Source organism: Drosophila rhopaloa, unplaced genomic scaffold (assembly GCF_018152115.1).
Source record: "Drosophila rhopaloa isolate 14029-0021.01 unplaced genomic scaffold, ASM1815211v1 contig_115, whole genome shotgun sequence".
In the NCBI taxonomy this organism is placed as follows: domain Eukaryota; kingdom Metazoa; phylum Arthropoda; class Insecta; order Diptera; family Drosophilidae; genus Drosophila; species Drosophila rhopaloa.
In genome coordinates this window covers 8,756,421-9,004,453 of record NW_025334990.1, presented here as the reverse complement: position 1 = coordinate 9,004,453, position 248,033 = coordinate 8,756,421, and the positions used below count along the sequence as shown (strand labels likewise).

The window sequence follows — 248,033 nt, the reverse complement described above, 5'->3', positions numbered from 1 at the left end:
ACCATTGGCTTTGGCCAACGACGTGGGCCAGGACTTAGGCCGATTGTCCTTTCGTTCGGCCATTTTTTTCAGCCTCAGCTTAATAGGAGAAGCGTGTATTTATCTATGCTCTATTTATTCCCTTTTCAGTCGAGACCACAACAATGGATTCAGTACAAATGCAGCTGTTTCTTTATTTATCTGACGGGATTAATATTATTTCAGTCATTTTTTGTTGCCTTGCAATTGGCGTTAAATTGCATGTCGCATGTCCGCTGCTGTGGCCATTGATTGATGGCAGTTGCTGGGACTCAGCAGCCATGACAAACGCCAAATTGTTTGTCTACCCACCCAAAATAAAATAGTTAAAATAAATAAATTGCTCTTGGAATTGCGTACATAGCTGGCATATTGGGAAAGCTGAGTTAAATCAATTTGTTTGTGGCCTACAGACTTTTCACCGGTTTCCAAATTGCGTTCGCATCGACCCTATCCATTCATTTAGCACCCCATCGTTTAGTTTAAAAACACTTTTTTGTAGAATAGAGCTTATTTACCACTGAAAATCTTGAGGCATTCAAATTGACTTTCAAGAAGAGGATCTGAAAGGAAAGTAAGTCTTACGTTTTGGAAGAAAAAGTAAAGGGACCAAACCTAAGTTGCTATCGTATAATTTTCCACTTGGTTTGCTATTGATAACGTTAAGTTTTGATTAAGTTTTGCGACCACATGACACAAAAACCAGATTTAACATATAGCCTTGCTAAATGTTATTGCTAAGATAATATAATACATATGAAAATAAATACGCTCGCTTGAAAATTTGTTGGCCAGCTAGCGCGAAGTCGATTTGTAAATACTAAAGCACTAAAATTGTAAATTGAAATTGTTAAACTTCGTTTGAATCGGAAAAATTAAAGCGCATGCATTTATCACATAGAATGTGTACATATGCACAAGGTTCGCTTGCTTTGTATAGTTTGTTTTATATTTTTATAAATGCGTTGCAGTAAGAAAATAACGGAAATACACACGAATTGTAAAGAAATAAAAAAACATAAAATTTACTTAGGTATAGGAATACTCATATAAAATAAATAAAATCAAATGGGTCCATAAGTCAAATGGAAAGCGAAAAATACACTAAAGTCAAATTATAATTCTCAATAAGTTGCTCAATTTGCTTCGCAAAGTGATTTACCCATTTTAATTCTATATTTTCCTAAGTGTATAACTAAATAAATGTTTAAATGTAGACCTAAGCTAAATACAATAATGCAACTGAAAAAATTTCAAGTAAAACATAAACGTTAACGATAACAATAAATAACACCAATTCAGTGATTGGGAACACACAGTTTGGAAGCTGGAAACAATTAAGATTAGTGTCAATTGTCTTTCAATTATTTTAGAAATGTGCACAATAAATATAGCAGAACATAGCTGCTTATACCTAAATATAGATTAAATTACAAGTAGAAGTAACTGCACCATGCAAACTATTGTTTACAATTCCAGTGTAATTGGAACTCTTATTTAATTATTTAAGCGAGTCGAAGTTCGGCCAAAAGCATTTTGCAATGCGAGCCAAGAAGAATGATCCTAATGTCAATTTCAAAGTAAAACTTAACTGTAGTTGTGTAACTCACATGGCAATTAGGAATAAATACTCCATATTAAATGTATTATTAACATCTAAGCTAGGATAAAACATACTTCACGTGCAATTCGAGTTACTTAAACCCGCCAAAGGCCAATTATTTGCAACTGTTCTTACGGACGATCGTTCGACAATTTCTGCAAATTATGTAGGGCATACATATGTAATAAATGCACTATATAGGCTCATCCCAAAATACAAAATCCACCAAAATACCCTGGCATACACATATATCAGAACTTGACAACGCAAACAAAGCGAAGCATTGTATAAAAGTTGAACGAAGCAATTTGAAAAGCGTGATTTAGATTTTTTCTCACTAAAAACAAAAAAGACATTCAAATGTGATTTTGCTATACTACCAAACTATGGGAAAAAGGGAAAGGGAAGAGCAAACAGAAAAACAAAACAAAACAAATTAAATTAAAAATGAACATGAACTGCGTTGAATTCCATGGCTTTTGTTTTGTGATTTCGTTTGGTTTTTGTAGCGTTCGTTTGCAACGTTCGAAATGTGTAGAGAAACCGTACGTGTAGGTAATTTAGTGTAGCATACATATGTGGGCTGTCGCTGTCAATTGTGACTTGACTCATGCCGCCAAAGCCTTACTCTATCTTGCTGTTTCTGCATTTTAATTGAAATCTTTATTTACTAATACGATTCGTCTCACTGACTAAATGTATAAATGGAGTCCAAATAAAAGCCACCGCCTCTATTTCTAAATAAACTTAGAGAGAATTGTGAACAAATTGTGTCTATACATAGTACATATACATACCAACAACTATAATTATGGCAACTAAAACCAAACTATATGAATGTATGTAACGTATTACGAATCTACGATAGAGTATACAAGAGCAGGCCGTACACGCCATATATGAATGTATTATTCAAGATAGTTATATACAGCATATACACAGATATTATACATACTTATATACCAGTGCATGAATAACTATTGAACTATATGCATATGTGTAGATATATACAACATAATACCGATACGCTAATCCTTTTGGACAACTTTTTCGATGTTGCTACTACGTACGAGGTACTACGTAAACCAAAGAACAATGCATAGCTAACAATGACAAAGTGCAACAATTAATGAATAGTAGACGTTATGTAAATTGTGGTGCAACCTGGTCGAGTATAAAGACAAAATTTAAAACAAATTAATAGCAACAGTTGCGGTCCCACTTCCAAGGGGTCTAACACAAACGTTTTCACTAGAAAGCCCAGTCTAATATCCTGATTTCAATTTCCTTAGCAAGCTTTCGGACTGTTTCCTGCCGGCACCACTTTGATTTACCAAAACTACCCACCAGCTGCTCTTCCACGAGGCGCCTACCAAACTATACAAACCCCTTTTCCAAGCGGACGCATACATCATGTGTCCCGCCAACGATGCCATCACTATAAGAGAAGCTCTTCTAAACGCTGACTGCAGATTACCACCATGTTTAAAACAACTAAAAACTAAACCAAAAACCAGAACGAGAGGCAAATCCTAACTAACACGGGAATATTTTAAAGCGAGCACCGGGCCAAAGTGAAATCATAATCTATCTCTGCGGCTAACTTTCGGCAGAGGAATTTCTCATCGGAATCGTACTTACAATTAGAATGTGTGCAAGCATAAATCGAGTAAATTGAATAGCGTATAAAGTATATTTTATTAGTAGCAAAATTTAAATGGTAACATTAACGGTAACAGCAAAGGTAACAGTAAACGTAACAGGATAACAGAAACAGTAAGGATGGAGTAAATGTTAAAAAAATTAAATGAATTAATAATAAATATTATACCTAGCAGTAAGTGTCTATTGAAGGTCATTGCAAACTAACACAAGAAATGGCAATTCAACCAACAAAATGTTGTTAAGTTTTCCGCTTTATGTGTCAAATTAGCTAAAGATTGTAATTAACATAAAATGCTTAACGAATAATACATGAAAAGTTATGGTAACCAATTACTCAAGAGGCTAACTAACTGTTGGAGCATGGTTTTAATTGTAAAGAAATTATTTAGTTATACAAAATTTGCTTGAAAGAGAGATTTTATTTATCTTTTATTAAACTAAGCATTATGATGCAAATCCCATCCGTAAACCAATGACAGAACTTTAACCGAGAAATGCAAGTAATGCAAGCCCGAGCCCCAAAAGGCGTTTAAATACATTTCTAAACGTAATTCCAAATGCAGATGCTAACTGCGGGATTTACTAAATCTGATCAAGGTACTGCCGGTACCCCCAACAATAATAACTAACAGAGAAATTAAATATTATGAAAATCTATGCAGACAAATATTGTAACAGCAACCGAAAAACGAAAATTCAAACGCGACAAAGTAAATAAAAATAAAATATTAAATTAAACCAAAAACTTTGTTTTTACTATGGTTTCACGGATTTGTTAATTTAGTTGGTAAATATTTCCTGCTGACTGCTGCCCCAAAAGGATGCTCCCCGTATGCTTATCTGAAGTTCAGAATCCGCGTGATTGCCACTGCATCCAGTGCGGTAAAAACTTTTACTCTACTTTCCGGAAATGGTTATGGGAAACTGCTGAATTTGGTTTTTGCTGGTGACATCCCAATGGCGTGAGAGGTCGGTTTCATTTCCCTGTTTCAAACTCTGCTGTTATGGCTGCGGTTTCCCAAAGTGCAGATGCACTTCTAGCGAATGGAACACTTGAAAAATTATTTTGTATTCCAAATTTAAAATCTTTAAGTATTCGTCTTTAAGTATTCGTCCAGTATTAACAGGTAAGTAAGTAACCAAAATTATATATTTAAAAAGATCAAATTAATCAGCTCCTAAAAAAAGTTTCTTTATACAAATTTTGTTATGTGTAGGAAGTTATGCAATTAATAACTAACGAGATCAACCCCCGTAAAATACTGATTTTTTCAGGGTCCACTGTTTTGTCATCTGAACATTTATGACGCTGGGACAGGAGCAAACCAAAACATAATAAAATTGAGACAATTAATATTGTTCACTGTCAAAACATGGCACTTAACTTGGCACAGATTGCAATGCGGTTGCTCGTTGCGTGGTCAATTTAAAAAAGGATTGCCTTTCCGATTGCAGAGCGACTTCTAATTGACATGACTTGGGTGCTGGTTGCTGTGGAGGCAAATGTCTTCATTAGTTTAATTGCAAACATTATTATTGCTCACCAAAAGTTGCACTTGAATGCGCGGAGCAGCCAGGAAGTTCAGTTCACTCAGCTTGACTCATTTGGCAAACGTTTCCCAGCCAAGCGAGATAATGAGGCAAAGGGCCAAAGCAAAAGGAAAAGGCATGAAAACAAAGTGAATTTATCCTTGTTTTTCGCGCTTATTTTCTGCTTTCTCGCCGCTGCATAAAATGGCTAAATTATACTGATAGAAGGAAATCTCTGGCATCTGCCAAAATGCCAAGCAGTTGGCTAAGTGGGTAAACTTCCGCGGAGTGTTGCAATTCTTTAAACGTTTTTGCTTTTTATTTTGTTCATAGACTTGCCCCATCTTAATTAAAACACAAAAGAGAATGGAGAGCAAGGTACAACTTAAATGGTACGCAAGTGAGCAGAAAAGAGTTTAAATAAAACAAAGAGTAAATAATCGTGGTGATAGAAGAAATATTTGTATACAAATTAGTTTAAGCTCCCTATAATATATATGTACGTACATGTGAACTTTAAGCAATTATCGAAAAGTTACAGAGTGTGAAAAGTACTTATAATAAAAACGGCAAACCGAAGTTTAAATGCCTACGCAACCATACCGAAAATAGATGACAGCGTGCACTGCGCGATGATACATATGATTGCTATAAGATATACTCGACTCAAAAAATGGATTCAAATGATTTAAAATTATAGTATTATGTAAAAAAAACCCGATCGTTTATATGACAGAAAGTTTTATGTTGATAGCTTATAAAGTCCTCCTTTAAAAGCAACAAATTTATGAATATATATTCTTTAAAGGGTCTGATATGTCTCCTTCAATACGTTACAAATCTCTGTCTATAATTAAAATATCCTCTGCAAGGTTATAATAACCTATAAAAAGCCCAAACAGTCAAATCAAGGTTCGATTTTTCAGAAAAACTCTTGGAAATAATAGTCAAATGATAGAATGTCATATCTTGTTGAATTCGTTACAAAATTTGCAATCGATTTGCATCCCAACCAAAAAAATTTTATTTTTGACCAATTTTCGTAAAAAAGTATAATGTAACCCCTTATAAAAAATGCGAAAATCGGTCAAAAATTAATTTTTCCAAATCAACTGATAGTTGATCTGCTTAGTCATTCTTTTGGCTGTGCGTCGTACTTTGGCGAAGTTATAACAAAAAGCTCTTCTAAATTTCAATTTTTTTTTTATAACGAGGTATTACATTCCCACATCAGACCAATATTTTTCAGGGTCTTCCTGAAAAATATTGGTCTGATGTGGGAATGTAATACCTCGTTGAAACGGTATAGAAACAGACCAAGGCAAACTCTTTATTCAACATTTTCCTTGGGTCACAAAATTTAACAATGTCCGCAAATCATCTTACCCCATTCTCAATTTCCACCCTCCTGCTCATCGCACCAAAGATTGCGGAAATTGTCTTTTTTTTAAGCTTTTAGCTTACCATTGCGCAAGTAATATTAAAGTTTCATCAAGGATCCAATTTTAATGCCGAAACGATATTGCCCAACATTGTCTAGTGCTCGCCAACGAAGAAGCTTAAAGTTTTGGCGTAAAAATAATTACTTTTCATTAACACGGACGGCCAGTTTGAGGCTCATTCCTCGCACCTGTTCCTTTCCCTAACCAAAAACTGACAAAGCCAAATAAACTTGACCGACCAAAGGAAAAACATGGACAACGTGGCAAGGAGGAAAAATTAGAAAATACATTTTTCAGCATTAAAAAGTGTTCGACGTGCGGAGATTGCGGTAATTTCGCTTAACAGTTGGTTGCCGACGCCAACAGTAGGTACACATGCTGTGGTGCCAGTCAAATGCACCTGCTCGCCAGGGGTTGCGGTGGGTGGTGTTGGGTGGTGCTGGGTGGTGCTGGGTGGCAGTGGGTGGGTTTTGGTGGGGCTGGGCGGACCTGGGACTCTCGGGAGGTAACCAACCATGTGGGCGGCGTTAAATGTCGAAAGTGCAGGCCAGCTGTCGAGGTGGGCGTGGTTCGCTACCCGGGGCTAAAGGTTGGAGGTGGACGGTGGGTGGTGGTAGGTGAGGGGTTGGAGTTTGGGGGCATGGCAGCAGCTGGCACTTGACATGAGCAACGGCAACGAAACAACTCGAGGGCTTTCAACTACTCTCGCACATTTCGCTTCCGCTTAGAAATGGCGAAAACACATCCCGGCACCCATTTTCGCCCCCGCTCAACCACACAGCATACCCACTGTTTGAAAAATAAAGTGTAACTAAAAAAGCTGAAATGAGATACTGGCAAACAAAAAATAATACAGAGGCCAGAGGGCAGACAGCGCCGCTGGATGGCAAATTTATAACTTAATATCAGATTGTGTCGAGTGGGTTGGCATTCGCAGTGCTGCCGCCACCGCAAAATGCTATTTCTAGAGTGCGTATTTAATTATGACGATTTAACTAAACTCAATTGCTTACCATTCTGGTTTTATTCTACTTGTTGCAATGGCTTAATTACAATTATTGAACCGATTTGTTCGAGCGTGAATGAATTTTGAACATTTATTTTATATTAAAATATTATTCATATTTTATGAATTAGTTATAGTTTAAGTGATTCAAAATATAGCATAGTCGAGATAAGTATACTTAACTAGCATAACATTTCTTTAATTCCAATATAATAAGTCAAATAAACATAATTATTTATTTTTTTCAAATCCAAGATGATGCAGGAAAATTTGAATCCCATTGTAAGCCATAAAAGGCACTAAGCCCACACAATATGGCGTAATTCGCTTAAGCGCTTTCGGCGCAAACATTAACAGCAAAAAACTTCGAGAAAAAAACCGCCAAAATGGGGAAGCACAATGCTTGTAGTTCGTTCAGGACCTCAAAGCGTCACTGGGTCTGCACTTCACCCAGCACTTATGGAGGAAGTATAGCTCCAGGTATCCAACAACTGGCTCCTTTCCCACGCATTGTGTGTCTTCGAAGGACGTCAAAAGACTTGAACACAAGTTACGAAAGCGTTAAATTACAACATTTTGACAAATCATCGGGCAAACAAAGCAACAAAAGCCGTGCCGTCAATAGGGCATTAGAGCCAGCTAAAAGGAAAAACCATTGGCTGCATCTATCATAAATATTTTAAGCCGCAAACTCTGACGATGGCTTTGTGCCTTTGTGCTTTAGACCAAGTGTGTGGGAATGCGTGGCTAATTGCATTACCAGCCAGCTATGTGGCCTCAAATGCCAAGACACGGCCTGATAATCCTTCGTGGCTGCGCCGAGCTCATGGCATTTGCGCCAATTATAGAGTTTTGCAGCAATTAAATTTTAATGAGCAGTGCAATATGCTGTCGGCTGGACGTCGTTTAAATAGCTAGTCAAGCGAAAAGGCCAGACTTTAATACAAATGAATAGCTTGGCAGCTTACACAAGAATAACACATATATTTTTACAACCCTTCTATTGTATTTATCAGAAAATTTATTTGTATAAATAACAATTAATATGAACTCCCAATTAGCAGTTCCACTGTGCTTTCGTTGTAGCATATAATCGTTGACTGCCTCCAAGGGCTTTTAAAATTCATTGATCAAATTAAGGCCTAAACTGTCCCACTTTCGACCCTATCGAATGTAATTTGGCTCTACTTGAATGCATGCATTTGGCTAAAACAAAGCGATGGGTCGCAGCCGTAGGGTTCGCCATCGCATGACCAGGTCATATTTGTCCAATTATATGGCCCTTGTCGCATAAACCGCGAAATGTTAAGTACTTCCGATTTGCATTTAAGATAAAATTGCAATAGGGCCTTATGAGCTAATAAACATGAACAACAAGCAAAATTAACAACAGGACCGCTAAAAATTATTGGGGTAAAAACATTCAATGAAAACAAATCAATTTATTTATTAGCTTATTACCTTAAACCTCTCCTCTTATATATTTGCATGCTAGTAATTGCAGTGTAGATCTTGATAACATTTGGTTTTACTTCCAACAAGTTAAATAAAATAGTTTTTAGAATATAAAAACTTAAAACCGCTCCTGTGCCTTTAAATTGTCATTACTGCCATTGACTTTGACCCAGCAGAATATGGTGACAGTAACCTGGTGATAAATGCTAGGCAAGCTCCACAGTTTACCAGGTCCACATGCAAAGGGCGCAGCGTCCTTCAACTTGACAGTAACCCACTGACACTCGCCCAACAAATATGGATAGTCGTGCGGCGGAACTTATCCTCAGAGAACCGGACATTTTTGCATCCGTTCAGCTGGAAAATGGCTTGAGTAAATCCCAAAACATCCAATTGATTAACAACTCATTCGTTCTGGAAATGTTCTTCAGAATAACGCAGCTTTATCACTTCAAGAACTTTATTTTCTACATATCCGAGAGATTGGATCTGAAGAACAAGGACTCCCAGGAGTTCTTCCACGACTTCTGGACCTATTTTCCACTGGCGCCCAACTTGATAATAACCCGGGAGCATCATGCGGCTATACCGATGATGCAGTTCATCAGCACGCCATCGCTAGTGATGATCTTCACCACGGGTAAAGACGATCCCATCATGGAGCTGGCTGCTCAAAGTCTGCATGGAATTCGTTGGCTCAAGACGATATTTATTCTCTTTCCAAGCTTCGAGTATCGTGAATTCGACTCGAGTCGGGAGTCATGTGCCCACTTCACGGCCGAAATCAAGGACATCTTCGACTGGGTGTGGAGCAAGCAGTTTATCAACACTTTGTTGGTCACGATTAAGGACAACGTCTTCGTGCTGGATCCCTATCCAACACCCTCGGTTGTTAACAATACGGGTGTATGGAGGGCCGAGGATTTCTTCCAAAACTATGCGAAAAACATGAAGGGCTATGTGGTGAGGACGCCCATTTTGTACGATCTTCCTCGGGTCTTCAAATCGGACCGAGCCACCAACACGTTCGAGAAGAACTTCGTGCACGGAACTAGCGGAAATTTATTTCTGGGATTCCTTGAGTTCGTCAATGCCACGCTGTTGGACACCAGCGCAAATATAACTATGGACTATTTGAACATGACGGACATGCTGGATTTGGTGTCTAAGGGAGTGTACGAGACGCTAATCCACTCCTTCACCGAAATAACCACCAAGTACGTGGTCAGCTATAGCTATCCCATCGGCATAAACGACTGTTGCATCATGGTGCCCTATCGAAATCAGTCGCCTGCGGATCAGTACATGCGGGAGGCCCTCCAGGAAAATGTGTGGATACTGATTATCCTATTTACACTCTACATAGCTCTGGCCATCTGGTTGTGTTCGCCTCTGAGACCTCGTGACTTTAGCGCCGCATTCCTGCAGTCCATCTGCACTTTAACCTACAGTGCGCCCACCTTCATCCTTCGCACGCCCACGCTGCGTATGCGTTATCTGTACGTTGTGCTGGCGATCATGGGAATAGTCACCTCGAACATGTACATTTCCCGGATGACCAGCTATTTCACTACTGCCCCACCGTCGCGACAAGTGAACACAGTGCAGGATGTGGTTGAGGCCAATCTGAAGATCAAAATGCTAGCAGTCGAGCACGAAAGGATGGCCAAATCTGCATTGCAATATCCAGCCAACTTTATGCGCCAGGTGGATTTGGTGGACAAGCGCATGTTGGACCTGCATCGAGAGCCATTCAACACCTCCTTTGGCTACACGGTGAGCAGCGACCGTTGGCGATTTATGAACATGCAGCAACTGCATCTCCGGAAGCCCATCTTTCGGTTAACGGACATCTGCGAGGGTCCCTTCTACCACGTCTTTCCCATGCACCTCGACTCCCACCTGCGCTCCCCGATGACCGAGTACATCATGATTGCCCAGCAGGCGGGCCTGATGAACCACTGGAAGAGGGAGGCCTTTTGGGAAGCCGTGCACCTGCACCGTATCCAAGTGCATCTGATCGACGAGGAGCCGATGGCCCTTAGCCTGAGTTTCTTCTCTAGCCTTTTTCGAACGTGGACCTTTGGTCTAGTGCTTTCCGGCATCGCTTTTGCGGCGGAGATGAAGTGGTACGAGTATGTTACTATTAGGCGTCGTCCAGTTATAGGACTTACACGCAAGCCCAGATCGTTTCTCAGGCGATTCATGAAGTTGTGATACGCTGAAAACAAGTAAAATAAAATAGATGCAGTCCTAGGTACAGACATATTTAAGAAGAAAACAATATATACAAAAATCTGTAACGAGTTTCATAACAATTGTATTTTAACAGTTTTTTAAAGCCTTGACTTTGATTGATTTTAAATTTTTGCCAGAGATTACAAGAGTTTTATAAAACACCTCCGATAGTATATAACATGTAAGCTGTATTTCACAAATTATTTAGAAACGATCTTAATAATAAAAGTTTAATTAAGATCATTGGTAATAAAACAGAGTTCTCGCAGTTCCCCTAGAAATAATTTCCAAAGCAAATACAATCCCTGCCAAGACACTCATGACCAACAGTAAAATAAAAGCAATGGCCAAGTGCTGCAGTCCGGCGGATGTGTACTCCCGATTCTCAGGCAATCGCTGAACCAGACCGGCATGCAGAGCAGAAGCAAAGCTACTGCGGGCATAGAAGCTGAGCAGACCGGAGGAGTGGATGCGGAACGTGAAGTACTCGATGTCCCGCCACAAGGTCGAATCCATCTGCAAAGGAAAGGCCAGGTGATAGGAACCAAAGCAGATCCCACTTAGTTTAAATAGCCGCTGCTTCAAGTGTTGCTGCTGTTCGTCGAGGAACTGCCAGTGGTCCTCGGTGACGAAATAGGCGAAGGAGCTGTTGAATTTAGTCTGGTGCTCCGAGAAAACGGCTGCATCCACGGGTCGCAGAAGTTGAAGGAAGTCTTCGGGTAACTCCTTGTTCAGACTTAGCAGGAATTCCATCTCGTAGTCAATGATCATGACGGGCAACTTAGCACTCACTATGTCATCCATGGAGTTGATCTGGGCGTGGAACAGATTCACGGTCAGAATGCTGCCCAAATTGGAGGTGTAGTAGGCGGAAAGGAAAAACCCATGGAAGAACACTGTGGCAAGAAGGAGAAACCGAAGAAGGCAGGGCTGTTGCAACTGTCCCTCGGTAGCTACGTTAATGATATAACAAAAGGAGTCTAGAAGGGCGCCTTGGTAGCCTGGCCATCTTTCGAACATCCTTAGCCACATCAACTCCAGAAGAACCAGGGCCAGAAGAGCTCCCACCACACAGAACCACACGTTCCAGGCGAAAGGCTGAAGTGGGTAGAAATACGTGGACACACTGTTGTAGAGGGGAACCATTAGACACCACTGAACCACCAGCAGCGGATACGTCTTCTCCAGTTCATCATTGGGCATGAATAAGGCGTAGGCATGGGCACAGAACTCCATCTTCCGTTCACGCACCAACTGCAGGGCCTCCTTCATATTAATCACCTGCCCACCGAGGGCATCTGGTGGCATTAGGAGCTCCGAAAAACTGCCATTAATAAATTTCACAAATGTATCGATTATCCGAAAGGTACTTCCATGGTAACGTCCTTGCGATCGGAACAGATGTGGAAGGTCCTGGCGTAAGGGGGTGCTAAATCCGAATCCCTCCACATCCGACCTTGCACTTAAAACCTTTTTCATAGCATTTCCAAAGAACCTTAAAAAGTCTGTGCGGTTCTCGATAGTCATTGAGGGAAATTTGGATACACCGAAGAGCTGGTTGAAGCCCTCCATTGTCTCAAAGTAAACCATAGAGTTGACGAACTGCTGCTTGTAGGCAAAGACCAGTAGTTCGTGAATCGGCTGCATGTCACCAACTTTGTACACATACATTATCATCGAAAAGTAGAAGTGGCGTCCAAGTAGTACCTTATTGAAAACCGTCAATATTGGGTCATCTGCGCCAGTGGTGAACACAAAGCTCATGTGGTTCCTTCGAGCCGATGAGTGAATCATTCGCATTTCCGTATTGTTATTCACTACCGTCTGTGTAGCGGTCTTGCCAAAAGCCTCGTCTATCCGCCGGATGAACTCGTCCACCTGGTCCAAACGTTGATGCGGACTTATAAACCATACGATTTCCTGGAACGCGTTCATTCGAGCAAACGGGGTCAGCAGATTGAGCACGTATTGCATGTTCCAGCTTTTACATGGATGACAAGAAACCACTAACAAAAGGCTAATCACAATTTGTGGCCGCATGTCCTCATCCAAGAAGCTCTACGAATTAATTGAAAAGCCCTGCGATTTGCTAGGCAGGTTAATTCATTTGGAAACATTCTTTTGGCTCTGTTTAATTTGTCCCGAGGGAAAACTTAAACATCAGCTCCCTAAGCAGCCATTAAAACATTTCATTAACAAATGCCCATGTTGCACATTCAGTTGGGGAAGCGATGTTTTCCACTGCTTGCTGCAACCTGAAATCCCTGTCATATTCAAAGTAATTAAATTCACATTTAAGCTTTATATCATTGAGCCCCATGACCGCTATTTTGTGACTCATAAATAAGAGTATTAACCCATTATCTTTACTAATTAGCAAGCTACATAAGTTATCAATAACCTTTAGCTAAGGGTTTTACTTTGAAGCGATATTTTCAAGTTAATATTGTGTTCATACCACTTTTGGTACCTCTTTAGGTAAGATATAAAATAAATATTAATCAATAGCATTCAAAGCGTTCGTATTGAAGGCGTCTTTCCCTCTGGCGATGGATAAAGAGCTCCAAGCAATAGACAACCGAGCTGATGGGTATGCCCAGGACCAAGACAATCCAGGCCGTGTTGAAGAACTCTAGGTTCAGCGACTCCACGGGATACGTGTCCAGGAACACCTTTGCGTAGCCAGCTCGCTTTGCATATCTAAAGGCGATCTCCTCCCAGTGGTTCCACAATCCCGCCTGCCAAACGTTCAGGATGAAGTGGTCCAGAGTTGCCCCGAAACTAGCGTCGGAACCCAAAGGCAAAGCATTGAACAAGCCGCCAAAACACACTTTGGAAAGGTGGAAGTACGGCTGAATTAGCACCTTTTGCTGCCTGTTAAAGAACAACCAAGCGTCCTGGGTGACCACATAGGCATAGGAACGCGAAGGACTCGCCAGCAGGGCCTGATAGTCCTGTCAGCTGCGCGCATCGAACTGCGGATCCAGCGAGGTGGTGTTCACCACCGGCACCCAGCGCAGCTCCTCCAGCAGCGAGTCATGGATGACAATTCGGAGCTTCGAATGGATCAGATCCGACCAGGTGTCAATGGGTCGTAGGAACACGGGCTTCATGTCGAAGGCCGTCATGTGGCTGAGGTGGTAGTTGGTCAGGATGAAACCCAGGATGAAGAGCAGCGTGTAGAAGACTATTACGCGCAGCGAGGCATGCTTAAGCTTCACGGTCATGTTCATATTCGGACTAAACATCAGGATGGCCATGGCGTGGAGAACATTCCGAGTGAATGAACGGGTGGCATTCCCCGGCTCTCGCCAGTGCACATACCTCAGCAGAAGGGCCACGTAGAAGGTGCCGAAGAACAGGCATGTCCAGATGTATCTGCCCAGCGGCCACACCATGTACATCCACTTGGGCAACTCCGGGGCCAGTGGCACCATCACGCAGTTCGTCATCAGCTCCAGCGGGTAACTGTGCCGCATGACGCTGGATAGATCACCGACACTGTCGGGACGAATCGTGACTCCATGAAGCGAGAGGTTGTACAACCCTGCCGCAATGCTCTGCTCCATCACCGATTTCTTGGGCAGACTCTCGACAGGATCAAGGAGCAGCTTGTAGTGCTGAGCCTTGGCAAAGTGCTTCACTATCTCCATGTAGGGTCCGCAGAAGATGGGCCCCAAATGGTTCGATTCGTTGAAGATGAAGGCGTGCGGAATGTCAAAACTGTACGGCGATCGGATCACTCCAGTTGCCAGGTCCGTGTCGACCAGCATTTTATGGCCGACTAGTCAGATTGGCGTGCACCTGGCCACGTTTATATAGTGGACACTCCATCGATGCTACACGCAAAAAAAGCGACCCTGGCAGACTGGCTGGCACCCACGATGCATAGTATACGAAATCCGGTTTATTTGACGTCAAAGTTCAAAGATCTGTCGTTTAATGACACGTTTTTGTGTGCTGCCGATTATCGTTCAGATTATAACTCCATATAGCCAACACATCGATGCGAAGGACACCATAGAAAGTTATATGCCACTTAACAAAAATATTTTTGCGGACGGCACTTTGTTACGAAGCCCGAAACGCCAACAACCCAACCTTTGCGTAGTTATTGGAGCGCAAGTACTTTCACAGTTCACAAAAAGCGTCCAGTTTTTTTCCATATTCAAAAAACAGACCACGAAATTCAGAATAAAAAATTCCTGTGAGAACATCACGGGTGTGGGATTTGTATTTGAATTGGCAGTTTTCATGTAAATACTTTTTAAATTTTTTTCGGGTTTCGAGGCTACAAAACGACGACGATTTCTCCACCCCATTCAAGCTACCAATTGTATGTGTTTGCAAGTGGGCCAGAATAAAAACAGAGCTGCCATTGAAATAATATTGCACTTAAGGGTAATTACAAAATCGTTAAACGCAAAATTAAATGAAACTGGATTGTACAAGTTCACATTGGAGAGTTTTGGTTGCTAGCAATCGAAACCTGTTCAAGGGGTCGTAGAAACGCGAGTTCAGCAAATGTCGAGGATATATTTCGCTCGCGAAAAAGCTCACTTTTATATTTTTTAATTGAAGCGCAAGGAACCATCGAAGTATTAATCCTACTATAGGTAAATGAATACATCAGTTCGGAAAAACTGTATGAATGGCAAAATGGATGATTGGTTTGGCATTTATTTGTAAAAGTATCTTGTGTAAACTATACGCATATGAACACAAAAAAGTGGCAATACTAAGACCATTTAATAGCGTGTTTTCGTTCTTTTAGTTCAAGTTACATTTACATCTTCAATCTTTATCTCTTTAAATAAATTGATTACTGCTATTATTGTCTCTATCAACGTTATCTTTTCAGATTAGAACTTTTAAGAATTGTAACTTGATGAACCTGTAATAAATTGTTTTAAAAAACTTATATTCTAATCTGGATATTTGGGAACATACGTTTTCTTAAATTAAAAATGCATTTTTGATTTATCTTGGGAGCACAATATTTTGTGATTATCACTTTAACTGGACAGCTGGGTAAATGAAGAAATTTGTGGGCTTTTAAATACAACTATATTTAGTTATGCTTGAATGAGTATATAAATATGTAAATATAGTGTAAAAATACTCCTATTTTTCATAAAATATGTAAAGGCAATTAAAATAAATCCATTTCTTCAGTGACGGAACATTCTAAATTTATTCATAGTTTATTTTTGAAACTTTTTACTTTCGCAACCACCCCGAATTTCGACCCGTATTCCGACCCTGAGAACAGCAAAGCGATGCTGATAGCAAACCACATTGAATCGAAACGTTAAGCCCGGCACCACGCCCACTTCCCGCCCCACCAACCCCACTTCTGACGGCTTGGCAAATTCAAATTAATTTATGAGCCAAAATCTTGTTTATCGGCTGATGGTTTGTCGGTTTGGTGGGTTTGTCTGGTTTGCTCGAGTGCTTTAGACTTTCGCTGTTTATTTTTTGCTCCGTTGTTGTTGCTACTTCTGCGATTAGAGGCGGTAGTTGCTCCACAAACGAGTTGTTTTAGAGCGAAGAAATGCAGTCAAATTGCTTTGGCTACACGCCTCATATGCGCTGCTTTTGGAGGCCAATTTCTGTCGGAGATTCATGTGCCTTCGTAGCCGTGATCGTCTAGTGGTTAGGACCCTACGTTGTGGCCGTAGTAACCCAGGTTCGAATCCTGGTCACGGCAATGCTCCAATACGCATTGTCACGGAGAAGGTGCAATTTTTTTTGAGTCACGTACGTCTTTTCAACTTACTATTATACATTGGGTTATATGTTTATTCCATTGTGGAGCCAAAGCTTTGAAGTAAGTCTATATTTCACTTTTTTAATTGAATAAAATCTATGGTTCTGCCCCCAAAAACTATCAATTTGCGCTGGTACACTATAATTTTAAAACGTCGTTTTCGATAAGAGCATTATTCTTTTTGGAGTAGAAAGAGATAAGGCCAATATATAATTTATGGTTTAAATGATATCTCCCACTGAAAACATTTTTAAATAAGCAAGGCTATAAAATAATAAATATACTTAAAAATAAGTCTTTACCTCCTAGGCAATATATTCTCCAAGGATATGTCAAACGCAATTGATTTATTTAATCTCTTAGTAAAATACCACACGTTAAAAAGTAAGGAAAAAGCACCTGAGCTTGGGTTCAATTGTCCTGCCTTGCGGCTTGAGTTGCGAATTCAACAGCGGCTGGCTTTGACTTGAATTTTAATTTAATTGTGAGCAATTGACAGAAATACAGAAAAACCCAATCCGGCACTTCGACCGAACGATATTAAGACGCTGGCAGCTGGTGTTGACATAAAAACGCAATAAAAAATGCGGGCACCGAAACGAAGCAGACGTTGCAGTACTCAGCAATATAAACTGAGACTCTGAATATCCTTTTGACTAATTCTGTTTATAAGGAAAATAACTCTGTACCTTGACCAAAGTTATTATTATAAGCAAAAAACCAACTTAAAAGCAAATGTATTAAATTTCAATCAATGTCCTTTAAATTCTTATCTAATTGCTTAACTAAATGTCGTAAAATTAAACTTCACATTGTATAATTAAAAATAGCAAGGCTCATTATCTCTTAAATTTTCCCGCAGTTAGTTAAAAAATAATATAGGAAAGCTTTAATTTTAATTTGTGACCTGTATCCTCTGTATATACTATACCTGCATTGGGTAGGTCTACACGGTATCGGCCAAAAAATCACTCAAAATCAATTGAATGTGGCCAGCACTGGTTTGGCTGTAGCAATGAGGGAAATCACCGTGAAAATAGCGACGACAATGCGTTTTGTTGTCGCTGCGAGCAAGTGCTTATTGGATTTTTGCCGTGAGAAGCGGGTGACAGCGTTTGGAAGTCATTACGGTTATGGGTATGGGATTGGGTTTGATTTTCCGTTTGGGTACGGGTATGGGATCTCGGGAGCACCGACCGGTGGCACCGACAGCTGATGCGCCGGAGCCTTGATCAAAGCCCGGAACAGACGTCCCCATAATTGCTACGGCACGGTGAGAGTCTTGTCCCACATCCAATGGGAATTTAAATTTTCCGCAAATAAAACGGCCATGTGAGACAATCGTATTATTTACCATACACAATACAATACACGTACAATGCAATGGCCATTTCCATGCCGTTTCATTGAAAATAAAGTAAAAATACAAAAATATTAACCACAAAAGCCTTGCTCCCATCTGTGGGGGGGGTTTGTGGGTTGTGGATGGTGGGCGTTGGGTGGTGTGCAGTCGCCTGTATTTATGCATTTATATTCGTCCGTTTCGCTGTGAGTGTGCATATCGAATGGATAAAAGGGATTTGCGTTTATTTCGTTCTGCGTCTGGCCTGGTGAGTCCCCAATAATATATACATATATGGCCTGTCTATATGGCCGATGTCTGCCGCCCATTTCGAAACGCAACACGCCGGAAACATTTTTGTTGTGCCATTTCCATTGTTATACAATTTTGCTTAACACATTCACAGAAACGACGGAGCCACCCCAGTTCTTTTTTATATTTCATAAACCATGGAGGATGGGTTTTCCCGTCATGTTATTCCAAACAATTGTCGTTCACGAAGGTTCCTGTTTTAAAAGGCGGATCCCAACATGTAAAATACAATAAATATGTCAATAAATTCTAGATTTTTCTTTTTGAATTGTTAATTTGTTAACCATTTGAAATTCAAACATTAAGCTGCCAAAATAGACACTGTTTTATATGTTCCAAAAACAAAGGTTTCCTATAATTTAGAGGCAACACACAACTTAAGTTACTCTGATGTTGATTAAGAAATGAAAATGTTTTAGCTATTGATACATTTTTCATTGAGCTCTGTTTAATCAAATCCGCATTAAAATCCTTCATCTACAGCTCTTTTCTAGACATTTCCAATTGACGCTCGTTCAGCAGTTCTTAAAGTCTACTTGTTCTTAAACAAGTAGCGGAAATGATCGTTTGAGCGCTGCTAATTGAATAAACCTCCAACCACAGCAGGGGAATAATAACAAACTCAAACTTCGTTGACTCATTCCACATATTTAAATATATTTGGTACCTGATATTAGCTACAAATTAAATAAGCAAATGCAAGACCACACATATAATTTATACAATAGCAACGCGACGAGGGCACGTTTTAGTTTAGAATTGGATGCATTTATAAGTGCAATTGTACGTGTCTCCGGCGGTGGCAGTTGAGGTCGCAGTCGCCCCAATAAGTTAAAATAAATTAAAAACTAAACGAGTAACAGATATTAGCACGTGCATGCAGAAATGAGATGGCGGGTGGGCAGAGGCCGGGCGGATAGCCTACTGGACCTTCTTGGCCTCCTTGGGCGCAGCGGGCAGTCGCTCCACGGCCTCCTTATAGAGTTGGTTCAGGCCGAAAGTGGCACGAACATTGTCGCTGGAGAAGAAGAACTTCTGCATCTTGCCTTTGGAGTCGTAGCAGGGTCGGCGGTCCGTCTCCTTGCCCTTCTGAAACAGGATCACAGTGGGCAACTCCCGGTGGTTGCCCTCCGAGATGCGGTACTTTTGGGCCACGTCCGGGAAACGTCCAATATCGATTTTGCCGAACTTCAGGTGGTCCGTGTTGTACTCCGCGGAGAGCTCGGCATAGATTGGAGCAAAGTTAACGCAGGAGGGAATCCACACTGTGTAGAAGCAGATCAGCCAGCTGGTGCGCTTGTCCCGGACCAACTCCTCCTCCAAGACTTGTGCGTTGCGGAAGTAGGTGATGTGCTCGGGACCGCGGTACGAGGGCTCCGGCAGCACCATGCCCACCAGGACGCACAGCAGCAGGAAGCCCAGGCCGTAGCGAAAGTCAGCGTAGGCCCACAGGATGGCATTGGCCACCTTTGTGTAGAGGAACGACGAGGCCAAATAGTTGATCATGGTGACGCTGCCAGTCTTGCGCGACCGTATCATGACCACGATCAGCAGGAAGAATAGGATCTCCACCTCCCTACTGTCCAGATCGCAGTCCTCCTCCTCTCCAACGAGATTGAAGAGGCGGGTGCAGATGAACTTCGTCTTCTTGGCCAGCATGTACGAAATGGCCAGCAGGATGTTCACCCAGTAGTAGGGTTTGGCCAGCAGCGCCAGCTGCTTCTTCCACGTCATCGCTGTGTCCGGGGGCTAAGTGCGCTGATGTGGGTCACGTTTTTAATTAACAATTTCCCGAGTTTTTCTTTTCTCGCTTTTGACAGCCAATTGTTAATTTTAGCCTCGCCGTTGACTAGAAATTAGCAGCCTAGATGTCTTGCACAAGCGTTGCCACCTGTTAAGGAAACACTGCTGACGCGAACAGTGTTGTAAAATCCGAGCAGCAACTTGGCGCAATTTCAAATTCAAAATTACTTTAAATCTTCAATTGCAAGAAATTTCTTTGAAATATATTTGTGTATCAGCAAGTTTTTTACGCAATATAGGACACTATATTATGTTATCCCTACTGAAAGTAATCAATACTCTTGTTTGTTAAATATTCTTTTCTAAGAAATATTTATTTAAACAAACCAAGTAAAAAGTCGAAGCTGCATTTTTGTTTTTTCAAAAAGCGTCTACAAATGATAAGCGTATCGTTTCGATGCCTGACTTCGTTACATCAGCATTTTGGAAGAGTCATTGACGGATTGTTGAACTTTGCCAGGAAGGCCCCAGAACAAAATAAGTAAAAACTCATCGAGGATCTTTGTTATCTGAACACACGCCAAGTTATAATCTGGGAAAAAGACCGGCTCTACGTGATCTCAGACACTCGTGGCATCCATCACTTGCCTAATCATTAAACTAATATTGTTTTTTTTTTGCTGTTGTGTATTTTGGAAATTAGAATGTGTTTGAAACTGTGTGCATACTGTGAGAATTTTGTACCTACTTCATAGAGCACCATCAGTATTATCAGATTAATGTTTTTTTTGTAGTAAACACTTTGCGCGTCACTGAAATAAACGATTTATTTATAATCGTATTATTGAGACCGTTTTACGAGGGTCATCCCCATGATCCCCATCGGATCACCCACCTATTTACTGGTTTCACTAGTGAGCCTTTCTTTGTTTCACAAAGATTATTTCTTAATGCATTATATGCATTTAATACACTGGCAAATACAGGGGGTTAAAAGTGGGTTTTGTGTGTATTAGTTTAATCTTAATAGGTTTTGAGCGAAACTATTCATGATTTTGTTTTTTCAATCTTGTAAAATCTTTCCATACGGCTAATAATCAGTACTAAAATTCTTAAAATAAAAAACATTACCATCTTTAATAAATAAGATTTAAGCTCGTATAAAAAAACTATCTTATTTAAATTATTTAAGGAAAGGCAACGTTTACTGAACTTTAATTTAATGTTCATTGTCATAAATATAAATGTTTCCTTCTCAACTTTATTAGAAACCAATAAATCCAACATCTTGACGAATCACTTAAATTAATGGAGCAAAATCATTAACATTCTCCACATTATAAACATACAAATGAATTTGAAATAAACAACATGCAAGTTAGGTCAGTATTTAATAATATTATAATCGCAAATGCCTCTGACTATATTCTAGAGTGTGTCGATAACCAGATTCGACTGGTTTTCAAACACAGCCCCAGTAGATTACTGTCTATTTCAGTACTGGGACAAAAGAGACGGGTACTAGAGCCCTTAATATTGCTTAGACTAGCAAATCTCGTCTAGAGATCCAGGTTCCTGATTCCCAGAGATGTCGTTAAGCAGCTGCCTCAATATCAACTACATCTGCTTCCCAGCCCATCGAAACTTCCCGTAAAGCTTGGAAACAAATGGGCCTCTATAACAGACCAAAACAACGACAAATGCAGCTGATAAGTGGAACAAAATGGCGATGAATTGCCGGCTCCATTATCGCGCTATCAAGGCAGCCTGATCTCCTGTCCCCCGTGTATCACCCCGGAGCTGCGATCATAGCACGCGGTCTATAAATCGCCATCACTCCTAGGCGGCAGCTTCAGTTCAGTTTCGAACCCTTGTGCTGAGTGTTCATCTCCGAGTACCAGAGACATCTTTCGCAGATCATCGAGCAATTTCGTGAAATAAAACAACTGGCATTTAATGCCTCCCGATCTACAGTGCTAACACAATCCAATCCCCTTTCAATTGGTTCAACTTAGTTGAAAGTATAAAAAAACAAAGACAATCTGGGACACATTTCGATAAGTGCGAAATACTCCCCAAACACCCATTTGTCGCGGACTTTGAGTTTGGCTTTTGAATGCTGCTGCTGCTGAACGGAAAAATCATAAACCTCGATCGGCATTTCGCAGAGTGCTGGAAGCTAAGCTTTATAAGAAACTTTGAATTTTTCTCCCTCCTCAGTGTTATTTCCCTAACCGGTAAGTTGTTATAGCAATAACTAAGGATTCGAATGACTAATAAATACTTTGCAGCTGCTAAAATGGCCGCCATTCCCCAAGGTGCATTCGCCGCATGCAAGATCCGCGAGCAATTTAACGAACGCGAGATGATCGTCGCCCGTCTGAGGTCCGCTGCCTCCGATAAGGGTTCCGTTGACAACGGCAACGCTCTAACCCGTAAGTCCTCAATCTCGATCCGTATGGGTCAATGGATCGCTTACTCATCGACTGATCGATCTTTTCAGAGCGCGAGTACTCCCCGAACAAGTACAACGACAAGCTAATGAACTCCATCTGGGGCCTGTACAATCGCTATTCGCCCCATAATGTGAAGAAGAATGAGTACGCCCCCACCAAGTGAAGACCTAAAGGGGGCACGACGGCTTCCTCAAGGTCCAGTTGTCGTGTCCCAACTCCGCCAGCATCCCCACCAGGATGTTGGCCCCCCTCACTTATATACTCAAAAAACTATAATCTCATACACTATAATCTCATACACTATAATCTCAGACAATTTAAACACTTGAAAACCGTTGTTAACAAATATATACATATTTTATTATATTATGTTTGTAAATGTCACTAAATACTTATGATATTGCATGTAAAGGAACAAATCAAAGAAGCCTAATTTAATTTAATGCTTTTTATATAAGTGGAAACTATATCCACACACACTGTAATCTCAATCAATCAAATATCTATTTAATTTTGTAATGTTTGTAAATTTCAATAAATACTTATGATATTGTATGTAAAGGGACAAAACCATGAAGCGTAATTCAATTTAAATAGCAGGACTCGTAGGTCGGGACCATGTACTTGATATTGATGAAGGCATCTTCGCCGCCGTGCAGTTCCAGGACCTGCAATGTCTCGTCGATCAGATCCCCCAGATTCAGGTTGTTCTTCTGGGCATAGTCGATCTCATCGCCGCAGTTTACTGTGAGATTAAATGAACACATGATGAACCAGTAAAGCTGTGGCCCATGGAAATACCTACAGTTTTTCACTTTGAAGGCATTAAACATGGGCAACAACTGCCTGTAGAAGGGCACCAGGGCGGGTCCCACCAAATCCGAGGACATGACCAGCTGTTGGATTATCTTCAATGTCGTGCACATTACCTCCAGGTTTCGTGTGCTCAATGCGTCTGAAATGGGGGCGGATTTGAGTTCGTAGTTTGTATGAATTCGGATTTGCAAGGTGCAAATTAGACCGAAAAAGTTCGAGGCATTTGCGTGCCAGGCGAATCCCTGGTACTCACTCTTCAGCGGCAATATTAATTGCGGTATCACCGGGTGTATCTTCTCGCCCCCGGCGAGCAGTAAGTCCGTAACCCCCTGCCGGGCATATGTCTTGTACGGGTGCTTGGTCTCCGCCAGTCCGTCGAAGAATAGCGGCAGATAGAGGCTGTAGTCCAGCTTTTCAATATCCACCTGTTCATTGGAACGAAGAGGGAAGGGAAAAGAACAGCGGGTCAAAGGTGAATAGAGCGCTCGGAGTTCGAAATTGGTTCGTGTACGAAAAATGGGAATATATTATTAACCTGTACCTGCCTATAGGGATTATATTATAAGTCTAGTCTAATCTTTTTTCGCAAAAATGTGGTTGTTACGGTAGTCTGAAAGTCCAGACGCCGCAAATTTTCAACTCAGGTGATCAAAACTGCTCACATGTCGTTGGCGTATGTTAATAAGTTCCTTAATTTTTTTCTTTCCTGGTGCATATTAGGGCGATCAAAATTTTTTAATTTATACTGTGTGCACTGTTTCATTTAAAGAACCGCAATATAATTGTTTTAAGCAATTCGTTTCAAATCACTCATACGCACTGATGCACTGATTATTATCAATAATTAATTTTTAATGCAGGTGGCATAAACTCAGTTTTATTTTGTGCCAAAAAAAATAGGTTTCTTGTTCTTTAGCTGTTGACTCTTATTTGAACGAGATCAATAAGTTGAGAATGGGAGACATACGTCGTATGAGTAATTTTTAAGGAAACTCACATTTCTCAGTCTTGATACATGAACTCTCGAAAAAGAAATAAAACTGGTTGGGGAAATACTTATAGGTATCTCCAATTAACGGACATCTTTTCTGTCTTGAAGACCTAACCGCATTCCAATTTGCATTAATTGCAGAAAAGAATTTATAATTAAAACCCCGGCGACATCTCGGGTATCGCAGCTGCGGGCAACTCACACATGGGGTTCCCCGACTTCGACCTTCGACCCAGTGACGCAAATGAAGTAGTGTCACTCACATATCACTCGAATGCACACGAGCTGTCACGGCGGCATTTCGGCCTAGATAAACAAACGCACCGCCCAAAAGACATCCGCCGCACACATATGTGGGTGTATCCGTGGAACACCCGCCCAAGGTCTGTGACATTGAACCAGCTAGAAGGGTCACACGTATCCGGTGGCAAAAGTAGGATCCCTATGCCATTCCAATCCGTGAAAAACTGACTGACAGTTGGACGGTGCGACGTTTTGAATGTCAGCAGTCGCATTCCGGCTGGAATCGCTTGCCCGTCACTACGACGGTGCTCTACTAACTCCGGAAATAGACAATGGCATATTATTTACTCGTTTTCGCTTTTAGCTGCAACACTTGAAATAATTGAACACGCAGATGTACGAAATTCGAGCGAAACTCAAATAGTTGCTTCGCCTATAGGTCACTGAGTAGTAAGGTTACCCCTTTTAGTGACAGTCCTGCGATTTGTTTTGATTTGCATTGATTCACATTGGATTAGATGTAGTTGAAGTTACTCGACTCTAAATAGCAACTGGCATATGGAAATTTCTAGTTGCTGAACCTTTGCAGTATGAAAACAAATGTTTACGTACATAATTCTTAAGGCGATCTTAAGACTTAGCTTTAAAGGAGTATATTCTTGACTTCCCTGCTTGGACTCCTGTTTAAATAAAACTGGCTTTAAAGGGGTTCTAATATCTAGATTTTCGTAAGGGAGTCAGTTAGGTGATTAAATATATAAAATATTTGTGCGATGTTTTCTAAGACAATTATAAAAAATAGTTCAAAAGACAATAACCATTTACTTTTCTATGCAAAAGGCAACTAACGTAAATTTATGATGGAACCCCAGAAACCAAAACTTCGTGCTTTATGTACTAATCGAAAACACTAATGACCTAATGGAATTGGTTATGTGTTCTCTACCACTCTATACCCCTACTCACCGTCCAGCCGATCTTATCGCCTCCGCACAAATACTCCATCTTGATGGGCAGGTCACCGCGGTCAAAGTACATCCGAAACAGGGTTCCTCGTCCCGGATCGTTACCCCCACTCGCGGCACTTCCATTAAGACCCATGCCCAGATTGAAGGTGGACATGGACTTTTGCTGCCGCCTTAGAACTGGAAATGAGTATACGGAAATGGTAAAGGAAATCATTAGGGAAACAAACAGTTAACTGTGACAGGCAGACAAACAGACAAACAAACAAACAAACGCACTTTTCGGGGCCCGCGCCCTGGCACTGGCTGTCTTGGGGGCGGACTCATGGATGGGTCCGTCTATGACGACGGTGTTCTTCTGCTGCGACTGGATGGAGAAGGGCGGCACGAGACGGGAGGAGACGGCCGCCCCGTGGACGCCGCTCAGCGGACGCAGTGGCGCCGGATGGGCGGACTTGGAGCGGACTGGTCTCAGCGAGATGGCGGCGCTATGGTGGTAGTCGTGGTGCGTCGGACGCCTTCCCGTGGCGGTGCGTGCCGTTTGGGCCATGGCCAATCCGGAGTGCGACGATGTGCAGCCACGTAGTGTAAACAGCGAACTGCCGAGCAAAGGAATTTTTTTTGGCCTGGCACTCCTGGTGTTGGCGTTGCTGTTGGGTGTCGTGTCGTTTCTATGGAGCACGTTGCTAGGGCTCCCCCGGCGGCGGCTTAGTGACCGATAAGCCAACAGCTAATGCCGCTTACTCGGATTCGGTTTCGGTGCTCTCTTCCAGTCGCAATTATTACAATGTCAAACCTCGAGGCAAACCCCAAGCCGGTTAGCCCCGAAGGCGCCAGTTATGTTGCTCTCATTGCTTGTATTATCAATGGTCTGTGCAAATAAATTCACAATCTCCGGAGGCACATTTATTTGCAAAGAATTTTTATGAAGCCTTGCAGGTCAGCGAACCCTTCGGAGCTGGGTTAATCGGGGTTCTTTGGAACCCGCAGATTAGTAACTACAAATTGATGTAGCACTCATCAATCTTTCTACCCAAATATATATAAATATAAACATTTAATTTCCAGCATACATTTTAACAATTTGTCTCTTATAATAGTTCACATAAATGTGCTGCGAGTGATCTGATAGTGATTTAAAATAATTTAATATGCGTTTAATAAAATAAAGTATAAGATTAAATTCGTCTATAACAACATTGTTAATATTAACAAAAATGGAAGTCAACTGCGGCCAATCAAAGTGTGTAAAACGCTTGTAGTTATATAAAATGTAATTAATAAATAAACGATCCAACTATCTTAGTTAGGTAACAAAACAGTTCATAGTGTATATATTGCAGTAAAGTTGATTGAATTCTATAAAGATGAAATATTTGACCTGCACAACACAAGTTTTCCAATTTGTCAAACTCACTTATGTCGTCTTAAAGTTTTTCTTAGATTAGGTTTATTTTTGGTATCACTTAATCAATCCAATCAGGGCTTAGGTCATACAAAACACACAAAAGCTTATTTCTTATCAGTAGCTTCGCAGATTTTGAAAACTTTGAATACAAAGAAGAAGCATTGCACTATGCATTTATCATAGTTAAAAAAAATGTAGTGCAAAATTTTGTCTGACCGGGATGGAGTCGTGATCTTTGATATGCACTTTTAAACTTAATTAATTTTAATATGCGCGCCATCTAATTTAAATAAATGACTAACCTTCCTAACCAGCACTGGCGCTTTGTTTACGTTTTTCATTAGAGCACTGCGGCTGTTCGGCAACGCCGCGCCTTACTGTCTGGCAACGCTACACCTGTCTATGCGGGTGGCGTGTTGTAAAGTGCTCGAACAGAACCCTCACATCCTAGCCAACACTGAACGAGAGCGAATAAAGAACAAAAGTGTGATATGTCGCTGTGAAATTCCGAATTATCTGTGTGTTTTTGTGCTAATCTGAAAGTTTCGCGCATAGTCAGGACCGGCGGAAACCGATAAGCATTGAGATGGCGGGTAACATGTCCTCCAGCTCGAACGGCGAGCTGAAGAAGCTGTCGGAGGAGTCGCTGTTGCAGCCGCCGGAGAAGGTGTTCGACATAATGTACAAGCTGGGCGAGGGCAGCTACGGATCCGTGTACAAGGCGCTCCACAAGGAGAGCAGCTCCATCGTGGCCATTAAGCTGGTGCCCGTGGAGTCCGATCTGCATGAGATCATCAAGGAGATATCCATTATGCAACAGTGCGACTCGCCGTACGTGGTGCGTTACTATGGCTCCTACTTTAAGCAATATGACCTGTGGATCTGCATGGAGTACTGCGGCGCCGGCAGCGTCTCGGACATCATGCGGCTACGCAAGAAGACACTCACGGAAGACGAAATCGCCACCATCCTGTCGGACACGCTGAAGGGTCTGGTCTATTTGCACCTGCGCCGGAAGATCCACCGCGACATCAAGGCGGCCAATATCCTGCTCAATACCGAAGGCTATGCCAAGTTGGCAGACTTCGGTGTGGCCGGCCAGCTCACAGACACGATGGCCAAGAGAAACACGGTCATAGGGACTCCCTTCTGGATGGCCCCCGAGGTGATCGAGGAAATCGGCTACGATTGTGTGGCCGACATCTGGTCACTGGGCATCACCGCCCTGGAGATGGCCGAGGGCAAGCCTCCCTACGGTGACATCCATCCCATGCGGGCCATCTTCATGATCCCCCAGAAGCCGCCACCATCGTTCCGGGAGCCTGATCGCTGGAGCACCGAGTTCATCGACTTTGTGAGCAAGTGCCTGGTGAAGGAGCCGGACGATCGGGCTACGGCCACCGAACTCCTGGAGCACGAGTTCATACGCAACGCCAAGCACCGATCGATCCTGAAACCCATGCTGGAGGAGACCTGTGCCATTCGCGAGCAGCAGCGGGCCAACCGTAGCACCGGCGGAGTGGTAAGCAGCCAAGCCAAGAGTCTGGCCACCCAGGAAAACGGCATGCTGCAGAACATACTAAACAACGTGTTTATGGAGGATCCGGGAACCCTGGTGCCGGAGAAGTTTGGCGATTACCAACAGAGCTCGGCATCGGATGCTACCATGATAGCGCATGCGGAGCAGGGTGTGGACGAGGGCACATTAGGTCCGGGAGGCCTGAGAAACCTGGCAAAGGCAACTGATCCCACGGTAGGCGGCGCAGCAGCCTTGTCGGCTGCATCTCCCTTAGATGTTCCGGCAGTTGACAGCGGCACAATGGTGGAACTAGAGTCAAATTTGGGTAAGATAGTGGTTTTGAATATGTTAGAGACATTAACATGGCTTTTCAATACTTAGGCACGATGGTCATCAACTCGGACTCGGACGACTCCACAACGGCCAAACAAAACGACGATCAGAAGCCGCGCAACCGCTACAGACCGCAGTTCCTGGAGCACTTTGACCGGAAGAATGCCGGCGATGCTCGCGGCGATGAGAAGTCTATGCCCACCGAGTATTCCCCGGCTGCAGCCGAGCAGCAACAACAACAGCAGCAACAGGAGCAGCACCTGGCCAGCGGAGCTAATGATTTTAACAACTGGGAGCACAACATGGAAATGCAGTTTCAGCAGATCTCCGCCATCAATCAGTATGGGCTGCAACAGCACCAGCAGCAGCAACAAGTTCTTATGGCTTATCCTCTGATGAACGAACAGCTCATTGCGCTCAACAACCAACAGAATCTGCTGCTTAGTAATGCAGCTCCGATAGGCCAGCAGGGAATCCCGGCAGCTGCGGCTCAAGCTCAACCGCCGCCCGCATATCAAAACCAGCATATGCACACGCAATCGCACGCGTATGTGGAGGGTGAATTTGAATTTCTCAAGTTCCTCACCTTTGACGATCTGAACCAGCGGCTGTGCAACATCGATCATGAGCTGGAGCTGGAGATCGAGCAACTAAACAAGAAATACAATGCCAAGCGGCAACCAATTGTGGACGCCATGAATGCGAAGCGCAAACGCCAGCAGAATATCAATAATAATCTGATTAAGATATAGGAATAGCAACTCACAATTTCGCATGACAACTGAAAATTGAATTTCAAATCTCACAAGGACCTTTACATTGGGTTGAATTTGCAGATAAATGCCGGACATTACAGACCCACAATCTGTATCCTCAAAAAATTGTTCATATATTGAGCTTATTCGACTGATGTAAAGGCCTAAAAACCAATCACAAGAAATGAAAACACAAAAGCTTTATTGTAAAATGCAGTGAAAACAGGATGAAATGTAGTCAAAGGAGTCGTCGGTAGAATCTTCCAGCACGAATACTTGTGTTCTGTTTGTTCCATTTTTGGTTTTCATCACATTTTAGTTTGGTTTTTTATGTTTTATCTTCCATTGATCTGTCTTCTAGTATTGATATCTTCAATCCAAATTTATATTGTGTTTATTATAGCTGCCCAACTGCCTAAGCCTTATCTTTATTTATAAGACTACTATTATTATTATTCGTTCTTCCTTGTTAACTATTAACCTTAATCTCTTTATAAACCTTAATTTTGGTCTTCGTGCGAAAAAAACAGTAACCCGTCAAGCAATAATTATAAAGGAGAAACATTTTTATACGCATTGGAATGCATATTTTTCGAAAGTATATTTCTCAAAGCAAAATGCACAGAAGCACTCACATATAAACATTTATATATACCTAGTACTTTTAGCAATTATAAATAATTTACACAATAAATATATAGGAATATATGAAGCAAAAAATTGTATACAATCGATTAAAATTTCTCTTGACCTATTAATTTTGAAATGTTTAATAAGAAAATGGTCAGCTCGTGTCTTATGATATTCAAGGACAGAAAAGGTCCCTTCTTTGATTTAATTCTCAATTGTATCTAGTCTTGTATATCCATTTCCTGAGTTGCCTGTTGCATATCCTGCAACTGTGCACGCAAATCCTCGGGCAAACTGTGTTCGTTCAAGGCACTGGGATCTTCGCCATCGACCACTATCTCTTCTGGATCTGGGGCTCGTGGCAGAAAGTCAGCATCCGCGAAGAGTTTACCAAATATGTGGCGAGCGTTAGCGATGGCCGCGTCATAATCCAACTCATAGGTTGGGGTATCTGTGTAGTGAATGTGCTCGGCAGCGACACTTTTATTGGACTGGGCTACAATTGTGAAATATGAGCTAAATATTATTTGTGCATCAGAGTGATCGAAGAGTTGGCTAGTAAAAACAGCTAGATCAGCCGCAGGATCTTCGCTTACAGCGGGCGTGGTTAAGTGAAAGATGTCTGAAAGAAACGCACTCATTAAATATATATCAATCGCAAACTTTCTACGGATTCTTACACAATCCCTCAGGGCAGGCTCCTGTGTAATGCGCCAGTTGAATTAAGATGGCTTCTCGTGATCCATCGGCATCGAGCAATCGCAAAAGATTCACACCACCACCGCCCTTATTTAACTCCTCGTTTCCCAAGGGGCTGGATGATATGAACAAGCCCCGTGAGATGTGAGGCTTCATCTCGATGCCCTTTGAAACTGGTGGATATCCAGGGGCAGAGACCACATTCTTTGCTCGCAGCGTTTTCCCTGCGCTACTCAACAGGAATTCATTCGAGCTGGAGTCCAAGGCAATGTCGTCAACAGCTCTCTTCAGGCAATAAATGCCACCATATACGGCGCACAGTCGGCAGAAACACTGCGGCAGTTCGCCGCAGCCATACATGGGAAACAGGAAGGGTGTGTTGCCATAGCGACCCAAACTGCCAAGAAATCGTTGCGTGCGCTGCATACCCTCCTCGAAGCTGGTGGTGGGGCCACACATCGCGATGGCCTGCATCACGCACGATGATATCTTTTCGGTCACCCGCTGCGCCTGCAGGTACTCCTGGAACGTGCGCCCACGGAACTCCAAAGAATCTTCGTTGCACTTGTCCTCGCCATAGTCATTGCAGGCTGTAAGGAACTTCATTAGAAGCCGCTTCTCAACAATGGTCAGCGTCTTGGTGTTAAAGACGTCGCTGCGGGAGCAGGGCACGGATACAATCTCCCCGTTGTGCCGCATACACACATGGTCAACGGCTCGGAATTCGGCATAGCGGCAGATATTTGACTTGATGAGCAATTGAACCAGCTCCCCGGCAGCGTACAGGATGCGTGGGCAGAGATCCAGGCTGAAGCGACGCGATTTGGCCAGCATGGAGTCTCTGTTCCAAGGTTGTTCGCCTGTTTCTTTTTCCGTGGTGTGCCAGTTGTAGCTGCCATTTCGCAATGTCGAATGGGGTTCGGATTTCTGATCCAAACGCGCACATAGAGCGTCTATGGTGAAGGAGCTCCACACATCCCCGTAGAACTCATTGCTGTCTAGATGTAGCACCGACTTGCCCACTCTGCTGCCCGCAGCGGCGATGCAGGATTCGGTGAAGCCTGAAAAGGGCGTCCCTCAATGACTCATTCTTGGTTTAAACTTGAAATAAAGTCTTGATATTTACCTGTGCCTATGACCACCAGGTCGAACTGCTCCGGCAGGTCATCCGACATCTTTTTAGATATATTATTACTACTAGTTAAACAATATTTAAAGAGAATTTAAGTAATTTGTGAATTTATTGCGAATTTACACACAAACAGCTGATTAGGGATGCGCAACTAACGGTGACGTCAACGACAACCAGCTGCTCACAGTGTTCGCTAATTTCTTAAAATAGCCAAAAAGCCAAATGTGAGTTCAAAAATCAACAGGTGCAATAAGACAACACACACACAGGCGCAGGTGGCTTGTAGTTGTGTTAGCCGCTACCATGGAAACGGAAAAATCGTAAACAAAAGCCGGAAAATTGTAGATCGCAGAATGTTCCCTGCCACAAAATAGGAAAAAGCCAAAAATGTCCTTCGAAAAGATACTGTACAAATATGAGGAACCGCACGGGATTGGTGATGTGTACTTCATTTGGCAGAAGGCTCTTTTGGCCACCACTGGAACCGATGGCTCCGTCGCCCTGTACAATCGCCAGGGGCAGCTGGTGCAGCGCATCATACTCTCAGGGTAAGACAGATATAGTCTAGGAAGTAATGGCCGAAATAAAACTTGGTCTCCAGGCTCTGTTCGGGATTCGCATGGGACCAGGAGGGCGACTTGCTCGGCATTATCAACAGTGGCTCGCCAAACATAACGCTGTGGGACTACACCAGCCAGGAGAAGATCAGCGTGGAAACAGGACTGCGGGATCCGTTGACTTGCATCCTTTGGTCCAAGCAGCAGCAGCTACTGGCCGTGGGCACTGGACGCGGCAACCTGGCCATCTACAACCACCGCAGTGGAAAGCGACCCACTCCGGTGCTCGGCAAGCACAGCAAAAGAATCACCTGCGGCGCCTGGTCCGCTCAAAACCTGCTGGCTCTCGGTTCGGAGGACAAGAGTTTCTCGCTGAGCAACGAGGATGGGGACACGGTGCGTGTTGTCCAACTAAGGGATGCACCCACCGATATGTACTTTGCAGAAATGGCCAACGATGAACGGATTGCCGGAGACAATGCCATCAGCATGATCATCGGAAAGCGCACACTGTTCCTCTACTACCTACCCGAGCCAGAGAATCCCACGGAGCTGGGCTTCCAGAGTCGCTATGGGTCGCTGATGCAGCACAAGTGGTTCGGTGATGGCTACATCCTGTTGGGATTCTCCAACGGACATGTAGTAGCGATCTCCACGCATCCCAAGGACGTGGGCCAGGAGCTGTGGCAGGTGAAGAACCACAAGGACACGCTGACGGGGCTAGCCTACTGCCCCACCTTGGATATAGTGGCCTCCTGCGGAGACGACAGGTAAATAGTGACAATTAAAAACTTTTTTTGTTTACAAATTTAAATCCTATTTAATTCTATACCTAATAAGTATAAACCTCACCATCTTCGCAGATAACATTTTTAACCGATACTAGACCGATTTGATTCGCTTTGTCTTAAAGATATAAAATATAAATCGAAACAAAGTCGTATTATATGCTTTCAGAAAGAATTTTAAATCGCCTTTTTTTTAATGACCAACTTTGTTGATAATCATAACCAATTGATTTTAATATATTTTTTAAGCAGCATCAAGATTCACTCAATTACGAATCTGCAAGAAACAGAGCGAATCATCACCGTGCCCGACCATGCAGGTGTTCAGATGATCGACTGGTCTCCCGATGGCCAACTGCTGGCGGTGACCACGAATCACGGCACTGTCTACATTTATGTGACAAAGCTGCCACACCTGTTCGCCGTGTCAGCTCCCCGAATTGTGATGCTGAGCAGTCTGGCCGAGGTGTCCATCTACGTGTATGCCCCGGACAAGACCAAGTCACTGCCATTCCGCTTGCCTCTGGAGGGAGAGCCCACCTTCATGGCGGTGGGACCTTATAACTTTGCCGCCGGAATTGAAAAACACGTGTGGTTCTATGATCTCGGAAAGAGTCTGGGCGAGGAACCGCGTCCACTTAGTGAACGTGACTTTCCCCGAAGCGTGGAGAGCATGAGGCTGAATGCAGATTACTGTGCCGCTCTCTGTCCACCCCAGCTAATCCTCCAGGCCATCGCCGCCGACAACCCTAACTGCAAGGACAAGCTGCAGGCAGTGTTCCCCACCGCGCTGCCCAACATGCCAAGCGATGCGGTGATCACATGCTTTGCCCTTAGCCAGGAACTACTGATATTTGCTACTGATGTAAGTTTATTGGTTTTTGTTTAACGAAAATTGCAATTAAATTTGACATTATCAGTTTCTGTAAATGGTTATTGTTGCTTTAAAAAACTTTAACTTTAAATTAATCGTTTTGTTTTCTCTCTGTATTCCCAGATAGGTCACCTCGTTTTTTATTCGTTGGAAAAGTGGGAAAGCTGCAGCATCTACAGACACAGTATGGGCATCCGGAAGCTTTTCATCGACATCGAAGGTACCAAGGCTATATTTATAGACGATCATTCCCAGGGTTATGTGTTTTTGCCCGTTGTGGAGGAGGCCTTGCTCATTCCGGACATTCCTAAGCAGTGCCTTGGCTGTCTTTGGGATCTCACTCAGCCGAATATATTCATAAGCTACGATGCCAGGATTGTGAATACCCACGCCTTTGTGCGGCACTCTGTGCAAGGCACACACACCTTAAAGGTGGGTGAGTCCAAGCTGAATCCGGGTCAGTTTCCACTGTTGCTCTGTGGCGGGGAAATGGCACTTCACATTGATGGTGGGCAGTATGCAAACCAGTCCCTCAGTACCCATATCGTCAATCCAAGCAACAGTCAGACAGCGAATCTTCAGGTGCTCCTGCGACTGAGGAACTACGATGAGGCCTTCAAGCTGTGCAAGCAAATGAATTCGAGCAGCGCCTGGCGAGAGTTTGGGGAGCAGGCCATTGCAGATCTTGAACCGGATATAGGTAAGAATAGTGCTGCTCTTCTCTTGATTAGCTATTCTTGATTGATTAATTCATAGCTATTCGAGCATATCGTCAGCTGGGAGAAGCTGCTTTTGTGAATGCTTTGGGAGAGCTACGCTATGTTGAGGATTTGGACATGCTCATCGGCTGCTGCTGTACGCTTTTGGGCCAGTACGATCAGGCCAAGGAGCACATGTTAAGGGGAGTTTATACACGAGCAGCCCTGGAACTCTGCCGAGATCTCCTTCAATGGGATCAGGCGCTGCTCCTGGCCCACAAAAATGATCCCCAGGAGGTGCCCTATATAGCCCGGGAGTACGCCCAGCAATTGGAGTTCACGTATGGATTGTAACATTGTAACCTAACCGCAGCTTTAACTTTTTTTGTTTCTTAGTGGCAACTATGCAGATGCTCTTTATCACTACGAAAAGGGCTACAAGGAGGATTTGATTAACAACAAGGAGAATGATACTGCTGCTTTAATGGAGAGTTCTCCCGAGTATGAGGAGCATGTGCGTCTCTGCAAGATGGGCATTGCTAGGACCTCTATCAGAGCGGGAGATTTCAGACGAGGCGTAAATATATATTTATTCATTAGTTACCTAAAGAAAGTTATTCGAATAATGTTTCTCTTCAAAAGATCCAATATGCCGTGGAGCTTGAAGACCAGCAGCTTTTATTTGATTGCGCTGAGCTGTTGGCTACCGTTGGACATCTTACCGAGGCAGCAGGATTGTATGAACGCGGTGGGTTCTATGATGAGGCCTGTGGACACTACATTGCTCTGAAGATGTGGAACAAGGCCAATAATGTTTTACCGAAGGTAAAGAGCACCAAACTACATGCCGCCTATGCCAAGGCGAAAGAGAACGATGGCCACTTCGAGGAGGCAATACGGAGCTATCGAATTGCAGGTGATTTGGATGCATGTGTTAGGATCTATCTGGACCATCTGTGCGATCCCCATGCAGCCTCTGAAATCGTTTTGGAGTCACGTTCTATGGATGCTGCTAAACTACTAGCCAAGTTTTACCAGAAAATCGGCGATGTGGAGCAGGCCCTCCAATTTCTTGTCATCTGCGGCTGCGTGGAGGAGGCCTTTGCCCTCGCCCAGCGACACAACAAATTAAGGCGTCATGGCGAGCTTCTGGAGAGGTATGAGAATGCAAAATCATCCGATTATTTGGCTCTTGCCCATTACTTCGAGGGTGAAAAGTACACACTTCTGGCGGGTAAATATTACTTTCTGGCCAGAGAGTTTACCAAGGCGCTGAGGTTTTTGCTCAAAGCGTCGGCCTTTAACAACGAGGAGCAGGTCTCGCTATCGTTGGCTATTGATTGTGTGGCCACATCAAACAATGAGCAGCTGGCCTCTCAACTTATCGAGTTTCTGTTGGGTGAAGTGGATGGTGTACCCAAGGATCCGCGGTATCTTTTTCGTTTGTACATGGCAAGGAAACATTACAAAGACGCGGCTAAGACGGCTGTTATTATCGCCAACCAGGAGCAGCTCGCTGGAAACTACAAGTCGGCAAGGGATCTGTTGTACTCCATGTACCAGGAACTGCGCCGGAATAATCTGTCAGTGACGGCTGAAATGAGGCACCAATTTATTTTACTACATCGCTACACCTTGGTGCGAATTCATGTAAAACTGGGTAATCATTTGCTGGCCGCCAAGCTTCTAGTCCAAGTTGCCGCCTGTATATCCCAGTTTCCAGAGCGTAAGGATTTTGTCATATGTTCTTAAAAGTTTTTGATAATCTATCAATTTTACAGATATCATTCCCATTCTTACCTCCACGGTTATCGAGTGTCATCGAGCTGGTCTCAAGAAGTCAGCATTTACCTATGCCTCCACTCTGATGCGTCCGGATTACAGGAATCAACTGGACTCCCGCTATGCAAAGAAAATAGAGTCGATAGTGCGCAAGGCTCCCAAGGGCATCAAGCAATTGCGGGATGAGATCGACGACGAGACGATGGAGTGTCCCATCTGCGACTCGAACCTGGCCAACATGGAGGTGACCTGCTACAGCTGCAAGACCACACTGCCCATCTGCATCGCCACTGGGCAGCACATCATCAAGCAGCTTATGACCTCCTGTCCGCAATGCGATTTTCTTTGCTTCCGTGCCGAGATGGAGAAGTAAGTTCGGAATTATCATATCAATTTAAAGTGACTGACTAGGCTGTTAATTTTATCTATGTGCAGCATTCTGTCGGAAAATGGAGAGTGTCCCATGTGTGGCGAGCACGTAGCACCGGAGCAGCTACTGGACGTCGAGGATATTCGGCCTTACATTCTGGCAGCCTCTTAAGATTAAATCATTTAAGGACTGAAGCAAACAAATAGACTGCACATCACCACACCAAAAAATAGATAAATATAAGTTGCAAAGCACAAAATACACCTAATATATCACCCAAGATAAATCCGTAATTTTTATTTCCAAGGCATTCGGGAGTCATTTTAGGGGGTTCGTTTCGAACAGAAAATAATTGATTTTAAGAGAAATTTGCTTAGATTTTTAAAGTTGTTGATTTCATTCTATCTCCTTTATTTTACATTTAGTAAAATTATTTTAGTCTGTATAAGCAAAATGAATTTGCTTAGAAAGGCTAATTAAAAATTATAAATAAAGTATGAAATTACAAAAGGAAAATTCACATATTAATTTTCTTGTTTCTTTATAGGCGAAAATTAAACATTTGTTCAAGAGCCATAAACAAAAAAATCCGTTTAAATCAAATTAATGCAAAATATTCAAATAAGAGTTATACTGTAACGGCATAACGTTGCATAGTATTTTTTGTTGGTATTTTCCTTTAAGCTCCACAAAAACGCTATAGTGCTTTTTTTGATTACTGCTGACACGGTTTTTGTTAGTCACTTTTCAATCAATAATAACACCCGGTTTTTCTGGATAATTTTCCAAATTATTTTCTCCATTCCGTGGTAACATTTCCCAAGAAACGCAAAATGTCGCTAATAATTGAATCGGGCAAATCGGATTTCATCAAAGCAAATGTGTCCAATTCGCACAATGATGCAGTCGCCTTCGAGGTGAAGTTCGCCAAGGATCTAACAGTTGCTCAGCTGAAGGTATGTTCCTGAAAGGATCGATAGGGAATACACATATACTAATATCCAGGTTTCCCCCTAGAGCAAGCTGGAGATCTTGACAGGCGGATGTGCGGGCACGATGAAGGTACAGGTCTTCAAGGGGGACACCTGCGTATCCACGATGGACAACAATGACGCCCAATTGGGTTACTATGCCAACTGTGATGGCCTCCGACTGCACGTCATCGACAGCTTCGCTACGTTTTCCTTTGACAGTGCTCCCGTTGAGAAATTCGAATTGTCCAAGGATCAGTACGAGCAGAGAACTGATTCCGTGCGGAACTACCTCAAGCAGAATCGCCTAGGCAAGTACAACGAGGAGGAGTTGAAGCAGGCAGAGGAAAAGAAGCGTCTCCAGGCGGAGGAGATTCAGAAGCGGGCGGAGCTGTGCGTCCTGGGTGGGCGATGCGAGGTGAAGCAGATTTCAACTGAACGGCTTGGTAACAATGTACTCAAAAGCTGGTTTTATTTTAGGTCACGGTGCCAGGTAATCCAACTCGGCGCGGAACAATCAGATATAATGGTCAGCTAGAAGGAAAAAGCGGTCATTTCATTGGCATTGAATATGATGAGCCGCTGGGCAAAAACAATGGAAGGTAAATTCTTGAGTAGTAATAGGAAACTGAAGTAATAAACAAATCAACTTTTTTACAGTATCGCTGGAAAAGCATACTTCAGTTGTGCCCCGAATTACGGCGGCTTCGTATCACCATTATCCGTTACGGTTGGTGACTTTCCGCCTGAAGACTTCAACATGGATGACGAACTCTGAAAGTATTCGGCACTCCCACAGGTCACAACATCTCGCATCGCACATGCCACTTTAACCAAAAGACTTACAAGGCACTTAGATTACTTGAACGCAGGAAATCACAACACTATATATAGTTATGCCATTTTTATTAATTAAAACATCTATGTATGTATGTATATCAGATATTCTTACAACATGATTATTCGTAAATTCTATAATCGGCATTATCATAATTCTGATTTAATGGTGTTCTCAATAATTTCGCTTTGTTTTACATTAACTCAACCGTTTTTGGACCGAAATAAATACCAGAAATAAGTATACATCTAGCGTATTGTGCAAAGTGGATCTGGTCGTGCCAATTTATTTTACTGACCGCAGATTGCTGACAACAAAGAACATAAAAGAGGTGAAGTTTTAGCAATGCTTACACAGATATATATGTCTCTTTTTCGGAAAGGGAATCCGGCAATCTACTTGAGGATATCTCTCGGCGTATATGTAATAAGCTGCTTGCTTTATATATTTATGCATGTATTATATACTTATGTGTGTTTATGCGCGTTCTTGCCTAGTCCTAGTAATTATTAATAAGTTCCAATTAGCTGTCATTTAACAACAAATATATAAAACGATGCATGCTTCTCTCAAAAGTTAAGAATTACAGAAATGCGTCACAATCATGATGAAGACAACTTGATGTGCAACTATGTATATGTTTTGGTATATATAGACTGTTTTTGAGCCTCCACAACTTAGATAAATGGTCGTCTTTTTTCTACATCTCACTTGAGATCGCTCCTCCCTTAAAACCCATTTACTTTCTTTTTCGTAACACATTAAAGTCTGCTTCAGCAACATTCAACAATTGCATGTAGAATGGCCCTTTACAGCCACTGGCTCGTCTTTTCCTTGGGGTAAGTGAACTTAGTGGAAACTAGGTAACAATTGGCCACAATTGCATCTGAGTGTTACATGATTCGGAGTGGTGTTGTTAGTAAACTTGTAGCCTTAACAGTAATATACATACATTTGCTGTCTGTGTGTTCTATGAACTGTTTAAATTGAAGGAAATTAACAAAAGTATAAGGTATAAGTACCAACTACGTATTCGAGCACAGGTCTAATAATTACAATAGATGGTGTTTAGATTGGAGTTGGGCACATTTCAATATAGTAGAAGAAGAACTTTGGCTAACCGATTTGCGATACGGCCCTTGATATATTATGTATTATTTACACATATACGACATTCTTGAAAATAAAGTTCAAAAAAAGAAACAACCCGAATCGGTTATCTTTAAATTTGGGTTCCTTGATCGTTTGTTCGCCAAGCAAAATTGATTACTGGATATCGACACATAAATGCAGTTTATAGAGCGTTGATTGGTTTCTTGTTAATATTTATTGTTACGGTTTTATTGAGTGGTGTTTCTGTTTTCCCTATATGTACTTTTAATTCATCTTGCCTCCAGCTCAATGACCAATATTGCTGGCCCATTCACTAGGTTCCTATTAATTAACGTATGTAAATATGTGCGTATCTATGCGGGTGCTAATGCATGTCAGTGTGGATAGATAGAGGAGTTTGTCTGCTTGATTGTAATGTGTAGTTATATATTCAATACGTTCGATCTACGGAGAGATGCTAACACTAATTTTTTCTTGAGATTCCAGCAGGGATCCGCCGCAGTGCCTTCAAATTACTCATTCAATAGATACAAACTGCCCCACAACTAAACGTATTGCCCATGCTACGGCCATGTTCCATTGCATTAGAGGGTTGTGGTGCGTAGCATGGGGACCTTGCCCTCCGGCTTGCTGCTTGGATTCTCCTTATCCGTAGCCGCCACTTCCTGCTGCTCCTTATCCTTTTTCCCAGTCGCACCCTTTTTGTCCGCATCACTGTGCCTGCCGGCAGTTAATTTGCGAACAATTAGGCTCCCGGTGTGCTTGATGTTTCGCTTTAATCGATTGCCCCCACCACCACCGCCGCTGCCGCCGCCGCCGTCGCCTTTGGTCTTTTGTCCACTGCCAGAGCTTTTGGCTTCACTGGTTTTACCCTCAACGCCCTCAGCATCCTCTTCCATAATTGGATTGATTGGGCTGAAGTCAGCATAGGGAGGCACATCAACAGAGTGTCCTGGCTGCGTGTCAATCACCTGCAGATCTTCCACCTCCTCACTGGACTGTAAATTCTCCTTGGAACTGAAGGGAGAGTACATTTGAAATGCCGACAGCAACGAGTTGGATTTCTTCTGATCCTCACTGCCACCCGTGGACAGTCGGCTCTTCTTGCGTCGCTGGGAGCCCTGCTGGCTGGTTAATGAGCGACACAGAAGCGAGAGCTCCGACAGCCGGGATGTGCTATCGTTGCTGGCCCTCCGACAGTTGGCGCTGGATAAGGTGTCGGATGGATCAGTAGGCCGCGAGGCGGCGGCGGCGGCGGCCGCATTCCCCTCGTTGTTCGTTTGGTTAAGTCACAGCCGGAGGTCAAAAGCAATGCGAGACGCAATGTTCTTGAAGCCAATGCTGGTGCCTGCCGAGCAATAAAAATACCGTTTAATAAAGCTCTTCTCAAAAACTTATCAATAAACCTACCAGAGATTCGCTTAAAGCGCACTCCATTTAATGAGAGACGTGGCAGCTTGCACACCTCAATTTCCCATTGTACCAGGGAATCCGTATTTGGATCTCCGTGCACGCACCAAAGGACAAATCTAATGATGATCACAGAAATATAGTTATAAATAACTATTGATATACTTTTATTTTTACTCACCGCTCGCGCTGCTCGTAGTCGCAGTTGTTCTGGTCAAGTACTTCACGAATCTTTTGCATTATCTGTTCGGGCATCAGGGGCGAAGTGGTTTTCATAGACCATGTGAATCGTAGAACCCGTGGTTTCGCTGCCTCGTCTGTAGTTGTTTGACTGAAAATATATAACCAATTTATAATATCGAAAGTCTTGCGGTCCACAGACTTTAAAGTCACAATTGTACGTCAATCACGTATGCCCTTGAAATTGCAGAGTTTTTTTCTAATCTTTCGTGTTATGTATGCCCATAAGCTTTACATTATTAAATCAAGCTGATCGATCAATGCTTTATTTTACTTTTCTCATTTTGTTTACTAATATTTAAGATGCAAGCATAGGTCAATCATAAGTTTGTCGGTAAGTCTGTTTGATGTAAATTGTTTTCCCAAATTTAATTGTTTATAAGCCAACTGAAATTCCCAGTAAATTTAACCGCACCTATTGTTTCGTGGGCAGCAAATGCAAATTGTTAATGAATAATGAAATAAAATTAAAATGCGTGTAGGGATATTCTTTTGCTCACAAATGTTTCACATCATTTATTATGGATTTATTAAATTATCAATTGTTTTAATTATGCGTTATTTCTTTGAAACTTAATATGTATAGATAACTACTGATCGAGCCACTGAAGGCGCCCGATGATAACACGATCTATAGATAATCAGCTGTACAAATAAAATGGTCACATGCACTAATGGTAATACATTGTTATTCCTTGAATTTAAGTTTAATTAGTTTTTATGTATCGCTTTGTATTGTTTTTAGTGACTACGTGGTATGCTTAAATACTAGATACGCTGCACATCTGGCTTTCTGCGCTTAGAGTTCAGCTTCTGCGCAACAGTGGGTGATTATGAATTGCAAGATCGTTAGTTGGCTGGCTGGCTGCTTGGTTGGTTGGTTGGTTGATATCTGATTGTATGATCCACGGATACAATTTAATTCAAGCTCATATCGAAATACAAAAACAGATCCATACATACATACACATACATATAAATACAAAGATCGCTAAATAAAAATTCAAGATCATCGTTACAAAATTAGCAACTTCTTTTGGTGTTTTATTGTGGTTACTATAAGATAATGATGTAGGCGAAAACACCACGCACTCTAGTTCAGTTTAGATCGGTTTAGTTGAGTTAGACTTAAGTTTATTTACTTTTTGCAGTTTTATCTCACGTTCACTTCCTCAGTGATATTATTTATTTTATTAACTATAATTGCGATACGCATTTAACATAAATATATATGTAGTTAGGTAGTACTCGTAGGTGTAATATTTAGTAGTTAATATAATCCATAATCGTGACAGTGACAGCAATAGTAGTCAGGATTCTCTCTGATTATTGCATTAATTAGATCTTGCATATCATATTTGATTTTTGTTTGTTTCGGTTTCGTTTCGTTTATTATATATTTATTTTGTATTGCCTTTTTTCTGGTCGCTCCTCGCATCGTTTTACAAACAATGAAAACAAAGGGTTTCGTAATTTCTGTTTGTGGTTGCTTTACTTTTAAATATATGTATATGTATCTTTAATTTATATAAATTTATATGTATAATTAGTTAATAATTGTAATAAAACATAGGCGTATTTGTGAAATTTCAATTAACGCAACGGAACTCAACGTTGTCGGTGTTCATTTGAAGGGGTTCGAATCGAAACCGGAATCGGAATTGAATCGAAAGCGATATCGGATCGACAACGGAAACGGGAACAGTATTGTATCCCGATCCGATCCGAGCGACCCGATTAGATTCGACCATATCTGTGTCTGTCTGTTCATATCTGAACCTCTCCGTCACGCGCGTTTACTCTAGGGGAATCGTTTGTTTCAGTTTCAGTTTTAGAACTATTAACAAGAAGTAGTTAATGCTTGTTTTGTTAATTACTGGTTTGGCCTAAAATTAAAGAAAAAATTTTAAACAAATTATTCACGGCTGGAAAAAATATTAATAATGGGTAAAACAAATACCAGAAATGAAACCAAAGAAGACAGATAAGAATAAAACGGAATAATGGTAAGTTTCATTTTTCATGTTTCTTCATAGAAAAAGAAAAGTAAACGCAATTGTTCTTCAACTGATAAGTACAGTGTACAAGGTACACTTCACATGTCTTTTTTTTTTGTCAAAGAGCATTATTGTAATTAATTGAATCATGTATTTAATAAATGAAAGAAAGAGACAAGAACAAAAGAGCCTTCCTAGCGTGAGGTGATATAATGGAAGTACATACATAGTTGTACAAAGCAAACGTGGATATACAGGATAAAAAACTACGTAATATTTATATATGCATTTTTAAGAAATCAATCGAGAATAAAACAAACTAAAGGTGTGACGGAGATTTTGAGAGCGTAGAGAGGAAGCGACAGACGTTGGCCGTTGTTTGCCGGCCAATTAGATTATGGATTCAGTTCCGTATAACACGTTTTTTGCACGTTGTCACATATGCTTGTATGTATAGTTTTGTATTTGTTTTGCACCTGAATCAGAGGCGGATTTTGAATTCGAATATTGCAATCGATGTGGTGGTTAGAGTTCCGTATTATTTCGTTTATAGTAATTGAGCAATTGATAGTCAGGCATGATAACTCGGGGCTTTGATGACACTGACACTTTAATATAGTATATCGTATATCCCGACCGAATAGCCAGTCATTCACTGTTTCTAAGGCTGAGCCACATTCAGAATATATTACACAATGTACATTTGTAAGTAGTATGGTGGTACGTATGTATGCTAACTAAATATGGGTAGGAATACAAATGTTTTAGCAATGCATTGCGAGCGTCTAAGCTATCGACCGATCCGGCATATGCACCCCACTGCCTCCCATCCTCACCGATCCAACGAACCCAACGGAACCACCACAACTTAGGGGGATTGTGAGTGCAACGGACCGATGTGGTGCATATGCTAGTTCGGGTCGTTCATAAACAAAAGTCCTGGGTGTACGTTTCATGTGTGTTAGGTGTTCGTTGTATATACATAGGGAGTACATACATTCCTTCTGAAAGTCTTTCAGTTCAACAAATGGATAAAGAAACAAAAACAGAAAAACAGAAAAGAAATTCCATATACAAAAAATGTGCAGATCATTAGTGGAAGATAAGTAACAATTTTATAATTATTAACTAGCTTTTTCGCAATAAACGAATGGGGAAACAAAATCAAAAAAATGCCCATAACACTTTTAATCACCATGCAATCGAATGCATGGTTTGAATTGGGTGGGTTATTAGTAACATTATCCTTAGAGGTCGAAAAACTTGCGCATTTGCTTAGCAGTTATGTCGGTTAATGGGAGAGCTGTCTATATTTATCTTGGAAATTAAATCTTTTCCTTTCTCTCTGTCTCTCGCTTAAGCTATCAATTTTTAAAGGAGTGCAGTTTAAGTATTTAAACAAATGTGATACTGGTGTGGGGGTGATGGGTCAAAGAAACGTTTTTGCGTAAATATCAACAGATTAGCAGTTTTAAACAACACAGAATCGCACAAAAAATGTTGTGCATATATGTTAATCTCGTTATATAGAGCCAACTGCAGTGCGAGTTAATTCTTCTAGTGCATTGCTTGTAATTTTTCAATTACGGAATTTGTCTGTCTTTAGTAATGCCCAATCTACCGGATGAAATAAATATTTTTCCGATTTTTTATACATCATCCAATAAAATATTTTCTTGGATTTGCTACTATTCTTCTATTTTGGTGTCTGTAATATCATTAACACCGAATCCTGTTTGCCTGTCCTTCCTCAGAACTAAACTCAAAAAATTATTGTCTGATATCTATTTGAAGATTTGTTGTTTAAAACGAGATTTATTAGTTATGTGCATTGATGGGCATGTCATTGCAATGCGTTTTGTAGCGATAACTTTGGGCTGGTTTCAGTGACTTTTTACGGACACTCGCCAGACAACTGTTTGCAGAATGAACTTGGTACAAAACAAAAAACATGAGCATACATACATGGTTGTATGTGCAGCAGATATGCAATAAAATGAAACAAAGAAAATATGAAACAAAATGATAAACGAGAAAAATCAAACAAACGAGATATAAATAAAAAGAAAATAATTAACACAAAATGATGAAAGAAAGAATAACAAACGAAAAATGAAAGTATCGAATTGCAGTTTGCATTTGCTTTTCTTGTAATATTCCATTAACTGAAGAAATGAATTTGGCACATTGTGATATTGAAAAGGCACTTACCGTTTGCTAAAACGTGAGGAGAGTTTGGAGAAAAAGCTCATGCGACCCGGATGGGAGGAGTCGCCGGAGGCACCGCTGGTGCCCGAGTATTCCAGCGCTGTGTTGTTTCGTGCTCTGGTTTGACCTAGGGATCGCAATGATGTTAAGGTTAGAATCAAATCGAAAATAAGCACTCGATAGTGTGTACACAAACACATACTAGAAACTAACTGATTCCTTTTTTATTATTTTTTTTTGTTTAACTAAGGTTGATACATACTAAAATACTTCAGAGTACGTACATACGGCTCCATTGTTAGGCTCAAAGTGCAACGTGATAATTTATATGATCGATATTTTGAAAAATTAAACATTTGACAACCACTTGTCCCATTGCGAAAATTTTTACAGAAAATAAACAAAATTAAGATGTCAAAAATCAATAGTTATTACGGCTAAAAGTTTATTTATGTTAGGAAGAGGTTAAACATATAATGTACATATTATTTCTATATATAAATATCGACTCAACATTTTTAGACTCCAACAAAAATATGTTTTAACTATCTAGAGATTTCTATGAAATTGCATAAAATTTGCAAACAAGTAAATAGAAAAACGACTTCTATTGTTATTTTACAATCTACTAACAATCACATTGCACTTTGTCTGGTTAACGGTTTTTTTTTAGTAGAATCGCGATAGCTGAATATAGACAGACAAATGTCAGTTTTCAATCGTTCAGTAATTTTGATCGCTATGAATAGTTTTTCATCCGTATTTCCAAACACACAAAGATATTTACAGGAGGAGCGGTGGGAGGGTTGGGTGGCCGGGCAATCGGGATCGATTCGATGTATCATGGGCAAACGTACTAATATTACGAGTCCACTTAGACAAACGTGCAGAGGGGTGCAGAATTTGATCGCGAAAATCATAAGCGATGCGATGTACAAAAACATAAAGTAACATTCAGCTAAATGGATCGATCGAGTTGATTATATAGTAACTAATCGCTTGACAACTTAAAATAAAACAAGAGGCGCGATTGGTATGCAATATGTATGGAAAATAGGTGCAGTGCGGGATACAATTGGGTTGTTTTATCGGATGCAGCATGAAAACAGTTTCAGTTTCAAAAGTAATATAAATAAAATACATTCGTTGCTCGTTAACATCAATGAATGAATTTAGCCTAGATCGGGCTTTTTTTTTGGATTTTGGGTTTTTAGTAGAAGTAGGGTGTGGATAAAATTAAATTATTATTATTAAAACTAATAAAAATAAGTGAACAGAAAACTCACCAGAGTGAAAGGTTGAACGTGATGGAACATTCCTTGGAAAGTGTCTGCTTGATTTAACAGCCGATGCCATTCTAAGTCGATCGAACAGACTATATATGTACAAGTACGATACATATACACACATAGGTATGAATGGAAATCAAATCAGTATCGAATCAGTTCGTCGGAGAGTACATTCAAATCCAATGAATCGCATTTCGGGAAACGAATATGATTTTATCAGTTTAAGATTGTTGGTTTTTTGTTTGTTTTTCCATTAAATATTTGTTGATTGTTTTTGTTTGGCAATGTGTAATCGTTTGTACAGAACCGTTCGAGCGTTCGTCACATGTTGTGTGTGAGATAATGTTTCGGTGAATGGAATGAGTAATGGGCGTTAGGAGTTGGTCATCATCATCGAATCAAATTTGGAGGTCCAAAGCGTCATTGGTAAATTGGAGGTTTTTTTTAATTTTGTGTTCGTATTTCGTAATTGAATGCGAGATCGGTTAGGGTTGGTTTTTGGGTTTTATGTAGGATGGCGGCAGGCGGGTGTAGATGGTCAGAGCAGCGCGAATCAAGCAGTTCGTTTGATTGATGTGACAAATTGATGACGTTAACCAAGGGTTTATGGTTTTGTATATTGTTTTATCGATCACGTCGCAGACATAAACAAAATGAAAAGAAAAAATAAAAATAGATCATGTAAATTTTCTTAAAAAGACAGGCACTTAAAATACGTTTCTTATAAATAAAATCAGATACGACAAACGTCAACTGTTTCGTTGGTTCTATGGACATGGACATATGCAAGAATGTAGAGTATATTGGAAAGCTTGGCAAACAAGAAGATTGGTTCCTCCAAACTACATGAAAGCGTTATATGAGACATGCGTTCGACTGGCCATCGAAATTCATGTTTTACAAGGTAATGTTCTTCAGATGGAGCGAAACTCTTGTTATTATTAGTACAAACTAATAAGCTCGTCTAAGTAAATATGTCCTAATACGGTACGCCGTTAATCGTAGAAAGTAATAGGAATTATAGTTGGAAGAAATACGCATGTAGTAGTTAAACGGTTAGATACATGGAAGTCGTACATTGGAGAGCACATAGTAATTATGTTCAGGTACAAAAGTTACAACAGCAGCACAATAACAAACTATATCAAAATGAGTTTCAAAATTTTGGTAGGTAGTAACATTAACAGTAAACGAACACACAATAATGGAAAAAATTCAATTATACTGGCGATGGTAGTAGAGTCAATAGAGTTTTACTGACAGAGACGACATGCATGAGGAAACAAACATTATAATGAGTTCTTATTTTTTAAAACTTGCTCGCAACTGTTTGGACTTTCCCAATGCGAATACGAAATAAAAAACTATTCACTTGTTTAGGGTGCAACTCCGGAACTCGACATCAGTTTACTTGGAAACCAAGAGAGCATGACTCGAGCAATAATATGTCTTGGCATCGCCGCCAATTGAATTTAAATGAATTACAAAATATGCGAAAATAGACCAACAAAATAAGAAAAATAAAACCAAACCGTACGCTAGTTGTAGATACTTAAGCAATATATCTGTTTATGGAAAGGGTCGTGTTCGCTTACTTTACTTTTAACCCAAAAATTATGTGAAAAATACGAATTAGCAATACACATCAAGTTGATTAAAAAATATTACGCTAACAATGATTGCAAGGAAATTTAAATCATTGTTTATTGGACACGCTCACGACCCTTGATTAAATGAGGCACAATAGATATCTCTTATTGTAAGATTGCATTTTTCACTCACCAAATTTGTTCGATTGGTTCGGTACGAATCCAAATTGAATTCATTTCAAACCACATTCATTTCATTATTTGCATATTCATTTTCAAATCAAATTTGTTTGATTGTCGATTCGGTTAGCAATAATTGTTGAATTGTTGGATTATTGTTGGTTTTGTTCAGGTTTTCAATTTGCATTACGAGTACGATCGAAAAGGTAGTAATAGTAGAGTAGTACAATAATTGAGCGAGCGCCGATAGGAGGACGAAGGAGATTGTTGCAGATTCAGATTCGTAGGTTGTGGTGGTGTTATTTGTAGTTGCGGATATAGAACGCCACAAAGAATGGATGTACATATGTGGTAGTGTAGTAGTTATCAAAATTAGACATTTGGTTTGTAAACAGACAATGTTCAAAATTGTAAAAAACATGAAAAGATAAGAAATTTACATTATTCAATTGATCAAATTGTTAGGTCGTTAATATTACATTGGATAATTAGATAAATACAAAACAAGGAGAACGAAACTAGGAAAGGCCAACACTATAAACTAATAGAAGAGTAAACAGTGAACAAATCAAACAAAATACCTAATAAATACTTAAAAATACAAGTATATATATAGATGTCAACTATATAGCAAAACGACCAACGATGGGCTCAATCCGAGGTCAAACTTATAAATAATTTGCCCTAACCTTCTCAGGAATATCTCAAGCTGCGAAACAAACATTAAAACATATCGATTTATCATAGCCAAGATGTTACTTATCACGCACAGTACAAATACATCTAGGGAGCTAAAAACGTTTAGATCCTTTAAATTTTTTAATATTTTATATAAAGGGGCTAAAACACTGAACATTTATTATTTACTTTGGAATACAATTTTAATTCAGGGATAAATATTCTATAAATATTCTTCTAGTAAATTTAAAAAAATGCCAACTCAGTGCACTTTTATTTTAGTTTCGAAATATCCGAAAATGATTTTTAAGAAGATATATGTGTATGAAAGTGCTTGTTTGGTTGTTTTTTGTTTCAAGATGGCGGGTCTAAACAGGTCATTGTGACTGATACTGAGGCGAGGATGATTCATGGAGATGATTCGGTGAAATGATTTTTGAGAAATGCACATTAATTCTCCCAAACAAATAAAATGCCAGCCAATATTTAAAATTATAAGGAAGAAACCGAAAGCAGTTGAATTTCAAATAATCCGGTAATCAAACTAACAGAATTTGGTTTGTTTGGTTGTTGCGTTTTTTTGTTAATTACTCAAGTGTATACCTCGTTCCGAGCGGGTCATTCGAGACCGAGACGCATCCGTCTGCAGAGGGGCGAGGGCTCGAGACAGACGCGCTTTTGGTATGACCTTTCCCAGCGGGAGCTGCCGATCCACTGCTGGTAATGTGCATGTTTGAGGTTTAGGCCGAAAAGTGGTAGAATCGTAATCGTAATTATGACTTGGTTTTGAAATTGTTTGGTAAGAGTTTCGGTTTTTAATAGAACCAAATGAAATGAATGTGAAAATAAAAAAAAGGAATTTTTGAATGTGCCAACGGCACGGCAACTAAATATAACTCAACTGTGCGTGACTATATACAATAAAATGCCGTTCGTATTCACGTGGAATATTTGAACGATCTCCTCTACATCTCTGTATTGATGGGAGTGTAAGCTGTTGCGATAACTAGATGCTCTCTAACCTCCGGATACGATCAAATTTGACAGATCGTTTTGCGTGCGAACCAAAGGCAAATAATATAAATTTGTGGCAGGCTCCACAGCTACCGACTGACCGAACAACTAAATAAGCCTGCCAAACGGGGAATGTGATGCAAAAAATAACCGGGTATTTCGTACAGCAGTTTAAGTTTCAAGCTAGCACTTATATCGTCAGTAGACGATACGCTAACAGAACTAGCACAACTTTCACGTACTTTGTCTCTGCAGGAATAACATTGGTTTTCTCCGTCGACGAAGTCTTTTCATACAGCGTGGTGGAGCGGCGTGGAATGATGCCACTTGTGCCGCTGACCGTGCGATTGCCGTTCGTCGGGTCGTACTTCGTTGCCGTTCGCGGCTTGGCGGGACTGTTCAGTGCTGTAAATGAAGTGCTCAAATGAAGTAATGTTCTCAATATAATCATCGGGTTATCACTTACTGGTGTCTGCCGTGGTGAGCATCTTTTGGGTGGCCGAAGCGGGCCTCTGATTTTGAGCGGCCAGTCGCGCTGTATTCTCCTTAATTGTAGCCGAGTCAATGGTGTTCTGACGCTTGAAGTTGCTGCCACTGCCGAGTAATTAGAAGCTTTATTATAATATAACATATTCTTATACGCTACTTACACTGATGCTCGATCCGCCGCTGACCCTGCAGCATTGTAATTATTGCTTGGATTTACCGCACCCACAGCTCCCGTGGCAGCCGCCACTGTTGCTGCCGCATTTGTCGGTCCAACACCTGTAATTAAATGTAAACCAATTAAATAAATTAGGTACTCTTTGGTATTGACACAAAATTTGGGACGAGTAACAAATATCTTAGGCGGAATCCATATTTAGATTTCCATGATGACTTAACAAACATAATTTTATAGCAAGACTACTGTTTTTTTTAATCTGGATTTCTTTGCTTTCACTTGCGTTTCAAATCTGCTTTAATAAGTCACACGAGGAATATAATTTACTTCAATTTAAATATTTGTTTATATCTTACAATATTTTATAAAATCTAATTTTATCTATTCGCTCATTTAAACACAACATCTTGTTTCAAATTCCGTCAATCAAAAATAATAAATAGAATACATCACAACATTAATGTTCAGTGTTGATTATCTTGCAATCGATTAGTAGTTTTTTTGAAAAAGGTTAGACTAATACTATTAATTTCATTGGCTTTCTAAAATAGTTTGAATATGGCCAGTTAATGTTTCTAAATTCTGGATGTCCGACCAAAAGATTTGTTACTGTTAATAAATTATAGGAAAACCGTTAGCCCCAAAGCGGGACTTACGCAATGTTTCCGCACCGGACGAGGCTCTGCGACTTGGTTTCGTGCTGGACGCCGATATGCTCCTGTGGACGCCTCTGTGAGTGGGACTCTGCACACTCGCACTGCCAGCATTGGCATCGTTGCCCGAAATGTTGCGCAGCGAGAGCGATGAACCGGATCGCGATCCGTCACTTTCCGGCTGCGTGGGATAAAGACTCTTTTTAGTACTTGTTCCGGTCCGAATGTAAGGGCATTCCGATAAACAAACTTACGTCTGTGCTCTTGCGTCCCAGCAGTAAATACGTGGCAAAAACATCGTCGTAGCGCACCTGGGAGAGCGAAGCCTCGATCTCTGACCGATTGTAGCCCATCGCGACTAGAGCTTCTAAGCATCGCGATGCGGAAATGACAAACAGTTTGGTTGTAAGTGGGTGATGTTTATGGACATTCAATCGACATTTTAATACGATTAGATAACGCATGCAAATTCATTACAGTTACATTATATATTCGGCTATGGGGTCGCCGATACTCGAACCGATATGGTACAATTTGGAGTAGCCGGAATTGTGTGTTCTCTTGCCGTCAATTGAACAATTGGCCGTAAGAACTAGGTAATTATGTATTTAAATCATGCAACTAGCGAAATTAAATTATACAATTATCATCGCCGTGACAGGACCCAAACCGGATGCAATTTTAGCTTTATATTTAAATTGGAACGCGACGACTTGAATTAAAAGAAGTAAACTTCTCAGAGAACCCAATTTATTTCTCTTATTTATGTGCACATACCGAAAGTTATTTACACAGGCAACATAGAAATAGGAAAACCAAGAAAAAAAACACAAGAAAATAAAATCAAAATTTGATTTCCCTTGGCTGGCTGTTCAAGATTTTTAAATATTTGAGATTATCCGTTCTCTTGAGCCGGTTTGATATCTGAAGTATTTTCCTGGACGGCCTGTTTGTTCGATTTGCGGACAGAAAGTGAGAAAGAGAATAAAGAGTTGGGGGTTAATGCGGAACTTTGGGCGACGACCGTTAACGTGTCCACTACACGGATTGCATACATTTTTGGGTGGAACCTTCCGCTCGTCGATCAGAAAGTTCACCATCAACATCAAGTTGTACGCACTACGCCGAATCGAGAGCGAATTCTTGACACCGGTTTGTGACCCCGCAGCTATGTGAGAATTTACAAACGAAATACCATAAAGGCATGTATATTTAAATTACAAACAAAAGGATAACACAACACTAGGAAATCCCAATAAAAGGAAGTCCGTGAGCAACATTGAACTACAAAATCAAAGCAACATGTTGATAAAGAAAGAGTTAAAAAAAAATATATTAATAGTATTACATATAAAATGCAAAGATAGAGAACAATATAACGAAACAAGCAATTGGCAGGCAAAACTCCAGTCCACACACAATTCGTTAATAATATTAGTAATGAATTTTGTATACAGTACCCGTCTTACCTATCCGCTTGGGATCGGCTAAATCGGCTTTGGGCTCAATGTAGGGCTTGAGTTCGTCCTCCTCAAACCCCATGTTCATCCACTTGTCGCCCATGATTGTTTCAAGACTAGCACGCTTTGCGGGATTCAGTACTAAGAATTTGCGGAGCAAGTTTTCGCAGTCAGTCGACATATAGAAGGGAATTCTGACGGGATAATAAGGGTCGTTTATTTCCTTTCATCACAAATTTATCTTGCAACGTATACCTATATTTGCCTCTGAGCACGCGTTCGCGCAGCTCCCTTAAGGTGGAGCCATCGAAGGGCAGGGAACCGCTCACTAACGTATACAGGATGACGCCCAGCGACCATACATCGACCTCCGGCCCGTCGTACTTTTTGCCCTGAAACAGTTCCGGAGCTGCGTACGGCGGACTACCGCAGAACGTGTCCAGCTTTGAGCCGGGCGTGAACTCGTTCGAAAAGCCAAAATCAGCGATTTTGATGTTCAGTTCGCTGTCCAGCAAAAGGTTTTCAGCTTTTAAGTCCCTGTTTAAAAATATTATATTAGTTTTAGCTTACATATTAAATCAATAGAAAATAAATTGTTATTAAATGTTATGAATATAGTTTTCTCAAATAATCATCTTAATTTAATTGATATGTCTTTTTTTAATTATTTAATGTATTACTATCACCTGTGTATTATTCTTTTCTGATGACAGTATTGCACGGCTGAGACGATTTGTCGAAACTTGACACGCGCCTCCTTCTCCTTCATACGTCCGTGTAGAACCAGATAGTCGAAGACCTCACCACCTGACGCGTACTCCATGATTAAATATAGCGTTTTCTCAGTTTCGATTACTTGAAACAATTTAACTATGTTGGGGTGATCCAGCATCTTCATTATTCTAACCTGTGGGCAGAGGGGTATTAGTCCCTGGGTCAATGTTTTATTAAAAGCTAAACAAACCTCTCTGAAGAGTTTCTGTAGTGACCCAGGATTGAGTTGGGTCTTGTCAATTATCTTGATGGCCACCTCCTTGCCAGTGGGCAGGTGTTTCGCTAGTTTCACCTTAGCGAAATTTCCCTTTCCGATCGTCTTTATGAGTTTATATTTGCCAATGTGCTCCTCCGTAGCGCGCCATCGCATGGGAGCACTACTCCGCATCTGCATGTTAGGCGAACCCTGCAAAAGGCGTAAGGATAAGTAAAAATAGCTTTTAATAGTGGTTGTCAGGGAATGGTGTACGTGGTCAAAGTTCTAAAGTTCCCCAAATGTTACCCTAATCAAAAAACTTGTAAATGTTGAATGGAGATTTGGGTGGCTGACACTTAGCATTTGTATTGAGATGAAATACTGTGACTTTGAACCTGTAATTGATGTCACTTTTAACTACATTTATAGAAATGTTTCCCTTGAGAATGGTCAAAGGCATAATTAATTGATACTAATCTGAGTCCGATTAAAGTTATATTAAAAATTGAGAAGAATGGAACTCCTGCAAATTAAAGGTTTACCTGTGCAGCATTGTTGCTGTAAACATTGCTGCGGTTCGTCACCGCGCTGGGAACGTGGCCAGTGCGGTGATGTCCCACAGGCGGGACAGCTGACACTGAGCCGGATTCGGATCCATGTCCCGAAGTGGACCTTGGAACCACGCTGGCTCGTGTGGAGCTGGTCACCGGTTCTGCTCGGCTGGAGTTGTACGGCGGAATGGGCGCCACAATCGGCCGCTCTGAGCGCCTCTTCGCGCTGGCAGAACTGTGTCCGGCTGCCGAAGCGCCAGATGCTCCTGATGAGGCGGCGTGACGGTGTGAGGACTTCTGAGCCAGCAGAGCTTCAAATTGTCTCAAATTCTCCTCACGTCTCTTGGACGCCGATATGGTGGTGGCCGTTAGTTTGGACGGAGCCACTCCATCGACCACGCTGCTGCTGCTTCCGCCACGACTGGTCGAGGCGGAGTTTGACGAAGTGGAGGAGGAGCTTCTGGCCGCCGGAGTGGGTGCGGTACCGGCTGGACGCCAAACCGCCGGCTGCTTTTCGTCCTGCAAGTTCTGCTTTTGCTTCAGAGTGGCCCGCATGGCCAGCACCGTATCGTTATTCTTTGTATCCGAGGCAGTACGTGCCAGTTTGGCTTTCACAGCGTTTGCTCCGTTTGAGGCTGCAGTTGAATTCTTGGAATAAGCGCCGATCGAGTTACGTCCATCGCTCCCACGCTGAAATTCCGATAGCATCAGCTCGTTGCTCTCGTCCAGTTCGCCTGCCCGCCTGCCGCCTAAGTACTGGAAATCATTTTCCGAGGACATGTCGCTAATACCCGGTCGAAGCAGATTTTCTGTTTCGCCATATCGTTTGCTCTGCTTCCGCTTAATCTCCAGCTTCATTACGTCCATCGAAGATTGGGATTGCTGTTGGTTTTGCTGCTGTTGCTTGAAGCTCTCCTCCACGTTGTGGATGTGCTTCTCGATGGAGCCGAGGGCAAAGGACACCCCGGCATCGTCCTCGGTGGACAGGAGGCTGCGAGGCACTGTCTTCTGGCGCTCCGTGGGCTTGGGATGTGGCTGCAGAGTGGGCAGGGCCGATACGGCAATCCTGGGCAGAGGAGTCGCCTGCACATTGCGTCGCCTCAGCTCCACAATGCTATCATCGTCGATGGCTCCTTCGAGATCCTTGCTGGCAAGATTTGTTTGGTGCAGATCTATTTCCGTTTCCGGCAATTTTTCACAGCTATTGTTGTTGTTATTATTTTGGTTGCTAGAGGGCGCCACACTAAGCTTGGGCGGTGCAGGTGCCGCCCCCTTGCGGGCGGCATACAAACGCACACTCTTCCTGGTGGCATCGCCGCGGTTCAAGTCAGGTGTTGTGGTAGTGGTGGCCTCCATTGCTCCTCCGTTTTGCTTTTGGTTTCGGTTTCTCTGTGTTTTTTTCTCTTTTTTGTCGTGGCACTACCTTTGCTTGTGTGTGTGTATTGGTGCACAAGTACTTGTTGCTCGGAGAGATCGCAACTTTTTCTTTTTATATATTTTTTAACTGGCACTTGGCATAAATTTATTGTTCTTACACTGTGAGTTTTGAAAAATTATTAAACTTGTGATTTTGCTTTGCCACCGAAAATCGGAAGTACAATGCAGCTCAGCCCGAAAGGGAACTGCATGAGTGTGCTTACATTGGGCTTTCTAAATTCTCAACGCAGCTCTTGTTTGTTTTTTTTTTGTCGCCTAACCAACACACAAGTCGCAGTTGTTGCGCATTAAAACCTCGAAAATGAATTAAACACACAGCCAGCTAAAGGCAGCAACTTCCATTTATATATGTAAGTATATGGGCGGAGGGGGAGAGTGTGTGTGTGATATTTACGACAACAGGCGGACAAGAGCTAATCTGTCTCCCCGGTGACACTGAAATAAACACACGGGAAAGCGGGGGAGCGAGCGGGAGGCCAATATACCTACACACCTCTATCCAACGAAAGAGAGTGCGCGAGAGAGCACTCACCTACGCTCCCGCACACACACACCTGTGGTGGAGGTGAGCTCTTGTGCTCTGTGCGTGTGTTTGTTTTCCATCGCTCTTTTCTACTTCTACTGCTGTTGCACAAGGCTCAGCTGAGATGCTCTCTCCCTCTCTCTCGCCCTCTCACTCACCCGTGTGTGTGTCACGCTTTTCCTGCCCTCTGCCCCACCCCCTCCCACACTCTCTTTTCTGTTTTATGATTCATTTGCCTTTTCGCTATTTTCCTTTGTTGCTTTAATTACTGTCTAAATAGTTACGATGTGGAGATCTACAAGTATCTGAACAATTCGTTCGTACGCTCGTTAGTTGGCTGGTTTTATTTCATTTTTTGTAGCTGCTTCAGTGAGCAAAGCGAAAAGCTCCAATGCACACACACACACAAACGCGCGCACACACACTAAGGCAAATGAACTACTTTTAGACAATTGAGCCGACTTTTTCACTGCTGAAAAAACACAGTTAGCTTATATACACTGGGTGTTTGAGAGTGTGTGGGTATTTTTCTTATTTATCACTTAAGCTATAAAAAAAAATCACATTTCGCGCGAATCCCGATTATTAAAGGTTCGTTTTCGTTGGCCGGAGGAGTTCTTTAGCCGCGCGCTTATCTTATCGGTGAGGCACGCGGCTTTCGCAATTTTTCGCACTCGCTTTACGTGGGGGTATTAGATTATAGCTTTTGTTGGCTCCTCTGTAACTCTGACGTAAACGCCGCCGACGACTACATTTACAAAACGCAGAAGACACCGAAAAAACACCAAAAACACAGCTAAAGCAATAGCAACAGAAACAGAAACAGCTCAGCAGCCAAAGAGCCACTTGGCCACTCAGCAACTGGAACTGGAGTGCCGGAGAGCGAGAGCGCGGAGTATTCCAAAGCACGGAATCGGACTGAGCAGCGACGTCAACTGCGGCAGAGCCGTCGGCCTTAATACACCAACACAGCACACACACTGACACATGGGCGATCAGTGGGCAGCTCTCTCCACTGCACTATGGGGAATTTGCCCGATTTTTTGGAATAAATGTATTTTTTAAAAGTGTGCCGATTTCCTTTTTTTTTTTTGTAATGTATTAAGAAAACATCAAGCTGTTTGGTAACATACCGCAAATGTTAACTTAAAAGTCTAGTATTTAAATACCAACTGTTAGAGTCAGCTGTTGCAAGCGCACATGGTTTGTTTACATTTTGCTTAACTTTGAAGCTCACTTTCAAATCATTATCTCTGCAACAAAATGACGTAAGACAGTCAAATTTGAAATTATTACCAATTCTCAATGTATGTTCTGTGTAAAAATACTTATACATTGCTTAATATGTGCGTCCAATTTTAACAATTTGTAAATGTAGCAGGTGATGTTTTCGTTTGGGTTTTGGAAAGAAAGTTAAACTTTCAATAGAGTTTTACAAAAATGTTTAACTTTGTTCAGTAAGTGTCTTTATCCATGTTGTAGAGTGATTAATTGCGAATTCAGAACATATTGTCTCATCGTGCGCTTCGTGCGACTTTTCGCGTAATTTCATTTTTAAGAAACCAATTTCTTGATCAAAAACGCAGCCCTGCTGGAAGTTTTGCATAAGCAAAAGGGTCTTCGAGAAAAAAAAATGGCGAATTCACTTTTGTTAGCAAGCAAGTTGATCCCACAGTGGAATCTCCAACTTTACAGATGTTTTTCAGAGAGCCGTGGTTACTTCAGACCCCATCATTTCATCAATGAATTTGAAGAAGCGCGTCCGAAAACATGAGCTGCTTGCTCTTTCACCAAAAGTCATTTAATTGTAATTATGCGAATATGAACCTGGAGACGAGTCTCTAGATGTTGATAATTATGAAAATGAAAACGACTATGATTTTTTTAAATTAAAAATTAAGAGCATATAGAGCTAAATTTGTTATAAAAAATATAAAAAATTGGGTTTGGGGGGGGTATACTTTCACTTTTCCAACAGGTGTGTATAGGTATGTAGAACACTATAAAAAAACCTCACTGAAATATGTTACATAGTTCGCGAGTTATTAATTTATTCCAAAAAATCGGGCAAATTCCCCATAGTGCACTGGTGGAGCACCACCACCACTATCACAGAGTGTATCTGTGTTGCTAGTTCTCCCACAAAGAGAAGCCCCGTTTGGAGCCCAAAGGTTTGTAAGAGTGTGCGTGCAAGTTCCACTGATATCACCTGAGCGTAACGCTGGGAAAGAAAATGTTAACTGTGTTTGCTGACAGAGATTAGCGTTCTGCGCATGTGCGCAATATACAAGTTCCCCAAGTTACGCAAAGCGCTTCTTCCCTGTTTCACACATATATAGTATATCAATACGACACCTTCTCTTGTCTATCAAAGTCAAGTTTCCGGTTTTAAATAACCCTAATAGAGTTCCCAAAGTAAACCGCTTGTTTCCTTCTTTATTATAAAATTATCAGCTTGGTATCAAAACTAAAAGAGACCTTTATGTAAGTGCTAAGGTAACGTTACCACATGAAGACCATAAAGTTACAAATCATGCCCCAAGTTAAGCTAAGAGTTTCTTTACTGTTTCATACACATAAAAAATCGATCAGTGACCTTCAATTTCCACTGTTAACTTCGTAACGAGTTGGGGGATCTTCTTTCCTATTTAATAGTATTACTTTCAGTATGGTTTCAAAATCAAGGACGGGCTTTGTGTAAGAACTGAAAAAGTATAAGCTTAAAATCAAACAATAATTTAGTAGTTCACTAACTAAGCGCTGCTAAACTCTAAAAAATCTAGGGTTATATTGTTAAACAAATATGGATTAAATAAAACTATTTTTTATTAGTTGTAATACGGAATACTAACGAACTCATATACTAAATTCTTCTCAACTTGCATCACAAATTTTATAAATACAACATTTCTAAGATAAAGTTTCTTTTATTCAACTTAAATCCAATCTAAGCACGAAAAATCTATAAAAGATCGGTTTCCTCTTTCTAGAATAACAACAAAAATAAAAAAATTGGTTTGGCAATTACTACAAGAGATTGAATTGATTGCTAAAGCAAATGTCTTTTAACAAACAATAATTCCCTCAAAGGTTACTAATACTCTTACAAACTAATTAAAAATTTTAATATTCTGAAAATTTAACTTTTAGATAATTTAAGATACGTTTGTAAGACCTTGCAATTTGTTCTGAAAACATGAGTCATCAGATGCAGATCTAGCTATCTATGTAACGCAGAATTTACAAGGGATAAGGGAACTGATTGTGAACTATTTTCGACCGAATTCAGTGGAATTTGTAAATAAACAGAATGAAATACAAAATGCAACTGATGCAACAGGACCCAACCACAAAAGGTAATATTATATATGCAAATAAACAAGTCAGCAAACAGATAAATTATTCCGACGCTGTTAGATAACAGAAACTGTCTCCTATATATTTGATATATTGGATCATTCTGTTAATTTTCAGTATGCCAAGTCAAGTTGGGTTTAATTAACTACTACGAGGTATCTGGAAGCCGAGCCGGTGAAACATGTCCGTATTAATTAAGCTAATTGAATAACTTGCAGCTTAATCTACATTAAAACAAGACAACGAGATTTCAGTCAAGCCTTTCAAATCCAAACAAAAACATTAGAGATAGAATTCCAAGTTTCGCATGCTTGCTGACAGCAGGGAAGTGTAATGAGGTCAACTATTATGAACTTGTCCCCTACAATGCTTTGAAACCTCGAATCAGAAAAATTGAACCCACTCCCTTAATCTATTAACGTTAAGCATTATGTCTCTATATCAGGTGTGCAATCAGACTGAAAATATTTTAGATTCCATGTGGATTATGAGGAATCAATTTGTGGGGTAACAAAAATCTGAAATAAAACAAAATCCGTAATCAAAATAATATAAATCGTAAATCATTCGATTGTGGAAAACAAAACCAAAACCGTAACAGATACAGACAACAACGAAACAGCGATTACGATTAGGTTGAATGGAAAAGTGGTAGGGACGAAAACAGGCAACACGACAACATCAAAAAATTCGCAATGTTTATAGATGAGTTGGTGAGTGTGACTGACGACAAGCTTTATGGCTCTGAAGAGGGAATAAATCACAACAAATATAGCCCTAGAGCTCTGGCCAAACAACAGCCAGCAAGGTGTTTATTTTATTTCTGGTAAACTCTCTAGAAAACCCTAAAACCCTGCCTGCGCCCAAAGATAATGATCCTTTCGATCCAAAACATGGATTTAATCAAACCACATATTTGTATAATTACTATACTCCATTATCTGTTTATCGTGCATAATAACCATTAATACATACCCTCGAGGTGCGTGCCTTTTCACTGGATGATTCCTTGGCCTTGGGCCTTTCCGCTTTGCTGGTGGCCACAATGGGCAACCCTCCGTTCTCGATCATCGTCACCACGATCTTGTTGTTTCGACTGCTTACGGTGCCACCACCTGTTGCATAGGATGAGTTCCCCGCCGCTGAAGCTGCGTTGGTGGCCGCTAGATTTTTCTGCCGCATGGCATTCGAAAGCCGCTGTTTCCGCTCCGCCCGAGCCTCCTCCTTTTCCCGCTGCAACTTGGCAATTGTGGCGGGTGTGTGGCTCTTGGAGCGCTTGAGAAACCTCATCAGCTGACTCTTTACATTTGTGGCGGTGCTGCCATTTCTCTCGCTAGTGGCATCACCAATTTCTTCGGCCCTACTGGATCTTCGGGATATTTGGGCCTTGGTGGGCACCTCCAGCCGACGGAAGACACCATCGGCCATCCGCACAAAACAGCCCTCGGACATCTTGTGAAAGGAATCCGATGGCAGCTTATGGAAATCACCATTTGGACTGCGATAGTAGCAGTGATCTGTGCGATGATACCCATCGCCCAAAATATTAAACTCATTGCGTCCCTCCTTGGGCGCCACTATCGCAGTGGAAGCAGAAGATTCGGCAGCCAGGTCGTCAGTCTTGGCACTGCGATCCACTGGGAGTTGAAAGGCCATTAGCTGGGTGGTGCTACTACTGCTGCCGCCCGCTGCATCCTCTAATGTAATGGGCAGGGCACTGCCGGAGGTTCCCTGGCCAGTATTAATAGGTTTTAGCTCACTAATCGTCACTGGACGACGTTCCGGATTCTTGCGCATTATACTGCCATTGCGCAAAAGTGAGTCTCGCAACAGGGAGAGCTCATCCTTGCGCAATGGCTGCACTAATGTGGTGTAATGCTTCGAAGACGTCGATTTGCGAGTGGAGGTTCGCCGATTTCCAAATTGTGGGGCCAGTTGTTGTTCCTCCTTGTTGTTGTTATTGTGGTGCGTCTGCCGGTGACTTGAAGTCTGGCCCATGGTGTGTACTTTGGCGGTTTTGGTGGGTGGTGCGGTCGGTTTGGTTGGAGTACCTGCGTTCTCGTCGTGGCTCGTTGTTCACGGTATACGGATTATTGGCCCAGTTGCAACGAAACTGTGACACATGTTCCCTCGTTCTTCACGTTGGCAATTATCACAGCGATGTTCATGTATAAACATTGGGAGCCCTGAGTGCGCGGGTGTTTGTATACATATAAAATTATGAATAAATTTTGTTCGTTTTGTGTGGCACAATCACAATTCAGGCGCAGCTTGGTCGGCGCTTTTATTTCCAGAAGTCCATCGTTTTTAATTCTATTAGAGCACAATGAGTGAGCTTTGAAGACGCAGTAAAAGTCACAGACTCAGTCACTAAATTTCAATCGCAGTCACAGCGCAGCTATTATAGAGCACTTTTATTTTTTGTTTTGATGCACAGAGCTCATCCATATTATCAAAATGGATTATCATATTTGTTGAACGCAAAACAAACATTATATTTTTTTAAAAATCGTTGAATTATATAATTTGTTTTACATTTTATCGACTTTATGTGGCCAATAAAAGAAAGTCTTTTAAATAAAAGGCACACAAAACTGAATTTGATAACTTTCTTTTTCAGTTATCAGATACAGGGCAATCTTAGAACACAATTAAAGTTGTTCTTTTATTTTTCGTTATCTAATGTTAAAAAAAAGTTTGTCTTGATAGCTAGTTTTGGATTTTAACGAATAGTCCAAAAGTAGGATAACAACTTTGATAAATTTAACTCTGTGCACAAGTAATGGGTTATCTTTCTGTTTGTAGATCTGGTATATTTGTAAATTTGTTGCTTACTTGAAACTAGGTGGGGAGGTAAAAAGAAAGGTGGGTGGTAGTTTTGGATAGAAACAATCGCTCTTATCAGTTATCGCACTTTACACATCTCACTGTGTGTGTGTTTGTGTCTGCTTTTGTGGACATAAGACACTTGCGATAAGCTCCACACTCGTTCCAACTGGGCTTGCGAGTGTGTATGACTATGGATTGTGGATCGTAAGCCTTGGCACGCCCGATACAGATACGCAGATACACAGATAGTAGATGACCAGCAACAACAATCATAAACGTTAAAGAGACAACGATGAAGCCCCATACATTGCTATTGCTATTTCTGTGATTCCCTCTCGCTCTCTCTTTTGTTGTTGCTGTTCTTCTGCTAGTTACCTCGTTTAAGCGTTACTTACACACACACTAGCAAATACTTAGACTGTTGCTTTTGCGCGTGTGTGTTTGGGTAGGAATTTGTTCATTTTTCCTTTTCATTCCGCTTTCGTTCTTTTCGCTTGCACTACTACTGTTTTCCTTTTTTTCATTTCTTGTTATACTTGTACTTTATAATTAAATTAACTTATCACCCGCAATTGGCTCATTTCTCAATGTATCTGCGAGATGAATTGGTTGTGGCTCAAAAAAAGCTGGATATATTTCACTGGAACTGCAACACACACATATACACAGCCAAACCAGGCTGGAAATTTTTAAATTAAACAATATTTAACCGAATTTATTTATAAACACACGTGCGTGTGTACTAAGTATTTAGAGAGTGCGACTGTGATTGTGACTGTGACTTTTTCTACGTCAATTTGGTTTATTTTAAGCTGCGTACTCATGCCCTTGATTTCATTCTAAGCTCTCGTTGATCAGATTAGCTAGTGACGTTTATTATCGCGGATGTTGTAACGCCTGGGATTAGGATTACAATCAAATACTGCGCTCTAGTTTTTTGCAATCTCTTCGCTTTTCTTCGCTGTTTTTCTTTGCTTTTTTTTTGTATTGTTTTGACGTAACGCCCTTGTGCTTGTGCGATAATAACTGGTCACAATGGCGAATTAAAAATTGAAAGAAAAAAAAAACAATACCCGGAGTCAACTCATCGCGGGGCGATAACGATACAGCTATAGCTACTACGGCAAAACGATATCGGCGGAGAGCGACGGATAATGACAACAGAAACAGCGCGACGGTGACCACACGAATGAAGTGGAACTTAATACTAAAACAAGCTTTCGACCATCGCTATATGCTGGCTGCCATTGTGGCTGTGGAATGTAATTGTGGATGTGGCGAGCGCGAGCTTGGCATTTTCGCCAAAGTTCTGCGTCTGGGAAGGTCGTTGTTGTTGCTGTTATTATTTTGTTGTTGTTGTATCTACTCCAAGACAACGACGACACACCCTATAAATCGTATGCAATCTGCAGGTAAATGCAGGTGATTCATAACCACACAAACGCGTAGGCACACACACATGCCCACCGAAAAACTGGTAGGAACAACAACACTCATTGCTCACCAAACATTGAGAAACTTTAAAGCGACGAAGAGAGAACTCGGAAGAGCTTTGGCAAAGGGATCTCCATATAAGTTTTGGAACTCGACCGCAAGCCGAGCTTGGATTCTACAAAATTACCATGTGGAAACAAAAACAATAATAACCAACTCAGCATAAATTGAGAAACCCACAATGAAGAATTTGAGATTTATCCACAATAAATAATGGAAAGATTTTATAATTCCTCTGCGAGAAATCTTTAAAAAGATCTACATTTAGAAATTCAGATATAAACAATATATGGTTTCTTATTAAAAGAAAGTAACAGAAAAAGTTCAATATTGGTTTCCAAAATTAAAAGCTTTTTGTAGTTACTTTATACATTTACTCCAAAATCTAAATCGAATCTTGAAGAGATACTTAAAAAGCAACTAGAAACCTCAAAATCTCTATACAATTCAGAGAATCCAGAAAATTTGTATCAATGAAAAATGAAGACCTAGCCTTATATTCAAAATATAAAAGAAAAAGAATATCCCATCAAGCTGTTTGTCTAGTCCCAGAACGTAAAGTGCTAACGATAATATACAAGTGCTGTTGGTTGAGATTTTTATAAGTCACTCACGATTCCACACCTAACATCCACAACGGCAACTAGTTAAGCTTATTTACCTACACCACGTTAACTATTCAAGTGTACGTCGGATAAAGGCATACACACGCTCTCAGAAAAATATTTCAAATCAAAACAGTTATATGTTTGTGCGAAGAGAAGTGGGGATCCCATGGATTTGGCTTAGACAACAAAGGGAAAGACTGAGAGAAAAAAAAAGAGAGCCAGAATAATGAGTTGTGATTATCGAGAATGGTTTAAAATACTATAATTGCATTTCTGAATGGAAGTAGTCAGCTGTATTGACTCAGCCTTTTCGTCTTTCGAATGAAGCAAAGTCCACATCATTTTAAGATACTTTGAAACATGTTGTGGTTACCAATTAGCAAGCACCCAAGACTTTTGTTGCTTTCCATTAGCAAGCGAGAATTTATCTTAAATTAGAGCTTTACCACCCACACTAACTGAAGTATTATAAAATCATTCTGAAAGTATCCTAAATTTACCTCGTTCTATTTGAGTAATTCTTTACGATTTGGGACCCAAATAAAGTACATTAATTAAAACTGAGATTATATAACCTTGAATAATTTGCACAGATCATAATTATAAAATATTGGTGTAAATGCAATCTGAACGCAGTTTACGATTACTCTTAGTGAAAGGCACATGTACAGAATATGTAAATAAAAAATTATAAAACATTGAATATAGGTATAAACAAGCAAATGTATTTAAATACCCTCTTCCCACCTGACAATATTCTTGGACACTTTTGATACGGTTCAGTGGACACAAAGGGTGGACTCCTAATAGGATCAGCCTGTAAGCGGTCCTTTGACTTAACCTTAAAAAGGAGTTTACCCTTTGGAGACTAATCAATGGACAATACGGAAAATGATGACCCAAGCCACATAACGCATGGTAGTAGTAACTATAAGATGGCTGGTGAACAAGACTCCCAAAAGAGACCGACTTAAAGACGTGGGGACGGGTGACAAATACAGAGATTGACGACGATAAGGGAAGGACTCACCTTGGCGGACGAGGTTCGTTGCTTGATCGCGGAGGGATGAGCCGAGTGTGTGCTTAGCACATTCTTGTTGACGGCGGGCGCCACACCGCTGCCAGGGGCGTGGTGGTGGTGGTGGTTAATCGCTGACCCTGCCACCGCCGCCGAGTTATTGCTGGACAAGCGGGCACCGTCCGTGGTCATGTTATTGGCCACATGATGGTGGTGCTGGTGGCTGTGCTGGTGCGAGTGATTGGTGTTGGCCGATGTTGCCGAAACGGGCGCTGGGGTCACAGAGCCCACTCCACCTGTCGCTGCCGCCCCCGATGTTGTCGTGGGCGTGGCCGTGGTACTATTGCTGCTGGCCGAATTCGAGGACGTTACAATGGGCATCATTGTTGTGTTGGCGACTGGCGTTGTCGTTGGTGGCAGTGACACAATGTTGGCATTGGCTGAATCGTGCTGCTGCTGTTGCTGTTGCTGCTGCTGCTGATCCTTGACCGAATGCGAGGATGTGCTGATCGAGTTGGTGGCGTAGGTGGCGGTTGTGCTGGAGACGGCGGCCAGCGGTGGCGCCGCATTTGTGGCGCTTGACGCTGGCGCCGCCGGCGCTGCAACATTGGATGAGGTGCCATTGGACACGCTCTCCGCTGGCAGGGCTTCAGGAACTGGCTGCAGTGTGGTTCGCATTGCTGTCGACATATTTCGATAATCCAAATGGGTTATTAGAGATTCTGCACGTGAGATTCGAGTATTTTCCGGTGAGTCTTTCAAGTTTCGGTGCTTAAAATTAGTCAAATGCCCAGTGGGTTTCTACCATCCGTTGAACTCCTTCACATCTGCAAATAAATATAGGTGCAATTAGTAAAGAGCTAAATAAAGCTAAACTCTTTCGCTACTCATTAAATGGCTGGTCATTCCCTTGGCATTATCAAAAACGTAGTCAATTACCGACTCAGATAAAGAGCACAATAAATAATCTCCTTTGTCTGCTTGGTTCTTCTAGCTTTGTCCGCACAAAGTAATACAAAGTCAAGTTGTCCACTCAAAACCAATAAACTGAAAACTCAGATATCCCCAGAGTGACAATTACTATTATCCGCCAATTATCCAGATGTTTTCTTGATCCATTTAACTTAATTTTTAAAGTATCATATGAGTAAGTTTCAAATAAATGTATAATGATTTAGCGAATATAAACAGGCTGAACATAGCCAACGGGAAAATAAATTATCTTTGACGAAATGCTTCATTATTTTGAGTAATCAGCGGAATATTTTAAACAACTCAATAATTAATGGAAATCCCTTTACGTGAACTGCGGTCATTATCATATTCATGAATCTTATTATATTTTAATACACATAGTTTTTTTTTAAAATCAATAGTGATATTTCAAATGTACGAAAAGTATTAATTAATTCCTTGGCCGATTGGTTATACCGCCGAGCACTACAAAAACAAATTCCGATTGATTTTGTTCGGTATATAGTCGTCGGTCAGGAAGTCGATGACACTCTCGATTTCGGCCTTTAGCTGAACGTCCTGCAGCATGCGCAGTTCCTGGCGCACTCCCGGCTCCAAGTCGTTGCGGGCGAGGAGGTCATTGATTTTCTTGTTGTCGCCGGTGCCCAGGGCAACCGCTCCAGTGCCGAGGGCGGGAATCTCCGAGGGGTGTAGTCCAATCCAACGCAGCGAAGGTGTGGTAAGTCCTTGGCTGGAAAAACTCATTGCCTGCGAGCCATGGCGATAGACCAGCATAATATCGATGCCAAAGGGATCGGCATCCACGAGAATGTAAGCTGGTAGATGGTTCTCTTCAGTGAGTCGATGGACAATCCTCCGGGTGCAGCAATCGGGATACCCCTTGCCAGTTATTAAGATGAAACGTCGTTCAATAGTGCAAAAAACATTCCTCGACAGCAGGCTCTCAAACACCGACTCCTTTTCAACAATCAATACAAAGTCCGCCTGTGTTTCGATGCGATCAACCTTCTCGGGATCTGTGGGCAGCGTCATTGGTCCACAAAACAAGCTGCTGTCCAAAACATCTCCATTTGTCATTAGCAGCCGTACATCGCCTGCAAGAGGAACCGATCAGCAGGACTACCTTTGGTCAGGGGCTCCAGGGTAACTCACCTGCCATGAGGCCCTTGGAGGCGGCCAGGACGCCCAAAGTCAAAGGGGATGTATTCAGCATACGACAGACATCGAGCCTGGCCTCGGCAATCCTGGACTGCGACCTTATCAGCAGTGGATCACCGTAGTAAAGTCCTCGGACGGTGAAGCTGCCTCCAAGAACTTGCAATCGGTGGACCCGGGACAGCATGTAAACCAGCAGGCAGAAACTGTGACGGCTTCCGCGGTTATTATACGTGACTCGTCGACATCCAGTGTTTGAATTCCGGGGAACCCTTAAGGTGGCGTGGCCGTGGGCCAAGTTTGCCACCAGTTCAAGGGCAATCCGTTCTAAATTCTCCACAAATTCACCCATTATTTAATTATTTAATCACTATTTAATTCGACAGTTCGTTCTGCTACAATCTAAAGGCCGAGCTTAATAGGTGATAATTTGAAAAATATTAATGAATTGTAATAAAATAATTCTGTTGTTTTTGTTAGTGTGAACTTATATGTAAATATTTAAGAAGTTGTATGGCTTACATACATATTACAAGACTATATTTTAATCTTTTATTTTTGTACTTATAAAAACATTCATTGTTTTAGGACATTTAATATTAAATATAGATATTTATTAATAAAATTTGATCCTTTTTTTAAGAGTATTTCTACAACTCGTGGTCAATTTAAAATTAGTTTTTAACATCATGATTAATAAAAAAGTAAGTTTTAAACTTACTTTCCTTAAGTATGCGAAATACTTGAAAACAATACTAAAACTGAGTGTAAATTATTAACATTTTTAGGCCAGTAGTTACATTTTAGTAATATCTACATACATATATTTGATTGTATTGGCGGTCGAGCATATCGTTCTAATACTATATTATTTAGTTCAAATGTTTTTATCTATATTATTTATTTTCATTCTCACTGTTTAACTGAGTACATTTTATCGTGGCAATGACAATTTATGATTCATGGTTTTAGCCGCTATTAAGCAGAATTTTTTGCCTTGGTTGTTAAAGCCTAAAATTTAAACAATTACAATAAAGCTTTGCACCTTTGGGTTTTCCCCAATTTAATGTATCCCTGTGCTCCCAATTTTATTTGGCACAGAACATTTTCCCAGACTTCTGGGAAATACAAATTTTGTCTGAATTATAATGTTGATTCTAATAGTAAAACTGATTTTAAATATTTTAAAAGTCCTCTGAGTATAAGCGCTTTATTGATCTAAACTAATTACAGAGAGAGCCACGCCCCCTGTTTTTTTTTTTAAATGCCTTTGTCACAAGCGGAAATCCCTAGGAAAATAAATGGAAACTGAAGGCGGCACACTCACACGCCCACCGACCTACGCACAGTAATATTTCATAAATACGTAAGCAATTCGTAGACTTACATACCGAAATCAAGTGGGCTTGCACATACTTATTCTTTGTAAAAGTTTATCGCGTAAATCGTTGCGTGGAAACATTTCGAGGGGGGTTATAAATAATTTTCGAAAGGAGCTTGCTGGCTAAAAATATCACCAAAAGAAAAATTCCCTTTCCGTGAAAACAACTGTTTTTAAAAAATTAAAACACACACACTAGTGGATAATGAGAGCGCGTAGAAGACGAAGAGTGCCATAAATTTATGTGAATTTCTTTATTCGGTCTTTCTTTTTTCTGTTTTTTTTGTATGTGCAGAAAAGTGTACTCGTTATTACAAAGCACGCACACACAGGCGGTTTAGGTGGTGTTTGGGGGCGGGCGGGGGTCCGTTTTCTCATAAGAGAGAGAGCGCCAACGAATGGGCTAGGAAAACTAACGAACGGAACGAAACGGAATGGCAGCCCCTTAAAGTATTGATTTGCTGGCCATCCACGGCGCTGCCACTTCTTGTACTTACCAATCAAATACAATTTCCGATCGGCCCAAAGAGGCGTGAAAAGCTTTAGCTGTTGCTGTTGCTGTTCTCCCTTCGCTCTCCGCTTAGAGAGGACTCGCTAGCTGGGAACCGCTGTTGCCATCGATGTAACGCATTATTATTATTTAATTTTTAATTTTCCTTCTTCCGATTCCAATTCCCCGAAAGTGGTTTAGTTGGAAAGGCTTTTTACCGACATTTACCGAAGCAGAGGCGAAAACGAATACGAAAACGACGACACACACAACGAAATGCAAATGCAATACATAGCTTTCTCACTTGCTCACTCGCTAGCTCGCCCGCTCTCCCTCGCTCTTGCACAGCAGCTCTTTGGTTTTCAATCAGATTTTTCTTTCTTATATTCTTATCGCGATGTTTTTGGAAAAGAACGGTCACCGATTTTTCACCGAGATTACGAACTCAATTGTTAGCACCTTTTTCCCCCTCACTGAATACCAACAACAACAACCACAGTCTTGTTGGCAACAAATGGAAATTCGCTTATGCTCTGCGCTGCTCTGCCCCTCGCAAAACTAATGTGTATCCGCGATGGGGTAACTTGATATTGAGTCGATTATTATTAGCCGATTAAGCCGTTGTCGGTGGTCGTAATTCGGCTACGACGATCGTCCCGTTCACGCAACGTAGTTAAATATTACTATTTTCCTCTGTCCACATCCACTTTGGCAGCAACAAAAGTATGTACGTCTCGGTCTCCCAAAAAAATTCACATTACGATACGGCAGCCATATTGTAGCAGTGTTGCCATCTTGCTGGCGATAAAACGTACTAAAAATGTTCACGATGTCGCAAGAAACCTCCTAAGATACTGTTTTCTAGTACTTTCAACTGGTTTGAGCGCTATACAAAAAAAAATATGTAAAATAGAAATGTTTACCTTTTTTTACTTTAAATAATTTAAAATAATGGCGGCCATATTAAGGAAACAGTCATTTAGATCTTATAGCATAACCGTCTACCTACCATTCCATTTGTAAGCAGAATTTTGTATGATAATGAGTTATGGAGAGTTAAACATATATTTATTTGTAAAACGCAGATTTTAAAATAATTATTATTTCAGAAATGGAGGAATATTTAATAATATTCTACAGGACAAAAACCTTCCCTGTCTTAATTACATTGTACATTTGCACAAATTTTACACTAGTTCCATACGAGATCATAAAATACTTAAAAATACTTTTGTACAATAGTCTGGCAACAACGTTAGAGAGAAATTGTGCCAAAGAGAGGAAAGAGAATCCAATAGCGGTTCAAAGAGAAAGCAAGTGTTTTCAACTCGTCACTGTAAAAACGTTATTGTTTAAAAACTAGTTTATGAATTTTAATTTGGATAGGAAAAACGTGTGACCTATTACAATATTTTAAATAAAGGCTAAATAACATACGACTTTTTAGTTTTATTCCACCTTTATTTCAAAAAACTTCCATTTGTATGTATAATAAAAAATTGATCTAAATTAAATAAATTGTCATAAAGTTTTAGGAGAAGCTCCGTAACTATAAAAACAGACGCCTTAAGATTATTCTTACTTAAATACATAACTAAGTGTCCTTTACTGAATTCTTTCTTCTATATAGTTTTCGATGTTAGTAATAAAATTTAAAGGAAATAGTGTTAAGTTGAGCCTTAAGCCATATAGACGAGTTTCGAGTTCAAAATCAACCAACTAAAGTGAACTTGCTTTTCTATTGTTATGCTGATATAAAGTTGATCTCGATTTTGTGCACGAAACTCATAGGCAACTTGGGGTAGATGTACACCCCAACAAAAAACTAGGAATTCGCAATCTAATGGATAGGCAAAACTACTGATAGAAAAAACATATGTTAGTCATTATTAGTGAAAAAAGGAAAACAAATGAATATTGATAGTCATAAGCAATATGAAAAAATAATAAATATGTCTCTAATAAGTTATTTGATAATTAAAATAAGTCAAAATGTTTAATAGTTCTGACTGGCAGTATTTTTTTCTGCAACCCTAAGCTCCTTGTGATCTTTTTGAATCTTATGATTCTCTCTGATTTTTCTAAAATATCTATTATCACAATTCAGTGGATGGGTTGTGAGGTCTTCGAACTGCTTTCGATCCACCTTCTAAGTAAATCTCCAGGTTGAATTGTTGGCTGTTGCTGCGGTAGCGTTGTCCTCGAGTATTGACAATCACTGGCCACCAATGTGGGCGTGGGAGATGCTAGGGGCGGAACAACCGTAAGGTTGCGTTGACTTCCCCGGGACTCGGACCAGCCGCAATCCCTCCACGCTGAAGCAATTGTGCCACATTCTGGCCGGGTCTGAGACTCGAATCCGGAAGATTGCGACGAGGTGCGGGAGAGTTGCTGCTGCTGCTTCTCCTCGTAGTGTCTCATCAGACTGGCGGTGCTTAGGTCCTGGTTGATGCTTTGATTGGACGCCACCCAAGCACCTACATCGGCGCCACCAACATTCCTGCTCATTGGTGGCAAACGTGATGGCATCAACAGATTGTGTGTGGACCGGGTAAAAGCGTGGTTTTGGGCCAGGTTGTTGGATCCAGGATGATACCATTGAGACTCCAACGGCCTCATCGGTTTCTGCTGGAACATCATCGATGGTTGGGCGGGCGGGGCGTACTGCACTGTAGAAGCTCCTCCATAGTTCGAAGACCACGCCTGCTGTCCCAGTCGCTGCTTCGACAGATTCAAAGAATCCAGGGACAGCATAGAACCCGGCCCTTGAATTGTTCTCTGTGAGATCGTGGGGACGGGCGAGTGGCAAACTGAGGCGGAGGGCACGGAAAGATTGCCATTGCTGTTATTGCTGCATCCACTCAACTGCTGGCTTAGCATGCTGAGCGTTTCCTCATCGCATTCGTCCGCACAGAGACGATGGAAACTCTCGCAAGAGGACTCGTCCGGGCACGCTTGTCTGAGGAGATTGGATCGGTTGGTGGCCAACAAACCTAAGGTGAAGATACTGCCCAGCAGCTGTAAACGTTTTAAAGAATATGTTTGAGTATGCTACAAACATAATTGTAATTAACTTACCATAAAAGAGATTCCATTGATATTGGAAGCCAAGAGTTCAATTCCCGTTGCATACGCACTCCATAACAGCAGGACAATGGTGAACCTTGTGAACTTGAGCCCGTCGTTAATCTTGTGCAGGAAACTCAGGCCCAACATGACATAAGGATAGACCCCAACGAAACATGATGCGAAGGTTGCCTGCTGCACTTGCTGTTGACTCAAACCCACTGAGTAGAGCAACAGTTTGCCTAAGGTACGGCCATATAATAATATTTTGGCTGACGTTTCCCCCTGTTCCAGGAAAGTGCCCACGCCAACAGTCACCACTCGGATCAAGGCCAGCACATGAGAGTAGACATAAAACAAGGTTCCTCCCAGGAATTTGCCTAGGATCGACCTAAACTGATCGACTGTTCCATGTGGCATGCGGCAAAGGAGGCTCAGAATGTTGACCACGGTTAGGATGGTCATCAGCACGCGGTATCGATGAAGTTTTTGCTGCTTTTGGGCACTGGCCAAGCGGTTAAAGTGCGGCTGCTTTAGAAGTGATGCTCCCTTGATGATATAGTTTAGGAACTTGGAACTTAAAACCATCTTCTTTTTCTCGTGCAGGACCTTATTTACATGCCGTTCACAGCTGCTGCACAGACGAAACTGCTTCTCCAGTCGTTCTCTACGGGAAAAATGTCAAAAATCAATTACAATTTTTGGGGTTTATACTTGGTAAATATTTATGTTTATCTTGCTGCAACCCAACTCCCGGCAGTTTTATTTACTCACCGGTACACCTTCAGTTCCTGATCGAATCGCGACTCGTTTTTGGGCTCGAATTGCGAAAGCTTTTCGACCTTCAGGCGCTGCGCCTCGTTACACTGGTCGCACAGGCCATTTTTGGGGACTGGAGGATTCGAAGCCAGGACGTCCGCATAGTACGAGTTCGCGCAGATGCTGGAGCTGCCCTGGGAGCTGTTCTTCTGGGATCCGAGGCTGCAGTCCCGCTGCGCCGTCATGTCCCGGTTGTAGTCCCCATCCTTGGTGAATCCATTGTACTGCTCGCATTTTGGACAGGTCCAACTGTTTCGACTTCCATAGGAAACTCGTGTGTTTTCATTGCAAAACCAGCAGTTGACCCGGGCGTTGTAGCGAGAACTGTAATACCCCGCAACTTAAATGGGATTCCTAGTTAGTGCGATTAACACTCACCGAATATTAATGTATAACTTGTAAAGAAACGTGCCAGTCACAAAAAGAATAGCCAAAATCGGCAGCACCGTGGCCGCCAGCGGTATTAGTAGGGTTATCATTTTGGTCCGAGGATTTGGTGTTCTTGTCTGTACAAACTCTCAGGTTCGTCAGCCGCTCATCGGTGGTTAAGTCACTTTACTAAACAGGTATACGCTATATTTTAACTTTTTTCAAGAAACGCCGGCTGTGCTATTCGCTATTAGCGCGCGCAAAATATAACCCTAAAAATATATCGCAAGAGACTAGGGATGACAGTAGGGATGCGCTACTATTTAAATTCGGCTTCCTACGTCATTTCGCTTTCATAATAGAACAGTGCGAAAAAGTAAAGGTGGGAAAGCGGATTTTAGTCAAAATTAGCTTAGAAACCTAATTTTTTGATAGTGTAAATTAAATTATGTGACTCCTTATTAAATAAAGAACTAATTTAAAATGCCAATCGTGCCCATCAAGGAATTTTACTTAAAATGGATACTGAAATGTGTTATCTCTGCGAATATATTTATTAATCTGGTGTCTAATTACGTAGCTACAAATATTTATAATAAATCGAATTCCTGCTACCAAGAAGTAAATTGGCAACTCTGGCGAATATTTGTATGTCCCTAGCAAATTACTTTACCCGGATTAATCGATGTCTGCTAAATATCGATAGCGTTTATGTCTTGACTAATGATGCAAACATCGATTATTCTCAATTTTTAACGAGTCACACCAAAAAAAATATCGTTGCAGCTCTTAAGCACATGGAATGTTCTTTAATCACTGTACGAAATATTTTCTACATAAACATTTATATATAAAGATAAAATTAAAGAAATAATCAAATGCTTGCAGTGAATCAAAAAGCCTATCAAATTTTTTTGCATATTCACCTCGATTCAGTCAGGTGTTGCCAGTACATAAACTCCACCAGACCTGGATAAACTTCAAAGCTAATCTTCTGCTACAATTTTTTTTATTTAAAACATTAATGTTTTCGATCGTCTTAGGAAAAACATCGATGTCGCCAAATTTCTTTAATCATCGTTAGAATTGCATTGTTATCGATTTTGTTCCAGCTCTAGCGCACTCCGGCCCTATATAAGCCCGAACGCCCGACGGCGACTGCACTAATTTTTCCAAGTGTGTGAAGCGGACAGTTTGTGTTGTGTTCGACTGCTATAAGCGAAAGATAATTTTAAGTAAAAAGTTCAAAAATCTAAAACAAAAACAAAATGAGGGAAATCGTTCACATTCAAGCTGGTCAGTGCGGCAACCAAATCGGCGCCAAGGTAAGTTTTTCCACTTCAATTTTCTATTCATTTTCCATTGAGAGTACAGTTGCCAAAATGGCGTCATATTTGCACGACTCTGCTGTCCATGTGGCAAAATTTGTATTGAGGCCGGCATTTTCGCACGCACACATTTGCATTTATGTATACCACCAAATGTGTATGTGTTTTTTTTTTTTGAGTCCCGGCATCTGTGTTTGTATATATCTATACTTGTCCGATTTCGAATAGATGCTTGCAATTTGCTGTTTCATTCGGTCATTTGGGGTCTAAACTTTAGAACGAAAGTTCGTCACGCCCAAAAAGTCGGTAGAAACCATGTTTAAGGGCCATTGACATTCGCATATGTGCATGTAATTATAGTTGGGTGTGTCTGCAATTACACTGACTTGTATCTCTGTGTGTGCGTGTTGCATGCATGAGTCATTTTCTCTTGGCCGAAATACTTTCATAGTTTTCCACCGGTTGTGAAAGCCATTTCACTGCCCAGATGGTGAAGGGTACTTTTCTTTCGTCAAAACACGAAAGGTTTTCTACACTCACACATGCTAAAGTTCAGCGCTGGTGTGTAAGCGTCGGCCGGTTTTTTGCCGCTATGCGTCTTCTAAAGAGAAAACATGACGTCATTTTAACCTAAAATGGCTGAACCGGTCGCCGTTGACCGGTTCGCAGAGTGTATAAGAGTTGTTCTTATACATAAATGGGATGTACGTATACGCCAGATGTACTTATGTATGCAGTACCCGTTCTATCGATTTTCTTGCATTCCTCACTTTATTTTTATTTTCTGCGCTACTCCAGCGGCTTCTCTATCTTATCTGGCATGAAAACATTTTCTATTTCTTATTCATGACGCTATTTGTGTATGTATAGTGTAGGCGAACTTTGTTTTGCAAGAATTTGGCAAAGTGCATTTTGCAAAACTAGAAAGTTAGATGACCTTATGTATGGAGGAATTCGCCATCTGGTTGTCTCTATCCAATTTTCTCTCATACCCCCACACACACCCATACAAAAGAAGGGAGGAGCTGCACATGCGTGTGGATAACGGGACAAGGCGGTGATGACGAATCTTTTCTAGTCCTTGCCCAAAAAATCAATACCTATATCCTGAGAATAGGCCGGAAACAACCCTCGAAAACGCCTTAAAACCCGAGCAGCTGCAACATAACAATTGTTGTGCCCAAGTATGGCTCTCTCTCGGCCGGCTTAAAAAGGGAATTTCTATATATAAAATAATCCGGTATGGCGGTACCATTTCGTTTTAACGAGTGTCAACCACGCATTTCCTCCGTACCCAGACCAACATCAGACTTTTTTCGGTAAATTGTTTTTATTTGTTTACGCGACATAAACAACGACAATCGCAAAAACTTTATTTGAGGTGACGTAATGCCCTGAAAAACAGACGATTCATGCGCCAGATGGTCGGTAGTTAGTAAGTAGAGCTAGCTCTGAGCTGCAGTTTTAACCTCTCAGCAGGCAACGCCAACGCCTCTCTCCAAGTGCCAACTCCTCCTCCTCGTCTTTTCTGTCTATAAGAGTGGGTCGAGACCCGAACCCGAACAACCGGTGATGTAAGCCATCGGAAGCAGGGGGTTTTGGGGTGGTAGGAGAGCCCGGCTCTGAGGTCGCCGGCAGTGCGTGGGGGCAGCAGACATATAGACAGACAGTCAGATAGTAGTCACAGTCGGCCCACGCCCGAAGATTCAAGAGAGATCGGTTTTGGGTCGGCGGAACCCAATGACAGCTGCGCCTCGAGATCTGAAACGAAAACCCACGCCAGATGACGTTATCGTTGGTGGTGGAAACGCACCAAAAATGGCAGCGAATAAGTTATGTTAATCGGAGCTCGGCCCATACACAGTTTATGATGGCGTACATAGAGGTGCCCGAACATATAGCCGAGCTTAGACATATGTATGTACATAATTGAGGCTTGTGCCCATTCATTCCAATCAATAAAGATTTATATATAGACTGAGTTTTTCTTCTACCCTGCCAAAAACGTTTCGTTTAAGAAGGTATCTTGTATAGGAAGTAGCAAAGAAAGGTTTCTATTTATATATAGCTTTTAAAATGATTTTCCCATTCACATTTTCTGTGTAAATGCTAGTGAACCAAACTTTCACTAAATAGAGAAGGGACCTAGTTAATAGTTAATTACTTTTAGAATCGGAACTAAGTTTTCCTGACTAGTAAAAGTTTTCTTACCTACAAAAGTACTCCATTCAACCATGTTCAAATATTAAAAAAACAGTTCCATTTTTCCTATCTTTAAAAAGAAAAAGGATGAATTATATTCAAACTGACTTCTGTATAACTTCAAGGAATAGTAAGCAATTTTAGTATTGTACCTGGTGGTCCAAGCTTAGAGAAATTGTATGACTATTGATTTTTCTAGGTGACTCATTCACTTCTTAAGATAGAGTTAGAAAAACACCCCCTGTAAGTCGATTTTTCTGCTGACTCATTCATACAAAGAATCTTGTATAACTGCTGAAAAACCTCTCTAATTCCCACTTCCTAATTTCCTTTTTGCAGTTCTGGGAGATCATCTCCGATGAGCACGGCATCGATGCCACCGGCGCCTACCATGGCGACAGCGACCTGCAGCTGGAGCGCATCAATGTGTACTACAATGAGGCGTCCGGTGGCAAGTACGTGCCCCGCGCTGTCCTCGTCGATCTGGAGCCCGGAACCATGGACTCCGTGCGATCGGGACCTTTTGGTCAGATCTTCAGGCCCGACAACTTTGTGTTCGGCCAGTCGGGAGCCGGCAACAACTGGGCCAAGGGTCACTACACAGAAGGCGCTGAGCTGGTGGACTCAGTGCTCGACGTTGTCCGCAAGGAGGCCGAATCCTGCGACTGCCTGCAAGGCTTCCAACTCACACACTCCCTTGGCGGCGGCACCGGCTCCGGCATGGGAACCCTGCTGATTTCCAAGATCCGCGAGGAGTATCCCGACAGGATCATGAACACATACTCGGTGGTGCCGTCGCCCAAGGTATCGGACACCGTGGTTGAGCCCTACAACGCCACGCTGTCGGTTCACCAGCTGGTGGAGAACACGGACGAGACCTACTGCATCGACAACGAGGCTCTCTACGACATCTGCTTCCGCACCCTCAAGCTGACGACACCCACATACGGTGACCTGAACCATCTCGTCTCGCTGACCATGTCCGGCGTGACCACCTGCCTGCGTTTCCCCGGCCAACTGAACGCTGATCTCCGCAAGCTGGCCGTCAACATGGTGCCCTTCCCCCGTCTTCACTTCTTCATGCCCGGCTTCGCTCCCCTGACCTCCCGAGGATCCCAGCAGTACCGCGCCCTCACCGTTCCCGAGCTGACCCAGCAGATGTTCGATGCCAAGAACATGATGGCTGCCTGCGATCCCCGGCACGGACGCTACCTTACCGTCGCCGCCATCTTCCGTGGACGCATGTCCATGAAGGAGGTCGACGAGCAGATGCTGAACATCCAGAACAAGAACAGCTCGTACTTCGTCGAATGGATCCCCAACAACGTGAAGACCGCCGTGTGTGACATCCCACCCCGTGGTCTGAAGATGTCTGCCACTTTCATCGGCAACTCCACCGCCATCCAGGAGCTGTTCAAGCGCATCTCCGAGCAGTTCACCGCTATGTTCAGGCGCAAGGCTTTCTTGCATTGGTACACCGGCGAGGGCATGGACGAGATGGAGTTCACTGAGGCCGAGAGCAACATGAACGATCTGGTGTCCGAGTACCAGCAGTACCAGGAGGCCACCGCCGATGAGGACGCCGAATTCGAGGAGGAGCAGGAGGCTGAGGTCGACGAGAACTAAATTCGAATCGAAAATCAATCGAATTCTCGATCAATGTTTTGCGAAAAAAAATGAAACGAGAACAAATGAATTCACTTGTAATATGTTTGTTCTCTTAACAACGTAATCAATAAAGTCGGATCCAATTTTGTTCACAAGTCTAAACATTGCTGGTTTTTATTATGGTTACTAATTGGCTGAAGAGAAAAAGCTCATTTTACAAGTTGGGTTTTTTTTGCTCATGAGGTTAAATTTGGTGATTGATAACATCATTCAAAAGATAAGGTTTTTTTTATGTTGTATTTATTGATCTTAAGATTAATGGTAATTTCGTTAAGATTTCCTACTTAGCTGAAAGCAAAAGAAATGTTGAACAGCTGTTCGTTTTGGGCATGTGGTTATGGTTATGTTTTGTGATTGATAATTTCATTCAAAGCATTTGTTTATTTTTAGACTTTTATTTATTAGCAGGTCTGTACCTACCTCAACTTTAGAGTAAATATTGCAAAAACAAAAGTTATTTGCCCTTGAAGAGGACACTATAGTCTTAACGTAGGAAGTAGCAATTTGAAGCCCACGTGAAATGATATTGTTTTGGCCTCCGGTTTACTTGGCCTTGTATGCAATATATCTAATTAATATTGTTTTTAATTCGTAGACATCCGACTAGTTTCCCACACGCTATTTACATGTAGGTAGTGCAAAGGTGCTTTGTTTTTTTTTAATAATTTCGAAGCCAATTTTTATTCATTTTGCATGTGTCATAAATAATGACTCATATGTACATATATCATAACCTTAATTCAAGTTAATGAAAATAATTGGTTGGTCAAAATATCTCAGTTGACCAGTTTTTCTAAATAGATTTATTGTGATTTTAAGAAGGAATCCTAAGTCTATAGATTTGGTTATATATTATATATTAAACGAATTAATATAACATATTACTTCAATATTTATATAAAATGGATTGCGGTCCTTTTTTAATGAGTGAAGCTTGAACATTTATTTATTTACCAATATTTTCCTGTTTAATATATTTAAAGATTTTAGATCAGTAACCATAAAACTTAATTTCCATAAAAACTTAATTATTTATTTAATTTTTTAAAATCGATTAATTATCGATTAGCAGCACTGCGTTACCAGGGATACGGCAACCAGTGTATATTGATGGGATAGTATAAGTACATTTTATAACAAACATTGTAAAATGATTACTTAACTTAGTAATAAATCAATAATCAAAAACAATCAATTTAATCAATTTTGTGTTATATTCTTCCGCTGTCCAACACTTATTTTTCGTGTGTGTGAGATTGAGTGGCCGTGTGTGAGTGTCACTGACTGATATTTGACAAGTAAGATAAAATATAAATAATAGGGCGATTTTCGCGAGTTGTCCTAATCCCAAAACCGTATTCCCGCCCCAAGATGATAGCAATGGACGAGCAGCGCGGCGACAAGATCTACGGGGGATGCGAGGGTCCGGACGCCATGTACGTGAAGCTGATTTCCTCGGACGGCCACGAATTTGTAGTAAAACGCGAGCACGCTCTCACCTCCGGCACAATCCGGGCAATGTTGTCCGGCCCGGGACAATTCGCCGAGAACGAGGCTAACGAGGTGCATTTCCGGGAGATTCCGTAAGTATGGACTCCGGCGCAAAGGCTCCGCCGGCTGTAATTTTCACCTGGGAGCGCCAAGTCATCGCAACTGTGACCTATTGACCGGCGACAAATTCGCACAGCCACATACATACACAAATGTAGGTGGCGCCATGCACACCCAACTAAAATGTACGGATTACAGGTCGTTCAGAACGATTCAAATCTCTGACTTATATACGTAATCTTGGGTACAACCACGGTCAAAAGATTAGATCTAGGTGTTACATCCCTTAGATGCAAAAATTCCGGGCAGGCTAAAGCATGAATAAATCGATTTTAAAAAATATTAATTTTGACTCAATTTGTACATTCAAGCATCTAAAAACAGTTCCAGTTTTTAATGATTTTAACAGTTGTCAAACTAATAGAACGATATGAATCTCGGAAAGATTAGTACAAAGTACAACATCCAATAGTATCAAAAACTGACACATGCTTTACAGACATTTAAAAAATTGAAAAATATAAGTTTCATATCCCATAGAACAAACATTGTCAAGCCCAGAGTTTATTCATAGATTTTTAGAAATGGTTCAATGTGTTCATAAAATGATGAATTAATAATTATTCTCCATTTAACAATCAAAATTCAGATTTTAATAAGCTTTATTATTTTCAGATCCCACGTCCTGCAAAAGGTCTGCATGTACTTCACCTATAAAGTGCGTTACACCAACAGTTCTACCGAAATACCCGAATTCCCGATCGCTCCAGAGATCGCATTAGAACTTTTGATGGCGGCTAACTTCCTAGACTGCTAAATTATATTGTTTAATTTGAATTTACATTATTTACAAGTAAACGGAGAAAGGCTAAGATGCGTAAAGCTTTATTCGCCCGTGTTAATTTGTAATCAAACGAGAAGATTGTCCCTGCGAGAAAATAAATTTCTGTTGATTTCCTAAAAAATCAGATTTGTAATACTCTTTTTGAAAAACATTGTTTTTTATTAAACATCAAGAAAAGAGGATGATATTTAAGATCTATTTGGAGTGCTTGGACCTGGATTTCGCGGCGTCTTTGTTGCTAAGCATGGCGAATCTCATTTGCTGTATAAGCCATTGAACACCCTCGCCAAGACCTTCGCCGGAAATAGCATTGGCAGAGCAGATATGCCAGGGTTTCTCCTTTATGTTCTCCAATCTAAGAGCTGAAATGTTAAATTATTAAGAAAAATACAATGTTCATGTTCATTCACAATACGCCCACTTGTAAATACTTTTGACACGTAAATCAATGTTTACAAAGCAATTATAAAATGTCTACACTTCTTAAGTCGGTAGTGATTTTTTAAAGTCATTTGAAAATCAATGTTTTTGAAACCATATAATTTATATGTAACAAGCACCTGCTGCAATTTTCACACTGGATAGGGAATCCTCCATGTCCGATTTATTTCCATAGAATAGAATTGGCACGATTCGGTTGCACAAGTCGGGGTGCTTCAGCACAAGATCCAACTCATCTTTGACCACCACTGCAAAGGAAACTTTCAGCGATAGAAGTAGTTAATCTCCATTTCCCATACCGAATCTCATGCGATCGCTGGAATCAATCACATATATGATTCCATGGCAGTTCTTAAACTGATGCTCCCAGAGGTTCCTGTATCGTGTGGCACCCGACATATCAATTGCCTTTATTGATACACCGGACATGCCTGTTCCGGGAGGATACATATTAATAACACTTGGCCATCCATATATATTTTACACCCACTTACTATAAAACTGTTCCACCATGAAGCCAACTGTAGGCACAACGATTGAAGTCTGTTCACTGGACTTTTTAAAATGATTGATTATCGAAGACTTTCCACTGTTGTTTAGGCCCAGCACCAAAATCGTCATTTTATCCTTTTTAATCTTTATCAAATCGGCCAAATTGTGCAACATTCCCATTTTACTGTTGGACTGAAATCTGTTTTATTTTGTTTACGGCGATATTTCTGACATGTTTGGCCCTGCAAAGGACTTTTCATTGCCATGGCAACGATTGGTGTTGGAATCGATTTATTGAAACTTTAGGCCACCTTCAACTTTGCCTGACGCTTCCGAATTCGTTCGCCCACGCCCACGTTCGCCTCAGGGATGACATTGAATTTGGTTTAGGTATAAAATACTAAAGGTTAAAATAAAATTTAATTTTTACTTTCGTGGTTTTTTATCTAATTTGATTTGTCAAAAATCATTTGTATATTTTCTTTGACAAATTATCTACAACAATAGTGGATTGTCTATGGTTGTGCGTCGAAAATATTCTGTAGCTCTCAAAATCTCGATTTGTAAGAGTTTTAATTTATAATATGCAGCATAGCTCATAATTTGTGTTGGTTTATCCCTAAGGCTGTCTAGTCTTTCGGGTACCAAGGATTTTGTTTTGCAAAACTTGTTTAACCAAAAACCGGTACCAAAAGATATTCTTCGAATTTTATTGACACGATGAATTATTAATCATGGTTCTCGCATTTGAATGAGAGGGGCTTGTTCTAAATGTTTTGTAGGTGCTAAGGAAATGGTTTTCTTAAGCTGAAATTGGATTAATTAAAAATCTAATAGCATAAAACCATTTCGAAAAGTATCGCAACATTTGAAAACTTGAAACAGAAAACTAATTTTTACGCGATTTTATGTCGATTGTTTTTGTCCAAGAAAAATAAGAATATCTAAATCAATTTGAAACATTGATGCACAAAACCGGGTACGATACGAGACCTTATGATATTCTTATCCATTGGTCTCTGGGTAACAGTAACCCGAAACACAATCGAGTCCCGCAATGCCTAAATTACGATACAAGATTAGAACTGTGAGTTTACGTGTTGACGAAAGCCAAGGTTTATTGTAGAATTCTTCTTAAAAAACATGGTTACGGGTAGAGCTTCTCTACTTCTTGGTGTTCAAGATGATACCATCGTATTTCTGCTGGAACCACTTCATGGCATCCTCCTTTGTGAGGCGGTGCTGGAAGCCAACAGTGCCGGACTTGCGCTTCCTGTGGTTCACGTTGTATCCTAGAATACAGAAGAATATGGTGTAAGTAAAGTAAAAAGGATAACCTCATGGAAATATTGTAGAAATTGTACCGTGTGGCCTTGCATGAAATGAAGCAAGCCCAGCTAAGCACATCTTCTTTGCTATGCGCACATTCACTGAGCATCAGAGCCTCGATTGGCAGAGATACCTAATTAAGTGCACGATTTCGGGTAGAGGGTGATGCTTACCGGGACGGCCCAGGACGACGTAGAAGTCCAGACCATAGATACCGATGGAGGGATCGTACTTGATACCCAGATCGATGTGTTCCTGGATGCCGAAACCGAAGTTGCCGGTGGAGGAGAAGTTCTCCCGACGCAGCTCGTACTCGCGCACCTTCAGGCCACGCTCGAGGATCTCCTCGGCCTTGGCGCCGCGCACCGTGCAGTGGACAGCGATCTTCTCGTTACGGCGGATACCGAAGGAACGCACCGTGTAGCGGGCCTTGGAGAACACTGGCTGCTGGCCAGTCAGCTGCTCCAGCACCTGTTTGTATATACACACAATTTCGTTAGCCGCCACCGAAGAATCACTGATATCGCAAATAGCTTACCTTGGCGGCACGGGTCAGCCTATCACCGGACTCGCCCACGCAGATGTTCAGGCAGAGCTTGCGGATGTGCAGATCCCTCATCGGGTTCTTCGCCGGATCGCGCTTAATCTTCTTAGCAACAGCCTGAAACAATCAAGGGATTTCGTCACTTTGAGGTGGGCCGTAAACACGTATAATTTTGGTCATCGCATCACGTCGCACTTTTACATCCCAAAAATATGGTCGAAAATATGTCGATGCGGCAATAATTTGTTTTTGAACCTACCGCCATTATGGTATGTAGGGAAGAAAGCTGCTCACAGGAATTCCTCGCTGCAAATAAATGGTTAAAAAGTTATTAAATAAAAATATCACTCAAAAAAACGCGGAGCACTCACCGGAAACTTGTAAGAAAAGAAGGAAAGGTTAGTGTGGCCGCGGTAAGGAGCACAAAAGGGCCTAAAAAATGCCCTACACGTGCTGTTGAGGTGCTGTTATCTAGCTATCGTGCTGTTATGCGCACACTGTTCCATCACCAGCTGCAAACACGGAATGTATTAACAAATGGGGTATTCCCATGATGTTAATAATAGAATTATTAAACTTACGGCAGCTGTATGCCAGCTGTTTCATATAATTCCAGATGGAGGTTGTACGACAATCGTTAAGATGTACAATAATATGTATTGTTAAAATAAAAAACCTAAAGGATCGAAAGTAATAAAAAAGGTGTTAACTTGAATGTATTTTTTTAAATTAATTTACCATTCAAATTGTAAGTGCCGCATTTTTGGATTTCAAAGCTTTGTAAAAGCCGTGGGTCTTAGAATTCTGTTTGTAAAATTATTTCTACTGTAGCTTTAAATGTATTTGAGATTTCGTTTGGCAAACTTGGGTAAGCCATGATGATTAAGAGAGTGTTGCTTTCTGTACGAATAACAGAAATAAACAAATACGTTTTTTTTTAGTTTTAAAATAATTGTTAATGTACTCAGAGGCTGATATTAATATTATTTAAGTACTTAATTATTAATAAATGTAGCTTCTGTGTTTTAATTAATAGGGCAATAGGTATGTAACGAGCATGAACTCTTAAAATGTGTTCTGTTACGCTGCCAATAGGACTGTTATGCACAGTATGTTTGGATGTATCGATAACCAAATCCGATATTTTTAATATCGTTTACTAAAAATCATAAATTAAAAAGTAACATTAACTAGTATACTTCCCTTTTGTAGTTATATTAAGAAAAAATATACTTTTTATTTGGGGTTGATTAATGTTTAATTGAAACTGTAGTTAAAAACGAGGACGGAAGCTAACTTCGGCAAGCCGAAGTTTTAATACCCTTGCAGACTTTGACGAAATTGCTAAAAGTGAAAAAGTAGCGAAAGGAATAAGGTATACATAAGTAAACTAGATTTGCATCGTTTCAAGTCAATTGCTTTTATACTGCAAAAATGTCATATACAAAAGGGATACTTTCGCAGCCTTTAACAATTTTTACTATCTCCTTTAAGATATAGACTTCCGAGCGGCAAGCGCTTTTACCCTAATCAAGATATGCGTAAATAAATAAGAATTGGAAAATTTTATGTTAGTAGCTTACACACTGCGCGAAATATTCTGATAATCATCAAATTTGGACCGATTTCACCCTATTGTTCTTATGGGAGCTATAGGACATAGACGTATGTCAATAGCTTATACACTGCGCGAAATATTCTAAAAAACATGAAATTTTGACCGATTTCACCGTATTGTTCCTATGGGAGCTATAGGATATAGACGTCCGATCAGCACGCGCTTTTACCTTGATGAAGGAATGCATAAAAAAATACGATTCGAAAAAATGTACAGCAATAGCTTTTACACATCGCGAAATATTCTGAAAAACATCAAATTTGCACCGATTTTACCCTATTGTTCCTATGGGAGCTATAGGATATAGACGTCCGATCGTCACGCGCTTTTACCCTGATCAAGGTACGCATAAAAAAATAAGATTTGGAAAGATTTGTCAATAGATTTTACACTGCGGGAAATATCCTAAAAATCATTAAATTTTAACCGATTTTACCCTATTGTTCCTATGGGAGCTATAGGATATAGACGTCCGATCGCCACGCGCTTTTACCCTGATCAAGGTATGCATAAAAAAATACGATTTGTAAAGATTAATGTCAATAGCTTTTACACTGCGCGAAATATCATAAATTCTTGCAAGATATATCCAATTGTTCCTATGGGAGCTATAGGATATAGACGTCCGATCGGGGCGATTTTCAAACTTGATCTGCGTACACATGTTTTAGGACGATTGTGAAAGTTTCAGATCGCTAGCTTTTAAACTGAGCTCGCAAACGGTATTGAAACAGACGGACAGACGGACATGGCTATATCGACTCCCCTATTGATCCTGATCAAGAATATATATACTTTATGGGGTCGGAAACGTCTCCTTCACTGCGTTACAAACTTCTGACCAAAATTATAATACCCTCTGCAAGGGTATAAAAACGCGATTTGGGATAAAACCCAAATCCAACTTTAATTAAACGTCCATAATAGTTTATTTGAATTAATAATTTTAGATATAATGTAAATTTCATTCAAGCATTTGTCAACTTCGAAGTGGGTAGCAACAATTTGTGTTCAGGGCTTAGTCGATGGACTTCATCTTGCAGAGGTGGTTCACCGGTATCATCTTGACATCGTCATTTATTTTGCAGACGAGGACGTCGCCCTCCTGCTTGGACAGCACCCTGCCCACGGACTCACGCTCCTCACCGTAGATGACCTTGAATTCATCGCCACTGTTTGGTGGCACTGGCGCCAAGTGCTCGCTGACAATGGACACACTGCGATCCTCCTGCCGCAAGAATACAGAGCACACGCCGTTGGAAACGGTCCGGATGATGCCCGTTTGCCCAACGAGATCAGTGTCGTCGTGAGAGTGAATGCGAACTTCAATGTCTGTGGTGCACCAGTCGCCCATCGAAGAGTCCAAACTGGCTCCAGGTGTCTGAGGATTATACGGGGACTGCGGTATGCCACCGGGAGTATTCGGCGAATAGGTCGATGGCGACGGAGTGTTCATGTAGCCAACAGGATAGGGCGACGGAGCAGGGCTGGGACTGGGATTGAAGGGACTGTAGCTCCTATCAGATCCGTATAGAGTGCCAGGCGTTTGAGGGGCAAACTGGGAAGTCATCTGATAGCCAGGAGTACCTAGAAGATAAGACAGGATTAGAAACCGTACAAAATCATATAAAAAAAGGCATTTACTTGGATTGTAGCCAGGGCTTGGGCTGGGCTCCTCAAGGGAATAATCGAAATCGTTGTTCCTGGCCGGGGTTGTGTTTGCGGTAGGATCCCAAGCTCCATGGCGAGGCGTCATGCTGCCATCGTGCGATGGTGTCATTGTACCGTAAGGAGTACGCGTATCCGTATCCCAGTTGGGAGTTTGGCTTCCCACCAACGGAGTCTTGGATCCGGCAGCAGTGTAGCTGGGAGTCTGAGCTCCATAGCCGGGCGTGCGTGCTGGAGTGCGTCCATATGTGGAGACACTGCCCTCCTTGCCGGTCACTCCCACAATGGCAATATGATTCCGATCCACCGAAATGGTCTGACATGAGGTGTGCAGCTCCACGCGAGCTGTGCTCTCAGTTGCGTCCTTGACAATTCCCACAGCGCCCTTGTAGGGTCCGCCACTAATCTTGATTGTTTTTCCCAAGATCTCGCGGTCACGGGTCACACGGAACCCGCCTCTGCCACCGCGTGCTCCTCCACGAGCCCCGCGGCCACCGGACGGATGCATGGGCGATTGAATGCGCGGCGACATGAATCCTAAGCCACCCAGAGTGCCGGCATTGTTAACGTTGGTCTTACTGCCTCCAGCCAACTGCAAATGTCGGGTCTTGCACACAAAGATTCCACCGTTCTCCGTGTACATGCGGCAATGTAGAAAGGCCAGGCTGCGATACAAGTGCTTGATCTCACCGGAACGTCCCTGGAAGGAGTTGTTTTTAGAAATGATTCCCACTGGCGGGTATTAAAGAACTTACAGCATGGGGACCCTCCATCACCTTGACTATATCGCGTCGGCGAATCTGATTCTGGTCGGCATCCAGAGCAACTGTGTTGCGGTTTTCCCTTCGCTTGTGCAAAGCAGTTGGTTTGCACTCGATGCACTTGCCATTCATGCCCAAAACATGGAAGTTTTCACGCTCCAGTCGTACAATGACTCCAACATTTTGGGAGCTGTAATATCAAAATTCTTATGATGGTCTTGTTTGCAAGTGAAGAAACAAATAAACTCACTCTAGTTGTACCAAATCTCCCCATTGGAACTGGCCGAGACAATCAACGCCTGTTGCCACATCTGAACAGAGTTGCAAGTCCCTTGGCAGCACTTCCAACTCGTGATTGGTCAAATCGGAGACAAGAACTACTCTTGACGGCTCCACGCGAATGATGAGACCAGTTTCGCCTTCATAACGACCGGCCAACACTCTAGCATGATCTCCTGTCTTGAAGTACTTGCGCAACTCACTGGCTTTAAAAATCAAAGGATCCTGCAGAATTTACTTGTTAATTATCTAGAAGGATTTGTTATTTTTCATTAAAAACCTTAAGATCTTGATGTTTGGGCATGACAGTAATCATGGTGCCGTCAATGGCCACAATCTTGGCCTGCAAGTTCTCCAAATCTCCCACGCAAACTTCAACATTGTCACCCATTGAGAATGAGTGAACCGAAGTCGGATCGTCCTTGACGGTACCCATAATTTCCAAGTTGACCTCTGCATTAAGAAATACTGGAGTTAATATTAATCCTTGGAGGTATTGATAACCCTTTCTTACCCTCTGGAGATTCTTCAAAGCGTTCTAGCTCGGCTAGAGTGGGCTTTACACCGTCTGACAATATGGCCGACATTGTGAAGTTTTTATAGAGGAAACCCTTCCGCGAATATCGGTTTCCCTCGAAGAGAAGGAAATCACCATCAGAGTGAACTTCTCCTCCGATGGCCCTAAAGAAAAATTTGGTTATATATTGCTAAACTGATTTAGGTGGAAATTCTTACCGTACTGCTTCTGGATCAAATGGCTTTGCTGCAGGACGGCGTTTTTTCTTGCGCTTGCTATCGTCACTTTCCTAGAAGATTTTACATGCTTAGCTCTGATTGTTCTTTGTTAATTTTGGAATAATCGCCTTACCGTTGCTGTCGTCCTCAAAGCGCCTCGCATACGTGTGTAGTCTATACGTGGAAGCAGCTTCAGATGCACTTGGTTTTGGGCCAGATCCACGTAGTCCACCTGTGCAATGTCGTCCTTGTAAAGACCGCGTTTTAGGCGCACCCATTGCTTGACCTTGAGGCCAACCTGCTCCTTGACCACCTTCAGCACATCAGTCATTTCCTTGATGGGTACCATTTCTTGCTTCCATTTGCCCATCCGAAGATTGCCCACATTGTCAATGCATGTTTTGACATGGGTCTGCTTGTAGGCCTCCAGATAAATGTATCCCTTGACGCCTTCAGGTGCAATAATAGATTTGATTTGGAGTGGATCATCTGTGTTCAAGTAGGTTAAGAACTTCCTCATCAAAAGAAGAGCTGTGGCCTTCTCTTCTCCTATCCGACATTTAACCATCCATAAATTGGGATCCCTGAGAGTACGTGGAGTAAAATAATTGTTCTTGCGATCGGGTTTAGAAACTCACTTGATGCCAGGCAAAAGAGTTTGCTGTGTAATTTCGTCTGACATTTCTTCGCCGCCATCACCAAAGTGGCGCTTTGCTATCGACTCGTCAGCGTATTTCTTTCGAAGGTACTCTTCGATCTCGTCCTCCTTTTGGGTGCTGAAGTATAGAAAAATATATATATAAAAAATGCCTAACTTTAAATTAAAGATTTAACTTACTCCCAGAGGTTTGTGCCGCGTCGTCGGATTTCAATATCCCTGGCTGTGGGGCCCAATTCATCAATCTCGTTGCCTACAATGCCAATCTCATTGGCACCTTCCTCCCACTCATCATCCTCATCGACCTTTAATAGGAGATTACAAATATAAAAAGAAGACTAAGTGTTGGCGCCAAAAGCTCTTACTTCATCGTCAACTTCGGCCTCATCGATGATGAAGCCTCCAAAGCGTTCCTTTTTCTTCTTTTTCCTTGGGTGATCGTCGTTCTCCTCATCATCGTACTCTTCGGAATCAATGTCCTCGCCTGGCGGCTCCTCCTCCTCCTCGCCGGATTCATCGCTCTTGGCACGATTGTCACGTCTCTGCGGGGACTCCGAGCCGGATCTGGAGTGACCCGATTGCGATCGGGATCTGGACCTGGAAACTGACCTTGATCCTCTAGAACCGGACCTAGATCGGGACCTTGACTTGGATCTGGCACTGCGTTGGGATTTGTTCGAAATAGATCCATCTTCGGAGCCGCTATCCGACATATTACTGACTTCCGAGTCCGACATTCTGGTCTATGTAAATCTGTAAAAGTAAAAATAATATTATCATCAATATTGCTTAAATATGTTGGGTATGAATAAGGAAGTAGAGACTTCTTCTTTTGCGTCTGATCCTTCGGACGGACTGGTATATCACGGATTTTCTTCACTGTTGCATTTACAAATATATTGTCATTGCACCGTCGAGAACTAAACGAATACCTGGCATTACCAATCAAACCTTTTAAAACCACGAAATCTGTAAACGTGTGCGAGTGCGATGAAGCACAAAGTGGTTTATGTAGTCTAACCGATTAGTTAGATCGGGAAATAAGTTGTATTCATTGAATACTCGCTGCGGAGACAAAATAAACTCAATACGTACTATTTTCCCTTCGTTTAGTTAAGTATTTGGTAGGAAAACTCTGCAAAAGCAGACTAAATTTTCAATTCTTTACAACGCTAGAGATGGCAGACACGTAACAACGCGGTTATCGATTGGTCTTGGATAGAAAATACCAATAATACCAAAAGGTAAACTTTTCGTTGGTTCATCTAAGCTAGTTCCGAGGGGTAACGGTTTCCAAAGTAGGAACAACCAGACCAGCGAACTAACATATATTCAGCTTCAAGACTCGGTCACACTGGCTACTGCGGAGAAATAAGTAATCATATTTTTAAAAATAACCATATCTGGTTGAATAAAGCCAGCAGACATCCGAATTCTTAAGCTTGAATCGGCGATGTCGCGAAGAAGTGAAAGGACGGAATGTTTTTCGCTGTAATTCGCTTAATAACCACATACATCTGGCGCAGACTGTATGTATAAACAGATGCATATAGGGATGAGTGAATGTGTGTGCGAACTACCACATACTGCATTTCCATAAACCGAGAGTTTGGCAATAACGAATATCTCGCTTTCCCGACCAGATTAAAGAATTCGGTTATATAGCTCGCCGATCGACGGCCTGTATCGCTGGCGTCGGAAGAGAGTGGGTGAGAGTGGTGTTTGTCAGGGCAGTAAGGTGTGGTTACACAAAAACAAAAACCTAACGGGGTGGGAAAGTCTCGCCTCTTCTCTCTTCCACCTGTCGAGACTGGCAGGATTTCTGTGGGCTAGGGTATTGTGTCATTCAATCGATATCCGTAACCATATGCTTCTGGTATCTCAGGTTGAAGCGTTTATCTGGAATCGCCCCACTGTGCGGTAACTGTGGACCATGAACACCGCGGGAGCCAGCAGTCAACCGCCGCCCACTAAAAATGAGTGTGAGTTTTGGGTTTGCCTTCGCTCGGATCATCTTACCACAAAATATACAACAACATGTCTTTTTCAGTACTCCCCGAGGAGTACCTCATCCACGTGCATATGCCGAACAAGAGCTTCAAGGCGGTTAAGTTTAATCTCAAGGAGACCGTTTTCCATGTCATCCGGCGAACCGTGGAGGATCTGGGAACGGATGGACGGACGCCCAGCATCCAGCGATATGCCTGCCGCATGCTAAACATGATCACCAAAGAGGTGATCTGGTTGGCTAGGAGCACCTCGATGCAGAAGGTTCTTACGCACATACTGACGCCCGGCTGTTCCAACGTAGACTGCCCCAACAACCAGGCTGAACTGGATGAGGGTTTGCTGGAGCACGGCCGAAGAATCACTGACAACAGGGTGTGGCGAGTGGAACTAAGGGTGCGCTACGTGCCGAACAGTATTCAGGAACTCTTCGACGAGGACAAGGCCACTTGCTTCCACTATTTTAATCAGGTATGTTACGCCCACAAACAAAAATACTGTACAAATTAACTAGATTTTTTTGAGAAATACACTGCAGCGTTAAAAATTTGACTAATAATCAAAATTTTTAATATTTTCTCTTGGATTGAAACTTATTGTTGTAGATATAATGACCCAAACGAAACGTTTTGCTATTTTTAATTAACGTTTTTCCGATTTTTTTAATATTTTAGGTGAAGGAAGACTTTATCCAAGCCAATGTCAGTTCTATCGACACTGAATTGGCAGTACAGCTGTGCTGTTTGGGAATCCGTCATTATTTCAAGAACATCACTGTAAAGGCTCCTGATAAGAAGCAGCACATTGACTATATTGAAAAGGAAATCGGATTTAAAAGTTTTATTCCCCAATCTGTGATAGCCACATCAAAGCCAAAGAATCTTAAGAAAATGATCCAAGTCGGTTACAAAAAGGTCTACAATTACAACGACATTGAATACCTGACACGGTGAGCATTGTGAATGTCCAAACTTGCATTCCCAGATTGTATTTTGTTTCTTATTACAGGTTCTTCGATCTTTTGAAAAGTATTTATTCAACAAACTCTGAGCAGTTCTCGATTACCTTGAGCTCGGCATGGAATATCTCTGGAATTCTACACGTCGGTCCTCCCATTGGTAGTTATTTCACAGAAAAGCAACATTATACCTTACCATAACACTTTATGATTTTTAGGAATCTCATACCAAACTCATCGTCAGGACAGCTTAAAGAACGTAGCTCAGTTTAAAGACGTCATTTCTATAAAAACCTGCACTTTACCAAAGGAAAAGCTGCCCAAGTCTAGCGAAAATGCTACAGAATCCGAATTACAAAACTTTAATTGCAATTGCCAGAAGATCAAGACTCAGATAAAAATATCAGCATCAAACAATGTAGAGGATTTGGTTATAACGTGCAATGGAATTAATGTGAGTTCGTAATATATAATAATTATTTAATAATTAATGAACATTTTTTTAAATTTTAGACTGCGGAGAGTATTGCTGATCTTATTGACGGTTACTGTAGGCTGTTATCAAAAGACCTAGAGTTCACGATTTGGCAGCGAGAGACAATAGCATCGAGTGATGATAGTGGAAAAGCAATGCCGAATGATGCTACGCTGGAGTCAAACAAATCGACTTCGAGTCTGGGAAAGCCGATGCTGACGGATGATTACGCCGAGATTGGTTTATTGGAGGGCGAGGGTGATTACTCTACACCTACCGTTCGTAATTATGAGTTGGACCGATCACACATTACTCCGAGTGCTAAAATTGGAGTGGGCCAGTTCGGGGATGTTTATGTTGGCACATATACTCTACCGAAATTGGGGAAGGGAAAGAGCTCCCTAAGAAATGGGCAAGATAGCAATAGCGACCAAAGAAACGCCGATGCCAGGCCAGATGTAATTCAAGTGGCGATAAAGACATGTAAAGCTAATGATGATCCCGAAAAAACAGACAACTTTTTGGCCGAAGCTAGTACGTCATATATTCTTCTCAGTTTTTTTCACAGTTCTTATAATCTTTTGGTCTTTTCAGTTATTATGCAGAAATTTGATCATCCCCATATTATTCGATTAATTGGAATTTGTAGCGTTATCCCCATTTGGATAGTTATGGAATTGGCCAAACTTGGTGAACTGCGGGCATATTTGAAGACAAACAGCGACAGGTAATACTAAAGCATAATGAATTAATTTGTTTCATGTAACTTAATTATCGCTCTCATTATTTAGATTAAGTCATGGTACCCTATTGAAGTATTGTTACCAGCTATCGACTGCTCTTAGCTATTTGGAATCTAAAAAGTTCGTACACCGAGATATAGCTGCGCGTAATGTACTTGTCAGCTCCCCAACGTGTGTTAAAGTAAATTACAAAATAATTTGTATTGATAAAGTTATTTTAAAGTACCTTTGCCAATTTTTCAGTTGGCTGACTTTGGATTATCACGCTGGGTTTCCGATCAATCGTATTATCATTCAACACCCACAGGTTATATTACCTCCTTTATTTTCTAAACATTTAAAAAAACTTGTTTCCTCTTAGTCGCCCTACCGATTAAATGGATGTCCCCTGAGTCGATAAACTTTAGAAGATTTACCACAGCGAGTGATGTATGGATGTTCGGTTTGTAAAGCAGACATTGTTTAGAATTTATCATGACTGATTGTATCACTTCCATAGGTGTCTGCATCTGGGAAATACTCATGCTTGGCGTGAAGCCATTCCAAGGTGTTAAGAACAGCGATGTAATCTTAAAGCTGGAAAACGGGGAGCGCCTGCCACTGCCTCCAAACTGCCCGCCACGACTTTATTCGCTGATGTCTCAGTGCTGGGCTTATGAACCTCTAAAACGACCAAATTTTAAGCGGATCAAGGAAACCCTCCAGTGAGTTTGCCAATCAAGCCAAAAAAGACCTAATTCTTAATATATAAACATATTTTTTGTTCTCTAGTGAAATACTGATTGAAGACAGCATAAATTCATCGGAGACTCTAAAGCGGGAGAAACGAAAAGTTGCATCCATGTCCTGGGTGGGCAGTGACGAGATTGACATTCCGCCATCGAAACCTTCAAGGGCGATGCATGATCCTGGTATTTCAATGACACAACATTAATTTCTTCGAAATCCTTAATGCTCTTTTTTATTGCAGACATTACAGGCATGATGCCTGAAACGACGGCGCTACCTCAGACTTATATAATTGCACAAAATCCCGCGGTGCTGGCCAAGCTAATGATGGAGAACCAAAAACGAGGCATCAACCCAGCCGCATACACCACACCAGCTTCGGTATTTAATACTCTAGCCGTAGGATTAGATGACAGCAAATCGAATGTCTCACTTAAGACTACTAAGCTTCCAGCAGCAGATTTGTTAAAACTTGACCCGATCGCAGAATCCGAAAGGCTAAAATCCCAATTTTCCACTAACAGCAGTGCTAGTCAAATTGCCAACCCTATAACCGCTTTAGCTAACCCCCTTGAATCCCTTAATCCTCATCAGCCAGGATTGTACACGGGCAGTTTGCCATCAAAGAGTAGTTTCGTCGTTTGTACACCCCAAACAGAGGACCAAATGCAAGGCGAAAACGTTTCTAACCCAACTGTGCCAAAGGTGGCCGGATATAGCCTATATGGTAGTCTGGAGAGGCATCAAGCGCCACCAGCAAAGGCCATGCATTCGAAAGGTGGCAGCTTAGAACGCCATCAATCATTGATGTCAGCTCAAAATTTAGTTTTCTACAATACGAAACCGCCACATTGCACGAATACAGCAGAGCGTTCGAGGAGCATGGAGCGAAACACCTACTTCCATGCCTATCGCCAGCAGATGAAAACCTCTATTGAATGCGAAGCTCTTCCCGAAGAAATCTACGATTTTGGGGGTGCTGGACTCAAGACTTGTGTATCCGCCAAGCAGCCACCGAAATTTAGTCCAATGATTAATATACGCCCAATGGAATTTGGCCAAATACAAACCGCTGATTGCATGGGAATACAGGCGATTGTACCAAGTGGCCCTGCAAGCGATTCCTTTGGAATTATATCCCCCCACAACTTGGACCTGAGAAATCAGAGGGAATGGGAGCGACAGTGGGTGGTTTCAGGGCCACAAAGTATGACAGTCGGACCTAATATTTCCGATGGAGCTGCTTGCATGGCTACCTTGCAAGCCGAGGCCATGGGAAATCAGGTTGGCCTAATATTGGACACGTTGGCAGCCAATCGTTTGCCTTTCGTTTTAATTTCCCTTCGTTTATTTCCTCTTATGTTGGTTTTAATAATATTTAATAGACTTTATCAGTTAGCTTTGATTTTTTACGTTTTTATTAATTTATTTTAAGACTTTTTCAAAAAGTGATAGTAATATATTTTGTAATTTTCAGGCCTTTCACAATGTTTTGGGCGAAAAGCTACGACAACAGCAAAAGGAAAGCAACAGCGATAGCGAATGGTTAATTCAAGAAGAATTACTGGTTAGTAATAATAACTTTTGAGTAAGAAGCATGTGTAGCCATTTTTCTTTCAGAGGCAGAGATCCAGCTCCATACCCCAAGGATCTATCAACGATTATCAGCCACAAATGTTTAAGCTTGATTTCATGTCAGCTGGACCATCTAGTTTACCAGACTGTTCGAACTCTAACTCTCGACCCATGACACCAAATGCGAATCTCGTTTCGCTAAAGTCGAACAATTCCTCGGCGGATCACTTGTCTGGCTTGACATCTGGTGAAGATCAGATGAGTTCGAATTCACGAAACTTTGGCGGTTCGGTTTTAAGTCGGCCACTGAACCGAGCAGATGACGAAGTCTATTGCGCCACCACACTGGTGGTCAAATCAATAATGGTGCTGTCACAAGGCGTGGAGAAAGCCAATACCGAAGGTTATTTGGAACTGGTTAAAAATGTGGGTGTCAAGCTGAGAAACCTGCTCACATCGGTTGACAAAATATCCGTGACTTTCCCAGCACAGGCCCTTAAGTAAGCACTCCCGTTTTAGTTTAAGTGGTTTAGTTTTTAATTAAGTGGTTTTGCTTTTTATAGGGAAGTGCAAATGGCACATCAAGTACTTTCCAAAGACATGCATGAACTGGTCTCAGCAATGCGATTGGCCCAGCAATATAGCGATACAACTCTGGATTGTGAATATCGCAGGTGAGTGTTAATAAATGTAAGCCATTCCGAATTCCAAGAATACTAACTCTCATTAATATTGAAGGAGTATGCTATCTGCAGCCCACGTACTGGCTATGGACGCCAAGAACCTGTTTGATGTCGTCGATTCAATTCGGCAACGTTATCAACACCTATTCCCACCACAAGCCACAAAAGAAACGAGTAGTTCGTCAAGTATTGAGTCAACTTCGGGGTCCATTGTCACAGAGCCGATTAATGAGCTTGGCGGTTATTTAAAACCAAGTTCTTCTGGAGATTTGTTGCAGAACACAGGAATATACGATAATGATTTGCAACATAGCTTCAGCTCGCAGTTGCAGTTGCAAAATCCATCCTCCAGCATTGACTTAAGTGGTGGGGGCAGCCTGCAGAGAGGGATGAGCTTAGCCCTGGATACCACTAGATCAACTAATGAACCCTTACGCATTGTCGAGGAGACTCTCGGAAGCCCGGGTGAACATATGTATTGTAACACGTCCGCCTTGCATGGCCACGCGTAATTCTAGAAGACTATGTTTCTGCGCAGCTAGATATTAACTTAATGACCTAACTACTGTACATACTTTAAATATATATATCAAAATATTTATATCAATCGAACAATTCAGCGAATTATTCGCTTATCTACGTACGGAATATACATAGCTTTGAACATACTTACTCACTAAAGTTTGACGAGACTCCAACTCGGCCGGCCGCATTCTCACATCGTCATGTAGTCAAAATAATTTAAGAAACAAAGACACGTTTTTGAATGAAGATGGCTAGTAATAATATTTATAGATAATCTGCCCCTAATACAACTAAAAATTAATTTCATCATAATTTTGGGTGTGTTTTAAGACATTTATATTGTGATTTATAGTTTACCATAATAAGCTTTACTCAAAGCAAATTATTTTGGTGCAAGGTTCAATCACAAAAAAATAAAAAGAATTACTAAACAAAACAAAAGTGGACTTTATTTTTTGGATTGGATAATCATGGACCATTCCAATAACCTATTAGAATTACTTTATTTAACCCAAAAGCTAAGAACTTCTAAGAAAAGGTTGGATATGGAATTTTTTAATAAGTTAACATTGGCTCAAGTTATACATTTCATTTTAAGTAAATTAGAAATCTGGGTCAACAAGTCAATAAATTCGGTGAACATCAGCTATCGACAATCAAATACAATTATGTGATTATATAGTTGAATATAAACTTCTTTGGAAGTGTAGTTTGTTTTGTACTTTATAAAGAAACATATTGGAGATTACCATTAAGAGATTTCTTGTAAATATTTGTTCGAGTTGATTTGCTAACTTATATATAATATTGTCCTTTAAGAATATATTGTGCGTTCAATCCATTCTTCCAATGTAAACGTAGCCGTTTCGTTTTTCTCAGTGTCTCGCTCTTTGAATATGTCTGCAAAAAATATAAAAATTAAAATTTGAATTTAATTTCTTAAAAGACCCATTGTTACCAATATATGTTTTTATTTTAACTGCACACATGATGAAATCATCAAAGGCTATTTTGCCATCTCGAGAGCCATATCGGTGACCCAGAACATTGAGAACGCGATTGTTAAGATGATATCCAGCAGAGTTAAGTGCCTCCCGAAGCTGGAATCCTGACACTCTGCCCGTGTTCTCCACATCGTAAACCTTAAAAATGGCCTTCCATTTAGCGATTTCCGAGAGCAAAGTCTCAAACTCTTCGAATCCCAGCTTGCCAGACTTATCAGCATCCAACATGGCCACCATGGAGCGGCAAACATCTTTGGAAAAGCCATGGGTCTCGTCCACAATAGCTGCAAACAATATAAGGCGATTATATCAATTTGGTTCTATTTTTGCAAGGAGAGATTGTATTTTACCATTCGCTGTTACAGGACCACCATCAGATGGGTTGTCCCCAATTAGCCTCTTATTCGACTGATCACTCATTCCCAACTGTTCCTCGAATGGCGTTCCCTTCAAAAATGGCCCACAAATCAAGGACAAAAGCCCACAGGCACCGGCCCCATCTTCTCCAGGACCCGCAGCCTGGGTTTCAAATGCGTTAGTATTGGAGAAACGGTTGAAAACAACAGGTTTGGGTAAATCTAAAAAGGTAGAATTCTTTGAAATATAATCCGGAGGAAGATATTTTCTTTTTCTTTGTACCGTCTCTCATCGAATGGTCCAAAATGCGTTTCAACTCCATCCAATCAACTTCCATGTCCTTGCCGGCAATGCTGTCGAACAAACGCCGCAAGCTCTCCTTCTGAGGATCCAAGGGCTTGGGTGTTGGAAATCCTGGTGATATCTTTAAAGCCAAATATTTAATTAAACGTTCCTGTCTTCTATAGTTTACTTACCGTGTCGCCTTTGCCGCCATAACCCACATGATCATCATTTTCTCTAAATGGGAGTGAAAAGCGAAATGATTGATATTGAAATGACTGTAAAACAAAACCGTTCATAGAGGAACAATATACAATACTGTGTACAAGTACAAGGATTTATAATGGCTTAATGAGTATTTAAAGCAGAGTTTCAAGATGAACTAAATTTTATGAGTCCATTTGTAAAGTATAATTCGTTGTTGTGGGAGTTTCATTTATTTTTACTTTAATAAATATATTGTTACATGAAAAGAATACAGTTTAAGCAAGGATTAAAAATAGACCGCTAAAAATATCTGAGTTTTTACCGCCTTTTAAACCCTGATAAAACGTGAAATAAAAATAGGACTTTATACTGAGCAGACTATTTTAAAATTTATCTAATACTTTCCATTTCAGGTTTAGTTATTTAAAAATAATACAGACAGACATAACGTATAGCCCTATTTAAGACAAATATTTCGAACGTTTCAAGAATACTGCTCGCGATTATTTCAACTATGCATATATTAAAAAAGAAAGGACAAAACAAATAAAATAACCATCATGCAATTCTGTAATTTAACTGTCGGGAATGTGTAGAGGGTAATAGTCAAACAATCAAATCTAGTTTAACATTGACTAGCACTAAAGATATAAATAGTTTGTAGTCACATACCACATATTGCACTTTAGAAGCTTTAAGTTATTGAAACCCCGGATTATTTCTAATATACAAACTTATTATCATTGTCTACATGTACGCACTCCATGTTATTTTGAGTTTCTGAGAACACTCGAATGATGAATTCTCCCTCCTCGTTCGGATCGAAGGTTGAAGGCACAATCAGGTAGTGACCAGGAGGTAATTTAAAGCGAGCGCATACCTAAAAAGAGCCTCATTTAGACAATAGAACCATTTTTAGAGCCACTTAAATACATACTTCGCGTGTGTTGATGAAGTGCGGCGATCGGCCCACCGATGACTTGTACCTGAAGAAGTTCAGACCCTGCGGGCGGTTCTCCAGTTCGCGATCATTAAGACTATAGATAGCAAAACCAATGGTCAGACATTCCATTCCCATGTTTCGCTTAGATCTGCGATTCTTCTGCATCAAGGCCACAATAACGGTGCACTGTCCCTCTTCGTCCTCCTCGTCGGGATCCACCAGGCTGATAATGTACTGGGGATTGTGCCAGAAAGTATCTAGGAAATTGCGGCAACCTCCAGCTGTTACACCGGGAGTCCACTCCCCCTCGTACATGGACATCTCCCACTTTCGTTTGCCACTCTGCTGCTGATCTTCGGTCAGCGAGTCTGGCGACAAATTGCAAATCTGGAAAAAATCATTGTTTATCAAATTTTTTTTAATATAAGTAACCAATGTTTTACCTCCACGCGGTCAAAGTGATTAAGGAAATCTTGGAAGGACATCCAGAACTCTCCATCTCTGTCGAAAGTGAGTCCTATCTCCGCTTTCTGCTCTTCAGGTATGTATCGCCACTCAGGGGAGCTATCACTCCAAGGTCCATTCCACTCAGCTTCATTGCCCCAAGGATTGCGCATTCGTATCATGGGAATCTTGCCCTGACGATTTGGCGTTACTATGTCAATAAGGCAAACCTGTGGAAATCAAATTTATAATTATCTGGTTTAGTTAATATGGGGGTATTCCGAACCTTGGTAATAGAGTAAGCGTGACCCCGAATTAAACCCTGTGGAGTTTCCGCCTCTGTGACATTTGGATCCGGCTCAATAGAGCAACCCATCATCGAGTTGCGTTCAGCAGCTTTTTGTAGAATGGTAAAGAGATTGCCGGGGGCTTCCTTCAAATCGTACCACTCGCTGACGCCACCCGTGAAGTCTTCCATGGCCTCGCAAGTACTGCCTCCTTTCAGAGCCTCGTAGGATCCATGAAGTCTGGAAATTATAGGATATTAGTAAGCCGCAAAATAAGCTGAAGCTATAGCTTTACTTGGCATAAGCCTTTTCCAGCAGAGCGCTCCAGAACTCGTTTTTCTCCGTGGAGTGCATGTACATCAGCTCGCCATTATAGGTGGGCAAGCGGTCATCAATAATCACATCCACCCATTTGCCTTTTTAAATGTACAAAAAGGTTAATTTCTTAGGACTTTTATATATCCATATTAATAATTACCATATTGCCAAAATCGGAAGTGGAATATGCCAGCGTAATTCTCCTCGAAGCTTTGCTCTGCTGGGATTACGCGGAAGAAGAGATTTGCTTCCTGTGTCAAATTAGCGGTGGCAGCCAATAGCCAGCAATCTCCAAGTTCTCCCTGTTGGACATCGAACCTTGAATAGCCCTCCACAAAGAACTGGGGATTCTCAGCGATTTCCTTTAAAGAAAACAAGCTATTATATTATATCATCACCATTAACGTGTTATAGCAAACTTACATGAGGTCTCAGCCATTCGATGTGACGATCTGGACGTCGAGAAAACTGAAGGGACTCGTTTGAAGCCGGAAACAGTGGATCCTCGAAGAGGGAACCGCTGGCTAGGCAGCTGTTTAAAATCGTCTCATAGTCCTGTACCTCGGAATAAGGTCCCAGGTTCGAGCTCTTTTCTCCTAGCTACAAAAAAACCTTTTATTAATTATTTAATCTTAAAAAAATATGTGTATATTATGTTTCGGTAAGAGTAGTCATTAGCTGTATGTACAGACTTAATGTGTGTAATGAAATTTTATATAAACGAGGATGCTCTGTACACTTTACATGCGAACAAAAAACAACACAAGGACAACACAAGGACAACACAGTACGACACTTTGGCAGCACATTATCCTTCGGACGGAATTGTGTCAATGCCATAAGGATGACTGAACGAAGTACTTACGTTCCCATAGTACAACGCTTGGGATTGCAATGGTTGAGATTGCAATGATTGCTAGTGTTTGATTGGAATGTAGTTGTTAACATGCATATGAATTTCAATGGATTGTTTATGTTTGTATAGTTAGCCCTTGCATATAGTCTATTTTGATGATAACCTCGCAGCTCAACTTACCACTCTCATGTTCTTGATGCTGGGCAAAACCCTCTTAGTGTCGGCCTCCTTCTTGATGAAGATTTCGTTGATCACTGATCCAACCACATCCTTAGCCGCCCCCATCGCAGCTTCTCCGGCTGCATTTAGGAACTCTTGTCCTGCTTGCCTCAAGAATCCCCTCAAGTCATCCATCGTTTAGGTATCTGAAATTAAAGTTTTACGTCAAAAACAAAGCAGGTTGCCGCCTAAGATTAAAAACCCATTTATATATATTTATGTCCAAATGTCTGATATCTAGTTAGCAAAGTCCAATATTTATATCGCCCATATTTACTTATTTGCCTCGCGGTGGAATTAAAAGCACACCCAGAGGGCATAAATATGGTTTAACGAGTAGTTCAGAAGCGTTAATATTCCCAACGTGACTGGGACTCGAGTTTAATTAAATTACTTTAATTCACGCAACGAGCATTAGGTTTAATCAAACAGAAATTATACTTAGGAGACAAAAATTTCACAGTTCGCACCCAAATCTAATTCAAACGTTTCTACATATATAATATATTATATGTATCCATATACATATATGCTTCATTGTGTGACATCATGCGAAGCATGAGATTCTCTAGTGACTCAAAGAACAAAAGGGTGTGCGCCATTCGGTGGATTGTGCTCCAATCCCTATCCATATTAAGCTGTGACCATGACATTGAGTCAGGGACTACAAATGTACTGCACATATAGGGTATATCTCTGTCGCAATCGTAAATTGGCTTTTAATTGGGGCAAAATATGCTATTTGGGCCCCATCTGACAATGTATTGGCAAGCATTGATAATTCTACTGCGAAATCCAAACAGGTTTAGTAATTAATGCATTCTTTAGGCCTGGCTCATTCCCGTGACCAGGGAATACGTGTACAGCATAGCAGATCCTCAAAAGTAATATTTTTAAAATAAATATTTCTTCATTTCCCATCGACTTTAATTACGCGAGAGAACGATTTCCGAATTGAATCACGCACTTTCACTCCCCAAAACCACAATACAACAACAAAGTAACGGATCCGCGTACCGTACCTTCAATCTGGCGAGATATTTACTCACTACAAATATTTATATCTGTATCCGAACACCTGACTGCCGGTAATGGCTATCGATTTATTTGGTATTTTTATTTATTTATCGAAGTGTGTGATATATTTAGGAATAAAAAATACTAAACCCAGAAAAGTGCTGGTTGAGCAGTTTTCATTTAAACAATTTTGCAACACTGTTTTTGTGGTAATTTTTGGGAAGTTTCAGTTTCGTACAATGTTTTTTGTCTCGGGGTTTTTGTTAATAAATTAGCCAGAAAAACAAAGTAAATAAGGTAATTACAGGTGCTTAAAATAGTTTAAAAGCGAATTAGATTTTATTTTTATTGGCTTGTTACGCTTGTAATTAAGAAGTATCGTATGAATCACAGTTTTAGTTTTTTTTTTTTTTTTTTTTTTACTTTGTGTAGCTTTTCTTTTGCGTTTTGTGAAAATTGAGCAATTTAAAAATGGGTTTTTCGTTTTATTTTAGGATTTTTCTGATTTTGTGGCCATGGATTTGGTGGACATTGATCAGGTTTTGGATAATCTGGAACTGCGCATTGCCGCCGATGAGCAGCTGACCAGAAATGCAGCTGCAGCCGCGATTTCGACAGTTCCTGGTCGATTTTTGGGCGACGGAGCAAGTGCATCCAACAATGGAGCTGGAGTTTCAGGAGCTGCAGGGATAACACCATCATCACATGCTGTTTCGGCTTCAGTAAACCTGGCCAAAACCTTTGTGGGCGTCTCCCAAGTCTTCAACAGCCTGGATGATTATAGAGAAAATGTGAAATCTTTGGAGGTCGATGCCCAGCTTCCCAGTTACGATTGGCAAACGGAGGCGGAACACGAGGATGACATCCAGAAGTTCAGTGAACAGGCAGCAAAAGATAAAGGCCAAGCAATAGTATCGTCCTCCGAATCCCTTACAACATCATCCTGTTCAACATTTTCATCGGGTCCTTCGCCCGTGAGCAATGGCAGTCACTCAGAGGAGCTAACAACGCCCCCAGAAACCGATAAGCCAAGTGAAGTGCAGGTGGTGCCAAAGGAACAGGATCCACAAACAGAAAAGGTTAAGGAACAGGATCAAAATCAAGATAAAGTGGTGATTCCAGACCCTGATGAATCCAAGGAAAATGTGGAGGATCTGGCTGTTGGTCTGTCCTCTATTTCAATAACAGCATCCGTCACTGAATCGCAGTCAATGTTGCCAGAAGAGGTCACAGCATCCTCTGTTTTGGGACAGGTCCTGCAGCAGCTGTCGGAGGAATCATCGCCCAGTAGAGAACCCGAAACGGAAATGACCAATGGCATCGATGTCCCAGTGCCCATTGTAGTAAGTATTTTGATGTAAAATTGTTTTAAACCATAAGATAAGTTATTCGTATAACATGTTTTTAAGTTCTTGTCTTAAGAAATAATATAGTTTTTTTTTTAACCTAAATTATTTAAATAATTACAAAAAAATAATATGTACCCATTTGATACTTACATCTCTGCCTTCCAGAAAGCAGCTATCCCTGAAGTACCTCCCCCACAAGAAAAAGAGCAGCCGGCACAAACAGGAGATGAGGATGAAGAGCAACCACAACCTCAGCATCCCAGACGCAGTCAACCCCTGACATTCTGCTCGACAATGGACGAGATTTCCGACACAGAGCTGGATAGCATGCTGCAAGAAATGGACGCGGATGACAACCAGGAGGGAGATCATGAAATGCCCGAGGAAGAGAAATCCCCCTCCGCCTCTCCAGTGACCGAAGAGGAGTCTGTGCGTATACTGTCTGACGAACAGGATACCACCTCCAATGACCAGATGAACGTAGACAACTTCTCGCAAGCCTCCACTGTGGAGTTTGCAGATCTTAAGCAACAGGAATCCATGCCAGTCGCCGCAATGGGCGAGGATATAGCCTCTAGTTTCAGCAGCACAGAGTCAGATTCGCTTTCGGGCAGAAAACTTGATGGCGACGGGGAACAGGAGGCTGGGAGAGAGCAGGAGGATGCCAGCCTGGCTACTGATGCGCTGGAAACCCAAGATCAGCGCCCGCAGCGACCGCAAACTCTGGATTTAAATGGCTGTCAGGCAGGAAATGCAACTCCATCCCAAGACGAAACCCCTGAAAACCACCAGGGAGAATCCAAACCAGCCGAAGGCGTTGAAGGAGCAGCAGGAGTAGGTGTAATACCCGGCGAAGATGACGAGGAGAGTCCTATCTACGAGGCCGTGGGCTACAGCGATCCTCATGCCAACCTGGGCAAGGTGCCACCCATTTGGGTGCCGGACAATATGGCTGGTCAATGTATGCAGTGCCAGCAAAAGTTCACTATGATCAAGAGGCGACACCATTGTCGCGCCTGCGGAAAGGTCTTGTGCTCTGTTTGCTGTTCGCAGCGTTTCCACCTGGAGTTCGCGAACGAGCCGGAATCGAGGGTCTGCGTACAGTGTTATATGATTCTGTCCGAGCGGCAGGCAAACGGATTGGGTACTGAGTCAGCTCCTGGTTCAGCCCTGCCGCCCACTCCTATGCGTTCGCCAAATCCCAACAACCCAATGGAATATTGCTCTACAATTCCACCTCATCGCCAGGTGGCCTCTTCACCGGGAGCTCCGCCACCTAGCGTAATTGTGCCCGTTGGTGTGCTGAAGAAAACCGATGGCAGCTCCTCGAACTCCTCCAGTTCAGATGGCAAGAAGGGTGCAAGAAAGCGGAAGAGTGTAATGTTCAGTGATGGCATCGCGCCAGGCAGCGAACTGGCCAGCACCATGGAACAGCAGTGGGGCGAGGCCAAGCAGGCGAGGAGAGGACTTTCCAGGAGCGGTTCTGGTGCAGGTCAGAAACCGCCAACGCCCGCGACAGAGGAGCCACCACGCAGCATTGATACCAGCTCTACATTGGGCTTGGTGGCACAACTCTTTCGTGGTTCCATTCCCCCAAGTACAGCAGCTGCAACACTGGCAGCTACCGAATCACCAAGCGGTAACGAATCGCTTAGTCCTTTTTAAATTCCATATGATGTAATCCCTTTATATCCCCCAGCTGGTCGGTCCTCATCCCAATCCCAAGCTCAGACCTCGCCGCGGCGCAAGACGGAACCAGCGCGCAATCGCAAACTTCCGCCGAACGTAGACGCCCAAGGTTGCTATCTGCCCACCGAAGAAAACGGCCTGCCCCCCATTTGCATAACTAGCAAAGAGGGCGGTGAGGTGGAATACAAGGTGGTACGCAATGATGGATCGCTCCTTGAGCGACTACAAAACGAAACGCTCAAGTTTATCATAAAGAACAACTTCTATGTGCTGGTCAAGATTGTTAACAGTCAGTATTTGCAACTATAAATCAATATAAATCCATATAAATGTAATTTTTTAACCCAATAGTGAGCTGCTGTATGAATCGCTGGGTGCTGAACTTCACCACATCTGGACTACATCACATGGCTAGCGATGAGTTGATCATTCTGCTGGAGATTAAGCAACCGAAGCAAGGAGAGCCTGTCAATGGCGAAGTTGCTATCCCAAAAGACATCTTTCAGCATCTCAATGAGATCTATGTGGAGGCTGAGCATGCCCGGTCGAGCACCCATGAATTGGCTTTCACCAGTCCGCGTAACGCTAATTTCCTGGGTTCCCGGGAGCATGGAGGATTTATTTTTATCCGGCCAACGTACCAGTGTCTGCAGGGCGTCATTGTCCCAGATAACCCCTACCTGGTTGGCGTGCTCATCCATCGTCACGAGGTTCCCTGGGCTAAAGTCTTACCTTTGCGATTAATCCTCCGTTTAGGAGCCCAATATCGATACTATCCCTGTCCACTTATTTCGGTACGGGGCAGGGAATCGGTGTATGGAGAAATAGCTCAAACTATTATTAATTTCCTGGTGGACTTCCGAAACTACTCGTACTCATTACCGGCCATCCGAGGATTATATATCCACATGGAGGATAGGCAGACAACAGTGATTATTCCAAAATATCGGCAGCAGGACGTAATCAAGGCAATCAACAATGCCAGTGATCATATATTGGCATTTGCTGGTAACTTTTCTAAAGTTGCAGACGGACATTTAGTGTGCATGCAGAATATTAACGACGATCGATCTGAGATGTACTCCTACTCCACGCAGGCCATTAACATTCAGGGTCAACCCAGGAAAATTACGGGTGCAAGTTTCTTCGTCCTAAATGAAGCCCTTAAGAGCAGCAGTGGCTTGTCGGGAAAATGCAGTATCGTGGAGGATGGTCTGATGGTCCAGATTATGCCCGCTAAAATGGAGGAAGTACGTCAGGCGCTTCGGAACCAAAACGACATCGATATCGTCTGCGGTCCCATCGACGCCACTGACGACCAGAGTGAGATCGTGAGCATCAAGTGGGTGGACAAAAATCGTGACATCAATGTGGGGTAAATTTTGCAGAGACACCTTTTTAAAATTTACGGGACTGCATTAATAACTTTAATTTACAGAGTCAAGTCTCCCATTGATGACCAACCCATGGATGGCATCTGCAACATGCGTGTCCATGCCAGCTTCAACTATTCCAATACCAATTATGCCATCCGCCTCAGTGATATCTACATTATCAAGGTGAGTGTGCTGCAAGTCATTTTCCTATTTAATTAAAAAAAAATATTCAACAATAATCCAATTTATATATGTAGTTGCGGTTCAATTATTAAAAATATTTAGCTTTGTTTTTTTTTTTTTATTCACTACTATTTTTATCCTTATAGTGCGAGGACTGGTATGCCTCAAATGGTGCAAATTTTGCTGATATAACTCGGATTGCTGAGGAATTGGCTCGCAGTGCCTCGATGGCCCTGCTGCCCTTTCTTGATCTTTTAGCGGCGGCTGGCATTAATAAACTTGGCTTAAGAGCCACTCTCGACCAGGAAAATGTATGTTTAACAAAAATAGTAATCCATAAAATATGTTTATAGAACCATCCACTCTTAGGTGGGCTATGAGGCCGGAGCCAGGGGCTCGAAACTACCGCCGCTGTACATGAACGCCCTGGATAACCATCTGATAGCCACGCTTCATGGCGAATCTTCAGGCATTCAGAATCCAATAATTCTCGAGCTGGTATTCTACATACTAAACGCCTGACTTTAGTCCCTCGTAGTGCAATTCTCCTGCTGGTTTTGAAGCCCAAGCGGATACCTTCTTAACTCTAAGCTCGATGCGATCAAAGCTTACAAAATCTACACGTGCCCATGGGGCTAATGAGAAGGATATATAGTCGTATTGTTGGATGGCTCAGTTAACTGTGTATATATTTAAGTAGCTCATCGATTGGTTTTTGTCTCTACTTTTCTACGATTTTTCTCCTCTTTCATTTAAAATGTTATATTATTCTTGAATTTTATTTGTTTTGAGTTTTCATTGAAAGTAAAAAGTATCTAAGAAACCTAAATATATATATTTGTATGTGATGTTCTTTAATATGCTTTACACATTTACCATTCGAGTATATATGAATAACAAACTATATAAAAACTGTTGATCAAATTGCTGTTTAAATTTGTGGAAATAAGAAAAACTTTTGTAGATTGTTGTTAAATTATTGGTAGCAATTCTTTATTTAATTTAAAGTGTTCCAATTGACTTTGTCTTGAGAGTGTGTCTGGTTTATAAAATACGATATGAACATTATCTTCACGATGGGTCTAAAAATCGTCACCACCCGCAGACGACATAAAATATATAACAACCTATAAATGTATATAAAAAATGATGTTCATTCTCTCTCAGATTGTACATAATTTAAACTACGTCTAGTACCGGGGGACAGACACACAAATTAATAATGCACTCCTCTAATGTGTTGATGTTAAGATGGTGATATGTATGCTATATACAAAATGACATCGGGAAGCATCAGTTGCACTCGATTTATTGCTCGGCTTGTGCCTCATCTGTTGTATATTGTTTAGTTTTTGTGTATATATTTGTGTTTTATATAACTTAAGCACTCGTGTCCCTTCGATGTTTGCGCACACCAAAAACCCCCGAGGATGAGCCCTACAGCTCGTCGTGTTTGGGTCCGGAGAACTCATCGTGCGAGATGAAGCCGTTCTTGTCCTTATCCTCGTGCTGGAAGATCTCCTCCACCAGCTTATCGTTCTCAGCCAACATGTTCTTCAGCTCAGCAGAGTCCTGACCCTCGACGGCGGTCATCTGCTTCTTCAGATACTCGCTGACCTGTAGAGAACAAACAATATACAAAGTTAGTGAATTTATTTCAGAATGTAACACAGAAAGAAAATAGTATTTTCTTATGGCACAAAATGAAAACGGATGATCAATTAAGCACACATATTCACAGAATTATTTGTAATATTATATATATGATTGCTCGTTTATATTGTTTGTGTAAACAAGATTAACTTTTTCAGAATTGTATTATATTCAGAATACACACATAACATGTTATGATTCTGAATATCCAAAAATAATGATATAGAACAATTATATCAAATAGTTATGACTTTTAAATTTTACATTACTATTATTATCTGTGAATATGAGCTCATAGTGATTATGTTTTTCTGATTAGGAGTTAGTATTTTATCCCACGTCCAACGGATATTTCAGTGTAGAGAGATATATATATAACAAAAGTGCGATCCATACATAGACGATTACCTCTTCGCGACTCAGCTGCTTGTCGGCATTATCGTCGATCTCCTTGAACACGTTGGTGGTGGGCGGGGCGTTTCCGATGTTGATCAGCTCCACATCGAACAAGAGGGTGGCCTTGGGCGGGATCACGTTGCCGGCACCCTGATCACCATAACCCAACTGGGGGGGAATCGTCAGCTTGCGCTTCTCACCTGGATTCATTTAAAAACGAAACTCACAATTAATTTTTTTTTGTTTTAGCAGAACAGTATTTTTAGCACTTACCCACGCACATGTTGAGCAGACCCTGATCCCAGCCCTTAATCACCTGGCCGGCTCCCAATTGGAAAGTGAAGGGCTGGTCGCGGTCGAAGCTGCAAAAAAAAGGAGATACAAATTGTTAGACGCTTGTTAGCCACAAAGTTTCAAGTGCTTACAGGTGTCGAGGGACAACAGCCACCTTAAACCGAAACCATTCATCATTTCTTTATGTCATGCCTCTTCTCTTTTTTAGCAGTCTATAAAAATTATTTATTTGATGGTCTCGCTAAGCGAATTTACTTTAATTTGTTAAGCGTAAAACAAGGGAATGAAAGGCAAGGAGCTGCTCAGGTATGCATGAGAATGTCGCTCCTTGAGCTTGATGTATGATGTGGCACAGTTGCAGCCCATTTGATGATGATTATGATATATAGAAATGGATTCACAGTATCTTAGGGGTGCAAAAGAGGGAGCAAATAGAGCCATAAACACGCTGTAAAATGCCTTTTATAGGACACCATTCTTATGGGCATTACTTCAGTTTTGAATTGTGCATTTTCAGAAAATTTAAACCTTAAGGGTGAAAGCACGCTCACAATTAATTATTTTAATAAATAAAACAATATGTCCATTGTTTTTCGGTTCACGTATTTTGAAAATGTTAAATTATTGCATTAAGTTTTTTAACAACACACGTTTAATTAGCAAGTTCTTATAGAAGTTAAAGAAATATTATTCAAAAATAAAAACTATTTACAAATTTCAAATATGGTTGCAATTCATACCCTGTGTTCCTATTTTCTGACAGTTACTCCAGAAATCTTAGTTGAATCCATTTTTCCTGGCTTTAATTTACTTAATACCATCTATATCCTATTGTTTTCTAAATTATAAATGCTGCTTAAATTTTAAAGGTTTAAAGGCCAGTGAATTTTTAGACAAACTTTTTGAACCCTCCAGAGATCTGAACTTGGCAATTGAAATGTGTCGCTTGGGCCTCCTGACTTCAGGAAAAGTTTTCTAATTTTTTTTTGGCAACTCTCCTGTTGTTCATCATTATATTATTATTGTTGTTTGTTAAGAAAGTTGTTTGGCTGTTATGCTTTTAAGTGGCGCGGGGAAATGTTTACTTAAACTTGTCGGGAATCCCCGTTTAAATGTCTAAAGAGGAGAAAGGAGAAGAACCGAGACAGATTATTGCACTTGAGGCCGGGAAAAGGAAACAAATGATTAACCAGGAGTCACCCACATGGGTGGGAAAGTTCCTAGGGCTTGTCTGTTAAATATTTTATGTGCATCTCCTGGGTATTTTGCAAACATTTTTACATGCTCCGGCTGTTGTTTCAAATTCGAGTTCAAGTCACAACGATGATGGGGCAAGTGGAAAGTGGAAATGCGGCAAGTGGCATGCGGATTGCCGCTGAATAATCCACCCAAGCGGGCCGAAAAAGAAAAAAAATGGTAACAAACACACATGCACGGCGGTTAAGTGTGACTCTGGAGCGTAACCAAAGTGTCGTCGTTGCTGTTTTTGTCGCCGGCTTTCGCTCAAGTGCAAATCTCCTGATGAAATAAAAAAGCGTAAAAAATTTGTATTGGGTGTCTGGGTGTCCTATGTGTGTTTCGGTTTGTTTTCCAGGGATTACGCGGCATCTAAGAAACCTTGGCGGTTTGTCTTTATTCCGGTGTCGCTGTCTGTGGCTGTGAATTTTTATTGCATTATTTTCCATGAATTTCTAGTAATATGTGAAACATTTTATGGAGTCTCCTGTTTTGCTTGTGGGATTCTTCACACGCTGCTGAGGGGCTTTTATCCTTGGAGTGCTTACTCCTGAATCCTCGCTAATTTATGCGATTTGTGAGGCTCAACACAAAACATGTATGTATTTGACTTTGTTTGATTTCTTGATCGATATTTGCTATTTTAGTTCTCGTTTGTCATTAGTTAGTTTGATTTAAAACTAATATGCAATCGTCCACTTTGATAGAAATTAATATGGGTTTTCCCTAAACAAAGTAAAAATTCACCTTTGTTCAATATGTACCTTATTAAATATGATTATAATCGGTATCGGTATTTAATAGCTCTCACAGCATTTCCCCTTGAAATGTTATATGTTGACCCTTGCACTTAATTCAACGCTCAATGTAATTCAAAACCTTTAATGGGTGGTAACCGTTTAAAAACAAAGCTGTCGAGTCGTAAATAAATTAATAAAATCGTTTAAACGTGTTGATTGTTTCAGTCAGCACAGTCGACCCTCCTCTCCGGACTTCCGTGTCCTTCGTCCTGTTTGTCCCCCTGAAGCAATCAAATATTTATGAATTACCGGGCAGGCAAACAAAAGGTCAGCTGAGATCAGACCTGAATTCACTCGCAGGTGGACAAACAAGTTGCAATTGCAGTTGTTATGCAATTGGCAAAAGTCAAACAAAAATTCATGGATATTTTGCAAGTGTTTCGCAGGTTTTTCCAGCTCGTCTCTGATGGCGTTTAGATTGTGGTTTAAAGGGGATCTGCTCGAGGGGCATATGTGTATTTATTTTTGGGGGTTTTATGGCCAGCACATTATCATAAAGTCAAGCAAAAAATGTAAACTCATTCATCCACTCACTAAATATTTAATAAGTTTCGATTTCATTCTTCCACGGCTGTTGCTGTTTTTTCTCCTTTTGTATCCCAATCCCAATTCGAATCCGTGTTGGTATCCGTATCTGCGAATTGCGAACAAAGTCCCAACGCATCGCATAATTTAAAATGCAGCTCAATGGGCGACCAAACATCCGTTCGGAGTTCTACGTGATTCCGCACCACGGGTGGTGTTCGGTGGGCGGGGCCTTTATGGGTGGCATATGGCCACCCGAAATCATACCACGTCACTCCGCCGACTCCAGACACATTCAATCCAATCAAATTGAATCCTTTTGGGCGGCTCCCTTGATGACCTCGTTTTATGTGTCCGGCCAAGAAAAGTTATAAAATCAAATATGCAACCGCAATTCCTTTCACCTTCCCGCTTTTAGAGGCCTCCCTTCGGGGCGACAAGTTGCGATTAACGTGCACCAAGGACAAGGACTCCGCCAGGACCTCTGTCCCTGGATTTCTCTCTGAGGGAATGGTCAACGTGCGAACAATTCACACAAAAAGTCTAAAGTTTGAACAAGTTTGCACCCCTGCACTGGGACAAGAATATTTAAGTCTAAAATCATGATTTTAGATTAAAGTCTGAGTACAAGAAGAGTGATTGAGTATATTTTCAATTAATTAATCATGTAGGATTCCGTTTTAATACTTAAAATAATTTGGCTTTTAAATGATACATGATGGAAAAATGTTTCCATTCATAAAATTCAATTCTTATAAAAAAACATAGATTTCTTTATTTGTAAAAATATTTTTTTCTTGAATGCAGAACTATTTGATTTCTTAATAATTTATAAATTGGAGACTTATATTTTCCTATTTTTTAATATTGCTTAATACTGAATATATTAAATGCTGATTGGTTTATAGTTAACAATTTTCTAACTTATAAGATCTAAAATCAAAAATATTTGACTTTTAAATTATTAAATCTGTTTATTTGTGCCTAAGTTTTCTATACTTTAAATATTTTTTCCAAGTGCCGAGACAAGTACCGCTCGGGACACCCAAATTTATGCCCCAGCTGGCGGCATCACGTTCGTACGCCCTTAACACAACCCCGAAAAAAGCTGCTGTAAATTCTGGAAAATAAAAATTGCAACCGTTGAAGCTCATTAATTATTTAAACTATCTACAAATGTGTCTGACGGGGGCCAAGTCAAATATATATTCGAGGCAAGAGTTGCCGTAAAAGTCAGACGGCTGTTGCAGTTGCAGAAACAGCAGCACTTGATTGCTTCCACATGGTAATGAGCTTTAGATTTAGTGGCCATCTTCAGGGCCTACTACTGTAGGTACTGGAGTACTTTGTTGCACTTTATAAGTGTTTTCCCACCAATGGTGTCAAGGTTTTCGTGGTCATTCAAGCAGAGCTTAAGGTCTCCTCCTACTCCGATTTTCCCCCATTACCGCCCCATTCAAGGTTGCCCAGAGTAAACTAAAACTTTCACTTTGATGCATTTCTGGTTGCTGCTGTTTTTTTACGCACTCTGCTTTTGGACATTAAATTGCACTTGCTGCAAAAAAGAGGTGACAAGGGGGAAAAATTGGGGAGTGGATGGTTAAGAAAAAAAGGGGAATGACGATGGGGCACTTGGAACATACAAATCATGGTAGCCAGAAAGCGACAACATCGCAAGTTATGGCCCGATGCTTCAGGTAACTGACTTCTGCTCCTCTTTATTTCCCCCTTTCCGGCTCCACTTGTCTTACTCTTCGTTTCTCCAGCGTTACGTTGTCAAAAATTTGTGAAACATGTTTTTGAGGACGCCAACAAAAGACCAACTCCTCTTTTCATATTCAAACTAAAAGTTGCACTGAAACAGATTTTACCCAAAAGCAAATCTCGAGAAATAGTCATTGAAAACCTCTTGACAGAAATGACACTAATAAATCAATTAAAATATTTTCATTGAAGCATCGGTCCTTGCTTTTTATGGTTTTATTGTTGGCTCTTCAAACTTTCACCAATTCAAAATATTCCATTATTAACATGTTAATCAAGTGTGTCGCACAAAGGTGTGAATTGACCCGAAACACTATATATGGGTACTTTCAATAGCTCTAACTTTGCAACCAAAATAAATTAGAAATACCTTTTTGGTCTTTTTCCAGCTAATTTAAACAAAAGAAAGTTTCTTAAAAAAAACATTTGTTGTCGATAAAGTTGATATTTAAGGAAACATATAATTCCATTTTTGTGAATTTTTTTCTTGAAACATTTTAAAAATCTGAAAAACAAGTCATGCTTATATAGAAATTTAAGTTTCGGATTATTTCACTTAACTCTCCCCACACTTTCCCTAGTATCTTCCTCATTGTTTCGGCAAAACTTCAAGAGGAAACGTCACAATGTTTTGGTACTGGAACTCAGGTAACAAATTAATTTCTTCCTAAGAGTGACACAGCTTGAAAGGGCCACGTTGCACATGAAAAACTTCAAGAGGGGCATATATCATAAAAGGTGAAAGGGAGTCGGTGCCTCCAGTAGTGTATTCATGTTACGCGTCAGGCTGATTAGAATATAGCGGCGAGAGACTAAATAATTTATGCGGCCAAAAGAAGGTCTGCGGGTCAAAAGTAGAGCTCAACTTGTTGCCAGAAAAACAAGAGACGACGCGAAAGTCTAATGAAGATGGGGAGTGGAGGCTAAAGTCATTGACAAACTGTGGTTGCACGTGACTTGGCCATGGCTATGACAGGTAGACTTGATGGACTCCTCAGCTCCACTGCCTCCTTTTCTACTTTGCTCCTTTTGGCGGAGACAATGGAAATAAAATGGAAGCAGGCACGTGACAGGACTCCAGCTCTCGTCCTACTCATTATTGAATTAGTTATAAAAAAGAAGAGGTAAAGGGGAAGAAATTTGTAATTGTCCGAAATGTAAAATGTCTTTTATGGTCACCCAAGTATGTTGTAATCCTTTTTAATATCAATTAAGCACGAATACCTATTTTCTGTTCCTTTATGCTTGTGTGGTTAGGACAGTTTCCATTTTGATTGGCGTTTCAATAAGAAATTCAATCGACAAAACCTGTCAAATGCAGAAAAAATATTCTTATTTATCTCTCTTAAGGAGTTTCTTCGTTAAAGCCTTTTCTCAGTTGCTCTTCAGGCAAACGCTTAATTATCCCAGAGCCAAAAAAGAAAGTGTAGCCAGCTTTCAGGCAGCTAATTTCCGCTGCAAGGAGACTATATGGCCTAAAATGAGAAATGGCAGGAGGAGCTGTTCACAGCTTGGGGCAAGAAATGGCTGAAAAAGATTTTTAGCATAAGGATACAAGAAGATGGAGAAGCAGGGAGAAACTGTCGACATCCTTGACTGCACTTGACTGGCACAAAGTGCCTTGTTTGTTAGCCAAGTTCGAGGGCATTTAAGCCGCAGCAACAGGTGGCAAGCCAGAGAGAAAATGGCAGAGAGGACGCACTCTGATTGAGTTAGTTAGTTGGCCAGCTCTCTCCTGCCAGACTGAGCCTTTGCCACGCTAAATTTAACAGCAATTGCAAAACTTTTAAACTCAGAGAAAGGTGAAAGGGAGTGGTGGAAAAGGAGATACAACTTCCAGATAATTTGCTACTCAGTGTGGAACCGAAAATTGTCTACCAAAACCCAAGTTAAGCCTTACAAGTAAAAGGACAAATTGTGCGACACAAAAATGTCAAATGCTGGATGGGAAAAATGAAATGTTTTCCATTTCAGCATATGATAAAATGGGTTAAGCATGGGTAATTCAAAGAGACTGGGGTCAGCCAGACGATTACAAAATTATTTCCCCAACGACAGACACAATTTTCTGGCCATAAAATGAAATCAAAATTTGATAAGTGAAGGACAAATAGGTAAAACGGTGGAGTGGAACCCCCCACAAATTATTCGACTTATGCTATATTTATATTCACTCATCGGGCTGTATATCAGTTTAGTTAATCTAGTTTCTGTCGCTTATCAACAAGTTATTAATAAAATGCCTGATAATGAATTTTAGCGCTTGCCAAACCATTACACGCATCGAAAAGATTTGAGGAGGGTGGTGGGAAAAAAGCCCGTTTGGGGAGTACATTTTTCTCACATGTGATGTAATTTTATCCTTCTTTCAATTTAATTGCCTTTTTTCCTTTTTGTTTCGAGCCCTGGGCTGGTAGCTAAAATTTCACTCCTTTCATTTACAGAATTTATTACGGCCTAGCATAGGGTTAAAAATGAGACTTCATTTTAAAGAAATAAGAAAACCCGGTAAGGGGAGGAAGATCTGAAAACCTTAATATATTTTAGTGCATTAATCATTAATGTCCAATATGATACAAAAGTTAAAATTTGTAAATATCTTTTATGTTTTTAAGCCAGAGAAAAAGCAAACATTTTTGGCTGTAACTATGCCCTTGGCCACCTTTGTTTCCCCTTGCTTTTTCATCGGAAAATGTATATTTGCTTGATGAAGCCAAAAATCGAAGGCCACGTCACTATATAACGTCACACATATAACCCACAGAAATCGAAACAAAAAGCTGGAAAACTGAGATTGAGATGGGATGCAAGAAGAAGGGGCGCATTCAGGCATGGAAAATGCACCAGAAGCACCGGCAACAAAAACAAAAAACAACAGCAGCGACAATGCAACAATGAGATCGCTTATCAGTTGGCGTCTAATTTACGGCAATGAGCCGCCGTGACGACAGACTGACTATGCAGCACCAGCAGCTTTAATCCCATACGGAAAACACATGTATCTGCGAGTATGTTAATCTCCAATGGAAGTGAGTGTGTGCGTGTGGCGATTACGGTCGAAATCGGCTTTAAAAATATTTCATTCTGAACTCTGACATTTCACCGGAATTTTTGGTAATGTAGAAAAGTAATTAAATTTAACTAGCAAGCCGCTCACTTGCATGATATGATGCAATGCGACAATTTTAGGTAGCACTTTTTGATGACAAAACAAAACAATTTAATAATAAAAATATCCTTGGAAATAGGAAGCTAAAGTTCTAGTGTGTGAAATGAGGAAAACTCCTATCTGGTTTACCACAGTGATTCTCACTTATATAGGTTGTATTTAATATTTCAAAACTCACCTTGAGTCGAACTTCTTTCCATCGGCCTGCAGGGTTCCAGTGTAGTGCATGGTTAGGGAATCGCCGGACTTGGACTTTTGTTCACACACCTCCGGGGTACTGATCACCTCCACTTTGAGATCCTCGCCGCTGACATGGTTGATGGCCACCACCAGAAGGCACGACAAAACGAGAATGGATTTCAACATGGCTGCAAGATAAATAAGGAAACTTTATTAACAACAATTTTTGAGACTTTCGAAAAAAGAAGAACGTGTTTAAACACTTCACTACAAGTTGTGTAAATGACTCGAAGGCCTAATACGTTTGGTTAACAATACTTTGCAAACCATTACTTTCACGGGAAACTGTAAAAATGTTTTTGAAATCGAAAAACTAAAAAAAACTTTATTAAAAATAAACTATTAAGGTTTTTTTGCTCTAAGTATATACGCATTTAGTTTTGATAAACATTATTATTTCAATAAATACTTTCAAATAGCACGATGCCTTGTCATTCAGATAAGAGACTATTCTATAAAAAAATACTTGTATATAATGAACATAGTATCATAAATTATATCCCTATTTGAAATTAATATTTAGATTTAGCATATAAAGCTAAAGGCTTGCTTATCAGACCATTAATAAATTACTTAGAACCTAATAATGAGCCATAAATAACTGGCATAAGCCTTGATCTTTAGTGTTTAACCAAAGTGTATATCCATATGGAAAGTAAAATTACGATACCCACTAACTCGAAACTAAGCCAAACAAACAATGCTAGCCTTGGTCTGATGTTCACCACTTTTATACATCCAGATTCATATTTACTATCATCTGCTGCCCATCATCTTCGCCGTAATCATTATAAAAGCGTTGCACAAGCGTTAAATGTTGAATTTGAACCAATTACCCGGAAAGGTGTAACACATTTTTGCTCAACAGTGTAAAGTTGAAATTGAATGGATGAAGAGGAGCAGCGATTGCGAATGGGATGCGCGAACGGCAAAAATTAGTCATTATGCAAATGTGCAATTCATTGCAGAGTGGGGTGCTGATTTCGACCAACCAGATTTGACCATCTTAACCAGCTGGAGGGGATTATGCAAGCCAAAACCAAAGCCAAAAACGAAATTATTGCGCGTACATGGTGGCGTATGCGTAATGACCACCGTGGTAAATTCCAATGGGATGTTGGTGGGTGTTTCTGGTCAAATGAAAGTTTTGAAAGCGCCTAGGTCACCCATATAAAAAAAAACAAAAAAATTCAAATAGCCGCAAAAAAAATAAAATATGGTTGGACTTAATATAGTTGGAAAACTTTCACTAATGGAAAGGCAATGGTCAAGCCTCAATTACATACGTGAAATCGACATTAACATCTCTCGATCTTCCTCTTCGACTGCTCTCTTTTGTTTTTTTTGTTTGCTTCTTTTTCTTTACACAGTAAAGACTTTAAAAAGAAAAAATTTAATGAATCCTTAAGTACCGACAGACCTCATTGTATTTAAATTATTTAATATGATAAATGCCAATTATTTTTACTTACAAAATAAAAACAATAGTGCAGAAAGATACGTCTAAATGAAAAATTATGAATAATAGTTACGCATGCTTCTGGTAATTGATTCAAATTTTATTGTATCCGAATATCTACATTTAAAATTCGGCCTACATGGGTTCACCGTAGCGAGAGACCATTTTTTGGACTTAAAACCTGTTGAGGCGATCCAGCTTCTTCTTTTTCAAACGTATCTTTTTTGTTTTAACTTTTTTGTATGGGTTTTATGAAAGGTTCAGTGAACTGGCAGTACGAAGTGTACCGTAAGAGTTCCAATTCACAGACCCGCGCTAAATGTTTCGGAAAACCTTGCCCAAAGCGACACGTCAGGAGTTTTTCTTCTTTTCCGAATAAGAAATGCTAATTATCAAACCGATCGTGATTAGTCGAACAACAACAATAACTTGTACTAGAAACCGCCCGGCAATATTTTTATTTTTATGGACTTGAAGCGATAAGCTCTCTTTTTCCCCTCTTTTTGTTCAGTTTTCTTGGGGCGTATATGTATGCGTGGACTGAATATGAATGAAAGAGACACGACAGCAATGGCAAAGTACACGCTTTCTTTCGATTTCTCGGATTTCATTTCTTAATGAGCACATTTTGTAGATATTTACTCTAAACCAAACACACGATTTTTGATCTGATGTTTGCATTATACCTTTTGTCTTCCACAGACGGATATCACTTGCTTGCGGCGGAAGGGCGGGGGCGGATGCGATGGACGAACAACAAAAACACGCGTGCAAACGGCGAGAGAAGTGAAAATACGTCCGTTTCGATCGAAGTGCGGCAGAGAAATGCTGGAAGCGTCGCTGCAGACGTTGTTTTACTACTCTCGACTCGACACTCAAAAAAATCGGCCTAAAGTCCTTTTTTTGAACAACGAAAATTATATTGTGAATTTCATTTTCTTGTATTTTCATTTTAAGCTTTTTTAAAATTGAGTTAAACTTATATAAATTTTACTTTAAAAACGCCGGTTGGCCACTATTTAACTTCTGAGAACATGTGTTACTTTTTCCATAATCCAAAAATTATTTTTACCCACGGCTTAAAATGTTCTACATGGTTTAGAAAACTGTTCTAAGCTTAAATCGAAAAAAACATATTAAAAAAATATAAGGACAACAGCAGCCACATATAAGAAAATATTTAAAAAATATAAAGATAAAGGAAAATATTTATATTCAGAGCAATACCATTGTTCCATAACATTTGTTTTAGTGCACCTATATATTAAAAAAGAGTAAACCTTTGAAGAGAAAGAAATTTGAAGAAAAATATTTATATTCAGAGCAATACTATTTTTCCATAACATTTGTTTTAGTGCACCTATATATTAAAAAGAGTAAATCTTTGAAGAGAACACGACAACACAGAGAGGGAGAGTGATAGTGGGGGGGGATCCCCATCTTTAATCACACGTGGGAGAGCTGGAAAGAGAGTAAAAGATCGATTTCGTGTCGCTGTGTAGGTGAGAGAGATGATGAGCATTTCACTGTCGGGCAGAGAAAGAGAGTGAGAGAGTGCACTTGTCCACGTATTCGTAAGTGACTTGTTTTGCTCTTGCCCAGGGGCGGGATCCACTGGATAAAGAAACAGAGAGAACTCTCTGGTTACAGTGGATAACAGATATAGTTTTCTTATCGTGATGCTGGTAATAAAAAAACAGTTTCGACCTAAAATCCCTATCAAGGAAAATATTATTCCACATTGAAAGATAACCTATAACCTCATCGAAAATAGGTTTCTTTTTATCAGTGGACCGACACAAATGAGAAGTAGTACGAGGTACGAGCTATAGCTACAAATGTACTGAACAACATATAAAAAAAAAATAATAATAATAATTTTGATAAATATTCTTTTAAACAAATGTAAAAAAAACTATTCGTTACTTAGACTTTTTTTAAACGAAAATGTTTTTTCTCATCTTATTGAAAATGTTTAGAGATTTATATATTTATTATATTGTTATATATATTTTTACTTTTATAAAACTTACAGGGAACTTAAACACCGAAATATAATCCAGAGAGTTAATGAAGTTTTATGTTTTTAAAGTTCGTTGAAAAAACGTTAACCAAAAACGAAAAATATATGGAACACGGAGAGCTCACAACCTGCTCGAACAATTTTTTTAATTTAACTGAACGGAAATTGCGACAAAGGATTCGCACTTGCCAGCATGTTGCTGGTAACGTTTCGGCTACAAGGTTGCTGAAACATATTGGCCCGCCCACAGTTCCGAAGGCGCAGGCGCTTGTTTTATTAATGGGTGGAGCTTAAAAGAAGTTGCTAAATAAATGATTGGAGAACAGATTCTAGGAATATTTATTAAAATTTAATTAGGAATACATTTTGAAAACATTTTTATTTACTTTTCAAACCAAAATGGTTTACTCCTCGAAATATTTAAAAGCTTTAAACGTTACTTCTGACTTTAAATAACACCATAGTGTTGTATAGCATCCACGATCCAGTCCATGTAATTTGATACTTTTGTGTAAACAGAAAAGCTGTTGCAGTTATCAGATCCATAGCTGACAATACCAAACTGGAGGGGAATAACTAATCCATTGTAATTTATGTCTGCGCTTAATGGACCTCCAGAGTCTCCGATACAAGCGTCACTGGTGTCACTACCGGCACATATTTGGGATTGATAAATCGACGAATTATACTTTGTGCTGCAAAACCAAAGATCGACGTTATGTACAACGGCGGTCTTAAGAATATGGCTGAATTTAGCGTTTTCTGTTTGACCCCAGCCGGTGATGTTAAATTGTGAAACGGTTTCCATGTGCTCATTAACGAGGAGGCAGATTGGCTTGACAAATACTAAAAACAAAAGATATTTAGTTCAGAAGGTCCTTGTTGGCTATCCCATTTAGTTACATGTGAATTGCACCTCTCTGCCCATTCGCAGTAGGGCTATATCATTTATTACGTTTTCAGCATTGTACCCTGCGTGAACAATTTTCCAGTCAACTTCAATTTCATTGGCTTTTGGTATGCATTCATTATTAATACAATATAACCCAGTGTTATTAAGGGCATATTCGCCTAAGCGCACCGTCCTGCAAATAGAAGTATTGGGATATCTAGGGGAAAATACAACTGATGCACATACGTATAATCATTGGTTATGCAATGCGCTGCCGTCAAAACAAAACCTGCAAAATATTTAAAAAATTTCCTCTTAACAAAAACTAAATCGGTAACTAAACTCAAATACTTACGTGAGGTAATGAGCGTGCCGCCACAAAATAAGCGACTGCGTACCAGCACCATCCAAGGACTAGAGAACATTTGTGCTCTTTCACCTCCTTCGATTCTCGGACCTACGCCGCTCCTTACGCATTTCGGTTCGAGCAGGTCTGCCGATACCTCTTTAGTCTTTAGAAATAGGAAAGCTATAACCGCGATTCCCGCTATTACGTCCTTCATCTTATGGCGAATACCGAATGAGAAGCCTCTTGAATGCATAGCTAAAGAGAATGCCTTATCAGCACCTTCTTGAAAATAACATTAAGTTTAACGAGGACGGAAGCTAACTTCGGCAAGCCGAAGTTTTAATACCCTTGCAGACATATAAAAATAGGAAAAAAGGGATATTTTCACAGCTTTTAACAATTATTCCTATAAAAGCTATAGTACGGTACGCCCTTTTGCCCTGATCAAGGTATGCATAAACAAATAAGATTTGGAAAGATTCATCTCAATAGCTTATATACTGCGCGAAATATCGAAATTAAAAAACATAAAATTGTAACCGATTTCACCCTATTGTTCCTATGGGAGCTATAGGATATAGACGTCCGATCGGCACACGCTTTTACCCTGATCAAGCTATGCATAAAAAAATAAGATTTGAAAAGATGCATTTCACTGCACGAAATATCTTCAATTCTTGCAAGGATAAGGAAGTCCGATCTTGGCGCACATAATTTAAGACGGCTGTGAAAGTTTCAGATTGCTAGCTTTTAAACTAAGCTCGCAAACGGTATTAAAACAGACGGACAGACGGACATGGCTTTATCGACTCGCCTATTGATCCTGATCAAGAATATATTTACTTTATGGGGTCGGAAACCTCTCCTTCACTGCGTTACAAACTTCTGACCAAAATTATAATACCCCCTGCAAGGGTATAAAAAGGTCAAAAGCAGAATAACACATTTTATGGTTTCGTTTGAAAAATGAAGCAATATTAATATAACTCGAGATTGCATATTTTCCCTTATCATTTAATTTATATTATAATTTTAGTCTGAAGTATTTGGGCCCTAAAGTATACATAGTATATCTGATATGGAAGCCATATTAATTTGTAAAACGGCATCTCAAATTCATAATTTGTATATATACTCTTTAAATTTCTTTAAAATTGAGTAGAATTATAAACACTAATATAAAAATTAATAAATACTAATACGTGCTCTTAAAAATTTGTCCATAATTGGATGGAAGCGAACCTGTTACCCAATGATACGAGCTGTTTAATGTTTGCGGTTCCTCAGTTGTTCCTATAGCTATAGTTGTTAGCACCTACAATAATAAACTTACTAAGAATGAGCTTCTAAAATGTTCATAAAATCAGCGTTTCTTTTAAATAAGATTAAAATATCTTCCCACAGTTCGCCAAAACGTTTTTCCATTTCGAGCTGTGTTTTGGTTTAGATAAGCTTTGAATAGATATTGACTGAGCTTAGCTCATGCTATACTATGTATTCTATCTATGGGCACTCCTATGGAAGTGCCACCCTTGGATCGTTTTACGCCCCACTGAGCGGCGACGAGCGATAGATAAATTGAATCAAATAAACGCAAACTGCCCAAATTAATTGAAAATCAGTCGAAATCAGTGGTGTTCTCAAATCGGTAGTGTGGTGATCAAGAAAAAAAGGCAAAATATAATGCTGCAAGAAGATCAGCATAAAACCAATATGACCAACAGATCTATAGGATACGCCCTTAAACGCAGAAACGATCGTTTTGTGGTCGAGGCGATCGTAGGCATTGTGAATCCAGCCTACGAACCCGATCTGGAAGGGGATATATCCACAATCAGTGGCATTAATCGAACATGGCGAGTACATTTTATTGATTACTTACATAATAATCAACAATGTTTAAGGGATAGGCAAGTTTGTAGTTTTGGTGGCTGTTCTTATATAAATGACCCTATGGCGGCGGACACGTGCAGAAAGTAAATTCAAATGGTTACAAAATATTTCTATATTTTATTTCTGGATGTTTTTGCAGATTTTAGAATTTAAAATGTATGTTGTAAGTAAATTTTAAAATTAATCTGGTACACTTAAACTTAAGCTAGAATCCCTTGGTATGTTTAATTTTGGGCCTCTTAGCGGGGGTGGGATTGAAATCGCACTCGATAATCGTGTTCTGTCCAGGCAGTAAGACGGAATGCTCGTGTCTTAAGCTGAAAGACGATTCTTTTTTGGGACTAAATGGTGGCTCTTTAATATGCCCATTAGTGTCAAGGACTAAAACTTCCGAGTAGTCTGCTGCAACGGCGCCATATAGCTTGGGAAGATTTGTTCCCGGCACCAGATCGGGATTTCCCTCCGTCTCCTCCTGGTCCTCTGGATGGCTGGGCAATTGGTTCAACCAACTGGTCATGCGATGTTCCGGCTCCAGTTGCTTTTCCTGCAATCGCTCCTGCAACATGTCTCTGTTGACATCTCTTGTGTTATCGTACTCCTCCATATCCCACACATCCAGCAATCCGAGCGAAAACTTGTCCTTGTAGTGAGACAACTGGTAAGCTGACTTTTGCCAGGATCCACGATTGATGCCCTTGTGCTTTCTAAAATTCGGTTTAGTCGATTTTTGTTTTTTGGTTTTCCGTTTTAGTTTTTTCTTTGTTTTCTTTCCGGGTTTCTCCTTAACCTTGCTTTTAGGTTTCGTCGTTTTTGGCTCTTGGGAGCTTTGGCTTTCATTATCTGAAACCTCTGTGTCCTCTATACCATAGTCTATTTCGATTTCTTCTACGATAACAGGTTTTTCATCTGGTTGGGATCTCTTGGCGCCTTCCCGAAAAATGTCTCTTATTTCAGGCATTGACTGGACTTCTGTGCATCGGAGGGTTTGGCGTTGCACGCGCTCGTGAACAAGGTTCGCATAGTAGCGGATAGCCTCCGTGGTATGGAGTCCGGTTCTGATCTCCTGCTCATATTCCTCTTCGTCTCTAAGGTTTAGTCTTTGGCAGTAGACATCACCTAAGCTGTTGGCGGTTAAGAGCTGGGCGAAAGCTTGATCACTAGTCTCCTCCAATCGATGAAAGCGCAGTCCTGTTATGCAGGTTTTCACTCGTTCTGTAAGATCAGCATAGACATCCACAAAACCTCTCAATCGAGCATCTATTAAAGCTTCTTCTAAGCTCGGAGGAGCAAATGGGATTGCAGGCGAGAACATTTCATCCACACTCTTGGCCAGATGTCCCTTTAGCTGACAAATACGCTGATCCGTGGGCAGAGCTCCAGCTAGAGCAATATATTCGCTGCCGTCGTAAGAGCAAGTGTCCATAAAAGTGGGTGGATAGGTCATCTGATGGTTCCAAGTAACCACAGAACGGTCGGCCAGTTTCTTACCCAAACATCTTATGTCCAAACAGTGGAGTTTGTGATTACTAGCCACGTACAGAAGATTCGGATTCGAACTTTTGGCCAAGCAAGAGAAAGTCTCGCAGTTTTTCGAGTAAACGCTACTGGCGAAGCAAGGATTCAGTGGCTGATCACATCTGACATCCACAGTGAACAGAACAGGCTGTGAGATATAGTGAAAGGCACTACCATCTGCTGGCATTAGCTGAGCCCAGGTACTAGTGTTTTGTTTCAGTCCTTTGAATAAACAAACATCATGTTTGGCTATATCCTGTTGGGTCACAATATCCAGGAAGCGTAATGAGCGATCTTGGTAAGCTAAGGCCAAGGTATTGGCATTACCCAATGATTGTGCGGCACTAACAAACGGAATTTCTTTACTGCTAAACTTGCTCTGGCAAAGGAGTTCATAGTCTTCGGATTCCAGATCCTCTTTCCGTTTCAGTTCATACAAGGACACTTCGTTTAGAAAGCGCGCCAGGAGCATATGACTGTTATTACCTCGCCAACTGTCCAGGGGAAGGAGTTCAAAGAGTTCGCTAGAGGTTTCATCCATTTTAGCCGAATGCAGTGGATGCCACAACTCTGCCTCAGAATTAATCTCTGAAATGTGCAGATTCCTCAGCTTATCACCACTAACATGCATTGCTAGGTCGACCCCTTTTTCAAATGTCAACGTGTTGAGATTTCCGCCTGTGTAGTAGTAATCGTAGCTGTCCCGGAAAAAGGCGTTTTCTTGCCGGGCGATATGCTCGGCCATCTCAAACAGACTCACATCGTATATATTTTGCTCCTGCTTCTTTTCCCGCTGTCGCATACTTTTGGTGCCCTTATCGAAACTAGCTTTATATGCCAGCATTTGACGCGCCCATTCATCGTAGGCATGGCATCTTTGGACGCAGGCTTCCAGGCGAGGAGTCTGTCCATCTTGGGCCAAGAAAAGGGGGAGTGGCACTGTGACCGAACAGCTGGGAAAGTCCTGCGCCTCATCCTCGTCAAGTTGGTGAAGTATTTGACCCAGCGTTCCAGTGTTCACAGCCGGATTGGAGTAATGCGGTAGGTTTTCCAGAGTCAGGCGTTTATGCGGCTCTAGTCCATTCTCGGTATCTTCATCACCCAAAAAGTCGACATCGGAATTGGAATCATTATCACTGGTTTTGCTCTTTAGTTTGGCACTGAGTTTGGCCAATTCGAGAGCTTTCCGGTAGCATCGCGGCATAGCTGCATAGGGTTTAACAATAAGTACAAGGAATTTCGGCACGTGTTTAATGAAAATTTGAACTTGCTTGAGTGATTTTTTTTTCGTTTGCATCCGAATTCCCCTTTTGGTGTTTCGTCATTCGGTATTCCAGCAGTTAATGGATTAAAATGCTGTATAAACCTCAATAGTTAATTCAAAACAACTCTTGCAGTCTTGAATTTTTCACGTCTGCTTAAAACTATCGATGGCACTATCCAAAGTATCGATGGTTAGGAGCCAGTTGCACCACCGCTACTTTTCTTGAGTTGAACAAGCAAGTTTTGTAATTTAAATAGTTAAATACATGTTTTTTTTAAATAATATAATTTAAAAATATATTAATTTTACAATACAATACAAAATTAGAAAATATCGATGGTGCCACCATCAGCTGTTTAAAGGGACCGAGGCTAAAAAGACTAAATATACCAAAATGTTTTTTTTTGTTTTGTACACTTAAAAATAAATTTGATTGTTTCAGGGGTTATATTACAATATCAATATACAGTAATTTTTACCTCAGATATATTTTCGGTACATTAAAAATGCACGTAAATATAAGAATTTGTAACCTTACGTGTATATGTACTGTTTAAACAAAATGTAAATTTATGCCTTTTTTTGGTATATTTTAAGAAGGATTTTACTCTTGATTAGTTTAGAATCGGTCACACTGATGTTATTTCTTTTTGCCCCAGCTTCGGTCACACTTTACATTTTCGTTGCAACTTCGACCGAGATTAAAGACTTGAAAGCAGCAGGAGGAATTACAAGAAATTGATCCCCAAATATTAATATAACTGGCAATCGCGAAAAGCGGGCGTGTGTGTGAGTGCGTGCGCGCGAGAGCGAGAGAATAAGTGAACGAATTAGAACGAGCACACAAATTACACAAGTTGTAAAAGAAAAGCTGAAGAAAAAATTTGACCGAGACCGAATATTGATTTTTTCATAGACCCGTCGTTGTTGTTATAGTTGGTGTGTAGTTAAAAACGGTCTCTTTTGATAACTGAAAAACAGGCAAGAGAAGAGCGGTAGTAGTTTTTATCTCGTTTTTGAGACCCGCAGAAGAAGAAGAGAGGAAAAAGAACGGAAAGCGTCAGGTGAGTTTTCATATCCAACCACGCACACACACACTCCCACACACAGCGGGCACAATTAACACACATACAAGTACAAAACAGCAACAAAACAAATTACAATTTCGACGATGGGACGGAGAGGGCCGGGGATCATAACTATAATTTTAACCAGTTATAATTCTCCGTCCACTTGCATTTGTTTTGTTGCAGTTCTCTACTACTTTTCCCCTTCTCTCTCTGTCTTATCATCTCTCTCACTCTCTCTCCGCTCGCCCCCATTAAAAAGAATATGAAAAGAAAACACACTGCCTCATCTAAACTTTTCATTTGCATCCAAGTATCTGTTTTCCAATTAGCACTACTACGAATATATTTTGCGCACTCTTCTTTTACTTCGTTAACAGTTAGTTGTTGTATGCATGTTGTTGTAGTTGCTTGTCATATCTTTACTAATTCATCCATTTATTATGTTCGTTTTTATTCGTTCTTTTTTGTGTGTTTTGGCTTTGGCTTCGTTGGGTTTTCCTCACTGTTCCTGCCTGCTAATTTTGACAAGCCCCAAATGGCTTCTGGCTCTGACGTAATGCTCCTTCTCTCCCCCTCCCCTCCCTGTCACTCTCTCTCCCTCTCTCGGAGCTGGCGCTTTTCGACTCTAAACGACCTCCAGAAAACTTCGCCGCAATCATTCAGCAGCTGCCACAGTGAAGCTTTAGAGTTGGAGCCCGGGAAAGTTATTATGACAGTACAAAATTGTGCAATACACATTAGTTATTAGTTTAGGTGGGAAAAGTTTGAAAACTTGTTAAGGCTAGCCTAACTTAAGCAAAAGGTATTCTCATTTGAGCAATCCCCAATTTATAACTTTTCCTACATTGTTATTTAAATTAAATAAAACTTGTAATCTTTAAAATCCTCAAAAAAATTATAAAACTCCATTTAAAATATCAAAATGTTTACAAGAATGCAAAACATAGTTTTTTCTTAATATGAATTTCGATGAATCATTATCATTAATGATGCATAAAAACAATTATAAATGTTGCAAAATGTATTGTGTAATTGTGATATTGTGTAAATTGGTTTTGTTAACTAACTACCGATATTACCAAATTACAAAATAGGTGGAGCGAAGCTCCTAAAATATAGCCTAAACTTTCTAGGTAAGATTAAGTAAAATGTTTTCTTGATTGACCAATTTTCTAACTTGAATACAAAAAAAAAAGTGTGGCTCTATACGAACGACTTGACTGTTATCCTTAACAGGTGCTGTAATTGGTTATCCTATTGGCAGTATTTACTGTTCGTTCATTTGTTATTTGCTGTTTGGGAAATTTTTATTGCTCTTGGCGGCTTCTGGGTGTGGAAATGAATGGGTGGGGATTTTTCTTTGATGGCTCTACTGTAACCTGTCGGCGCCATCGCCAGCATTTCGTTTCGTCTGCCATTTATATATACCTATATCTGATGTTTAACTTTCCTGCATATTTAATGCGTAGGTCAGTTTACCCAAAAAACAAACACAATGAAAAGTTTAGCTCACAAATTGCTTTTGGCGCCTTGTTGCTGCTTTTGTTGGCCACTCAGGTGTTTACCAACTTCTCTTGCCTTCTTTTCCCTTTTTGCCCTTGGTCTGTGGCTCTGTTTTTATGTAACTTTCAAATCGATTGCAAACACGTAACAGTAGGGCAACCTGCACCGACCACCGCCCACCACCTTGCCACGCCCCCACACCCTACAGATATTCTACCATATCCTGCAACAACATTCTGACGTTGAGCGTGTGATTTTGTTCGTTTCTGCTGTATTTTTTGTTGGCCTGCGGCCTGACATAGCGTGACATTTCCTTTATGTGATTTGCTGCCGTTGTCGCTGCCCCATAACCTCTGATCCCCTGCCACCAGCCACGCCCCCTCAGGTATCTCCGACCCCCCCAAAGAACATTTGAATAATTTCTGTTTTGCAAATTCGTCTCAACTGGAGGCGATATCCTTGAAAAGCTCGGACAAATTGCAGTCAATACAATAGTTGGAAAAGTATTTTTATTGGTAGAGAGGAAGTCATTTTTGGCCACTTCCAAAAGAATTTGAAAACTCTTATTCGACTTTTGTTGAAACATTCTTGCCAAGTATTTGGAAGCTTAAAAACTAGTCCTTACAATTTACTCCCATCTCTACATTTATCAAAGTATACTAAAATACCAGTATCTAAAAGTTAAGTTATTTTAAATTTTTTGTAATTAAATAGTCGTTTGGCTGCTTTTTCTTTTGAGAAATGTGTTGTTAAATTTATAATACGAAATAAACGAATGTTCCCAATTGTTTTTAAGTTAGATACACTTTAACTACAGAAAAATTTAAATTATTTATGCTGCGAAAAAATGAAAGCCCGAAATAGTATTGACTCTTCACTTAGAACACTGCTCAGTAGATTGGGTAGAGGAAAGTTCGTCTTAGTCGCTTAGTTTGTTGTTGTCCGTTGACCTGCCAACGGTTGCCGTGGGCTACCTGCCAAATTGTCGATATTCCGTGTGCTCCTTTGGCGCAGGCCGGAAAAACAAGTAGGAAAAGCCAAGGCACGTCATTCTCTTTCGCTGTCTCCCTCTAGCCAGTTGCTAATTTCAATGCCTTTTCTCCTCGCACCTCAAGCTCCTCTTCACGTGCAATCGTAATTATGAATAATTCTCCATAAATGGCACACGCTGGTCTGCAATTATTGGAATTGAAGTGCCCCAGATGCCGCTGATAAATCGTTTGCGCCCAATACTCTATTGTAATTCCAGCTACAGTATATATCTGAATATGGCGCTAGTGCCATTATATCATTTCGTGTGGCCGAGGTGAAAAGTGCAATCGCAACTTTATCAGCGCCCATAAATCGCTTAGCAAAAGGTCAAAGTTGAGCCCGAATAACAGCTTTTTCTAGGTGGAGGATGGCGACGGAACAACCGAACTGCCTATAGACATAGGAACTTTATATGCGGTGTCATTTAAGTCGACAAGCACCATATTCTGGATTATAAACTAAAGAAATAAATTACCAAAATTGCAACAAATACAATTAGTGGTATCGCATTAAATGTTCTTAGGGATTATTTAATTATTTTTATTCTACTTTGCTAAATTGGTGTAAATGTTCATAATTATGTTTTAACTGTGGTCATTTTACAAAATGGTCAAGATTAAATAGGTAAAAGGTTTTGAATGAATTATTGGTTGTCCAAAAGATAAAGTCATAAAATAAGGATTGTTTAAACAGCTGAAAGCAATCATTGGTCTCATGTATTTTAATTGAAGATATGGGTATTAAATAAAACTTGTAATCTTTAAAATCCTTAAAAAATTATAAAACTCCATTTAAAATATCAAAATGTTTAAAAGAATGCAAAACATAGTTTTTTCTTAATATGAATTTTTTTTATGAATAGGTAAAAGGTTTTGAATGAATTATTGGTTGTCCAAAAGATAAAGTCATAAAATAAGGATTGTTTAAACAGCTGAAAGCAATCATTGGTCTCATGTATTTTAATTGAAGATATGGGTATTAAAGAAGTATTAAGTAAACTTTGAACACTAAAGAATCTTGATAAAATATTAGATGGGGTTTGCTTGATATGATTTTATTTGCCTTAGTTATCTTCATATAAGAAGATAATGTGATAATGCAAAGAGATGTGACTACAGAAATCATAGAGTCAAGAACCTTGTCTGAATCCCAGATAATAAGATAAGATAGCAAGAAACCATCAGCAATGCATCGTACAATTATCAAGTCAATCTTTTTGCTTTTCCCTTCATTTTTAGAGTCTTGCTTTTATGACTAAAGTTTTCTTTCAGTTCAAATGGCCAAATTATGCAGATAATATTGCAGCTAAATGAGCAATAAAATACTTAAGTCGTTGGCTTCTGTATAATAAAACTCTAAAATCACTCGTACCCCGCCCCAAAATAACCTGTTTTATATTTTTTTCTTTTCTGCATGTTTTCTCTGGTGGCTCATCTATCATACGCACTGGGGTCCCAGGTTTAAAAAGAATTCAAATTGCTTAGCTTGACTGGGTTCTAAAACCTAAGACGCAAAAAAATAGTAGCCATAACGAGTTTTGTTTTATTTGTTGTTTGAATTTATACAGTTACACATTGTCCACTATATAATATATATTTATCTGTATCTGGGGCTGCGTCATAGCTTTGGAGTGGGTGAAGCGTTTGCATTTGCTTTGTTGCTGTGTCCGGTGATTATTAGTTGATAAATTTCAACCTCATGACGAACTTAATCAGCTCCAAAAAGAAAAAAAAACATAGTTTGGCCTCCTAGGGCATGTGTGAAATTTTCATGCCTCTGTTCCACTTTGGCTTTAAGCCAGGGCACGTGGAGAGCAGGCCTCAACCCTTGGCCCAAACTGGGTTAATGTAATGCATATGTGCTAGATTGGTGGCTGAGGGGAAGGTTCGGGGGTTGCTGCAGTCTCTCTGTGCCACAATCCCACTTCCACACCCTTCCCTCTTGCGGCTTGGCCTGCATATTTTGTTTCAAGTACGAACATTGACGCCCAAGCTCAGTTCCCCCGTGCAGTAGCACTTGGGTAATGCTGGCGAATGGGGGCTGCGGTATTGAAATTTGGAAGATTTTAAGGTCCGGTTCTTAAAGAAACATTAAAAACACGAAATGTTTAAAATTATATAATTTCGTTACCAATTTAAAGCTTTACCACATGCAAACGACCTAGAAATAATCAATATTAAGGAACACTTATAATGAGGGTATTTAAAGGATAGGAGGTGGAATATTCAAAGGGTTTTTCAACCCAATGTTAATGTAATTTTGAAAGTCTGAGGTCACCTTTGTTATTAAAGAACATTTTCATAGGAGGTTAAAGTTTAATGGTTATAAAACAATGAGAATGATTTATTTGGACTATTTTAATGTACGGTGCTTTAATTCTTTAAAATATTTTACATTATTGATTGATTGTCCTTTAAAGCAAGTCATTTCTAAATAAAATATTTTTTAACGACCAACACAATCAAATTATGCTAAATAGAACACAAGCACCATTTCAACTGAAACATTTTATATAACACAATTTGGTTCCTTGCTTTGATTTAGCTAACAAAACTGGTTTAATTTTCTATAAAACATATTTCGTTTCAATGGAGATCTATATTTTTAAAATTTTATAATTTTTGCTGTCTATATTTGGTTACAGCGATGGTTTAACTCTTGTTGCTCTTTGTTTATTAACTAATTTAAACCTTTAAATCCAAAATTGCTGGCTTTATTATATGACTACCTTTGACGTGAAATCTTACTAACTACATTTTGGTGCCAATTTTGTAATATCAACGCCTCACTGTAGTGGCTTACTTCTATGTAACCATGTTCATCATTTGGTGATCCCGGAAATCTGGTTTTCGTATGACTCCGATCTCATCATCATTATTTTTGCTTTTGTTATTATAATTTTGTGTACACTTCTTCTTCTTTATTTTTATATGATTTATGTTTTGTGACGTTGTGACTCCGTTGATGCGCTGCTGCTGCCCAACCAATATATATATATATATTTATATGATATCAACGAAATGCTCTTTGTATTTGTCTGTCTGTCTGCCGGCTATAACATTACACACCTCGACGCTGATGAATCAAAAGCATTGTTAATACAAAAATCGACAAAAAACACGCACCCACACACCGACACTTGCATGCACAGTGGAAGTTTCAGTTATTAATATCAGCAAAACCAAAGCAGGCTAAGTACGAAAATTCGAAATTTAAGTAAAGCCGAAAAGATATATAATATAAGCCGATAAAAAAGTCAAAGAACGTAAAGCATGCCACAGTCAGAGGGCGGCTATGTATCGCTGCCGGCCGTCAATGGCAATGGCGGTGCCATCTATCAGTCGACCACAGAGCCCACAGCACCGCCCTCCGTCTTCGAGAGCGTGAAGCGGGCGATTGGCCATGCCATCAAGTCCTCGCCCAACGACAGCGAGGAGCTGCTCCGATCGGAGCGACTGCCGGTCATCGTTGGCGGCTCCAGGTAAGTCCACCCAGCCGGGGTCATCTCTTCGCCTCCTTACTCCGGGCGACGCGACGGTGAGCTCTCCGCCAACTAATCTCAATCACCACTTCGCCCGGATCTATGACCCCTATTTTAGCACGTCCACAAAACACCCACTGTCGCACTCAACCACTGAACCACCAAAATGACCCACAAAATTCTACACAGAGAACTGGGTTTTTACAAGTCTTAAATCGATTAAAGGGAAAAAAATTTTAAAAAGAGATTATCCCTAATTTGACTTTCTTGTAATATCTTAATTGTTAAAAATTATCAATAAAATATATTTTAAAATTTATAAGTCATGCAAATGATAAGAAACCAATTAAGAATTTTTTACTTTAATTATAATTTGACTTTAAATCAATAAATTCTTTTCTAAACTAAAATGTATTTAAGAAAGGCTTACAAAATATACCTTTCTGAATAAGTGTTTTATGAGCATACAAATTAATAGTTTATCGACTTATACGTGACTTATATCTTCGGTACTTGCACAAATATTACTTGAGTTTTATATTTCTATTTATAGTTAATTAAATCGAAATTTCTTTGGAAAGGGTCAATAAAAAAATCATTTTAGGGCTAGCTGTTTTTATATAGATAACCCCTTATTCTCTGTGTAGTTCACTTAAACACCGAACATGAAGCTCCCTTCTGCCTTTGCCACCCCGCTTCCTTAACCCCTGGAGCTTAATTGCGATTGCATGTCTACCCGAAATGTTTGTTTTTTGCTTTTCTTGCCTTTGATTGTTCGTGGTTGTTGCCATTGTTGTGAGCTTCTGTTTTAGTTACATTTTTCTTGACTTTATTTGTACTTATGGCACTTTGCATTTGATTTGATCTCGCCACCAGAAGGAACAATTAAGTGTTTAAATTATATGTGAATTATATTCAAAGCCTTTCGCCTAGCTCCCATTTCGCATTACATCATCATCAGCATCAATCAAAGATATACACAGCATTCTGCTTACAAGAATTCATTAAAAAACTTAAACTATCTACTGGTTACTAACAGTAAGACAGTACAGTTTCCCCATTAGAACTTTATAAAAAAAATCCATAAACAAAACCCCCAAAATAGAGCATTTCGAAATAATTTAGACCCAAAATAAAGGTAGTCGGTAATTTAACTTCGTTTCTGGTTAGCCATGACTCAAGGTCAGGCTGCAGTTTGCAGTTTTAGCAGTTTTGTCAATATAACAATCCCGAGAGCACTGCAAACAGAGCTCAGAAAATAAACTGAACTGGCGGCTCTCGAGTCGTTTAGTTTGGTTTAGTTGGTCGCCGGCTGCGACCCACATTCGTTCTATTTGCGGGCACTCTTGAAATTATTCATACTCGTAGAATTCACGATTATTTACGATTGCTGGCGATCTTAAGTGGCTTTAATTAATATTTCCGCAGACACTGACATCGTTCGTAAGTGGTTCTCGTCCAGTGATTTAGTCCAATTAATATTCACCGGACAAATATAATATTTTTAATCCCTGACTGCAGATCGCACTCTCTGTTTACCTTCTTCCATCCAGTGCATTGCACTTTTATTTCCCTGGCCTGGAGTTAACTGATACCGAGCGGTTCTAACCGGTTGCTCGGCGGACCGGTTTAAGCTGGGTGCTTTGTTATTGCATGAGATTCAAAGTAAATTGAAAAGAGAGCAAAGATAGCTTATGCAAACAGCTGATTACCAGAAATCCCCTTGCACTTCTCCATTTCAATTATTCCTCCCAGGGGGTCTTGTGCGTGTTATTCCAGAAATTGATTGAATAGATTAATAATGGATTAACTAGGAAATGCTGGGGGCCTGTAATTAGGCTGCTTAAATTGTCGAACATTCTTCTAAAAATAAAAAGCAAATTCATGTATGAATTAATGAGCAATCAGGGTTGGAAGTGAAATTTCTTCAAAAGGTAGTCAGTAACTAGTAGTCCCTTTAAATGCATAGTATAATAGCTCTGGGTCCATTTTCCTCTGCCATACGCTCCGCTTATGCAATTACTCCCCATGGGATAATTACTGGCCCAATCACGTAACCAATTAAAGGTGATAATGAAAACAGCCATGACCCTACATATATATATATATATATATGTTTTTAGCTATTCGAGGATAATGAACTCTCATCCCTCACCTGAGAAAACTCTCACACCTCTAGCATTAACTAATTGAGTACGGTCCCTGCAGTAAAAGTTTTTTAGTTATCCCAAGAAGAGCAAGTAGGTAAACAAAAGTTTTCCGCCCTGCTTCCACGCTTTTCCTGTTTTATGTTGCTGTCGTTTTGGAGGAGGCGAAAGGAAAATAAAGTCAAATTAGTAAGCCAGCTGGTCGCCTTTTTTTCTGGCGCCACTTGTTTGTCTCTTGCCATTTTCATACATTGCTTACATCCATCGACATTTACCCCGAATGACATTGCGTGACTCATTCGCTTACGTTTTACGTAAAGGACCTTGACGAGAATTCCCCCGCTTTATTCATCTAGCCAACCAAATTTGGTCCTTCTATCTTTCTCCTTCTCTGTTTCTGTTTCGCTGTCGCCTGTCTCTTTAAGCCCGACCTGTGAATATACTGTTAAGATTTCCAATTCCACCCAAAAAAATAAAAATGAAACATATACGGTGAAAGTTTTTAGCCGATTTGGAACAGAGTCTGCCAGAAACTTGCCTCGATTTTTGTGTTCCTTTGGTTATTCTTTGCTTGCATGCTCATAGAATCTCTTTCAGAGACCGCGACAAACCCGGTAAGACACTGACCACCAAGATGCCGTCAGCTCCAACACACACTGCCGAGGAGGCACACCTGCTGGGGTAAGCAAAAACAAAAAAAAAAAACGAAAAGAATCATTAAGAAAAAAACGAGGAAATTGTGTAATTAGGCCCCAACGTCCCGACCCCTCTCAATTTGTAAGATATATGCAACACACACAAAAACAGAAACGCCACTCAGTTGAAAAATAAAACCACCCAAAACACTCTCACAACACACAAGTTTAGAGTTTTTTGTTTTAATTTATCTTGCGTTCAATTTGTTCATTAACTTTTCACATAGTGTTTGATTTACGAGTACTAGTATTGTTAAGAGTCAACCATTAGCTTGTAAGTAATTGCATAGACTTGAGTTTGACAACTAAAACCCGTAACAGCATCCCAAATTTTTCTATCTCCGAATGTTGATTAACCTAACCGATACTTTACGTCTTGATTTGTTTGAGTTTTGCATACATAAACCATAACTAGAGTAGTGGAGAGCAGCGAGATCGACTCATGCCTGAAATATCCCCACCGATCAGTAGCCTTTAACCTCTAGATGAGATCCGAAACCAGGATGCAGATCCTCCCGACACAAAGACACAAAACTCACAGGATGCCAGTCTATGAACAGCTAACCTTGCTGCTGCTGTCACTTGCTGCTGCCGCCGCCCAAAAATCCCACTAAACAATATATTTTACTAGGGCTTAAAGTTCCACAAGTTACTAACTAGTGTTTGTTGTTAATCCTGCAGCACCATGCCCGTTGATCCAATGGATGACATCGAACTGCGCTCCGTGCAGCTGCAATTCCCCAATTCCCGCGGCTCCATCCTGGAGGCCTGCGAACAGCGACGCGTGCCCACAGACAAGGGCGATGTCCACGTGGCCATACAGGGCGACACGGCCAAGCCGGCCATCGTCACCTACCACGATTTGGGCCTAAACTGTAGGTTGCTCATTTCCTCACCAAAAATATCGCTTATTCAATGCTCTTTTCCTTTCAGACGCCACCAGCTTTGCTGGCTTCTTTAACTTTCCAGTGATGCGAGGTTTGCTGGAGAACTTCTGTGTTTACCATGTGACCGCTCCTGGACAGGAGGAAGGTGCCCCCACTTTGCCAGAGGAGTAAGAATTCATTAACGTTTACAGCGTCAAATCAAAAATATAAATCGACAAAGAAAAATATAAAAAAAGTACAAAAAAATGATACCTGCCATTTAACCATAAAGTTTTTATACTCCAATTTGTTTAAAAAACATTTATCTTTTCTTTATAAATTTCAATTCTAAAATAATGAAATATTCTACCGGTTTGATATTTTTGTGTTCGAATAATTTTAACTTTTTATGAAGTAAAAAATTTATAATAAAATTTGTAATTATCCCACAGCTATGTGTATCCGACCATGGATGATCTGGCCGCCCAACTGCTTTTCGTGCTGTCGCACTTTGGCCTAAAGTCGGTTATTGGTTTCGGCGTTGGTGCCGGGGCAAATATTCTAGCTCGCTTCGCCCACTCTCATCCGGACAAGGTGGGCGCCCTGTGCCTGATCAACTGCGTGTCCACGCAGTCTGGCTGGATCGAGTGGGGCTACCAGAGCTTCAATGCCCGCTTCCTGCGCACCAAGGGCATGACACAGGGCGTAATCGATTACCTGATGTGGCACCATTTCGGACGCAATCCGGAGGAGCGTAATCACGATCTGGTTCAGATGTACAAGCAGCACTTTGAGCGAGCCGTGAATCCGACCAACCTGGCCATGCTAATCAACGCATACATCCATCGCAACGACCTGCACCTGGCGCGCACACCACCAGGAACCCCGGGAACCGAGACGGCGGCCACCACCCTGAAGATGCCGGTGATTAATATCACGGGTTCGCTGTCGCCCCACGTGGACGATACGGTGACCTTCAATGGCCGCCTGGACCCCACAAACTCATCTTGGATGAAGGTTTTTAGAGATTTTATAATACATACATTTGCGATCACAATATTTTCATATAAATGAAATTAATGTTAAGAAGGTTGTAGTTGTTAGATAAAAATATTTCATAAGCTTGATTTTATTTAAATTATTCTGAACGCAATTGTATATGTACCAATATTAGTTTGCATTGTATTTTAATGAGTTTTTATTTGGCTAACAGATTTCCGATTGCGCTTTGGTGCTGGAGGAGCAGCCGGCCAAGCTGGCCGAGGCCTTCCGGCTCTTCTTGCAGGGCGAGGGCTACGGTAAGTGTTAGAACACCGCACACACCACCACCAACAACCACCACAACAACAAAGAACAACTAGAACAACAGCAACATCAAATGCTACAACAACTGAACAACCTCAGCAATCTCTGCTACAATCTCAACAATCTACTGTACCCCACTCTATCTAATCCCTCTATCAACCCGCAATTACCACTACTACTTAACCACCTAACTGTCTTAGTCAAGTACTTCAGACCCGGCGACTGGGACTGCACGCAGTCGAGCAGCTTCATCTAGAAGTCCCTTCCGAACGAAGCAAGATACCCCCTCCATAGATTCAGTTCAGTTCAGTTCCCCTCAAGAGATGCTCCTAGTCTAGCCCCTGGTTTTCTCTTTAGAGACACACGCACACACAAATAACACATCGATCCTGACCCAAACTGATCTTAGCCTAAATTGAGAATCTTTGAGAATCAAAAGCTTTTTGAGATGCAATGAAACGAAACCAAAAAACAATGTTCAAAATTTTATATTTATAAATTGGTTAATTATACAAAAAATAAACTTAAATTGATATTTAAAAACGTTCATATTTATGTTGATAAACCCAAGTATTTGTACGCAAACAAAGTATTTCAAAATAAAAATCGAAAAGTTGTTGAAAATCAAGCGTTTACTTTCTACAAACATGTTTGTCCACTTCCAAAACTCTCCCCCTTTAGTTAGGACCCAAAAAATAATTACAGACAATATCGCATCCACGAACGACAACAACAAAACAAGAAAAGATATTTCAAGATGTTCATTACTTTGTTTTTATTTCTTTTTCCTTTCTCCAAAACTGCTTGTTTTTGCTAAACCAACATACAAAACAAAAAAATAAAAAAAAAAATGCCAAAAAATTATACGAAAAACAACCGAACAACACGCAACACGAATCCAAATGAAAAAAATATATACAAACAAAATCTTTCACACGAAATTGCAACTTCAATCGATCGAAAATTTCAAAACCCGCACCTCCATAACCTCCATAATCCATAACCTTGCACACGCGACCTTCATTCGATTTCATGTCCAATGCAATCCAAACCATCGACTTTGTCTCTGCTGCATTCACCTACGACTTCCTCCGTTCTATTCAATTCTATTCTAATTCTGATTTTCTTTTCGTTTCGAAATTGGTTTTCTGATCCCCCTCAAAACAAAATCAACAAAAAACCAATTAACTAATGCAACTGCGCGTTCTCTATAATTTCAACAAAAAACTAAATATAATAATCGTATATATGGTATGTATATTTGTACACAAACAAAAACGCACCTGTGATTGTAGTGTCCGAAAAACCCCAGTAGGAAGATCTGCCATGTGAAGCACCCAGCAGTTAAATACCCAACAAAAATTGCAAAACAAATCCGAAATCTAGTTGGAATGCATTTAGCTAATTAATTAATACAATAATTCAAATTAACATTCGAATATACAGATATATAGACAAAGTAGAGCTTAAGCGAACTCATCCACACACACACACAGCTAGTGGAGGAATTTTTGATACTTTAAGGTGTTAAAGGATACGATTTATTTATTATGTGAAAAGTTTAATTTAATGGTTTTCTCGTTATTTTTCTTGGAAACATACTTTTAGTAATGTACTAAAAAAACCGGTATAAATTGGTTAATTTAATTGTCTCACTTATTTAATATTATACCTATATTTTTGAAAACGAAAAAAATGTAACATTTGTTTAAACTATCCTTAACACCTTGGTATTCAAAGAGCTGAATAGTGAAAATGACTTACACTCGCCTGCATACACGTAGATTTGCTTCATAAGTACAGTGCGACCTCGGTTGCTGGGCAATTGATGCGCTTTCGATTTTTCAATGCTCTTTGACTTTCTCCTCCACAATAACACACAATCTTGCACACGCCTTTTGTTTAGAATAACTCTTTAATTTATTTGACCTTTCGTTTTTTTTTATTTATTTACACGCAAATTGAAAACAAAATATACAACATCAACAACAACCACAACAACAACGAAAACAATTACCACAAACAATTGAACAATTTTGAAAACCCCCAAAAGCTGTTGGCACACTGCAAAAGTTGGCGCGCAAAATCTCAATGGCCAGTCGGAGCAGTTCAACGCAAATTGAGCTCAGCGTGCAGTGAACGGAAGCAGAGCGAAAAGAGCGAATGGAGAGAGCAACAACAGCGGCAGCGGCAGAAGCAGCAGCGGCACAGCCCCCTTAATTCAGTGGGGCAGAGTGAGAGGGCGAAAGCAATTGGATAATCACCCAAATACCCACAAAAAAAAAAGAACAAAAGTCACTCGAAAATATGGTCTAGAGCTTTGCTTTTAAAGGCAAAAAATATGTTGCGTCGGTTTCTCCTCTTCTGTGATTTCCTTTGAAATTTTTTTGTTGCTCTTTTGTATATGTTTAATTATTTTTTGTAATTAATACGATTTTTAGTTAGTAAGCTAATAAGTGGAAAGCAGCAGGAGATTTAGTTTCCATTTCGTTTGTTGTCTACATAAATAAACGCATTGCCTATATGTATTTTACGTAAATACCTTTCGTTGTGACACCCATTTTATTCACATGCTTTAAAAGTCGGGCTGCTTTCACCACCTTTCACAGCTTAAATGTACGAAAGCAATAAGTTTATACACTCTATACAAATATACATACATGACAACGCTATTATATACAAATTACATACACTAACCATACGCAAATCGAAAAAAACGATAAACGAAACGAAAATTGAAAGTGTAAGCTTTTGTTGTATATTTGAGAATTCCAAATAAACGAACAACGTGAATTTCAAACTTTAACGGTACGGCCAAAGCCATGATACTTTAGCATACTAGTATATAGGGTATTTGGCCAGAGGGAGTCGCGTCGTCTCTTTCCCACAGCAGCAACATCGTCGTCACAGCAACAACATCTAACCTCAGCAACAGGTGGCGCCACATCAACATCCGCATGCTCTGCAGACATCGAATCGATCACCAACGATATCATCGATCATCGCGAAATCTCAGCCCAGCTTCCTCCTCTCCCCCTCCATCTCGTCCATCAAATAGAACAACAACAAACAATAACAATAATAATAACAATAGATATAACAGCAGCAGCAGGTTGTCGTCGCTTTCATCTCAAATCATGCAAATTGCACAACCCACACACAACAGAAACACTTGCCGTTGCGGTCCTCTTGTTTTTGTACAACATGGTTTCATTCAGTAAGAAGCATGTAATGCCTTTGTCGATTTGTAAAAAAAACAAATATTTACAGATGCTTGAACAATAAAATAAAATAATAATAAAATACAAAAATAGTATAGTACATTATATTATAGTAGCACAGACGCAACGAAATATAGAAATTAAAATATTTACATATTTCCTGGGCAGACTGGGAAAAACACTAAACTCTGATCCGTCGATTATAGTTGTCTGATTGATTGGAATAGCAAAACCGTATTTTTTTAATAATAAAATAAAATGGGATTTCCTAAGAATAGTATCCAAATGAAAGGAAAACAAAATATGTATATCAAGTTAAAATTCAATATAATTCTGGGCATTTTTTACATATTAGGATCAAACTTCACCACCTAAACAAAATCAGATAGATTACATTTTCTAATTGTAGAGATCTTGGAATACATTAGTTCTTATTATTGCAAAATAGTTTGCTAGTTTTGAAAAATTTACGTAACTTAGCTAGATATAATAATCGGAAATACCCTTTCAGATTTTTTTTTATTTTAAAAAGCCCTGCTACATTTTTTTCGACCGCAGCTATGCAAACACACAGACACCAAACACGTACATTTCAAAAACAGCAGCCAAGCCTTTTAGAAAGTGTATAAAGAAAAACAACACCCATCAAGAACAACAACTTACATGTTCTCAAGTAACATAACGTAAATAACAAAAGCCAAACTACTACTACCTTCCCCCCAAACAACAACCACTTTAAAAAACTGCCACAGCAACGCCGCTGTCCACGCCAGCGAGTTCGCCCTGTGGCACCAAATACCACACCTACTCCTCGATCTTCTTTGCCAACTTTCGGGAGCAGCAGCAGCAGGCGATGGAGGAACGTGAACGCGAGCGGGAAAGGGAGCGGGATCGTCAGCGGCAGTTGAGCCTCCGGGTGGGCAATCGGCTCCGGGAAACGGCCATTAATTGCACCACCGCTGGACAGGGGGACAATAACAATGCCGATAATCGCAGCGGCGACGACGAGGATCTGGATTTGGAGAACGGAAACAGAAGCGGCAGCGGAAATGGCAACCGTGCCTACGTGACCACAGACACATCGGGTACCCTCTACTATGGCACCCAGAGCAACAAGATACGCATCACCGAGAACCCACTGCCCGAGCCGGTCAGCTCCTAGATTGTTAGAACAGAGCCACATAATCCCCAAAAGACACCTTGTTATTGTTGTTACCACACACAGAGTAATATAAAGCAGCAGCAGCCAAGTCAAGCCAAGCTTTCAGCCGTGCTCCAAGAGACACAAAGCCACAGAAACTCAAAAAAGAATAATATTAACACAAGCCACTCACACATTGCTAGGATATGAATGCAATAATTAACCACCAAAAATGAGAATCCGTTGATTGATTGTATTTACCTATGGTTTTCGAGACGCGGAGAAATATTTGTAATTTACACTTTGTGCCTGAGCGTAACGTAACGAACATACACATGATAAATATATCAAGCCGGATCGGATCAGATCAGCAGCAGCATTTTAGTTACCACTACCTAATTTTATTTTGGAAATGCAACACACATTTTATGACGAGCTTGCTTAGTTGTTGTAAAACGAACAATATACAAAAAATATATACTTATGTGTATACAAACAACACGAAAACGAAACTCAAAGATTACAAGCATTTCTGCTTAATGTTAAAACCTAAAAATAAATCCAACTGTTAACTTAATCCCAAGAATAACGAAAACTATAAAAATGTAGCATATCAAATAACAAAGAAAATCTCTCAAAATTACGTATATACATATACAAATACCTAGATAAATTGTAGACAATTGCGAATTGCGAGTAACTCCAACCAAAATTCTGTTCACAATGAATGAAGAAAACCCTTAGACACATGACACTGTCACAGAAACACCACACACGATATGAATATAGAATACATACATATAATACATATAAATAATGACAACTTTTTGCAATAACTTCGAATTCAATTCAATAAAAGTTTTAGAAGCTTGAGTTGGGTGTGACTAATTTGGTGGAAGCATTTCCCTGATCCTGCGTAGGGTCTCCTCTCGATCCTGGCGCATTAGATCGGATACTTGTACCAGGAATTGTTGCTGCTGCTCACGTTGCTGCCGCAGGAAGCTTTCGTTGGTGGCTTTGACTTCAGCCAGTAATTGTTTTTGGCCTTCGATTATGGCAGTAAGTGCTTCAATCGGCGTTGGTTCCGACTCCATCTCAATTGCATCCTCGTAGTCCTCGCTATCAGCGGCAGCTCTTAGAAGATCACAGGTGGAGCTGGAGTTTTCGCTTTCACTATCCACCGGAACGTTTGGTTTCCTTGGTGGCTTAGAAAAGGAAGATTTTATGTGGCGGATAGGCCTTTGTATGACACTCTTTTTGTTTTCCCTCGGCGCCAGAATTAGTTCATCAAATAGCTCGAAGTGGCGTGGCAATATTCGCACGTTATCCAATCCATGCTCCTTGGCCTCTCGATGCCGCTTGAAGAGCAATCTCAGCTTATTTCGAAGCTGGTGGGGAGTGCGTTTAATTCCTTGTTTAGCTAGAATGTTGGAAATATGGGCAAGGGTCTGAAAGTTGCGTTTCCTCGAACCATCCAAGGCGCGAAAGAAACCATTGTCCCTAATAATGAGTAGAAAGGAATCCACCTCGTCGTCTGTCCAAAAGTGAGCTGAATAAGGAATGATTTCATTTAAAATGGTATCGGATTGTATATTAGATTTTACTACCTCCACCTTTGTGTGAGGCATCACCCTCTTCCTCATCACTGTCCTCCTCACTTTCGCTGCCGCTGCTCAGATTGGCATCCGCTTCAGCCTCTGCGGCCGCCACCTCCTCTTCGGTGGGATCCAAGACCTGTCGCATGGCCTCAAAGTGCTCAAAAGTTTCCCCTGTGCCATTTTTAACCTTGTTGTACATCCGTCGTAGCAGCTGGAACTTTATGCGCAGCTTGTCCGCACCCTTATTGCAATTTCGTTTCGCCATCTCCTTGGCCAGCAGCTTAAAGACCTTCGCATTGCGCTTTCGTAGCAAAGCTGTCCGCAGTCCAAGGGAGTGGATCAGGTCTAGGAGGATGTCCACCTCGCCTTCGGCCCACTTGCAACGTGCAATTATGTTAATCGACGAACATGAGGCGTCTAAGGCATCTGGAGAAGAGGTGAGGGTTGTTATCGAGATATGTAATAAGTTAAGTTATATATGCATAGATAAAAAAGAGAAATTTTGACTAAGTTCTAACTGAAAGTAAAATTTTACAATTTCACTAATTCTGGGACCAATGCATTTTTTCTAGGGTCCATCCAAGGTGTCTTTCTTGCTATATTATATTCTTATAAAATGTGAAATCGATAATTATAAAATCTGATTAAATCTTTTAAATAAAAAATTTTTTTCAATCACTTTTCGGTGGGTTTTAAATTGTTTAATAAAAGTTAAATAAATGTTTGAAAACATACATGTATAAACAATTTGTTTACTTTATCTCAAAGTCTGTAATTTGTAATGTTGGCAGGACCTAAGTTCGAGTTGTGGAAATTCGCCAATGGGTATGTAACATATGTATTCTGTTGTGTCGTTGCACCTACCATCTCCTTCGGTTTCCGAGATCTGGACGGACTGGTCCTCGTCGGCCTCTCCATCGGAGGCAGTCTCTAGTTCCGCCTCCAGATCAGAGCCTTCGTTTCCCTGCATCAATTCGTGGAATGCCTCGAAGTACTCCATCGGCTCGCTGCCATTCCTCCTGGTCCTTACATACTGTCTTCTCATCTGGTGGTACTTGATCCTTAACTGCTTCGGAGTCTTGGGACAGTTGCGTCTGCCCATTTCCTTAGATATCACCTTGAACACCTTTTCATTGCGTGCTCTTCGCAGAGGAGATTGAAGTTTCAGTTGATGGATAATTCCTAAAAATAATTCGACCTCTTCGTCTGTCCACTTGCAGCGACTGGCTTTTCCAGAACTGTTGTCCAATACCGGGGGATTCGAGTGATTTCCCAGATCTGTGTTTGTGGTAAAAATCATGGATTAAATAAGATTCATTCTTCGGGTGCAACTTTACCCACCTAAAATGTGCGCATATTTCTGCTCAGTCTCATTTTCTTCCTCATCATTGCCATTAAAATTTGCAAATTTACTCATTTTATAATGTTTGGATTAACACTTTTGTCAGTATTTAGTTAATTACAAGCAAATATAGCTAGAACCAGCACAACGGTCATTTTTCTATGGAATTCTAGGTTTATTTATAATTATTGTTTTTTTTTGTGCACATCAACAAGCAACTAGTGTGACCGCCCCAATATTGCAATAAAATACTAACCGGCTGTATTTATTATACCGATAGGGTATTAAACCAGGGGTGCAGCTACCTGCTTTGTATGATTATTGTCCTATACAACACTAAAATCTTGCCGCGAAACAATTTAAATTTTTACAATTTATATTTAAAATAGGGCCTTAAAGACTGAACAAAGCCCACCTACCAAAAAAAAAACGAGTCCAGTCGCAGGAGACAATATAGATTTTGATCTGATTTACCATCACCAAGATCTCAGATGTTCAGAGAGCATACATGGCAAAGATTTAATTTTATTTGTTTCGGGAAAGTATATTTGTGATACTATTAAGATTACTCTGATTTTAAGCTTAAAGTGCATTTTGCACATTCAATCATTAAAAGATAATGTTCTTGTCTTAAATTATAATGCGGTAGGTGTGTTCATGGCTTTCGCAATTTTGATATTAATATTTCAATCAAAATTATTTCACAATTCTTTGCATTGATCATGCTCTCACCGTTGAACGTTTTATTGCTCGAAAGTGTAACTGTGTAACAGAAGCTACGATAGTTTTTAATCCTACAATAATCAATAAAACTACATTTAATGCCATAAATACCAATAAGTTTTTATTTTTATTTAATAGGTTAAACATTTGACAAGTTCTTTGATTCTTATGACTCACCAGATTTTTTGCCGTACCAAGATTTTTCATTCCTGTCTAAGTTTGGCTCATTTAGTTTTCGAAACTGGGGTGATTGGTTAATTTCAAACACTGTGGCTGGGAATACGAAACGTAGACCACAAACGGTTACCGAAGAGAAAGAGAAAACGGAAGAGATAAGGCGAAGAGAATGGAGAGCGGGAGAAAACGAATCATTCCGAAACGATTCCAAACGAGTCAGACCGAAAAAAACGGTTCGAGCGAACGGACGTGTGCGCGCCAACCGAAATTGGTAGCAAAACTAAAGGCAGAATTTAAAATCGAAAATCCAGAGAATAGTTTAAAGAAAATATATTTTTCCAAAACGCGCTGTTCGTGTTTCGGTTTCCAGTCAAAAGCAATATAAAAAATATCACAATAAACATCGTATTCGAAAAATCGCCGGGAATGATATCATCTAATTATAATGGATTTCTTATAGAGAAATATAAAAACCTTAAATTCTTTTAAAAATATCAATAATCAAGTGCAATTCTAAACAAAAATCACAATTGTTTTTATTGCACAACAAAAGCTGAGCTTTTTGGCCAGCAGTGTGTGTGTATTAGTGAGTGTAAGTGATCGCCCAGTTTGTTTCATACTGGCCTTACCTCTTTTTATAATCGCGTTATCTGTTTTTTGCCACATTACAATTTGCACGCTCGTTTCGTGAATTAAAAAAGAGGCTTCGGGTCAAAAAGTAAAGTAAAAAAAAATCGCTTATTACGCGCCGGCCAAAGTCTGACTTTTTGAGATGGGGCAAGGAGGAGCGTCAGCCACGCTTGACTAGGCACCACCCACAATCCACAACCCCCCCTACGCCACCCACAATCTCCAAAAGCGATTCGAAGTAAATAAACAAATCGGCCGCGATTCGCGTGTTTGTACAGTTGGTGAAAAATAAGCAATCCGTCACGGAATTGGGATTATCATCATGAGGATAACGCGAGGATCGTGGGGACTCTACTCCACTCTGTCGGCGGTGCTGATCCTCGGCTGTTTGGCAGCCACCACCAACTCATCAGTCAGCAATGCTGGCTATGTGGATCTTGGCGATACGAAAGGTAAGCAGTTTTGCACCACACAGTCGAGCTTCTGTAACTCGAACCGCCAACTAGGAGAAATAAAATAAACACATACAAACATGCATATATTTTAAACAATTTTTATGAAACTGAAAAATTTCACATAAAAATTTAAGTTTGCGGTGTTCCAAGAACGCAGTCTCTGGAACTTTTGTTTTAGGAAAAATATGAATGGAATGAATTTCCTTAAGGATCTGAATTGTTGATTACAATTTGAATATGTTCCATTAATATTTTAATGATTAAAGGATTTGTGCCAAGAAACACGTTTCTGCGTTTCCCAAAATTTAATAAAATACAGAAGCGATAAGAATTTTGCAGAAAATATATGTAGGGTAGCTGAGCTGTATCTCAGTTAACTAACTGAACAATAACAGTGCCGAGTTCTGCGTATCGTCGTGAGATACTAGTATTTGTATCTGCGATAGCAATGCATCAGATACTGAAATAGCAAGGTGTGCGGCACAAAGGGGGCTTCAGACAAAGATTGATAAAAGGGATTCGATTCATTCACCAAGAAATTGCCGGGGGAGGAAGTGAGAGTTATCTGTATCCCTCGATCCCTTCGCTTATCGTGCATCTGTTCAGCTACAGCTTCAGCATCAGCATCAGCATCATATTCTTCTTTTTCGCCTTCATTCTGGTTATAGGGAACAACAACAGGTTTCCCTACCAGCGTGATTTCCCATGAGCAGTGCAAACACACACAGCCATAGACCTTTTCTACCTGTTGGTTACCTGTGTGCCCAGGTAGAGCTGCCACTGGGCCCATTAAGCATCTCGAAATATGAATGAAGTACAGATACAGATACGGATTGCCTCGTTAAAAAGGACAACAACATTTGGCGATGCAGCGGTGTTTATTCAAATTTTCAGTTCTATTGCTAACCGTCTTGAGAGCTTGCTTGCAGAAACCAGTTTTTACTCTTTACTTACTTCTGCTGTGTGTTTAACGTCTTTTTTTTTTTGCAAAAACAAACCCACATGCATGTCTCCCCTCTGCGACCGACTTATGGCTGGTTTTGTGTTTTCTGTTCTGTGTTTTTTGTTTTGTTTTTGCCCAGACTTCCTACCACCTGCTCCCCTCCACCCCCTCCCCGGGCCTTTTGCCTTTTATTTTTTCGCCAACTTTGTACGCATCTGAACCGTGAGATTTTATTTCATGCAAAAAAGAAAAATACACAGAGCCACCAAGCGAAGGCAGAAAAAGTAGAAGTACTCGGCTGCGCATGCGCAACACAGAACGAGACGGCAAAACCAAAAGTAAAGGGAGATGGCGAGAGTCGACCTGAGTGCAGGTGTTTTACGCTTGAAACAAGGAAACAAGCTTATAAATTATAAGTTTGGCTCGTTGCAGTTGTCGTTGCAGCCTTGTTTTCGGTAGTATATGGCCAAATCGGTCGCTCTTTATTGCCCTCTTAAATGGGTCTATTACAAGGGTTCAGAGGTTGGTAATGTTGGTTGGTTTTATTCAAGCATAACTTGAGATTTGGGATGGATTGAATAATTTCTCTCTTTTTCTAATAAGCCTATTAGTTGAGGGAAAATATTTTAATTGAGTTATTCATTTTTTATATTTCTTTAATGTTATATTGCTTATATTTTAAATTAAAATTCAAAAAGATTAAAATGAATATAAAAAAAATATTATTGTGGCTTGCTAACCTTTCAACAAAAATGTTATTACCTATAAATATAAATATAAAAAGCATTTGACCTTTCATAATTTTAGTACGACTAAAACATTTTTTATGTGAGCCATTAATTTTGATTTTGATTAAATTCATAATCTTGCTGAGAGCAGATTCATTAAAAATTAAATATTAATGTTCACGTTGCTATGTCAAGTGTATTGTTTCATTCGGTTTAGAAGTGTCTTAAGTTTGTACAGAACTGGTTCGATCCTGTGGGAATTGTGCAATGTTGAATGTAGCTGGGCTGGCGATACATTAACATAAATAATGAGGCTGTGGGATTCATTTGGGCTGTAAACTTGAACATATTATGGCCACGATACGATCATTGGACATGGCCATGGGCGAGGTTCACTTTAAATTGATAATTGCTTTGTTCGAGTATCTGACGTGGAGAGTATTTCTGGAATCAACAAAACCACCTTTTGCATACGTATGAATCACAACTTCTTATCGGGTTGATAAGCCGGTAGTAATAAACAAAAAATAATTAGCAACTGCTCACGGCGGTTTATAATGCAATGAGTTTTTCTACCCAAAAAAATAGCAAAAAAATAAGAGCATTAGTATCCTGTTTTGGGATTGAAGTTCCAGCGAAACAGGAACCGGCTAAGTGGCCAGTCGAGGATCGCGACATTTCCCATTGTCAAGTCGAGTCGAGTGTCTGGCCCTTAAAAAAACATATTTTCGAGTTTTTGTGAGAGGATAGGAACCGGCTGGCAGGTAAGGAGCTCGCCCACGTCTCAGGTTCATACTTTGCTTTCTCCTTCTGGAGGACAGTGTCGGATTTCATAAAGGACATGCCATATTTCGTTATGCTCCGCTCTCGGCGGATGCATATGCACGAAAGTTCCCATGTCCTTTTAGCTGGAATATGGAAAAACACTTGAGATGCATGCGCCAGCCTCATGTCTGTAATTATGGAGAGCCCACTTGAGAGGCACCAGCATTTCTCAGTTCTCCCTCTTAATTGCATTTTATATCTTGAGCATGCTACTGTTACTGTATCTCTAAGATACATTTCTGCCCTTTGTTTTTTTGATTTTTTTTTGGGGAATTTCTGTACTCCGATTCTCACGTATGGCCAGAAGTGGAAGGTGGGGGCAAGGGGCCTTGTAATCATAAATAATAATCAATTTCCTGTGTCCAAAATGTTTCCCATCGCTCCACAAATTTTCAATTTCCATTCTCCAGCTGTGGGCCGTATGCAACTGCAAGTTTTCCTTTCTGGTGAGAAAATGGAAATAAAATCTGACAGCACAATGCGAGGTGAGGGGCCAGGCCGATTGTTTAAAATGTATTTATTGTTTGCCGTTTTTCGTCTGTATACATTCGGTTCTCCTTCGTTTCGTTTGTTTGATTTGTTGAACATTTGTGCACATTTGTTTGCCTCATTTGCATGCAAGCCAACCTCCAACCCCCATCCCCCACCACCCATCGCCTATTACCCAAAATGGAGGCTGCCAATGGGGGCCTTCTTCCTATCATCCAGTGAGAATCTGCCTCGGATTTCGCGGTGCTTCGGCTCGCTGCCTCGTTTTGTGGCGTTCGCTCGTTCGCGGAGGTTAAGTGTTGGCCCAATCAACGGCAGCGCCGGCCTGCCCCATTTGTTGCCCATGACGCATGCGTCCTCGGCGAGGTACCCTAGACTGTTGGCTTGGGGTGTTCGGATTTGCTAGGAGAGGATAACTTGGATTGGACTTTAAAACTTAAATTTAATTTTAATTTTATTTAACCAATATACTTGGAACTCTTTCGCTATTATTGTTTCCAGTCTGGCTTTTAAGAAACATTGCATAAAACTTTAAAAACTAAAATTAATATATAAATGATTATAAATTAAGATATTTAGAAAATATCCATAAATTGTTGTCACAAAAAATCTGAAATAGTTTTTATTTTTCGATACACAGTTTCTGCAACGAACTTTTAATTTTATTTTAATTTTTATTTTCTTCAATTTGTAAAGTTTTTATTTTGATTTTCTTGGAATTATATGGTTTTTACTAATGTTGAAACTTTAATATGTGTACTAAGTGTAATACAGATCAATCCACAAACATTAATGAACTCAATTTTTTAAAGTTAGGGTATTACTCATTTCGCTTCCCAGTTTTCCATTATTATTTGTTATCATAGGGCTTGCGTTCCCCCCAAAATGTATCTGTCCTTTGCCACAGCTCTGTTTTGTTTATGACTTGGCCAAAAATACGAAAGAAGCAGATTGCGCCAGCTGTTGTGGAATGGGATGCGATAGCTTGAGATGAGGATGAGGATGGGACTGGATGCGGGCCCATTGCCATACCCTTACCCTTTTGCCACATTGCGTGGATCAAGAGATAATGCAATTAGTGAAGGGGGCACTTGCAACATCATCGAGTGTGGGTGGTAGGGAGGGGATAAGTTATGCACCATATGTCACTTTTGTAAGCTGAGCCCTCGCATCGGATTACCACTAAGTTATAGCTGCTCTCTCGATCCCCCTACTTCTTATTTTTGGTTTTCGGGCTCCTTCCACACAAATAAATCCAAGCCGGACGAGCTGTTGTTTCTTCTTCGCTTGTTTGTTGTTTTTTGCTTTTATGCTGCCGAAGGTTCTGGGCCGGAAAACGCCAAAGAGCATAATAAGTTAAGATCCAGAATCAGAATCAGACTCACAGTCAGAGTCAAAGGCACTGGCGGCGGCACGAATGTAAGGTCAACGGCGTTGACAGTGATCTTGCATAATTGCAGGGGCAAAGAAAAAAAGGTATGGCCCCACCCCGGCATTAGGTTAAGTTTCCTACTTCCCTTACTCACATTTTTACTGGGCTGCCCGAGAGCGAGAGTTAACCCCTTGATGGCCGCGGGGTCACCAGTGGACCCACTATATGTGAATCATTGACAGTTTTTATGAAGCGCCGCATGCATCACTCAACGGCATCTCAAGAAGTGCCCGCTGTCTCTTCATGTCTCTCAATATCCCACAATGGGTGTGATGAATTCAATGTTGCTATTTGTACACATAAACAAACAAAGAATACGCTGCCATGAAACTATAAATTAAATTATATTTCCTCCCCACATGAATAAAAGAGTCAGCAAACTTTCCAAATATGATTAAAAACCCGAAATAAATGTAAAAAAAAATTTTATACAGGGCAATATAAATATCAGAAAAGCAAGAACTAAAGCACTTCCTACATGAACATGTTATATTATAAGTAAAAAAATTTATTTGTATACTAAAGAAAATATATCTCGCTAGCAAAATTTCAAGTCATTATCTCTTCGTAAAATTCGGTTTTGAAAAAAATATTTTTTGGATAACTACAATTCTTTTTAAGCCCAAATACAATGTAATGGTTGATTATAAAAACTAAAAAAAATATTTCCTGTGTAAATTGATATGACTTCGTGAGGGGACCGCACCCCACTTGCTGCTGGCTTACAAAATCATTTCAAATTCAATAGAAGCAACAGTCTGGCAGCCGAGAAATATTAAAGTCAAACGATGACGAAAGTTTTCATATCGGAGAGTTGAGATCTTTCAGAAAAAGCATTGGGAAAATTGGAATGTTTATGCCGAGCCGAAGTCGAAAGCGTTTGCGTTAATTAAAAACAATTAAAGTGGCAACGTTTGTGGGGTGCCGGGTGGTGCTGAGTGGTGCAGGGGTTGGCCAGCATCGGGGTCACCAGTACTGCTGGAATGGGAACCATATACCATATATACCATCTCACGCACAAGATCGAGCCGAAAAATAAAGGTTTGCAGCGGCGAATGTGGGTCGGGTTGGGGGGGAAGTCGACTTCTGGTAGGGCCGCTCTTTCTGGGCCTGCCCTCCCCCATTTCCCCCCGGCGATCGGCTTGACTTTCCATAAAAATTGTATAATATTAATTGCGGTTAATTGGGATTAACAGCTGCGCCAAAATGTTTGCCGCTCTCGATGCACTCGGCGGCTCAGTTCAGTTGGGGATCAGTTCCCCGGAATGCTGAAAGGGGAAGTTCACTGCAAGAAGCCAACTTTCAACTTACACTACAAAACGAAATTTTTCTTTCATGCAAATAATAATCATAAAGTAAATGGAATATTTAAGAAGTATGAAATGGGTTTTAGCATTTTCTATGCACTACTTTTCGATCTTGTACGATTTTTTATTATTTTATAATACTAGTAGGCATTAAAATAATTCTTCCAATTTTTTTTTATTACATATTAATATTTAATAATATAAATAGTTATTAAATATATGTGGAAACAAGTCAGAATTGTAAAGTGTTCGAAAGGGCATCAAACAAATCTTACTAAAGTACTAATCATTTTATTAGTTTTCAAAAAAATGCAAACAAATTTCTTTATTTTGTAATAGTTTAAAATTGTTTAAAATTTTTTTTTTTTGCAAGAGAAATTATTTTTAAGCTTTCCTTTTTGACCTTATAAAAATGATTCTGTATAAAATTTAAAAAAGCCAAGCAAGTTTCCCTAAAGGGCGTCAAAGAACGGAAACCAGGCCTAGCCCAAAAATGATTTATGTCCGAACGGGTTCCACATCTCCAGGTCCCCACGCTTCAGCACTCGGCATCTATGGAGCCGGTTCCCATTTCCTGGCAAGGTGATGACAAAACTTTCAGAATGTCCCATCCGCGGATGGTCATTTGCCATTCGCCATGCTATGGTGGATGCCCCAGCTCCCAGTTTCCAATCCGCCCAATAGACCGCCCCATCCGGCGTTTACCATCCGGTGTCGATCGACTGGTTTCTGACTTTTTTGTTTTTGCCTCTGTGCAGGACTGCCCAGCCATAATTGTGTGTGTGTGTGTATGTGGAAAATCACTAAAGAAAATCGTTATGCTCCGCATCCGAGGCGATTTTCCTGCCTGGAATTTCCGCTCTTGTTGGCGGCGCGCTAATTACGCTGATGGAATAGCGACAGGCCGTTCGGGCCCTCTCAGTACCTGTTTGGGCCATCAGATTGGCCGCGTAGATTGCACACACATGTGGCAAGTAATTGTTTTGTCCGCGTCAGAATGTTGCAGCGGAAGTAATTTGAGGTTGATGATGATGCTGCAGGCTGCTTGCCGTCTTGTGTCGCCGGGGTTAATAGGCGCACTCAGGGGTTAATGGCTATCCTATGCACTTGCACTTTGGCATCTTGGGGAATGGGAAATGGGGAAACATCAATGTAATTCCCCGAAATCATTTGGAACTTTCCGCGCCCAAAAGGCCTACACAGGAAAAAGAGATTATCTCTAAATATATATTGTATAATGAAACAGAAGATCTCTACATTTAATGTCTATATCTAAATTTATTTTTGTCAATTAAATTATTAATTTCACAAAAGTTACATTTTAAATTATTATACAAAAAATGGGGTTTTTAAAGAAATAATTATTTCTTCTATATTTAAATATTGTTATTAAATATCTTACCAATCTTGTTGTTCTTCTTTATATATTGGTAATTTATTTTTATTTTATTCTAGTGCTAAATAATAAAAACAATGATGAAAACTTTTTAAATATCAACATTAAGTATAAGTAATAATTATGGTAAAATGTTAATATTTTTTCCTGTGCACAGATATTTACATGTCCAAAGCAAAACCCCACTTGCATACTTAATAAAGAAATAGTAAAGAAATATTTTAAGAAAAGGAGGAGTGGAGTAAAGAGCCGATAAAGACAAATAACGTATACCCATATCATTTCAATTCGAAATTGAATTATCAATTTTCTAAATGCTCATGCCAAGATAAACGGGGTTAAGAGGACCCGTTTGTTGGTTGTTTGTGAGATAAGACGGATTTTTAATTTTAATAGGGGAGCTCTTAGGAATGCGATAACATTATTAACCAAAGAACTTCCTCCAAAAATATTCAAAATCAAATGCCACTCTGTGCTTGTCACATGAACATGAACATGAACCAAATAGCAAATGCACAAAGTCCAAATGCCTATACAAAAGGGAGTGGCTGGCTACAGAAACATATGAATTTTACCTCGGATCGGTATTGAACATATATAGCCCATGTGAATGTGTGTAGCTTATGCGCCAGCCAGCCAGCCAATACTCTGCTCAATAAAAATACAATTGACAAATTGTCATGGCGATCACGTAGCAACAACAGCAAGGCAACCAACGTGTTCTCGGAAGATTTGGGACATAGTGCAGCAGCAGATTCACCATTGGGGTGCTGCCCAGACTGCTGCTAAGACTAGGGTCCCTGTTCATCCAAAACCAGAGCTATCTCTCCCCCAGCTCACCTTCGGCGACCTTTCGCCGCACAAAGTTGTTGACTAGTGCTGATTGCAGCGTTAAAGTCCCCCGACGATTACATCGTGTACACATGTAGGCACTCCATCATAACCCAGAAAAAAGGCCCAGCAAAGTAGCAGCGTTTTCAGAATAATACAAAAAAAAAGCATTCTTTTTGTCAGGCTCAGCACGTTTGGAATATTTTGAAAAGTCAGCAGTCGCCGTATCAAAACCCGACGCCATTATGGTTATAATACTCATTATACCCTTGCAGAGGGTATTATAATTTTGGTCAAAAGTGTGCAACGCAGTGAAGGAGACATCTCCGACCCTATAAAGTATATATATTCTTGATCAGGATCACCTCCTGAGTTGATATAGCCATGTCCGTCTGTCCGTCTGTCCGTCTGTCCGTCTGTCCGTCTGTCTGTCCGTCTGTCTGTTTCTACGCGAACTAGTCTCTCAGTTTTAAAGATATCGAATTGAAACTTTGCACACACCCTTCTTTCCTTTGCACGCAGTATATAAGTCGGAACGGCCGGGATCGGCCGACTATATCCTATAGCTGCCATATAACTGATTGATCGGAAATGCCATAACTCTGCTGTTTGTTAAGTTAGGAAGTTGGGACTCTCTATGGGTATTATATTTGGCCAATCAATCCGACATACCAAATTTCATAAGGATCGGCCGACTATATCCTATAGCTGCTATATAACTGATTGATCGGAAATGCCATAACTTTGGTGTTTGTAAAGTTGGAAAGTTGGGATTTTCTATGGGTTTTATATTTGGCCAATTAATCCGACCTACCAAATTTCATAAGGATCGGCCGACTATATCTTATAGCTGCCATATAACTGATTGATCGGAAATGCCATAACTTTGGTGTTTGTTAAGTTAGGAAGTTGGGATTTTCTATGGGTTTTATTTTTGCCCAATCAATCCGACATATTAAATTTCATAAGGATCGGCCGACTATATCTTATAGCTGCCATATAACTGATTGATCGGAAATGCCATAACTTTGGTGTTTGTTAAGTTAGGAAGTTGGGATTTTCTATGGGTTTTATTTTTGCCCAATCAATCCGACATATTAAATTTCATAAGGATCGGCCGACTATATTCTATAGCTGCCATATACATAACTGAATGATTGGAAATGCCATAACTTTGGTGTTTTTAAAGTTAGGAAGTTGGGATTTTTTATGAGTATTAAGAATGCATCATATGAATAATTTTGGAGAATATAATTTACAGAGTATTCTGCAAGGGTATATCAACTTCGGCTCCGCCCGAAGTTAGCTTTCCTTTCTTGTTTGTATATATGCTCGTAATGGTTTGCTGTTTTTCAGTTGAACCAAAAGGGCATTCATTTTCACATTATGTGGCGAAAAAAGAAAAAAAATAATAATATAAAACTGATTAACAAACTGTGTTAAGCACCGAAGATCGGGCCGAAGTTGGTGCTGAATTGAATTTTGATGAACACCCGCTGACAGGGAGACCTTTTTTCAGGGCTTGGTCTTTCGTATTGGTTGGTCTGTTTTTTTTTGGGGCTCAGAGCGACCAGAAAACCGGCTCTCCAACGGATGGATCACAGCCTCGTCTTGGGCTCCGGAAGTAATTAATGCTTTACTTTATTTCATTTTTTTCACCTCCCCATCTCGGTGCGGCTTTTGTTTGCCACATAAAAACAGAATCTATGCCCCGGCTTTAAGAGTGCCGATGGCGATGGCGATGCCGAGTGCCAGTTGGAAAACGGAAACTTTCACCAATGCTGGCGGAGATCTGGCCGATCTGGCTTTTTGCACTCTTTGACCGAATTGTCAGCTGGAAATGATGTGAATTTTCCAAGATGCCCAATAAGGCGGGGGCCACTCGGCATCCCGATATGGCGCTGCTGCAGCGACATAATTGTGATCAATTGCCAAGTGGCATCCTACGGACCAAACCGAGCAACTTGCGCACTCCATTCCTGGCTGCTGCCGCTCAGTGTTTACCCTTTGTCTTCGCTTTAATTAAAGCGACCAGGAGCCGGGATCCGAACATGAGAGTATTGCCTTGTTTGCCAACTTGTGTTGCCATGCCGCAATCGGGCATCTGCATTGCATTTAACCCATCCTTCTCCTTCTCATCCTCCTCCTCCTCCACCTCCAACTCCAGCTGCCACGAGTTGAGTCTGTGGAGTTAACGATCCGCTCATGGCTTGATTGATATACCCCAGCTCTATACACCCAGAAAAATAGATTTTCGAACTTTTGAGTAATAAATCGATTAGTTAAATTATGAAACTTCTTTTTTTTCGTAACCTATTCTTACATGCTATAATAAATGTAAACACCAATCGATTCCTTTTTCCAACTGCAATGTATTTTAAATTTTAAATGTTTGCATTTTTATATTTATGATCAATATGATATTTTTAGTTGCGTCTTAATCCGCAACGCAATTTCTTTCTCAACTCAATTCATTATCTTCGTAGTCCGACCTCACGTTAAAAATTTTATATTCAACATAAACAGGTAATTATAATTAATTAATAAGATTATTATTAATCATTTCCTAGAAATAGACCATAAAATAATAATGACCATATTTAATTTAAATCAATCTTGTATTCAAGACCTTTGAGATGGTAATTCTATTTAAAAGATTGATTAATTTGGAATTTCAATTAGTTGCTACGCATTTTGATAACAAATTTGTCGTACCTCTAGAAACAGTAGCTTAAAACTATTATTCTTGCTGAAATCCTTACTTATGTAAGCCCTTTAATAACCTTTGATTTCTTAAATTTGTGCCATTCTAAGGCATTCATTTATCTCTGTGCACAGATGCTAGAGCAGAAGCCTTCGCCAGAAGTCACTGGGCCGTGGCCAAGCCCAGTGGTCACCCAGTTGGAGTCAGAGGCGTCTGGTATCGGTCGTTGGATCGGTCATGTCGCAAGCTCTTTTTTTCCACAGCTCTTTTTTTCTGTTCATTAATTGCCAACATTTCATATTTTATTTCAGTATTATTTTTCTTGTCTCTCTCGCTCGTTTTCCATTTGTTTTTTAATTATTTTTGTGGCCGCTGGTGTGTGTTTTTTCCATCTTTTATTTATAATATAATATTTTGTTTGGGTTTTTCATTGGAATCAAGCGCACTTGTTGTCGCCAGCGTTGTAGTTCGGTTGTCGTCCTCGATTTTTCTGTACTTTTGTTTTTACTCCACTGAAATTCCGCATGCTCAGCTAAGCTCGGTTTCGATCGCCATAGAATAAACAGTGCAGCCTCAGCGCTTTCGTAACGATGTTTATTTTAATCAGCATTAACTTTTGACATGGCCCATAGTCTAACAACAGATAATCCCCGATCCTGATAAGGGGAATTCAGACTTTGTTTTGAGGGGAAAACACCCATGAGTAGGGAGCATGCTTAATAGCTGATCCACGATGATCCCCAGCACCTTCTAATCGCACTGTCCGACAAACATTCAATTGCGCAAAAGGCAATGCAAGCTACAAATTACAATAATTTTAGTATGCTATTTCATTTGCTTTTATACGATCGACATCCGCCTACAAATTCACCATATATTTCCACATTTTTATTGCCCATTAAATCATGTGAAGCCACGATTTTGAGAATCTGCAGTTAGCACTTAATTAACATTCGGCCCCTTTGACTCCTCCGGATTCCAATTCGGGCTTGGATGATTTATAATGTGTGAATATTGCTTTTCCCTCCAAAGTTTCGAGTTCACTTTGGGTCAATCTTTTGTTGTTTCTGCCGTCAGGTGGCCATTTGCATACGAGTGGGGCCACAGCTACGAAGCGGATGCTGAAATTGTGGGAATTGGGATAACGTTCAGCTCACAATCAGAGTCGTAAGATGGAGATAAGGTTCTCGAAAACGTTTCGAATAATAAGACAGGGATAATTTGAAAACAATCTTGCCTATTCAAAGTTGAAAAGAAAAGGACTGAAAGAGTTTTTGTTTTTAATTGTTTGAAACTATGTGAATTGCTAAACTTAAAAGGAACACAAATATTTAACATAGGTTTAATTTCAAATTAAATAGATTATACGACAAGCGTCTATAATATTATGCAATTAAAATGTCACCTACGGTTATTTAAAAAATGAAATAGAGATTAGCTTTTGGAAACTTTTTCGAGCAATCAACAAACGACTAATTGAAATACATCTATTAAATTTAAGCTATAATGTTTTGTTGCTAGCTATTGTTATAAAAAAATGGTTTTATTTTGACGAATAAAAATGTGTAAATGGAAGTAAGAATTGTTTATCGAAATTTCTAACAGTTTTAACAGCAGTTAAGGGTAAATATTGGAAACCTTATCACTTTCTAACTTAAATCTCCAGTGGCTTAAACAAATTCGTCTTAAAAACCGTATAAGAAATGCTATCATTTTTTCTGTAGCAATAATTTTCTCCTTATCTTCAGTTTCTTACCTCAACAAGTGTTTTTATCGCCCTTACAATGGGATTCCAAGAAATTATGAAATTTCTATTGCTATGACTCACTGCGAGTAACGAATGACCAAAACATATTATTCAGCATCAACCGATCTCGTTTCGCTTTGGAATTCATTTGTCAAAGTGTGGCATTGACCTATGTATCATAATCTTTCGTGGCGGAGAGAACACAGAAAATAAAATTGGCACAAAGACCGAGGTTCTGCTAACCCACAATTAGCATCTGGAACTGCGGATCGGGATCTCGCATATGTCAAGATTTTCCATAATTTCCCTTCGCTCTGCTCTGCTTTTATTCTTGACATTGGCAAGTGCAATCTGCAACTGTGTTTTGGGGTAAATGCATTTAAGATTCTTTGCACAAAAAAGTGAGTGCGAAAAAGGGAGTGGAAATCATCGCATCTGGCTGGCATCTCATCTCATCTCATCTCTTTGGCGCGATCGTTTTTTTTTCTGGTTTGTTTCAGTGTCGTGAGAACTTTTTCGCGTTTGGGCGCACAGCGTGTGAATTGAAAGCTGAGCGGGGAAAGGGCGGGGCGTTGGGTTGCGGAAACTCTCTGGGAAGCGAAAGTGTTGCAAGTGCTGGGAAAGCAAGCAAACGGCCAACAAGCAACAGGCCACAGTCACATTTGTCAGCGTTTTGCAATTGCCGTGGGTATCAATCGAACACTCCCTTCTGAAACCCTCTTAAGAAAATGAGAAAATTGTTTTACTGCGAAAAATGGGTTATATGGGCTATAAACCATTTGATTTTGGTCTAGGGATATACATTAAAAATATTTAAATTTTTAATCAAAGAATAAAAAAAACCATTCCGGTTTCAAAAATATATTTTTAAAATAAGCAACTATGCAAATGCTTTACGTTGCATTTCTTGATCTTACAATATTTCTACATTTTTTAAAAAAATGTACAAAAACTAAAAGACTTTTATAATCTATTTGATAATCTCTAACATTTGGTTTTCTGTCTTTGCAGGTGAGTTCGCTGCAGATGTCCAATCTGGGTTCTCTATATGTACATTCGTGAGTCGACAATTAAAGGTTTGTTAAGCAATTAGGCAGCTGAGCTCGTGACGAAGTTTAGCTCAAATCTATTGAATGAGTGTCCAAAAAAAAACAACATAAAAACCAAACAAACAAGAATCCCAAATGAGAATAAAATGCCAAACAATTGGAAATTCATTAAGGCCGTCGCCGTATCGTAATCAAATGCTGCATTCAACTTTAAACTGCAACGCCGGTTGAAGCCGCTCAGGCAGTGGAACGCCGACAGCGCAGTCGCAGCGTGGCACAATTGTTTTGGCCCGGCTAAAACGCGACTTTCCGTTGTCGTGGCGACGAATCGGGGGATACCAAAGTTATGCATGAGGTGTTTTATGGCAAGAACGGCTCGGAGTATTTGCACATAGAAAAATTCAAATACCAGTTCGGTTTTAATATCAAAGCAGTTTAATCTAGTCTTGTCTTAGATGTGGAAATGCAATTCTAGTTATTTTAAATAGTGATAAGTGATTTTACTTTAATAGATTTATAAAAAGATCTAAAATATAAAGGTCATTTGGGGTTCTTTAAAGTGAGCCACAAAAATCTTGAAATTTTAAAACCACTTAGAAGAGGTGTTTAACTTATTGAGATACAAAATATATTGCTGTTTTATGGGATTTATACATCAGACTTGAAATGTTACATCTACAGAGGTCTATGTAGATTTCTCACAGATGACAGATATTTTCATTTGGAAGTGGGTGATTCATTTTGTACAGTGTATATTTGTGAGTGCAACAGATACCCAGCTGGCAGCCAATTGTTGCACTCCGCGATATTGGACAAAAGGCCAACTTCCCCCTCACACTCGCCCCCACCCTCACCCCTTTTTGGCCCTTAGTTCGGTGGTGGCGACACCGACACGCATGCGCATTGCCATTGTCCCACCCTTTGACCCACCCCGCCCCCGCAAAAGCAGAGCAGAGCAAAACAGAAAGCAAAACAAAGCACAGACCAAAATACGGAGTTGGAAAAACTTAACGCCTGGTTGCCCACATCGGGTGTTCTTTGGAACCCTCGCAAACCCTCGCCATCCCTCGCAATCCCTCGATTTCTGGACTCCTCGATTTTCCGATCCAAGTGAGTGCGCTTGCGCCAACGCCGACGCAGAGTTGGAGTTAGGGTTAGGGTATGACCTGTGAACGTGCAACAATGGCACACGGGGGTTAATGGTATTTCGTACTAGTTTACTTGCTACGACGTCGGCCATTGTGCGACCACTTCATAACTGGAACATCGCAGAAACGAGCACAGTGGGCAGACGACCTGTGGATTTGCATGGCCGGCACACGCGAAATTCGATTCGATTTGTGTTCGTGATTTCACAACTCGGTGCGAATTGCCAACGACAAGGGCTCACCTTTGTACGACAAATATGAATAATGCTGATAAATCGAACGCTAACGAAGTTCGCCCTCTGATCCATAAGTATACAAAAACATCTCTCCTTTGTTTTCTCAAAAAAAAAAGTGCATCAGAGTCCAATTAAACTACAATCCTTTGGCTTATAGTTATATATGTATACATAGTTTTTTGGTCAAACATTCGGAAGTGTGCATCATCAATTAAATATTTTTTCTGCCTCAGAGAAAATAATAATTTTTTTTTTTATTTATGATACTATGATTCTAAAGAAGTGCTTATAATTGACCGTAGTTCATGGGCTAGAGTTTTTTTAAGTTTCTTAATTTAAACAGCCCAACTAAGAATTATTATTCGTGTTCAAACCAAATCGGTTGGGTGAATGTTATTTGATCAGTGTTTTTAACCTTTTTTGTAACAAAAATAAATTTCAAATTTTAAGATCTTTTACATATTTGGTTCAAGTCTGTGCTGAACACTGAAAAAAAATTATTGCAAGCCCTAGTAAACTATACATGTAACTTACACCTCATGTTGTTTAAAAAAAATTGTAGAAAACGTGTAAGTACGGGTAGATAAAAATTAGTAGAAAGAATGTAGAATGTGTGTAAAGTTATAATGTTTTGTAAATACACACCAGATGTCGCGATAGCAAAAGCGAATGTGTTATAAATAATATAAAATTAAGAAAAAAATAAATTTGCCACAGCAGATGGCGCCACTCGGCTATTGATCTAGAATGTAAAAGCTAAAAAACGCTGCCTTCTACATGTTACTTACCTTTCAAACGATGTAACATACCTCATTTTACTAGTCGTAGGGTATACAAATGTTGATTGTATTGTTAGCGTTCTGTAAATATTCGCCCAATGGATTACCCCACTAACTCGTAATATATTGTGTGGAAAGCAAAGTCCTTATGAATAGTTTACAAATATCATTTTAATATATTATCTAACTGTGCAAGTCAAGTACATTCTTTATCCAATTCATATGTGCCATCACATCAGTGAAAACGCTGGGGCTGCGGCACTCTGGGTTGCCATAGCTAACAATTCCGACCTGAATGAATACTATTCGACCGTGATACCGAATCGCATGACCCATGGGTCCTCCGGAGTCCCCACTGCACGACTCCCCGGATTCGTGAGCCACGCAGATCTGATCCATGCGACAGTCCACCAGGTACCTCTTCCGGCATTCGCTTCGATTCAGACGATTCGCTCGAATCGACTTGAGGATGTGGCTCGGAGATCCGGGAGAACTGCCGCCCCATCCGACGGCCACAAAATGTTGCAGTCCCTCAATCTGCGGCTGAAAAGCAGTGTTTGTAATCAGGCAAATTGGCTTGATGTGAACTGTGGAAAAAATGAATTATAGAAATCGTCCGTTTCTCCTTGTACCAAAATAACCTAATGGTATAAATTTTTTGAGTAGTTTTACCTTTGTACACCACCGACTTTTCCAAATGAAGCAACCCGATGTCGTTGTAGCGATCCGTTCTCGAATAGTTATCATTCCGAAAAGCCCGGACTATCTCAAACTCTTCTGAGGGAGGAATGCAAACTATACCACTGCAGTCGTGGTTGGTTGAGCTGTCGTACTCGCCCAATCGCACTTTTCTGTAAAACACTTCGGTTCAGTTAAATTATTAATTATTAATTCAATACTTAACCTACAAATTCCCTCCATCGATTATGCAATGTGCAGCAGTCAGGACAAATCCTTTGGTTATAAGAGGGTTAAGGTTAATAAGACATGACATTTGCTTGGAATATACTTACGATGGTTAATAAGCGATCCGCCACACAGAAATTTGCCAGAGTCATGCAAAAAAGCAATCCAAGGACTCTCCGATATATGAGCTTGATGGCCTTCGTTTCTGAGTGCCTCCTGTGAAATATTACCACAATCCGGCTCTAAAAATTGACCAGATGTCATCCATTCACATATAAAAAGACATCCTAACAAAAAAAACCACCTCATCTCTAATGAAAATAAGCGAGCATACTAAAAGACATTCACATGATGCTACATTGACCCTAGAAATACATTATTGTATATATATATATATATTAGCGTTCTTATCATTCCGACGAGTTTTAAAGATAGGAGATTTATAATGCAGTATAATTGAGCTTTGTTATTGTGACCTGGTATGTATATAAAAATGTGAATATTAAAATTTAATGTATGGAAAAACTCTCTGATAAAGGGAAAACCTATTTTAATTCTTTGTTTTTATAGCATGCAAAGACTTCGAGTTAAGCAACATATTTATTGTTTTTTTAAGTATATGTATGAATAGTTTAGCTATGCTCAATGTGGGTTAAAACCTTTGCTCTCTTGGCCCATAATAATCTTCTGACTTCATATTTGGAGTAGGTTACCTCACAAGAACTCGTACCAAATGCTAATCAATTAACTACAATTTTCAAGTTAGTAAAGTTCGAGTTAAGGAAGTAGATATTGGTGATTGTATATATTGAAAGTCAATTAATTTAGTGTTCTGGTGACCCACTCGATCCAAACGGCATAGGGCAGGGCATTTGTGAAGACAGTGGGTCCCAAGCAGCGTCCTGAGCCATAACTAACCACCCCGAAGAGGACGACCCTCTTGACCCGCCCAAAAAGGATCCTTGCGGTCAAAGGACCTCCAGAATCGCCGGAGCAAGTGGAACTTGTGCTGCTCGCCACGCAGATGTGGGTGTGGTCCAGATGCCTATTGAAGTATTGGGAGCAGTAGCCAAGTTGGTAGTGCGTCAAGGTTGTTTGCAGAAGGACGTGGCTATTTGTATTGAATTCGGTGCGACCCCAGCCAGTGGTGTTGAATGATGGAATACCTTGAAGTACTCTCCATGACCAATTCAAATCTCCCATGATCATGCAGATCGGCCTAATGTGCTCTGTATTGGAGTATATTATAAGTAACTACTCCTATTGGTTTTATTCGCATCAGCCTACCTCCATACTGTACAGTCTTTTCCAGCCTCATCAGAGCTATATCATTCCTGTGAAAATTGGTGAACTGTCCATGCACATACGTTCTAGTCACATTGATTTCCTTGGGTTTCGGAATGCAGCCATAATTTGTGCAATCGATTCGCTGACTCACATCATACTCCCCCAAGCGAACTGTCCTAAATCGGGAAGTTTAAAATTAAATATTTATTTATCTCCGAGAGCACTTACAATTGTCGATCATTTTTGCTTTTGCAATGAGCAGCTGTCAGTACGAATCCTTAAAAACTTCATAAGTTATTTTCTGTCAAGTTCTTGGCAAGATATTTTCATACTACATACGTGGGTTAATTAGCGATCCTCCACACTTCATCTTTCCACGTTCGATTATAATCACCATCCAGGGATTGGACAGTAAATCTGCGTGACTACCATTGATCACACGATAGTGTCCTGCATCCGATCTAGCTGATGCGCACTGGGGGTCCAGCAAATATGGTGACCCCTGCACCTGCAGGATCACGAGGATCGGTAAAAATACGAGCATTACTGCCCCTGCTCGAGCTCCCATCATATGCATCTATAATAAAGCACGAGCTGACTGGTAAATTACAATGCGTGTGCCTTTATTAATACATGTCACAGTCGAGCTTATCGCGTTGAAGAAATCGAACAAAGGTCTGGGCTTGTATATATGAATTCTGAGAATTATTAGGATGCAATTGAGTTCTACGGATCTGGTTGTAAATATGGGTTATAAACATATTCTATACTATATTCATTTTTGTATTTTGCAACAGTGATCTGAGTACAGAGTGTCTCTAAGTCGTATATTTTTGTTTAAGCTTCATTTCTTGTTTGTTATATAAAACTCTCTTTAATATTAATAGAATTGTCACTTTGAGCTTTCTTAAAGGACACGAATAAGATTACACAAATAGTATGGCGGTTCTTTGAAAGTGCTTTTGAATAGTTTCTTCTATCCAATCTGTGTAGGGTAAAACATTGGTAAAAACGGTTGGACCAAGACATCCTAGAGCCCCATAGCTGGTTAAGCCAAACAAAAAGGGACGTTTTTTGCCGGACCATGTCATCTCGGCGCTTAATGGACCGCCAGAATCTCCGATGCAAGTGGAAGATAACCTATTGTAGGCGCAGATATGTGGCCAACCAATTGTCCTCATGAAGCGTTCTGAGCAGAACTTCCGATCTAAATGATATAAGTAAGCTAATATAAGCCTTGAGCTGCTCTCCGACGATTCCGTTTTTCCCCAGCCAGTTACTTTGAACTCTTTGACATATCTCAAAGAGTGCGAATGTCTCTTAACATAGGAAGATTGCATCATACAAATTGGTCTAATATGCGCTGAAAATGAATGTTTAACAATGAAAGATCTATGTTGTTTATATCATTTAAAGCTTTACCATTGAACAGCACAGATTCGGCCATTAGAATCAGGGCGATGTCATGTTGGTGGTATTCTAAATAATGGGGATGCACAAACATATCTGCCACATCGATTTCTTTACTAATTAATTTACACTGAAGCTCTGTGCACGTATACTGAGGGTTGCCCCTGATATGTCCTCCCAACAGCACTTTTCTGAATAAGATAGATTGAGATACAATTTGGAAAATGCAATCTGCATTAGGTACTTACATGGGTAATTGGCTATTGCAATGAGCGGCTGTCAAAATAAATTCTAGAAAAAAAAATCCGATTAATCTTCGTTAATCCGTGTCAGTAAAAATACTTACGAGAGGTTATCAGCGAGCCACCACACATGTGATAGCCAGCTTGAATTATCTGCACCATCCATGGATGTCTCAAAAGATCAGCATTTTCACCGCCATATATTTGTTCACCACTAGGGCTCTCCACGCAATTCGGATCCAACAATTTTTGTGGAAATGATCCGCGAATTGCGAGCATCAGACAAGCTAGCAGTAATTTCATTTCAAACTCAATGATGGCGAGCAGGTTTTTTGCGATTTATTAATACTTGTGCATTGGTCTTATCTTCGGGTTTTTTAATACTATAAAAATATTGTTATTGACGAATTGACATTTATTAAGTAATATATGTTTCAGAGCACTTTTATTAATAATAAGTTTAATGGGTTCTAAGCACAGAATTTATATATTTAATTTATTTATAATATTTAAATTATGTTTATATATAATATTTTTAAAGTGTGAGCAATATATATACTTTAAATTGTACTGAAGCAAATTCTTGATTTTGAAATTTTTATTTGATCATTTACAGCAGGAATTTCACTTAAAACTGAGTTTTGTTAAATCTTAAAATTATCTTGAAATTATTTTATTTTAATGCAGAAAAGTACACTTCACTCATGAGTTATGGTTTAAATTCGGAATTCCAGCTTAAGACGTTATCCTTTTTAATTATGATGATTATGTATTTGTTTTTTAAATGTGACTTTTAAGTTGAACCGATTCAACTCAATGTGATAAATGCTAAATAGCACAATTCTTAGAAATTCTCTTCTCTGCGAACGATGCTTTCAATCCAGTTTAAATGGGCCATAACATTTGTAAATATACTAGCCTTTTCACAAGTTTTCTCTCCAGCGCTGACAATTCCGAACTGGAATATCGTATCCCTATGTGCATATTTTACAATAGCGGTCAAAGGACCTCCCGAATCGCCTTTGCAGGTGCCGGCGGTAGCCCTTTCAGCGCAGATGTGATTCCCATCAATCACATTAAATCGATATTGCCTGAAGCAGTTTGCTCGGGGAAGATTGTAAAGCGAAGTGGTCTGTATTACTTGACCCAATTCTCCAGATTCGGTCTGACCCCATCCGTAGGTCCTAAATTTTATGATGTGATCATCCAGATGTCTGAAAAGAGGGTCCATAAGCAAACATATCGGTCTGATTCGATCTGTGAAATGACATATTAGTATGTGTTCCAGTTTTGTAATAGCTCAGTGTGTTACTTGTAAACTGCACTCGAGTGTCCAGTTTTAACAGCGCTATATCGTGGCTCCCTCTTGAATATTCGCTATGGATATACGTTGCACCGACAGTGAACTCTTGAGCACTTCCTAAGCAATTTACACCTCTGCAATTCCATTCTAGACGATATTGGCCCAATCGAACTTTTCTACATCGTCAAGAAGTGGTAAATATTATTAAACGAATTGGAAATATGTAGCTACTCACAGTTTGGTGTCTCCCGTGCAATGCGCAGCCGTCAGTACAAAGACTGAAAATTAAAAGTGAGCCGAGTTTTTTGTTCTTTTTATATATTACTTACGATTTGTGATCAGTGAGCCTCCGCACCTATAACCGTTTTCATCTAGGATCATGGCCATCCATGGAGTGCTGTTTATTTTGGCATTACGACCCCCAATTATTCGGGGTTCTTCAATCGGAATAATGCTACATGACTTGTCTAGAAAGTTAGGAGCTTCTTGCCCCTGTACAATTACTGAACAGGCAAGTACGACTAGTATAGCGTTCTCAACAATCTTCATAACCAAGCGCTGCGGACAAACTAATGTCCGGGTCTTAAAGCTGTTGTTTCCCGCTGATTTTAAAAAAACCCGTGCGATAAGACCTCTTCTCGTTCGCACAGAAAGTTAATGTACTCTGTTGTTAAAGTGATAAGAACTGTGACAGGAAAACATATCAGTAGTATATTTAACATCGTCAAGTTATGTTCTTGATTTCATATTTAAAAAAAGAGAGGGATTTAAGTTCACCACGTCTCTAATAAACATGTCTTTACATTAAAGCTTTAATTGAAAATTTGCCAATTAAAAACAGGTGGTATATAGTAATAAAATCTTTGGGTGGAGGGGATTGTGATTGTGATTGGGCGTTGTGTGGTTGTGTGAAGCCCTTCCTGTCGTACGACATGCACGATCCAGTTCATGTGGTGCATGACATTCGTGTAGACACCCCATTGTTTACACTCAATGTCTCCATAACTGACGATCCCCAATTGAACGACACGACTTGTATTGCCAATTGGTAGTTTAGCGAAGAGTGGTCCTCCAGAGTCACCCATGCATGTGTGCGAGTTGCTGTCTCCGGCGCAAATGTGTGACGTATCCACATTGTGGCGGTATGTGGCCAAACAATACGATTGATGCACATGCGTTAAGTTGGCCATCTTTAAGACGTTGCTTGTGACTCCGTTTTCGGTTAAACCCCATCCAAGGGCCGTCAGATATCTAATGTGGGCCAATGGATTGTAGTTGGTCAGCAGACAGATTGGCTTTATGAATGCTAAAGGAAGAGCAGGCTTAGTAGTAATGAGATCCTTGCGCAACTGGCCATTCACCCACCTGTATACTGAACCGGAGTGGCCAGTCGAAACAGGGCTATGTCATTCTGGGTATGATCCACATATCTGGGGTGAGCTATTTGAGCATCGACGGGAATTCGGATTGCGTTCGGCATGCAAGCTGTTGCAGAGCAATCGGTGATGGTTGATCTGTCGAACTCACCTAGGTATACTACACTATAATAAGATGATGGCATCACAAAGGGCATTATAATATACATATATCCAACAATACTCACGTATAGCTGTAACTTGTGCAATGTGCAGCACTAAGCACAAAACCTGTCCATAGATAATTATTTATTTCTATTTTCTTTAACGTTTTTTTCCGAAATACTTACGGTTTGTGATAAGCGAACCGCCACACATATTTCCACTGCTTATCAGTGCCATCCATGGATTACCAAACATATCTGCCACACGACCCTGGATTATCCTGGCATTCTTTTGACTAGATTCGGAAATCGAAACTCCACAATCAGGGTCCAGGAATGATACTAATACTTTTCCATTTCCAAAGTTAATTGCAATAAGCAGAGTTATGACAACTGTGGCGATCTTCATGTCAAAGCTCGTACTAAAAGATTGGCAGGCTAAAGCCCGGGATTTTATTATTTTGCATGCTCCGAGATAAGCCGTGAAAGAGACATTATATTCAAATATTAACTTGACATCGCCGGGTTTTTTCAATATTTTTATAAAAAGTCTAAGAATAAGAGAATTCCATTTTTGTTTTTTTATAACTTTTTGCGGAGATCTTCAGTTCTAAGTCGGTACTAAGAGGTTGATAGGTCAGAGTCCGGTATTGTTTTATATTGCTAAATTATTTTGGTTTCTTTATTTGTATTTTGACGATAAGCCGCGACATGCAAAAAAAAAGTATTTAAAAGTTTATTTAACATTGCCGGTTTTTCCCAGATTGTTATCAAATATGCTTTACATTTTTTAATGGTTTTTGATAATTCCTTCACTTTTTTTATAGTAGATTAAATTTGTTATTGTTTTCAGTCAGAAAAAATGTTAAAAAAGCTTTTGCTTGGTATAAATATTTAGTTTTTTTGTGGCTTATAGTCGTAAAGACTTCGTACTCGCTGTAAGAATCTTTGGTTGAAGATGGGATTTTTTTTACTGGGGAGCGAGTGAGGGGAAATGGGGACCCACTATCTCCACGAATTCCCCCTATTTCTCAACCTTTGCTTGTGTGGATGCTGAGCAATCGTTTCTTCGGAAATTCATGTGCACACAAAGAGAGGTAAGATCAATTGGTGTGTGGGTTTGGACCTGGTGCTGCCCAGCATCTCACTCTCCGATCTCTCTCGATTTCGAAGCTTCGGTAACGGCCAACGGCTAAACCGGTTTAAGTTCGAATCTCTGACTGCACACACTCAGAAAAACACACAAATCAAAAGGAGGGAATACAACAACAACAACAGCAACAGCAACGGCAGAAATAATCATTTTCATTTGAAATAAGCAAATGAGCCGCAAAAAATGAATAGCATTGGAATTTGAATATTCGAATTGGAATGTTCGAACTCCGAACTTCAGCCAAAGAAATACGGTACGAAATTAATTTTCATCTAATTATGAGTGCTTTGTTTGTATTCGAAGTGTGACAAGCAGGCAAAATTCATCGATGCTTTTATAAATGAGGTTTTTATGGCTTTGTTCTAAGCCACACGATCGTTTACTCATAGCCTAAATGATGGGAAGAACCTAAATAGTCGCCTATAGGCTCTAAATGACTAGTGGAATTTCTTAGGTCACTTTGCTTATTGCTGAGTTCAAGTTATTTCAGTTTAAATTCTTAAGATACCTTAAATCTTCTGTTTCAAGATACATAAGAAGATTCATATAAAAAAGATTAAAATTCAATATTAATTAATGTGAAAACTACATAGATAATGTGCATATTGCAATCGTTTTTAAAATCACAATAAAGTCCAGATAACTATAACATAAAATTACAATATTGTTTTTATTACATTATAATTTTATTATTAAACAATTTACATCTTTTTCTTTAATATTCATAAACAACAAAAATATAACGTAACAAATCGACAATACTACCAAAGTTTGGCCTACACCATCTTTCGTATTTATGAACTTTTTCCGTATACACTTATACTTATGCTTAAATGACAGTGACTAGGTAAGGGAAATAATACCCTATCCCATCACTAATCAGGAGTGGATCTGGATTTCTGGATTTATTGACCTTGCCGGGCTGCTGGCAATGGGGCGGCCCTCGGAGCTGCAAGAATCCTTACATTTCGGAATGCGGCTGTGGTCGGCTGAGGTCCAATGTGGCTGATGTTGCTGCTGTTCTTGCTGTTGTTGCTGGTGTCAACATCAGCAACATCGAACAGCAACAGCAACAGCACGTTCGTGGTCTTGACTTTGGGGCTGCGGCTGTGACTCTGTCGCCGCACGTACAACAACCATCTTACATAGCCGCCGATTAGCCAAGGTAACAAACGAAGAACTGGCCCAGACCCGACTCAGATCCAAAATGAGCTATCTCACTGCGCAAATCTTTCACTTCTTCGTCGTCGTTGTTGTCGCTGGCTTTTAAGGGCCTTGCAGGCCTCCAAGCCTGCCATTTATCGCAAATGCATTGTGGCAGGCCTCCACTACACTCCACTTCACCTCACTTTACTCCACTCCACTCCGATCCATTCCTCCTGAGTGCTCCATCTTTCTGGCCTGACTCGGCTTTTGTTTCATGCTCCATGGCTAATGGCACGCAGGCTCCACAGGTTGCCGCTGTCGAGTGTTGTTGCAACATGCTGTTGTCGACGGGCGCCCTGCACTCCAAGGTCCAAAGGCAAACGCAAACCCAATACCCACACAGAGAGAAATAATGACCATTATTTGTCAGCAGTGAGGCGGTTTTTCCCAGCTTTTATCTGCTACAAATTTCTTATCGCAGGGAATATATTTTGTCAACATGGTAATTAAATATTTTTATTATTTATTTATAATCCAAGCTTTAAAAATTTCCCATTTAAAAAAATGCAATACATTTTTAACTTTTTAACATTTTTATTACTTAGACTTGAGAAAGCTTCAACATGATTTAGAACAATGGCAATAGCAGATAATAAGATGTGTAAAAGACAGTTTGGATATCATGCCAAGTCGTTTCTTATCAGATTTATATACTTAAATAAATTAATAATAAAATGGTGAATATGAAAGATATATGGTTGTATTTTCTCCGCGTGGAGCACACGTGTGCGTGGCTAAAACGTCCGTTTCTCGGGTTCTCTCCGCGCTTATCGCCACCAGATTCTCTCTTTCTCCGGAGGTGCCCCCGCTTATCTGACCGGAGTGGCATTCACTTCGTGCTTTATGCCCGGATTAAATTTAGCAAATCGAAGCGATGCGCTAATTGAACTTGTTGCTGTACGCTCCCAAAATGGCCGCCCAACAATGTGGCTGGCTTGCTGGCTTAAGATCTTACCATAATTTACATTTAGTGGCACAAGCCACACATTGCAAATATTATGGGCTGCGGCGCGACAGGGTCGACTAAAATATTTTTGTGGGTATTTATAAATCGGGCGGGAGATGGACGAGTACTCGGACGGACCCTTACTGATCCGCGTCTCGAGCTCCGCCAAAAGCTCCCCAGCGACTTGGACGCTCATATTTCACACTTCACGACAAAGCGATTAAAGTCGCGCAAACAATCTGTTATTGGAGTTGTTGCAATTATGTTTACAAAGACATTAAAAAGGAACGAAAAGCGAACGGCGAAATAAAAATACGAGGAACACAGTGAACACACAGCGAAACTAAGCTCAAAAAAACTCGAAATCGGTCCGAGAGACGTTGAGGCACTCTTTATTTTGTATTTCTTCTTTTTTCCTGCTTGTTTTTGTGTTTTTTTTTTTTATGAAACGTGAGTCGTGCAGCAACACAGCCCAGCATACGACGGCGACAATCAATAAAAAAAATCAGTAAAAAAAAACCAGAAAACAAAAATATTTGTATGCTAAAACGATGAGATGAAGTCAAAGTTTCTGCGTATTTGCACGCCTGCCTTTTCTGCTGGGGGTTAAAGTTAAGGCTGTGGTCGATCACCCGACCAATTAGCCGGCCTGAATAGGAGTAATAGGAACTGGAATTGGAATGGAAATAGGAATACTTAGAGAAGCTCAGAGGAGCTGGCCCTAAAGAGCCATCAAAGTCAAATGTGCCGCATCATGTTGGGGCCACGGCAATTAGCTTTAATTCTAAGCAGCTTTTCACAGCCATGTGACAAGTTGAATGCTGATGAAGCACAACCGCAGCCGGAATCTGATCGATCTATCATCTGTATCGACGGATTGCCAAGGCAAAGGGCTGTGCCAAAGGGCCGGGTAATCCAATTATGCGCCTTCAGGTGTTAGGGCTGGCACGCGCTTAAAGTTGGCCAAAATTAAGATAATAGTTAAGGCTGCAAAACGGGACAATATTATCTTTAACGTTTTGTTTGCATAACATTTTTTTTCTAACATTTTCCTAACCTTTTAGCTTATCCGGAGTTTCTTTTAAGTCACCTAATGATCATTTAATTATTGGAATTCATCATTTCGTATTCTATTAATAGTTTGGCAAAACAAAATTAGTGTCCACATTTTACATATTTTTAGATCCCAACTGTTTGCTTAAAACCTTTTAAAATTGCCTATCATTAATAACTATTATATAATAAACTAAACTATGCTCTAAACACTTTTTTTACAATAAAAACAACTTAAATTATTTATATTGTTGACCATAATATGTTTGCCCTTAGCATGAATCCATTTAATTAGGATCAGAATATAATATTTCACACATTACAGAAGTGGTAGGATCGCTAATAAGACCAACATGTCCAAATATTACAATTTAGTATTACAATCTAAGGCACCTAACATTTCCTTTTCTATTAGTTGAGTTTTAAGTGAGGTTTCATGAGTATGGAATGGATTTAGAAAGCATTTTAGGGTGTTTTTAGCCTTTATAGTCTTGGGCCTGGTTGTAGATTATGTATGTAGGCCTGTGTTTACATTGTTTTTTACTGCTGAGTACCATGTGCCAATGTGCAACACTTCATAATGCAACGAATTCGTTGCGCCCTTTGGGCTGGAGCATCCCTGAGACACTTGAGCGCCTCCTGAGCCGATCTTTTGTTACTCTTAATCTGCGTGGCACTTGAAAGTAACGCCTCGACTGCGACTCCGACTTCCAGACATCGATGGTGATGATCACGATGGTTCCAATGATTCCGACAACCTGTAGAGCGGCAGGGAATCACTTCAAGGGTCTGGTTCTCGAGGCTTTCTTTTGAAATTGGGAAAACCAGAGGAGATCATAGACAGATGGAGTGCCGAAGGATGGGGCAGGTAAATACATACTTGCACAATGTACACATGTACATAAAAAACATTTCTCTTCGCATGGCATTTTGTACGCTTCATCAAATGTTTATGAGTGTGGGTCGGGGCATATCGGCATCTTACACCTTTCGAGCGGCGTTTACCTGTGGATCGGATCGGATCGGAGTGGTGGAGTGTTGGAGTGCTGGATTGGCGGAGTGCCCTGAAGTGGTTTCGGAGTTCTGAGATCGTTCTCAACTCGATGTTCGGCTGTCAGTTGCATGCTCTTCGATTTTGACAGATGATTTTCTGTACGGGTTGGGCACTGGCCTTTGATTGAGGTCTGCCCAGACGGCTATTAATATGTTTGATTATAGCTGCAGATCGGAGAGCGGCGCTTTCCCCCTCCTCCTCCACCACGAAAACTCTTCGAAACGCTTTTCAATTTAAATGTATTTTCATGCTCTGAAACAAAGCGCCGAGCGAGACAATGCAACGCCTCTCGAGAGTCGCAGCGTGGGATTCGAGATTCGAGTTGAGTTGGTTGCGCTTTTCCGAGTGCACCTTTTGTCCCAAAGCGAAAAGGTCAAAACGGTTTTGGTTTTACCTGCCCGAAAACGGTGTCCTTTTGGCCCAATCCCGCAGAGCACATGGCGCAGCCGTGGAAACCCCGATTTCTTGTGGGTTGGGAACAGGTGAAGAGGCCTCCGAGATTTCCGAGATCTCGGATCTGCCCTAACAATGTTGACAACGCTCGAACAGAAATCTTTTTGCCAAAAAGACAATCCATGGCCCACGCAGGCTCAGCTCACAGATACAGATACAAATACAGATGCGGGCACAGATACAGATGCAAAACTGCCGAGATCTTGTGTGCTTATATGGCAGCATTGCCCACACACACACACTTATTGCCAGGTGAGAGAGAGAAAGAGAGAACGAGAGAGTTACGTTCATTTTACCTGAGCGTTTTCGAATTCGCCGCAATTTGGCTGCAACAACAATAACAAGCGACAATAAACAGCAGAACCTCCAACAACAATAGTGCCAAGAAATTGGGATATACACAAGATCTTACCTGTGAGAGCGACCTGCAATCGATGCGAATCTTAAATGCCCTGCACATCTGTCGGAGTTAAGATGCTGCTGGATTATCCCCTCTTTAGTTTTGCCTTTGCTATTGGGAATTTCGTGGGAGAGGGAAATCAGGACATTGTTTTTTAAGTGCTTTCCTTTGTAACAAACCCTTTTTCAATAGCGAAAACTGTCCTGTTTCTCTAGCGCCTTTCGAATGTGATATTTATATGCTTTATCCCTAAGATATCTAAAAACTCAGGCTTTCAGTCAGTCAAGTAAAGTATCTTAATCCTTTCCATATATTAATATTAATATTTTCTACATAATTGAAAAAAGTATTTACTTATTGAAATATAAAATAAATAAGTAAACAAAAGTAATGAAAATTTAACAAAGGTGGTGTGTTCAATACATTGCTGACTTTAAAGGAAATTTTAGAATGTACAAGAATACCCTTTTCAAGTTATTTAAGATCTTCAGAGGATTCAATACTTTTTTTATTATATAGATATAGATTATATGAACTTAGGGGTTAGGGAATCTTGTCTTCATTTGTGGAAAGGAATAATATTTGAAATAAAATTGTCTTCATTTCTGGAAAGAGATAATATTTGATATAAATATAGATATCTACATAATATTATTTGGACTTAGGGACCTTATCAGATGGCGTTATATTATCAGAATCTGGTGCATTATATTATGTGATGTGATTTGCATGTTCCCAGGTAGGTATGTAGAGCATTCGTTGGCCAGGGGAGATTGCCCAAAATATCTTGCCGTATCGTTTCGTATTACGCTGACTTTTTAAAACGCTGCTACGTTTACGATTACCTGTAGATGCCCCGCTGCCAGTGCGAGTGGGAGGGGTGTATATGGGTACGGTGAGCGAGTGAGAGGGGGCGAGAGCGGTCTGCAGCTGTGCCATACCGTATTGCCTATTGTGAGAGCCAGAGTTTCTGCCTTTGCTTTTATTTTGACCTGATCTGCGCTTGAGATTTCGCCCGCCAGCCGCTCACCTTTCGTATTTTTACCTGTGCGTTCTCTCTTCGCCATGAAAGAGAGCGAGAGCAGAGCGGATTAACAGTGGGAGATATAGGGAGAGAGAGAGTGTCTGTGTTTTGGGCTTCGCTTTTGGTTTCAGTCTCGAATACAACTTGTTGCTGCGCAGACGCGAATCGCTCATCCGCACGGAGTGCCCGAGTTCGAGTCCTCTACCAACATATCTTTGCTCTCGATCGCGGCGATTGCTAATTCGGCCGTTGTGCTAATCGAAATACCAAGAAATCGCAATCCGCAAAAATTCCCAATCTGGGGTGTAAAACAAGTGCTTTCGGATATACTATACGTATTTTTTTGTGATTTCCATGCTAATTGGCAGTCGGTGTTGCCATTGGCTAAGATCGTAAGATGGCCAAGTGTGTTTGTGCCAGTTATTCGGCTGCGGGGGCTACAACAATTGTTTAGTGCAATTAAAGCTGCGCCTGCGCGACCCTTTCTAACCTCAAAAAATAAGTCAGCGGACTGAAAGAAGCTGAAAAATACATCTGAAAAATAACAAAAAATATATACGAGTATATAAAAGCCTTCGGACGAGACTCTTGTGGCTCGTAATGTGAAACTGGTTCCTACACACAAACACACATACACTTACGCGTTGGCAGACCCACTCGAAAACACACACACAGTGAAATGTAAACACCAATACAGTGGCAAATTGCAACGACAACAGCTTAAATACAAAATAAACAACAACAACAACAATAATACGAGAAACGCAGTGAAAGAGTCGAAATAAAATTTATGAAAAAGTTGTTTCTTTGGCACGCAAAGCTGAGTGAGCAAAAGAGCCGAAAGTAAACCGCAAGTTCACGAAAAAAATATAGACGAAAATAACCCCTATGACGTCAGGGGTTATTGCTTGGAAGAGGTCTTGATTGATCCCACTGTACCGCCCACCACCCACCGCTCAAAAATGCTACTGCGACGGCGCAGCAGCCTTTGCCACCCCCTTCTGCTGCTGCTATTGGCCCACTGCATTTGCATTTGGCCCGCTTCGGCGGCCCGAGATCGCTACGCCCGCCAAAATAATCGCCAGCGTAATCATGATTTGGATCGTGATCGGGACCGATACGCCTATCGCAGCAGTTCGGCGCGGGATCGGCAGAGGAGCGGGGTCAATTATGCCCTCGGATTGGGACCCGGCGGCGTTACCATTCCCACCAGTCTGGAGGATCAGAGGCCCAACGAGTTCGTCAAGGGGAAAAGTAAGTCCATGGCCAGGATCTAGCCATCCGTCTTCGTCACTGTGCCCATCTATCACAATGTGTTTATGTAGATCATCTGCCCGCCCTGCCCGTCCATATATCAAAAAAGCCAAGTCGGCCCAAATATGGCCACCGTTTCATTATCAGTTGGGCTCTTGAGTTTCCAGTCTTTTTGGGTTTTTAGTTTCGTTTCAGCGATATGCTGTTGGTTATCTTATCGCCGGTGGGCTCTTGTTTTTTTTTTGTTTGCCCCTTATGCTGCACTTTATATATATGTAACTTCGTTTTCGGCTGCATTTCGAATTATTAGGTCTTATCGTTACACTGGGAAATTCTGGTATCTAGGGCTATGCGCAAATTGTGCAATATTGTAAATACTTTAAGCGGGTTATGCGAGGAGAAAAGAGAAAGGGTTCCCTTTAAATGTGATGTTATAAACAATTGGGTTTTAAACTTGGTAAATCGTATTAGTCTGCAAAATGTCTATAGGGTAAGATAAGTAAATACTCATTAGAAATCTAAAAGCTTTTTATTATAATTAAATATTTGTATAATATTTTTATTCTTCTTTGTTAACTGTCGCTCCAAAATATCAAGTATACGCCAGGGTATCCTCCATTTCACACCCTTTGCGCCTACTTTATACCTGCCCTTTGCTGCTGGTCTCACCTGCCCTGTGTGTCACCTCTTGACTTGGCGCTGGCTTAGTCAAAGAGTCTTGTGTGCACTATCGCCCTCTGTTTCGGGTTCCCCCACCGCCCTCCATCAGATATCACGGCAAACAACAAATACCAGAACACACTGATTAGCCAACGAGAGCATTTCGTTCTGCATTTCGTAATGTCAAATGTACAAGGTAAAGCGTAGTTAGTTAGTGTTAAAATCGCTCGACTTTTCCCGCCGCCTGCGTGCACTTTTCTCTGCATCAGCAGTAATTGCAGCAACAGCAAACGCAATAAGCGACACAATTTCCAGCTAAAATGGCGACTCAATTTGTTGACTCTGCAATTCTCGAGGTTTTCTTAGTGGGGTTCGGCGGTTGGCCGTTGGAAAATGAATACAAAATTGTATTCGCTTACTGGAACTTTCGGCTGGCTGACTGTTTGAACAACCATTTGGCCACAATTTAATGAACAGCATTGCGTATCTGGCCGTGTCTGTTTGCACAATACTTTGAGGCAAATGTTTGCATTTGGCGGGCAAACAAAAAAATAAAAATTAAAAAAGGGAGGGGAATAAAGGCGGCCCATCGATATCCAGTATTCAGTGATCTTGTAGCTGCAAATTAATGTGCGTTTTGTCCGCCAGCAACTGTGCAAATATTGATAGGAAAACTTTGGTCGGGGTCTATGCTAATGGAGGGTTACTACCACAAAGCCGGATATATGGATATTTGGCTAGATAAGCGAGTTATGAAACCGATAAAGACTCCTGTCTCTGTTCCACTAATCGTCTCCGATATTACCCTTTTTTCGCAATAACGATCGCTCAACACAAAGCCCTTTTCCAATGAATTTGTTTGAGCTGTTTGCTCTCGGTTACTGTATTGTTTTTTTTCTTTATGACCATAAGTAAGCACAGCTGCGGCAAATATGCAAATAAATGCTGGAGAAAAGCCTGCCGCAAGCTGCACGTGCAGGCGAATTGAAACCGTTAAACAAAATCATATAGGGGGTTGGGAAACTTGAACAACTGGCAATTGTTGTTAACGCCTTTATAGCTCAAAACCTGCATTTATTTGCAACGAGCCAGTTGAGTGAAATGACCTGGGCTGCAAAGCAAACCATCTTTTATTTCTGACATGAGAATTTATAGTAGAAGTTTAGATTCATTCGATAACATTTTTCGTAGAATTTTACTGAGTAGTTGGATTTTATTTGTATTGGTTGGATTGATTTATTGGAATTGTAACACTGATACACACATTTCTATAGAGGAAAAATTTAAAATAGTGAACAATTTCTTTATATAGAAAAACATGTTATTTTTTCTTGTGGTAATATTTATAAAAGGCTCTATTTGAATTGTTTTTTATACCCTTGCAGAGGGTATTATAATTTTGGTCAAAAGTGTGCAACGCAGTGAAGGAGGCATCTCCGACCCTATAAAGTATATATATTCTTGATCAGGATCACCTCCTGAGTTGATATAGCCATGTCCGTCTGTCCGTCTGTCCGTCTGTCCGTCTGTCTGTTTCTACGCAAACTAGTCTCTCAGTTTTAAAGCTATCGAGTTGAAACTTTGCACACACCCTTCTTTCCTTTGCACGCAGTATATAAGTCGGAACGGCCGGGATCGGCCGACTATATCCTATAGCTGCCATATAACTGATTGATCGGAAATGCCATAACTCTGGTGTTTGTTAAGTTAGGAAGTTGGGACTTTCTGTGGGTTCTATATTTGGCCACTCAATCCGACGTACCAAATTTCATAAGGATCGGCCGACTATATCCTATAGCTGCTATATAACTGATTGATCGGAAATGCCATAACTTTGGTGTTTGTAAAGTTAGGAAGTTGAGATTTTCTATGGGTTTTATATTTGGCCAATCAATCCGACCTACCAAATTTCATAAGGATCGGCCGACTATATCCTATAGCTGCCATATAACTGATTGATCGGAAATGAAATAACTTTGGTGTTTTTAAAGTTAGGAAGGTGGGATTTTTTATGAGTATTAAAAATGCATCATATGAATAATTTTGGAGAATATAATTTGCAGAATATTCTGCAAGGGTATTTCAACTTCGGCTCCGCCCGAAGTTAGCTTTCCTTTCTTGTTTAAATATGCATTTCATTATAATTTTATGCAATTTAAACTTTTTGTTTGGCAGAAGGTTTTTTGTTTTCAAAACTTGTTTGTAGGTAAACAAATCCAGATTTATTGTCTTCTCGATTCCTTTCTTTATAATATTTATAAGTAATAGACATTTTTTGAATAAATGCATATTTCTTGAGATTTATTGTTTACCAATCCGCCCAGATTTTGGAGTTTAAAACTGTGGCTGGCTTACCACCACAACCACCCACCTATCCCCCTCTCCCACATAGACAAACACACACACACACACATAGGCCATCTCAGGGCGGCTTGAGTGTGCGTGCTAACGCTGGAAAAACCGCATTCCATAGTGCGCTTTGCTGCGACGGCTTCGTGGGTCCAAGTCCAACCATGAGCCCAACCAGCATCCCAGCTTCCCCTTTCCAGCATCCCAGCCCCCTGAGGCCCCCATTTCCTAGCTAATTACGGCGACAGGCACGCGCTATTTTCGCCTGTGTGTATCCTTGTGCGCTTTGCATTTTTCCATAACATTTCTGATTAAGCCATCATATCAAAGAAATAATGGCCAAATGGAAGTTCGAAATGGTCAGAGCTTGGCTTTTAGCCATCAGCCAGTGCTGAACTTTAAGGCCTGGTCTGCTGCAGTCGTTGATGCATTAGCGTTGCATTTACTTTTGGCCGTTCAACTACTTCCAGCAATTTTGAGACCGAGTCGAAATACTGGTTTTCTAAAACCCACACGGATACACACTCACACGAACACCAGCGAGAGCAGAGAGCGATGGGAATGAAAAGAGAGAGCATCTCGGGCTGCTGCGATTGCGCAGTCTCGGTCTCTGCGCATATTTGTTTTATTTCCCTGGACCCAAAGTCACTTTTCCTAGGATACACAGAAAATAGAATAGATTATCTTCTTGTAAACAAATAATTGAGCAACAAGTTTTGGTGTTTTACAAATTTAAGACTATTTTAATATTTCATATTCACTTAGTTTACAAATTGATCTTAAAGTCTTACAAAATGTATAGAGTTTAAATATGTTTATATTAAAGCAATAGTAAGCAGTCAATAATCTAAAGCATTTAAAAAATTTTTAGTATATAAATTCCTCACTAACCAAATTTGTTTAGACTATATTCTGTGTTGGAGCTTTTTGATATTGGTATTTCGTATACGTATTTCATATTTATTTTGTAATATAGAAAATAGTATTCTTTTTCTTGCTGTGCTGACTTTTGTGAACTTTTGACTGCAGTTCGCTTGACTCTCTGCCTCCGCCTTTTTTCTTTGCCTCTTTTTTTCTGCGTGTGGGCGTTCGATTTCAAAAACCAGAGCCAAGACCGAGTTTGTCGGTCCTCTGCCCACGAATTGCTGCCCGTTGGTGCTGAGATCGCTTCTGAGACCTCTCCCCGATTTTCTTTTCCGTCTCGCTCTTGAGCCGTTCTATGCCTAAAAATAGTTGCGAATGCGAAAATTCAAAGCCAGGCAGCAGACCAAAAATGGCGCCAGGGCGTGCTCATTAAGCCAGAGTCTGAGCCACAGCCAAAGCCCAAAGCTGCAGCTCAGCCCAGTTGGGGGTTTTCCAATGATTAGGGGGGTTGGGGGGCATCAGAACAAAGAGTGCTGGCGAACAGCGAAAACAATAAGCTTATCTAATCCAGGCATTGCTGTTGTTGCTGTTGTTGCTGTCGTGCCTCACGACCTGCGCCCAATTGTTGTTCGAAACAAAATGAACGCGCTTCGAACACGAAAACCCGAAAGCAGAAGATGCTGATCATGGTGACGAGGATCAGGGAAGGGGGGCGCCGCGAAGGAAAACCAGCCAGATGAGCCGCCACAAGGCATCACCATCATCATCTCCAGCCAAGAGGCTGCCTTTCTGTGCCTGTTGTTGCTGCATCTTCGTTTCGTGGCCGTTGCCTGATTTGCCTTTGTTCAGGCACTCAGAGAAATAAAAGTTGACGAGCCGAAAACATAATACGTTTATCCAGTTTTTGCTTACAGCTTAATATATTTAAAAACTTGTGGCTTTACAAACTATTGAAATTGTTTTCTACACTAAAGTTTTGGTTCATTTATAAAGCTCTAATAATTCTTTAAACAATTCTACTTATTAGTTTTAAAAATGTTAAGCTGATTACATATTAATTTTCTAAAACATCTGATGATTTGTTATTATTATATTTTATTATTCATGCTCAGGATATATAAAGTCCAACAAACAAAAGGTCGATAAATTTTAAAAATATCTTTGAATTAAATGAGATACTTGATTTTGGGATGGTAATTTTTGACAGTGCCTTTTTTGCCGAGGACAGTCGATTGGCGGTGCTTTGTTGTTGCTGCTGCTGCTGCCACGACGACTGTTGCCTGCAAATTTGTTATGGCAAGCTGAAGATGCGCCTGCGCTTGCAGCGTTTTCTGGGGAAGATCTCCACCCTGACCCCCTCCCATTACCATCCCACCACCCGCTGCAGTTGCGCTTATTTGCCTTCGCCTTCGTGACGCCACGACGCGAGCATAGAACACAGCGGAAAAAGCTGGCAACACGAAAGAAGAAAGTTGCCGCAACAGCATTCTGCAAAGCGAAATAAAGTATCAGAAAAAAAAAACCTCAGAGAGAGGAAAATTGCAAAATCCGCGCACGTAAGCGTCGAACTGGAGACTATGGCTCCAATCCAGTGTTAAGCTCCATTCCCCCCTCCCCACCCATCCCCTTCCCTAATGAGCTGCGTGTTTTTAATGGCCGCACAAATGAATTTATTAAGCACTTTTACACAATTTCATTGTAAAATAGGCGCGTGCCGAGCCGCATTGGACTGAAATTGTCGCAAAACAGTTATGAATTATTTATGAAGAGCTGGCTAGATGGGGGAAAAGTGGTAGGGGGGTGGGGGGTACGTACCGATCGCATTGCAATTGCCGTCGGACGTTAATCTATGACACCTTGCGATCCGGGCAGCTGCATCTGCATATGGCGCCGGATCGAAACTTTCACCAACGACGCCGCGGATCAGATCAATGTACTTGTTCATCAAATATCTCCAAAACTCACATACATACATTGCCAGCGGCGATATTAACGGGCGAGCAGTGCCCGATAATTTGATCGAATGGGTTAACCATTCGATCCCCAAGTTCTAAACTCTAAAACTCTGAGAAAACAAAGCCTGTCTAATGCCCTTTTAAATCTTTTGTTATAATACAACAAAAATCTAGACAATTCTTGTTCTTCGTGTTGCCGCGGGCGAGGAGGGTACACAAAATTGTTGCCAGCCATCTGGGGTCTGAGTTTTTGTTTTTGGTTTTCGGTTTCGGGCCATGAGTTAAAAATCTTTTCCACGAAATGAAAATACAGATACAGCGAAGGCATGGGAAGGGAGGGGAAGGGAATGAGCGCCGAGAGCGGTACGAACGTGAGCAACAACAACTGTTAAGTGCGCAGAACCGGCTGAGCGAGTCGGGTCTGAGTTCTGTTGCAGCGATGAGCGGGGCAGATAGAGGACGGGATCGAGGCGGGACGGGGCGGGGCGGGTCGGTGGAAAACGTCAAGAACGCTTTGCGTCTAGGCCAGAATCGGAGGAAAACTTGGGGTCCAAAAGTCAAATTGCCGATGGAAAACCGAAAGAATCGATTATGCAGTCTCTTGGCTTTCTTCTACCATTTTCATCTCGGTGAAAAGGCAAACAGCAGCAGCAGCGGCAGCGGCAGCTGGAAACAAAAACAATATTTAGAAAGTCAGCAAAGTAAGGTTTGGAATGCGGTTGCCTATTAATCAGTACGTCAGATGATGACCGGAGGGGCGGCGAAGGGCAGCCACGGCGATGGAGTCGTGTGTGTTGATGGCTTGGCATACAAATCGATAAACAAATACAGCAAATACAGCGATTTTCCAGAGTCTGTGTCTGCTGCTACGACTGTGTTGGTTGATTAATCTCAGCGCTGAGGTTCGTTGCCTAAGTCTTTTGTTTTAATGAGCACATCATGAATTATGACTTTGATTTGTGCTGCGAGACTGAGACTTGAGACAAAGTCCCCGGCCACTCATTAATGTTGCCACACTTAGCCTTAGCCTAAGGATTACAAATTAGCCTTTTTGTGAGCCCTCGACTGTGTTCGGCTGCTGCGGCGGGCGTGTCGCGCTGCGAAGAAAAATCGCAAATGCCCCGCCACGCTCGATTCTCAAGAAACGAACTCGAGTTGAAGCGTTTGCCTGGCAGGGAATCCACCGCCGTCGTGGCTTAAGTTTCAGGCCTCGAACATGAAAAACCTGGCTGAAAAATTGTCCGCGATAAAGCCCAGTCGAGAGGAGTCGAGTCGAGTTGAGTTGAGTCTTGAAAAGGGTTTCGTGATGTCGGCTTCGCTCGGCATGAGAAATGAAGGCGGCCGCTGATGCTGCTGCTGATGCTGATGCTGCTGCCCAGCGGCAACCTCGACCACAACAACAACAAAAAAGAGAGATAAAATAAAATAAAACAAACAAAAAATAAAAAAACTGGTAGAAACAAAGCTTAAGAATTTGTACGAAAATTTTTGCGCTTCGATTGCTGCAGCAGCCGCTTTTGATCAGTGTCCAGCGACAAAGTCGAGGTCCCAGTCGTGGCCTCACCTTCGCATCCACATCTCCCCCTACCCCCTACCCCCTACCCCCTCCCCCTCCCCCTCCCCCTCCACCTACCCACTCCCCTTTCCTTTTGGCGGAATGCATGGGACGCATATCTGGGGGCATTTAACTTTTTCTTCCCATCGCCAATGGAATTTCTCCGTTTCTGGCGACAGAAATATTTCTGTCTTTGGTTTCGTACCTCCTCATAATTATGGGATATTTGTTCGAAGGGAATCGATAAAGTTGGGATTGGGTGGAACGGCCATTTTGTGGGTAATTAGTTGGGTGCTCTCTGATGCCCGTGGGTTGGGCCATCTCACAAAGAAGAGGTGGGTGTCTAACTCCAACTCACCGCTGACACATGGCACACTTTCGCGGCCCACACATTTGGCAGGGCCCAGTGGCCCACGTAGCCCTTTTCAGAAGAATCTCCGCATATGAAATTGTATCTATCGGATGCAAATCAATGAAGTTGTCGCCGAAGATGCTCGACAACGCGAGAGCGACTAAAACAGGTCGCTGACTAATGATAAGAGGCCGTCTGGGCTGAGATGCGAGACTGCGTGGGCTGCTAATTATTAAAAACGCCAACTGGCACTGGCACTGAGAGTCTCGCGCCCACTGGTTTTGTTTCGGTATCTACCTCATTTTATTGCTTCCGAGCAAACAAACAACAGGGCAAAGCTATTTCCGTTTACGATCCGAAGTTCGAAACCCAAAATTTATTTCTCAAACTGCCCGAGCATAAGTCAACACCTACCCACCGATCTGGTGGGCTGTGGATAATTGGACAGTTTAGGGTCAGTCGAAACTAGGAAAACCATTAGCCCGCATAAACACCCACAGTATTACAACGATTTCCCTTTTCTTTTCAACTCTCTTTGCAGTCTGCATTGGCACCAAATCCCGGCTGTCAGTGCCCTCGAATAAGGAACACCATTACCGGAATCTCAAGGATCGGTACACGAACTGCACGTATGTGGATGGCAACCTGGAGCTGACTTGGCTGCCCAATGAGAATCTGGACCTGTCCTTCCTGGAAAACATTCGGGAGGTCACCGGCTATATACTGATCAGTCATGTGGACGTCAAGAAAGTCGTGTTTCCAAAGTAAGTTTGCACTTTTAAATTACTTTTAAAATGTGGTAGCGTTTTATAGATTATACTTTATTAAAAGACATTTTGGAAGCACAGAAAAATAGGAGTCACTGCAATCAAACAAAGTTTACCGCTTTTTATAACTTCTTAATCCAAAAAGTACATTTTTTAAAACTGACATAAGTTAATACTAATTTTATGGTAGGAATTGTAAACTTTAATTGTAATTTCAGAAAATACAATATTTATGGAACATAGATTAATTTTGTAACTCTCGAATTTCAGACTGCAAATTATTCGCGGACGCACGCTGTTCAGTTTGTTGGTGGGTGAGGATAAGTACGCCATGTTCGTCACCTATTCCAAAATGTACACGCTGGAGATGCCCAACTTGCGCGACGTCCTGAATGGCCATGTGGGCTTTTACAACAACTACAACCTCTGCCACATGCGGACGATCGATTGGCAGGAGATCGTGTCCAACGGTGCGGATGTGTTCTACAAATACAACTTCACGGCGCCGGAACGGGAATGCCCCAAGTGCCACAAGAGCTGCTTGAAGGGCTGTTGGGGCGAGGGTCCGAACAATTGCCAGCAATTCAGCAAGGTGACCTGTTCACCCCAGTGTGCCGGCGGTCGCTGCCACGGACCCCAGCCGAGGCAATGCTGCCACTTGTTCTGCGCCGGCGGATGCACTGGACCCACTCAGAAGGATTGCATCGCCTGCAAGAACTTCTTCGACGAGGGCGTCTGCAAGGAGGAGTGCCCGCCGATGCGCAAATACAATCCCACCTCCTATGAGCTGGAACCGAATCCGGAGGGCAAGTACGCCTACGGAGCGACCTGTGTCACGGAGTGTCCCGGCCATCTGTTGCGCGACAATGGCGCCTGTGTGCGCAGCTGTCCCCAGGACAAGACGGCCAAGGCCGGCGAGTGTGTGCCCTGCAACGGACCCTGCCCCAAGACATGCACCGGCGTTCCAGTCCTGCATTCCGGCAACATCGACTCGTTCCGCAATTGTACGGTGATCGATGGCAACATTCGCATCCTCGATCAGACCTTCTCGGGCTTCCAGGATGTCTATGCCAACTACACGATGGGGGAACGCTATATACCACTCGATCCCGAGCAACTGGAGGTCTTCTCCACGGTGAAGGAGATCACCGGCTATCTGAACATCGAGGGAATCCATCCGCGTTTCCGTAATCTCTCATACTTCCGCAACCTGGAGACGATCCACGGCCGTCAGCTGATGGAGAGCATGTTTGGCGCCTTGGCGATCGTCAAGTCATCGCTGTACAGTCTGGAGATGCGCAGTCTCAAGCAGATCAGCGCCGGCAGTGTGGTCATCCAGCACAACCGGGATCTCTGCTACGTGGGCAACATTCGGTGGGCGGCCATCCAGGTGGACCCGGAGCAGAAGGTGTGGGTCAACGAGAATCTCAGAGCGGACCTGTGCGGTAAGTACACATTGTAGCTTGCAATTTCAGACTGCACTAAATGGATAGCTTTCAGAGTGTGTCCTTTAGACACATAGTTTACCCCTTAACTAATTTATTCTATTTAATATACAGAGAGAAATGGAACCATTTGTTCGGATGAGTGCAGCGAGGATGGATGTTGGGGAGCTGGCGCAGATCAGTGTCTCACTTGCACGAACTTTTACTATAATGGCACCTGCATAGCCGACTGTCGTAATATCTCCAAGTAAGTAACAAACATACCTTAAAACAATATGTAGTCCAGTAGCTAATTCATTGTGTTTTCCCGATCAGTGCCTACCAGTTCGACAACAGTACGTGCATGGTGTGCCATCCAGAGTGCCGATCCTGCACAGGACCCGGAGCGGATCATTGCGAGGAGTGTGTCCATGTGAGGGACGAGCAGCACTGCGTGTCCGAGTGTCCGGAGAACAAGTACGAGGAAGGGGGAGTGTGCTGGAAGTGCCATCCGCATTGCGAAGGATGCACGGGACCCAAGGACACCATCGGTCAGGGAGCCTGCAAGACCTGCAACCTGGCCATCATCAACACGGACGCCACGGTGGAGCGATGCCTGCTGAAGGACGACAAGTGCCCGGATGGCTACTACTGGGAGTATGTGCATCCGCTGGAGCAGGGCTCCCTGAAGCCGCTGGCTGGGAAGGCGGTCTGCCGCAAGTGCCATCCGCTCTGCGAACTCTGCACCAACTACGGATTCCACGAGCAGGTCTGCGTCAAGTGCAAGGGCTTCAAGCGCAAGGAGCAGTGTGAGAACGAGTGTCCTGCCAATCACTACACGGATCTGGAGCGGCGGGAGTGTTTTGAGTGTGATCCGGAATGCAAGGGCTGCACGGGACCGGGTGCCGATGATTGCCTGGCCTGCAACAACTTCAAGCTGTTCGATGCGAACGAAACTAGCCCCAGTGCGAACTCAACGATGTTCAATTGCACCTCCAAGTGTCCCTTGGAGTTCCGGCATGTCAACTACCAGTTCCAGAACATTGGACCCTACTGCGCATCTAGCCCACCGCGCAGCAGCAAGATGACGGCCAATCTGGACGTCAACATGATCCTAATCATCACGTTAACTGTTCTGGTGCCCACCATCTGCATCCTGTGCGTGGTCACCTACATTTGCCAGCAGAAGCAGAAGGCCAAGAACGAAACAAGAAACATGGTCAAGATGACCATGGCTCTGACGGGCTGCGAGGATTCCGAGCCACTGCGTCCCTCGAACATTGGCGCCAATCTGGCCAAGCTGCGCATTGTCAAGGACGCCGAGTTGCGCAAGGGCGGAGTCCTTGGAATGGGAGCCTTCGGCCGTGTGTACAAGGGCGTTTGGGTGCCCGAAAATGAGAATGTCAAGATCCCAGTGGCCATCAAGGAGCTGCTGAAGTCAACGGGCGCCGAGTCCAGCGAAGAGTTCCTGCGCGAGGCCTACATCATGGCCTCCGTGGAGCATGTCAATCTGCTGAAGCTCCTGGCCGTTTGCATGTCCTCGCAAATGATGCTGATCACGCAACTAATGCCGCTGGGCTGCCTGCTGGATTATGTGCGAACGAACCGGGACAAGATCGGCACCAAGGCGTTCCTCAACTGGAGCACGCAGATCGCCAAGGGGATGTCGTATCTGGAGGAGAAGCGATTGGTCCACAGGGACCTGGCCGCCCGCAATGTCCTGGTGCAGACGCCCTCGGTGGTGAAGATCACGGACTTCGGACTGGCCAAGTTGCTGAGCACCGACTCCGATGAGTACAAGGCGGATGGTGGTAAGATGCCCATCAAGTGGCTGGCACTGGAGTGCATTCGCAACCGCATCTTCACCAGCAAGTCGGATGTGTGGGCCTTTGGAGTGACCATTTGGGAACTGCTGACTTTTGGCCAGCGGCCGCATGAGAACATACCCGCCAAGGATATACCCGATCTCATCGAAGTCGGCCTGAAACTGGAGCAGCCGGCCATTTGCTCGCTGGACATCTACTGCACCCTGCTCTCCTGCTGGCACTTGGATGCTGCCATGCGACCGACCTTCAAGCATCTGACCACGGTCTTTGCCGAGTTCGCCCAAGATCCGGGTCGTTATCTGGCCATTCCTGGGGACAAGTTCACCCGCCTGCCGGCCTACACGAATCAGGATGAGAAGGATCTCATCCGGAAGCTGGCGCCCACCACCGATGGCTCCGAAGCGATTGCGCAGCCCGATAACTACCTGCAACCCAAGACGGGGCCGGGTCCCAGCCACAGGACCGATGGCACCGATGAGGTGCCCAAGCTGAATCGCTATTGCAAGGATCCCAGCAACAAGAATTCCAGTGGCGGCGACGATGAGACCGATTCGAGTGCCCGCGAAGTGGGTGTGGGCAATCTGCGTTTGGATCTGCCCGTCGATGAGGATGATTACCTGATGCCCACTTGCCAGCCGGGACCCAACAACAACAACAACACGAACAATCCCAACCATAACAACATGGCAGCGGTGGGCTTGACCGCTGGCTACATGGATCTCATCGGTGTGCCCGTGAGTGTGGACAATCCGGAGTATCTGCTAAATGCACAGACTCTGGGCGTGGGAGAGGCCCCGATACCCACGCAGACCATCGGGATTCCGGTGATGGAGATTCCGGGCACCATGGACGTGAAGATCCCAATGACTGGAAGTGAGCCCACCAGCTCCGATCACGAGTATTACAACGATACTCAGCGGGAGCTGCAGCCACTGCATCAGAATCGCAACAATGAGACGAGGGTGTAGACTCCATGGAAAGAGGAGTAATTGCCAACGGAGAATCTTGCCAAGTGCCTTTGGAAGCCATGCGGACATGCCGTCGCCGGCTGTTATCTTAGATAGGAGACCGTGCGCCTGTACAAAGCCTAGACCGACCCATAGATTTGTATATTACTACCGATATTACTCTCTAGTGTACTTAGCCAGTCCCCCCTCCCCCCGTATCTTTGTGTATACTTCTCTATCCTAGCCTCTAAATGAGTGTAGTCAGCAGGATTCCGATCCTGCGCTTGTAGATTCCATGTAATTACGAGAACAAAACACCGATAGTGCATTTCTTAGACGCGTCCAAGAGATCCTCCCATCGGGATAGGCTCCTCCGGAGCGCGCACACTAAGCTAAACCGATGTCCAGTTCACTCGGGCATCAATTAATTCATGTACTTGTAGTAGTAGTAGTTGTAGTCTCTTTTAGCGCCTAGTTTCCAACTGTGATATAGTTTGTAGGACTCGACTTAAGGACTTTTAACACAATGAACAAATCGAACGACTCGACACAATTAAGCAAATGAAAATAGTAGAAAAACTAATCAATGAGTAGCCACATACCGATCTTAATTTCAATTTTAGGCCTAGTTTCAAATCCCATTCGATATAACAAGTTTGACTATCAAATCCCGAGCGTGCCATGCATCAATCGATGCAAATCTCCTAAAGATTTCGAATATTTTGTTGGCACACTAGAGTGTAAGCGAATGCCTGGCCGTTACTGTTACTGATCAAAGATATATAAGTAATCCACACAAACATATACTTATAATATACAATATATGTACCATTTATACACGTGTAGATTTGCCAAGTGCAGTTATGCATACCGAATAAGTTAATTTTATTTAAACTAGCCTATTTACATATATGTGAATATATATACACAAATAAAACTACTTTCAATAAATTAAAAACAGCGTTTTTTACTGCAAATGTCAGGCTATTTCAGATGACAAGTAAGTATAGTTCCATCATCCAAAACACATTCCGCAGCACAGAGCTATGAATCATATATGCCATCCCCATTATAATCTTAGTTTTTTGATAAATTGTCAAATATTGCAATTTTTTCCGATCGTGTAAAGTTATAGGATATATTTGGAAAAAATATTTTTAAACACGATCATATAAAACAACATCGTTGAATTCGATTTAAACGTTCCAATCAATTGGCATTTACAGCAGAAAAATTTCAATTTTAGCAAAAAGTTATGATTAAACCCTTATAATAACATTTCTTCAAGACATCCGATTTCACAGCGGCTTACTTCTAAATCGTGTTTTAATTCTCTAAAAATCTGTGTACTTAACTTGGTTTGTATTTTGGGGTCGATTTTTCGTCATTTTAACGATGTTACCCCTTTCCAAATTTTCGAAAATTGGCTTTGCAGAAAAGTCACCTAAAACCTGCGCTCTAAGCCCATAACTTTTCTTACAGACATCCGATTTCAAAATGGATTACTTCTAAATGATCGTGTTTTAATTCTCTAAAAATCTGTGTACTTAACTTGGTTTGTATTCTGGGGTCGATTTTTTGTCATTTTAACGATGTTACCCCTTTCCAAATTTTCGAAAATTGGCTTTGCTGAAAAGTCACCTAAAACCTGCGCTCTAAGCCCATAACTTTTCTTACAGACATCCGATTTCAAAATGGATTACTTCTACTGTTACTGTTTTAATTCGATTTTTCGTCATTTTAACGATGTTACCCCTTTCCAAATTTTAGAAAATTGGCTTTGCAGAAAAGTCACCTAAAACCTGCGCTCTAAGCCCATAACTTTTCTTACATACATCCGATTTCAAAATGGATTACTTCTAAATGATCGTGTTTTAATTCTCTAAAAATCTGTGTACTTAACTTGGTTTGTATTCTGGGGTCGATTTTTTGTCATTTTAACGATGTTACCCCTTTCCAAATTTTCGAAAATTGGCTTTGCAGAAAAGACATCTAGGACCTCCACTTCTAAGCCCATAAATTTTCTTACACACCTCCGATTTCAAAATGGATTACTTCTAAATGATCGTGTTTTAATTCTCTAAAAATCTGTGTCCTTAACTTGGTTTGTATTTTGGGGTCGATTTTTCGTCATTTTAACGATGTTACCCCTTTCCAAATTTTCGAAAATTGGCTTTGCAGAAGAGTCACCTAAAACCTGCGCTCTAAGCCCATAACTTTTCTTACAGACATCCGATTTCAAAACTGCTTACTTCAAAATGATCGTGTTTTAATTCTCTAAAAATCTGTGTACTTAACTTGGTTTGTAGTTTGGGGTCGATTTTTCGTCATTTTAACGATGTTACCCCTTTCCAAATTTTCGAAAATTGGCTTTGCAGAAAAGTCACCTAAAACCTGCGCTCTAAGCCCATAACTTTTCTTACAGACATCCGATTTCAAAACTGCTTACTTCAAAATGATCGTGTTTTAATTTAAAATCTGTGTACTTAACTTGGTTTGTATTCTGGGGTCGATTTTTCGTCATTTTAACGATGTTACCCCTTTCCAAATTTTCGAAAATTGGCTTTGCAGAAAAGTCACCTAAAACCTGCGCTCTAAGCCCATAACTTTTCTTACAGACATCCGATTTCAAAATGGATTACTTCTAAATGATCGTGTTTTAATTCTCTAAAAATTTGTGTACTTAACTTGGTTTGTATTCTGGGGTCGATTTTTCGTCATTTTAACGATGTTACCCCTTTCCAAATTTTCGAAAATTGGCTTTGCAGAAAAGTCACCTAGGACCTCCACTTCTAAGCCCATAACTTTTCTTACAGACATCCGGTGTTAAAATGGATTACTTCTAAATGATCGTGTTTTAATTCTCTAAAAATCTGTGTACCTAACTTGGTTTGTATTCTGGGGTAGATTTTTCGTCATTTTAACGATGTTACCCCTTTCCAAATTTTCGAAAATTGGCTTTGCAGAAAAGTCACCTAGGACCTCCACTTCTAAGCCCATAACTTTTCTTACACACATCCGATTTCAAAATGGATTACTTCTAAATGATCGTGTTTTAATTCTCTAAAAATCTGTGTACTTAACTTGGTTTTTATTTTGGGGTCGATTTTTCGTCATTTTAACGAGGGGTAACCCCTTTCCAAATTTTCGAAAATTGGCTTTGCAGAAAAGTCACCTAAAACCTCAGTTTTCCGTGGAAAGTGATCGAATACACCTGTTTTCCCGTCGCGCATGTTACCCACGTGCTAAATACAGTGCTGCCAGACCGTCAAACTGAACTTTCCCGGTTTTTCCCCTATTTCTCAGTTTTCCGAACCCGGCCACCAGCGAGAGGCCCCCCAAAAGTTGCGTCCCGCTCCACCACATCCGCCACGACCCTGGGACCCCCTCAGAAAAGCGTAGGAAACGCTCCCAAGCCTCCCGACCGAAATCGTACCCTCAAGACTGCCAGCGTGCCCCCTCAAGACCCACCCCATCCCGGCGCTGCCATTTTACTCGTGTCCAACAAGTTTGTCTGCAAGCAGTTCACTGCTTTATCATGTCACTGGACTGCTTTCATTACAAGTTGTTCAGTTTGCACTAAATGTAAAAGCGCCATCTATGCGCGCACACAAAGTATTCAAATTTGAATAAACCCATCCAAAAGAGAAATTCAACAATTACACGTATTTTTTGCTTTATTTAAATATTCAATTGAGTGGTTGTTCTATAGAGGGGCGTGGTCGCAAACTGTATTTTGTTGAATATATCTATATTTGCATGTAATTGTATTTGAATTGGTGTAGACTATTTAGACGTCGGTTCCTATATATTGAAAAAGTTATCCCATAGTTTACATTCATAAAGGTTCAATTACATCAATTAAGTACTACAAAACTATTTTCGCTGTGAGTTGATCTTGAGTTAATGTTACTCTACCATAGTTTTCAGTGTGTGTGTTTGTGTGTGTGGGTTACAATAATTTAAGCCAGCTACTTTTCCTGGCCGATTCGATTCGAATGGAACAACTCAAGGTCATCAGCAGTAGGTGGTACACTTAGAGAAAACAATATTCGACTTAAACGCAAGGCTAATAAACAAAATCAGTGCTGGGCTCTTGGCTCTCTAAATGCTTAATAATACGCACGAGTGTGTTTGTGTCCAGTGTCTGTGCCAGCAAACTTAATTGATAAACATTAAATAACATTTGGATTCAGATTCAGAGCTAACTGAGCAGCGAATGTTGTCTAAATAATTCTAAAAGACAAGCTGCTCAGAGCAGCAATGCGCAGCCCCCCAATGAGGGTGGATCGAGTTATATGGATTTAAATCTATGAACAGTTCAGAAAATGATATCTGTGTGGTACTATTATTTCAAAGTCACGTTTAAGCTACGTCAAATTTTGGTAATCACTTTGGAATGGTTGGAAAAATATTAATTTTCATACGTTCCGCCGAAACCAAATAGCACACTGCAATTTTATATTAACGTAGTTAACAAAGAACTTTTGAATTGGCTTAAAAATGCCAGGAAAAGGAAAAATATCATGTTGTTCTTCGACTAATGTTGCATCGACTTACACCATAGAAACCATACATATTTTGGAAGAAACTGAATGGTATTATTTTTGATTCCGTAAATATGATACGGCATTTGTCGTGGCTTAATCGTGATTTTCTACACATACTTTGTTCAAAGATTATATTCTCCTTCGGTGATTTTTGGTCACCTAACCCCGACCCACCCGTAGGCCCCCGCGAGCTGGAATTAGCGCCTGCAACGCACATGGATCAGGCGACCGCGTCGCGGGGAGCCCGAACCCAAACCCGAACCCGAACCCGAAACGGAACCGGAACCGGAAACAGAAGCCACTGCTGCCGCTTCCTGGGGAGATGGGGCAGCCAGAGCCAGGGCCTATCACATTGGGACGCGTCGTGCCAGCAGATACTCGGAGAACTGCTGGCCCCCAACGCTGGCCTCGATGGTGAAGCCGGCGTTGAGCAGCCGCGTGAGCACCTGCACCGAGTTCAGCTTGCAGTAGCCGTTGAGGGGGAAGCGGATGATTTGCCCCCAGTCGCCCTGGTTCCAGGACACTCCGCTGCGACTCGACTGTGTCGCCTGGCTGGCCTCCGGGAAGAGCTCGTCGAGCAGAGCCCGTTCCGCCGACAGCATAATGCGCTCGCCAAGGTCCGGCGAGATGTGCAGCGCCACTACCTCGTAATTGCACTCCGGCGATGCGCTGGTCCTCGGGCTCGTCTTGATGTGGCGAGTCGGTGGAGTGGGTGGCGCCACCAAATAGTTGCCGTTGCGTACGCGATCCTTGCGCATGCTCTCCAGCTGCTTAATCATCGCTGCGGGCGGACGCGGACCGGTCATGTGGAGCGGTTGGGGAGATGGACAGATGCAGAGGAGGGGAGAAAGGCAAATTAGCTATAATCGCTGGTGGCCATAACGAGGGCCTATGCACAGAGACTTTCGTTCAGCATATGATTCAAAAGTGGTGAAATAACATTTTTATCTGATCAAAGTAAGAAATTATTTGGCAAAGTCATCTAAGTACACACAAACATAACATTTACAATGATAAAATATTTTATAAAAACATTTTCAAATAGACTTATTATATCAATCATCTTTAAAGCTTGCAAAAAATCGTTTTGTATTTTCATTTTGCTTGGTTTTCGTTGTTTTTAACTTTAAAATGGTAATGAATTTAAGAACAAACCATTTGCTGTCTAAATATTATTTAAGTTGCAAAAGATCTAAGCATATAATTTATTACGTCAATCTTAAAATGAATCTTTGAGTGGACCTCTATAGCGCCAAGGTATATACGATGAGTGAAATTATTTCATAAGCTTTAAAGTTATTATGAAACTTTATTTTCAATCTTTTTCATCTCTTATGCCTTGTATGTACTTAGTGATCTTAAAATTTGGTAAACAATTTATATGACTTCAAACTAACTTTTTCATTCTTATGACTTTTAATAATAACTTCTGGGTAACTGATATAATTAAAATTCTGTTATCAGAAAAATGGATTTAATTTGAATCAGATGCTTTAATGGCGTTTTTCTCCGTGTGGCTCTCAAGCAGAATACTTACGCTCCACCTCGTAGTAGCGGGCCTCCTCCAGCAGCAGCTCCAGGTCCGGAAAGTCCTCGGCAATCAGAAGTCTTGAGTTTCTCATAAAGTTCAGAATGTGGCGGAACATGCCCCCGTCGCGATCGATGAAATAGTGCTGCTTCAGCGAGTCCAGTACGATGGGTATCTGGCCGTTGAAGAGCTTGGCCAGCTTCGACTCCGGATACTTGGTGAGTGTCTCCAGCGAGCTGGTGTAGATGGTCCCGCCCACGTCGATGTGAACGGGGGCCGTGTAGCGGGAGGCGGCAGCCACACACGGTATCCCGGTGATGGGCTTGTGGTTGCCGTGCAAATAGGAACTGGCCCCCGCCGAGGAGGCGCCTCCGACGGCAGCGGCGGCAGCAGCAGCTGCCACCGCTCCGGGCAATCCCAGCGGCGTCACTGAGGAACTGGCGGGTGGCGTCGGTGTGGGCGAAGAGGAGTTTGAGATCGTTGGCGAGACGGTGGGCGAGGAGCTGCGGGCGAAAACCGTTCACGAATTCACAATGAGATTGTTCGCGACAAAGGGGTGGGGGGGTATATGAGGATGTGGAGTGGAAGCCTGCTTCCATCATACTGCCAATTGAGTACCCTGCACTTCACTATTCTAGGTGTCACGTCACTCAATTTTGAAAAGATTTTAAAATATTTATAAACTTTCAGGCTTAGCGAGAGTAATTCATAGCGTATTAATTGGAAACTTGATCTACATAGGCACAATTAAATAATTTAATTACTATCGGCTAATCATTAAAGGTATTAACTTTTAATCTACAATTCTATAAAGTTATTACATTAGCAAGGCTTTTTTGAACGATCTGATTTCTTAATTGAGATTTTGTCTGATTTTTGTGCAAATTGAGTAAACCTCTTTCATATTTATAATGTAATATTGATTAATGACGTAATCAGAAGATTTGAAATCTGCATGATTTTGGTGGTTTTTGTTTATTTGACCTACAGTCAACTAAATGAATGATATTTTTGAATAATTTTGTAGTATATTGGACCACGAAATCAATTAAATTATCATTTTTAAAAGAAACAACAGATTTAAAAATAAAACGTATTGATGTGAAATATAGAAATGTGAGTGATTTTTGTTGCCTATCTCAGGACGCAATGTTTTGATTTGGAGTCTCTTATTTCCCCTTAATTAATAGCACCAAAACGAACCTGATTTTAATGTCGCTTCTGGCGTAAATTCGGCCCGTGGAGGACAAGTCGCGTGGCTCCAGGGCCTTGACATCTCTTTCTCGCTCTCGATCCATATCGCATTTTTTCCTGTAACCAAGTGATGAATAAAATCTTATGTAATTACAATGCAATATAAATATAATTATTATAGATTAGCTTATGTAATTTAGAGAGGCCACGAAAACGCTAATCATGAGAACCAATTTGACCCGGCGCGCAAAAACCCAAATTGACTTGACTCTGATTACGGACGGCAACCAAATCGACAAAGGACAGCAAACGTGACAACGAAAATGCCGCTTGAAGCTCTCCACAGGGCCCCATAAAAGTTCACACACACACACAGCGATTTGGGAAAGGGGGTAAAGGAGTCAAGTCGCATATATATATATACATATATATTTCATATGGCCATAGTCTTGGGCTGATTGTGTGGGAATATTTGGTTTTACACTGCGTTTCCATCTCGGTTACGGGGCTTCGAGCCCCAAGCGATCGTCTCTCCGCAGCTTTAGTCGTGGACAAGACCAAATCGCCATGCCACCATATACCAAGTCGTCCCAAACCAAACCAAACCGAAGCCGAACAAAACCAAACCAAACCCAACTGAAACAGGCGGGCCGTGGATGCAGTTAATGTTAACGGCCATCGAGTGCATCGTTTTAGCACTCGTTGTTGTAGTTGTTTGGCCGCAAGGGTTGCCAGTCGAATTTCACACGAAAATCACATTGTTTCGCAGAGGAAAGCGGCAATGTGCGATGTGGGCTCGCCAATTATGATGTGTCAGTCGTATGCGTATGCGTGCCACATGGCGTATGCGCAACGCGGCCACTGAGCCGACTTAGCAAAGTCAACACCAATTACCAGGCAACATCTAAATCTCGAAAGCCAAAATCCCCATCACCATCATCATCATCATCATCATTAGTATCAGTTTCCCGACCCCAGGACCGTAAATTAATAAAACTCAATCAGCGAGTGAGCAACTCAAACGAGTTGGCCCCATATGACAAATGTTCACATGCTTTCTGCGCATTAACCTGGCTCCCAGTCAGTTCTTTTCAGTTATGAATGCACGTTGCTTACGAACTAACCTTGCAAAGGTAGTTAAGCTAGCCCATAAAGAATGGAATACTTTTAAGTAACGTTTATGTGGTTCATTGTTTAAGTAGCATTCATTTGCTGAATAGCTGTCAGCTTATCGCGAAAATGTATTTATTTTTGGTGAATAATTGTAAATTATCTAATTAACAGCAACAATTTTTGTTTTTTTTCTAAAATGGTTTTATAGTTCTTATCACAATTTGACTAAATTAAATTAATAAAAAAATCATAAATGTTTAACAGTTCAATCCTTTAGGAACTTTTTTGGGCTTACAAAATATGCATTTTTCATGTTAATCACATTGATTTCTATTTTCGAACTATAGTTGTGTGATAGCAAGCGTTCCTTTCTTTCAAAAGTGTATAGTGATTAGTCTGACATTTTTTCTCAATTAAAAAATATAAAATTTGTAATATTTTTGGTGGCATAGAGCATCAATTCCTGGCCTTTGCCAACAAATCAACGCTGCCCATGTAGCTAAACAAGTTTGCTTTTTTTTAAATGTTTGAGACCCGGCGGGCAAACGACTGGGGCTGGGTAATTACGATTTGATTAACTTTAACTACATGAACATTCAAATGCGAATGAGCACGGAGGAGGTGGGATGTGCTGGATGTGGGACTGTGTACGACTGTACGACTGTACGAGGGCTAAAAGCGAATAGAGTCCCAAGGAGCGGACGTCGAACAGGGTTACGGCAAATAAAAAGCAAAAGCAGTGCCACAAAAAATTGCACAAAATAAATGTCTGCAAGGCATTCTCATGGCAGCCACATGGAATGGCAGTGAGTTGAGCTGGGTGAAACGCTGGCTGGGTTTTATTAATTTACGGCAATTATAAAGCGTGAGTAATACGTTCAATCAAACATTGGATATTCGTTTATGAGATCTGGCTTAATGGTTTCCTAGCCAATATCCTTTTTCCCCATTACCCTTCCCCTTCCCCTTCATCGACTTCTTCTTTGGCCCAGCTGCTGCAGTTGCAGCCACAAAATATGCAATGCCTGAGCTCTGGCTTGCCACACAAACAATTCAATTTCAATTGCTTTGCGGCCCACTTGAGCAGGTGCAACAACAACAACAAGACACACACACACACGAGTATATATATGTGTGTGTGTGTGTGTGTGTGGACACCCTGAGCTAACGGTATTGTATATAAGACAAGCACTGCAGTTTGCATCCTATTCTAGTCCATTATCACCGCAGGCGGTATCTTTTCTATGCCGTCTAGTAGCAGGATGAGCTGGAAACTGGGCGAGGGGCAGGGAGGAGGAGAGGGGGGCAAAAGGGGTTAGGGGTGGAGGGACGAAGGGGCAAGGCTGCCGGCTGGGCGGAGGGGGCGGAGTTAGCTGGAGTTGTTCGCAGCGCCTTTGGTTACACTTGAGATGAGAATCAGAGGAGAACCCGTGATACAGCCAAAATATGAGGTTCAATTTAGTTTATTATCTTACTATTAAAAATGTTATATGTAAAGCAAATACTATTAAAATAATATAATTCAAAATAATAAATTTATAGTCTAACTCAAAATTAAATCAAAGTTTATCACGCTTTTTTGAAGGATCTTTAGAAATAAAAGATCTCAATGTTTTAAGTAAATATTATTAGCAATAAAATAATAGAAAGGCGGTTGTAAACTAAAATTAATCCCAGTTTATATTTAAATGATTTTAGTAAAAGAAATTAAAAACGTGTTGTTTTAACATGTATTTAATTGTGGGAATTGAAAATATTAAAAATTGTTCTGAGCTAAGACTATAAAACTTTAAAATATTTTAGAGAGCGTAGTCTCAAAGAGTTGTCTTTAAAGATTAAACTAAATTCTTAAAAAAATGCATATTTAATTTTCTTTTTAAAGCATTATAATTAATTTCATAAGATATAAAGCACAGATATAAAACAATATTTGTTCATACCTACAAGGTAATTAAATTTTAACAGCTATTTCTCCTATATAAAAACCAAACTATTTGTATTTATATACATAGGTAAAGAAGTAAGTGTCAAGTTGAAACTGATCTTTGGTCACAAAGTTCGTGACACGTACTCAGCTCTGGCCAATATGAATTTTGAAGAGTTGCCTTTGCCGTAGTCATATTTGTCAACCGACTTCCCCATCATTTTGGCATACTGGCATCTGCATTCGGCCTTTCTGTGGCCATCATTTGACATCTTTGCCAGGCGCTGTTCTGGTTTTAATGGCAATGCCATTAACTCTTAACTCCTGGCACTGCACAATTGCTGGAGACAGGGACTTCCCCTTATACTTCTGCCGGAGTTTCATGTTTCATTCGGCACATGCTTACTGGCGGCAGAAAGAGATGGTTGCTGTGAGCTTATTAGTTTGCCATTGTTGAGATTGTGAGTGCGGAGCTGGATATCAGGTTGCTGGCCAGTCCGGGATGATGCAGAGTGGCCCGGGGCGAAACCATTTTCCAAAAAGGAATTATGGACAAAACTGGCCGTTGGCACATGCTCAATGTTCGAATGCTGGGAGGATAACTCAAACTGAGAACTGCCCGCTTCAGTGCCACCCAGCCAATTCTATTCCTCGATTCCCCACGACTTGGAGTGCTCGGTTTTCGGATCGGGTAGTTGAGTGGGCTAGTGGTGGTGGTGGCATGGCCATCTCCCCCCAAAAAACAGGACAAAAGCGAAAACAAAAGCCAAGAAATGAGCTAAAGTGCACACCACACACCCACTCACACACACACACACACACACTCACTGGGATGGCGACACACACCTAGGCAGAGCATCAGACGTTGACGACTGCGACGCTGACTATGTAACCCTAGAAAATGTCCTGCGGCCAGCCAACCTTCCGCACACAAAGGCCAGACCAGACAGCCCGAGTGTCCTGGTTGCTAGCTGCACTGGCCAAAAAAACAGAAAACATTTAAATTATTGCTCAAATATTTTGGGATAACGAGAAGAAAATAATTAATATATATAATAAAATCTGTTAAGAGGTTAAGATAATTTGAAGACATTCATACTCTTTGGCTATTGCACTACCAAGTTTTATAACAGCAGTAAATCAAAAATATTTCAAAGACAATAGTCACATTTTTTAAAGAAGAAAGTATAATGAAAAATTTACAAAAACAATAATGTTATTATCAGAAAATATTTTCTCAAATCTTTACATATTAATTATTTATTACTAATAAAACTATTAGATCTAGCTGGTCTATTAATTGGTATTCCAAACTTTTATATGAAAGTTGTAGTAAATATGGAAGAGTTTGTGAAGACATATGGGATATATCTTATTTTTAACAGAACAATTAAAATTAAATGTAACAATTTTAAAAATTATGATAAGTAATAACAAACGAAAAAAACATAATACAAATTTTAAATTTACTATTTTCTTAGCATTTAAATTTGTTTCAAAACTTAATCAATCAATTAGAGTACCTCTTAATTTTGATATATTTTCCAAAGTGAAGGCCATTTTTTTTCCTGTGTCGACAGAGAACGCTAGCTATGCGAGAGCGAGAGAGCTAGCGAAAAAGGGCAAAAGCTGACTAGGCCCGCGGCGATCGTTTGGAATTAGTGCGGAAATCATGGATGGATACGAAACGAAACCAAGCAAGGAAAGCGAGCCAAGCCAAGCCAAGGAGTATGGAATACGGAATACGGACGACGGACTACGAACACGGGCGGAACTGGGCTCCAAAGGACCCTCGGAAGGTGGGGAGCTCATTCATCAGCACGGCTCTTTGGCGAACGGGGGAGTGGGGGTGGATTGCCCCGAATGTAATCCACTGGGGCTCCGCACGAGCGAGTGCCCACTGTAGTCGGGCAAGGTGCCCGGTGCTTGGGATTGAAACTTGGGGTTTTCCTGTCCTCTTCCTTTCCCCCTCTCCCCCTCTTTCTCTCCAGTGGGTTTGCTGATTCCTTCAGGGCTTCTCCGGCTCATGCATGTGGCTCCCCCCGTGTGTGTGTGTGTGTGTGCCGGGTGCCTCCTCATTCATTTATCCTTGCAGAGTGCTGAGGGCAATGAGAGCAGCAACATCAGCAGGGGCAACAACAACAACAATGGAGCAGGAACATAGCCAGTAACCACAACGGCAAGGATACACCTCCTCCCGATCCGATCCGTTCAGTTCCGTTCCGGACCAAAACCCAACTCCTACTCCCACTCCCACTCCTTCTCCGACTCCGGCTCCGATTTCGATAAGGGTAAGGATTGGGTGGGCTGACTGCCTGCCTGCCTGCTGTGGCTGCAGGCACAAACTTTTGCGATTGGTAGGTAAGTCTAGTCGTGTCCGTTCTGGCTTTGGCTTATACCCATGTGTGTGCTGCCTGCATTTAAAGATATCATACCTAAGTTGGTCTCCGTCTCATGGCCTCAATGCTCCCCAGGCAGCAGCTCGCAAAACAACAGGAGAGAATAAAACAGAAGACAAAAAACAAAATACAAAAAAAAAGAAAATACAAAAAAACGCAGTATAAAAATGGGAAAAATAAAAAGCAAAACGAAAGTTTTTGAGGCAAAATCTTATCTCAATTTTAAAACGCCCGCGGCGAAAGCGACGTCGGCTGCACTGGATCCACCTCGAAAGTTAATACGAAAACATTGGGAGTCCCGAAGATTTATCAAACTGCAACACTTGCAGCACCAGGCGGCAGATTATGTTTGATGGGCGAGGGGGGGAGAGGAGGGGGCGGAGGATTCCAATTAGGCAAGACTTATATTCGGTTCGGGGTTGCAAAAAGAAAGCAAACTTACGACTCCCGGGAGCTGCAGATAAGGGAATGCGGAACGTTTGTGTATCTAGCCAAGACAAACATAAAGTAAACACACACACACACACACACATGAGAAAAGAGAGAGGAAAAATCTGCAAAATGTCCTGGGGACAAGTTGAGTAGAATCCAATGCCTTGGGCGATTCTCGGAAGGGTCGGTCGGTGTGGCTTCACTTGGCTTGTTTTCGTTTCGCAGTTGGCCAAAAACCAAAATCAAAACGCTGATGAGCAGGCAAATGAAAAACTTTTGCCGGGCAGTTGGAGGGCCCAAGTAAAACACAAAAAGCCAAAGCCAGGAGACCCCAAACTCCGGCCATATGGCGTTGGCATTGGCTCCTTTGCCGTTCCTATTCCCATTCCCATTCCCTCTTGGTACTCGGATCTCGGATCTCGGGATGCAGTGCCCGAACTCAACTTTTGCGTCGACGTCGTCTTTAGCCAAAGGGTCCAAATGGCGGAGCTGGAGCTGCGGCATATGGGAAATCAGACCACGTTCCCTTGCCCCTTGCCCCTTTCCCCCTCCCATTCCCTCTGTGATGCTACGAAAATTGTTAGCCAAAGTTGCAGAATGTGTGCGCCATGGCAAATTGTACAAATATATGCGATATATATATATATATGAATATATATGGTATAGTATGGCGTGTATGTGGGCAGGGAAGTCTGGCAGAAGTTGAGTGAGTGAGCGAGTAACTGGAGTCCCGGCATATACTGAAGCAGCAGATATTAAAACGCTGCAAGGCTTTCAAAAATAAACTTTGAAAAATTTATTAGAAAATATTAAATAAAAACGACGATTGCGCTGCATATGGCTTACTCAGCAAAAAGCGGGTGAACTGTTGTGGAGGGGGGAAGGGGTAGGGATAGAGGGGGTTTGGAGCTACGTATGCAGAGCAAACATTACTCAGCCAACTCACAACTCGCCGACCTCCAATCTCCGACCTCCGACCTCCACATGGAAAAAAACTGAAACAACAGCAGCAACGACGATGACGACAAGCAAAATATAAATATATTCCGGATAAATCCACATGTGTGTGTGTGCTCTACCTAAAGATAGGATGTTTTTATTCTGCTAAATTCGAAAATTGAATTGAAAGTCAAAAGCGCAAAGGATAAGCGGCAAAACGTCGGAATATTGCCGCAAAAGAAAACATTGCGCATACGCAGCGTTGTTTGCACGTTGTGAGCAAGTTGATAGCTCCAAAGGGGTTTCAGTCGGGTAGTTTGATTGCCATCGCTACTTAATCAAGTGTACATAATAATTACCAGCCATGTTTTCATGTTTCCACTCGAACAGTGCTCAAACAATGGAATGCGATTCGCTATCCAAAAGGGAAACGGAAGTCAGAAAACCAGGCCCACCACAAAACCCATTCAGCTGGAGTCCTGCGAGTGCAACTGGATCCGCCAACTGCAACTGGCAGTGGCAGACAATGCGCCCTGCCTAATTGGTGCAATTTGCGTGTGCATTTCGCAGCCAGAAACAGCATCAACAACAGATGCAACACAAAGGCAACTGTAGTGGAATGCACTTGCAACAGAGGCAGGTGCTGTTGACCAAGGAATCGAGTTTTGGAATGGGTAATCCTGGGTATCAACGAAATGTAAACAATTCGTATGGGTAGGGGATTAGGAATGGCTGTGTGAGTAATAAAAGTATCCAGCTTCTTTTTAACTGGGAAATACGGAATACATTTTTTTTAATATCTGAGATCTTAGTTCTGAAAGTAGTGATACTTTGGAATGGATTTTTTTTATGTTTAATAAGTAAGAACAAGCAAATTTAGACAGTAATGCAACAAAATGATGAAAATATATTTATCTTATTATTTTTCAACAAAATTTTAAATTCTTGTTAATTAGTAAAGGTTAAATTGTTTTTAAAATTTGTAAGTTGTAAGATGCTGCAGATAAAAAAGTTAAATTGTTTTTAGAATAAATCATAAGTTTTTTTTCTGCAATTAAGATTTGCTTGTGTCAAATACTTAACATGTTATAAAATCACTTGTTAATTGTTATAATTATCTCAATAACAGCTTTGCTTACTTTTTGAATAACACAAGTGCTAACCAGGCTTAATCATTATACCCTGCTCAATTCACTAAATGAGTAACTAAAAGCTACGCGATAGCCAAAAGTCGTACCCCTTGCGGAAATTGGCAACTGCACAGCCATTCGGTTGGTGGCAAATTGGCAGCGCAATGTTGATGCTGGTAATGATGCCGAATTGCAGCTTAATTAACACACAGCGCGTTAAGAGCTTTTGTGCCACAGTCGTCTCAGCCCCGAATGCAACGCCATTCAAATGCAGCAACTGAAGGCTTTGACTATTGGCACGTAATGGAAATCACTTTGCCGCTGGTTCCCAAAAAGTACCAGGTATAGGCCGTTAATGTAAATGCGAATTCAAGTAGCTGGAGCTTGAATCCGCTGAATGAAAACAAATTAGCAGGGAGTACGAACACTGTGAGATCCTGACAATGCGCGGAAAGAATCGCGAGCAGTGGCTTCAGACAAACAAACAAGACTTTGACTTCGACTCCGCCCCTGCCTCCTGCAGGAAAACTCTTATGTCTGGCTTGTCTACAAAAAAAAAACCGGGAGAAACAGCAGAACATAAAACCAAAAACCCAAAACCAGTTGCTTCCTTACGAAAGAGAGGGCTGTATAGAATGGGAGGGCAACAGGCGAAGGTCGCCAGCGCCTTGCTCCTCCTTTCTGATGCACAGAAACAAATAGGATATTATATAACTAAGGAATTGTATTTGAAGTTTAATATTTAAAAAAACAAAAGTGTCACAGCAATCTCTGAAGATTACTAATCACTTTAATAAAAATGTACTACTTTAAATAAAGAGCCTGATAAAGTTGTTCATTTTAGACATAAAGACATGTATCCTATATATTTGTACATCCTGCTTTTATCAAAAATATATCACTGAAAGATTTTTCATGAATTAATATCAAACTATGGATTTCTATTTAAAATTAAATATTTAAAAACCCGGTAAAGTCACAGCAATATCCGAAGATTAGGAATCACTTTAAAATGTTTTCAAAAGCTTATATAATTAAAATATACTATTTTAAATAAAGAGACTGTCAAATTGATTTTTTTAGACATAAAGACATATATCCTATATATTTGTACATCCTTCTTTTATCAAAAATATATCATTGAAGTATTTTTCCTGAACTAATATCAAACTACGAATTTCTATTTAAAATTAAATATTTAAAAACCCGGTAAAGTCGCAACAATCTCTGAAGATTAGGAAACACTTTAAAATGGTTTCAAAAGTGTAAGCTTATAAAAATATACCATTTTAAATAAAGAGCATGTTAAAATTTATATCTCATATAAATTCTATATCCTGTATATCCTTGTCAAAAATATATCACTGAAGATTGTTCCTGAAGCATTTTCCTCTTTCGATTATAAAAGACTTCAATATTTTTTCCCGTGTCTCCCTATTTGAATACAATTTTGCACACTGCAGCTCTCGCTTTGAACTTTGCCTCATGACTTGGCTCCGACTCAACGGACAAACTGGCGGACAAAACGGACAAGCGGACAGACGGACGGACGACTCTCACGGACCGTCGATTCGCTGGCTAAACAAAAATTTGTTGTATGAGTGTGCTGTATGTATTTGGCCCGGGGGTCATCTTTTGGCCGCTTAGTTTTCGACCAGCCACAATACAACCGGTCATGCCCCCTCCTTCGACCCACGACCCCCGTCCAGCACCATCGTATTTTATAGCCTTTAAGGTAGAAAAAATAATGCGACTCGTTCTCGTCTGCACACATAACTCAGCCGGGGGCTAAGGTTGCCCAAAAATGCCGCCGGCGAATTTTGTATGATTTTTTTCTCCCCGTCGCCGTTGCCCGCTTCCCTCACCTCTCCCCGCCGCCCTCGGTTACTCTTCTTACTTTTGTTTATTTCTCCTTTGGTGCGGGTACAGAGCACTTGAGGCGCATAATTTTTTTTTTTTTTTAAACAGTCTTCGTTTATGGCGCACAATTTCTGACTTGGCATGTGGCGCTTTTGGCCAAAACCAAAGGGAGAGAGAGATCGGGTGGCCTGCAACTTGGACCGTCGATGCTGTTGTGTGTCAAAAATTCGTTTATTACAGAATCTTTTTTTAAACTAATTTATTGGCCAGCTCGAAGGCTGGCTGGGATTTTGGGGCATTTTGCAAATAAAAAGTTTTCGGATTTCGCTTACCGTTTGGGGCAGGAGGAATCCACCGTCAACGGTGATCGTTGATCCAATGCAACAAACGGAGTTCTGTTTTTGGGGCGAGAAAACCACAGGAAGTAATCATTAGTTAAATATTTAACGATTGGATTTTATGTGTTGAGTAATTAAGGTAAAGAGTGCTAAAATGTGGGTTTGTAAGAATGTAGAAAATAAAAATTTTAGAACTCCGATCAAACTTTTCTAACTTCATTAAACCTTCAATATGTAAACAAAAAACATAAAATTTTCAATCGTAGTTTTCTGTTTGATATGATAGCTACAAATAAATATTACACTTGAGACTATACCAGAAAGGTATGAAACTAAAGATATATTTTAAGATTATAATGTTTTTGATATATTTCAATTTCAAAGTATAATAATAATAATAAGCCATTCTTAGGAACTTGTTAAGAAATGTCAATAATCAAAACGGCTATTGAAAGTTTTTTGATAACAGAAATGTTTAGAAATATAAAAACAAGTATTTTGCGACTTCAATATTAAGAAACTCACAAAAAGGTTGGTATATTTAGGAAATGCACTTTAACTCTTTTTTATTACAACGCGCGCGTAGATAAATAATCTTCGTTTTATCAGATCTTCGATGCTCTTCGATATAATTAGCCTGCTTAGATCTTGTCGATCTGATCGCTAGATTGTTTCGGTTGTGAGGCGTTTGAATTTCAACTAAGTGTGCGCGCCAACGAGTGTTTACTTCCGTTTCCGCTTGCCGTAAGTGTTGCCTACTTTTAAGCGCTCGCAATTTACCTCACTTGCATTCGCGTTGAATACTGGCCGAAAACTGATTCTGCTCGCTGGCGATTGGAGGGCTAATGGCTGTGTGTTGCGTCGCCGTCGCAGTTGCTTGTTGCGTGTTGCGGCTCGAGTTGCGGCGTGTTGCGGGTGGAGTTGAGTTCGTTGCTGGCGTCTTCTGTGTTGAGCCGACGACCTTGAGAGAGAGCAGCAGTAGCAGCCGCAGCAGCAGTAGCAGCAGAGAGAAAGAGAGCCACGTTTGTTGTTTAGCTGCTTGGCTTTCGCACCATATGATGCCTTTGTGTGTGTGTTCGTTGTGTGTGAGTGTGTGGACGTTTAATGGTCTATTTCCGGTTTAAGTGGCCTGTTCTTCCGTTCGTTGTTCTTGTTTTGTGGTGGCCTGCAACTAAGCTGCCGCAATTAACATTGTAACTGTAAATAGAACAATTGGCTTGGGTGAAATGCTTTCGCTTGCCTTTCAAATCGATGCATTTAATTAGAGTTGCTGCACTTGGAAAATATTGTCTTTCACTGGGAATCATCTTTACAATAGATCTTTACGTAATACAAATGGGTTTTATTGAAAGAATACACACACTTTCAAAATGTTTATTTCTATCTATTGGATTTTAGCTTGAATGCGTTTAACCTTCCAAATATTTTTATAAGTGGGCTTGATTGAAATATATTTTCTGAATTATTATTACAAACGTTAAAATAACCATTATTTAAATGTCAAGTTGTACAATTAAAATGTAAAATGTTTCCTAACATCATTTTTTAGTGTTCAAAGGTACAAGTTTTTTTTGTAAGCACTTTCTTTGGCCAAGAGATGGGTTGCTTTGACTCCCAAATTTTATAAATATTTAAGTTCTTGCTTTCTACTTTAAAAGTTTAATTATTTTGTAGTCGTTTTTACTTGTATCTTGACTTGTAATGAATAAAAAAAGAAATACAATATTATGCGTTTCATGAGAAAAATTATTCTAAATAGTCTTTTCGAAGCCTTGACCAAACGTTAATTTCGATCTACATTTACTTTGTTAAGTGTACACAAAATTTTAACCCATTAGTTGCATTAATCATGGGGGACATCTCTATATGCCCGATTTTCTATAATTGTAAATATCAAAGCCTGTTTGTTTTTGTTGCCCCAGGACATGTGTACGGTTGTGTGTGTGGGTGTATAGGTGTACGGGTGTATGGGTGTATTGCATGTACAACTGACACCCGGCAGTCGTTCTATGTGTTTGTGCGAGTGTGCGTGTTTGTGTTAATGACAAAGCATAGAACGCTGGGCCCGCGGGCCAAACGAAATGAAACTTTGTGCGGCATCAGACTACGGCTCTGCTCTGGCTCCGGCTCCGGCTCCAGAGACTTTGAAGAAGCACCACCGTCGGCGGTACTAAGAACGGGGCAATGGGGCGCTGAGCCGAGCTGGATGGCCCGCGGGCATTCGACGAGCGAATGCGACGGAGGCAGCTGAAATATTTTGTTGCCCCGCGGCGATGCAAAGAAAAACTTGTGATAAATACGCCCCAGGCCGTGTTTCAAAACACGAGCTGGAATGGGAAGTACAGTGAGGCCTGCAGTTAGGCAGCTGTAATTAAAATGAGTGCGAACTTTCCACCCCCTCGCTGGCAAAAACGCCCGAAGGGGGTGGCCAAAACACCATCATCCCCCTGCCGAGAGTTGTGTCGCATCATTTTTCATTGGCAATTGTTTCGGAATGCTCGCTTATTTGTCCCACGGCCATATTCATTTTGAAGTATATGCGCCACAATAATATTTCGCTATATTTTCCCGCTGCAGAAAATGCGATATGGCTTTGAGTTGGTCTCGTGACACGATGGGAAATCTCACCATTAAGTAAGTACAAAAATTAAAAACATTTATGTACTAAATGGCATAGTGCTAATCGTTAGAACATTTATTATGTCGTTTTTTATGAAATAGCAAGAGTAATTCTTTGTTTAAATCTGCTTCTTTTAAGACGTTTAATAGTTACATTACACATTTTTAAATTTTTGTCCTAAAGAAAAGATTTTGTTTTAATCACACTTCCATGTTATTGTTAAGAGTATCACTTTTTAAAATCATTAAAATGGTCCATAAAACAGGTCAAATTATATTTGAAGTTTGCGAGCACTGACATTTCAATTTTTCATCTTTTATCGGAGCCTCTGCCTACGACGAGTGGAAATTGTTGCAATTTTATCGCTCATTTCACTCACTCAGTTGGATTGGGTAGAAGTGGGTGGTACTTTTATTGTTTCAAGCGGGCCAAGGGGGATGGGCGGTAGGGGGGCTCCTTTATTTTGACGTCGCTTTGCGTTTTTGCCATTTTAAATATTTTTTTAATCACAAGCTCACGCACACAGACGGGCTGAGTCGTATGTATTCAGTCACTCATATACGAACTCATACATATGGCAATACCAATATTTCAAGCCAATTTGCTGCAGTTAGCCGCCAGCGGACTGCCAACAAAATAATTCGACAAAATGTGTGCGGCGCGCTTTATGCTTTATTGTTTGGATCGCTGCAGGGCGAGAGCGGGGGGGTGGTGGTGGAGAAGGAGGAGTAGGAGGAGGCGGAGGGGTTTCCGCTGCAGGACTCATATATATGCTACATATATATATATATATATATATAAAAAAACCAAATACTCGGATCGGTTCAGAAATCAGCGTCGACGGTCGACATTAATACACTTCCTCCGCCCGTTTGTAATTATTTGTTGATGGCTTTTTAAAGTAGCCCAAGCGGCACGCCCCTTTAGCGCACTGACCGCCCACTCGCCTGCATATTTATTCAAGGCTTGTGCATTTGCTTGTCAATCAATATGATGCTGAATGCTGAATGGTGAATGCTGCATACTGAATGGGAAAACACAAACCTTTAAATGCCAACGCATATGCTGAGAATTTCCGCAGATTTTTTGTTGCTCCCCGCAAGCCGACACCATCAGCATCATCATTATTGTGATTTTTTATTATTACTATTATTTATGTGTGCACGGCTCATCACAAGGCTGCACAAGCGTGTGTGTGTGTGTGTGTGTGTGTGCTTTAAAATATATGTAGATAGGTATACGTATTTTTTATTATTAACGATACCCAGCGAGCAAACAACAAAAACATGCCCACATACACATGCACATACATATATTTGTATATGTGAAAAGGCTCATAAAATTCACAATGTCTGGCCGTAGGGCTTTTACTTAATGATGCCATTTTTGCCGCCGCAGCCTGAAATTCGCGTTAAATTTTTAACGCACGACCGAACTGCAGCGGCAGTGACTGCAAACGCGACCACATATCAACCATATCAATTCGGGCATTCATCCATCCATCCATCCATCCAGCCATTCATCCATATGTGGCACAACATTTACATTAACATTTGAATGGTAATCATTTTACAGCCAATGCGTTCCATAATGAAGTGTTTGCATAGCGTTTTTTAAAGTTCTCTGCTTGGTTAACTCAATTTTATTAATGGGATATGTAGGAAATGCCCGCATCGCTCTTCAAATTATCATATAGTTAATATAAGTAATAAACAGTCAACTTCGAAAACTGAAACCCACCATCTGCCAATGAAATAGGGTTGACTTCGTGTTATAGAATTCCTCTAACCTGAATTTAGGCTTTTCATGGCCAATAAAACTAGTTTGACTTATAAGGGTTCGACCTAATAAAGTATAAGCTATAAAAGTGAAATTTTATTAATTAATTTATCCATGTATCGATCAACTTAACAAAGTGCCCTGAAAGCTTAAAAAGCAAATTCAAAATAAAATCTAATTCAAATGATTTGGCTTAATTTCAATCAATATGTACATATATTATACATACATTGATATACATTAATATTTTTTATTAAATTGTTTTAAATATTTACAATATTGAGATAAAAAAAATTATATTTATAATAAAGGGTTTTTTGAATTAAGAAAAAAACATAATAAATTAATCAACACAAGTTTAGCAATTAATAACATTAATGTAATTGAATTTATTTGAATGCTTTAGGAAAAACTAAATACAAAATACATTATTATTATTTTAAAGTTGGGTGCATTGAAATATTGTCTACGCTTATTTTATTTATAAAATTGTATTTCATGATTTTATCAAATGCTTATTTCTTAAAGGTAAATAGCCTACCCACTTTCCAATTGTTGAGCTTTGTGAAAGCTTGACCCTCATTTGCAACAATTTGATATTTGATATATGCATTTTAATTGTGGGCACTTATTGGGGAAGGGAAGGTGAGGGATGGGTTCAGGAGTCGATTACCGACTTCCTTTTGTCATTAGCAATGCGTGACATTTGTCATTAACTGCATAATGATTCCTATGCAGTTTGGCCAACTTCTCCGACCGAGCACACACACACACTTACACAACAATAATTGTGTGCGGATGTGAGGCGTGTGTGTGTGCATAATTTTAATGATTTACAAACTAGCCCGCTGGCGTTTTTAGCTCGAAAACTGACAGTTGATATCCAAAGACAAGCAGAATGAGGGAAATATAACGCAAAAGAAGATATAGCCGCGAGTTATGAATGGGAGAGGACCAGTACCAGTACCAGTTCCACTACCACTACCACTACCAGTACCACTTCTTTATTTCCAGCTTTTTGGGGTGGAACGAGCAAGAACGGAAAGGATTGCTCGAACATGCAACTAAGATGGCCCGAGGCGCTGCAGAGGCACAGGCAGAAACTGGGCAAAAATGTGCAAGTTAAAAATAAGTTAAGTTTGAGTGGCTGGCGGCCCTGTGCGTTTTGCATATAATGAGGGTCCCAGGCCCCCCATTTTTGGGACCCACCCAGATGCCGCTTGTCACCTGCCCCGGTCGAACGTATTTTTTGCGACAAAAAAACTGTGATTCTGTGGCCAGTTGGTAATTATAGGAAGCCGAGTGCCGGCTGTTGTTCTTAAATTATATGCCACTCTTTTGTTATCCTTTTGTTGCAGCTGGTCACCCCGCCCACGCCCCCTGCCCCGCCCCCACTAATGTGACCCGGCAGTTGTCCAAACACGTGCCGTGCAACAAGTTACCAGGGCAAAAACAAACGCAAAAAAGTGGCAATAGCAATGGCCAACTGTTACTGTTATTCACCTGCTACCGTACCGTTTGTCAATGGCCAAGGCAAACACCAACAGCACAAACACACTGAACCGCCACTGAGAAAAGACTGTTTTGGAGTCTGCTGGGGTCTAAGCCCGGTGCCGTCGAGCATGTTGCGTGCAACGTGTTGCATTGCCGCGGGCCATGGGCGACAGCAGCAACATCTGGCGCAGCAGCAACACGGGATGTTATCAGCCGCAACGTAAACACAACCACCACAACTAAGTATCCATATCCGCAGCAGAGCGGCGACTTCGATCGTCCGTCCAGCCGACCCCCTTCCCCTTTCCCTCTAACCCCTCCATGCACTGAAAGAAAATATGAAAGACATGATGATTTGTTTCTCGATGTAAGACATAAGTTTCAATTAAATAAATTCAATAGATAAATATTACTATTCAAATGTTTTAAATTTAAATTGAATGTATCAAACTTATATCTGGTTAACTGAACATAAATAAAAAATTCATTAAGCAGTGGTAGGTCTTGAACTCGAAGGCCGATACTCTTTTCCTTAGCCTATAATGCCATATTAACTTAACCCATGCCATTTCATATATTAAAATCTCTTAAAATGTCATTCTGATTTTTTCCCGTGTAGTTGTTAGCCAGGCTAAGCTCGCGATGCGATGCCAATGTTCGACGCTACAGCTCCAGCGTCGTTTCACCTTCCTCCTTGCCTTGCCCGCGGGCGTTCGCTTGTAATTATAATATTTCAACCCAAATGTGACCCGCGGCCATGCGCCAATGATGGATTTCAGCTCTGTGGACCGCTCCCCTGCCCCCTGAATATAATGTGGCATATATATACCGAAGAAAGACCGATACCCGAGATACGGAGAGGTGCGCCGTTGTTCCGGGGTTGCTGATGTTGCTGCTGTTGTTGCTGTTGCTGTGCAATTTGGTGCCGGCGGGCCAAGCGGATTGGCCTGCGGCCAGACATGTGAATAAAATTACATTCACTATTTTATATGCCACATGGCTTGTATGTATGGCATTTATCGGTGTTTATATGTTTTGCCGGTGCCATGTGGAAAAATCTTATGTAGGTAGAAATAATTGAATTGGCACATCAGCTAAAGCTAAATCACTCTTATATATGTGCTGTGTATCTTTATGGGTATGCTGGAACAGAAACTGGAGACGGAGGCCAGGGCAATAACAAGATTAGATCACTGGAAGCAGAGACCGCCGCTGGCCATCCGGCAATGGAAAAGGGTAAAGCGTAAATGAAGCTGCCACTGACAATCCACAAAGCGAGGTCCGAATGGTTGGACCTCCATTCAACTGCACCCCGTATCTCCCCCTCGCTGGCGTGTTTAAGTTTTCCTCGGAACACGGCCAGGTGAACATTAATCAAGCCAAACAACCAAATAACTTATGGCCCCGGCTAATAGAGACATTCGGCCAATAGAGCCAGAAACTAGTCGGCTAAAGCTAAGGCTGAAACTGTGGACCAGTGCTCACTGGGGTTAGATAAACAAGACATGTGGGAAGCAATTAGAGATCGTAAATGGTAATTTTTAATGTTCTTTAATTGTTTTGCTTTAACCAAAGGCTTAAAGCCCGCAGAGAAATGGAGAAATTTATATAGTCTAAAAATGTAAGAAATTTATAACTACATTTCCAATTCGTTTATGAAATAAAGTACGGGAAGAATGTCATTAATGTCACTTCCCCAGGAAATGTTAATTAAAAGATTACTACACTGATTTATTTATTACCCGACAAATAAGTATTAATATATGTTTCTAGATTGAATTAATAAAATATAATTTTGAAATTTATACAATGTCATTAATGTCACTTCCCCAGAAAGTCTAACAATAATAATTTGGCAATGAGCACTGAAGGATTAATTCACTGATTAATATATTGCCCGAAAGCTAAATAAACAAATTAACATTAATAGAGGTATGAATTAATAAAATAATACTTTGTAAAGAATACTTTGCTAAAAAGTCTCCAATAAAAGTTTGAAAATAAACCTAAAAAATCCCCAATTAATGTAAAACAAGTTTTTAAATAAAACTTAAAAAGTCTTCAATGAATACCAATACAAATAAGTTTTAAAATAAGACTTTAACTGATGACTGGAATTACTTACAATAAAAAGTAAAGATTAGTAAGCAAACTTTTAAAAATTTGCAAACAAATTAACAACAATAATTCTCCAAAGGCAATTCATCACCAATAAGAGAACAATGAAGACTCATCAATGAACTAACCAATAAAAGTTCACCGATCAATCAAGCTAAAGTTAACTGAAGTTAACTGCTATTTATGTCTGGGCCAAGCCACTTAATTCACTTTGAATGTGTGTGGAAATCCTTTGCGGCAAGTGTGAGTGTGTGTGTGGTGTGGTGTGGTAATTAAATTGGCATTAATTAAACTTACGCCGCTACTGTCGACGGCGCTGCTCAAGTGCCGCTCATTAAGCAATTAAGGGATAATTATCAACGCCGCGCCGTTGCCTTTTTGCAATTTTCATGCGCAAAGTGTTAAAATCACTTAATAGGCGGCCACATCCTGGCCATCCTGCTCATGTTGTTGTTGCTGTTGTTGTTGTTTCTTCCGCATCCTGCTCGCAGGTGTGTGTGTATGGGTGTGCGTGAGTGTGTGTGTGGAGTGTTCGTACACATATACATACGTGTGTGAGTGTGTGTGTATGTGATGTTTGTGTACGCACGCGGCTGTTTGTTTAAGTGTAGCGTTAAACGCGGACACTGACAAGCAGCGAATGCCGCACACCTGTAAGCAATACCGTTGCGCGGTTGTATGTGCAATGTTGTGCCAACAACAACAGTCGCAGCAGCAGCAGCAGCAGCAGCGGCAACAGCAACAACAGCTATATCGGCAGTTACAGCAGCAACATCATCATTAACAGCAGCAACAACTAATAGGTGGCCCGATTTCGTGAAGCATAAGCTTGTATTAATGCAGTTATAAGTGAAATACTCACACCCACTCGCACACACTCACACTAACACCTGCAAGCAAGACACATACATACCGACACTTTAACTGACAACAAACCAAACAGGAGCAACAGCAGCAACATCAGCAGTTAAGCGACCGCCAACAGCCAACTGGCGAGTCAGTCAGTCAGTAAAGCAATTTACAGACATCTGTTACACCTCCCACCACCCACTCCCACACTCACACACTCTCACACTCACTCACACACATACAAACTGCAATCGAGCATTTAGGCAAAGGGGACAGGTGAAAGGGCCGGGGGGGTTGGGTGAAAAAAGCGTGCGAAATGCATGGAAGCCCACAATTAAACGGAAGCTGCGACCAGTCCGCGGAATTGAATCAGTTTCCCAGCAATTGGTGGAGCACGCAAAGAGTGGAAAATAGTTGGTAATTGCTTTGCTCACTTTTTAAATGGATAAGGAAACGGTTAGGGAAATAGCGATTAGTTTTTCAAATTAAGAAATATCTATAAGCTAACAATATAATTTTAGTTCCAAATAAAAACATTTTTATTTAAATATGATACTTCTTAGCTCTTTGAAATATCTAAATGTGTACTTTAAATATGTAATGTAAGAACTTGACCTTTTTGTGTTAGTTTCATCATATGAATTATTATGTTTTAATCGGTGAAATATTAAACGTTGTGTGTTTAATGTAAATTGCGAGCATACGGATTTAATGTTTGTTTTATGTTTTCATCCATTTTTAAGTCCTCTGTAACTTGCAACTAATGCAAATGATGTTACTTTAGAACTCCACTTTTAACAATGGCTATAAGTTCTTTTGACATTTTTTGGTCGGAAGTATCGAACTCAGCATTTTAATTAGTGCTTTATTTTCCAAGTCAAACTATATTTCTGATTGTTAGTTGTAAACTAATTTGTATAATTCAGAATACGAACATTTTTGTGATTGCAGAAAACATAACCATGTTAAACTGGCCTTAAATCTATCATTGTTCTATTCATACTGATAAGCGGATGAACTATTAAGGCCTTTGGTAGTTGAAACAAATGTGGTTATGTGGTACCCACTTTCATAGCTGGCCTTACCTGGCATGTGACCCTTGTCATCTCTGGGCCCCGGATCAGAGACACAACCATCTCCAGTCCCAGTCCAAGTCCCATTCGCATTCCCATTCCCATTTCCATTCCCACTCCCAAACCCAATCCCCATCTCCAGCCCAATTTCGATCCCCCCTCGGACACTTTCGCCTTGGAGCAAATACAAAAGGCCACATAAATTCCTGTTTCAGTTGTGGTCTGCCTTTTGTGGCTACCCATGGCGTGAGATGCTGATCCGAGAGTCCGTATCCATATCCATCTCTCCAGCTCGGAGCCCCCAACTCCGGTCCATAAACGGATTGGCCCCAAGGTGTAAAACTTGCTGTTGCTGTTGCTTTTGCTGCTGCACACTTTTCAAAAATGCCTGTCAATGCGTGACATTTCATATTTAAGTTATAATCTGCATGCATTACTTTTGGGCTCAAAAAGACAGGGGTATGTGGAAATTTAATGGCATGCTAAATTAACTGCAGGCTTATTTTCAATAAAACTGACAGCCGTATGTGTATGTGTGTGACGCGCCTAAATTAATATGAAATGAATTGAATTGAAATGAAATGAGTGGAGATGAAATGAAACAAATACAAATGCGAGTTTTAGAAATTAAACAAAAACTTAATAAATACCTGCAAGCAATTGAGTTGCAATTAATAACGGGTGAGCCCCCAACTTTTGGCGTAATCGGCCACCCAACCACCCAGCCACCCACTCCTAACTGTTGCCGCATCGAACATGTTGGAAACATTGAAACCAGTTTTCAAGGCTTATCACAGCCTGGGCATCTAAATTATCAGGCACCGAGCTTTTGCCGGCAGGCGACCATATAAACACAACGTCCCAACATGTTGCGACTGAAGAAGAGGAAGAAGAAGGGCATTACGAGAAGGGGAGAGGGGGGTTGGGAATCCGAAGGCCCCAAGGGCAAAAACACCGAACCCACCGAAGTACAGGAACAGAGACAGAGACAGAAACAGAGAAACAGAGACAAAAAGAGAGAGAGAGAAAGAACGAACGAGAGTTACGATTTGGACTGCCCTGATGCTTGGCTGATGTCGCTTCATCCCGACCACCACCCCCCTTGGAAACCGGAGCCCCCCCCCACCATTCCCCCCTGCTCCTCCTTGGCCGCAGGACATTCGCTTGTAATTATAATATTTCATCCCAAAAGTAGCTTGCAGGCATCAGTCAGTTTCGGTTTGCGGTAAGTGGGGGAGCTGGCTGCACAGGCAACAGGGCAAGGGGGCGGGAACGGGAACGGGGCCGGGGGCGGGCGGAGCGGCAGCAGCAGCAGCAGCAGCAGCGGGTTTTGGCAACAATGCAGCAGAAGCCAACAATGATGAATTTTTGAACTCAACGTGTAAAAGGTACAGTGATATCTGCCAGGTGAATGAAAGTAAAACGTTTGACATTATATTAAACTGGCTTAATAAGGCGAATCCTATATCCAGTACGGTGATGTTGGGGCACAGGAAACTGATCTCTAAAACAGTAATCGGGTATTACTGTCGTGGATTTATTAGAGGAATTTGACAAACTTTATAATTTTTTGTTATATATTAAATATGTGTTTTACTCGTAAAAAGATTTATGTTTGGCTTTCAAGTTTAAAAGATTAAATTATTAATAAAAAATGAGGATTGCAAAGGCTAAGTATATACAACAAAAATTTAATATTCTTGGAAAAGACCATATATTGATTTTTATGCTTATATGCTTTAAAAAATTGAAGTAATGTCAAATTTATATTAAATTTTTTAACATTCCTGACTGCTATATAATATATATTTTTGATTATAATAAAATGAAAATTTAATTTTTAAGTCTTGAATATTGTATTTATCTCGAGTTATATGCGCATGCTACAAAAAAACAAGGAGCTTATATGTTTAAAAAAACGAAGTTTTATTTTTTTAATTGTTTTCCGATTGTTCCTCTGTGGAAATAAAAAGACTCCTTTTGGGTAAGTTTTATTCAAATAGCTTCAAAGCTTTAAGGCTAGTCTGCGTAAAAGCGGAAGAAAATATATGAATGAAATAATATCAACCTCTTCAAAAGTATAAAAAGATTCTAATATATTCTTATTTATTGCCTGATAAATTAAGATATATGTGCTTCGCTGACGCTGCACTTTGACTGACCTGCTTGCTGATAACCTACTACACTCGGCCAAAAACACAATAATAATTTATTTATGTTCAAGGACAGGCAATGGCAAATTAATATTATCGCTATGGTTTAATAATAAATACGTTTATTAAAAACAATTAAATTCCGACAACAACAAAACAAAAACTTGAACAAAAACAAAATAATTACAAAATATAAAAATTTCAATTAAAATATTATCTCTGTTCCGAATATATTTAAGTCCCGCGATTAGGAAGATGATTATTCAGTCTTCTCAACATCATGAAGGTGGTGGTCATAGCGCGAATCGCGGCTCTAGCCTGCCTATTCCTTGTGTCCATAGAAGGATCGCCGAAATTGTTTAATTACAATTGTGGAATAGTCCCAGGCATGGGTCCGCGGATCGAAAACGGGAATAACGCAAGAGAGGGCTCACATCCATGGATGGCTTTGGTGTTCTTGGAGAATAAGCATAATTGTAGCGGAACGCTTATCACCTCTCGTATGTATAGGAATTTGACAATAAGTTTATTTTTTATATGTACCTAATCTGTTTGCAGGTTTTGTTCTAACGGCGGCTCATTGCATCATTAAAGAGTATATGTATGTACGAACGTTAATCTTTTTATTTCAAAGACATTTCACCATTTCCCTTTGAAGGAAGGTTCGGTTGGGAGAGCATGATTTGACTAATACTAAAAATACTAATGCTATTGAAAGAGATGTCGATATGAAAATTGTTCACAAGGATTACAACTACCAGAGGAATGACATAGGTCTGCTCCGCATGAAAACTGAAGTAAACTTCACAGGTAATTAAAACGGGATAACCAATATGGACCTCAAAACTAAAAAGTTTTTCCTCAGCCAACATAATACCGATCTGCCTTCTCGATACATATCCACAAGAAACCATTTCATACTTTTCAATTGCTGGTTGGGGTACAAATGCAGCAGGGGTCGCCCAACCCATTCTACAGGAGGCCAAAGTAGCGTATTTGAATATTTCTTTATGCGAAGGTTTTGAACTTGGGGATAATATGTCACAAATATGTTCCGGCTCTTTTGGCATCGACTCGTGTGCAGGAGATTCTGGTGGGCCTTTGAGCGCCAGAGGATTGATTAAAAGCACTAAAGAGGTCTTAGTCTACCAGATTGGTATTATCAGCCAAGGTCTTAAAACTTGTTCAGGCTTAGGACTGTATACTAACATAACTCATTATAAGGACTGGATTTTGGACGCAGTTAATTATTATACAGATTTAGAAGTCCAAAAATGCTAAGTTAATCACTAGTAAAAAAAATATCCATGTGCAACCGAAAGAAATAAAGTTTGTGTTTTTTTAAATGTTTATAATATATAATATGTATTTTTAGGTGGTGGTTACAATTTATCGGTCTGAATAGGCGACTAGCGTGTCTAAAATTAGCTAATATGTTAAATCCCAAGTCTTTGGCTGTTATAGTTTCCGAGATTTTAATATTTATATTTTTAAAGAAAATAAAAACTTTTTGAAGTGTGGGGCTAAAATACAATCTTTGGGAGATACCAAAAATTAATCTAGTTCTTAAAGTAACAATTAAACAATTTGAAGCACATATCGGACTATATTCTTTCGTTATCATATAACTACAAAATTTGGGGTCGTTAGTAGTTAAGATAAAACTGGCGTAGTTCGAAAATAAATATCAGTGTAAGACCTAGACGTTTTAGTCGTCATCGCTTACAATTTGGGGTGTTCAATTTACATACATTAAGCCTAACACGATTTTACTCAACAAGATAATTTAAAGGTTTGCTTATAAAATGTACAAATATATTTATAAATATAACAATATATAATGTTTATATATATATATATATATATATATATATATATATAAACACATATATTGCGTATTTTTTTATATTTGAGTATAAAAAGAATGTGAAAATAAACAACATAAAAATGATAATCATTTATGACTGGTGCTCAAAAAGTGATAATAAAGCAGCCGTTCTACGAGCAAAAGCAAAAAGTCCTCTCATACTTGTAGATCTCGGTAGAAGATTCTCAATAGAAACAACGATATTGTTGCCCGATTTGATTAAAAACGAGGTAAGTATAGCAGTACAAACTTGTTTTAGTTCCAATTAGGTAAAGCTTACCTGTTCTTGACCATCCTAATGGAAGTAGTCGGATTTCCTAAGGAGCTCTTGCCCAACTTGGTTGTGCCACACCAAAAATGAAAATGTTCAAACGCTCCTGTAACAGCTATATGATGGATTTTTTAAATTCTAATAAAATAAATAAGAAGCTGTTTGTATAAAAAAACAGCACCCTCTTCAAGGGTATAATAATTGGTAAATGGTATAGTTTGTTTTTTTATTGTAGTAAAACGAACTGATTTCTTCGGTGCTGCTTGTTAAGTAAACGTTCGGCTTAATCAGATTAGATTATGAGTTTGTTTCATAAAATTAATATGTTGTGACTGTTACGAAGTGATAACGCAAGGAGATTCTGACAAATTATTATTTGTTGCCTGATAAATTAAGACACCTAATTGCTGATACCCACTAAATAACAATTATAGTTATTTCAGGAATGACATAGGTCTGCTTCGCATGAAAACTGAAGTGAGATTTACAGGTAATAAAAACAAGGTAAACAATAATAACCTTCAAGCTAAAACAATTTTATCCTCAGCCTACATAATACCGATCTGCCTCCTCTATAAATATCCAGTAGGAGCCGTTTCAAACTTTTCTATTGCTGGCTGGGGTACAAATGCAAAACGGGTCCGTCAACCTATTCTACAGGAGGCCAACGTTCAACTTTTTAACCGTTCGATATGCGTAAACAGTTTTTTTTCGGATGACAATATGTCACAAATATGTTCCGGCGATATCGGCATCGACTCTTGTGAGGGAGATTCTGGTGGGCCTTTGAGCGCAACAGTAGTGAATGAAAACTCTAATAAGGAGTTAATCTACCAGATTGGTATTATCAGCTACGGTCTTCCTAGCTGTTCAGGCTTAGGACTTTATACGAATGTAACTGATTTTTCGGAGTGGATTTTGCGTGCTGTTTATTATTTTAAACATTTAAGTACCCAGCGCATCATTAATTATTAGAAAATAAAACCTCATGTGCAACCTATGAAATAAAGTTTGTGTTTGTTTCAAATGTTTTTGACATATATATGTATTTTGGGGGACTGGTTACAAATTTATTGATCTAAATGTAGACTAGTGTAGCTAAAATTTGCTAGAAATATAAAGCTTGTTAAATCTCAAATCCTCTTTTAGTTCTCAAGATCTTAATGTTTATATTTATAAAAATAATAAAAAAATTTTTTTTAAGTGTGGGATATAATACAAATATCAGAAGCTATCGCCAATAAAACAAAAATTAATCCAGTTCTTAAAATACACATATTATAAAAATTTGAAGCACAAATCCGCCTACAACTATTTTATCGGACTAACTATCATAAAACTACTAATTTGGGGTCTTTAGTAGTTGAGATAAAAATTGACAATACATATCAGTTTTTCCCTTTATAATCCTAAATATTTTCAGAGAGTCAATTTCTGCATTAAACTATATTAATGTTTATATGATATATACATATGTATCTTTTAGGGGCGAAAGTTCGTTTCTATCTTTTAACTGAAATTAAAATACCCGTAAAAATCGTTATCGTGCAGAAATAAATTAAATGAATGCGAAAAGAAACCATTTAATTTTTTTATTCTTAACAGTAATATGTATTTATTTGTAACTTAATGGGCTAAAAATAAATTAATTCATAAATCAAAATTAAATCTGGATTAGTTCGTATAATCTGTATTGCACATAGCCAGTACCCACTGTTGATCTCTAGCGCACCCCTTCCATTAAATGTGACCTCCGACACCGGCCAACCCACAACTCCTCGCCACCCATGGCAAACCATCGCATAACCCAGGGCAGTTCAAGGGCTAAAGGATTTTCCATTTCTTTTCGCATTACTCCCGCATTGTTTGCTTATTAAATAGCTCAGTTCGCGATGGGGGCGCAGCTCTCACTCTATAAATTACCCGTCAATGGACGGACCCCATCCCGAGAACCGAAATCCGAAAACCGAAATCCAAATACCCAGTTCCAACTGAGAACGCTGGGGGGAAAAGCGCTTAAAAACGCTGACACATGAAATGCAATCCACGGCAGTCAGAAAACGGTATTAAGTGCAGTCGAGGCGCTTGACAGCGGCATGAGGCGCGGACTCAGACTCATTTCTGAATCCTGATTTCCCGATTTCTGGTCAAGCGGCCCGGCTCTTGGCCGGCTGTGGCATTGTGATAAATTGAGCCAAATGGCCCGCCAGGCTGCAATCATATTGAACGCTAAAATAATGCCCCCATACCTGCGACACCGATGGGTTCTACTCGACTCCGTTCGACTCGTTGCATATTACCGCATCGTTTGCGGCGACATTTAATTAAAATTTCTTTCAGCTGATACGATGGCCGGGTAGCCAAAAGTTTTGGGTAGCCATCTCACCAAGCACACCCCCCCCCCCATTCCTGCCTGCTTTTGGCCGCGTTTATCGGCTGCAATTTAGTGGCTTGAAGATAACTCTTTCGCCCGCACTGTCTAGTTGCACTTAATAGCCAAATATGCATACCAATTGGCCGGAACCGGACAGGATAGCAGCCATTGGAGGAGTTGCGGCCCACACAATGGCCATAAAACGACCCTTAATGACTCCGAACTGGAGCCAGGCATTGTTATTATTATGATTATGGAGCGACTACGACGGGCCACCCGCTTATCTGTCGTTGTGCCATTCGGAGCATTGTCTCCGAGTGTGTGCCCCAATATTACACATACGCCGCATAGGCAGCCTTTTAATTTCCCGTGCAGCAGGAAGTGCATTCAAAAAATTTAACGGAACTCATGCCGCATTGCTGATGACGTTTCCTGTCTGCCATCTTGTTTGTCTGCGGCTAAAGGATGAAGAAAAATATAGCGTACTTTCTTGAATTTCCAGGACAATTCGTTTATATTTAGCTTTAAGTTATTTGCCTTCTTATGTTTTATGTATTTATTTCTTTAAATTTAATATGTTTGTGTGCCGTGTTTCTTTTATTAGTAATTGTTTCCTGAAAAGAGTACTGCTGAAATCAAAACCTATCCCGTCGGCTAATATGCATACAAGAAAATATATTAATTAAACAAGACTTCCTCTGATTAAATTAGATGGTTTTATATTATCGACCTATTTCGTAGACTCTTAAGACAACTATTTAAATACTATATGCATTAAATTGATAGCTTCATCAAGGAGGTTATATTAATGCCGATTTACCCCAGTCAAAGGATATGCATTTCATAAACGAGACTTTTTCTCTGATCAAATTAGGCGCTTCAATGAGCAGACAACGCAGACGAGGCATGTGTCAAAAGTCGATACAGTTTAAATACAATTTAATTAACATTCGAATGAATGAGCGCAACAAACGAAGCTTTTCCACCCCCCCAACCATGAACCCCCTTTGAGTATCTCTGTGCAAATGCACTCGGTTGGAAATGCATGCAACTGACAGTTGCATACAACAAAATCCAAATCAAAGTACGTTTCTAGGCATCTAAATAATCTGCCGCCCCAGTACCACCCCTTCTAATTGAATGAATAATAATTCAATTTCACTTTTTGACTTTCGAATTCTTTATTCTATATACTCATACACTATTTTTTGGATTGCTCAAACGCAATTAAAGCCGGTAAGGGAATGGCAGTCAACTCTTCAAGTCAATGCCGGAGTCAAGTCATCGTCTGGCGTCCTGTCAGCTGCTTTGGCTGTCCGCCGGAGCCTGCGGGCCAACTTCTTGCCTCAAATAGCCGATGGCGATGGCAAAGAACCGCCAACAATTCCAAAGCAGCGGCAGCAAAAGCAACAACAACAACAGCAACAACAGTGGAAGACAAATACTGGTAAAAGCGAAAAAAGCAACAACAACTGCATTTTAGTTGCGCCATACCAAATGGCCGTCGGCAAGGGCTACACTTGGAAAAAATCATTTCATTAGGGAATATTAGTATTCTATAATCTCACAAGTGTCTTTAATTTGAACACTAAAAACTAGAACCATTAAATAATATCACAAATTCAGTCAAATAGCGCCCAGAAATTGGGTCTAAGTCTTTACATTTTTAGAATGCTTGAATCAAGGAATTAAATTTGTTTAATTTAACAATTCATGTTCTCAAAAATTATAATAAACAGCTAAATACCGAAAAGCCAAACAAGATAAGTATTCAAGGTTATTAAATTCAAACATCATATATATATTTTTTATGCATGATTTTTATTAAGGTTTTTATTTTTCAGACACAATGTCAAAAGTTAAGCTTTTTAAAGATTGCGTTGTTTTTGCAACCTAATTTCGGAAAAAACGTTTGTCTTAAGTCGAGGTTAAGTGTCCATTTAGATTTCAAATGAAATATAATTCGGAAATTAATGTCAATCACGAGAAGCACTTGTCGAAGACAAAGAGACGAAATATATGCATATATATGATATATATTATATATATATATTCTGGGGCATATAATATTAAAATATAAGAAGAACAAGCACATTTAATAGGTTCGCTTTTTGGGCACATAAGTTTTAAAAGTATTCCTGAATTAATTTATTCTATGAAGATAAAGTAAAGATTTGTATTTATTTATAGGTTTGTAAAAAGGGATTTTTTAAACCTTACTAACAACAATCTGCCTAGTTTACTCAATATTTCTGAAATGAATTTATTATATGAATATAAGGCAAAGCTGTTAAAATATTTTGAGGTTTGTGAAAAGAGATTTTTCTAAGCCTTATTAACAATAATCCAACTTACAACCCAATATTTTCGCCCAGTGTCCATCTGTTTATGTACAGCGGCTTATATACTAAGTGCGGAACCAAGTTGAAGGAGCTGCGGATGAGAAGCGCTTTCGCTGCACGATGACTGTACGAAAAAGCGTCGCTGCGTGAAAAAGTGTCCTGCGGCGGGCAGCGACGCCGACTGAGGCAGCGAGGTCCTTGCGCTTCGCTGTGTTAATGCTGCCGCAGGACTTAGACGCTTTGATGAGCGGCCAAGGGAGCAGTGGCAAGGGGGGATGGGGTGGGGAGGGACGGAAGCAGCCGGAGATAGAAGCTGAAGGAGCGCCTCGGGCGATCGCCAGGATGGGTCGTGGAGAGCCGCCCAAGGATATGCGCCTGCGCAACTCACACAGCCACAGCTCGCAAGTGCAACTACTGCAACTAGTTGCAACTATTCCGCTTTAATTGCATATTAATGCGAAAATGTGTGAAATGTGCCCCCAGGTATCGACAGAACAGCAGCCCTTGACACTAGAATCGAATGGATTTATGGCTAAAACATATTCGACCCACTCTCTGCCAACACAAATTACATTTTAGCTACATGTGTACCTTTATTTTAACCCTCGCTACTTACAGATTATAGACAGTGATCGGAAAGTAATATGCCACGGCTACATATCATCCCTAGAAAGCAGTAAGTTTAGCTCATCAAATAATGTTTATTCGGTTTACTAATTTGCGTATTTGTAATACCGCAGAGATTATGACAAACGCCTTGTCGAGTTGTACAGTCGTAAGAAGTTTGTGGCCGAATCGTAAGTAGCTAAAATGAGTTGTTTTCCCAAAACCCACCTCGTGATTCTTTAGCTAATGATATATTGTAATAATGATTGTTATTCAAAACAAAATTATGAACTAATATAATATTACTAATAAATGTAATTATAATAATTAATAATAAATCGCAGTCAGCTTAAGATATTACTAATAAGATGTTAGTATTATCTTATTTATGTTACCATATATCATGTTACCATATATTATAATATTTTAGTAATATTTTATTAATAAATTTAGTAATAAATTCTACTTAGCTTCAGATGTTACTCATAATTAAAAGTCAGCTAAAGATGTTACTAACAAGTTATTGGTAATATCTTAAGATGATTACGATTTATAAATAAATGTATAAAGGTCGTATATGATCTCTATATTTCTTTATCAAATAAATTCTCTTTTATACCAGAATGACCTCGGTTTATGCCAGTCACACAACGGTTTCACCCAACGGGTTAATGAACACCGATTCCGTGAGTGGAATCGAGGATCGACACCTTACAGCCACTCCCGATTTGCCGAGCCTCTTGGAACGCAGTTCCATGTCCCAGAACAAGGATCTCTATAATCTCTCCCTTCAGCTGTTGGACCAAGATGGCTATGAAAGCGACTGCTCGGGGGAAGTCAGGAGGACTTGTCATCAGGCCAATGACCAGGAATCGGTCCATCAGATTGCCCAAAAAAACGCACGGGCCTATATCCGTAATCAAATGGAAAGGATCACATCTGAAAAAATCGATGAGGGGCTGGGTGTTAATTGCAGGGAAAGAAGTCCCTCAGTGCCTATTATGAGAGAATCACGGAAAAAAGATATTGTCAAGACCAAGGCAAGTATTTAACAGATTTCTTTTGTAAACAAAATCATATTTCTTTTGGTTGCCATTACAGTCCAAGAAAAAGAAGAAGGAGTGTGCCGGAAAAGTAGTCGCACCACTCAACTTCAAGCCTTTTCGTCAGGTAAGCTAATTATTTTAATTAAATATATATAATAATAAAAATTAAATTTACTCTGATTTAAAATATTCCCTTTTGTAATAAATTGCTATGTTTTCCCCCATTAGTTGAGTCGTAAGATTCCACAAAGCAATGCGTCACTCTGTGCAGAACCAGTCATTACAGTCACAAAACAGCCCCAAATCCAGGAAACACTCCAAAAAACGGTGGATAACACTCATAAGGCAGAAGTTCATCCACATTTAGTAGAACCCGCGGAGGATCCATTCATGTATTCCGAAAACCCCAAGAAAACCCTTAGGGCAATCCTCGAAAAAGCAGAGCGTAGTACAACTAGGAAACAAATGATAAGTGCAGAGGACAAACCCAATATTTTGACCAGAAAGAATAGAAAGGAAACTCTTGAAAACGTAAACGTTAGGGAAATTTTAAAAGCCTGGGCCTTAGAGCAGATACAATTTGTACTGAAATTAATTGGTAAGAATATAAAGGTCAAATCGAATCAATCAAAAACAAAACCACTTTTTCAGATGACAACCATATTTATAGCTTGCTATTCCTATTGGCTACCATAGTTTACTTGGCCTATATCCTGTGCTACGATGTAAGTGAGTATTTGAACGAGGAACGGAGGTATCTGGCCAAGATTCAAAGCTCGGGACTGCCGATGAAGTGTTTTTACTACCTGATGCGACTATTAAGAGCCCCCATATTCTGATGGGCAAGAGAAATTGTAGTTTTAATCAAACATTTTGCATTTCAATAATAAAACGGCACACGCGGTTATTCAGTTCTATTTTCATGGCGAAATATTTATTGTAAAATATTTATAAATGGATATTTTTGGTTTTTTTTTGTGTGTGTGTGGTACTCACCAAAGTGTTGAATAGGACTCGCGCTCCAACGCCTCTATTGCGGTGCCACGCCCCTCATTTCCCACCTGTCTCACCTGGTGCCGGGCTAACAAATGAAAAACAAATATTAAGCTTTGTTGTTTTGCCAAAATAGAACCAAAAACCCACACATGAGAGAGCGCGCGGAAATTGTAAAGTGTTAAAAATAATAAATTATTTCTGTTATTCTAAGTGGTATTAGAAAATGTTCATGCATAAATTTAAATTGCCAGCGCGTGTTGCGAAAACATTCCAACGACCGCAAATTGAAATTCCATTGTCCACAAAGGAATGGCAGAGTGAAAAAACAGCAGATAGCCATTCTTTATCCACCTGCCGAACAAATCCAGCGCCCCCTCCCCGCCTATATAGTCTATATATCTGACATCGGATAAATGTCACGCCCCCAGGCCGACTAATCCGTGGCCCTAGCCTTTGGGGCACGAATTTCCCCATCCAACTTTATCCCGCACGGCACAATTTGTGTAATTTAAAAATATTTTTGTGAGCGACTAAGCGTCTTTGGCTCGTAAATCACAGATACTTCTCGACAGCGGCCAACATCGAACTTGTTTGAGGCCCAGAAATCAGCATTGAATGCGGCTGATGGGAAGTGGTAGTTGCAACAACCATTTACAACGTAAACACAACACAAACAATGCCGAGTATCTGCGAAACGAAAGGGGAGTAGAGTATCTTGCGGATGCCCGGCGGCCTATTTCTTATTCTCAGTCTCAGGTTTTAGTCCTCCTCTTTCGCTATCCGAATATGAAATCTGCCCACTGGCCTGACAAGAACTAAATCCGAGTCGCCTCCAGAGGAAGACTGCGAAGAAAAACACCAAGCAGGGAAGTACTTCCAAACTTGAATTGCAAATTAAAAATAACAAGAATTTCCCACTTGTCTGGAATTCCCGCCAAAATATACGTTTCTTCGAAATTCCTATTCATACTTTTTTTCCCCAACTTTGCTATATTATGGTTCATTATGATTCATTCATTCATCCGTAAACAAATTTACGTATTTTCAGATAACGCTAGGCATTCCCAAATATGTGATTTCTTGGAATTAAGTAGTATGATTTTGAAAGGGAGTTTTTGGAAACTCATTGACTAGTTTTATTCATGACAAGACTGTGGTATACGAGTACGTAAACCCGGAAATAGTTACGCATACTGGCACTTAAATGCGTCACAAACACATTAATTTAAAAATCCCTGTTGCAGTAATAGGCTCTAGATTAATTTGAATTTGATTGGATATGTTAATTAGATAGACCCATTTCCGTTTTTGTTTCCAAGCCATCGACCATTAGCGGTCCTATTAATATAGTTGGAGCAAATAAGACAACTTGGCTCGAAGGTCTTCACCAAAATAGATGCCAATTGAACTGAGGGCGATTTTCTCACATGTACGGAATGTGGGAACTCTTTTTTTCCTGCCTTGAAACACTCACAGAAACAGATACAGATACAGGCCGAAACCTATCTTCTTTGAAGCAACAATGCGGCAAATCTCCCTGGGGCAACATCTCTGGCTCAGTGCGACTACGACGCTCATTTGTTCCACAGTCGTGGACAAAATAATCGCCAATGTCCGCCGCTTAGAGGAGCGGTAGAAGGGCCCCCAGACACCTGGGGGGATTGGGGAGGGGGATGCTTTTCGTTTTCGACCGCTTGTCCGTTGCTGGGGGAAATGTATCTCAATAATTTTCACACGAACTTCAGTCGAAATGAAGTTGTTTTAGCCTGACTCAGAGCTCTTCATCTGTGGCATTTCGGACGCATCAGTCAGTCAACAAGCTGTGGCAGTGGCAACAGCTGTACGACATGGGCACATGCAACCGGCTTACACTCGTTGCAACACACACGCCCCCTTCTCCTCCCCTCCCCTCGCTGCCCCTCTTGCACCTTCAGACAGACGGTAACTGAAACTGTCACAACGTCAGCGCGGACACCTTTGGCGCTGGATCGACTTCATTTGGGTATCAGGATCCCCTTCCCCTTTCACTCCCACTCGCTATCGTCATGGCTACAAAAGCCTCAGATACAGGTAAATACTGAGACAAAATGTATTTAAATGCACACTGGCCTGATAATATTTTTAAAATATATCTTTTGTAGGATCACATTCTATCTGAAAGGTTTTTTAGATGTCACCAATAACATGTGAAACTTTAAAAGATATATTTTTAAAAAATTGTCTGACCAGAATGCATTTAAATATAAATCAGTTATCCTTATAGTTTATTTCTCTTTCACGGAAAGTAATGAGACAAGTTCATATGGGGTTTTTCTTACAATTTCAAAAAATTTAAATTCATTTAAATAAAAACCATTTGAGTTTCCAAAATATGCAATATTTAAGCACCTTTCTTAATGGCTTAATTTTTAAAATTAAAAAAAAATTTAAATCCATAAAATTAAAAACCATTTCAGTTTTCAAAAAATGCAATATTTAAGCACCTTTTTTTAAGGCTTCATGTAAAATTTTTTTTTTTTAAATTAATTTTTTAAATCAAAAACTCTATTTTCGAACATAGATCGTGTAATTTGGCGCAGTGCACTGACGCAGCCACAGCTTCAGTCGAAGCCCAAGCCAAAGCCAAAGCTGATGGCTGGGCCGAAACAGAGGAGAGCAGAGCTCTGGGGCCTGTTTCGCTTGTAATTATAATATTCCAGCCAACCCAGAACTTTGCCCGCGGCCAAAAACAGGAAGATGAAGCGGCGTCATACGGAACTCTCGTTGTTGTTGCTGCAACACGACAACGACAACGGCAACACCAACAACAACAACAACGAAGACGGCAACGGCGACTCCGACAACGCCTGCAGGTTTTGCAGATGACCTCGAGCGCCACAAATGCTGATTACGAGGCCGTCCCACCAACAACAGCAAAAGCATTCAGACCCCCATCAGCAACACCAAAAAAAATAAAAAGGAACTTGGATTTCCACAGAGTCAGTAAAGATGGGGAAATACCCTGGAAATTTCCCAGAACAGGGAATAAAATAAGCTTTGGAAATATACTTATATTATTATTATTGCTGTATTTCTAGATGAGAACATTGAGCATTTAAATAAATACGTATGATTTTTAAACAGCTCTTATTATATTTTGTAGGTTGTTATGTTTCTATGTTGCACAATGTAGTATGTTGCACCCAACAAGATATCTAGATATGTTTAAAGATGAGTCTTATAATTCGAATTCTTTCTGGCCAAATCTTAAAATTGCAATTGATTTTAATCCGGACAAAAATTTAACAAATATAATTGTAGTATCTGTTAAAATTAAAAACAAAGCCTTAAATATATTTTAAGGTAAAACCAATTTTGAAAGAATAAACCAAATAGGGATATGTTCGCCAAGGAAACCCTTTCTATAATATGGAAAATAAACTATTTTTCTTATTTTGTTAAATTTTTGATTGCGTTAGGACTTAAACACCCTGGCCAAGAGTGCAGCAAAAGCCAAAAAAGAGGAGGTCGGCAACCTTTTCTCTTTTTAGCCTGCATGATTTGGGAGTGTGCGGGGGGCGGGCGGTGTGGCCCGGGTGTGTATGTGGGCATGGCTGTGGGGGTCACCGGGTGCGTGTCCAGGACACCGGTGCCCAGTCACTGGAACTGGCCCATTTACATAGCTTGAGGTATTTCCATTTATTTCATTGTGCTTTTCATATTATTGTATTTGCAATTTTGATTGCAGTTGCCATCGGTGGTCAGGGGGTCATTTTAAACGCAGATTGACTGACAACGGAAGGCAACTTTAGCGAGCGATAACTTGATTATTTTCCATATAAATTCCACAAAACGCACACACGCAAAAATATTGAGCTCAAGGCGCTCAACAGTTTTTCTTATTATGAGAAATAATATTTTAGTCAAATATTTGATTTAAATACGATAACTTGGCATTAAGTAAATAAACATAAATAAGACAAAAGACAAGAAAACAACAAATGTCAGATCAAATGTTTGGCCGGCGGCCAGATTTTGATTTTTAATATACCCAGCCGTATTGACATTGCGTTGCACGGCACTCTATTATCAATTGCAAGTGCATTGATATATGATGACTGTCGAAATAATCACAACAAAAAATAAGAAAAACAGTACGAAATTTATGTGGCCAGCGGAGAGAATAAAAGTCATAAAATCACAGCACAAATGGCACTCAAATCTGCATACACACGCAGATGCGACTATCAATATTTGCATCTGATGCTGACAAATACAAGCGTGCAGCTCAATCAAGTGGGAATTTTAAGAGTTTCACTTGAATGACTTGTTATTCGGTTCTTTTCGGTACTTTAATTACAGTGCAAGGCAGGAATTGATGAAAAGGGTTTCGTTTCTCTGCGGGATTGCCATTTAACTTGCGTTCCACTGGCACTTGGCCGAATCGTATCTCCACTCATCCTCACCAAAAACACTGTGATTGAAAACCTTCATTAGGCGCAGCTAGGCCGGAACAAATGTGTCATGTTCAATTTGGGGAAATATCTTTTCAGAGCCTTGATTTTGATTGCAGCTTGTCCATGGCGAAACAAGAAGCCGAATGAACAATGCCAGAAACAATTGCCCGAAAATTTAGCAGACAGCATGAATATTGAAAATGAAAAATAAATAAGTCCTGGGTACTAAGAGAAATCGCATCCATTTGAACAGGGGCTTACTTAAAAAAAAGGATAGGATTATGTATAAAGTATTAAACAATATTTTAGTAATATATTAAAAATACTACCATTTTTATTTCTTGACTTCCGTTTAACATTTTATGGTCACATTTTAGTCTTGTTTGTCACTGAAAAACTTTGTTTTTTAGATTGAAAACTGTTTTTCAATTTGATAGAAACTATTTTTTAAATTGGTCATACCATTTAAAAGGAAAAAGATCTTTATAAGACCCTTCCGAAAATTACGCTACTGATATGCCCTGTTCTCATATGCAACAACTAATTGCAACCTTGCCAGCAATTAAAAGAAATATGCAATTGTACTCGAATTTCTAGAAACATTGCCAAAAATTTCTTTCACAACTTGGATTTTCGAATACATACGTTTGTGTGTGGGGTGTGCGTGTGTGGGCTCATTGCAATATGGACAAAACAAGCACACAGGGCTCCATATACGCCCACAAACGCACACACCAATACCAATAAATCAGAATGCAAGAACTGACCAAATACAAGAAACGAAAAATGCATAACGAAAGCATAAATTGCCAACAATAAATAACCGAAAAAATTGTAAATAAAGTTGCAGCACAAATATTTCATAAAGCAACGAACAACCGAACCAACGAGCGACCGAATCCCAGCTTAGGGCTAAAGAGCAGATGCCAAAAAGCGGGGAACGGTAAGACACCAGGGCACCCAAGTATCCGAGCATCCCAGCCTCCGAGTATCCCAGCATCCGAGTATCCAAGTATCCAGGCACTTGGGCAGCAAGAGCAGACAGCAGACAGCAGACACCAAATGCCAAACACCAGGCGAGGCCAAAAGTATTTACGGCCAACTTAACACACGCCAGAAGTGGTAGTAACGTGACACGAACATAACCCTGTTAAAACCAAATGGCATGCAAATTTAACAAACCATTTTTCTGTCAAAAATTAAGTTGTTTTATTTAAAGCAACCAAATTTATCATATTTCTTAAACATAATACTACAAAGCCATCTGTATTATTAAAAATATAGGCAAGAAACATCATAAAAAAGAGCAAGACATTATGGCGTTGCAAAGAATATTTTGACGAATTTAAAATATCTCTATATAAAAATGAAAAAACATTCTAAAATATTTAACAATTTACGATCTATAAATTGCTTCTGATAACAGGGCATTGTCTAGCTGATTTTCCGCAATTTTTGAAATTTCATTATGACATTAACATAACCAATAAAAAAGTAATACGTCAGCAGTTAATTTTAAAAACAATGAAGGATAGGATAAATAGTAAATTTGCCACATGATTTCATTTAATTGCTTAAAGGCCAACTAAGGAAATATTTACTTTTTACTATCAGCGGTATAGGAAAACAACTCACGTGATGATTTTTTGTATAGCCTTTGCTGAGGCTATCAGTCTACTTTTGAAACACAGCGAAAGATAACCTAAAATGTAAATACTTTTAATCAGCATTATCAGGCGATGAGAACTAGCCAAGTCTACATATATTATACTTAAGATATGTTTCCTTATTAAAATTTCAAAATATTGTAGTATTTTAAAATCAAACAACATATCATCTAGCTGTCAAAGAAACGATATAAAATGTTGTCGCAAAATTGTCAAAGCTATACTGTTATCAAGCAAATGCTAATAATGATAATGGTGTGTACTCCTTTTATACGGAAATATGCTATTTTATAAAAACTTAATAATAATCTAGTTAATAGCAAAGAAATCGTATGTATTGACAAAAAAAATACCTACTTTTAAATTATCATAAGCACAAGTCTAAGAATTTATAAATAAACTCTGATGAAATTTTTAGATGCGTATTAATGTAATGCGTAATTAATATGTAAATAGTGGATTTCTAATAAAAAATTTCTAAATTTCTAAGTCAATTTGTAATCATAATTTTAAAATACCCAAAAGCATGAATCATACAAAAAAAAAACAAACAAGTCGAAGTAAATATACTCTTCCAGCTACAAAAATAAAAAATATATATATTTCGATTTTTATAAGTATATGTTTATAAATGAAACAGACAGACGTGGCTAGATTAGCACTCCTCGAGATGCTGATCAAGTATATATATATACTTAATGGGGTCGGAAATGTCTCCTTTCCTGCGTTCCAAACATTTAAGAGAAATAATAATAAGAAGGTATTTATGTATACAATCTGAAAAAACCCGCAATTCTTATCAAATATAAAGTGTTCATATAAATTCAGAGCAATGCGAATGAATTACTTAGACTTTGCAGCACCATGAAGGTCTTCACAACGGGAACCGTGCTAGTGGCCTGCCTATTTCTCCTGGCAAACGAAGGATCAGGAGCCTTGGTGGAGGAGGACTGTGGGACAACTAGGAGCCCCTCGAGATTTCGGCGGTTAGTTAATGGCGAAAATGCCGAAAGATATTCAAATCCATGGATGGCTCTGGTGCTTAATAAAGGCAGTTTTATCTGTAGCGGTTCTCTAATTACCTCACGTAAGTATTTTAATTAAATACTTTGATTAATTTTAAATTATTCTCATTATTTTTTTAAAGGTTTTGTTATGACGGCAGCCACTTGCGTCACCAACTCGCCTATGTAAGTGCACAAGCTGGTTTTATTTTTTCATAGATTTGTAAATTTTTTTTTTTTTTTTACAGGCAGGTGATATTGGGCGAATACGAAAGAGATTGCACGAGTGAGAAATGCTCATCAAGCCGTAATGTCATTGACATCGATAAGAAAATTATCCACCATAACTTTGGTAATACAAATCAAAATGCACATGACATAGCACTGCTTCAATTAGCCACAACGGTGGTATTCTCAGGTAATTTAATTGTAAAACTAACAAGGACTACCGATCTAAAACACATTTTTTTTCGTAGATTATATCCGTCCAATTTGTCTGTCCGACGATTTTCAACTGGGACAAAACCTTCGATTATTCAATGCCACTGGCTGGGGTAGAACACATTCCAGCGAATCCAGCTCTATACTACAGACAACCACTCTAGAAAATATCCATCGTAAATATTGCAATCGAAGATTTTCCATAACTCTTATGAGAAGTCAACTATGTGTTGGCAGTAATACCAGTGACACATGCAATGGCGATTCGGGTGGTCCTTTGACCGCACAACTAACGTATGAAAATAGAACGCGGACTTTCCAGTTCGGCATCGTCAGCTTCGGTTCTTCATTCTGCAGTGGACTCGGTATTTACACAAATGTTAGGCGCTATATGAAATGGATAATACAAACTACAGGTGTTAACAAGAAGTTATTAAATTAATTTTCTTATGAGAGACCTCTTATAATAAAGGTGTTATTTTAAAGTTGAAGTTATATCTTTGCTTAAATTAATTGATCAAAAAATATGGAATTACCGGGTCTCGATGAGTCAACGTATATGTTGTATTTGTTTGAAAATTACGGCATTCCCCTTAAACAATTTGGACCAACAACGTTTTTCCCTTGAATATCAGTTTTCCCACTAAATTCAAACAGGACCCATTTTAAAAACATATACAAAACAAGTAGATCCCAGATTTTAGTTCCAGAATTTGCATTAGCGGTCAAAACTCCATAAGAATTATATGTGGTTGCTAGAGAGGGAAACATATTCAACATATAATGAAAAATACTGATGGTATTTTGTAGTTTTTTAGAAATCAAACACGATGTTTTATAGTAGAATTCCCAAAAACAAACCACTAAACTTTCCTCATAAAATTCACACTTAACAGTCAAAAATCCCCAAGCCTATGAGAAAATCTGGACGTATTTTAATCAATTTTGGCAGAACCCACTGAAATATATTTTTTGAATTCTCCATGCTGAGATTAGTTTTGGATTTACTATAAAATTTCACTGGCGATACTTTTTTTTTTTCTTGTGAGAGGCTTAAGCCACTCACGTTCGCATACCTGGCTCCCACACGCTCCCACACGCCCAGAAGGCCAACTGCATTTGGGCAGCAGCTCGTGGTCCTCTTGGTCCTCCCAAAAAGAAGGGGCGGGGCAGGTGGGGGGCGGGGGAGCGGCTCTCGTATCGAAAACCCAAAAAGTAAAAATGCCCCCCAGCAAATGTTGCAAGCAGAGATAAGCAGCCGACTGCGGCGGCGGCAACTTAACATTTTCGGGTAAGAGCGAGAGGGAAAGAGGGAGGGAAAGAGGGAGATTGGCTAACAAATTTCATACTTGGCCCAATGTTTAAACTCTTCAATTGGCTATAAGCGTTTTTCTCTGTGTGCGCTATCTAAATGTGGCACGATTATTGTTATTATTGCTGTTGTTGCATCTTTGCAGTGCTCGCAGGCGTCCACGGCCAGTTAGTTGGCCCAACTATTTATTTGCATATGCAGTTTGCCTTCCAAATCTAGAATTTATTAGCAATCGCAATGCAATGCATTGCAACAGCAACGGCCAATCTTCAGCAGTCACAACAGGTAAGTGAACTGCCAAGACCCCGGCAGTCATCTTCTCTTATTACTCATAAATAGCACACGAAGCGCAGGCATCAAGACTTTTGTCAACGCGAGCGCAATGCCACAAAATGTTGCAAAATAAACGAAAATAAGGGAACAAGTGAAATAATATGAATCTGATTTGATTTCGACTTGAAGATACCTCTACTGAGAGGAAAATTTAAGCAATGTTTAGTAAAATTATGGCTTAGAATATGAATACATTTAAAACAATTGTCGCTAAGCTCAGAACTATATTTAGAAACCCAAATCTATAATATAATACAAAAAAAGAAAATTTAAAATTATTTTTAAGCTCATTACCATAATATATTCTTTTGGAGATGTGTATAGGCCAAATAGTTCAGGTATTGCATTATTAATTGGAATAGATTGAGACTAATATGAACTGAATGAACATTTTTCGAACTTAAATACTATTTAAGAAAAGGTACCTAAATTACCTTAGCCAATTCTTTTATACTATAGAGTGTTTCCCCTCAATAAATTTTAAAAATCTTAATTTTCCCTATAAAGTAGATACATAAATAAACAAAATGTACAGAAAAATATTATAAACTTAAAGTCCTAAGGTGACTCAATTAATGAGATAAACTGCTCCAATATCATCCCCGATTCCAGCATACCTTTGACCCCTGACCAAAGTGATGGGTATGCGGGAAAAGCGAGAGACTTGGCGGTCATATAAGAACACCAAGAGGAGCAGCAACAAAGGCGAGTACCGCTGGCGATGGAGGAATAAGAGCGGCGGCAACAACAACAAATTGGAATATATGCCCGGCAGGCAGAACGGTGTTCATAATAATGATGGCGTGGTCTCTGAAAAGAACCATGATGGAGGAGCAACCGCAGCGGAATCGGCAGGAGCAGCAGCAGTAGGAGCAGGAGCAGCAGCGGGAGGAGCAGGAGGAGCAGGAGCCAGGAGCAGGCCGAGAGACCAGGCCGAGGCCGAGGCAAGGACAACATGGCCGCAACATAATGAAAACGAAGGGAATTTTCAGTTCGCGAACTCGGCGTCAAGGATGCCGTGGAAAACAGGGGGGAGGGGGGTTGGCGGCACAAGGGGAACGGGGATCGGGGGCAACGACGCACGAAACCGCACAAAATGCCCGCTGGCCATTGCAAGTTCTCAAGTGCTTCCGGCTGAGGGGTTTTCCTACCCAGAACCACAACGAGAACGGGAACGAGAACGAGGACAGAGGCGAAGAAGGGGTGCCACTAAACCACCCATCCACCCACCACTTCCCGCCTCACCCACCTTCATGCACAGAGAAAAAAGAGTGATTTTAAATATGGATTCAACTGGTATTTAAATGAGAGTATTATTGCATTAAAACATATCACTGGAAGTCCGATTGCAAATCGTCTACTAAGAATCAATAAGTACTGATAGAACTCCGAAGCACTTATACAGGTAAGAACGTAAGAATAGTGGTTTTCTTAATATAAATGTTTGTATTTTTCATAAACATAAGACCCTAAAGTAAAACGCACAGAAATCAAATATTTAAACCATTGTTTAGTATTTAAAAATCAAAATTTATGCAACTTTATCGCTGAAGTCAATTTGCAAAAAAATAAAGATTTTTGCGTTTAGGTCAGGCTGCTGATCGTTTTTTTTGGTCATCTTTAATCTGCGATGTGAATGCTTCCAAATTTCTTTTAGTGCCTTTAATCAGCATTTAATTTTTTCGCCGCTCTGTATATATCAGAATGAGAGGTCACTTAGGGTATCTGAACCACTCAGATTCATTCTACTTTTATATATTTTAAAGCTCTTAGGTGGACATACATTTAAATTCAACATAAACTTTGGTTTTTTTATATTGACTAATGCGTAGTATTCTTCTTATTTCTTTTTTTTATATATTTTGTTGTCTTAAAAGATTTATACTGAATAGACAATTGTTGAATTCTGATCTCTTGGAAAAGAGTGTCGCTGGTAATCTGCAGGTTTTGAAATGACGTAAAAAACCCGCAGCGAATTTCTTTCTTTCTTTTTTTAAACGTTCATTAGTCCATAAATTCCCCACGCTAAAAATCATTCTTTGGAATCCTAATGGTTATGTTCGATTCCCACTGCAGCCAGAAAATTTAAACTGTGAGTTTAATTAGTTATAAAATTTATTTAACTTCAACTTGACTAAATACAATAAAATTATATTAAAATTAATAACAACAAATACAAAACAAGAAAACACAGATGTTAATTAATTACAATATTTTAGGACAATAAACATCTTTCTGTGTACTTAAACTAATATTTTAATGGCCTATTTGAACAATTGAATTGTTCATTTTGCTTATGTTTTTTTTTGTGATAAGTAAGAAATTAATTCATTTCATATCGCCTAGTTTCATCTTTAAACAAATGTTTTTTTTTCTCTGCAACCTACATACCTACCAATATTGTCATGTGGTTTTCTTTGGTGGAAGGAGCGGGAAACTCCTGGTTGACTGCCACTAACCATTGAGCTTCATCAGCAGGCGGCGAGGACGATGAGGACGATGATGATGATGACGACGACGTCGGACGACATCATGGGACGGAAATGAGTGAAGCGTGACATTTGCTGCTCCTGCGATGTCACGCTACGCTGCTCCTCCTCCTCTTCTTCCTTTTCCCCCTCCTTCTCCTTCTTTTTCTTCTCCACCTGCCACTTCTTTATCCGTTTCTCATCCTCGAAGCCTGTCCTTTTTCCCACTCCCTCCACTTCTTTCCACATATGAGCCGCGGGCCAGGCAAAAGGAAACTCCTCGTATAACGCAAATTAAAAATCGCACTGCGACTGCAAGACATCCTGGTAATGGGAAACTAGCGTGTAAATATGTGAGCTGCCAAAGAAAAGGACGTTCCTCCCCGCCCCCTTGCGCCTAAGAGTATGCAACGATCATTTAATTAGCCCTTAGTACTTTGGACTTTAATTTGCCACCCTCCTTTGACCTCTTTAAATTGTGCAAATAATAATGTGGAGAATGGCCGGCAGCAAAGGTTAGATTTCAACATCAAAACAAATGCATAACAAAAGGTGTAACGCACATATCATGCATATTTTGATGAAAATTGCCTCCAACGCGCTGTTGTCCGCTTTATCCTGGCCAAAAAGGGAGTGAAGGTAGTGGGGGGGGGGAGGGGGTTTACCGCCTGGTCACCCACACTCACCACCCACTTTTCGGTGCCGCAATCAACCTTTGGCAGCGGCTCGCGTTTTTGACTTGCCAGCGGCCAAATATCGATGTAAAGAATTAAAAACATAGGTACATGCGTACTGAGGGCGGTGGATTGTCCTTAGGCGCTGGTTTTCGGATGGGAGGGGGGCGTGGCCTAAACTGGGGGAATAGCAGATACAATAAAACATGCAAATATGCGCCCAAGGACATTGCAACAACAACAGCAACAGGGGCAGACACAGTCAAAACAGCGAGAGCGAGTGAGAGAAAGAGAAAGAGACATAGGAGCGCCAAAGAACGCAGCCCAAACATCAAACACACATGGAGAAGGTCCTTTGGTGGCGGCATGACCGCAGGTGTATACGTAATACACACACACCCACACACACACACTCATGCGGATAGATACAGATGTAGATGTGTGGCAGATACCAAAGGGTATAAAGTTTATTTAGCTTTAGACGAAATTAAAGGCCTTTGTATATTAAGTAACCCACGTGGAAGGCATCCGTCCACGCACACATAGCCATACATAAATGCAGTGCGATAACACACACACATGCTGGGAGTGTTGAAGTTGTACATAAAATATGCCGCTGGCCGTTCTAAACATACCAAAAATGAAATTTATACCAGAAACAGGCGAACAAAAAATAAAGCATCAAAAAAAAAAAGGAATGCGAACCGAATTCGTTTCAAATGTTCATTGGAGGGCCCAAAGGCCGCCGCAGGACATCGTTGCGTACCTCAAAAACGAGCTGTAAAGTTCTCCCCCCCACCCCGGATTTTTCCAGTGTACGAGTGTACGTGTGTGTGTGTGTGGGCGGCGCTGGTTATGAAAATACTTCTCCCATATTTTGATTTCATCAGCAGGCTTTTGGCGGTAATAACTGGACATGAAGACAATGGAGACCCCACATAAAATAAATTCAAATTGCGGGGCTCGTAAAACACTAAATTGGTACTGAGGGAAGGATAAAAGGAATTGCAAGGATTTTATTTCGTTTTTGTGATCCATTTTCAATTGCCTTAGAAACACAATTTTTTATTTATTTCTCCAATAATACTTAAATACAATAATACTTACAAAAAAAATGTAATTCAAATTTATATAATCTTTATAAGAATTTAAGAATACGAACTTACAGTTAAAATTAAATACAAAGTTCATATTCCCAGATAGAAAATTTAATATGTGACAACTTTTACAACTGCTGTTAGCTAACAAATTTTCAGAAATGAGATTAACAAGCTTACACAAATATTTGCATAGGCCCACCAAGTTGTATAGTTTTAATATATTTTAAATGTTTTTTATTCAGTTTATATTTAAAAGATATGCTTTTATGTTAGCTGTAAGAGTTTCAGCAGCTTTAATAAGATCCTTTGTAGGAATTTTAAATATTGGAATAATATTAATGTTACTCCTTTGCTGCAATATATTAATATTGATTGAATATTAACTTTGTTGGGCCAAATCCAGGAAAGTATGAACAGGAAAATGCCCAAATGGTAAATCCCTGAAAACGCACTGCATTTAAGATGGTCCCCTTCGGCGTGATTATTAACTTTGAGCTGCATTTACATTTTGACAATTGCAGTCGCAATCAGCCAGGCAGCACATTGATGCATGCGTCAGAGTTTCGGGCCCTGTTTCCGATCCCGATGCAACTGCAGCCGGGGATATGTCCCTGCCGCAGCTGCAAGGGCATAAAAACTGATGACTTGTGCCGCCGTCTGATCCGTTACGGTTACCGTGGCCATTACATCCACGTCCCAATGGTACAATTTCATTTTTTTATATTTTACTGCTCCGCTTTTGTCACATATAAAAATGCATGAAATGCGGCAACTGGCGAACGAATAGGGCGAAACATTGTAAAACATATACATATCTGAATATATATATGCATATATATTGTATATTTAAATGCCGTTACACTGATTGACAAAAGCCATATCGGCGGGGGCTCAATAAAAAGCGAAAAGAGCAGGACCAGCAGGGCGTATGAGTAATGTAACCGAAACAATGCAATTGCCAATAAAGATGAGGCCTGGGAACGAATAAAAAAAACCTGATTGCAATTTGGTTTTTTCTGCACATCCTGATTGTGATGGCTTAAAACTATGTAAGGTGAAAAATCTATGAAAAGGAAATCCTTCAACCCCATTGTAAAAACCTTTTTAAACCAAAACTCCCGCGTTCATTCATCTAATAAAATATGCTGATTGCAAATAAAGCTTAGAAAGTGCAAAACTATTTTTTTCGCTCGACCAAAAACCTCGCACAGCAAACCGCTTCAATATTTAATGCAATTGTTATAGAAATTTATTTTGATTTTATTACAGCGCTTATGAATAATTGCCACACCTGGAGCCCTATGATTCCAGATTTCTGAGTCTGAGCATGCATATGGAAAGCCTTTTTCACGTCACGCTCGCTGCTTGCATTTATAAAACCGTTTGTCCGCGATTTGCATATTTTTAGGCGCCATTCTATTTCGAACAACAACAACACCATTAAAGCCCGCGCTTAAGCATGTTCGTATATGTATAAATATTGGTTGAGGGGGACAGGATATTCTATATAATTTTGTAGTCTCACACTTTGCAGAGCTAATCTGCATTTAAATGGAATTTTTAATTATTTTCCTGGCCGCATCCTTTGACAATCACAGCGGACCAACGGCGCTCGAGGCGGCAGCGAGGACAGCCGCCTGTCCCGCCTCCTGTCCCGCCGCCACGCCCCCAATTCGCGGTCGTTAAAATGCAGTTCGAATTTAAATAAAACTTAACAAGCTTGCGCACACACAAAGGTAGGTTAGTGCCCCCATCCAATATATAACTCAATGCCAGTGCATTTTAGATTGCCAATCAAAATGTGGAGCAAAATATATCAGGTGTTGGTTTAAAGGGGCGGGGGGCGGGAGGGCGAAGCGAAACATCGCATTGGGCCGCAGTGCCCAACAATTTTGCCATCATCGGCTAAGCAAATAAGAATATTAATGGTTTTTTCCAGCCATTGCACAATATTTTGCACCCACCCATGCATAATACACCTGAGCGGGTTTTTCGATTAGGAAGGAGGCGGGCCCACCCACATAGACCACGATATGTGCCTGTGATAGTGCTGTGCATAAAATTAAAATTGGCGACATTTTACAAATTGCATTTTCACATTAATGCCAATGAAAATTTTGTAATTAACATGTTAATTAATAGTTGGCCGCGGGCTCGGTTTGTTTTATTAAACATGAAAAATCCGCTGCATAATTTTAGGCTCTCCACTGAACATAAATATGTATGTCGTCGTCGGTCCGGCTGTCGTTCAATGAAAACAAAATCACTTTATGAGCCTGCTATTTTAATATTAATTAGTTTTGGCTGCCTGCGAAAAAAGAAAACAAGCAAACATAAAAATGGCATTGTACATTTTAAAGGCGAGATCAGAGGTGGGGTGAGAAGCTTTTTT

At 40.5% G+C, this 248,033-nt stretch overlaps 35 protein-coding genes and 1 non-coding gene across 85 annotated transcripts; 16 read left to right on the top strand and 20 right to left on the bottom strand.

Annotated features, from left to right (window-relative positions):
* The first annotated feature begins 9,016 nt into the window (after nucleotides 1–9,016).
* On the top strand, nucleotides 9,017–10,936 carry LOC108050782. Its single transcript, XM_017132641.1, has one exon. It carries the CDS (start codon nucleotides 9,017–9,019, stop codon nucleotides 10,934–10,936), a length of 1,920 nt encoding a protein of 639 aa, XP_016988130.1.
* A 261-nt stretch (nucleotides 10,937–11,197) lies between these two features.
* Nucleotides 11,198–12,931, bottom strand: LOC108050735. The gene has a single exon (XM_017132542.1). It carries the CDS (start codon nucleotides 12,929–12,931, stop codon nucleotides 11,198–11,200), a length of 1,734 nt encoding a protein of 577 aa, XP_016988031.1.
* Nucleotides 12,932–13,458: 527 nt separating this feature from the next.
* LOC108050774 lies at nucleotides 13,459–14,730 on the bottom strand. Its single transcript, XM_017132632.1, has 2 exons — nucleotides 13,963–14,730; nucleotides 13,459–13,911 (listed from the first exon to the last, which is right to left on the bottom strand). Exons 1-2 carry the CDS (start codon nucleotides 14,728–14,730, stop codon nucleotides 13,459–13,461), a joined length of 1,221 nt encoding a protein of 406 aa, XP_016988121.1.
* A 1,865-nt stretch (nucleotides 14,731–16,595) lies between these two features.
* On the top strand, nucleotides 16,596–16,667 carry Trnah-gug. The gene has a single exon. It is a non-coding gene; the product is annotated as a tRNA-His (tRNA).
* A 2,342-nt stretch (nucleotides 16,668–19,009) lies between these two features.
* Nucleotides 19,010–20,252, bottom strand: LOC108050828 (thioredoxin-related transmembrane protein 2 homolog). The gene has a single exon (XM_017132714.2). It carries the CDS (start codon nucleotides 20,113–20,115, stop codon nucleotides 19,303–19,305), a length of 813 nt encoding a protein of 270 aa, XP_016988203.1. The 5' UTR covers nucleotides 20,116–20,252; the 3' UTR covers nucleotides 19,010–19,302.
* Nucleotides 20,253–21,977: 1,725 nt separating this feature from the next.
* On the top strand, nucleotides 21,978–23,145 carry LOC108050827. Its single transcript, XM_017132713.2, has 3 exons — nucleotides 21,978–22,361; nucleotides 22,416–22,559; nucleotides 22,628–23,145. Exons 1-3 carry the CDS (start codon nucleotides 22,241–22,243, stop codon nucleotides 22,741–22,743), a joined length of 381 nt encoding a protein of 126 aa, XP_016988202.1. The 5' UTR covers nucleotides 21,978–22,240; the 3' UTR covers nucleotides 22,744–23,145.
* LOC108050736 (parkin coregulated gene protein homolog) lies at nucleotides 22,912–27,344 on the bottom strand. Its single transcript, XM_017132543.2, has 6 exons — nucleotides 27,306–27,344; nucleotides 25,875–26,325; nucleotides 25,597–25,775; nucleotides 23,650–23,821; nucleotides 23,386–23,535; nucleotides 22,912–23,325 (listed from the first exon to the last, which is right to left on the bottom strand). The coding sequence occupies exons 1-6, from the start codon at nucleotides 27,342–27,344 to the stop codon at nucleotides 23,165–23,167; spliced, it is 1,152 nt and encodes a 383-aa protein (XP_016988032.2). The 3' UTR covers nucleotides 22,912–23,164.
* Nucleotides 27,345–27,432: 88 nt separating this feature from the next.
* Nucleotides 27,433–30,364, top strand: LOC108050812 (serine/threonine-protein kinase hippo). Its single transcript, XM_017132696.2, has 2 exons — nucleotides 27,433–28,847; nucleotides 28,904–30,364. The coding sequence occupies exons 1-2, from the start codon at nucleotides 27,590–27,592 to the stop codon at nucleotides 29,605–29,607; spliced, it is 1,962 nt and encodes a 653-aa protein (XP_016988185.1). The 5' UTR covers nucleotides 27,433–27,589; the 3' UTR covers nucleotides 29,608–30,364.
* On the bottom strand, nucleotides 30,175–32,238 carry LOC108050813 (rab proteins geranylgeranyltransferase component A). Its single transcript, XM_017132697.2, has 3 exons — nucleotides 32,066–32,238; nucleotides 30,921–32,000; nucleotides 30,175–30,862 (listed from the first exon to the last, which is right to left on the bottom strand). The coding sequence occupies exons 1-3, from the start codon at nucleotides 32,112–32,114 to the stop codon at nucleotides 30,462–30,464; spliced, it is 1,530 nt and encodes a 509-aa protein (XP_016988186.2). The 5' UTR covers nucleotides 32,115–32,238; the 3' UTR covers nucleotides 30,175–30,461.
* Nucleotides 32,239–32,321: 83 nt separating this feature from the next.
* Nucleotides 32,322–37,420, top strand: LOC108050824 (WD repeat-containing protein 19). 2 transcript variants are annotated; one of them, XM_017132711.2, is made up of 9 exons: nucleotides 32,322–32,619; nucleotides 32,673–33,398; nucleotides 33,669–34,281; nucleotides 34,414–34,990; nucleotides 35,047–35,329; nucleotides 35,385–35,565; nucleotides 35,631–36,714; nucleotides 36,770–37,139; nucleotides 37,206–37,420. In XM_017132711.2, the coding sequence occupies exons 1-9, from the start codon at nucleotides 32,459–32,461 to the stop codon at nucleotides 37,309–37,311; spliced, it is 4,101 nt and encodes a 1,366-aa protein (XP_016988200.2). In that variant the 5' UTR covers nucleotides 32,322–32,458; the 3' UTR covers nucleotides 37,312–37,420. The 2 variants fall into 2 exon arrangements, with proteins under 2 accessions (XP_016988200.2, XP_016988199.2); XM_017132710.2 differs by having other exon boundaries at nucleotides 33,666–34,281.
* Nucleotides 37,421–37,844: 424 nt separating this feature from the next.
* On the top strand, nucleotides 37,845–39,194 carry LOC108050769 (tubulin-folding cofactor B). Its single transcript, XM_017132628.2, has 4 exons — nucleotides 37,845–38,096; nucleotides 38,158–38,529; nucleotides 38,592–38,713; nucleotides 38,772–39,194. The coding sequence occupies exons 1-4, from the start codon at nucleotides 37,974–37,976 to the stop codon at nucleotides 38,887–38,889; spliced, it is 735 nt and encodes a 244-aa protein (XP_016988117.1). The 5' UTR covers nucleotides 37,845–37,973; the 3' UTR covers nucleotides 38,890–39,194.
* Nucleotides 39,001–71,019, bottom strand: LOC108050765 (MAP/microtubule affinity-regulating kinase 3). Of its 24 annotated transcripts, none has more exons than XM_017132604.2 (17): nucleotides 70,917–71,019; nucleotides 54,957–56,501; nucleotides 54,409–54,624; nucleotides 54,131–54,351; nucleotides 53,700–53,981; nucleotides 53,445–53,638; nucleotides 52,239–52,351; nucleotides 51,988–52,165; nucleotides 51,318–51,432; nucleotides 51,134–51,261; nucleotides 50,910–51,072; nucleotides 50,257–50,370; nucleotides 47,204–47,292; nucleotides 45,921–46,044; nucleotides 41,654–41,803; nucleotides 41,473–41,591; nucleotides 39,001–41,410 (listed from the first exon to the last, which is right to left on the bottom strand). In XM_017132604.2, exons 2-17 carry the CDS (start codon nucleotides 56,319–56,321, stop codon nucleotides 41,352–41,354), a joined length of 3,630 nt encoding a protein of 1,209 aa, XP_016988093.1. In that variant the 5' UTR covers nucleotides 56,322–56,501; nucleotides 70,917–71,019; the 3' UTR covers nucleotides 39,001–41,351. The 24 variants fall into 24 exon arrangements, with proteins under 24 accessions (XP_016988093.1, XP_016988109.2, XP_016988108.2 ...); XM_017132620.2 differs by lacking the exons at nucleotides 54,957–56,501; nucleotides 70,917–71,019 and adding exons at nucleotides 61,258–62,595; nucleotides 64,185–64,303; XM_017132619.2 differs by lacking the exons at nucleotides 54,957–56,501; nucleotides 70,917–71,019 and adding exons at nucleotides 61,258–62,595; nucleotides 63,932–64,300.
* LOC108050768 (meiotic recombination protein W68) lies at nucleotides 67,278–69,727 on the bottom strand. Its single transcript, XM_017132627.2, has 2 exons — nucleotides 68,359–69,727; nucleotides 67,278–68,300 (listed from the first exon to the last, which is right to left on the bottom strand). The coding sequence occupies exons 1-2, from the start codon at nucleotides 68,711–68,713 to the stop codon at nucleotides 67,672–67,674; spliced, it is 984 nt and encodes a 327-aa protein (XP_016988116.1). The 5' UTR covers nucleotides 68,714–69,727; the 3' UTR covers nucleotides 67,278–67,671.
* A 647-nt stretch (nucleotides 71,020–71,666) lies between the features above and the next one.
* Nucleotides 71,667–74,808, bottom strand: LOC108050823. Its single transcript, XM_017132709.2, has 4 exons — nucleotides 74,496–74,808; nucleotides 74,073–74,441; nucleotides 73,311–73,965; nucleotides 71,667–73,250 (listed from the first exon to the last, which is right to left on the bottom strand). Exons 1-4 carry the CDS (start codon nucleotides 74,594–74,596, stop codon nucleotides 72,336–72,338), a joined length of 2,040 nt encoding a protein of 679 aa, XP_016988198.2. The 5' UTR covers nucleotides 74,597–74,808; the 3' UTR covers nucleotides 71,667–72,335.
* An 832-nt stretch (nucleotides 74,809–75,640) lies between these two features.
* LOC108050811 (tubulin beta-1 chain) lies at nucleotides 75,641–79,786 on the top strand. Its single transcript, XM_017132695.2, has 2 exons — nucleotides 75,641–75,811; nucleotides 78,356–79,786. The coding sequence occupies exons 1-2, from the start codon at nucleotides 75,755–75,757 to the stop codon at nucleotides 79,640–79,642; spliced, it is 1,344 nt and encodes a 447-aa protein (XP_016988184.1). The 5' UTR covers nucleotides 75,641–75,754; the 3' UTR covers nucleotides 79,643–79,786.
* Nucleotides 79,787–80,805: 1,019 nt separating this feature from the next.
* On the top strand, nucleotides 80,806–82,200 carry LOC108050817 (elongin-C). 2 transcript variants are annotated; one of them, XM_017132700.2, is made up of 3 exons: nucleotides 80,806–80,982; nucleotides 81,056–81,267; nucleotides 81,911–82,200. In XM_017132700.2, the coding sequence occupies exons 2-3, from the start codon at nucleotides 81,056–81,058 to the stop codon at nucleotides 82,050–82,052; spliced, it is 354 nt and encodes a 117-aa protein (XP_016988189.1). In that variant the 5' UTR covers nucleotides 80,806–80,982; the 3' UTR covers nucleotides 82,053–82,200. The 2 variants fall into 2 exon arrangements, with proteins under 2 accessions (XP_016988189.1, XP_016988190.1); XM_017132701.2 differs by lacking the exon at nucleotides 80,806–80,982 and having other exon boundaries at nucleotides 80,989–81,267.
* Nucleotides 82,201–82,217: 17 nt separating this feature from the next.
* On the bottom strand, nucleotides 82,218–83,988 carry LOC108050814 (ADP-ribosylation factor-like protein 6). The gene is made up of 4 exons (XM_017132698.2): nucleotides 83,015–83,988; nucleotides 82,820–82,951; nucleotides 82,640–82,768; nucleotides 82,218–82,441 (listed from the first exon to the last, which is right to left on the bottom strand). Exons 1-4 carry the CDS (start codon nucleotides 83,190–83,192, stop codon nucleotides 82,275–82,277), a joined length of 606 nt encoding a protein of 201 aa, XP_016988187.1. The 5' UTR covers nucleotides 83,193–83,988; the 3' UTR covers nucleotides 82,218–82,274.
* Nucleotides 83,989–84,098: 110 nt separating this feature from the next.
* On the bottom strand, nucleotides 84,099–85,191 carry LOC108050815 (60S ribosomal protein L11). Its single transcript, XM_017132699.2, has 4 exons — nucleotides 85,145–85,191; nucleotides 84,880–85,002; nucleotides 84,515–84,812; nucleotides 84,099–84,304 (listed from the first exon to the last, which is right to left on the bottom strand). The coding sequence occupies exons 1-4, from the start codon at nucleotides 85,148–85,150 to the stop codon at nucleotides 84,177–84,179; spliced, it is 555 nt and encodes a 184-aa protein (XP_016988188.1). The 5' UTR covers nucleotides 85,151–85,191; the 3' UTR covers nucleotides 84,099–84,176.
* Nucleotides 85,192–87,408: 2,217 nt separating this feature from the next.
* On the bottom strand, nucleotides 87,409–91,805 carry LOC108050820 (transcription elongation factor SPT5). Its single transcript, XM_017132706.2, has 12 exons — nucleotides 91,700–91,805; nucleotides 90,970–91,357; nucleotides 90,785–90,909; nucleotides 90,585–90,722; nucleotides 90,080–90,530; nucleotides 89,947–90,017; nucleotides 89,726–89,892; nucleotides 89,492–89,664; nucleotides 89,183–89,436; nucleotides 88,927–89,122; nucleotides 88,148–88,871; nucleotides 87,409–88,090 (listed from the first exon to the last, which is right to left on the bottom strand). The coding sequence occupies exons 2-12, from the start codon at nucleotides 91,339–91,341 to the stop codon at nucleotides 87,522–87,524; spliced, it is 3,240 nt and encodes a 1,079-aa protein (XP_016988195.1). The 5' UTR covers nucleotides 91,342–91,357; nucleotides 91,700–91,805; the 3' UTR covers nucleotides 87,409–87,521.
* A 113-nt stretch (nucleotides 91,806–91,918) lies between these two features.
* LOC108050803 (focal adhesion kinase 1) lies at nucleotides 91,919–98,605 on the top strand. Of its 3 annotated transcripts, none has more exons than XM_017132681.2 (18): nucleotides 91,919–91,979; nucleotides 92,490–92,586; nucleotides 92,655–93,082; nucleotides 93,286–93,560; nucleotides 93,620–93,729; nucleotides 93,788–94,023; nucleotides 94,083–94,578; nucleotides 94,639–94,771; nucleotides 94,836–94,968; nucleotides 95,031–95,094; nucleotides 95,149–95,229; nucleotides 95,287–95,491; nucleotides 95,559–95,698; nucleotides 95,758–96,800; nucleotides 96,994–97,083; nucleotides 97,137–97,591; nucleotides 97,655–97,765; nucleotides 97,830–98,605. In XM_017132681.2, the coding sequence occupies exons 2-18, from the start codon at nucleotides 92,538–92,540 to the stop codon at nucleotides 98,284–98,286; spliced, it is 4,506 nt and encodes a 1,501-aa protein (XP_016988170.2). In that variant the 5' UTR covers nucleotides 91,919–91,979; nucleotides 92,490–92,537; the 3' UTR covers nucleotides 98,287–98,605. The 3 variants fall into 3 exon arrangements, with proteins under 3 accessions (XP_016988170.2, XP_016988171.2, XP_016988174.2); XM_017132682.2 differs by having other exon boundaries at nucleotides 91,942–92,313; XM_017132685.2 differs by having other exon boundaries at nucleotides 91,942–92,586; nucleotides 95,758–95,897.
* Nucleotides 98,606–99,004: 399 nt separating this feature from the next.
* On the bottom strand, nucleotides 99,005–104,316 carry LOC108050805 (calpain-A). 2 transcript variants are annotated; one of them, XM_017132686.2, is made up of 14 exons: nucleotides 104,239–104,316; nucleotides 103,178–103,362; nucleotides 102,565–102,741; nucleotides 102,302–102,503; nucleotides 102,119–102,239; nucleotides 101,823–102,063; nucleotides 101,536–101,766; nucleotides 101,087–101,479; nucleotides 100,911–101,029; nucleotides 100,137–100,179; nucleotides 99,943–100,084; nucleotides 99,654–99,881; nucleotides 99,258–99,587; nucleotides 99,005–99,199 (listed from the first exon to the last, which is right to left on the bottom strand). In XM_017132686.2, the coding sequence occupies exons 2-14, from the start codon at nucleotides 103,349–103,351 to the stop codon at nucleotides 99,114–99,116; spliced, it is 2,487 nt and encodes an 828-aa protein (XP_016988175.2). In that variant the 5' UTR covers nucleotides 103,352–103,362; nucleotides 104,239–104,316; the 3' UTR covers nucleotides 99,005–99,113. The 2 variants fall into 2 exon arrangements, with proteins under 2 accessions (XP_016988175.2, XP_016988176.2); XM_017132687.2 differs by having other exon boundaries at nucleotides 104,234–104,253.
* A 111-nt stretch (nucleotides 104,317–104,427) lies between these two features.
* LOC108050807 (zinc finger FYVE domain-containing protein 9) lies at nucleotides 104,428–109,754 on the top strand. The gene is made up of 8 exons (XM_017132688.2): nucleotides 104,428–104,530; nucleotides 104,728–105,576; nucleotides 105,748–107,221; nucleotides 107,282–107,560; nucleotides 107,623–108,646; nucleotides 108,710–108,830; nucleotides 108,977–109,141; nucleotides 109,200–109,754. The coding sequence occupies exons 2-8, from the start codon at nucleotides 104,749–104,751 to the stop codon at nucleotides 109,350–109,352; spliced, it is 4,044 nt and encodes a 1,347-aa protein (XP_016988177.2). The 5' UTR covers nucleotides 104,428–104,530; nucleotides 104,728–104,748; the 3' UTR covers nucleotides 109,353–109,754.
* A 369-nt stretch (nucleotides 109,755–110,123) lies between these two features.
* On the bottom strand, nucleotides 110,124–121,187 carry LOC108050808 (FK506-binding protein 2). 3 transcript variants are annotated; one of them, XM_017132690.2, is made up of 5 exons: nucleotides 121,053–121,187; nucleotides 118,846–119,035; nucleotides 111,153–111,241; nucleotides 110,880–111,079; nucleotides 110,124–110,447 (listed from the first exon to the last, which is right to left on the bottom strand). In XM_017132690.2, exons 2-5 carry the CDS (start codon nucleotides 119,031–119,033, stop codon nucleotides 110,268–110,270), a joined length of 657 nt encoding a protein of 218 aa, XP_016988179.1. In that variant the 5' UTR covers nucleotides 119,034–119,035; nucleotides 121,053–121,187; the 3' UTR covers nucleotides 110,124–110,267. The 3 variants fall into 3 exon arrangements, with proteins under 3 accessions (XP_016988179.1, XP_016988180.1, XP_016988178.1); XM_017132691.2 differs by having other exon boundaries at nucleotides 110,892–111,079; XM_017132689.2 differs by lacking the exon at nucleotides 121,053–121,187 and adding an exon at nucleotides 119,582–119,602.
* Nucleotides 121,188–122,740: 1,553 nt separating this feature from the next.
* LOC108050760 (serine protease grass-like) lies at nucleotides 122,741–123,829 on the bottom strand. The gene is made up of 4 exons (XM_017132597.2): nucleotides 123,637–123,829; nucleotides 123,528–123,570; nucleotides 123,293–123,474; nucleotides 122,741–123,235 (listed from the first exon to the last, which is right to left on the bottom strand). Exons 1-4 carry the CDS (start codon nucleotides 123,704–123,706, stop codon nucleotides 122,838–122,840), a joined length of 693 nt encoding a protein of 230 aa, XP_016988086.2. The 5' UTR covers nucleotides 123,707–123,829; the 3' UTR covers nucleotides 122,741–122,837.
* A 1,453-nt stretch (nucleotides 123,830–125,282) lies between these two features.
* LOC123038147 lies at nucleotides 125,283–125,682 on the top strand. Its single transcript, XM_044462012.1, has one exon. It carries the CDS (start codon nucleotides 125,314–125,316, stop codon nucleotides 125,608–125,610), a length of 297 nt encoding a protein of 98 aa, XP_044317947.1. The 5' UTR covers nucleotides 125,283–125,313; the 3' UTR covers nucleotides 125,611–125,682.
* On the bottom strand, nucleotides 125,641–128,583 carry LOC108050822. The gene is made up of 2 exons (XM_017132708.2): nucleotides 128,310–128,583; nucleotides 125,641–128,244 (listed from the first exon to the last, which is right to left on the bottom strand). The coding sequence occupies exon 2, from the start codon at nucleotides 128,240–128,242 to the stop codon at nucleotides 125,729–125,731; it is 2,514 nt and encodes an 837-aa protein (XP_016988197.2). The 5' UTR covers nucleotides 128,243–128,244; nucleotides 128,310–128,583; the 3' UTR covers nucleotides 125,641–125,728.
* Nucleotides 128,584–128,958: 375 nt separating this feature from the next.
* Nucleotides 128,959–145,636, top strand: LOC108050789 (protein NDRG3). Of its 14 annotated transcripts, none has more exons than XM_017132648.2 (8): nucleotides 128,959–129,366; nucleotides 135,059–135,388; nucleotides 138,121–138,216; nucleotides 138,912–139,105; nucleotides 139,164–139,284; nucleotides 139,549–140,113; nucleotides 140,310–140,394; nucleotides 144,375–145,636. In XM_017132648.2, the coding sequence occupies exons 2-8, from the start codon at nucleotides 135,180–135,182 to the stop codon at nucleotides 144,782–144,784; spliced, it is 1,680 nt and encodes a 559-aa protein (XP_016988137.1). In that variant the 5' UTR covers nucleotides 128,959–129,366; nucleotides 135,059–135,179; the 3' UTR covers nucleotides 144,785–145,636. The 14 variants fall into 14 exon arrangements, with proteins under 14 accessions (XP_016988137.1, XP_016988138.1, XP_016988136.1 ...); XM_017132649.2 differs by having other exon boundaries at nucleotides 134,998–135,388; nucleotides 138,133–138,216; XM_017132647.2 differs by having other exon boundaries at nucleotides 134,998–135,388.
* Nucleotides 145,637–145,647: 11 nt separating this feature from the next.
* Nucleotides 145,648–147,925, bottom strand: LOC108050790. 2 transcript variants are annotated; one of them, XM_017132662.2, is made up of 4 exons: nucleotides 147,703–147,925; nucleotides 147,226–147,639; nucleotides 146,371–146,787; nucleotides 145,648–146,312 (listed from the first exon to the last, which is right to left on the bottom strand). In XM_017132662.2, exons 1-4 carry the CDS (start codon nucleotides 147,776–147,778, stop codon nucleotides 145,648–145,650), a joined length of 1,572 nt encoding a protein of 523 aa, XP_016988151.2. In that variant the 5' UTR covers nucleotides 147,779–147,925. The 2 variants fall into 2 exon arrangements, with proteins under 2 accessions (XP_016988151.2, XP_016988152.2); XM_017132663.2 differs by having other exon boundaries at nucleotides 146,377–146,787.
* A 909-nt stretch (nucleotides 147,926–148,834) lies between these two features.
* Nucleotides 148,835–194,169, top strand: LOC108050775 (epidermal growth factor receptor). Of its 2 annotated transcripts, none has more exons than XM_017132634.2 (5): nucleotides 148,835–149,685; nucleotides 188,789–189,011; nucleotides 189,285–190,459; nucleotides 190,574–190,706; nucleotides 190,775–194,169. In XM_017132634.2, the coding sequence occupies exons 1-5, from the start codon at nucleotides 149,556–149,558 to the stop codon at nucleotides 193,230–193,232; spliced, it is 4,119 nt and encodes a 1,372-aa protein (XP_016988123.2). In that variant the 5' UTR covers nucleotides 148,835–149,555; the 3' UTR covers nucleotides 193,233–194,169. The 2 variants fall into 2 exon arrangements, with proteins under 2 accessions (XP_016988123.2, XP_016988122.2); XM_017132633.2 differs by lacking the exon at nucleotides 148,835–149,685 and adding an exon at nucleotides 179,383–180,512.
* Nucleotides 165,456–166,693, bottom strand: LOC108050780 (serine protease grass). Its single transcript, XM_017132638.2, has 4 exons — nucleotides 166,316–166,693; nucleotides 166,211–166,256; nucleotides 165,975–166,153; nucleotides 165,456–165,889 (listed from the first exon to the last, which is right to left on the bottom strand). Exons 1-4 carry the CDS (start codon nucleotides 166,515–166,517, stop codon nucleotides 165,486–165,488), a joined length of 831 nt encoding a protein of 276 aa, XP_016988127.2. The 5' UTR covers nucleotides 166,518–166,693; the 3' UTR covers nucleotides 165,456–165,485.
* Nucleotides 166,790–169,514, bottom strand: LOC108050776 (serine protease grass). Of its 3 annotated transcripts, XM_044461463.1 has the most exons (7): nucleotides 169,252–169,514; nucleotides 169,154–169,196; nucleotides 168,918–169,096; nucleotides 167,835–168,858; nucleotides 167,724–167,772; nucleotides 167,496–167,671; nucleotides 166,790–167,437 (listed from the first exon to the last, which is right to left on the bottom strand). In XM_044461463.1, exons 4-7 carry the CDS (start codon nucleotides 168,070–168,072, stop codon nucleotides 167,028–167,030), a joined length of 873 nt encoding a protein of 290 aa, XP_044317398.1. In that variant the 5' UTR covers nucleotides 168,073–168,858; nucleotides 168,918–169,096; nucleotides 169,154–169,196; nucleotides 169,252–169,514; the 3' UTR covers nucleotides 166,790–167,027. The 3 variants fall into 3 exon arrangements, with proteins under 3 accessions (XP_044317398.1, XP_016988124.2, XP_044317408.1); XM_017132635.2 differs by having other exon boundaries at nucleotides 168,918–169,196; XM_044461473.1 differs by having other exon boundaries at nucleotides 167,835–169,096.
* LOC108050779 (serine protease grass) lies at nucleotides 169,738–172,132 on the bottom strand. Its single transcript, XM_017132637.2, has 4 exons — nucleotides 170,780–172,132; nucleotides 170,686–170,728; nucleotides 170,460–170,626; nucleotides 169,738–170,404 (listed from the first exon to the last, which is right to left on the bottom strand). Exons 1-4 carry the CDS (start codon nucleotides 170,997–170,999, stop codon nucleotides 169,992–169,994), a joined length of 843 nt encoding a protein of 280 aa, XP_016988126.2. The 5' UTR covers nucleotides 171,000–172,132; the 3' UTR covers nucleotides 169,738–169,991.
* Nucleotides 194,170–196,870: 2,701 nt separating the features above from the next.
* On the bottom strand, nucleotides 196,871–216,580 carry LOC108050744 (BTB/POZ domain-containing protein kctd15-like). 3 transcript variants are annotated; one of them, XM_044459691.1, is made up of 6 exons: nucleotides 216,533–216,580; nucleotides 211,144–211,815; nucleotides 210,613–210,675; nucleotides 200,493–200,600; nucleotides 199,299–199,792; nucleotides 196,871–198,542 (listed from the first exon to the last, which is right to left on the bottom strand). In XM_044459691.1, exons 4-6 carry the CDS (start codon nucleotides 200,585–200,587, stop codon nucleotides 198,109–198,111), a joined length of 1,023 nt encoding a protein of 340 aa, XP_044315626.1. In that variant the 5' UTR covers nucleotides 200,588–200,600; nucleotides 210,613–210,675; nucleotides 211,144–211,815; nucleotides 216,533–216,580; the 3' UTR covers nucleotides 196,871–198,108. The 3 variants fall into 3 exon arrangements, with proteins under 3 accessions (XP_044315626.1, XP_044315621.1, XP_044315623.1); XM_044459686.1 differs by having other exon boundaries at nucleotides 211,399–211,815; XM_044459688.1 differs by having other exon boundaries at nucleotides 211,399–211,815; nucleotides 216,521–216,571.
* A 6,404-nt stretch (nucleotides 216,581–222,984) lies between these two features.
* Nucleotides 222,985–228,758, top strand: LOC123037214 (serine protease grass-like). Its single transcript, XM_044456989.1, has 5 exons — nucleotides 222,985–223,204; nucleotides 223,263–223,305; nucleotides 223,363–223,514; nucleotides 225,390–225,769; nucleotides 228,450–228,758. The coding sequence occupies exons 1-5, from the start codon at nucleotides 222,985–222,987 to the stop codon at nucleotides 228,756–228,758; spliced, it is 1,104 nt and encodes a 367-aa protein (XP_044312924.1).
* A 1,326-nt stretch (nucleotides 228,759–230,084) lies between these two features.
* LOC108050756 lies at nucleotides 230,085–232,127 on the top strand. The gene is made up of 6 exons (XM_017132592.2): nucleotides 230,085–230,234; nucleotides 230,299–230,355; nucleotides 230,787–231,204; nucleotides 231,266–231,334; nucleotides 231,439–231,808; nucleotides 231,862–232,127. Exons 1-6 carry the CDS (start codon nucleotides 230,203–230,205, stop codon nucleotides 232,047–232,049), a joined length of 1,134 nt encoding a protein of 377 aa, XP_016988081.2. The 5' UTR covers nucleotides 230,085–230,202; the 3' UTR covers nucleotides 232,050–232,127.
* A 7,046-nt stretch (nucleotides 232,128–239,173) lies between these two features.
* On the top strand, nucleotides 239,174–240,245 carry LOC108050755 (serine protease grass). Its single transcript, XM_017132591.2, has 4 exons — nucleotides 239,174–239,396; nucleotides 239,457–239,499; nucleotides 239,562–239,731; nucleotides 239,790–240,245. The coding sequence occupies exons 1-4, from the start codon at nucleotides 239,174–239,176 to the stop codon at nucleotides 240,194–240,196; spliced, it is 843 nt and encodes a 280-aa protein (XP_016988080.2). The 3' UTR covers nucleotides 240,197–240,245.
* The last annotated feature ends 7,788 nt before the right edge of the window (nucleotides 240,246–248,033 follow it).

What these genes read in the sequence shown, in the direction of transcription:
- LOC108050789 (XM_017132648.2), top strand. Translation starts at nt 135,180, where the DNA reads ATGCCACAGTCAGAGGGCGGCTATGTATCGCTGCCGGCCGTCAATGGC. An exon ending in GTCATCGTTGGCGGCTCCAG is followed by an intron (nt 135,389 to 138,120) that starts GTAAGTCCACCC and finishes GCATGCTCATAG; the next exon opens with AATCTCTTTCAGAGACCGCG. An exon ending in CTTGCAGGGCGAGGGCTACG is followed by an intron (nt 140,395 to 144,374) that starts GTAAGTGTTAGA and finishes AAACTGCCACAG; the next exon opens with CAACGCCGCTGTCCACGCCA.
- LOC108050780 (XM_017132638.2), bottom strand. Translation starts at nt 166,517, where the DNA reads ATGAGGTGGTTTTTTTTGTTAGGATGTCTTTTTATATGTGAATGGATG. An exon ending in CGGATCGCTTATTAACCATC is followed by an intron (nt 166,257 to 166,315) that starts GTAAGTATATTC and finishes TTATAACCAAAG; the next exon opens with GATTTGTCCTGACTGCTGCA. An exon ending in AAAGTCGGTGGTGTACAAAG is followed by an intron (nt 165,890 to 165,974) that starts GTAAAACTACTC and finishes TTTTTTCCACAG; the next exon opens with TTCACATCAAGCCAATTTGC.
- LOC108050824 (XM_017132710.2), top strand. Translation starts at nt 32,459, where the DNA reads ATGTCCTTCGAAAAGATACTGTACAAATATGAGGAACCGCACGGGATT. An exon ending in AGATCTTGAACCGGATATAG is followed by an intron (nt 34,991 to 35,046) that starts GTAAGAATAGTG and finishes ATTAATTCATAG; the next exon opens with CTATTCGAGCATATCGTCAG. An exon ending in GCCCAGCAATTGGAGTTCAC is followed by an intron (nt 35,330 to 35,384) that starts GTATGGATTGTA and finishes TTTGTTTCTTAG; the next exon opens with TGGCAACTATGCAGATGCTC.
- LOC108050828 (XM_017132714.2), bottom strand. Translation starts at nt 20,115, where the DNA reads ATGACGTGGAAGAAGCAGCTGGCGCTGCTGGCCAAACCCTACTACTGG.
- LOC108050790 (XM_017132662.2), bottom strand. Translation starts at nt 147,778, where the DNA reads ATGAGTAAATTTGCAAATTTTAATGGCAATGATGAGGAAGAAAATGAG. An exon ending in CTCGGAAACCGAAGGAGATG is followed by an intron (nt 146,788 to 147,225) that starts GTAGGTGCAACG and finishes CCTCTTCTCCAG; the next exon opens with ATGCCTTAGACGCCTCATGT. An exon ending in TGCCTCACACAAAGGTGGAG is followed by an intron (nt 146,313 to 146,370) that starts GTAGTAAAATCT and finishes TTCCTTATTCAG; the next exon opens with CTCACTTTTGGACAGACGAC.
- LOC108050822 (XM_017132708.2), bottom strand. Translation starts at nt 128,242, where the DNA reads ATGCCGCGATGCTACCGGAAAGCTCTCGAATTGGCCAAACTCAGTGCC.
- LOC108050765 (XM_017132604.2), bottom strand. Translation starts at nt 56,321, where the DNA reads ATGGAGGCCACCACTACCACAACACCTGACTTGAACCGCGGCGATGCC. An exon ending in CAGAAAAGAATAATACACAG is followed by an intron (nt 53,982 to 54,130) that starts GTGATAGTAATA and finishes ATTTTTAAACAG; the next exon opens with GGACTTAAAAGCTGAAAACC. An exon ending in AATGACCCGCTCGGAACGAG is followed by an intron (nt 47,293 to 50,256) that starts GTATACACTTGA and finishes GTACATATATAG; the next exon opens with TCTGTTCGATCGACTTAGAA.
- LOC108050814 (XM_017132698.2), bottom strand. Translation starts at nt 83,192, where the DNA reads ATGGGAATGTTGCACAATTTGGCCGATTTGATAAAGATTAAAAAGGAT. An exon ending in CAGCGATCGCATGAGATTCG is followed by an intron (nt 82,769 to 82,819) that starts GTATGGGAAATG and finishes TTTCCTTTGCAG; the next exon opens with TGGTGGTCAAAGATGAGTTG. An exon ending in CAGTGTGAAAATTGCAGCAG is followed by an intron (nt 82,442 to 82,639) that starts GTGCTTGTTACA and finishes TTAACATTTCAG; the next exon opens with CTCTTAGATTGGAGAACATA.
- LOC108050768 (XM_017132627.2), bottom strand. Translation starts at nt 68,713, where the DNA reads ATGGGTGAATTTGTGGAGAATTTAGAACGGATTGCCCTTGAACTGGTG. An exon ending in CTCCAAGGGCCTCATGGCAG is followed by an intron (nt 68,301 to 68,358) that starts GTGAGTTACCCT and finishes TTCCTCTTGCAG; the next exon opens with GCGATGTACGGCTGCTAATG.
- LOC108050775 (XM_017132633.2), top strand. Translation starts at nt 180,221, where the DNA reads ATGCTACTGCGACGGCGCAGCAGCCTTTGCCACCCCCTTCTGCTGCTG. An exon ending in AAGAAAGTCGTGTTTCCAAA is followed by an intron (nt 189,012 to 189,284) that starts GTAAGTTTGCAC and finishes CTCGAATTTCAG; the next exon opens with ACTGCAAATTATTCGCGGAC. An exon ending in TCTCAGAGCGGACCTGTGCG is followed by an intron (nt 190,460 to 190,573) that starts GTAAGTACACAT and finishes TTTAATATACAG; the next exon opens with AGAGAAATGGAACCATTTGT.
- LOC108050760 (XM_017132597.2), bottom strand. Translation starts at nt 123,706, where the DNA reads ATGTTCTCTAGTCCTTGGATGGTGCTGGTACGCAGTCGCTTATTTTGT. An exon ending in CGGCACGCTCATTACCTCAC is followed by an intron (nt 123,571 to 123,636) that starts GTAAGTATTTGA and finishes AATATTTTGCAG; the next exon opens with GTTTTGTTTTGACGGCAGCG. An exon ending in CAGAGAGGTGCAATTCACAT is followed by an intron (nt 123,236 to 123,292) that starts GTAACTAAATGG and finishes TTTTGTTTTTAG; the next exon opens with TATTTGTCAAGCCAATCTGC.
- LOC108050803 (XM_017132681.2), top strand. Translation starts at nt 92,538, where the DNA reads ATGAACACCGCGGGAGCCAGCAGTCAACCGCCGCCCACTAAAAATGAG. An exon ending in TTATCATTCAACACCCACAG is followed by an intron (nt 95,095 to 95,148) that starts GTTATATTACCT and finishes GTTTCCTCTTAG; the next exon opens with TCGCCCTACCGATTAAATGG. An exon ending in TTCCCAGCACAGGCCCTTAA is followed by an intron (nt 97,592 to 97,654) that starts GTAAGCACTCCC and finishes TGCTTTTTATAG; the next exon opens with GGAAGTGCAAATGGCACATC.
- LOC108050735 (XM_017132542.1), bottom strand. Translation starts at nt 12,931, where the DNA reads ATGCAATACGTGCTCAATCTGCTGACCCCGTTTGCTCGAATGAACGCG.
- LOC108050820 (XM_017132706.2), bottom strand. Translation starts at nt 91,341, where the DNA reads ATGTCGGACTCGGAAGTCAGTAATATGTCGGATAGCGGCTCCGAAGAT. An exon ending in AGGCCGAAGTTGACGATGAA is followed by an intron (nt 90,910 to 90,969) that starts GTAAGAGCTTTT and finishes CTCCTATTAAAG; the next exon opens with GTCGATGAGGATGATGAGTG. An exon ending in ACTCTTTTGCCTGGCATCAA is followed by an intron (nt 90,531 to 90,584) that starts GTGAGTTTCTAA and finishes ACGTACTCTCAG; the next exon opens with GGATCCCAATTTATGGATGG.
- LOC108050811 (XM_017132695.2), top strand. Translation starts at nt 75,755, where the DNA reads ATGAGGGAAATCGTTCACATTCAAGCTGGTCAGTGCGGCAACCAAATC. An exon ending in GCAACCAAATCGGCGCCAAG is followed by an intron (nt 75,812 to 78,355) that starts GTAAGTTTTTCC and finishes TCCTTTTTGCAG; the next exon opens with TTCTGGGAGATCATCTCCGA.
- LOC123038147 (XM_044462012.1), top strand. Translation starts at nt 125,314, where the DNA reads ATGCTGCAAGAAGATCAGCATAAAACCAATATGACCAACAGATCTATA.
- LOC123037214 (XM_044456989.1), top strand. Translation starts at nt 222,985, where the DNA reads ATGAAGGTGGTGGTCATAGCGCGAATCGCGGCTCTAGCCTGCCTATTC. An exon ending in CGGAACGCTTATCACCTCTC is followed by an intron (nt 223,205 to 223,262) that starts GTATGTATAGGA and finishes ATCTGTTTGCAG; the next exon opens with GTTTTGTTCTAACGGCGGCT. An exon ending in TGCATCATTAAAGAGTATAT is followed by an intron (nt 223,306 to 223,362) that starts GTATGTACGAAC and finishes TTCCCTTTGAAG; the next exon opens with GAAGGTTCGGTTGGGAGAGC.
- LOC108050744 (XM_044459686.1), bottom strand. An exon ending in GATTCCTCCTGCCCCAAACG is followed by an intron (nt 200,601 to 210,612) that starts GTAAGCGAAATC and finishes ACTTGGTTACAG; the next exon opens with GAAAAAATGCGATATGGATC. An exon ending in AGAAGCGACATTAAAATCAG is followed by an intron (nt 199,793 to 200,492) that starts GTTCGTTTTGGT and finishes TTTCGCCCGCAG; the next exon opens with CTCCTCGCCCACCGTCTCGC.
- LOC108050808 (XM_017132690.2), bottom strand. Translation starts at nt 119,033, where the DNA reads ATGTTGAAATCCATTCTCGTTTTGTCGTGCCTTCTGGTGGTGGCCATC. An exon ending in GGAAAGAAGTTCGACTCAAG is followed by an intron (nt 111,242 to 118,845) that starts GTGAGTTTTGAA and finishes TTTTTTTTGCAG; the next exon opens with CTTCGACCGCGACCAGCCCT. An exon ending in TCTGCTCAACATGTGCGTGG is followed by an intron (nt 111,080 to 111,152) that starts GTAAGTGCTAAA and finishes AAATGAATCCAG; the next exon opens with GTGAGAAGCGCAAGCTGACG.
- LOC108050755 (XM_017132591.2), top strand. Translation starts at nt 239,174, where the DNA reads ATGAAGGTCTTCACAACGGGAACCGTGCTAGTGGCCTGCCTATTTCTC. An exon ending in CGGTTCTCTAATTACCTCAC is followed by an intron (nt 239,397 to 239,456) that starts GTAAGTATTTTA and finishes ATTTTTTTAAAG; the next exon opens with GTTTTGTTATGACGGCAGCC. An exon ending in CACAACGGTGGTATTCTCAG is followed by an intron (nt 239,732 to 239,789) that starts GTAATTTAATTG and finishes TTTTTTTCGTAG; the next exon opens with ATTATATCCGTCCAATTTGT.
- LOC108050805 (XM_017132686.2), bottom strand. Translation starts at nt 103,351, where the DNA reads ATGGATGACTTGAGGGGATTCTTGAGGCAAGCAGGACAAGAGTTCCTA. An exon ending in ATCACTTTGACCGCGTGGAG is followed by an intron (nt 101,480 to 101,535) that starts GTAAAACATTGG and finishes GATTTTTTCCAG; the next exon opens with ATTTGCAATTTGTCGCCAGA. An exon ending in ATGGCGGCAAAGGCGACACG is followed by an intron (nt 100,085 to 100,136) that starts GTAAGTAAACTA and finishes TTGGCTTTAAAG; the next exon opens with ATATCACCAGGATTTCCAAC.
- LOC108050813 (XM_017132697.2), bottom strand. Translation starts at nt 32,114, where the DNA reads ATGTCGGATGACCTGCCGGAGCAGTTCGACCTGGTGGTCATAGGCACA. An exon ending in CCTGGTGGTCATAGGCACAG is followed by an intron (nt 32,001 to 32,065) that starts GTAAATATCAAG and finishes CGCCCTTTTCAG; the next exon opens with GCTTCACCGAATCCTGCATC. An exon ending in AGCCTGCCCTGAGGGATTGT is followed by an intron (nt 30,863 to 30,920) that starts GTAAGAATCCGT and finishes CGTTTCTTTCAG; the next exon opens with ACATCTTTCACTTAACCACG.
- LOC108050817 (XM_017132700.2), top strand. Translation starts at nt 81,056, where the DNA reads ATGATAGCAATGGACGAGCAGCGCGGCGACAAGATCTACGGGGGATGC. An exon ending in GTGCATTTCCGGGAGATTCC is followed by an intron (nt 81,268 to 81,910) that starts GTAAGTATGGAC and finishes TATTATTTTCAG; the next exon opens with ATCCCACGTCCTGCAAAAGG.
- LOC108050769 (XM_017132628.2), top strand. Translation starts at nt 37,974, where the DNA reads ATGTCGCTAATAATTGAATCGGGCAAATCGGATTTCATCAAAGCAAAT. An exon ending in TCCTGGGTGGGCGATGCGAG is followed by an intron (nt 38,530 to 38,591) that starts GTGAAGCAGATT and finishes GTTTTATTTTAG; the next exon opens with GTCACGGTGCCAGGTAATCC. An exon ending in CTGGGCAAAAACAATGGAAG is followed by an intron (nt 38,714 to 38,771) that starts GTAAATTCTTGA and finishes ACTTTTTTACAG; the next exon opens with TATCGCTGGAAAAGCATACT.
- LOC108050774 (XM_017132632.1), bottom strand. Translation starts at nt 14,730, where the DNA reads ATGCTGGTCGACACGGACCTGGCAACTGGAGTGATCCGATCGCCGTAC. An exon ending in AGGAGCTGCGCTGGGTGCCG is followed by an intron (nt 13,912 to 13,962) that starts GTGGTGAACACC and finishes CGCAGCTGACAG; the next exon opens with GACTATCAGGCCCTGCTGGC.
- LOC108050779 (XM_017132637.2), bottom strand. Translation starts at nt 170,999, where the DNA reads ATGAAGATTGTTGAGAACGCTATACTAGTCGTACTTGCCTGTTCAGTA. An exon ending in TGCACGGGAGACACCAAACT is followed by an intron (nt 170,627 to 170,685) that starts GTGAGTAGCTAC and finishes TTGACGATGTAG; the next exon opens with AAAAGTTCGATTGGGCCAAT. An exon ending in CACTCGAGTGCAGTTTACAA is followed by an intron (nt 170,405 to 170,459) that starts GTAACACACTGA and finishes GTCATTTCACAG; the next exon opens with ATCGAATCAGACCGATATGT.
- LOC108050756 (XM_017132592.2), top strand. Translation starts at nt 230,203, where the DNA reads ATGCCACGGCTACATATCATCCCTAGAAAGCA. An exon ending in AAGAAGTTTGTGGCCGAATC is followed by an intron (nt 230,356 to 230,786) that starts GTAAGTAGCTAA and finishes CTTTTATACCAG; the next exon opens with AATGACCTCGGTTTATGCCA. An exon ending in AAGATATTGTCAAGACCAAG is followed by an intron (nt 231,205 to 231,265) that starts GCAAGTATTTAA and finishes TTGCCATTACAG; the next exon opens with TCCAAGAAAAAGAAGAAGGA.
- LOC108050812 (XM_017132696.2), top strand. Translation starts at nt 27,590, where the DNA reads ATGGCGGGTAACATGTCCTCCAGCTCGAACGGCGAGCTGAAGAAGCTG. An exon ending in GGAACTAGAGTCAAATTTGG is followed by an intron (nt 28,848 to 28,903) that starts GTAAGATAGTGG and finishes TTCAATACTTAG; the next exon opens with GCACGATGGTCATCAACTCG.
- LOC108050776 (XM_017132635.2), bottom strand. Translation starts at nt 168,072, where the DNA reads ATGCATATGATGGGAGCTCGAGCAGGGGCAGTAATGCTCGTATTTTTA. An exon ending in AGGATCGCTAATTAACCCAC is followed by an intron (nt 167,773 to 167,834) that starts GTATGTAGTATG and finishes GAAGTTTTTAAG; the next exon opens with GATTCGTACTGACAGCTGCT. An exon ending in AGCAAAAATGATCGACAATT is followed by an intron (nt 167,672 to 167,723) that starts GTAAGTGCTCTC and finishes TTCCCGATTTAG; the next exon opens with GACAGTTCGCTTGGGGGAGT.
- LOC108050815 (XM_017132699.2), bottom strand. An exon ending in GGCTGACCCGTGCCGCCAAG is followed by an intron (nt 84,813 to 84,879) that starts GTAAGCTATTTG and finishes ATATACAAACAG; the next exon opens with GTGCTGGAGCAGCTGACTGG. An exon ending in CGTCGTCCTGGGCCGTCCCG is followed by an intron (nt 84,305 to 84,514) that starts GTAAGCATCACC and finishes TCTGTATTCTAG; the next exon opens with GATACAACGTGAACCACAGG.
- LOC108050736 (XM_017132543.2), bottom strand. Translation starts at nt 27,344, where the DNA reads ATGAAAAACGTAAACAAAGCGCCAGTGCTGGTTAGGAAG. An exon ending in CGCCAGTGCTGGTTAGGAAG is followed by an intron (nt 26,326 to 27,305) that starts GTTAGTCATTTA and finishes AAGCGGCATTAG; the next exon opens with CTGTTGGCTTATCGGTCACT. An exon ending in ATTAATATTGCCGCTGAAGA is followed by an intron (nt 23,536 to 23,649) that starts GTGAGTACCAGG and finishes CCCCCATTTCAG; the next exon opens with ACGCATTGAGCACACGAAAC.
- LOC108050807 (XM_017132688.2), top strand. Translation starts at nt 104,749, where the DNA reads ATGGATTTGGTGGACATTGATCAGGTTTTGGATAATCTGGAACTGCGC. An exon ending in ATGTCCCAGTGCCCATTGTA is followed by an intron (nt 105,577 to 105,747) that starts GTAAGTATTTTG and finishes TCTGCCTTCCAG; the next exon opens with AAAGCAGCTATCCCTGAAGT. An exon ending in AGCTACCGAATCACCAAGCG is followed by an intron (nt 107,222 to 107,281) that starts GTAACGAATCGC and finishes TATATCCCCCAG; the next exon opens with CTGGTCGGTCCTCATCCCAA.
- LOC108050827 (XM_017132713.2), top strand. Translation starts at nt 22,241, where the DNA reads ATGCTGCTGCTGCTGAACGGAAAAATCATAAACCTCGATCGGCATTTC. An exon ending in CAGTGTTATTTCCCTAACCG is followed by an intron (nt 22,362 to 22,415) that starts GTAAGTTGTTAT and finishes AATACTTTGCAG; the next exon opens with CTGCTAAAATGGCCGCCATT. An exon ending in CAACGGCAACGCTCTAACCC is followed by an intron (nt 22,560 to 22,627) that starts GTAAGTCCTCAA and finishes CGATCTTTTCAG; the next exon opens with AGCGCGAGTACTCCCCGAAC.
- LOC108050823 (XM_017132709.2), bottom strand. Translation starts at nt 74,596, where the DNA reads ATGATAACCCTACTAATACCGCTGGCGGCCACGGTGCTGCCGATTTTG. An exon ending in AAGTTATACATTAATATTCG is followed by an intron (nt 74,442 to 74,495) that starts GTGAGTGTTAAT and finishes GGGGTATTACAG; the next exon opens with TTCTCGCTACAACGCCCGGG. An exon ending in TCAATGGAATCTCTTTTATG is followed by an intron (nt 73,251 to 73,310) that starts GTAAGTTAATTA and finishes AAACGTTTACAG; the next exon opens with CTGCTGGGCAGTATCTTCAC.
- LOC108050782 (XM_017132641.1), top strand. Translation starts at nt 9,017, where the DNA reads ATGGATAGTCGTGCGGCGGAACTTATCCTCAGAGAACCGGACATTTTT.